The sequence below is a fragment of the Sander lucioperca genome, chromosome 3, assembly GCF_008315115.2.
Source record: "Sander lucioperca isolate FBNREF2018 chromosome 3, SLUC_FBN_1.2, whole genome shotgun sequence".
Classification (NCBI taxonomy): Eukaryota; Metazoa; Chordata; class Actinopteri; order Perciformes; family Percidae; genus Sander; species Sander lucioperca.
Window position 1 is genome coordinate 32492787 of NC_050175.1, and position 288358 is coordinate 32781144.

Sequence of the window (288358 nt, forward strand, 5' to 3'; positions counted from 1 at the left end):
GAATCTAGAAAGTGTGATCAATAATATTCCAGAAATAAGTGTTCCAGTAGTGATTATGAAAGCTAGAAAAATGTTCCTAGAGTAGGGTGACCAAACGTCTGTCACATCAGGCTGTCCCTGGAAATGTCCCTGTTTTTCACTGTGACTGGTAGACCCGAGAAATGAAATAGTCGTGCACCCTACACACGCAGGCTCAAGACACTCAGTGCAAGCGCTGCTCAGAGCTCAGAGATGTTCTAGAATGCCCATTTTACGATGCTAAAATTACTGTTTATTTACATAAAATATAACATACAAGGATCTTACTCTTTACATACATGAAATCACTCACCTTTCTGTAACTGTCCCTTTTGAAACCAAAATAGGTGACCTACGTGAATCGTGTAGATTCGATGACAAAATGTTTAAAGTGCCCATATTATGAAAAAAACACTTTCTGGGATTTGGGGTGTTCTTTTGTGTCTCTGGTGCTTCCACACACATACAAACTTTGAAAAAAAAACATCCATGCTGTTTAGAGTGAGATAAGGTTTCTGAATGTGTCCTGCCTTCAGTCTCCGGGTGAGCTGTTCAAAATTGGCACGGCTTGTGACGTCACAAGCCGAAACGAGCTGGCTAACCGCAACCATTAGCTCGTAGCGTTAGCGTTAGTGCTAACGCTAGCATGCTACCTCGTTCTCAATAGCAAAGCACTGCTACAACACACACAAGTTCACCATAATCTACAAAAGAACTACTTACATGTGCGCCCTCATTTAGAAGTCTCCCAGCTAATCCTGCCTTGTAACTGACCGAAGTTGTAGAAACAGCCTTTCTTTTACTGTCTATGGAGCTAGCTAGCTGACATGATCTACATCTGAGCTACTGCGCACGTGCGAGTGCAATCAAAGATAGTACAGAAGAAGAAGAAGAAAAGAGGTCTCACTCTGTAGCTAAAACAGAGACCAGCTGAAAAGAGGATCTGCAGCAGTGAGAGAGAGTGGTGCAGTGCAACAAAAATATGGTGTTTTTTGAAAATTAAACCATGTAAACCTATTCTGGTGTGTGATGGTTTCAATAATTTTAATATTTTCTGGTATATCTAAGTTACCCAGGAGCTCTGTTGACATAGGCTTAGCTAATGTTAGCTACAGCTTGATGAATTGAGTCATTGAACACAGCAGGAGAGAATGCAACGTTAGCCAGCTAAAGCTCCGGTGGAAAATGATTAGCTAACGCTACAGTTAACGTTAGCCTAACGTTAGCTAGATATTGTTACTAAAGTTAGCTGCTAGCTTGTATAGCTAACGGTAAATCACAAAAAAGAAACAGTGGTTAATGTTAGTGCTTCTTTCTAAAATCTCTACAACTCATTTTTCCAGGACGTGTGGACAGCCATGCAGCTCTTCAGAAGGGAGGATGTGAAGTTCGGGGAGGTGGACAGAACACTATGCAAGAACATCAACTCTGCAGCAGCCACATACAAACGCCAGCAGAAGATGAATCAGAAAGAAAAGCAGCAGCAGCAGAGCAAGTATGGCTCCCAAGCATCTGGCAGTACTCAGCAGGCCAAGAAACAGACTGCTGAAGAAGAGAAAAGGGCGAGGCTGAGACATGTGGCAAAACAGTGAAAGCGGGCCATGGAGACACTGGTGGTCCAGGCAAAGAAGAAAAAATGAGATCTGGTTCTGAGAGTATTACGAGCTGTAATGTAAATTGTTATCTTTGCCAATAAAATGTATTAAAATCTGAATTACATTACATTGTATTGGCTGTCAATCATGATGGAAGAGTAGACAAGTTAAGTTACAGCATGTCCACCATCTCTTGTAGGGCATTAAGCCATTTGTGGTGCCCTTACCACATTGTGCCTCATATGCTATAAATGTTAGACCCAGTGACAGGCTGGCATGAAATGGCTTGTATAATATTTAGTAAGGAGGCCATAATATTTTTGACTCATGGCTGAAGTTAAGTTTCTCCAGCTCTCCCCAGGTTGGCAAAAAATGCATCTCAAAATGCATCAGATTGATGCTTTAAAATATGGAATATTTGAAAATTTTCTTCCAGGGGAGCATGCCCCCGGACCCCCCTAGAGGGGTAATATCCTTCTCACCTTTTTCACCCCGACCCGTTTTCATGCTCATCTTTAACAGAAAGGTCGACCTCTTTAGAAATCCTTTCCATAATGTTGTCAGACACTGAGAATATTAATCTGAGCCAGTCAGTGTCAAAACGAGCACTTTTATGAACATAAATACAAGCTGGACAATTGACGTCCTATTAACTTACATTGTAGCTTGTTTCACCTTGGCCGACTGCAGCGATCTCGTTTAATACTGGACCAATGTCAAAGGAAAATATTTCCTCAATAGTTTTAATTTTATCCGATACTCAATGAGCTGTTGCAGAAACAAACCCAGCGTGAAGCAATAAAGCAAAAGCTGTCAGATAAATGTAGTGCAGTAAACATTACAACATTTCCCTCTGAGGTGTAGTGGAGTACAAGTATCAAGTAGCAGCAGGGGCGATTCTAGGATCAGACCTTTAGGGGGGCTCAGCCCCTAATGAGAATGTGACACGGATATAGTGCATACAAAAGTGTTAATCTGTGCCATGAAATTACCCATTTCTTCACAACCGCACTCCTGCTCTCCCTCTGACAGATAGAGACTCAGCCAAAGGGCCAAAATTATAATGTATTCTCATGTAAACTATTTCTGTCAGCACAGACTTTTTTTGTAAATTGCTTAGCCAATGTATCCCACCATAATGGTTATTATCTTGCCAGATTCCAGACAATCCCACTTACTTATATATATATCCCACTTACAAATATGAATATATATTTCTACTGGTATGCTTCCTAGTGACATTAATGCAAAAATATGAAGAAAAAACTATTCCACCTGTGTGTGCATGGTTATAATTCTGAAGTGCAAAATAGTTCAGGCTACAGCACAAATATTTCCATCCATAGATAAGAATAATCAAGTCTAACCTCTGAATTTCTTTTCAAAGTGCACCAGATTGATGCATTTAAACGTTAAAATAGACACAGTTTTCTTACAGGGGAGCATGCCCATGGACCCCCCTAGGGGGCTTGTACCCCAGTGCAGCTCTAGGTCTAGTGATGCCCCTGGGGCAGTGTCCCCGTTTTAAGTTTTACAAAGATAAAAACATTACCTTTTTTGGAGGTATTTACGCTTCTGAGCTGAAAATGTCCCCGGATTTTGTCTCAGAAATCTGGTCACCTTAATCTAAAGGAAATCATACAGCCCTGACGTCAGTCCCAGCAACAACAGAGGATTGCAATTTCCCTGAACACATGCAAGCATTAGGATCAGCATGAACATAATATAAATATGTGCTTGCTAATAAAGTGAGAGAAGTTACGTTTAAATTAATCCACAGATTCTAACCAGCAGAGTGTGTACTTAGAAGGTAGGCTATAAACCAAATATTGAATCTCAATGCTCTTTCTATAAAAGCTCAGATGGAAATATTTCCCATTAGTTTTGGAAATGTTCTTACACAGAGAAATTCTTGTCGGGTGTCCTTGAGTTTATCCAAACTTATTTTACTACAGATCTCTCTTTTTGTTTTAAGGATGTTTTCCTTGGTGTGGTAGAGCTTAAGACAGACAAGGAAGGACATTTTTTTTTTAAAATAATGAATCTTTTACTGTATTTTTTTGCTAAACATCACATCCATAAATTGAAACTGAGATAAAAAAAAAAAAAACTTTCCCAAGTTTAGAGTTGTGTATCGACTTTAGCAGGCATTCATGTGCATTTTCCAACTCGGAAACTCGCTTTCCCGATGTGTCCGAGACCACATGAACGCAGCAAGCAAAAATACACAATAAGGTGACCCATTCTGCTGCACCTTTCTATTTACAGAATTCTATTTACCTTACTTTATTTATATTTTTTAACCCTATAATTCAACTGTGCTATTATGTGTCAGATTCTTATTTTGCTTTAATTTGGTCCATATTCTTTCATTAGCCTAATACATATAATGAGTATGAGGGAGCTTGAGATTTACTCAAGATTTTCTGATGATACTGCCATTGTTGGGAGGGTATCAGAGGAGAATGATCAGGAATACCGGGAGGTCATCGGGGACTTTGTCAACTGGTGTGAGTCAAACCACCTTCACATCAACGCCAGCAAGACAAAGGAGATGGTGGTTGACTTTCGCAGGAGGGCGCCTGGTACTACACCGGTGAACATTCAGGGTGTCGACATTGAGATGGTGGAGACATACAAATACCTTGGTGTTCACCTCAACAATAAACTGGACTGGTCCAAAAACCAAGACTTTTTATGACTCTGTGGTGGCGTCGGCTATCTTTTATGCAGTAGCCTGCTGGGGAGCTGGGACCACAGAAAGGGACAGGAAAAGACTAAACAGACTGGTGAAGAGGGCTAGCTCTGTTCTAGTCTGTCCTCTGGACACTATAGAGGAGGTTGGGGAGAGGAGGATGTTAGCCAGGCTGGCATCAATCATGGGCAACACCTCTCACCCCCTACATGAGACTGTGAGCTCCCTGAGCAGCTCCTTCAGCAACAGACTGCTGCACCCTCAGTGCAAGAAGGAGCGCTACCGCAGGTCCATCATTCCAGCAGCAGTCAGACTCTTTATTGCAATATCATACTGTAGCACTGCTAGCTGTTTCTGCAATATGAGCCATCTCTGGACAATATTCTGCACTATGCGTATTTATTTATTTATCACTCTTTGTTACCTCCAACTGTGCAATATGTCATATCTATTCACCAGCACCTTACTCATCTGTATATCTGTGTATATATACTGTATGTTTATATAAGGGTGTGTATTGTGTATATGTTCATATACTTTATGTATATATTTTTTTCTCCTATGTCTACTTAAAGGGGTGATAGAATGCAAAACCGATTTTACCTTGTCATAGTTGAATAACGACAGTTCGGTGGGTAGGACATACAAAGAAGCTCAAAATCCCATTGATACCCCTATCCTCTGCAAATCTCACATTTTGAAACTGCCGCTGAAAACGGGCGAATCTCAACAAAGCTGGAAGCTGATGTAAGCATCCCAACTCCTAGTCTTTGTCACATCCCAACATTTGCATAGGCTACACCACTGACCTGAGGTCAGCTTAGTCTTCTGAATCTAGCTAGGTCATGCAGATCTCCAGAGGTCCGCTATTTCATTACTAAATTCACTTCTGAGACTTTTTTATGCGAGAAATCAACTATGTAGAGGTCAAATATGGGCCGTTTTACGAAAATTGATGGCTAATTGCTGCAGTAGCAGCTAACGAAATCCCTAGCTAATGTTCACAAAAATACATTAAATTGAAATCGGACACCATTGTTAGCTTTATAAGACCTTGGGGTAGATGTTATATAAGTGGCGTGATGAAATTCAAACTGTAAATATACTTTAATTATGCCGAAAGTGAAGCTAACTAGCCGCGATGGCGCCCGACAGCTGGCAGCCAGCCAGCTCCACGGAGCCCCGAGCCCCAGTAGTCCAGTAGCCAAGAAACGGTGACTTTCACTGGGTATGGAGGTTGCCGTTTTCTCGTCAGACTGTGTAGAGCTCCTAAAGTCCGACACGTCTTACCAAATTTGCAATTAGCCATAAATTTTCGTAAAACGGCCCATATTTGAGCTTTATATAGTTGATTTCTCACATAAAAAAGTCTCAGAAGTGAATTTAATAACGAAATAGCCCGACAAACAACGTATAACTTTGCAGTGTTTCTAGGGGTTCGCTCAAACCAATCAGCACGCAGCTCATCTAAATATTCATGAGCATACCATATTTGGAAGAATATCTCTTGTTCCGAATAGAGCCATATTCACAGGGTAGTTAAGGGCCTAATAAAATAGCATTCGGGCAATTTTCAGCCCAACCAATGTTACATACCCTATTAGGAGACCTTAAGGAACAGTGTGAATTACCCTATATAATCATTCTATCACCCCTTTAATATGTATTTGTGTTATTCTGATGAATGTACATTGTTTTTCCTTTTTCTTTTGAGCTGCTGTAACACAGGAATTTCCCCAGTGTGGGATTAATAAAGTCTATCTGATCTTATCTTATTTCCATTGCCAATGTCTGCTTCTTGGGATTGTGCACATTAAGTTACAATACAGCATGGCTTTTATTGCCTCCACCCCATCCATTATGTTGAGTATGGAACTGATTATGAAACATCAGTATCACGCATTTTAAATGAATTTACCACAAGTTTTCCAAAATAGCTAGCAACCACAGAGCGTCACAGCACTGAGCGACGTGTTGCATTCACTGACATATGTAAAAAGAAAAATCAAAAGAAAAGAGCCTTTGTTAGGGAATGCATACTTTATTAAAATTGGAAAGTGTCAGACGATTTTTGGTGGTGAATCGAATTATTGCTGTTTTCTAGCAGTATTTATCTAAAAACTAAATAACACTGTAACTGGCAAGTAGGCTACAAGGTATTTAAACTGCCTATGGCTACAAAATAAAGTCGTAGGATAGATCTCGTTTTTACCGTGTTCTCTGAATGCAGCACCTATGTTAGCTAGTGGGCGTCATAGTGGGCGTGGCTAATTTGGCTCATCAACTTCCGGGAAAACAGCGTGAGTAGAGAATGTCCACATGTCTTTAAAATATGTGCTTATTCTCACAATACTGTTGTATTTTACTCGACACAGCAGCGTAGCGCGTTACTGTGGTATTGTGTGTATACTCTAGAAGCCAGGTTAGGTCTTATTATTTTTTCTGGGAGAAGTTTGGTTTAGGTTAGCCACAGTGTTAGCAGATATCACCTGTCACAATTCACAGAGAAACCCCAGTGTCAGTACCTAATGTCCATTCTAGTTTCACCCTTTGTGTTAATTGTACTCACGTTAACAAAGTACACGTTTTAAAACTGTTGAAACCCTTCGGTACAACCACACCGCGCTGCCAAAGGTAGCCAACTTTATAGCCAGTAAGCCTGCACTGTAACATAGCTTCATGCAACGTAACGTTACTGTAACGTAGACTGTGTTGCTGTCCTATCACCGTAATTTAACCCTGCTATATTAGTAAGAAATTAGCATCTTACGCTACCATCCTGTACGTTTCGTGTTGCCATTTGTTTTAGGTGTTCGCCATGGGACACACCAGCCTGGATAAGATCATTGCACTGCAGAGAAACCCTGCCAACATTAGAAACCTTTGCATTCTGGCACATGTTGACCATGGTGAGTTCACTGTCTGTATCAGCAACAGCGAGCCCTGACATTTGCTCAGTTATTTACTGTACATGGTGGGGGTCGACAACCAATTATCGGCCTGCCCGATTATTGTGGCCGATATTTGGCAATTTGGTGTTGCTATAACCGATAATGTTAATTAACTATAAAGTGCGCTACAGCTCTATAAGCAGTCTCCAACTCCTGTTAAAACTTCAAGAAGCTATTTTTGTTTTTATTTATTCTTTATTTTCTTAATGTGTAAAGTAAAGTTTCATTTTTATAAAATAATTGCTTAAAGCATTTAAACAAACTTATGTGTTGGAGTTTGTACCATTCCAAAATGTTAATTTTGATTCAAAAATGGATTCATTTTTACTGTAAATGCATACTGTATCGGTTCCAAATATTGGTTTTCGTTTTCATAAACTACTAATAATTGGTATCGGTATTGGCCCGGAAAAAACAGTATCGGTCGATCCATAGTACATGGCAAAGCCATATTCCTTTTAATATGTACTCGACTTGGTATTTACTTGCTTGACGGGCTCAGTACTTCTCTGTAGTAAATTTGGAATAGAAAGTAACACATATTTTCATAAATGTCCACTTTAATAACTTCAATTGTCAGTTGCCAAATCATACAGTAGCAACCACTGAGTGCTAACTAACGGTTTAAAATATATGGAGGTATAAGTAGCTATTGTGCAATATACACTTTATGACAAAAACAGCATTTTTACTTATTGTTATAGAAATACATTTAAAATTTCGAGAGATTTGGTCTATGAATACAATTATCACAGCATCATTATCTCCAAAAACTATTCGAAATCCGATTCCATCAATTTTTAATTAAAGCAACACTAGAGAACATTTCCCACTTTGGTCCCCCTACAGGTTGGAAGCGGAATTGTCCATTACATTACATTATGCAAGTTTGCCAGATCAGGTAGCGTGAGCTGAAGTTCTAATGAGACAACCTGTAGGGGGACCGAAGCGGGAAAAGTTCTCTAGTGTTGCTTTAATTATAAATTATATTTTCAGTTTGTTGATTTTTAGTATATAAAATGTCAAAGTATTACAAAACAGTAATACAGTCAATTCTAAGATATTCAACTTAAAATGATATATAAAAAAATAGAAAAGCAGTGCATCTTCAGATTCTAAGATCAATCAAAGGTTATTCTTGTCGAAAAATTAAATGTTCTTTGCATCTTTGCAGGCAAAACTACTCTGGCTGACTGCTTGGTGGCAAGTAATGGTATCATATCAACTCGGCTGGCTGGGAAGGTAAGTGGCTTTATTCGCTACAGAGATCTTCTTTTTGCTGTTTGGTTGTTCTGTCATTATTTGTGCTTATTTGTGGTGTGTTAATGTACCAGCTGAGGTATCTGGACAGCCGGGAGGATGAACAGATCAGAGGAATCACCATGAAGTCTAGTGCCATCTCCCTGCATTACAGAAATGGTAAGCAAGGTTTTGCCATCAGCCTCTGTTGTAACTTCAGTGGAATACATGGACATGATGGCAAGTCATCTTCATTTTGTCCAGTTATTTACAGGACCAAGAGAATTATGCCATAAAGAAGACAAAAACAGTGCATTAAATTGTTTGATGGTGAATTTAGCATATACTTTTTATCGGAATCAGAAAAGTGTTTATTGCCACAGTAAGCTACTGTGGGGGTCCGGGGTAGGGGTGCAGCGGATCACAAAACTCACGGTTCGAATCGGATCTTGGTTTTGAGTCACAGAATGGATCAATTTTCGGATCAGCACAAAAATTGGTGGAATTTAAAGTGCCCATATTATGAAAAAAATCACTTTTTCTGGAATTTGGGGTGTTATGTTGTGTCTCTGGTGCTTCCACACACATACAAACTTTGAAAAGAATCCATCCATGCTGTTTAGAGTGAGATACAGTTTCTGAATGTGTCCTGCCTTCAGTCTCTGGGTGAGCTGGTCAAAATCTGCACGGCTTGTGATGTCACAAGCCGAAACGAGCAGGCTAACCGCAACCATTAGCTCGTAGCGTTAGCATTAGCATGCTAACGCTAATGCTAACGCTAGCATGCTACCTCGTTCTCAATAGCAAAGCACTGCTACAACACACACAAGTTCACCATAATCTACAAAAGAACTACTTACATGCGCCCTCATTTAGAAGTCTCCCAGCTAATCCTGCCTTGTAACTGACCGAAGTTGTAGAAACAGCCTTTCTTTTACTGTCTATGGAGCTAGCTAGCTGACATGATCTACATCTGAGCTACTGGGCATGTGCAAGTGCTATCAAAGATAGTACAGAAGAAGAAGAAGAAAAGAGGTCTCACTCTGTAGCTAAAACAGAGACCAGCTGAAAAGAGGAGCTGCAGCAGTGAGAGAGAGCGGTGCAGTACAACAAAAATATGGTGTTTTTTGAAAATTAAACCATGTAAACCTATTCTGGTACAACCTTAAAATACAATTATGAACCTGAAAATGAGCATAATATGGCTGCTTTAAATGATTTATTAAAATGTAATAATATCTTTTCACAATAATAATTCATTTCACTATTAAATTGCTGTTATACGACAAAAACAGATGAGAAAGGGGTATTTTACAATACCTTTGAATGCACCACAAGGTTTGCCAGTTTTAAGTAAACGCACCATTTAGTTCCGTCTGTGTTGTTTTGTCGACAACAGCAGTGACCAAGTGCTAATTTGTGTCTTTAGCAGCAGACTGTTGTACGTCCTGGTGTTGGAATCCTCTACAGTGAAATACAGTCACACTTCTACACCGTTTAGCTGTCAGCATTTTAACCGTGTTTAATCCAGCTACTAGCTAACGGTAGGCTAACGTTACCTGCTGCCAAGTGTAGAGTTAGTGTTAACTAGCGTCACGTGCAACGATGCTTCTGTTGCCTGTAACGTCGATTTGGAGCATCGGAGAGCAACGCAGGCATTTAAGTGGCACTGATATGAGGCAGTGAAATCAACGTTGCTATTCCGTCCGGTAGATACCAGTCGTTTAGGCACTGGTGCTGTATTAGCATCGGGGTTCGGTACCCAACCCTGGCTCTAAGTCCGCTATTACCTACCAACTGCTGCTGAAACGATGGAGCTCTCTAGCCGGCGTCTGTACTTGGCTCAAAGCCCCCTATTCTCGCGTTACTCAACTACCAACTGCCACTGATGCGACCGAGCTGTAGCCGTCTCTATCAACTGCTTTTAAAGCGTAACTGTCGCCAAAATGCAACCTAGGGTCTTTTTGTGAATGTACCCGAGTCAAACTTTCGTTTAAAAGCATATTTAGGACGGAAACGTCACTTTTAAGATTCACCGTATCTTCATTTTTCGGTCAAATGGCCTTTTGAATGGGACTCCTAGGGGCACTTTTATGATAGCCTCAAAATAGCTATTTTTAAAACACTAAGAAGGCTCGACACAACATGAAACTTTGCTCGAAGTATGACCAGGGTCTCTGCACATGAACTTGAGCATTGAGAACATTGTTTGTGTACACAGAGTTTACTAAAAAAGGTTTTGAGCAACTCACGTTAGCAGTTGTTGTTTACGCTATCAGCCATTTTCCCAGTCAAAAATAGGCGATCTCAGAATGCGAATGAACGGACTCCATAGGAGGAAATGTCATTCTTATATGAGGCTCCTTTTTCAACTACAAGGTCAGTATTGTTTTTCACTAACGACAAAACAACAAATTATCCATGCATTTATATGGAACTAAGCTTTAGGAGCTTTTCATCTTTATCTCCTCCCTCGACTATTTTTGACTGGCTTGATAGACGGCGACCGGAAGAACAACAGCTACAGTGTGTTGCTCAAAACCTTTCCTTTTAGTGAACTCTGTGTACACAAACAAGATTCTTAATGCTCGAGTTCATGTGTAGAGACCTTGGTCATACTTCAAGCAAAGTTTCATGTTGTGTCGAGCCTTCTTAGTGTTTTAAAAATAGCTATTTTGAGACTAGCATAAAAGTGCCCCTAGGACTCCCATTCAAAAGACCATTTGACCGAAAAACGAGAATACGGTAAAACTTAAAAGTGACGCTTCCGTCCTAAAAGTTTGACTCGGGTACATTCACAAAAAAAACCTAGGTTGCATTTTGGCAAGAGTTACGCTTTAACATGTTCCATTCAGGTGAACAGAAAATTGCGTTGCCTGTATCTTTTCACGGCAACCCTCCATAGAGATTTATCAGTTACTTTAAGTAACAGCGACAATAAAAATGTATTTCACACTATTATTATGGTTAAACTTTGCAATTAAACCGTGGCTCACATACATGACTTATATTACTTTAAAACTATTGTCTCTCATGAATTAGCATAGGTCGCTACTGATTATTGTTGGAAGACAGGGCTCAACGTTAAGATTTTTTTTTTATCAGTTATCAAATAATGACAAAGACTCAAGTGAAGTACATGTTCCTTTGAATAATGATCCACTTTTACCTACCTTGGACTCAAACTTGCAGCAAACTTCACAAAAACATTGTAGACAACTAGGGCTGAGAAGATATGCTTTTGTCCCGATTCAATTCTTTAACGATACATGGGTGCTGATTGGATTTGTATTGTGATTCTAGAAGTATTGCGATTCGATAGTATTGAGTGTTGCGATTTTCTTTTCCTTCTTTAACAAAAACAAAAGTTGAATAACACACTTCCAGAGACAATACATCATGAGCCATTTCTAAAACTAATTGTTTTCTAAAAAAAAAAAAATATGCATATCACATGTCAGTTAGTCAGTCTGACATTTATTTAATTTGTGAAGAACATAACAAGGATTTTCTGCTTTTGGTCAGAAAATGGATATGATGTAGTTACTGTCCGTGGTACTGTAAAAACAAACTATTTTGGTGAATTATTGTTAAAAAAATAATAAATAACAAATATTAATTCTAGTCATAAATCTTCGTGTACACGCAGGGTTTCTGCTATATGCATGTAGCAGTGGTGCACTGCCGCTCCTTCAGCTGCTAATGAAATGTCATAGTCGTAATTATACACGGCTCTGCAGAGCCGTCTGCTCTACCAATCTCAGGCGAACAGTCAGCCGCTCTCTCTCCCCTCTGAGGCTGAACAACTGGAACATGAAAACCGCACTGACGCAGGTCCTGTGAAATATGACGGCAACAGTTTATCGGAAAATAGCGTTGGGTACACTGAATTTGATAAATTTACTGTTTATCAGACCCCAGATGAGACAAGAAGCTAACGTTAGCAAATGCTGCGGTCCCTCTGCCTCTGAAGGCCCGCTGCAGGAGACGTTGTATTCCCCCGACACGCTGTATTAATGTTACTGTTTAAAACGCTTTCCAGGTTAGTTGGGATGCATACCGCTCAAAACCAACATTAAAAACGTAGTAATCTTCCCTCAGCGTTTAGTTTTGTTGCTAAACTGTGTGTAAAATGAGTGGTGACGTTAAATCATCTGTTTCAGGTAACGGCACCCAGGGTACCGTCTATTTGCTGGATTGTTCCGAGGTAACCGTCGGTAGCTAACGTTAGCAGATAAGCCCGTTGACGGCAACGGTTTTGTTCATATTTATGCACAATGACAAATAAAGCAAACTTGCTAAAAAAGGAACTACACGCTGTTTTCAGGTCACGTTACTATTGACGTTCAAACAGCGAGCGCTTGTTTAGCCTGTCTGGACATGTGGCAGATTAGAAAAGAAACAGACTATCTGGTGACAAAGCAGAAATGTTTCTGTTTGCAAAGAAAAACTTGCCATTGATGTCCTAGTGATTGCAATATGCCTGTGTATGTGTTTTGAGAAATATCTTTATACTGCAAGGCTATATTTATTTTATTAGGGCCCGAGCGCCAACAGCGGCGAAGGCCCTTTTGAAACTGAAGGAATTATTAGGGCCCGAGCGCCGACAGCGGCGAAGGCCCTATTGAAGCTGAAGGAATTATTAGGGCCCGAGCGCCGACAGCGGCGAAAGCCCTTTTGAAACTGAAGGAATTATTAGGGCCCGAGCGCCGACAGCGGCGAAGGCCCTATTGAAACTAGAGGAATTATTAGGGCCCGAGCGCCGACAGCGGCGAAGGCCCTTTTGAAACTGAAGGAATTATTAGGGCCCTAGCGCCGACAGCGGCGAAGGCCCTTTTGAAACTGAAGGAATTATTAGGGCCCGAGCGCCGACAGCGGCGAAGGCCCTATTGAAACTGAAGGAATTATTAGGGCCGGAGCGCCGACAGCGGCGAAGGCCCTATTGAAACTGAAGGAATTATTAGGGCCCGAGCGCCGACAGCGGCGAAGGCCCTATTGAAACTGAAGGAATTATTAGGGCCCGTGAAGGAATTATTAGGGCCCGAGCGCCGACAGCGGCAAAGGCCCTTTTGAAACTGAAGGAATTATTATTAGGGACCGAGCGCCGACAGCGGCGAAGGCCCTTTTGAAACTGAAGGAATTATTATTATTAGGGCCCGAGCGCCGACAGCGGCGAAGGCCCTATTGAAACTGAAGGAATTATTAGGGCCCGAGCGCCGACAGTGGCGAAGGCCCTATTGAAACTGAAGGAATTATTATTAGGGCCCGAGCGCCGACAGCGGCGAAGGCCCTATTGAAACTGAAGGAATTATTAGGGCCCGAGCGCCGACAGCGGCGAAGGCCCTATTGAAACGGAAGGAATTATTATTTTCTGCAAGTAAATTGGCTTTTTGAGGGGCTTAACATATTCAAAAACTCACCAAATTTGGCGGTCGCATCAAGTCTGGTGAAAATTTACGTATTTTAAGGGGTTCGGGAATAGGGGCGCAAAAATGGCTCGCTAGCGCCCCCTACAAAGTTAAAGAAATTAAGCCCCTGCAGTGCGTTTAACATAGACTCACGGAACTTGGTACACATATGTAACATATCAAGATGTACAGAAAACGTCATTGGAGCCATACCCTAAACCCAACAGGAAGTCCGCCATTTTGATTTCAAAGTCCGGAATTAGTGCGATTTTGGCCATTTCCACATGTCGTACTTTAACGAACTCCTCCTAGAGATTTCATCCGATCAACTTCAAATTTGGTCTGTGCCATCTTAAGACATTAAAGATGAAAAGTTGTTAAAAGAAAAACTTTTCGTCATAGGGCGTGGCCGTGGCGGGGCGGCCATTTTGTGCGTTTCGCCACCAAAACAGGAAGTTGCTGTAACTTGAGTGTACATTGTCCGATTCGCTCGAAACTTTCCAGGATTCATAAGAGTCCAACCCTGAGGACAAATAAAGGCCGATATTTACTTAAAGGCATAGCGCCCCCTAGTGGCAACAGGAATTAGGCCTAAAAGTGAAGGTGCTATACTTTAACGAACTCCTCCTAGAGATTTCACCCGATGTACTTCAAACTTGGTCTCTATCATCCCAACACCTTAAAGATGAAAAGTTATTAAAAGAAAAACTTTTCGTCTGACGGTGTGGGCGTGGCGTGGCGTGGCGGCCATTTTGAGTGTTTAGCGATGAACAAATAAGTTGTTGTAACTTGAGTGTACGTTGTCGTAATAGCCCGAAATTTCTCACGATTGATAAGGGTCCAGGCCTGAGGACACCTACAGGCCAAATTTGACTTTTGGTCATAGCGCCCCCCGCTGGCAACAGGAAATGCGCCTTATATGACAAACTTCATCCGATTTACATGAAACATACATGATTTGTAATGATGATTACATAATGAGCCAGCCCCTATAATATAACCACGCCCACTTACTCAGGCCACGCCCCCTTTCATAACATTTGAACCGTTTAAGGTAGAGTCTTGTGTGAGGTGTCATTGAACTCAGCAGAGAGTTGCTTCTTCATTGGTGATGGTTTGGCCCGCTCCCTATGCTTAAGCCACGCCCCCTTTCATGAATGCTGATCCATCTAAGGTAGGGTCTTGTGTGAGGTGTCATTGAACTCAGCAGAGAGTTGCTTCTTCATTGGTGATGGTTTGGCCCGCCCCCTATGTGTAAGCCACGCCCCCTTTCATAGCTAATGAACTGTATGGCGTAGAGTCTTGTGTGAGGTGTCATTGAACTCAGCAGAGAGTTGCTTCTTCATTGGTGATGGTTTGGCCCGCCCCCTATGCTTAAGCCACGCCCCCTTTCATGAATGCTGATCCATCTAAGGTAGAGTCTTGTGTGAGGTGTCATTGAACTCAGCAGAGAGTTCCTTCTTCATTGGTGATCGTTTGGCCCGCCCCCTATGCTTAAGCCACGCCCCCTTTCATAACATTTGAACCGTTTAAGGTAGGGTCTTGTGTGAGGTGTCATTGAACTCAGCAGAGAGTTGCTTCTTCATTGGTGATGTTTGGCCCGCCCCCTATGCTTAAGCCACACCCCCTTTCATAACATTTGAACGATTTAAGGTTGACCATTGTGTGAGGTATCAGTGAACTCAGCAGAGAGTTGCTTCTTCATTGGTGATGGTTGGGCCCGCCCCCTGTGGTTAAGCCACGCCCCCTTTCATAACATTTGAACGATTTAAGGTTGACCATTGTGTGAGGTATCAATGAACTCAGCAGACAGTTACTTCTTCATTGGTGATGGTTTGGCCCGCCCCCTATGTTCAAGCCACGCCCCCTACTCTTTTAAGGTAGAGTCTTGTGTGAGGTGTCATTGAACTCAGCAGAGAGTTGCTTCTTCATTGGTGATGGTTTGGCCCGCCCCCTATGCTTAAGCCACGCCCCCTATCATGAATGCTGATCCATCTAAGGTAGAGTCTTGTGTGAGGTGTCATTGAACTCAGCAGAGCGTTGCTTCTTCATTGATGATGGTTTGGCCCCCCCTATGCTTAAGCCACGCCCCCTTTCGTAACATTTGAACCGTTTAAGGTAGACCCTTGTGTGAGGTATCGTTGAACTCAGCAGAGAGTTGTTTCTTCATTGGTGATGGTTTGGCCCGCCCCCTATGCTTAAGCCACGCCCCCTTTCATGAATGCTGATCCATCTAAGGTAGAGTCTTGTGTGAGGTGTCATTGAACTCAGCAGAGAGTTCCTTCTTCATTGGTGATGGTTTGGCCCGCCCCCTATGCTTAAGCCACGCCCCCTTTCATAACATTTGAACTGTTTAAGATAGTCTTGTGTGAGGTATCATTGAACTCAGCAGAGTTGCTTCTTCATTAGTGATGGTTTGGCCCGCCCCCAATGCTTAAGCCACGCCCCCTTTCATAACATTTGAACGATTTAAGGTTGACCATTGTGTGAGGTATCAATGAAATCAGCAGACTTACTTCTTCATTGGTGATGGTTTGGCCCGCCCCCTATGCTTAAGCCACGCCCCTTTCATAACATTTGAACGATTTAAGGTTGAAAATTGTGTGAGGTATCAATGAACTCAGCAGAGAGTTCCTTCTTCATTGGTGATGGTTTGGCCCGCCCCCTATGTTTAAGTCACGCCCCCTTTCATAAATGCTGACCCATCTAAGGTAGAGTCTTGTGTGAGGTATCATTGAACGCAGCAGGGAGTTCCCTTTTCATTGGTGACGATTTGCGGTGTCTGTCTGTGCCGCGCAAATGCACGGTCGCAGAGAGCGGCGATCGCCGGTAACCCCGATGCGCGCAGAGGCGCGAGGGCCCGTCCATCGCTGCTTGCAGCTTTAATTTTTATTTGTTATTTATATATTATTTTATTACCATTACCTGTTTTCCCTGTTTTCATACAGAAGTTTAGTTTGCTAAATATATCACATTTTTTTAGTTGGATATTGGATGTGAAAAGAAGGAAATGGTTCTTCCATAACAGATGTGTGTGAATTTCCCACACCAGGAGCAATTTATATATTTCTGTTTTATAGCGATCGATTATCTGTTCAAAAATGTTCTATGTTCTGTGCAAAATGTAAAATATTCTATTAAAGAAAAGATATAAAATAAATATTTGTGGGTGCTGTAAAGTGATTAGATAAAATTAAATCGGAATCGTCTAAAATCGGTATCGGCAGGTCAAACTCAATGAAAAATCGGAAATCAGAATCGGCCTAGAAAATTGTAATCGGTGCATCTCTAGTTAGGTTGATCATTTTTTTCTGTTTGTGGTGCTTTTTTTTTCTCAGCATTTCACAGTCATTCGGCTTAGGTGCTGACAAAAACGGCTCGGGTGCTGCACCTAAGACTTATGTGTGTAATGACGGGGAAAACCCTGCTTTACATTAAAAGCTGATAAATACTCTGCTGATTAAACATGGGGATTTTGAGGAGAAGACTCTGAATAGTGTCTGTGTGTCTTTTATCCCCTCAGGAGATCAGGACTACCTACTAAATCTGATCGACTCTCCTGGTCACATCGACTTCTCCTCAGAGGTTTCCACTGCTGTCCGCCTGTGTGACGGGGCCATTATAGTTGTTGATGCTGTGGAGGGAGTGTGTCCTCAGGTAAACATCACCGTTGACTTAATGTCTCATGCTGTATGTTAGTTTTTAAAGAAAACACATATTTACTACAGATCCACATTCTTTCCTGTGAACACACCAAGTCTGTCCTTAGTCAGACTTATTTTTGTGTCCTTTCTCCAGTATATTGGATTGGATTTGATATTTAAAATGAAACACTAACTGTGAGGTTAGGGTGCTGACTGTTAATCAGCTCCTCTGCCTTCTCCTGGTGCTCCTTATGGCATGAGGAAAACAACCAATCAGAGCCGAGGAGCCGAGAAAGTTGGGCCAGTGGATGGTGCATGGCTTTGGCTCGACTTGGTCACAGACTCTCTCATTTTACAGCTTAACACTGACTACGTTTACATGCACATAATATTCTGTTTTTTTGCCCTTATTCCGAAAAAGACGATATTCTGACTAAGCTGTTTACATGGCTAATGAAAGTGAATATTCCACTAATATTTACTTACATGCAGCGGTTTAAAATAGGAAGTTTTCCTCGGTGGTGGACTTGTTGGACCATGCGAACACAGCGTCCCTCTTTCATTCCTTCAACCAGCTTCTTGAAAAGGTAGCTGTGCTTCTGCTTCATTTCTTTTGGTCATGTATCTCTACTGCAGCCGGAGTCACTTGAACTGTTGGCTGGTTGGTTTGTGAACATTGACCATAGCTACGCACAGAGCTGACCATAAGCCGTAAACAGGCCGTTAACCCCGGTTAAGACGCAGATTCTAAATGTGCTGTATACATGTCCAAAGAATGCTTCTAAATCCCGAATGATACCGGCATATCACATTTTAATCGGAAAATCCTAAATTTGAAAAAAGGCGTTATTCGGACTATGCTGTTTACATGACCTGAATCATATTCGGAATTAGGGATGCAGCGTTTAACCAATTTCACTATTAAAGGTGCACTATGAGTTCCTGCATGGTTTCAGCGTGGTACCACGTTCCAGCCAATCACCGACAAGATGGTTGGGGGAGGGGGTGGGGGTTAGTGCGTCTTTTTCACTGAAATTAAGGCTGCTGCTCTAAAAGCACCCCCTCCCCCAACCATCTTGTCGGTGATTGGCTGGAACGTGGTTTGTTGTATTTTGGTGCACAGCCTGTGCCCCTAGTGTTTGTTTGACGTTTACGACCCCTGTATTGTCTCCCGAGACTGGGCTTTTTCACAGTGTATTCAGGGGGCAGGCAGCTAGCGGATCAAGGAGATAAGTCTACAATTTGAGACAAAAATGAAATCGTGCTGAAACCATGCAGGAACTCATAGTGCACCTTTAACCGCGCTTTAAAAGCGCGGTTAATTAATCGTAAAGGCTCCGCTACACCGAGTGTTAACTGACTGCACGTTATGTGTAGCAGTGTGTGCAGTTCTTATTAAACCTCCTTGACAACATAAACATTTGTGTTTGCGCACACACACACACACACACAGCATATCATGCGCCGGTCCGGTCACCGCGAGTATTGACTGTCAGAGTGATGTACGGCTCCCCTTGGTGGGATAACTTACTGCTGCAATTTTTCATCATTACATAAAGTTACCAAACACCAGGAAAACACAGAGCAGAGCCAGCCCCTGACCTCACGACAGCTGCTGCTGCAACGGGGAATTTAACCCAAGTTGGTAAGCTTGCTAGCGATTTTGTTTACTAATGTTGTTGTTAAGTGTTTGTTAGCTTGTTAACATTACTAGTTAGCTAACGTTGGCCTGTTTAATGTTAACGTTAACGTTACAGTTAACAGCTAACGAGTCAGGAGCCGACGTTTGCATTTACAGCGAGTGGACTTAAGATAACGTTACGTTAAGAGGCAAAACTCTGCAACAGCTCAAACATGTCACTGACACGTTATTATGGAACCCACGCAACTTCTAGGCAACCTTCAATAGCATTAACACGCTACTATTGGCCAGGCGTCCATGGTTACGCAAGGTAACGTAACCTGATTTGTTCAGGTCCTATCCCCTGACCAATTGGCTATCCTAACCTTAACCACTCAAGGTCAATGCCTAACCCCAACCAATCGAGCTGCTTTGTAGGGCGGGACTTGCCTGGAAGTTACGTGGGATCCATAATAACGCGTCACTGACATTACCACTTAACGTTACCACTTAGCGTTACCACTTAGCGTTACTTACTCCTCTTCATCCCCTATGGGACATAAGGCTGTAAAGAGATCTCTACATCGCATTTATTCCTTGGCAACATGCCTGTGACTAGGCCTGTCACAATAACAAATTTTGCTGGACGATAAATTGTCCCAGAAATTATTGCGATAAACGATAATATTGTTTGTAAATGTTTGTACCAAAATAGTTCTGTTTTTCAGTCTTCATTTTGGCGAAGGTGCAGCTTCTGCTCCTCTGCAGGTCGGAGCTTCGTGGGGGCGGGCCCACACACACACACACACACACACACACACACACACACACACACACACACACACACACACACACACTGGCGCAACTCTGACACACTTTCCGCACTCCGTGTCCGCGGACAGCTGTAGGCTTGTATCGTTAATGTTCTGTACATTGTCGGACACATGCAGCCACTTTCCTGAAACCGCTTGCGAGACTGACAAGTCCACAGCGGCGTGTATGTCCGAGCCTGTCTCCACCGCCTCCACCTGCAGGTTGTCAACTGTGGTTTGGAATGAAAGGGAGAAAACGGGCCGCCGAGTAACACGGCAGATATTGCTCATATTCTTTTATTTATTTATTTTTTTTTGACGGAGCCTTAACTGCAAAGTGCTTTTGTTTTTTTTTAAGTTTTCTGTCTCTTTCACTCCGCCTGGAGTCCCGCCCACACACAAAGACCATGCGACTGACAAGAGGGTTCACTCCTTGTTACGCTAAGGAACCGAGAGTGGTCCTCCAGTCTTTTTGGTAGCGAGAGAGAGAAACAAGGAAAACAAACAAACAAGCATGCAAATGGAAATTATCGCAGATGGAAAAATTATCGAGCTCATTTTTTTTATCGTGCGATTAATTGATTTATTGACTATTGTGACAGGCCTAGTAGGCACTTGTAATGACATTTCAATGTTTAGAGGCTAAAAACAAGTTTAAAACGTGCCCTGTTTAAGCCTGTTGGGTGCAAAATCTAGCAGGAGGATAACACGGTGTAGGCAGCACCGATTGTTTTCGTTTTTCTCGCTACTGACAGCACTCCAAATTTACAAACAACAGAGCTTTGGGTTGAAATCGACCGGAATTCTCCTTTAACTGCAAAGTGCTGCGGGAAACCCTGCTCCAACTCTCAACCCAACTAGCGTTCTCTGTCTCTCTCTCTCTCTCCGCCAGGAGTCCTGTCTCCCTAGATAAAGACCATGCGACTGACAAGAGGGTTCACTCCTCGTTACGCTAAGGAACCGAGAGTGGTCATCCAGTCTGTTTGGCAGAGAGAGATAGAGAGAGACAAGGAAAACAAACAAGCATGAAAATGGAAATTATTGCGGCCGTAAAAATTATCGAGCTCATATTTTTTATCGTGCGATTAACTGATTTATTGACTATCGCGACAGGCCTACCTGTGACAGGTGCATCTTGTCTAGCAGCTTCTCCAAATTTTAGAAACACCAGCTAGCAGGGCCGTTTCTAGCTTTTTGAGGGCCCAAAGGACAGCACTGTTGTTGCCAACTTGGCCTTTGGTTTGTGATGTGACTGATTCACCTCTAGTCTCTAATCTTTTCAGATGAATTTAAAGTGGTGATAGAATGCAAAACCGATTTTACCTTGTCATAGTTGAATAACGACAGTTCGGTGGGTAAATAGGACATACAAAGAAGCTCAAAATCCCATTGATACCCCTATCCTCTGCAAATCTCACACTTTGAAACTGCCGCTGAAAACGGGCGAATCTCAACAAAGCTGGAAGCTGACGTAAGCATCCCAACTCCTAGTCTTTGTCACGCCCCAACATTTGCATAGGCTACACCACTGACCTGAGGTCAGCTTAGTCTTCTGAATCTAGCTAGGTCATGCAGATCTCCAGAGGTCCGCTATTTAATTACTAAATTCACTTCTGAGACTTTTTTATGCGAGAAATCAACTATGTAGAGGTCAAATATGGGCCGTTTTACGAAAATTGATGGCTAATTGCAAATTTTGTCCGACTGTGTGTCGCAGTTCAGCAGGAGCTCAGCAGGCTACATGACAGCGGCCAGTGCTGCCTCACCGCCCGGCGTGTCCCACTTCATAGACTCGCTGTGAGCTAGCTGGATCTCCGTCACGAAGGGAAGCCAGCGGCGCTCCATAACTGCGCAAAGTCAGTTCTGGGTTACTGGACTACAAAATGCCGAGGCCCTGATGGAGCTCCATCAGGGCCTGCAGCTAGCCGCGATCTTTACCCATAGGATTGAAGGGACAGTAGCAGCTAACGAAATCTCTAATGTTCACAAAAATGCATTAAATTGAAATCGGACACCATAATTAGCTTTATAAGCCCTTGGGGTAGATGTTATATAAGTGGCGTGACGAAATTCAAACTGTAAATATACTTGAATTATGCCGAAAGTGAAGCTAACTAGCCGCGATCTGTACACATAGGATTGAAGGGACAGTAGCAGCTAACAAAATCCCCAATGTTCACAAAAATGCATTAAATTGAAATCGGGCACCATAGTTAGCTTTATAAGACCTTGGGGTATATGTTATATAAGTGGCGTGATGAAATTCAAACTGTAAATAGACTTTAATTATGCCGAAAGTGAAGCTAACTAGCTAGCTGCGATCTGTACACATAGGATTGAAGGGACAGTAGCAGCTAACGAAATCCCTAGCTAATGTTCACAAAAATGCATTAAATTGAAATCGGACACCATTGTTAGCTTTATAAGACCTTATGGTATATGTTATGTAAGTGGCGTGACGAAATTCAAACTAAATATATGTTATGCCGGCAGCTGGCAGCCAGCCAGCTCTGCAGAGCCCCGAGCCCCAGTAGTCCAGTAGCCGAGAAATGGTGACTTTCACTGGGTGTGGAGGTTGCCATTTTCTCATCAGACTGTGCTCCTAAAGTCCGACGCGTCTTACCAAATTTGCAATTAGCCATCAATTTTCATAAAACGGCCCATATTTGAGCTTTATATAGTTGATTTCTCGCATAAAAAAGTCTCAGAAGTGAATTTAATAACGAAATAGCCCGACAAACAACGTATAACTTTGCAGTGTCTGAAATATGAGACCTGCTGTCTTGTCTCCAATGTGTTTCTATGGGGTTCGCTCAAACCAATCAGCACGTAGCTCATCTAAATATTCATGAGCATACCATATTTGGAAGAAAATCTCTTGTTCCAAATAGAGCCATATTCACAGGGTAGTTAAGGGCCTAATAAAATAGCATTCGGGCAATTTTCAGCCCAACCAATGTTACATACCCTATTAGGAGACCTTAATGAACAGTGTGAAATACCCTATATAATCATTCTATAACCCCTTTAAATGAAAAGGTTGATCATGTAATCAGTTTTAAAACATTGAAAACTGTTATTGTGTTATTTCTGTTTCAAAAGGCTGCAATAGTGGCCGGGTTGGCTCAGTGGGTAGAGCAGGCACACATATAATTAGAGGTTTATGCCTCGACGCAGTGGTCCAGGGTTCGAATCCGACCTGTGGTGATTTTCTGCATGTCTTCCCCCTCTCTCTCCCCTTTCTCACCGAATAAATGCGGAAACCCCCCCAAAAAAAATCTTACAAAAGGCTGCAATAAATAATAAATTAAAATCTAGAGTGTTCATGTAATTTCATACATTAGCAGTGAAATTAATTATTGCATAATAATCATGATAATCTATGATTGTTGCATCCGTATTCGGAATATTGTCATATTCTGAATAATAGTAGATTATTAGTGTGCATGTAAACGTACTCAATGAAACGTCTAGCCTGTCTCTGTCCAACAATAACAAAATCCACCTACCAGCTCCTCTAAAGCTCACTAATTAGAATGTTATATCTCTTTATTTTCCCCGAAAAAAGTGTTAAAAGGACAAGTTGCCTGTGCGTTTACCTTTAGACCAGCGGTCTCAAACTCAAATTGGCTTGGGGCCACTGCTGGTATTGTCATCTCAAAGGAGAGCCACTTCTACACGAGTGCCACAAAGCAGTATTTCTGGAGAAAATAAATAAATGATTGTGTTGTGTAAATTACTACTACTCTTACACATCGAAATTACATTTTTCTCCATCGGCCTTGCAAAACTGGGTCACAGTGATTTATTTTTCTCTTTGCACATTGTGTGCAGACCCAGGCTGTGCTGCGCCAGGCGTGGCTGGAGAACATCAGGCCTGTCCTGGTCATCAACAAGATAGACCGACTCATCCTGGAGCTGAAGCTCACCTCTCAGGAAGCTTACAGCCACCTGCAGAAGATCCTGGAACAGGTGAGAGCTCTCATCTGGCATAGGCCACACTCAGGATATCTTCACTAGATATTTTATATAGAACACTCTCAGCCGCAGTGTTACAGCGCTACAAAGAAACCTTCCGTGAAATTGTACTTGTTTGTGTTCAGCTGTCTTGAATCATTTAAGCCATTGTGTATTTTCTAGGGTTTGACCAATACTGGTTTATCAAGAGCGATACCCATTATTAGAGGTCGGCCGGCCGGCCGATTAATCGGCCAATTTTTGGCATTTTTTTACATAATCGGCATCGGCCAATATCCCAGTATATCAAGCCGATTAATAGGCAGGCGCATCTGCGGGCAGCTTAGTGTTAAAAACATGAATAGGCAACATTTTTTACAGCGCACCCAGACCAGCTGCCTCCAGCCCCTCCCCTCGTGAAGTCTTGCGCCGTGTGTCTCGCACAGTCACTTCAGGCTCAGATGCTACCGTTAGTAGTAGCATGTTGCTGGTGTTCTTGCCTTGGGATTAACTGTACTAATAAAACCGTACACAACACCGCGGCCACACCGCTGTGGAAGGTCCCCGAATGTCATTTATCAGAGTCTGGTTGTTACCCCTGTCCGTGGCAGTCTCATCCACTCCTATAACGGAGCTAACTGGAGCTAACCGCTAACGGAGCTAACCGCTAACGGAGCTAATCGTTGCTAACAGAGCCTTCAGTTCTCCGTGCCTGTATCCATTAACTGCATCTATGGACTCGAGCACGAATAAAACCCTTAATTTTTATTAAATTGGCTGGGCGAGTTTTAAATTACAACCAAGAGTTGTTTGAATGACAGAAATCTGCTCAGATAAGATCCTAATGAGTGCAACAGGACATGTAACAGTAGGATTCCCAAAACACAGATATAACACTTCAACAAATGAACAATGATCTAACAAACAAGGTGAACAAGAATTGACTTCAGATAGCCCTAGTCTTATGTGATTCAACAGGAGTTAGGAGGAAATAGTGTTGAGATTAATAATATGTCACTTTCTGTGAAGCTTGCAGATTTGTATTCTCAAAAGTTTAATAAATCTGCTAAGTGCACTAAACTTTATTTTTTCATTGAAAAGTTTATTTGACAAAGTTTATTTTCTTCTTACCTGTTTCGTTTATTTAATATATTTTTCATACATTATTTATACAATATACAGTATGTTTTTACATTATACATTTTTAATTGAAGTATACAAGTGTAGATTGGTGAAGTGTTCAATAAATGTTTTTGTTGAGAAATTCTGTGTATATTAGTGTTACATTTTATCTTTCAAATAGAGGTTTAAAAACAAGCACATATCGGCCAAATATCAGCCAAAATAAATCGGCAGCATTTATCAGCCATCGGCTGACCCTGATTTCTAAAGATCGGCATCGGCATCAGCCAGAGATCACCCATATTGGTCAACCTCTACCCATTATTAGTAATTAATGAAACCGATAACCGATATTTGGAACCAATATGCATTTACTGTCGTTGGGAATTCATACCAACACTGTAAAAATGAAAATCTTTAAATCAATATTAAGATTTTGGAATGTTACAAACTCCAACACAAAACTTTGTTTAAATGCTTCAAGCAATTATTTGATAAATGAGAAACATGATACCCAGTAAAAGATAGTCAGATAGTGTTGTGGGCGGGACATGAAGTCAGACTAGGTGGTGAGTGAAACCGAAGCAGAGGGACAGACACAGAACTGTAGCCGAGCCAAAATAGACCACTTTTTAATTCATTAACTTTATCGATTGTCAGGGAAAACAGCGCTGATACAGATCATCTGCAAACGAAGAAGATAGATAGAAGATATCACTAGTATTTTCTATTAAAGAGCCCCTATTATACTCCTTTTCGGCGTCATGTTTGTACTCTTGGGGTTTACTAGAATAGGTTTACATGCTTTGATGTTCAAAAAAACATATTTTGTTTCTCATACTGCTCCTCGCGGCAGCTCCTCTGTCTGTCTTTCTGAGCTCTTGGCCAAACAGGACTGTGGGCGAGGTGTTTCAAGCAGTTGAGAAAAAGTGCCGTCTGTGGAAGAGAAAGCTCCATTTGGAGTGACATGTGTTTTTGTTGTACTTTATACATCTATTACATACACTAAAAACTGTATAACACACTAAAAGAAGGGAAAAATCCCAGAAAGCATAATAAGGGCTCTTTAACTCGTGGAAAACATGAATAAAAAGTTGGAAGTGTTTTGTAGAGCACTGTAAGTAGGTTGCTGTGCGTGTTCTTCCTCGTAGGTAAACGCGGTGACAGGCACTTTGTTTACATCCAAAGTGATGGAGGAGCGGGCGGAGAAAGAGAAGAAGGAGGAGGAGGTGGAGGAGGAGGAGAAAGAAAGCAAGATCCTGAGTGGAGATCAGGTTTATGACTGGAGTGCCGGACTAGAGGAGGCCGACGACTCCCAACTCTACTTCTCCCCCGACCAGGGGAATGTGGTGTTTGCCAGCGCCATCGATGGTTGGGGCTTTAGGTGAGACTGTGGGCTCCGTCTTCAGCTGCATCCATGACTTTGGGGTGTGCACGGTGTGGAGGGTCTAAACACGCATGTGTTGGACTCAAGGCCCGCGTGCCGAACCCGGCCCCTCGCAGATTTTGGGTTCGCAATAAAGAGTTTTCATATTCAGGCTGTGGAACAGGTTGCTGTGTGGTAGCCTGCTTTTAAAAAATGTAATCATTGTTTTGCTTGATTTGCTAAATTCTATCATGGCTACGGAACTTTCTGGCTGACTTTTGTAGGGATTTAGTTCAACAAAAATGCGACAAAAGTCGAAAAAAGCAACAAAAATGTCTAAGATAAGGGCGCCCGGATAGCTCAGTTGGTAGAGCAGGCACCCATATATAGAGGTTTGCTCCTCGACGCAGCGGCCCGGGTTGGTCTCTGACCTGCGGCCCTTTTCTGCATGTCATTCCCCCCCTCTCTCTCCTCTTTCATGTCTTCAGCTGTCCTGTCAAAAATAAAGGCCTATAAATGCCCAAAAAATTATAAAAAAAAAAGAAAAAAAAAATGTCTCAGAAAAAAGCAACAAAAATGTCGAAAAAAAATTTACAAAAATTAAGAAAATACGATGAATGTAAAAAAAAAAAGCAACATGCAGTAATACAATCAAGATACTTTTCTATGAAAAAAAAAAAAAAAGTCTGTCCCTTAGTGAAATTGAGTTTGATACCTCTGCTCTATAGCTTCAGTTAAACTAGCACGGATCTCCGTAGATGGCGTGCGCGTGCTACGAGCATGCACAGAGACATTTATGCTCAACACTTTGTTTTTTACAGTATTCTCTGAAACACCAGAGGGCGTACAAACAAAATAATCTGTGAATAGGCAAGAAGTAGTAGAGAAGAAGAGACCGGAAGTAAAGGAAAGCCGGCTGATGGCAACAGTAGTAAACGCATCCATGTTGAACACCCACGTACCGCCAAACATCACATTTATCTACTCTAATCATTAACCTGACTGTCCTTTTATCTACAAATGGACACTAGTGTCTGCCTGTAACACTGTTAAGAACACTCTTTACCATACATGAAGCCGTTTTTTTTTTTTTTTAGCCTTGACAAAACGATCTCTCATGTTTTTCCACACTCCAGCAAAATGCCTCGTCTTTTGCCAGTGTGGTGTCTCTCTCTGACCACATATTTAAGGCTGATTGACTCTCTGTGGTCTGTACATGGAGAATCACACAGATGTCTGTAGAGGCGAGCCTGCTCGGCCAGTCTTCCCAGCTGACCGTGTTGAACTGAAAGCGCAGTGCGTGCCAAGTTACAAAAATTCAGAGGTGCACGACCACGCGCCGCGACAACTAGAGGAGCCATCGCCCGGGAAAAGACAGGCCGCAGTGACCTCATTGTACGGCACCTCGCTCCGGGAACACCGCTGCGACCATAAACCTAGCTTAAGTTAAAGCACTGGTCCTCAGATGTAGAGATTGGCTTTAAAACCGCAGAAGGTAGTTTCACTGGAGGCTGCTGATGGCACAATGTATGACTATTTTAGTATTCAGTATTCGGCAACTAGTTTGTGTTTATTTAGAATATTTCAGATGTCTTTGTAACGTATCATAAACTAGAAAGATAATGTGGCTCATGGGTTAGACCTATTCTGACACTGGAATAACCCAGTAACTTAATCAATACCCCAAAATCCATCTCATTGTTTATTCATTTAATATCTTTAAAAATATGGAATGCCATTTTATTCAATATCAAATAAATACATGAATAAATAAATATACCTATGAAATACATCATGTTTATTTATGTATTTATTTATTTAATATCAGATAAAATGACATTCCATTTTGATACACCTGAAAACATTTCTACACTTCCACTAGATGGTGCTGTCCACTTAGATTTAATATACAGCATTTTACACTAATTGAGTCTCAACATGATTCCAGAAGCATCAGAGACCAGAGCAAAACCAAGCTGTTTGTTACCTAAAAAGACCTCATATTTTTCTCCAGTTGAGGAATTTCAAAGTATAATACTTTCTCCTTACATTTCATTACATCACTTCACACCATGTGTTCCACTCCACAGTTGCATAAAGTCTCCATGCTGTACTGGCAGTTTGGTGTAAGACAGTCAGTGATGAGGACACAAAGGCTGGCTGAGGGTAGCTGTGTCCCTGTGATCACTAAATAAACCGATCAGGTCTCAGAGGAGATGGCCGAGTCTTATCTGCCTCTGGACCCGAGAAACTCATTCACAGTCTGTGGCAAAATAATAGGAGGATAAGATCCAGACAACATGTTCACCCTGATCCTGTTCAAATCTCTCATCAAAGCCCCACTTTATTCAAAGCTGCTAATGAGCCCGATTAAAATTACAGCATAGCTTGTAATAAAGAACAATGCCTTTCTGTTGTCTGTGATAACCTGCATAAAAAATGTCAACGGAGGACTAAGAGTTTGCTTTTTTGTATTTCCTAGCATCCAGCAGTTTGCCCACATCTACAGCCAGAAAATGGGTATCAAGGCAGAGGTGCTGCTCAAAACCCTGTGGGGAGATTTCTACCTCAATGCTAAAGCAAAGAAGATCATGAAAGGAGCTCAGGTAATGTAACCATGAGTCATTGTAGGGCTTTTGTTAAACATGCATCTTATCTTTCCCCCATGTTCCTTTCTCCTATTTGACACATTCTGTAACTGCCAAAGAAAGACTGAAAAAAGAAATCCGAGGTTTACCGAATCCTACAACTGTTACTGCTTGGCTGGTGAATTGAGACTTATGCTGTTACTTCTTTTTTTAAAGATTATTTTTTGGGCTTTTCCGCCTTTTAATTGATAGGAAAGCTAGGTGAGAAAGGGGAGAGAGAGAGACATGCAGGAAATCGTCACAGGTCGGACTCGAACCCTGGACCTCTGCATCGAGGCATAAGCCTCTGAGTATATGTGCGCCTGCTCTACCCACTGAACCAACCCGGCCACATATGCTGTTACTTCATTGCAAGGGGAGCGCAACCTCACATTCAATCTTTGTTCAGGGCTTACTGTTTGTTTTTCTTTATAAAACAATAATTTGTGAATATATGCATTTATTTTGTTCATTAAAAATGGGTACAGATTAACAATCAAACATCAGTAATACTTACCCTTGGGTGACAGCTGGATTGATAATAACTATAAAAAAATAACAGCTGTTTTTTGTTCTTTTTAATTACTCTGGCTGGCATATAGTCAGCAGCTCATTTGTGTTATGTTCCTCGTTTTCTCTTCGCTTTGCAACTTTAGGGGCCCTATCTTGCACTTGGCGCAGCGCAAAGCCCGACGCAAGTGTCTTTGCTAGTTTAAGACCGATGCAACACTGATTTAGGGCTGAACGATTTGGGGAAAAAAATCCAAGTGCGATTTTTCTGCCAGATATTACGATTCGATTTGTGGTTGTTGTTTTTTTGAGCTGCATATTGCACCTTCTACGCTCATGTTAAATAAAGTGATAAAATATAAATGAAAAATCCACTGAAACTAGGACATTTCTGTAAACAATCTGTGATATGTAATATTATTCGAGCATTTATCTTATGAAAAAACAGTAAATATAATGACGAAAAGAGGAATAAAAAATGCTAAATCAAATGTTACACCAAACATTCAAATAAATAATTCACATTCGATTAATCGCAATTTTGATTTGAAAACGACTAATCCTTCAGCCCTACACTGATTTCAACTAGCTTTGCCCAAGTCCCCCTATTTTAGTCCAGTGGTGTCATATCACTGCATACATGATGGTTTTTACATAACCCTTGTATGGCTGACAGTTGTAGGTGTTCACATCATCAGTACCAGTGCTGTGCTCTTTTTACTAGTGGTGCCAATCTCTAGGCACCTCACGATTGGATTAAGATTCTGAGGGCTACGATGCGATGATAAACCAGCAGGTGTATGACACTGGCTGGCTGATTGCTGATCTAACCCTCTGATCTGTATTTCTACTTCTGTCTCTGTGCTCCCACTCAGTACAGGGCCTCTGCCTCTAATGTTCAGTCCTAACTGCGTGTCATTTACAACTGAACTGAATGTAGAGTGTAGTTCTGTGAGATGCTAATGGAACCTCCTTTGGCTCCCTGTAGTCCTGCCTGCACACTAAAACACTGCCACCCACTCAGTAGAGCTAACATGGGGCACCAGAGCAGAGCTGAACCCGCTCTGTACTCGTTTTGAACAGACCATCCGGAGCTTATCTTGATGTGCTAAATGTGAGACATGAATCAAACCCAACCCTAATGTTATGTTTTAGTGTTTTCTTTGTTTCAACAAGCAGTTTGTTCTATTTAAGCAGAATACTCAAAGCAGCAGAACTGAGAACACTTTAATATCTTTGTTTATCGCAAGTAATATGCTTATCGTGATATTCAACAACGTTATCGTATGTTTACCTCATATCGTGCGGCCCGCAGGGGAAACCGATAATGGCAATAAAATAATATATTAATAACAATTAAAAATAAAATAAATATAGCCTTGCAGTATAAATATATTTCTCAAAACACACACACACAGGCCTGTTTGAACATCAACAGTAACGTTACCTGAAAACAGCGTGTAGTTCCTTTTTTAGCAAGTTTGCTTTATTTGTCATTGTGCATAAATATGAACAATATACCATTGCTGTCAACGGGCTTATCTGCTAACGTTAGCTACCGACGGTTACCTTGGAACAATCCAGCAAATAGACGGTACCCTAGGGTGCGTTATCTGACACGATTTAACGTCACCGCTCATTTTACACACAGTTTAGCAACAAAACTGAGGGAAGATTACTACGTTTTTAATGTTGGTTTTGAGCGGTATGCATCCCCACTAACCTGGAAAGCGTTTTAGTTACGTTAATACAGCGTGTCAGGGCAATACAAAGTCTCCTGCAGCGGGGAGTCAGAGGGACCGCAGCGTTCGCTAACGTTAGCTTCTTGTCTCATCTGGGGTCTGATAAACAGTAAATTCATCAAAGTCAGTGTACCCAACGCTATTTTCCGATAAACTGTAGCTGTCATATTTCACGGGCTCCGCGTGAGTGAGGGAAGAGAAAGCGGCTGACCGTTCGCCTGAGATTGGTAGAGCAGACTGCTCTGCAGAGCCGTGTATAATTAGCGGTGTGCCGCTGCTACATGCATATAGCGGAAACCGAGCGTGTGCATGTGTGATGCTGATGTTGCGCGATGTTAATCATGCGGCGCCCAAGTGCATTTGACATAGGTGGCATAGCATAAAATCGGCATATGTCAGACTTCTCACCACAAACGAACCGCTCCAGAGTTCGATTGAAAGCATACCGAGATCACCTCTTCAAGCTGGTCTTGGTACGCTTGTTTGGTCCGCTTTTGGTGCGCACACAAGTGTGAATGCCGCGTTCTCACCTGCCCTGACAAACCGCACCAGCGGGACAAACGAACTCTAGTGCGATTCAACCGAACTAAACGAGGCAGGTGTGAAAGCCCCCTAAAATGTGATGATTTTTCTGCATTGAGTACTTTTACTTTTAATACTTGAAGTACATTTTCCTGAGGATACTTACAGTACATACTTTTACTTAAGGAACATTTTCAATGCAGCATTTTTACTTGTATGAGTATTTTTACAGTATTAGTTAGGGATCGACTGATACTGGTTTTTCAAGGCCAATACCGATACCCATTATTAGTAGTAAATGAAACCGACAACCGATATTTGGAACCGATATGCATTTACAGTAAAAATTTTAATCTTTAGGTCAAAATTAAGAGTTTGGAATGTTACAAACTCCAACACAAAACTTAGTTTAAATGCTTTAAGCAATTATTTAATAAATGAGAAACTTTCAACATAATACCCAGTAAAAGATAGTCAGATAGTGTTGTGGGCGGGACTTTAAGTCAGACTCAGTGGTGAGCGAAACCGAAGCAGAGGGACAGACACAGAGCTGTAGCCGAGCCAAAGTAGCCCACTTTTTAATTCATTAACTTTATCGGTTGTCAGGAAAATAAAATGCTGATACAGATTATCTGCAAACTGCCAAAAAAACTGAAATCCCTAATGCAAGATATGAGGAAAATATCTAATTGTGATTATTTTGACTGATAAATCGATTGTGTTATGATTCACGGTATTGGAGGGAATGATCATTTTTGTATGATTATTCTCATTGAAAATGTAAAGAAATTTAAAATGAATATAGTGTGATTTTTGCGAGGATCTTTTCCAAATAAAGATGTTTTTTAGTCTGTAGGATAGGATTTGTAGGCTGGGACGTCTCTGCAGCACCACAATTCTTCATTCACAATGGTTTGACGCATATTTTGCCTTTAACATATATTGCACCCCCCGCGATTTCGATATTGCACTAGTCCATATTGCCATTTCAATAAAATTGCGATTAATTGTGCAGCCCTAGTGTGTGCATGGGTTGGTGCAGAGAAACAAAAATGTCTTCTATCTCCCTCTTCAGCTCTTATGCTTTTAGTATTTGGTTCCCTGGCATTTGTTCTTACAAAACTGTTCTATAGTCTGGAGAATAATGGCGCGTCCATCATTTTTGGAAGCTTGTATCGCTGGTGATTTAAGCTTGCATTGATTCTGGTGTGATGTCTTTGTCTCCCATGTTTGCTGCAGGTCAAAGGAAAGAAGCAGCTGTTTGTGCAACTTGTGCTGGATAACATTTGGAGTTTATATGATGCCGTTGTCACTAGGAGGTGGGTGACATACTACCCTGAAACACTTTGTTACATTTTAAAAATCACAATCACTATTGCTTTCTTCTCTTTTTTTCCATGAACTGAACACATCTAAGAAAAGAAAAGAAAAAAACACAGCAGGGTTCTCACTATACATACATCATACTAAAGAAGAGAAAGTAAGACAGAGACATACAAAAATAATGATAAAACAATACAAAACACACACACACACACACACACACACACACACACACACACACACACACACACACACACACACACACACACACACACACACACACACACACACCACCAGATGGACATAATTGTATCCAAATTGCTTGAACATGCTATAGTCAGTTCCCATCTTGTTAATTGGGTAAGACCAAGTTCAGTCCCGCGGGGTCCACTGCGTCCAGAACTGGTCGCCATATCTTGATGAATCCCTCGACATTGTCATAAGTGTGTAAGTCAGTTTCTTCCCCAAAGAAAACGTTTATAATACTTCCCTATACCAGTCGTCCAGTGCAGGGCTGTTTTTAGAGATCCAGAAATTGAGGCTATATTTACATTGCTACGTTTTGGTTTAAAACGAATATCTTTGCTACGTTTACACCTCTCATTCCCCCTGCTCTGGCGTTTTCCGAGCCCCTAAACCGGAGATATTTGGGAACACTTCTGACCCGTTTTGGTTTGGAATCTGCGGGGTTGTGTTGCAGTCTCAACCATGGATGTATTAAGAGAACTGGATAGAGCGTTCGGCGAGAAGCCCCGTACATTCCAAAGATAGTGCTCAAAAGCGCATAAAGCAAACATGGAGCTCGGATCTTCCACGTTGACTGGCCCATGACGTCACGATGGACATGCGTACTAGCAACAGTTTGTGTTGTCTTAGCAACATGCTCGTTCATGAGCTTCTCTCTCGTGTCTCTTACAAGTGGCAAGCTCATGAACTCATCGTTTCATTGTATAAAATATTCACTAACGTTAAACATTGTGTTTTCGTTGTTCCCGATCGTTTACATGCTTGGCTAAATAAACGATGGATGTATTGTAACCAAGGAGATGTAATTATTAGGGCAGTCAACTCAGTCATACTCAACAGCAGCTAACGTTAGCCTACCGCTAGCTAGTAGCTGGATTAAAAACGGTTAAAATGTTGACAGCTAACGCTAAACGGTGTAAAGTTTGTCTGTATTTCACTGTAGAGGATTCAACACCGGGGTGTAACAATCTGCAGCTGCCGACGTCGGAGAAACACAGATGGTGCTTTCATGAAACTAGTAATTTACAGCCTCGTGGTGCATTCAAAGTTATTGTTAAATGTCCTTTTCCCATCTGGTGGTTGTTTTTGTCATTCAACAGCAATTTACTAGTGAAATAAGTTATTGTTATAGTTATTACATTATTATTGAAACAAGTTCTTTAATGTCGCCAACTGTTGTTTAGTACCTTTCTTTTTTTTCTTTTTTTTTTAACTTTATTAAAAAGTATCGGTTCAGGCACCGTTAATTATGTATGCGATTAATTAATTACAGAGTATGTAATTAATTTGATTACATTTTTTAATCGATTGACAGCCCTAGTAATTATGTCGTGCTACTAGCTAGCTAGCTACTAGCTAGTGCTAACTACTACGGTTAGCCTGCAGTTTCGTGAACAGAGCTTCTCTTAATAACATCCATGGCTTCATCTCTCATCCACGTTACAGGCTTTACAACATACATACCATGGATGTATTAATAGAACACATGGTGAATTACAACCATTAGCGTTAGCATTATCCATTATCACAGCTACAGGACCTCGGGAGAACAGTCATATGAGCATGCACAGTGCAGTCTGCTAGTGTCCATTATGCGCGTTCATCATGCCTAGTTTAATAACTCTTGATTCAGCTACTAGTAAATGTTAAAAATGTTAAAAACGTGACATTTTAAACAAGGACCTTTTAAGTGTTTGGGCTGGTAAGTTGATGTACCCCAAAAAAAAAATGATCTGCTGAAATATAGTAGTTTCTTTCTTTCAACTCTATGTGAAAAGTCTTTCTGGGCCATGGGGTGCAGTTCCACCCTTATCTGCTAAGCCCATGTTGGCTTTAAGACACGGCGCTCTTCCTGGGGGCTTGGTCTCAATGGCCGCAAACGGAGACCTTTGGCAACATCGACACTGTTTCTCCGTCTGATTGGCTCTTATCGGTCATGATTATCGTTCTTTGAGACTAAAGCTATTAACGTTCGCATGGCAACTACCAGCAACGGGCGGAGTGTACACGCTGCCTCCTGTTTATGCCCAATATATGAGAATGTTGATGAGATATGCGGTTTGGGCGTGTTCTGGCCTTCTGGAGCTAAAAACCCTTGTGTGCACAGAGATCGCTTTTGGCTCAAAACTCTGCTTAAAAACCAAAATGTAGGGGTGTAAATGTAGCCTGACAATAGTCTCCCTTACTATGTGCAAGAGTGTTTCAGTCAATTTAGCACTGTAGGCATTCTTTGCACTACCCACTTTAGCTGAAATGTGCTGAAGGGGTGACTGTTCCAAAATCATAACCAACCAAGGTAACCACTTCATCCTTCACATATCTCTAAAACCTTTTGTATCTTTACACATTTCAAAAACAGATGTATATTTGCCCATTTCTGTATCACATTTAGGAGAGCCCCTCAATACTATTGCTTTGTTAATTGAATTAATTCTACAGTGGTGCTCATAAGTTTATGAACCCATACTAAAGTTGACTAAAAAGAGGAATAAAAAAATCATCTTTTGGAAATTGATCTTAATGCCTTAATTAAAAACAATAGGACAAATCCAACCTTTAAGGACACCAATTTTCTTTGTGAATGAATAATGTATTGCAAATAAATAAATGTTCTTCCTTAAAATACAGGGGCATAAGTAAGTACACCCCTATGTTAAATTCCCATAAAGGCAGGCAGATTTTTATTTTTAAAGGCCAGTTATTTCATGGATTCAGGATGCATAGTATCCAGGATACTATGCATCCTGATAAAGTTCCCTTCCTAGAGATTGGCATGGTTTTATTTCAGTTAGCCTAATAGCTGGTTTGATTTGCATTGAGAGATGATTTTATGGAAAGTACCCCATGCCAATCTCTAGGTATGGTGAAGGGTATGCGATGATATGGGGCTATTTTAATTCCAAAGGCCAAGGGAACTTTATCAGGATGCATAGTATCCTGGATCCATGAAATAACTGGCCTTTAAAAATAAAAATATGCCTGCATCTATGGGAATTTAACATAGGGGTTAAATAACTTACTTATGCCCCCTGTATTTTAAGGAAGAACATTTATTTATTTACGATACATTATACATTCACAAATAAGCCATTTTTTATTCCTCTTTTTAGTCAACTTTAGCATGGGTTCATAAACTTATGAGCACCACTGTATGTTGTAATGGGATGTTTGAACATGAAGATATACTGTAGTATATATCCTCTTATCTTGTAGCAGAGTGTGTTGCTATCCATGCCTCGCCGTCCGTCTGTAAAGTCTATCTATCCTGTTTCTGTGACTGTAGAGACAAGGAGAAAGTGGAGAAGGTGATAGCATCACTCGGGGTGAAGGTGTTGGCCAGGGACTCTCGTCACTCGGACCCCAAAGTTCTTCTTTCTGCCATCTGCAGCCAGTGGTTACCTCTGGCCCAGGCTGTCCTCTGTATCCTTTGCCTTTTGGCCTCTATCTCTTATCAGCTAAACTTCTTTCCCTTCCTATGTTTGTTTGACTGCCTCAGGTGAGCATTTTTGGGGGGATGTTGTGCATTTGTTATCGAGTTTTTTTTAACACAGTCTGTAGCGATGGTGTGTGAGAAACTTCCTAGTCCCATAGACATGACGGCAGAGAGGGTGGAGAAACTGATGAGTGTCGGGCCGCGGCGGTTCGACTCACTGCCCGAACAGACGCAAGAGCTGAAGAGAGGTAGACACACACACACACACACACTCACACACTCACACACACACACACACACACACAAAGGTTGTTTTTAGGTTGTTTTAGGTTCAAATGTGCAGACTGAGAAAACTCGAGCAAACTACGTCGTCTCTGCAGTTTTGTTAAAGTCACAGTGAGTCATGGCAACGCCGTAAAGCGGTTGTAAGTGTGGTTACAGTTTTCAAAACTTCCCGCAGACACCGTTCGCTCCGATATGATATTAATGGCGAGGCGAAAGCGGTCCCGGTGCTGTTGTCGTTACACTTCCTATGAGACAAGCAGGCACAACTGTGGTTTCTATGCCCTGGTGACTGACTGACAGGCTGAGGTTGCAAGGCAAAGTAACTTTATTTCTATAGCACATTTCAGCAACAAGGCAATTTAAAACACTACATAAAACATTAAAGAGCAGTTAAAAATGGTCAACAAAATAAAACAGGCTAAAATAGAATAAGTTACAAATACAAGAATAAAAGTTACAGTTCTGTTTAAGAAATTAATAATTATTGGATTTAATAGGTTGTAGGGACAGGTTTTAAATTTTGTTTTGTGTATTTAGTTTTGAGTGTAAAATATTCTAAATAAATAACAATGTTCTAAGCAATTAGGATAAATAGGTTTGGAATTTTTTTGTTATTACAGAGGGAAAGTACCGAAAAAAGGTACTGTTGTAACTGGAACTGAATTTCAGGTACCGGTATCAATAAAAATGTGAACGGTACCCAACCCTAGTGTCTGAGCCTTTAGGGACAAGCTAAAAAGTGTGTCACTGCTCATGTTTCCTATTGTTGATGCAGGATATATAACTCTCTTTGTAAAGTTCTGACTCAGTGTTTGAAATAAAAGTTTAGCAAATATTTGATTTGTTGTAGTCACAAATCCTAATTGCGGCTGAATCAAATTAGCTTTGAATCACAGTGTATCCTATAGTTACAAATGTATCTCTATTGTTTTAGTTTTTGTAGAGATGAGGGACTGTGTATCTAATTACAGATTGAATCGCAGAGATGCACACCCCTATTGCTAATGTTTGAACCGTATAGATTGAGAGGTAAAAAAGGTGCAATGGAATTTAGTTGACATATCTGACCTGGCACTTGATCCAAATGCTGTTTAATAAGGACATAAACTGGGACAAATTTAAACTACATTTTACAAAAATAATACCCTGTACCTGAAATGACTAAACATTATTTGCTCAACTTAATTTCCTCGTTAGTTGGACTAAATGACCAAATAATGTTCGCTAATTTAGTAAAATCAGATACTCACTCTAAACTGAATGAACACTACTGTGAAACAAACATATTTCGCCAAGTGAATATACAAATAAAACAAACTCTTACATACATATACACAGGTACGTTTAATAAATCACTTGGCTGTCTGAAAAGTTTACGTTTGAAAATTCAGTTCCAGCTTGTGATGGTGCAGTGATTTCATGTTGACATGATTCATTGTTTTTGGCAAACGGCTGGGACTTCACCTTGGTTTTAACAAAGACTTTGGCGCTCATCTACCTCCTGTGTAGTAATTTCAGATGTGTTTGACTCTTTTTCCTCCCCTCGGTTGCTCTCCAGCATTCCTCCAGTGTTCCAGTGGGGAAAACGATCCGCTCATCATCTTTGTGTCCAAGATGTTTGCTGTTGACACCAAGACCTTGCCTCAGAACAGGCAGAGGTAACTGTGTGTGTGTGTGTGTGTGTGTGTGTGTGTGTGTGTGTGTGTACGTACGGACAGGGTAGTCAGTAGATGGTGCTGCAGTGTTGCCTCATATGTCTGCTCTTTATTGGATGTAAAGGAGGGAATAGAGTTGGCCCAAACTGGGCCTGAAGTCACACAGAACGTCTTAGGAACAAGCTTGTAAATACCACTTACTACAGCAGCACTACTGATTCTTAGTGCTAACATTCTTTTTGCCGTTTAGTGTCAAATCACTGCTCTGACCGTAGTACACAAAGAACATTATTTAAAGTTACCAACACCCATTCTTTTTTATATACACAGGTAGTAACTTAAAGTGCTTATATTATGCTCATTTTCAGGTTCATAATTGTATTTAGAGGTTATATCAGAATAGGTTTACATTTAATTTTCAAAAAACACCATATTTTTGTTGTATTGCACATTGCTGCAGCTCCTCTTTTCACCCTGTGTGTCGAGCTCTCTGTTTTAGCTACAGAGTGAGACATCACACTTCTCTTCCCTCTTTGTTGGGAGTCGCACATGCACAGTACCTAGGTAAGGACTACTACCCAGTCAGAAGAAGAGTATGTGGGCATGCCACGCTAGCAGCTAGGCAAGCATTATAACGTGTTACAAAGTGACGCACGTTTGTCACGGAAGTAAAGGCTGGACTACAATAGAGCTGTTTGTGAACAGTGTTTTCTTTTGGAGAATCCCAGGCCACTGCGGTAAGGACTCAGCCTCTGTACATGGGGCGCACGCTCTACCAGGTGAGCTAGTAGGGCACCCCGAAAGTCACTACTATATATTTATTTTTTTGTCTGTATGGTGGATTCGGTGTGTGCAACGCTAAGTGACGCAGCCGGTGTGCGGGGCTTCTATTTGGTTTTTGTGCTTGTCTTTGCACCTTTGCATGCTGACCCACAAACTTCTGAAATTCCGTTTGCGCACAGTAATGGTGCGTACCCCCCAAAATTGTAAACATCACAGACTGCGGCCGCATCAACTGCATGTGTCTGCTCTTTGATGAACAGTTCTAATCAGCCGCTGGTCAGACTGAACAATGTTGTCATGTTGACATCCAGTTCTGTGGTAATCATTCTAAATGTGAGGTCCATTTACTCCGCTATTCCTGGAGTTTTTCTGTATCCAACAGCCTTCATCAGCAAATGGAACCGGCACAGATATGTGTTTCCAAAGACAAGAATTATTCTCAACTAATTGATTAATTGATTATCAGTTAATCACCGTTAATAATTTAACAGATTAAAATATAATGCTGAAGCCAATATATCGTTATCAGATTTTATGAACTCTCCAACATTGATCTCTGTATTGGCCTGAAAAATCCAGGTTGGATGTGGCTCTACCTTCCCTTGTGCTTGCAGTAGAATTGTCCACGGCGCAATTCTTAAGGACGACAGCACAGCAGCATGTTGAGGAGAGTGCACACATGGCCACAGTAGGTGGAAATAGTTCCTATAAAAACTGCTCACTGTGGTCTGTGGATTATTCAGAGCAATAGGGACACAGTTTCTTTTTTTATTTTTTTCTTGGTCAACGCTGTAAGCATAAACAAAACATAAAAAAATCCATTTACCACCATTGCACTGTGGAGGCAGAAATCTCAGAGACAAAAATGGGCAAATAAAACCAATCAGCATAGCTGGGTATCATGATTACTTACTTACTTACTCCTCTTCGTCCCCTATGGGGCATAAGGCTTCAATGAGCACTCTCCATTGCATTCGGTCCCTGGCAGCATGTTGGGCCTCTCCCCATGACAGGTTCATCTGTTCCAGCTCTTGTGTCACAGTTCTGTGCCAGGTGATTTTGGGCCTCTCAGGTTTTCTTTTGCCAGGTGGTTTCCATCTTAAAGCGTAACTTAAGTCCAGCCTTCTTAGTGTTTTAAAAATAGTGATTTTGATGCTATCATAGTAGTGCCCCTAGCACTCCCATTCAAAAGACCATTTGACCGAAAGCGAGAATACGGTAAATCTTAAAAGTAGTGTTTCCGTCCTAATTATGCTTTTAAATGAAAGTTTGACTCTGGTATATTGACAAAAAGACCCTAGGTTGCATTTTGGCGAGAGTTACGCTTTAAGGCGACTTATGTCTTGTACAGTTCATTGTTGGAGATCTTATTAGGCCAAAATATCTGGCGTATTCGTCGGAGGCATCCATTATGGAACACTTCCATTCTCCTCATGTCTGTTTTGACAACTCACCAGCTCTGTGAACCGTACAGCAGAACAGACTTTACATTGCAGTTATATAGGAGCATCTTCGTTTTAAGGCTGTATTGTTTTGATCTCCAGATGGGACGGAGTTGGGAGAAGGCACCCTGAGCCTTTCCCAGCCTTGCTTTAATATCTTTAGATGCCCCGCTGTCCTTACTGATGAGACTGCCCAGATGAAATCTTCCACAAACTCAAGTGGTTCCTCATTAACAAGGATGGGTGCTGTGAAGATGGAGTTGACACACATCACTTATGTTTTGGAGGTGTTGATACTGAGCCCAACTTGTCTGGCAAAGTTGGATATCACGATGGAGAGATGATTTCTTTGGGTGAACAACAATGACAAATGTACATTTGATACAAAGTTCACTGACCCACAGATCTTATTTATAACTTATTTATTTCCTTAATCTTCAATGTATATTAACAATAAACCTGAAGAAATAAAATGTGTCAATCATGGAAGGGATTGCTAAGATCACCGTAGGAAACTTCTGTGCAAGGTGGCAATAATCAGGTCTAGGCTCAGTGGTTAGCACTGCTGCCTCACAGCAAGTAGACACTGCAGAGTTGGATCCCCGGTCTGTGTGGAGTTTGCATGTTCTCCCCGTGTTTTGTGTGGGTTTCCTCCGGGTGCCCCGGTTTCCTCCCGCCATAAAGACATACGTGCTAGGTAACTAGGACTACAGTTAAAAATTAGCCATCTGGCTAACACTGGCACATTTACAGAAATGTTGATTAATGTGCATTGTCCTCATAAATAAATCAGTCTTAAAATCTTGAGTTGTGACATGCCTAGGCATGACCTGTCTCTCATAGTATTCAATCTGTATTTTTTACCTGCCATCTGTTCTCAGTATTGGGATCTCTATCACCCGTGCACCTTTCCCTTTAGTTTCTTCTTTACTCTAGGAGGTTTTTTGGTTCTTTCTCCCTGAGGGGATCCAGCTGTTAGCCCTCTCTGATCTGTCCGTCCTTCTTGGAGGTGACCTAAGGGTAGACCACTTAAAAGGCCGGGATGACATGTTAAAGCAAACAGTTGCCTGTTGCCATTCCTCATTGAAAGCAGATGCTTACAGGAGACTGGGATTGATTTGGGGGAGCCATTAAAGTGTTGCTCCCAGTATTGGTGTAATGGTCTGTCCAGTGGAGGACGTGTGTGAGCTGTTAATGGGCCGGAGAGAGCTCATTGTCTTCGCTCTGCCTCATTGTGCACTATAGAGTGATTTGCATTAGCTAAATTGTGCCGGAGCTGTAAACTGCTCCACTGCAGCGTAGTGAACTCCTATGACAACCATTACAGCGGTCCTCTACTAATAATTGTCCCAACATTACCAGTTTGACACAAGGAACTCTGCAATATGCCTTAAAGCTATAGTGCATAGTTTCTGTCTCCCCCATGAGGAATTCTAACCCCCACCCCTCTTCCACGCAGTTGCTATTAGCCAAGGACGACACGGAGGATTAAAAAAACATGATGGACTCTTCAGAAGAGGTAATTATCTTCACTCGCCAGGCGACACAATCTTCTGAACATAGTCATACTGAGAAATACTGAGAGAGTTGTGTGGAACTGATAGTCTTAATTAGCTTTGTAGCAACTCATTTGGCAATGGCTTTAATGTAACTGACGTTCATTCAAATTAAAAAGTTACGCAATAAAGCTTTATGTTTATTACAACTAGTCATTTGCTGAGATCTGGAAACTAACTAACTTTTTGCATTTCTGCTCTTGTGTTTGTGAAGGTTTGGTTTCAGAAGATTGTGAACATAAAATAGGGTTAATATATAGTACTTTAAGGACATGGAGGCCTTATCTGACCTGAAAATGCTGATTTGTGAGTTTAGACATTGCAGTGGTGTTTTATCTGGGGGTCAGACTCTCCCGGAGAGGATGCATTTTTTTTATGAAACAAAACAAACCCTTAAACATTTGTGCTGAAACCCAGAAATACATGGTGAGCCTACAGCATATCTGATGCAGAGTAGAAAGATCCACCTTAAGCCCTCTGGCTGGCAGCGTCTCTGCTCCCCCCACCCCCGCTCCCTCCTGTCACAGGACTGGATCCTTATGGCAGACTCTGCCAATGCACTCGCAGGGAAACAGAGCGGCACGCAGAGGAGAAGAGATATAGGCAGGCTGTCAGAGACGGGCTAGAGGATGGGGAGGAAGAGGTACAGATATGTGAGAGAGAGAGAGAGAGAGAGAGTGAGATAGCGAGAGGCAAAAAGGCATTGTATAAAAAGGAAGTAAGGGTCATCTCAGACTGTAAGCTAGAAAGGAAAAAACCTGCCCAAAATCTGGGCTAATGAGCCTACACGAGCTTCCATTCTTTTTTGCCCACTACCTGCATCTCACACACACACACACACACACACACACACACACACACACACACACACACACACACACACACACACACATTTAGGTCTCTAAAATGTCAGAAAATTGTGAAAAATATGGATCAGTGTTTCTCAAAGACATTCAGTTTACTGTCACAGTGGAGTGAAGAAACTAGACAATGTTCACATTTAACAAGCTGGAATCAGAGATTTTTTACTCAAACTGATTAATCGATTAATAAAATAGTTGGCCATCATTTAAAAGTTGAAAAATAATTGATTAATCATTTCAACTCTAGACCAGTCAGCTGTTGGATCGAATCAAACTGGTCGAAGTCTTGGTTCAAATAAAATGGCTGATGACAAAAATGACTGCCATGCAATATTTAGCATATGGAGAGGATCATGTTATTACCTGAGAAAACATTTAGAAGTGCTTATAGATGGTTAAATCAAATCTAACTCAAATGGTGTAATGAACAAAAACACCTTATAGAGATAAGTGATTTTTTTCAAATATTTAAAGCTTTACTGTCTATGCACATAGAGCTAGTTTCATATTATCATGAATTATGAGCATAATGTGACGATGTTCATCACACACTTCTAGAGCTGCAGGACAGCTGCAGTTTTAATGGGAACTCCTTTAAGAAGAGTCTTCTCCTTTATAGTCTGTATCCACGACGTTCCATTTCCGGAAAATTCCGGCCGGATGTCCGTCACCTTCCACTTTCTTTGTGTTGGCATTCTAAACTCCGGTGGATTTATGAGGACTATGGTTAACTGCTCCTCAGATCTCTGCAGGTTAAATCCTACTCTGGCATTGCCAGACCTTCCTCCACAGCGCTGCGGAGGAGGGTCTGGCTAGTCCACACAGCATTCTGGGATGAGAGAAAAACGTGCTCTGGTTTATTGGCATTTCTTTAAACCAATCACAATCGTCATGGGCGGTGCTAAGTGCTGGACGGAGCCACGGTGCCTCTGCAAAATAGCCTCGGGAAGGACCTTGTTTTGTTGGAACGTGTACCTTCAAAAGTTGTTTTAGTCGTGCAACAGAAAACTCAGATTGGACAGATAGTCTAGCTAGCTGTCTGGACGATCACAGAATGCTGTGTGGACTAGCCAGACGCTGTGAAGAAAGGTCTGGCAATGCCAGACTAAGGCTGAATCTCTTTTCTCCTTCCCCTTACCCCTACCCCTTCGTCTCACCCCTAGCCCTTGTCCCTCGAAACCGAGTGGTAAGGGGTAGGGGTGAAAACATACCCCTATGAAATGAGACGCCACTTGGTTACATCATCATACATACTTAGGTCTGTTTGCAATAAATATTTGCATACACACTGCATGGTGTGTTGTATATCTGTTTCAGCTTTGAATGTCATTGATGTTCAGAATGTAATTGATGTTCAGAAACACTTTCTTTGTTAACAAATTATTGCCCATTAAAGTAAACACTATTACAACTATTAGAACCATAACTTACATGTCACACACATAAAAGGCACTCAAATGTATAAAACTAAAAAAAGACACACACAAGACCACAAACAAACAAAAAACTACAGCTATTCTGAAATTCCAGACCACAGTCTGATGCCTGTTGGCCAGTAACCTTTCCCTCCATACCCCATTTCTTTCTTCATTCTTCTTTCTGTATCATAACCAACAACAATGTACAGGTGCTTGAACAGGAATGAATTACACATGATTACAATAATACAGTACCAATACAATAATGAATGGCTACAACATGAACGCAGAAACTTCTGCTCGTTTTCAGCCCGAAAGTGGATCAGCTGCCGGGTTTCCTCAGGCGTCCCTGTGTGTGATACAGGACGGTAAATGTAAAGCACGTATCGATGTCTCCAAAGCAAGTAGTGTTATGCACTGATATCAAACGAAATTTGCTGCTAATGGAGTTTTGTTAACACTGTAGACATGCATGGAGTCCATTCAAGGCAGAGAAATGCGGGACTGTTGTGCAAATAAGCAGTGTAACGTTAGTGTTAGCATAGCAAGCTAGCGATTTTTAAAAATGTTTCAATTACAAATATGGTTGCAAATATATACGTACAGGACTGTGTAGCGCACAAAACACGACTTTCGTAATTTTTAAATCAATTCTTTAAGCCGAAAATACTTACATTTATGGGTCTCTCTGGTCGACCTGGCAGCCTTTGTTCCTTGTTGCGCAATGTGTCTGGATACCCCTTGCTTTCAAGTAAGCTTGCGTCCTTGCTTGGTTTTAAGGGGCATCTACCCCTTCCCCTTAGCCCTACCCCTCAATCAAAATGAGTATTGGGACAGCCCTTACTCTGTCCCAGTGTGAACGCGCAAAACTAAGGGGAAGGGGTAAGGGGTAAGACAGAGAAATGAGACGCAGCCTAACTCCTCCATGACAGCTAATAAGCTGGCTCAGAGCTTCATCTCAGTCACTGCTCAGTTACATTTTTATCCGCTCGAGCCAGAATGGAAATCATCTTCAATCAAAATCCTTCAATGGTAAAAAGCCATGAAGTGTGTTTAGCAGACAGCGTTAATATCAATATATCGGTTCATTTTCCAGCACACTTTTTTTCTTCCCTTTTCACAATGTTAAAAGGTCTGTCTGTCATTGCGATCGTCCAGCTTCAGTGTTTGGTAGCCATTACTTCATAACCACAGCAGGCGAGGCCAGAAACCAAGTCCTGTCTGGCGTTCTCATTATTACCAATGAGCGACTGGTTTCACCACTTGAGGGAAAAAGCAGCAACATATTTTTCATTTCATGTTTATTTGAATAGGGACAAATGCTAAGACATAGACATTTGTGCAACAAAAGCTCCAATGTACAGCATCACAGCATTTATAATTATTGTTAATTCCCAATGCCCGTCACTAGAACGGTTTTTAAACAGTCATAAAAAACAGACATGAAACGTTGCCACATTAAAATACATAAAGCACTTAGCTTAAATCAGAGGGAAAGCATGGAGCCCTATGTGTACCACACAGAAATGCATTTAATACAGATGTTCGGCTCAAATGAATACATTGATAAACTTCACTTTAACATTGTCTGCTTTTGGTTTGTTTGCCTTTCTGGTTTGGGAGGACATCATGTGAGTGAAGATAGCTTTATTGAGTGAGCTGACTGGTGCAGTTTGAAGCTGTGAGGTTAGGCCGTCATCCAGCGCCATTTGCTCTTTGGTGGTTTCCTGTCGGAATCCTGAACTCAATCTGTGGCCCCCATTTATATAAAATTTATGCAAAAGAGAGGTGCAATCAGTCTCAATGATTCGGCAGGGCTGCTGCTGTTGTCAGGGGCAAATTATGGGCTGTTTTAAGTGGTTTGTCATCATGGAGCTGAACTCTGTGTTGCATGCCGTCACTCAGGACTATTGTGAGCAGCTGTGTTGCTATAGTCACGGTGGTCTTACACACACACACACACACACACACACACACACACACACACACACACACACACACACACACAGACGTACCCTTACACTCCGACCACACTGCACATGCACACACAGACCACACTGCATACACAGAAACACAGAGGTCAAAACTAATGCTGGGATAATTGTGTTCTGTTTTTACAGCTCGCTCCTGAGCTACCTATCTGGGAAATTGAAAGTTTGCCACTTCAAGAATGTTTATTGAACAGAGTCCATGTTTTAGAAGTGGTTTATGGTCAGGGGCAGCAGAATGTTTCAGGTGTTGACAGAAGTCCCACACTCCCGTTGTCCAGAAGAGATGTTCCAATACAATTTTTTCCTTTCCCGATACAGATATACATATCTCTAAAACCTTTTGTATCTTTACACATTTCAAAAACAGATGTATATTTGCCCATTTCTGTATCACATTTAGGAGAGCCCCTCAATACTATTGCTTTGTTAATTGAATTAATTCTACAGTGGTGCTCATAAGTTTATGAACCCATACTAAAGTTGACTAAAAAGAGGAATAAAAAAATCATCTTTTGGAAATTGATCTTAATGCCTTAATTAAAAACAATAGGACAAATCCAACCTTTAAGGACACCAATTTTCTTTGTGAATGAATAATGTATCGTAAATAAATAAATGTTGTTCCTTAAAATACATGGGGCATAAGTAAGTACACCCCTATGTTAAATTCCCATAGAGGCAGGCAGATTTTTATTTTTAAAGGCCAGTTATTTCATGGATCCAGGATACTATGCATCCTGATAAAGTTCCCTTGGCCTTTGGAATTAAAATAGCCCCACATCATCACATACCCTTCACCATACCTAGAGATTGGCATGGGGTACTTTCCATAAGATCATCTCTCAATGCAAATCAAACCAGCTATTAGGCTTACTTATGCCCCCTGTATTTTAAGGAACAACATTTATTTATTTACGATACATTATTCATTCACAAACAAAATTGGTGTCCATTCCTATGAAGCCTCTTCCTTATATTTCTACTCTCATGTCATCCAAGTGAATGGAGTGATTGTTAGAAAATGTATATATCCCTGTGTGTCTTATTAAACCTTTAGAACATTGTGAACTGAACCCTGCTTTGCGTCACTTTGTTCTCTAAGATCTCATAACTGCTTTCGGAATCAACTCACAGAGGTCCAGCCAGTAGATGATAGGATATGAACCACAAAACATGAGCGGATTGTTTCACAACATATACTGTATATATTATATTTTTTTAACAGCTGTACTAACACTCTATGGATGTAATATAATTGCTATCATTGTTTGTTTGGCCTGGCTCAGGTTACAGAGAATGAATGCCAAAGAACTTTTTTTTATTATCTACTTTGACAGTCTGTCATAACGGAATAAGAACATTAAAAAACTACTTTAGGAGTAGATTTTTGTTCGTGGTGTCGCATCGGTGCCAGCATACCAGCATATTTGGCAGTATCGGAGGCTTTTCCAATACCTGTATTGTATCGGAACAACTTTATTGTCCAGTACAGTGACGCTTTGACAATGCATGTCAAACGTGTTTATATATGGCCCTATATCAGTTCGGTCATACAGTGGAATTTAGAATTCTACTTGGTATACTTTTTAAAACACAAACTTTGTGACGGGTAATTGATATCACAGGTTATTTAATGAACGGCTAGTCTTCTGATTGGCAGAGAGACATTAAAAGAGAAGAAAATTCATTTGTTGAGTAGCCTTTATCACAAAGTGAGTGGAGCGTAGTCAGGCTGTGAGTCATCTGCCTTAAATAAGCCAAAACCTGGTCATCACAAACCTGGTGCGTGTGTGTGCCTTTGCGTGTGCGTGCCTTTGCGTATGTGTGCGTGTATGTATACATGTGTGTGCGTGTGTGTGTGTGTGTGTGTGTGTGTGTGTGTGTGTGTGTGTGTGTGTGTGTGTGTGTGTGTGTGTGTGTGTGTGTGTGTCTGTGCTTTCGTGTGTTTATGTGCCCCCGTGTGTGTGTGTGTGTGTGTGTGTGTGTGTGTGTGTGTGTGTGTGTGTGTGTGTGTTCAGGCCGTTGACCCAGGAGGAGATAGCCCAGCGCAGGGAGCTGGCTCGGCAGAGACATGCTGACAGGATGGCAGCTGATCAGACAGCAGCAGAGAGCCGCTCACAGGAAGGCCAACCTGCAGGATGTGACTCAGGTACGCTCCACTCTCTACTCGCTGATTCATTGCTAGCTCTCACTTTTCATCCATCTTTTTACTTCTCTAAATGCACCACACTTTGACAGAAGACTAGTACAAATATTTCTGATTGAGTTTGCGCAGACAGTTTGCGCTTATTTTTTCATCATTATATTTGACAGAGAGCGGGTGGATTGAATGCTCAAAAGGGTCAAATATTAGCAGCATTTAATCCATGGGTTTTTTACTGAAAAATGGCATTTTAATACATTGTGAATAAATTATCACATCAATTACCTGGAGGTAAAGAACGAATGTTTGTCGTTGTTTGGACACAGCTAACATTGTTAAATGTTTCAGAGAAGGGCTGGCAATATGGAGAAAATCAAATATCACAATATATTTTTACCTAATACATCGATATCAATATTGTGGCGATATTGTAGGGGTTGACTATTGGTGCTTTCACAAAATATTTACACAATGTTTTTCATGTTTTTCATGGAAGTTTTTCATGGAAGCATGTTATCGTTATCACTTAATCACAATGAGATTCTTTTTTTAAATAATCACCAATAATGTGATATAATGATAATAAAGTGGGTAAAGGGAAATAACAGAACAGCTAGAACAGTCTGGTAAGTTCATAAAATGACATCACTTTACTTGTAATGCAGCCTTTAAAACCAGTAAAAGACAACACTTGTGTCATATCACGATATCCAAAATCTGAGACGATATCTAGCCCCATATATCGATGTTGATATAATATCCATATATTGCCCAGCCCTATTTCAGACTTTAATAAAGACCATAAAAAGAAAACTAGATACAGCATCCAGTGTCAGAGTATGTGTAAGGAAGACGGTTCCCTGTGATTGAGTCTCACAGGAACACTTTCTGTGTGTGTGTGTGTGTGTGTGTGTGTGTGTGTGTGTGTGTGTGTGTGTGTGTGTGTGTGTGTGTGTGTGGGGGGGGGGGTGGGTGGGTTGGTTGTGGGTGGTGTTTCTCCCTGTCAGCTAAGATGGAGGGTCTGACACTGAAGGACTCCCAGCCGGAGGAGGAGGATCAGCAGACCTTCGTCGCGTTTGCGCGGGTCTACAGCGGTGTGGCCAAGAAAGGACGGAGAGTATTTGTGCTGGGACCAAAGTATGACCCCGCCCAGGGCCTGAGCATGGTAAACCCCCACAGCTATCAGCACCTGTTCCCCACTTCATTTTCTCTCTGCGTGATGTTCAAAGCTGTTGTAAATGTGCTACCTTTAGACATTGAAATATTAAGTTGACATTAGTTGACACCTGTGGTGGAATGTAACCAAGTACAAATGTTGAGGTACTTTACTTGAGTCTTTTCTTTTCATGCTACTTTCTACTTCTACTACTTCTTCTACTATTTCTTCTACTACGAAGTACATTTAATCAAATACTGTACTTAAGTACAAATGTTGAGGTACTTGTACTTTACTTGAGTTGTTTCTTTTCATGCCACTTTCTACTTCTACTCCTCTACATTTCAGAGAGAAATATTGTACTTTTTACTCCACTACATTCATCTGACAGCGTTAGTTACTAGTTGCTTTACACATTAAGATTTCTCCACATAAAACCCATGTAGTTTATAAAATCTGATGTTTTATTATAAATGAAACTGGCCAACAATAAAAAGGCCTATAAGTCCAGCTGAAATGTTTAGACCATTAAACACACAACTGTTTGGATCCTTTCTAAAATGGGAGGATTTTACTGCATTGAGTACTTTTACTTTTAATACTTTAAGTACATTTTCCTGATGATACTTACATACTTTTAATAAAGTAACATTTTCAATTAGGTGTCGACCGATACTGTTTTTTTCAAGGCCGATACCGATTTATTATTATTACCGATTTGGAACCAATATGCATTTACAGTGAAAATGAAAATCTTTAAATCAAAATTAAGATTTTGGAATGTTACAAACTCCAACACAAAACTTTGTTTAAATGCTTTAAGCAATTGTTTAATAAATGAGAAACTTTCAACATAATACCCAGTAACAGATAGTCAGATAGTGTTGTGGGCGGGACATTAAGTCAGCCTCAGTGGTGAGTGAAACCGAAGCAGAGGGACACACACAGAGCTGTAACCAAGCCAAAGTAGAACACTTTTTTTTTTTGATAATTTTTTTGGGCATTTTTAGGCCTTTATTGACAGAACAGCTGAAGAAATGAAAGGGGAGAGAGAGGGGGGAATGACATGCAGCAAAGGGCTGCAGGCCGGAGTCGAACCCAGGCCCGCTGCGTCAAGGAGTAAACCTCCATATATGGGCGCCCGCTCTAGCAACTGAGCTATCCGGGCGCCCAGTAGAACACTTTTTAATTTATTAACTTTATCGGTTATCAGGGAAAATAAAACGCCGATACAGATAATCTGCAAACTGCAAAGAACATTTCCACGGTTTGGTATTAATACTTTTACTGAAGTAAAGGACATGAATACTTCTTCCACCAGTGGTTGACACATTACCATACGTGAGCCTCCTTGCTCCTCATGCTGATTCCCTCTCTGGTCTCCGCCAGATGCCAGAGGGTTCCAGTGCTTGGGACCGTGTGCCTGCCGTGCCCCATCTGTCCATCTGTTCCATGGACAGCCTCTACCTGCTGATGGGCCGGGAGCTGGAGGAGCTGGATGAGGTGCCTGTAGGGAATGTCCTGGGTAAATATGTCCATCTCTTCTTTCTGCTTGTTGCATGCCAGTGGCTGTTCCTTGCTTTATTGGACAGAGTTTGTGATCTCACCCGGTTAGAGACACACTCACAACCAGGGGTTGATGCATAGACTGTATAAGTGAAGCCAAAACGTCTGGATCGCCCCCTGGTGGCTTGCTGCAGTATAGATCATAAACCCCGCCCCCTCCATGTTAGCTGATGGGACATGAAGAAAAAGCTGGTTTCTGCCATTTTTAGGTAGTTTTGATCACCCTGATGTTTATTCAAGTGTTCATTTTTCAGATAAGATGGGATTTTATTTAGCGCTGAACGATTTATCCTTTTCAAATCGAAATCACAATTTGAAAGAATGCGATTAGCTAATCGTGAAGACCGCGATTAATCAAATGTGAATATTTTGTTTAATGTTTGGTGTAAGATTTGATTTAACATTTTTTGTTTCCTCTTTTTATTTCCACTTTTTATTATTTTTTAGTGGATTTTTCATTTATTTTTCCTACTTTATTTACCATTTAGAAGGTGCAATATGTAGCAAAAAAACATCTGCCAGGTAAATCGCAATTAGATTTTGGCTTCACTTTTGTACAGCGGGAGGAGGTGGCGATGCGTCGTCCATCTTTATATACAGGCTATGGTGACAACTCTTACCTTCCACAAATGAATACATAAAGAACAGTTAAGTTGGGAATAACTACTCAGCCTGTGGAACCATTTGTATACTATCTTCTGTTTTAACGTCTTACAAAATAACCATGCTGACTTGTTGTTGAATGGACTTGTCTGCTATTGCTGTGTATACTTTGTCCATTTGTAGTACCACCACCATCAGACGTGTTTCTGTTCTCCATACCGCACTTTTAAACCTAAAAAGTGGCCTAAATGTTGGCTGGAACCCAGATCCTTCTTCGATTAAGCACACTCTCTGAGAACTCATGTCTCTTCTCCCCCACACCCTATTCCCTTGATTCAGTTGAACACGTGTTCAGACTAAATGATTATACAGTACATATGACATTACCTTTATTAATTTGGCGCTTTTATCCAAAGCGACTTCCAATAAGCACATTCAACAATGTGGGTACAACCCCAAAAGAAAGTGCAAGAGTTGTGCTAGTACATCAGCTTCATCAGATATGCTGATCCACTTCTAGATTATTCCGAGACAGTAGAGAACTTCTGCTGTCTGAAAATCACACACACACCATTTCAATGTTCGATCTTGATATGATTTAGCGGTCCCTGTAGACGGCTCTGTCTGCTGGCTTTGTAGTTCACCAACGGACTTGTAAGTTGACGTACCTCAAAAACATTTATTCGCTGATATATAGACGTGTCTTTCGCCATGTAAAGTCTGTGGGGAAAAAAACGTTGCATTTCCACTTCTGTCGCAATGCTCATGTTTGCATCAAAGCCTAGCGCTGTTCCTGGGGGCTTGCTGTTCTAGGCGCGGAATTGTGACGATGGGGGGCGACCTCTAGCTCACCCAGTGAGAGTGTGCGCCCCATGTAGGCTGAGTCCTTTGCGGCGGGCTGGGTTCCAGTCTGACCTGCGGCCCAAATCAGAACTGAAAAAGATCAGATGCCATATGAGTTGGGCTGTTTACACTGTCATGATAAATACAGGTATGAGTAAAACACGGATTTGGGTCACTTTTACCTGCAGATTGAACGTAGCCAGCTTCTAATCTAGAGGAGGTGCGATGGCTTACCGTCTAAACACATCCAGGTGTACTATAGCATTTTTGTATGCTTGTATAGCATATACAGTAGAAATAATGTGGCATGTGGTGATTGTTACTTTGTGCAGTATTGATGTGACCTCTCATTAATGTTCCTGGACACTTTGAGCAGAGTGCTGCAAACCCTGAATAAAAGTAGGCCCTGTGTGATATCATCCATTGGGACTGTGATGCATTATGAAGGAGCCGTGCATTAGGCTATTGATGTGCAGTCATCAGTCGGCAGGGTGTGGGGCAGAATGCACAGTAAGAACAAGCTGTCAATAATACAGTCCGCCCTTGAGTGAGCATCGCATATCCCTCTGCTCCTCATTTAGTTTGGACTGTCGGCGCACAAATGGGCCGTAAATGGATGTTGGGAGTGGCCTTCACAGTCCAGAGCCTGGAGCCCAGAGTTTTCTGGCTGGTTGCACAGAGATGGATCTAACATGGTCAGACTTTGTGACTCTTTTAAGTACCCTTTTAAGTACACAAATTTGCTATGCAATGCTATGGGCATAATAATCCTGTATTTGATTATGGTTGGAGCTTAGACTGTATACATAATGGACAAAGCTTCCGGGTCTAAAAAGTGAAGCCAATAGTTAGTGCCTTAAAGCTGCATTCTATCTAACCTCCAGCAGGGGACGACTCCACTGGCTCCAAAAAGAAGTCTGTTTCTATAGAAGTCTATGAGAAAATGAGCCTACTTCTCACTTGATTTATTACCTCATTAAACATTTTTATAATGAGTTCATAGTCTCAATCACTAGTTTCAAGTCTTCTTCAATACAGCATGATGTTCATTTAGTAAATGATGGTCCCATTTATTTTAAAGTAGACGATAAAGCAGGGGATGCTTTAGGACCTGTCAATCAGGTCAGAAGCTTAGCAATGCTAACCATGCTAACACTGTGGACATTAAAATAGACCTCAACTTGTTTTTGGGTGTTGTCCGGGTTTTCATCTTAACCTTTGACCCTCCCACTGTGTGTTTTCACTTCATTGTTAATTGGAACATTTAGGTCGCCTAAAATGTCTTGTTCTGCCAAACAAGCTAGCCAGCTACTGCTAGCGTTAGCTAGTAACTTAAGGGAAAATCTACTATTTTTTGTTCTGCCGTACATGCAGATGAACAGCGCCAGTACCCCGAGGTCTGTGTTTACCCGTTGCTAAATTTCCACTGTATGACTCGCTTCAGAAGGTTGAAAATTGGCAACTTTCCCTCTTAATGTTAGCTTAGCGCCATTGCAACCATAACGACACTAGCTATGCCGCATCATTCTCCCCAGCTCCACCCTCGTCACATCACTGATGCTACGTCCACTATTTTTACAGTCTATGGGTTGGTGATGGGAAGTACCAATGTGTCAATCCTTACCTCTTGAGCGTTTGAGCTACCAAAGTGGAAAAACATGGACCCCGTCAGTAAAATGTTTGTTTTGCTGTTCACAAGCACCAGAAGCTTTGGATGTTACACACACATGCACAAACAGGACCTTAAACATGCACTAATGGAGAAATGTCAGAGTGAGGGGGCTGCCCATGAACAGGCAGGCAGTTGGGGGTTTGATGCCTTGCTCAAGGGCCCCTCAGCAGTGCCCGGGAGGTGAACTGGCACCTCTCTAGCTACCAGTCCATTTTGGTCCGTATGGGGACTTGAACCGGCGATCCTTCAGTTCCCAAGCCAAGTCCCTACGGACTGAGCTACTGCCACCCCCCTGCCACTGTGTGTGTGTGTGTGTGTGTGTGTGTGTGTGTGTGTGTGTGTGTGTGTGTGTGTGTGTGTGTGTGTGTGTGTGTGTGTGTGTGTGTGTGTGTGTGTGTGTGTGTGTGTGTGTGTGTGTGTGTGTGTGTGTGTGTGTGTGTGTGTGTGTGTGTGTGTGTGTGTGTGTGTGTGTGTGTGTGTGTGTGTGTATATATATATATATATATATATCTTGGGAGTGAGACCCCCTCTGCTGTGGCTGTTTTTAATGAATAACAGAAAAGATGCAAGGGCACACACACAGACAAAGGAAAGCCTACTGTTTGTGTGCTATTATGTTGCCTTCCCTCCCCTGTTTCCTGCCAGCTGAAGGAGGAAACAGCCTAGGGAAATGAAGGTCTCCCATCATGCTCTCTGTCTGTCAGAGAGGGTATTACCACCAGGTGAGGGCACCTGACCAAAAAAAGTAACTTGTGCCTTATACTGTAAGTACTGTTATGTGTTACAGAATGGATCTCAATATAGAATTTGCTGAAAGCACTGTATACTACAGCTGCCACTACATCTTACTGATATATATATATATATATATATATATATATATATATATATATATATATATATATACTTACAGCACCTTTAAGTGTTAGTTCGAGACATCATGTAAGAACTAAGGTTCATCACTCCACGGGTCTCATGTGGAACACTTCCAAATTCAACTGATGTCATTGCAGATGGGACTTTCATGACTCGCACATGCTTTTTAGTTTTAGTTTTAGTTTTAGTTCAGCCATACTAGCCGTGGGAATGGGTAGGGTTGTCAGTCAGTTGTTAGTTGTGTGTGTTTTGGACCAATTAGCACATTTTAAACTCAGGTGGTGAAAATTGTAAATGGTAGATAGTAGGGGTGGGAATCGATTCACACCTCACGATTCGATTCCGATTCAGAGGCCAACGATTCAATTCTAAACCGATTATCGATGCATCTCGATGCAACAGTTTTTTTATGTAAATTTCCATGCGTGATTTTTAAAAATATACATATAAATCTGAGTTTGCTACTCAGAGTTTGCTTCCCAGACAAAGCAGCTAGACAAAGCTTAGATTTTGACATATACAGTATTTGTCACACACAAGTTTTAATGAAATGTTTTGTCTACTGAGGTTTTTATTTTGTAGTCTTTCCATGCTTAAGCCTTAAACATGCTCTTTTTTTTGATTTGTACTTGTCTGGAGACAGTAACTTTTAAATAAAAATCAACACATTTAAAAAAAAAATTAATAAAAAAAATCGATTATTAACTTATCAGAATCGAGCATCGAATCGTTCTAGAGAGAATCGCGATGCATCTAAGAATCAATTTTTTTCCCACCCCTAGTAGATAGCTGCTAATAAAAAGTCCCACTCTTTCCTTAAAGGTGCTCTAAGCGATGTTGGGTGACATCACTTCTTGTTGAAGTTCGATGTATTGTCAAACAAAACGGAGGCTAGGCTCATTATCGTTGTCTAGGACAGCTATCCTCTAGCTAACTTCCCTCTTCACGCTTCTCTCTCCTCCACTCCCCACACCCCCCTTCATGTGCACTAACCCCCCAACCCCCACCCCCAAATCCTTCTTGTCGGCTGGAACACTGTTTGTTATGTTTCGTTGTGCGGGTTGGCAGGTTGGCAGGTTTGTTTTTGTTGCCGTTTGTGGAGCCTGGGCTGTCTACAGAGACTGTGTTTTTTACAGTGTGTTCAGGAGACAGGCAGCTAGATGTTTGCTGTATGTGACAAAAAATGTTGTAGCCTAAAAAACGCGTGACATCGCTTAGAGCACCTTTAAAGATAGCCGTGCATCCCAGAGTTTGGTTTTGCAGCAGGTGTGTGGGTTTAAAACTTAATATGCATTCCACAGGTGAATCGATCACAATTATCTAATATAGACAGGATTTTACTTGGAAAAGAATCTGACTCATGCTGTCTTTGGGAGTAGAGTTTCAGTGAGCCGTGTTTCTTTAAGGTTTTTATTCCCTGTTTTTTCTGGGTCTGCAGGCATGAACCTTGTGAAATTTAAAAACTTAATAGATAATCAGAAAACGTAGGTAGTCCTCGTGAAAAATAAACTTTTATTGACCCTCAGGAACTTGGAGTAGAGTTTAAAATTAATATTCAAACTTCATACGCATGTAGAAATAATACCAAAGCATATCAAAGTTATCATATTAGTATTAGTCACCACTCTTATTTTCCATAGCTAGTATCAGTTATTGCCATAGTGACCCTGCTCTCTTAACACGCCAAGGATCTCTCTCTCTGTCTCGTTCTGTCTCTGTGTGTGTGTGTGTGTGTGTGTGTGTGTGTGTGTGTGTGTCTCTCTCTCTCTCTCTCTTTCTCTCTCTCTCTCTCTCTCTCTCTCTCTCTCTCTGTGTAAAAGCTTAACTACATTACGTCATTGTCTTCATGCTGAGATGCCTCCAGCTCACATAGTCATGTTGATTTCTCATAAAGGATCCCAGCGTGTTGTTCTCTGATTCATCCTGTCTTAGATGATCACTGGGAGTCTCCTAAGTGCATCCTAGTGCATAGGGATGTAGCAGAATCACTGTAGAGGTTGTTCTTTTTCCTGTTGGAAACTCCTTGGTTTACTCCTTGATGCAGCGGCTGCAGGTTCAATTCCGACCTGTGGCCCTTTGCTATATGTCATTCCCCCTCTCTCCCCCCTTTCATGTCTTCAGCTGTCCTGTATAAATAAAGGCCTAAAATGCCCCCAAAAAATAAATAAATAGATAATGCATATTAGTTTTAGTAGCATTTTAGTTACTTGATTATTGGTAGTTGTAGTATAATTCTAATCAACAGAAACCAAAGACATTTCAGTCAAATGTTTGTCTTATATTTGTCATGCATGCATCAGCAAGTCCTCCAAACCATACGACGATATCGGTTGTTTATTCCTCCCCTCTGCTATGACCCACAGGAGCGTTTTCCATCCTTGTATCTAAACCAGAGGAGGTTAACGTTGTGAAATTGTTGCAGTTTGGTTAGGTTTAGACACAAAGTACTTAGTTAAGTTTAGAAAAAGATCATGGTTTGTGTTAAAATCAGACGTTACTTACCGGTTATGCACGAGACGCTGAATATGACGTAGCTCTCATTCGTAAATGTATAGAAAACTCAGTTTACTGTTATTTTCCTGGGTGAAAGTCCTGTGTTTGTTTGACCCATCCTCCACCCCAACCTTCCTCCTCGCACGAAACTTGGCGCTCTTATACTTCCTCACCTTACTTCGTGCTTTGCTCCCGTCATAACTGCCACGGCCACTAGAAGGCGCTGCCACTAGAAACCTAAATATGGGTCCTAATTGCTTCCTGAAGAAACAACCTATGTGAGCGTTTTTCTGATCAGGACAGTCCCGCGTGCATAGTTCTAACTCAAGTCATAGTTTTTGTTATCAGAGGTTATTTTTTATTTAGTTTAGTCTCATTTTCATGAATATTTTTCATTTTTAACTTTTTTCAAAGTTTTACTGTACAATTAATTGTCTCAGAAATAATTGCGATTATCAATGTAATTGTCTCCTTCAGTCAAATTTAAAAATATTTATTTATGTATTGCTTTTGCAAACAAATAAAAGTTTTGAATGAATCCCAGAATACGTTTTGTAATATCTCCCTGTCATGTGACCCAGATAATGTAATAACACAAGTACACAGCCTATGAAGTAAACCACGCCACTTACTATCATAAAACATTGTATATTTTTCTGAAATTAACATAAAACTGACAATTACCATCAACAGTCGTACCCAGGGTTTTCCCTGTCATTATAAGGTTTAGGTGCAGCACCCGAACCAAATGAATGTAACTAAAAGACTTCTCAGATCTAATGATTGCAGTTGGACTCTTGAAGCCTTTTGAGAGTTATTTATGTATTTTCTGCATTAGCTTTTTCAATGATTCAGACACAGATATGGTAATAACTGTCCAAAATGATGTGAAAAAAAGACTCAAAACTACCACAAATAGACACAAACTGACTAAAAAGAGACACCAAATGATCACAGAGACCCAAAACAACCCCAAAGAAAAGACAACACCCCCCCGCCCGACCTTAGCTATTGTTAGCAATTAATTGGGTTAAACAAAGAAATGTTAATTGTTATTAGACAATTATGTAATGATTGTTACAGGCCTAGTGTGAGCCAGCCAGACCTGATCCCCTTACATCAGTTTCAGTCCTCACTGAAGCTCTGGTGGCTGAATGGGAGCAAAGCCCTGCAGCTGGTTCAACATCTGGCGGAGAGACTGAAACCAGAGGAGCGGAGGCTTAAAAAAAAAAAAAAAAAAGATAGGCCATGGTTTTGGTTTTGACATGTTTATCTCAACCCCATACGGGTGTGATGTTCAAGTTTCAAATACTTTTGGCCATTTGCATGTGTAGAATACATTCATAGTAAAATGCACTTCAGAGGGCAGCAGAGCCGTGAGAACCTCCTCTAACATGTAAGAGCTTGTAAACCAGATGTGTGTTGAAGTGAACTGTTTTTTCTCTCGTCTTATCTTTCAATTTCTCTACCTTGTTTGTGTCTTTGCTGATACAAAAAGAAATCCTCGATAAATTGGCTGTTGAACAATTTGGTGTAATATTTCCCCTTAAAAGGCAGAGTGGCATGCATGAAGCCGTGGAAAGTCTGTGACTACCTTCACAAAAGTTGTTTAATTCTCTGCCGTGTTTTTGATTAGTAGCATACACACAGCCAGCCAGCATTGGGATTTATCTGTGATTGCAGCTGAAGGAGTGTACACAGCCGGCTCCATGCTGTTTGATGCTGAGCTCAGTAAGGCCAGCGGTTTGTCACAGGGGTTAAAGACGTGGGCAACATCAAATTCTCATCATCAGGGCCTAATGTGAAGCAGCTGTCTGAAGAGACTCAGCCACAGCCCGAGTCATCCAAGTCAGTCCTCTGGGAAGGGGAAAAAAGGAGTCTGGGTAAAATGAATGATGCTGATTCAACACTGGGCGACTTTGTGAAAACATTTGTTTTGCATTAGGCCTGTCTCTGCGTGCCAGCGGTGACTAGCGACCCAGATCTTTAGCAGAACACACCAACTGAATGATTTTACTGATGTTAACCACAGGGATGCTGGCAGAGGCCAGCTGGGTTCATCTCAGATCAGGAATAATGACACTGTTCTTATAGAGCTCCACTTTAGACAGTAGAACGTCGGCTTTTCAACCTTCTGTCTGGATAGTGTAGCAATTAAAGTTAGTGTTTATTCTTGGAGTTTTTTTAGCCTGGTTGCATTAAATTAAAGTAAAAATCCAACATGTTGGAGTTGTTTTGCTGTTTCACTTCTGGTCAGATGATTTATATCAATCTCATCTCTGTGCTGTCATACATTTTTTTACTTTCCAAGTAATGCTAGAAACCATTGGACCAGTGATTTCTCTGACAAACACACAATCAGACTAGAAGATCAGAATGAATTTCATCTTTGTTCATCTACAGTAGAGCAAAGATACAAAATTAAGTTGTTGTTTTTTTAGATTATGTTTTAAGCCTTTATTTGATAGGACAGGAGGTCAGACATGAAAGGGGAGAGAGGGGGGAGGCATGCAGCAAAGGTCAGATTTGAACCAGCAGCCGCGAGGACTGAGGACACTCTACCAGGTGAGCTACCCAGGCACGATCCAATATATAGAGGTTTACTCCTCGACACAGCGGGCCCGGGTTCGACTCCGACCTGCGGCCTTTTGCTGCATGTCATTCCCCCTCTCTCTCCCCTTTCATTTCTTCAGCTGTCCTGTCAATAAAGGCCTAAAAATGCCCAAAAAATTATCTTTAAAAAAAAGACGTGTTTAGCCTTGCTTAGCATAAAGACTGGTAGCAGTGGGGAAACTGCTACGCTCTGGCAAAAATGGAAAAACATTTAAATTTCAACAAATTATATTATTTGTTGTGTATAAAAAAACACAACGGAAAAAGCAAAAGACTCCAGGTCCACTTACTGGACAGTTTTCCACCGTGTCACAGGGTCTTCATCAACAGGTGGAGTTTACTCAGTTGTCGTGAAGCTGTAGATGTTCAAGCTTTCTATCTCTCTGGGCACTTTTAGCACCTTTCCATGTTGGCTTAGAAGATGAGCTTGACGGAACATTTTTGAATGGAATCAAGGATGAACTGTCAAGGGGCCAAAATCTCCAGAATGAGCAAGTTAGTTCACAAAAGTGCTCGTTTTGCCACTGACAGGCTCAGATTAATATTATATTAATATTAAGTGTCTGACAACATTATGGAAAGGATTTCTAAGGAAGTTGACCTTTCTGTTAAAGAGTAAGGTCCATTTTTTTTTTTCTTTTTTTTTTTTGGGATACATTTTTTTTATTATTTTTTAGCACCATTTATCATACAGACATATAAAACAAATTCCACTACACATTCCAGGTAATGTCAAGTGGTGCATAGAACAGATGAACACAAATTGAACAAGAACAAAAACCCTCTCCCACCCCCCACCCTCTTGCGGGTCTCGAGGAAAAACAAACTGAAATCACACCTTGCCTAGTTGCTCTCCTCTAGTTCTTGTGGCGTTGAGGTCATTAGGTCTGATATTTGTGCTGCTGCACTTTCCCATAGGCTGATAGTTGATGATTTGGCTTTATTAATCCTTACTGTAGAGAGCTCAAGCATAACTACAGTTGTGTTCAGAATAATAGCAGTGTGTTTAAAAAAAGTGAATAATGCTCAAAATCCTTAGAATAGCTTTTAATTCCATAATATCAATGCATTGAGAACACTGCACATTCAATTCCAAATCAAAACATGACCAAAATTTATCACGTTTGTGTTATACCTTTACAGAAAGTGAAGAAAAAGGAATATTAGGCTGTTCAAAAAAATAGCAGTATTTGCATTTTTCTTTACAAACTCAAACATTTACTGTATAAACTGAAAAATGTCTCAAGGGTTTGCTTTACTTTTAATCACTGCACTAATATTTAGTTGCATAACCATTATTAATGACAACTGCTTCACATCTGTGTTGCATGGAGTCGACCAACTTCTGGCACCTGTGAACAGGTATTCCAGCCCAGGACGATTGAACTACATTCCACAATTCCTCTGCATTACTGGGATTTGCCTCAGAAACAGCATTTTTGATGTCACCCCACAAGTTTTCTATGGGATTGAGGTCTGGGGATTGGGCTGGCCACTCCATAACATCAATCTTGTTCATCTGGAACCAAGACTTTGCTCGCTTACTGGTGTCTTGTTGAAAGACCCATTTCAAAGGCATTTCCTCTTCAGCATAAGGCAACATGACCTCTTCAAGTATTTTGATGTATTGAAACTGATCCATGATCCCTGGTATGCGATAAATAGGCCCAACAGCACAGTATGAGAAACATCCCCATAACATGATTTTTGCACCACCATGCTTTACTGTCTTCACAGTGTACTGTGGCTTGAATTCAGTGCATGGGGGTCGTCAGACAAACTGTCTGCGGCCCCTTGACCCAAAAAGAACAATTTTGCTCTCATCAGTCCACAGAATGTTGCCCCATTTCTCCTTTGGCCAGTCAATGTATCCTTTGGCAAATTTCAACCTATTCAGTACATGTCTTTTTTTCAGCAATGGGACTTTGCAGGGGCTTCTAACTGATAGCTTTGCTTCACATAGCCTTCTTCTGATCGTAACAGTACTCACAGGTAACTTTAAGTCTTCTTTGATTTTCCTGGAGCTGATCATTGGTTGAGCCTTTGCCATTTTGACTATTCTTCGATCCATTCGAATGGTAGTTGACCGTTTTTTCCCACATCGTTCAGGCTTTGGATGCCATTTCAAGGCATTTGAAATCATTTTGGCTGAGCAGCCTATATTTTTTTGCACTTCTTTATATGTTGTCCCCTTTCCAATCAACTTTTTAATCAAAGTCCGCTGTTCCTCAGAGCAATGTCTGGAACGACCCATTTTGCTGAGTATTTCAGGGTGAAATGCGCTATAACCAGCATGCACAACAATTGCTTCCTTCCTACCTTAAATATGGGCCATAATTGACAACTGTTTCTTCACAGAATCTCACTAATTGAACACAACACTGCTATTATTTTTATTTTTTATTTTATTTTGAACATGCCCCTTTCAATTACAGATTCAACTAGAACTGCAAGCAGTTATGACGGGGCCCAAGCCACCCACGCCAGTCGCCCCCGACGCCCGGGGGAACGCGCGAAAGCGGAACCCGAAGCCGGGCGGCGGGGAGGCAAACGTCGCGAAATATCGAGAGTGGCGAGCCGCGACGCCTGCGGTACGTCGCCGTTGGAAACGTAGCTGTCAACGGTTCACCTCCATGCTTATACGGACTACCTTTAAGTATTCTCTACATTAAACAAACTTCTTAGCCCCCCTGACAGCAGGGTACAGCAGAGAGAAATGAGAGAGTGACCGAGAGGGTGGAGGGGGGAGGCAGGTGTGGTGGTTGAAGGAGCAGGGGAGGTGGTCAAGTTGTTGCAAATGGCGTCATAGGCGCCGATTTATGTTTTCCTCCGTGGGTGCTTCGTGGGAAATTAAGCATCAATGCCACCGACGTAACCAATCACGCTATCACAGACGCTCCACTTAGCACCAACTGCAATGTTTAATTGCACGGTATCGCCGCCTATGAATGGTGTAGATTTTGGATTGAAAAAGTGAGCGAAAAGAGTTGAATTTGTCCACTGTGAAGGTTGTAGAAACTTTGTCAGGTGGGTTAAGAAGTTTGTTTTATTGTAAAAAACCAAAGGAGCAAGCAAAAGTAAAAACCAAAACCTAACGGTAAGAGGCAAACGTCAGTAAATATTGAGAACCGTGAGCTGCAAGGTCTTTGGTACATTTCCATTGCAAATATCCCATTAAAATTGAGTAAAAGGGCCAAAACATGTATACGTTGATTATAGCGCCCCCTAATGGCCGATCTTCGCCAAATTTGGTACTGAGCCTCAGAGCCGCATGCCGAACGAGCATCATAAGTTTCGTGGTGATTGCTTTTACCGTGGCAGAGATATTGCATATGCAAATTTCCCATTTAAATGCATTGAGTTATTGGCCATAACAACTAAACGTTGCTTATAGCGCCCCCTAAAGGCCGATCTTCGCCAAATTTGGTACAGAGCATCGTAGTGGCATGTTGAATAAGGATCCCAAGATCCTTGCTGATAACATTTAATTTGGCCGAGATATGATATGATACGTGTGTGGTAGCTAGCTATGAAAAATTGTTTGGTCGTCAAATGCGCATATTTTAACGTAGCAAAATTCCTTGAGTAACTTTTGGTCAGGTCCATCTGGAGATGCTCCCTACCAGGTTTCGAGCTGATCTGTCGCACGGCCTAGGACGAGTTCGAAAAAGTTGGTATTGCGCGATATTGCGAAAATGATTTTAAGCAAAAATGGGCGTGGCCTATATCATGTGATTCAGCGTGATTCACGTGGATGTAAGGATTTCTAATGTGCGATGTGTAATGTGGGAGTTAAAGGCAAAAAAACATTATAGCGCCACCTAGTGGTCCACATGTGTAATTTTTGGTAGGTGTGGTCCATGACCCATTGTCTATCTACCCTGTAAATTTAAAGTTGTTCACATTAGTGTAAGTGGTGAATCTAGACTTGGGTCCCATAGGCCACGCCCACTTTGACCTCTCAGTACCCCACTCTAGACATGGCCTCAGGAGTGTCCCTAGATGGTACCCATCAAATTTTGTAAAAATCGGATGAGCCGTTCATGAGATATAAACTTTTTGTACTTGTAGCGCCCCCTAGTGACCAATCTTCGTAAAACGCGTGGGGCATCTCCAGAGGGTCATGGCAAACAAGAATCTAAAGTTTGGCGTTGATAGCCTTTATTTTGGCTGAGATATGGCAAAGTTGGTGTTTTCATAGTTAGCTACACAAATTTGTTCGTGCGTAATATGCGCAATTTTTATCCTATAAAAAATCTTTTCATTAACTTTTTGTCAGGTCGGTCTGGAGATGCTACGGTCCAAGTTTCGTGCAGATCGGTCGCACGGTCTAGTAGGAGTTCGAAAAAGTAGTTTTTTGATAAATCGCGATGTTTCACGCACAAAAGTCTAGGCGGAAATGGGCGTGGCCTATATCACGTGATTCAGTTGGATCCAGGGAATACGTGGATATATGGTTTTTAAATGTGAGGTGTACGGTGTGGGAGTTATAGGGCCAAACGCGTTTTTTCTGCTATAGCGCCACCTAGTGGTGCAAGTGGGTAAATTTTTGCGCCTGAGGTCCTTGCAGAGTTTGGGACCAGTCCTGAAAACGGCAACCCCCCACCATGTACGGTTTAGGCTGTAGTCGGGGTTTTAGGCGGAGAAGAATAATAATAAAAACCTTTAGAAAAACAATAGGGTTCTACAGCCCTGCTGTATGAACGGCATAGCTTTGCTATTGCCCGTTCTTACAGACTCGGGCTTGGACCCCTAATAATAAAAAAATAAAAATCTTTAGAAAAACAATAGGGTTCTACAGCCCTGCTGTATGAACAGCATAGCTTTGCTATTGCCCGTTCTTACAGACTCGGGCTTGGACCCCTAATGATGATGATGAATAATCAGTAGAAAAACAATAGGGTTCTACAGCCCTGCTGTATGAACGGCATAGCTTTGCTATTGCCCGTTCTTACAGACTCGGGCTTGGACCCCTAATTACACAGAATGAGCAGCATGCATGTCATGACTGTTGGGTCTGTTGATTTTCTATAGGGCTGTCAAAATTGCTCAAAAATGACGTTCGAATATTCCCTCTAAAAAAAACACATAATATTCGAACTATTTGAACATCTGGTTGCGCATGCGCATTTTGTCAATGACGCGCATTTTGTCAATGACGTGCATTTTGTCAATGACGCGCATTACGTCAATAACAGGACAAATTAATACAAAGAGACATAACTACTTGTATAGGTAGTCTATTTAAGTTTAAACAAATTTGACAACGTATTACCTACACAAAAACAAGTAAATCAAATGATGGCCAAGACCGCAGACCTCATGCTCGCTCACTCGAGCACTTTCTCTCTCTCGCCCTCACGCTCTCTGCGCAATGTGTGGCTGTGCGCATAACGGTTTAAAATGAACAACAATAAACACATTTTGAGTGCTGATCAAGAGTTTTGTGCAAGCAATTTAAGGTCGCGACCATTGTCCCAAATATAGCAGGCTTCATTCAGTGATTGAAACAAATATTATTAACATTAATTGAAGTTTCACAGTAGCCTATATAGAACCGACATTGAACGCTCCGAGCGAGCTGTGCTGTGGTAAACATGGAGCTTTTCCTTGACATGAAACGGTAAATAATCAAACCAGTGGAAGCAGTGCATTTAACATTTATTCATGCATATCTCTTGCATACAACTTTATCTCGCGGCTCAACTATTTACCTCCTACCGAGCAAAATCCAAAGTACTTCCAGACGTGGCTTTTTAGATTTTGGGGGGTTAAAATTGCTTTCTCTGATGCGGTTGAGTTGGGCTCTGCACTTTCTGCCATCTTCCATGCAAGACAAGTCAACTTTCGGCAGTGACGCTGTGCCAGACAGTGCGACTCCTGTGACCTGTCCCTGAACCCTCAGGCGCGCTAGCGCACCCACTCGCAAAGCAGACAGCCAGACAGCCTCTGCTACCGCGAGCGTTTTTTTCCACATTTTTTTTTTTTTAATTCGAATATTAATTTTCACCTTCGAAATTCATTTTTTAAAAACTATTCGAATATATATTCGAATTTAGAATATTCGTTGACAGCCCTAGTTTTCTATGACTCTACAACACTTACTAATAAATTATTTGCCATGTAGAAATATCACTTCTACCAAAAATTTTTATTTATGAGGTTAGTGATGTTGGACTGCTATTATTTTGAACACAACTGTATGTCTAGGAAATAAATAGTTACAAACCACTGTTTTATACAAAGCGAGTGGGGGGGGGGGGGGGGGAGAGAGAGAGCCAGCGTTGAGCTATCATTTTCTTGGTTTCAGTTGAACCAGCTAGCCAAATCTTCCTCTGTCTCTCAAGCAGGTGTAGAGTCATCATTAAGTAACAAAACAATTGGGTCAGTAGGGATTAGATATCCTATCACATCAGATAGTATTGATGTTGTTTTATGCCAGAACTCATGCACCTGTTTACACTCCCAGACCATATGTAGGAAAGTTCCAGTTTGTTCCGGTTGACAGAATGTACAATAGGGAGTGAGAATGGCTTTCGAGATGTATTTCTTCTGAGGAGTCCAATATGTCCTATGGCATATGTTGAAGTGGATATACTGGTGATTTGGGTTCTTGGAACAGTGGAAAATGTCCCCAACTGTCTCCCAATTAATTGTGTTCCCCTCAGGGCACACCTCTTGTTCCCATTTCTTTACTATTGGGAGTTCTCCTATGGATATTTGCATCAGTTTAGCATAGGTCTTGGACGCTAATCCTCTCACAGGAAAATCAACAAACCATTTAATGACTGGGTGCGCGTAAGATCCTTTTTTTAAACATAAAAACATCCGCAAAATTGCGTTTGCTATAGCCACCAGACTCAATGTAAATAAACAGTAATATTAGCATCGTAAAATACACTTCACTCAAAGTCGACAGAAACAAAATAAAACCATGGAAAGTTATAGGTCGTCTTTTCACTTTTGCAACCATCACATCTCTAGTTTTGGTTGAAATAAACACAGTTTACCGATTTACATGTGAAAATATGTTGGCTCTATACACGATAAAAGTATTGCTTTTTAGGGGTCCAAGCCCGAGTCTGCAAGATCCGGCGGTAGCAAGAGCTACGCCGTTCACACAGCAGGGCTGTGGAACCCTATTGTTTTTCTACTGATTTTTCTTCTTCTTCTTCTTCTCCGCCTATAACTCCGACTGCAGCCTAAACCGTACATGGTGGGGGGTTGCCGTTTTCAGGACTGGTCCCAAACTCCGCAAAGACCTCAGGCACAAAAAACGACCCACTTCCACCACTAGGTGGCGCTATAGCAGAAAAAACGTGTTTGGCCCTATAACTCCCACACCGTACACCATACATTGAAAAGCCATACATCCACGCGTTCCCTGGATCCAACTGAATCACGGGATATAGGCCACGCCCATTTCTGCCTAGACTTTTATGCGTGATTATGCGCGATTTATCAAAAACCTACTTTTTCGATCTCCTCCTAGACCGTGCGACTGATCTGCACGAAACTTGGACCGTAGCATCTGCAGACCGACCTGACAATAAGTTCATAAAAAGATTTTTTATAGGATAAAAATTGCGCATATTACGCACGAACAAATTTGTGTAGCTAACTATTAAAACACCAACTTTGCCATATCTCAGCCAAAATAAATGCTATCAACGCCAAACTTTAGATTCTTGTTTGGCATGACCCTCTGGAGGTCCCCCATGCATTTTATGAAAATTGGTTACTAGGGGGCGCTACAAGTACAAAATGTTTATTTCTCATGAACTGCTCATCCGATTTTTACAGAATTTGTTGGGTACCATCTAGGGCCACTCCTGAGGCCAACCCTTGATTGGGGTACTGAAGGGTCAAAGAGGGCGTGGCCTATGGGACCCACGTCTAAATTTACTACTTACACTAACGTGAACAACTTTAAATTTACAGGGTAGATAGACAATGGGTCATGGACACTTGAGTGGTCCATGACCCATTGTCTATGCTATGTTCTATGTTCTGCTATGTTCTATGTTCCTTGAATCAAGCTGAATCACATGATATAGGCCACGCCTATTTTTGCTTAAAATCTTTTTCGCAAAACCAACTTTTTCGAACTCGTCCTAGGCCGTGCGACGGATCAGCTCGAAAACTGGTAGGTAGCATCTCCAGATGGACCTGACCAAAAGTTACTCAAGGAATTTTGCTACGTTAAAGTATGCACATTTGACAGCAATGTTTATTTGTTTTGGCCAATAACTCAATGCATTTTAATGGGACATTTGCAATTGCAATATCTCTGCCACAGTAAATGCAATCAACACAAATCTTGTGTTGCTAGTTCGGCATGCCGCTCGGAGGCTCTCTACCAAATTTGGCGAAGATCGGCCATTAGGGGGCTCTATAATCAACGTAGACGAGTTTTGGCCCTTTTCCTCAATGTTAATGGGATATTTGCAATGGAAATGTACCACAGACCTTGCAGCTCACACTTCTCAATATTTAGTGATGTTTGCCTCCTGCCGTTAGGTTTTGTTTTTTGCTTTTGTGTGCTCCCCTGGTTTTTTACAATAAACAAACTTCTTAACCCACTTGACAAAGTTTCTACAACCTTCAGTGGACAAATGCAACTCTTTTCTCTCACTTTGTCAATCCAAAATCAACACCATTCATAGGCGCCGATACCGTGCAATTAAACATTGCAGTTGGTGCTAAGTGGAGCGTCTGTCATAGTGTGATTGGTTATGTCAGTGACATTGATTGCGGTCAGGGGGGTTAAGAAGTTTGTTTATTGTAGAGCATTCTTAAAGGTGGTCTGTATATGCGTGGAGGTGAACTGTTGACCTCTACGTTTGCAACGGCGATGTACCGCAGACCTCGAGGCTCGTGCCTACGAATAATATACAAATACAAAAAGTTTATATCTCATGAACGGCTCATCCGATTTTTACAAAATTTGATGGGTACCATCTAGGGACACTCCTGAGGCCATCTCTAGAGTGGGGTACTGAGGGGTCAAAGTGGGCATGGCCTATGGGAACCAAGTCTAGATTCACCACTTACACTAATGTGAACAACTTTAAATTTACAGGGTAGATAGACAATGGGTCATGGACCACACCTACCAAACATTACACATGTGGACCACTAGGTGGCGCTATAATGTTTTTTTGCCTTCAACTCCCACATTACACATCGCACATTAGAAATCCTTACATCCACGAGTTCCTTGAATCAAGCTGAATGATATAGGCCACGCCCATTTCTGCTTAAAATCTTTTTCGCAATGTGCAAAACCAACTTTTTCGAACTCGTCCTAGGCCGTGCGACGGATCAGCACGAAACCTGGTACATAGCATCTCCAGATGGACGTGACCAAAAGTTACTCAAGGAATTTTGCTACGTTAAAGTGTGCGCATTTGACGACCAAACAAATTTTCCTAGCTAGCTACCACACACGTATCATATCATATCTCGGCCAAATTAAATGTTATCAGCAAAGTACTTGAGATCATTGTTCAACATCCCACTACGATGCTCTGTACCAAATTTGGCGAAAATCGGCCTTTAGGGGGCGCTATAAGCAACGTTTATTTGTTTTGGCCAATAACTGCAATCAACACGCAACTTGTGATGCTCGTCATGCCCGGCATGCCCGGCATGAGGCTCTGAGGCTCTGTACCAAATTTGGCGAAGATCGGCCATTAGGGGGCGCTATAATCAATGTAGACGAGTTTTGGTCCTTTTACTCAATGTTAATGGGATATTTGCAATGGAAATGTACCACAGACCTTGTAGCTCACACTTCTCAATATTTACTGATGTTTGCCTGCTACCGTTAAGTTTTGGTTTTTACTTTTGCGTGCTCCTTTGGTTTTTTACAATAAACAAACTTCTTAACTCACCTGACAAAGTTTCTACAACCTTCACAGTGGACAAATTCAACTCTTTTCTCTCACTTTTTCAATCCAAAGTCAACACCATTCATAGGCGCCGATACCGTGGGTGCTCCGGAGCTCGAGCATCCACGGAAAATACTGACCACCCACGTGTGCCAGACTGCCAGTAGGCTACATTCATTTAAAATTAAACATTGCAGTTGGTGCTAAGTAGAGCGTCTGTCATAGTGTGATTGGTTATGTTGGTGGCATTAATTCTTAATTTCCCACGAAGCTGATCGCGGTTACGTGTCAGTTCAACTTTTCATCTCTAATCCCATCTGTGTTTGTGAGAAGTGGCGCTGTCCTGAGTTGAAAGCCTACTTTACGGCATAATTATCGAGTTAATTGGTGTTTGTGTTCGCGTCGGCCGCTGTCCATTTCCTAAGGTTCTGAAATGCAAACAATTTTTGACTACTTTTTTTATTTTTTAAAGGGCGTGCGCCTGTGAGCACCCACGGAGGAAAACATGAATTGGCGCCTATGACGCCATTTGCAACAACTTGACCACCTCCCCTGCTCCTTCAACCACCACACCTGCATCCCCCCTCCACCCTCTCGGTCACCCTCTCATTTCTCTCTGCTGTACCCTGCGGTCAGGGGGGTTAAGAAGTTTGTTTATTGTAGAGAATTCTTAAAGGTAGTCCGTATAAGCATGAAGGTGAACTGTTGACCGCTACGTTTCCAACGGCGACGTAACGCAGACGTCGCTGCTCGCGCCTCTCGATATTTCGCAGCGTTTGCCTCCCCGCCGCCCAGCTTCGGGTTCCACTTTCGCACGCTCCCCTGGGCGTCGGGGGCGACTGGCGTGGGTGGCTTGGGCCCCGTCATAACTGCTTGCAGTTCTAGTTTAAATTGAGTCTGGTGGGTTTAGCACTAGCGACTTCAGAGCTGTTTCTGGTTAAACAGAAAGGTCTCAAAGAGGTTTTAAAGGTCTATCTCTGAAGGGATCCTTTCCATAATGTTGTCAGACACTTAGAATAATAATCTGAGCCTGTCAGTGGCAAAACGAGCACTTTTGTGAAGGTAAATACAAGTTGGACAATTGCCCTATTAACTTACATTGTAGCCTGTTTCGCCGCTGCCAACTGCAGTGATCTTGCTTTATACTGGACCAATGTCAAAGATTGTTGTTCCCATCAGTCACTTAGACACAAAAACATAGGAAAATAGGGTCCAGGTTGAAAAAAATGGTAGTTACCCTTTAAGACTAACTTTGTCAATGGAAACTTAACAACCAGTAATCTAAAGCTTCCAATAAGCTAAACTTAAAACCCTGTACGTTCTAGGTTCTGCCTCTACTTGTGTTCCACTGTGTTTTAGAAATCAGAATGTTTCGGATTTAAGTCACCATATGGCGACAGAGGGTCGTAATTGTTTTGGTAGGTGAGTGTTATTCATGAATATTAAAAGGTTATCCTGTCAGTGCTCATCTTAGCACATGTCCTGCATCTTTAATCCGAGCTGTTGCATGTCCTGGCCTGGTTGTGCTTTCAGGAGCAGTTGATGACGCTGTTGGAAGATATACTGTTTTCACCTTTTTAAAAACTTGGGACGGCTGAAAGCTTTCCCCAGCTAAATGAAGCGTTCTCATCCTCAGCCCCTTATTTTCCATTAGTGGTTTAACCAACATTCTGGGCCCCGAGTCTCAGGTGTCCACACACATGCTAGAAGTCGCTTTAATTCTGCCTTAAAATGCTTTAAACTGGAATTGTTAGTAGCTTTTTCCACATCAATTTTATTTAAAAAGTCAAGCCTTTTCTCTGTCCTAAAGACCTCAGACTGTCTCCCTGTAACTCTGTTTAAGTCATTCAGTCTTCCTTGTCGCTCCTTCAAGTCTTGAGACAATATTTACATTTACATTGCTCATGTGTAATGGAGCCGTGCTTAAAGACCTATTTTATTACAACTGCTTTTTAGTATTCATATTTACTGACATACTTCTTCATTTTTGTTACACTTACTTATCTTTGTTTTTCTATTTATAAATCTATACTTAGGCCTCAATAATAGAGCACTGCACTCTAAAAATAATGCTATCAACGACACTCAAATGTAGGCATATGGTTATGTCATTTGGTTGACATAACTTAATTGACCACTTGATTCAACAGTGCCGTTTTTTCACAGTTAATTGTATCCTCGTAGCCCCGTTGGTCCAACAATCAGTTGTAAGAATAATTAGGATAGCTAGGATATTTCCTTTAATCAAAAAAATGTGGGTGACGCAATTATAACAAACAGCTTCACAAATGTTAGGGGATTTGTGTTCCGAGAGATTCAAGGCATGTTAAGACTGTGAGACAACAATCGTGTAATGCCGACATTACACAAAACGACATTTCAAGCGATTCCAGTGTCGGACTAATTTCCCATATCGGTGGTCATAAAACTCAGTCCCAGTCAGTCTTTTTCCTGTCTGGACGTTCCTACAAAATCATACGTGTTTGATATTATCGTAAGTTTTAAGTCTTGGGAGTGAAGTTAAATCATGTGAATATTGTCAACAACCAATGGGTGCGCTCCTTCCAGCACCAAACAGGAAGCAGCAGACAGCTAGAGCCAGTGTTGTTTATGGCAGCTAAAGAGTCAAAGGTTCAGATTTTCAGCCCTTCTGAAGAGAGTCATCCAACGGGAGATTACCTTTGGATAAACGCAGACCTCCAGGTATAGTCATCTGCATGTACGGCAGAACAGACAATCAGCAAACTTTCCCTTAAGTTACCAGCTAACGCTAGCGGTAGGTTGGTTACATTTTTCAAAACGGATCTAGTTGTAGTCTTGCAATGTGTGACCCTGCAAGATCTCCAGTCTTTACATATTATGACAGTCTTTAACGTTAGATGTGAGATGATTGCCTTTAGATGTGAGATTTTGTCAGTTTAGTCTTTTCAAAGTCTGTTCTAAGTTTTCTAGTGTCTGGTAGGTATTAGTTAAGTCTGTTTTGTCTTTGGAAGGGCATAATGCATCTGCTGTCTCATATTGTCTCGTCTTAGTTGAGTAAAATGCTGCTGTGGATCAATATATTTGTCAAAAATGCGGAATGAATTGACTTTGATGTGAACAGAGATTTAACTGAGCCTACTTGTGTGCGTTAGCAGCAGCAAGAGTTTTCTGATGCCCCTGACTCATCCGTCTCTTCCTCCGTCGTCCTTGACACAGTTTCCAGTCCCGGCCGAGCCCCGCTGGGATCCCACAGCTACCAAACATTCTCCACCTCATCAGTCCTCCACTCTCCCCTCGGAAATGGATTGACCAACTCCTCTCCTCTCCTTTTTTCTCCTCCACTGCACTTTTCCTCCCTGTCTCTCTTTCTCTCCTCTCTCTGTCTAGGTCACTCTCATCCTGGCTGCTCTAGATTTTTCTTCTCTGCCTTTTCTCCCTGAAACACTTTTTGAAGCTCATATGTAACTACACGTCAAATTTCCTGCTACTCATTTCCTGGTTCTCCTTCTCCATAAACAACATGAAATCAAGGAGAGGGTTAACTTTTCCTGTTACAGATTTCCCACTGTGGTCAGAAAGCACAGAGGAGACACTATGACTCTAGAGCTGCTACTCGCTCTGAAGCTAAACGCCGTCACTCTCTCACTCGCTCTACCACACATTCCTAGGGCTGGGTACCACCGACCGAATTTCCTCTATAGTATCGCATATCGAAAAATGCCTCGTCATTCAATACCCAATTTTAATACCGGTCAGTGAGCCAATAAGCATGCAGCATGCTTCTACTATAAGTTGACCAGATTTCTGAGACAAAGTCTGGGGACATTTTCAGCTCAGAAGCATAAATACCTTCAAAACAGGTAATGTTTTTATCTTTGTAAAACTTAAAACGGGGACAGGGGGGTCACTAGACCTAGAGCTGCACTGGGGCACAAGCCCCCCTAGGGGGATCCATGGGCATGCTCCCCTGTAAGAAAATTTTGTCTATTTTAACGTTTAAATGCATCAATCTGGTGCACTTTGAAAAGAAATTCAGAGGTTAGACTTGATTATTCTTATCTGTGGATGGAAATATTTGTGCTGTAGCCTGAACTATTTTGCACTTCAGAATTATAACCATGCACACACAGGTGGAATAGATTATTCTTCATATTTTTGCATTAATGTCACTAGGAAGCATACCAGTAGAAATATATACTCATATTTGTAAGTGCGATATATATAAGTAAGTGGGATTGTCTGAAATTCAGAGGTTAGACTTGATTATTCTTATCTGTGGATGGAAATATTTGTGCTGTAGCCTGAACTATTTTGCACTTCAGAATTATAACCATGCACACACAGGTGGAATAGTTTTTTCTTCATATTTTTGCATTAATGTCACTAGGAAGCATACCAGTAGAAATATATATTCATATTTGTAAGTGGGATATATATAAGTAAGTGGGATTGTCTGGAATCTGGCAATATAATAACCATTATGTTGGGATACACTGGCTAAGCAATTAACAAAAATGTCTGTGCTGACAAATAGTTTACATGAGAATACATTATAATTTTGGCCCTTTGGCTGAGTCTCGATCTGTCAGAGGAAGAGCAGGAGTACGGTTGTGAAGAAGTTGGTAATTTCATGGTGCAGATTAACACTTTTGCATGCACTATATCTGTGTCATATTCTCATTAGGGGCTGAGCCCCCCTAAAGGTCTGATCCTAGAATCGCCCCTTCACAAGTACTCCACTACACCTCAGAGGGAAATGTTGTAATGTTTACTGCACTACATTTATCTGACAACTTTTGCTTTATTGCTTCACGCTGGGCTTGTTTCTGCAACAGCTCATTGAGTATCGGATAAAATTAAAGTTATTGAGGAAATATTTTCCTTTGACATTGGTCCAGTATTAAACGAGATCGCAACGGATCGCAGTCGGCAACGGCGAAACAAGCTACAATGTAAGTTAATAGGACGTCAATTGTCCAGCTTGTATTTACGTTCATAAAAGTGCTCGTTTTGCCACTGACAGGCTCAGATTAATATTCTAAGTGTCTGACAACATTATGGAAAGGATTTCTAAAAGGGTCGATCTTTCTGTTAAAGAGTAAGATCCTTTTTTAAAACATAAAAAGTCCGCGAAATTGCGTTCGCTAAACCCACCAGACTCCATGTAAATAAACAGTAATTTTAGCATCGTAAAATGGGCATTCTAGAACATCTCTGAGCTCTGAGGCTTGCTCTGGCTGTCTTGAGCCTGTGCGTGTAGGGTGAACGACTATTTTATTCCAATTTCGGGTCTGTCAGTCACAGTGAAAACCGGGGACATTTCCGGGGACGTCTGGTCACCCTATTCTACTAAGATCTAATAATGCCTGTGATTGGCTGTCTAACATTACACGTCTGGTTTCCATGTCATACATCAGGCCCATTCAAATGGCAGCCTGCTGGCCAAAAGCTTCCCAGAAGCAACCCCAGACTGTCCCAATGATCCCTAGCCAGTAAAACAGACGAAAAAAAACAAAAACAAAAACGGGTTTAACGAACCTACAGATGTTCCTACAGAAACTCCTACAGTAATAGGTTGTGAGTGCAACAATCCGAGTGCAACATAGCCTAGCAACATTCAATCCAGAATGCAGCACGTTGTTTTGAAAATGTAGTGGTAACGGCAGAAGAAGTAGTCCTCTGAGACAACCATGTCTTTCCCAAACCTGAAGCGCAAAATTGACAATGAAGACCGTCGGTTTAACCCTGCCTGGACAGACAAATGCTTATTTATTTTATCGCCAAATCCAAATGGCAAACCGACAATATGTTTAATTTGTCTGTCACAAAGTTGTCCTCAGTGAACCATACGCTGATCAGTAGAGAAGCAGGTTGTAGCTAGGTCAGCTCTGAGCAGTGTAAAGTTAGAAAGTCACTGGCCTAAATAGACACCCAGCAGACTTTGTGTGTGTGTGTGTGTGTGTGTGTGTGTGAGAGAGAGAGAGGGAGAGAGAGAGAGAGAGAGAGAGAGAGAGAGAGAGAGAGAGAGAGAGAGAGAGAGAGAGCATGGCTGTCTCCCAGGGTTTGGCCACTAACCTCCATTGTTTCACATGTGTGCAGCAGTAGGGCTGGGTACCGAATTCAATATCAATCGATATTGATATATAAATCAATATGCCTCGAAACTATCAAATATCGAAAAATGCCTCGTCATTCAATACCAAATTTCAATACCTAATGCGTAAATCTCATCAGCGTCAGTGAGCAGATAAGCATGCAGCGTGTTTCTACCAAGATCTGATAGTGTTTGTGATTGATCTACGTTACACAGAGAGATGGGGCTCATGTAGTAGGAGCTGAAAAATAAACAAAAGTATTTGTGCCGTAATGCAGAGATCTTCAACAGGGTTCCGTGACCCCTAGTGGGGTCCTCAGAGTTTAGTGCAGGGGGCCCGCCAAATTATGTAAAAAAATATATTTTTTTGAAAGTTTATTTTTTCAAAAATTAAAATACATCTAAAAATATACATTAATATGAATTCAACATATTAATAGCAACAACAAAAAAATTGGCCTATTTGTGGGGAAAAAAAACATTTAATTTACACATTGAAGATAAGCTTACTATAGGTAAGGTAGCCACTATGGTAGCTATACAGTTAAGCTTAAGGATTCACTGTGCCCTCCACATGTATGTTTAACATTAAAACATAATGTATAAATAATATATTAATATCCATTCATTTTTTATGGCCCAGTTTGTAATATATTGTATACAATATATTTAGTAGGGGGTCCCTACTCTGTCTTTTTTTCAGCTAAGGGGTCCTTGGCCTCAAAAAACGTTGAAGACCCCTGCCGTAATGTTTAAAGCTATAGTGCGTAGTTTCTGCCGTCCCCATGTGGAATTCTAAGTAATGACAACAAATCTGTCGACGCGTCCACATGATACAAGCCTTACGTGACCATGGATGGCTGCTTAACTCGTCTAGCTCTAACTCTCCAGACAAAGAGATAGCCGAGGAACAAAGGCTGAGAGTGGCTGTAACAGACAGATTCAGTTCCACTGAGCAGGGACCAGTGTTTTACAGACTTGTCTGGAGCACAGCTTTGCACTTTAGAAAAGATACTCAGGAACACTTTTTTTGCTTTCATTTTATATTTTGCCTTTATATTGCACATTTAAAATTTCTTTAGTTTCCTATACTGTTTGGTTTTGCCTCACTTTTGCAAGACAAAGAGTTTATTTATTGTATATATATATTTTGTACGTATCTATTTTTTACTTATTGCACCGTGGGTCAGAGAGAAACGTATTTTTTAAATCCTCTGTATGTCTGGCACATATTTTGAGAGAATTGTTTTGACTTGACTTGATTGGTGATGGAATCTCACCTAACATGAGAACTGTAGTGGATCACTCATGGAACTGCCTGCACTAGTTTCACAGTCTGGACAATCAGTGCATTTACATGCAGTTTTAAAAAACGATAATATTCAGGTTAACGCAATACCCCGATTTCTCAAACGCCATGTTGTACCTTAACCTGGTTAAAATCGGAGTTCTAATAACCCGGTTAACAGACCTAGAGAACTCTTTAAGTAACCGGGGTATCCCTGCATTTTATACATATTAACTGGAGTAAGGTCTGGTTTAGCATCTGTGCATGCTTCAACTGCCCCTCCCCACTCGCCTGGAGTGGTTTTTGAAGCGGAAATAATCTGCAGCGCTGTGAGTCGTAGTCTGTTGCATAACTGCCCAGCGAAATAATACCAGCAGCAGACAAGAAGCGATGCTGCTCCGGCGGAGGTGTGGGTGTGTTTATTTGTGCTTTACAACGTAACTGCTGTGACACAATCAGAAAATAACGTTTCATTTCTCGGATTCACTACTTTGTTCACGCTCTCTCTCTTCATTCACTCTCTAGCTCGCTCGACCAACTCTTTCTCTCTCTCTTTCTTTCTCTCTCTTTCTCTCTCTCTCTCTCTCTCTCTCTCTCTCTCTCTCTCTCTGGCTCATTGCCAACATGAACGCTGTGTTTGCAAACACCAGCCGACAAAAGTTAGCCTACATATTATACCTTTATTAAAGTTCTCCAGTGCCAAAAAACAACTACTGCTCTTTGTATGGACGGTGGCAGTATAGTACTGTATTTTCATGCTGTCTTAGCATCGGATATCTTAAAACCTCTGCACATAAAACATCGCTAGATATGACTAGAGACAAGTGAGAAAATATATCTTTTGTGATTTGAGTGAACAGATCCTGTAAAATTTGATTTCAGCACCATTAAAAAATATAAGGTTTGACTTTATGAAGCCAGCAGCTACCCTGGCATTTCAGCCTCGTTTTTAAGAATACATTTTTTGAGTCATACATGTATCTTGCCAGGACTGAAATAGAAAATATGTAGTCTGGCTGTAAAATGAGAGAAGGCTGAGATCTCTGTGGAGTGGCTTTTTTTGTTGTTGTTCTTAGCCTTAAAATAGCCCCGGCCCTCATTCCTCTATATAGCAAAGAAATCAGCGAGGGTCTGATAGTTGTGCTGAAGTGGAAAATCCATGCATTTCACTAGCACTGAGATTAATGACGCTGGCTCCATGTACTGTATCGCTCATAAGGAAAACAGAAAGGTTCTCCAGCAGCTGCATCAGCTCTCCATCTCCTTGTGTAGACCCACACATGTTAAAGCAGTTAGCGTGTTGACTCGGAGATGTAGGAAAAGCTTTTGTCTGGACTGCAGCAAAGCCAGCGAGTGAGTGAGTAAGTGAGTAGCTGTGTTGAAACCGTTCCCTCATTCACTCACTCACTATTCCCTATATCAGGGGGTCTCAAACGCATCACTCAAAGGTCTGCATCGGATTTTTATTCCAAGTCAAAGGTCTGGAACAATTGACAATAACAAAAAAACAATCGGTCAGTTTTTTTAGCTCCATGCGGTAAAAGTACAGCAGTATTCTTAGCTTCATGTAGTAAAAGGGAAGTTTCTGTCACTTCGACATTTTTTTCTGCCGTTTGCTGCCTTTTTTCAACGTTTTTTGAATCTGCTATTTGCGGCGCTTTTTGCATCGTCTTTGTTGCCTTATGATGTTTTTGTCCCCTTTTTTTAATGGTTTTGTCGCTTTATTCAACGTTTTTGTTCCCTCCTTTAATGTTTTTGTCCCCTTTTTCGACGTTTTTGTGGGTTTTTTTTCGTGAATAGTCAAAATTACTAACAATGTATTAGTCAATAGAAAATTTATTTCAGAATAGAAAATGTTACACTTCATAAGGTACTGTATTCATAACACAAGGAATGGGCTGAGTCCGGATTGACTTGCCGTTTGAGAGTGAACGAAACCAGATTTCGGACACTACACTGAAAACAGTTGAGTCAGTAGATGCACCGTTTATTTGTGTGACGAAGTCATCATGTAAACAAACCCAAACAAAAATTACTTCTAATACGCTCCTGAAACAAAGCGAGCACTCAAGAGGATAGTAAAAGGTTGTTCAGTTGTTGTGTGTGCTTCTACTTCTTCTTCTCTTCTGGGAAAACCCAGCCGCATTGCATTGTGGTATACTGCAGTAAAATGTAGGGTACATTATGCACGCTCAAATTATATATATATAGTGAATGAAAATAAACCACTGAGAATTCGAACACCACTACAAAATGGCGAACACACTATATAGTGCACTATTTCTGTGATAGGGAATACTTTCGAACACAGCTAGTGAGTGAGGGAGTGACACCATTGGTCGGTCCAGTGTTGAAGTTTCCTCACTGGCCGGTTTTGAAATGAATAGGTGCGGGCCGCCACAGCAAAAACAAATCACAGCAACACATAGGGCTGGGCAATATGGCAAAAAATATGATCCCTATCGATATTTATCACAATATATAATTTGATAATGCTGCCAGTTTGAAGAGTATCCTGATAATAACTGAAGCCTGAAGAAACCAGAGGGTTCATTAGTTAAACTTTTGAATATAGTTTATTAACTTAAAAAATAGAATTACATAATGTAACATTTAACTGTGCAAACATGGCTTGGTTTAGAATATATTTTGTGATAAAAGAATATAATCTGAATCTGCAACAATACTAAAGCTATAAAATAAATACTGAAGTAAAATGTACAATAGGGCTGCTTGACTCTGAATTGTGGTGGAGTAGAAGTATACATAAAGTAGGAGAAAATGAACCTTCGAATCCAGCAACAGGAAATGACACTCACAGACCTTTGGTGAATTCTTAAAAAAAACAAAACACCACTAAACGTTGGGTTAAAATGCATTGTAACTTGCGTTACTGAGATTGTAACGGGTATAATATTACCGACATTTTATTAGTAATGCCTCATATTACTGCGTTACAGCAAAAAGGAATACATTACTTTTGTAACACGTTACTCCCAACACAGTTCACACACCTCCCCATCAAGCTGTCTACATCTTACACAGACCAACCTGTATGTTCTTGCAACCCTAAAAACCATAGCCAGAACCAGTACTACTGTACATACAGTATATAGGCATTGTAGCCTCAAGTCCACCAAGTTGAAGATCTAAATCTTTGGCCCTTTCACTAACTGACCTTTCTCTATGGAGTGGTCTTAGAAGAAGAGTGTAGCAGAAGCAGTCAACCTATGTCAGGGTGTTCCCTACCATTACGAGGCTTAAAGCTTTTTCATATTAATGAACGTCCGTTACATTCAAGCCATTGCCAAATGAGTTGATACAAAGCTAATTAAGACTTTCAGCTCCACACAACTCTCTCTGTATTTCTCAGTATGGCTATGTTTAGAAAACGGTGTCATCCGGCAAATTTTGCGCAAGAAGTAAATTACCTCTTCTGAAGAGTCCATGTTTTTTTAATCCTCCATGTCCTCCTTGGTTACTAGCAACTGTGTGGAGGAGGGGTGGGGGGTGCGCGATCATGGAAGGCTTGTAGCATGTGGATGCGCCGACAGTTTTGTTGTCATTACTTAGAATTCCTCATGGGGGAGACAGAAACTACGCACTATAGCTTTAAACAGGATTTATGGTTCTGCGAAGGCTCCACACAGTTTTCTGTACATCAGTCTCTTTAAAAGAATTGCAGGGCTGGTGTGTGTGTGTGTGTGTGTGTGTGTGTGTGGGGAGTATGTGGTAGAGCAAGTGAGAGAGTGACGGTAATTATCTTTGGAGCGAGTACTGACTCTAGAGTCAAAGTGAGAGAAGTGTCTCTCCTGTTCTTTCTGACCACAGTGGGAAATCTCAGCAGGAAAAGTTAACCCTCTCCTTGATGTCATGTTGTTTATGGAGGAGGAGAACCAGGAAATGAGTCGGGGGAAATGCAACGCTACCAAGCCACGGCCAATCTGACCATTCACAGCTTTTGCGGTCTGCGTCGCCGCGGCGTGTAGTTCAATTTTTTGAGAGGTGAACGTCAGGCTATGCCGTAGGGTTCGGTGTAGGAGTCGGCGTAGGGTCCGTATCTCTATGTACGTAACCACGGCGTCGATTTAACGCAGGAGCATAAATTGGCCTTTAGGCACAGCACCCAAGCTGCTATGGGCAGCACCCAAGCCGAATGAATGTAAAACCACTGTGAGCATCAAAACTAACTAAATAACTTGATTAAATGACTCAATCTAATGATTGTAGTTGGTCCCCAGTGGACTTCTTAAGCAAGTTTTGTCTTTAATTATCTTATCTACCATTTCAAACGTTTAAGACACAGATATAGTAATATTAATGGTCACAAATGACGTGAAAGTGCATTTTTATATTGAAAAACTTAACATTTTCTTGAGCAAGGACACCTAAACCCCCATCAAATATGTGCACCTATGTCTTCCACATACCTAGGGGAAAAAACTGCATGTTTAGCCTAAACAGTGTTGGCTAGTAACTACTGTAGTTTAAAGGCTCATCCCAGCGTGTTTCAGCATGCTAGTCTGTGCAGCACCGTGGCTTTTCAGCGCCGGATTGTAAATACTGTTGTAAAGTGAAATTGGATCCAGTGGAATTATCCAGTGGAATTAAGCAACCACAGCTGTGTAATGATTAAAAGGATGTATTTTAAACACATTAGCATTGCACACACATTGTCAGACTGTCCCTGGCTTTAATACACACTGAAACACAGGCTGGCCCTGTGCCATCCACCATTGTGATTGCACCATCAGACCCAGGTCTAGATTGCAGCTGACCCTCAGCTCATGTGTCCAGAGCCAACTCCTACTGCCTATGTAAACAGATCCAGGCCAAGGATTAAGATGTGAAATGTGATTTTTATGGCCAGTGTTAAGTGTAAGAGTTTGACACACATTAAAAGCGTAGGCCCAGGATCAAAAAGCATGAAGGATGAAAACGGCAGAAGTACGGTAATGAATTTCCATTGTGCTGATAAGCAGATATGCTCTTACTTAATTGATGTCAAGAACAAATTAAAATACAGACCTTCAATGTTTTATACAGTGGTGGAATGTTACTAAGGACATTTACTCCAGTACTGTACTTAAGTCCAAATGTTGAGGTACTTGTACTTTACTTGAGTCTTTCCTTTTCATGCCACTTTCTACTTCTACATTTCAGAGATAAATATTGTACTTTTTACTCCACTACATTCATCTGACAGCTTTAGTTATTAGTTACTTTACACATTACGATTTTTGCACATAAAACACATGTAGTTTATAAAATCTGATGTTTTATTGTAAATTAAACTACCCAACAATATAACGGTCTACAAGTCCAGCTGAACTGATTAGACCATTAAACACACAACTCTTTGGATCCTTTACAGTTTCTAAAATGGGAGGATTTTACTTTTTTTAATACTGTAAGTGCATTTTCCTGATGATACTTGCAGACTTTTTCTTAAGTAACATTTTCAATGCAGGACTTTTACTTGTAAGAGTATTTTTACACTGTGGTATTAGTACTTTTACTTAAGTAAAGGATCTGAATACTCCTTCCACCACTGGTTTAATATTGCCAAATGTCTAACTAGAAGTATTATGTCCTACTTATTCTGGTCAGCAGAATGCATTTCTTGGCTACAACGGTTGAAGCTTGACACAACAGATACAACAGCACATTTAGGAGTTTAAAAACTCCTTCAATACATCGGCCAATATTTATTTTTTAACACTGATAGTATGTGTCCATATACACGTTATTTTCACGGATGGGATCGCCCCACTTCTCAGCATTGCACGCTAGTCGGCTTGCCAGCTGTTTCTCTTCACTGACCAATGACAAGCAAATAAAACCGTCTAAAACGAGTGCGCACACACACACACACACACACACACACACAACCCACGCAACCCTCAGATATTTTTTTTTTTATAATGCACCAGCTTAGTGTTTACATTAAGACTTCACCCCCAAAAGTTTGTTAAAAATACTTTTTACTTAACAGAACTAACAGTATACTAACATAATTAACGTCATAATAAAATCAATTTGGAGATTTTATGAATTGATATTTCAGATCACCCAAACAAAGATCGATTTTAATAGGAGAATAATTTTTTTTTAACCCAGCCCTACTCGTGATTGGCCAAACTTAAGGCAAGACTGAATTAAATGGCAACAGCATGCGGGCACGCACGCACGCACGCACGCACGCACTCACTCACTCACTCACTCACTCACGCACGCACGCACGCACGCACGCACGCACGCACGCACGCACACACACACACACACACACACACACACACACACACACACACACACACACACACACACAGCCTCAGAGCATGACCCCGAGGTCATGCTCTGAGGAGGAGAGGTTGTGGCTTCTGTGCAACAATGGCTGACAAAAACAGCTAGTTTACAGGTGACCCGTGTGTCAGAGTGCAAGGTAAATTATAATTGTCTCTATGTGTTCATGCATCATACCCCCCAGCTTGTAAACAGCTAAAGTGACTGTGGTGTGAATGTATGGGCTGTTTTGTTCTTCGCCCATACATGCATCATGCTCTGCTGACGTATGTCAGGCTACCAGCCTCCTTACCATCTCACTCAGCTGGCCTCGGCTGAGTCATGAGAAAGGTGTTGAGACGGACAGAGTCACAGGGGAGCTTGTCAGAGTGCAAGCACGTCGCTCACACAACACTTTTACCAAACTACAATCTACATACAGACACAGAGAGAGATACGGCTGAGGTGTGTGGTTGTAGTATTGGCAAATCAAGACTGAATTTTGTTTAGAAGTTTTTGTTTTTGTTGCTTTACCGTCAGAATATTACTAATAGTCTATATCGGAGACGTTTAATTTCTGGGATTGTTCAGGTGCCGCCGGAGGTTCCGCCGGATGTCATTCATTTCGGCCGGATGTTCGTTACCTTCCGCTTTCTTTGTGTTGGCGTTCTAAACTCCGGTGGATTTATGAGGACTATGGTTAACTGCTCCTCAGATCTCTGCTAGGGTAAATCCAGACAGCTAGCTAAACTATCTGTCCAATCTGAGTTTTCTGTTGCACGTCTGAAACAACTTTTGAACGTACACATGCTCCACCAAAACAAGTTCCTTCCCGAGGCTATTTTGCAGAGGCACCGTGGCTCCATCCGGCGCTAGGTCCCACCCAAGATGATTGTGATTGGTTTAAAGAAATGCCAATAAACCAGAGCAGGTTTTTCTCCCATCCCGGAGTGCTGTGTGGACTAGCCAGACCCTCCTCCACAGCGCTGTGGAGGAAGGTCATGGCAATGCAAGATTATATTACTATAGACCCAATCACAATGTTTGTTTACAATAACTTCCAGGGTTGAAGCCTCCTGCGTCCCGTACATAAAATGTAATGGCTCTGAGCAAAGGGGGGCGAGGAACAACTGCATATACTCTCATCTCCTCCATCTGAAATGCATGTTTGATGCTTTCATATGTCAACACTTTGACTAACGTTAGCTTGGAGAGCTTATTTACCTGTTGGGCCACAGACTGAAGAAAATGACACCACCCAAACTAGCAGTCAGTCTGACTGGCGGTGAGATGTTGCTGTTCCTAACACTAGATGTGGTTCATCATGGACGCAAAAAGCATGCGTAAAGTAACAAAAAACATAGCAAGTTTACCCACAGATATATACGTATATATTTGTATAGAACTCAGCATTGACATAGCATCACCTTTAAGTTCATATGGTGAACTTGTTCCACATCCAGCAGTTACAGAGCAACATTATTATTCCTTTGGAGTCGTGTTTTGTTTCCCCTGATGAATGTAAGTCACTCCCCTTTAGCTCTGGTTTGGTCTTTAACAACTCCTGAGGGAAATATCTGTATCTGTTTTAAATTTGACTCCACAGTACACATGGTTGTTTCCATTTGGCAATCAAAAACTACCAAATAGCATGACACAGTAGCTTATAATATGTGAAATTATTATTTTTCAAAATGCAGTATACACAGTCCTACAATTCAATAACAATTATCACGTAATTGTCTAATTGTCAATTATTTTACATAATCATGGTTTCTTTGTTTAACCACAATTAATTGCTAACATTAGCTAAGGTCCTAATATATAGAAGGCGTATGACTAATTGTTGATTTTGTTTAGATATTCCAAAATTGTAATTATCAAAGTGTATATTGGTAGGACTATATATTTTTATTATTATTTCAATTGTTAGTTGTTGGCACGTTCATAGCAACAAAAATGACCATGGGGGGACAGTTAGAAAACATGTTTTATGATAATAAAGAGGCGTTGTTTACTTCATAGCCTGGGTATTTGTGTTATTACATTATCTGGGTCACATGACACTGATATAACCAAAAGATTTATCCTGGGATCATTCAAAACTTTAATTTGTTTGAAAAAGTAATACAGTAATACAGTAATAAATATTTTTATTAGAAACGATGTAATACACAGCACAGTCTTTAAGTTGTAATTATGACTTTTTTTTTTAAAACTGTGTTTCGTCCATATTGTAAGTGTTCTCTTTTTTTTATTGGAGAAAAATACGTGTTAACCATAAATGGCATGTATCGTGATGAATGGACTTGTCACACGATGTATTGAAATGTATTGTGATATTGTTTTCGGCCATATCTCCGAGTAGTAGTAATATAATATAATAATTTGTGTTAGTTGGCCAGTAGTGCAGCTCCCCCACTGCTCCTAATGCATTCACAGTATGCTCACACACACACACACACACACACACACACACACACACACACACACACACACACACACACTTGGCTCTCTGAAGCTTAAGTGGGACTTTCCAGTGCGAGGGGAAATTCCATAGGATGTTAAAAGAGAGCAGATTTCCGAGGCTCTGGCCTTGTCCTTAATAAAACACGATCCACACAGAACATTGAACAATTTCCAGCCCCACGTTGTATTTTATTGCTTTTCAATCTGCTGTTTTTCCATCGCTACACTGCTTCTCCAAATAGTTTTTTCTTCATAAGGTGACAAAAAGTCGAGCCTAATTCATGCCATATGTCTGGCTCTGCGATGCTTCCTGAGAATGACAGTCACACTTCCTCTATTTATTATGCACATGCATGAGACACCAAGTCCCCTTTTCCTCATCTGTCCTCGTCCCAGCCTGAATCTCTGCCAGTCATTAATGACGGCTCAAACAGATAGAGTAGAAACAGCGTCGACGGATCATCTCTGGAACAGTACTTCCCATCATACATACAGCTGGGCTTGGGTACTATGGAGAGCATAACCCTTCACTCTCCTCCCCAAAATGTTTTCATAATTGATCTGAGTTGCTAATAGTATGATTTATAGCTAGTGAGTATGGCTGAACAATGAATCGTTTTCAAATTGAAATCCAGTTTTGAAAGAATGCAATTAGCTAATCGTGGAGACCATGATTAATCAAACGTGAAATATTTAGTTGAATGTTTGGTGTAACATTTGGTTTAACAGTTTTTATTCCTCTTTTTATTATTATATTTACTGTTTGTTTTTTTTTATAAGATAAATGCTGGCATGATGTTACATATCACAGTTAACAGAAATGTCCTATTTTCAGTGGATTTTTAATTTATTTTTTATAACTTTATTTAACATGATGGTAGAAGGTGCAATATGTAGATGCTGCTGTTGAACTGAGGCAGATCAGTAATTTCAGTTTACAGGAAACTACTGATATTTTTAGTACTATAGTTTTTATTATTACTTTAGCTTTTATAATAAATGTTCTGTGTTTGACTGTTTAATGTCCCATGCTTATTAAAAGAAAAACACTTATTGCTGGTGATTCATATCTATGTTCTTATCCTTGCATAAGAATATAGAGCAGTTTTGATGGTGTCTCATGTTATAATGCTCCATGACATGTTTTATCTGTTACACAGTGAATATTGAACATTAGCTAAACTTTAAAAAATAATAATTGCAAATCGAATCGTAATCGCAATATCTGGCAGAAAAATTGCAATTAGATTTTTTCCTCAAATTGTTCAGCCCTACTAGTGAGTACTTTTAACCCTTTGAACTCTGCGATAGAAATGGTCCATGAGCGCCTACTGTACATTGGTATTTCTGCTTATTGTGATGTCATATCTTCAAATGCTTCATATCCCTAAAGTCAGCACAACCTAAGCTAAAAGGTTATGTAAGTCAATGAACCATAATAATTAATGAAAGTATTAAAATTGTGTCATAAAGAAAGAAGTACAAAAATTGGACATGTGTTTTCATCAAGTTTTACTCAATAAACACATTGATCCAAAAGATTTCAAAATGTAGAAACAGAAAAAGTATTTCTTAACACTCCAAAAGTTATTGGAACTCTGTACATTTTTTTTAGTTTTTGAGATATGCTCATTTGTATGAGCAGTGTGTAAAGGCGTTTTGAGAGTTTCATCTGCAATAGAAATGGTCTACCTGCAGTTTTGCACCGGGCGTCACGTAACGTGATGACGTCATCACGAGCGCACAAAAAATTGACGGTAGGGACAAAAGCCTTAGCTTTCTGCTGCAAAACAAAATAATGATTTAACTGTTTCATCTTAGATCGATTAATCAGGTTTGTGTACGATCTCCCGCAGCCGGCGGAATTTCCGGCGGCATTGCAGCAATCCCGGAAATGAAACGTCATCAGTATAGATCAGTAATTTATCATGATAGCTAAAAAACTAACTTGTCAATGCAGTTTGATTTTTAAGATAACACAGACACCAAATCCTGCTGTTTGTGGGCTCTGCGTAGGAAGGGTCTAACAGGAGGATCAGGTCCGATTGAACAGGTGATGCTCTGCTCTCCATTTGAGTTTGAGCTCAGGGAATTCAGACTGCCAAATAGCAGCTTCGATTTTTCACCAGCGTGAGAATATCTATTGCTGGCCCAAATGTAGTTACACAATTCCTTTTGCTGCTCAAGTCATGTTACACTCACAATTCTGTTCTCCCTCATGCACAAATCTAATTCTGCTCTTACAAATCTCTGCCTATGTGCTCTCAAATTGTTTGTTGTCCATATACACTTCCAGTAAGGCACGGCGAAAAAACTACCCGAGACCAGAGATCAAGACCAGTTTCTCGTATGTCCCTGTTTTTCTCATTTTCCCTCACTTCATACCTCCTTTCCATTTTTCATTACCTTGCCACTCCCTCATTCCTTTTTGTTTGTCGAGAGCCAGTTTTATTGGAGGTTGAAGGAGGGCGGGGTGGAGGGATATCATCTTTATATAACCAGAGTCACAGCCGACTGTAGTTGTAGTTAGAGGAAATGTCTTCAGGCTTGAGTCATCCTGAGCTCTGCAGTCGGACATAACCAGGCCTGTTCCCCTGTGTGTGTGTGTGTGTGTGTGTGTGTGTGTGTGTGTGTGTGTGTGTCCAGGTGGTAAGAGGCAGGAAGGATGCTGTTTTATGTTAAAAGAATGAAATGTTCTCTGCTGCATTATTTCAGTCGCGATGCCGGAAACACAGTGCCGAGTCATGTTACAGTATATGGTGCCAAATTGTAACTGTCACTGCACAATCTATCAACAGGACCACACAGCGTATTAAGCATATAATACAGTAGAGCTGGACAATAAACCAAATGTATTGAATTACCAGTGAATATGTAGGCACTAAGGATTGCTGCTCTTACTCTACTGTATATACTGTAACAGATTCCTTATACTAGTGACATTTAGCCTGGAACATCCAGTGTCCACTTATCTTATTCACCAAGATGTTCCCATGTTTAAGAACGTTTTTTGGCGAATGTTTCGTGAATCAGATTTGGGACTTTCTTAATTTTTTTGCCTCATTCTGTTTTTCAGAACACATGTAAAGGGTAATTTCGGGTTTTTTCAACCTGGACCCTATTTTCTTATGTTTTTGTGTTAGTGACTGATAGGAACAACAATCTTTGAAATTGGTCCAGTATTAAGCGTGAACACTAACCGGCAGCCACAGACCGGGCCGCAATGTAACCCTATGGGGAAAATGTGCATCGTCAATTTGGTCCACTAGAAGTGCTGTTTTGCTATTGACAGGCTTCAGATTATTAAGTGGCTGACAACCTTATGGAAAGGATCCCCACAGAAATAGGCCTTTTAAAACCTCTTTAAGACCTTTCTGTTTAACCAGAAACAGCTCTGAGGTCGCTAGCGCTAAACCCACCAGACTCCATTTAAAAAACAATACTTTTAGCATGTATAAGCCAACATATTTTCACATGTATATGTTTATTTTAACCAAAACTAGAGTTGTGATGGTTGGAAAAGTGGAAAGATGACCTAAAACGGCTTTTCATAGTTTTGTTTTGTTTCTGTTGAATTTTGAATGAAGTGCATTTTACGATGCTAAAATGACACGGATGTTTTTATGTTTAAAAAAAGGAACTTAGTCTTTAACAGAAAGGTCGACCTCCTTAGAAATCCTTTATATAATGTTGTCAGACACTTAGAATATTAATCTGAGCCTGTCAGTGGCAAAACGAGCACTTTTGTTAAGGTAAATACAAGCTGGACAATTGTCCTATTAACTTACATTGTAGCTTGTTTCGCCACTGCCGACTGCAGCGATCTCGCTTAAAACTGGACCAATGTCAAAGATTGTTGTTCCCATCAGTCACTTAGATACAAAAACATAGGAAAATAGGGTCTAGGTTGAAAAAAAAATGGTAGTTACCATTTAAGAGAAAAAAGAGAAAACATTTGTGAATGATTGAATTGTATGGTCCCGGTGTGTTTTGTGACTTGAGATTTAGCCTTCAGACAGCAATGCTGATTTTCATACAGTTGCGATACCAGTTCGTAATTGTTAAAAATATAAGTGCAGGACTTCTGCCTCTCGCCATGCTTCTCTCCAAGTCAGCCAGATCAAAGTGCGTGTTGGAGTGAGTGAGAGTGTGTGTGTGTGTGTGTGTGTGTGTGTGTGTGTGTGTGTGTGTGTGTGTGTGTGTGTGTGTGTGTGTGTGTGTGTGTGTGTGTGTGTGTGTGTGTGTGTGTGTGTGTGTGTGTATGTATGTATGTATACTGCTTTTTTTCAGTTTTATTGTTCTTTGTTAGCTGGGAAGGCCTATAGGGATTGAGTCACCTTAGGGTAATTTCCGTGTCAAGTTACACGGGAGGCAGCCAACAGTGTCCTGCATCTGCTCCAGCTGTCAGCCAGCTCTCAGCCGCGTGGGTCTGTGTGTTCACGTTCCGCACACAGAGCCACAAACCAAGGCTGTGCACCGCACCTACGCAAGATAAGATACAGAAAAAGACAAGATAAAGTGTGTTGTAGGGATAGATCGATTATCTGACCTGTTTTTTTTTGGTTTGCAGATTTTCTGTATCAGTGTTTTATTTGCCTGATAACCGATAAAGTTAATGAATTAAAAAGTGGGTTACTTTGGCTCGGCTACAGCTCTGTGTCTGTCCCTCTGCTTTGGTTTCACTCACCACTGAGTCTGACTTTATGTCACGCCCACAACAATATCTGACTATTTTTTTCTGGGTATTATGTTGAAAGTTTCTCATTTATTAAATAATTGCTTAAAGCATTTAAACAAAGTTTTGTGTTGGGGTTTGTAAAATTCCAAAATATTAATTTTGACTTGACAAAATGACCCCAATGCGTCATCAGATATTAAGGAAACATGCTAAAAAATGCTGAAATACTATCTTTTCTGACAACAATGCTAATGCCAGTATTTTCTCCTTTTGAAATTTCCGTTCCATGACGGAATTTCTGTTTGTGTTTTGGCCTGTGTGTTGGTATCAACTGCCCAGTTTGACTGCCAGGCCGGGTTGCCAGATATACCTGTAAAAACGTAAACCCAGCACGCTACAGCTGTAACGTTAGTACAGCCATGAAAGCAGCAAACAAATGAACGGGATCAATGGAGATAGATTCTACCTGACCTAAAAAAAACGGAATGTTTCTAACAGTTGCGTGACCAAAGACATAACAAACCCCGGGTAAATATTGGAGATGTATTTGAAAGATGGAGACAGCTTAGAGCCTGAAAGGACGCAGAGTTGGCTAATTTTCATCCTGAACAGGTAAGCATTAGCTTCAGGCTAATTTAATCACACGAGTACACGAGTTGGTTACTCGCAAAAACAATTGAGACATAGCCAGTAAAGTGATCCCGACTGGTCCTGGCTAACTCCGCTATGCTAACCCTGCTAACTGCTAGCTAACGTTACCGGAGGACCAGGCAAGCGGGCCACAGCTGTTGACAACATGTTGCCTGTTCAGTGGCCGGAGCCGACAACAGTGAGTTATTTTAAAGGGGAACTATGCAGTTTTTTTTGCTTAATTTACCTTAACTGAACAGCTTTGGAGTCATTGGAATGGTTGTATGACTTTTTTCGAGTTGAATAGTGGTCGTCTCGCTTCCCCCTAGCGCCTGTGAGCGGAAAAGCCACCCTTGCAACTTTCGTCCGGGGAGCCGCCGGCCTCAGCGTCAGGAAGTATCGCGTGATATCAGGTCTTGCGATGTAATGAATTGCTTCATGGCACTGCACACATATGCCCATTCAGGAACCGGCTAACAAGGTAGCAAAAAAGAAGCAGAAAGCTAGGAAAGTATTGTCCGGGGAACAAAGAAAGAGGAAACGGCAGACTGACCGAGCGAGGAGTCAGACACAAGTAAACATAGGAGCTGCCTAATATCTAGTCTGAAGCTGTAGGGGGCGCTCTATAACCTGCGAGCAAAAAGTGAGAAAACAGCGAAGAAATGGCCAAAACTGCATAGCGCCCCTTTAAACCAAGAGAGGGTGGCTGAAAATCGTGAAGAGAGGACCATGAGTTTGCAGTATGTTTAGCGATTATTGCTGTAATTCTAACCCGAGGAAGTTTGTTCAGTCAAGTGGAGAGGACGGCAAGGTTGTTGTGTTGTAGCAGTTCCTACCGTAATTCTAAGCCTTGGAAGTGTGTCTGTCTGTGGGATGGAGAGGACGGCGAGGTTGTTGTGTTTTTAGCGGTTCCTACCATAATTCTAAGCGGAAAAAGTGTGCTTGTCAGTTGGGTACAGAGCTCCGCGTGAGCACAGCTTTTATGACTGTCAATATAGCCAGCATCTAACGTTAGCTACTCCGTTATGCTGTGAAGAAATGTCTGGCTATGTTAGACAAGCGTCTAACAATTGTGGATGCTGCGTTCATAGCCTGGCAACCTCCGTGAACTTCGAGTCTGGGGAGGAGGGGGCGGGGGAGGCGACTCTCTCCAGTATTTTGAATTTGTACTGCAGTAACTATTATTTAAACACTAGCTGTCAGTATTACATATTGCACCTTTAACTACTAATATGAATAAATAATTGAATTATTGTGTCATGCACACAAAAAGTATGCCCAGCCCAAACGGGCTTACAAGACACCATTACTTATAGCAAGTGACCAGATACAAAAATATCAACATAAATGAAACAAATAAACCCTCTTGTCTTTTTTGCAATGCTTTAGAAACAAAAGTCAATTAAATTTTTCAATTCAATGTAATTTATAGTATCAAATCATAACAACAGTTATCTCAAGACACTTTACAGATGGATTAGGTCTATACCACACTATAATTTGCAAAGACCCAACAAGTCGCCAATATATATATGTTAAATCTAAACAACCACTCCGTTTGGTCATCATCAGTACACCAGAACATTTCAAAAATCGGTATCGGCCTTGAAAACTCAGTATCGGTCAATTCCTAATGTGTTTAGTATCTGTGAAACAAAGATGGTGTAAGAAATCTTACGATGATTTTAACCCAGTGGATTTGGAGGTTGGGTGTTGAATAATGACCACCCCCTTATGTGTTGATTAACTCTATTTGTTTTGATCACATCAGAAAGAATTTAAGTCAAAGAGCAAAGGAAGGGAGTGATTAGTAGAACTGAGAGAAAGGTAAGCTGAGTAAAAACAAGGGAGAGAGGGAGAACGAGTTGTGGAATTATAAGTGAAAAGAAAGTCAGAATTATCTTGAGTTAAAGAGTGTAATGTGATTTTGTTGTACCATTATAGAAATATCTTAACACGTCTTTTTGCTATTACTTATTAGGGGTCCAAGCCCGAGTCTGCAAGAACCGGCGGTAGCAAGAGCTACGCCGTTCGCACAGCAGGGCTGTGGAACCCTATTGTTTTTCTACTGATTTTTTTTTTTTTCCATTATTATTCTTCTCCGCCTAAAACTCCTGACTACAGCCTAAACCGTACATGGTGGGGGGGTTGCCGTTTTCAGGACTGACCCACTTCCACCACTAGGTGGTGCTATAGCAGGAAAAACGCGTTTGGCCCTATAACTCCCACACCGTACACCAGACATTTAAAAGCCATATATCCACGTGTTCCCTGGATCCAACTGAATCACGTGATATAGGCCACGGCCATTTCCGCCTAGACTTTTATGCGTGAAAAATCGAGATTTATCAAAAACCTACCGTAGCATCTCCAGACCGACCTGACAAAAAGTTAATAAAAAGAATTTTTATAGGATAAAAATTGCGTATATTACGCACAAAAAAATTTGTGTAGCTAACTATTAAAACACCAACTTTGCCATATCTCAGTTTGACATGACCATCTGGAGGTCCCCCACGCGTTTTTACGAAAATTGGTCACTAGGGGCGCTACAAGTACAAAAAGTTTATATCTCATGAACGGCTCATCCGATTTTTACAAAATTTGATGGGTACCATCTAGGGACACTCCTGAGACCATCTCTAGAGTGGGGTACTGAGGGGTCAAAGTGGGCGTGGCCTATGGGACCCAAGTCTAGATTCACCACTTACACTAATGTGAACAACTACCAATAATTACACATGTGGACCACTAGGTGGCGCTATGTTTTTTTGCCTTTAACTCCCACATTACACATCGCACATTAGAAAGCCATACATCCTTGTGTTCCATGAATCAAGCTGAATCACATGATATAGGCCACGCCCATTTCCGCTCAAAAGGTTTTTTGCAATATCGCGCAATGTGCAAAACCTACTTTTTCGAACTCGTTCTAGGCCGTGCGACGGATCAGCACGAAACCTGGTACGTAGCATCTTCAGATGGACCTGTCCAAAAGTTACTCAAGGAATTTTGCTACGTTAAAGTATGCGCATTTGACGACCAAACTAATTTTCCTAGCTAGCTGCCACACACATATTCATATCATATCTCGGCCAAATTAAATGTTATCAGCGATTAACTTGGGAGCATTGTTCAACATCACACTACGATGCTCTGTACCAAATTTGGTGAAGATCGGCCCCTAGGGGGCGCTATAAGCAACGTTTATTTGTTTTGGCCAATAACTCAATGCATTTAAATGGGAAATTTGCAATTACAGTGTCTCTGCCACAGTAAATGCAATCGAATCTGGCTCTGTACCAAATTTGGCGAAGATCGGCCATTAGGGGGCGCTATAATGGACGTAGACGTGTTTTGGCTCTTTTACTCAATATCAATGACATATTTGCATTGGGAATGTACCACAGACCTTGCAGATCACACTTCTCAATATTTACTGATGTTTGCCTCCTACGTTACGTTTTGGTTTTCGCTTTTGCGTGCTCCTCTGGTTTTTTACAATAAACAAACTTCTTAACCCACTTGACAAAGTTTCTACAACACCATTCATAGGTGCCGATGAAAATACTGAGCACCGACGTGTGCCAGACTGCCAGTAGGCTACATTCATTTACAATTAAACATTGCAGTTGGTGCTAAGTGGAGAGCATGTCATAGTGTCAGTTGAACTTTTCATCTCCAATCCTATCCGTATATCATTGTTAAAGGTAGTCTGTCTATGCATGGAGTTGAACCTTTGACCGCTACGCTTGCAACGACGACTTTCGCAGACGTACCAATATATTGAAGCACACATGCGCATGAAAGAAAGGCAGATCACACCAGCAGAGGCTCTGTAGGTTTTGTCTGTCGTGTATAGTGTGAGCCTCTTCTTTTATTGTCAGTGTGCGATGTCCCGATTTCTATGAAATGGAACTGTTTTTCTTTCTTTCGGTGTCTGTGTACAAGGGTTATAATGTTGAGTTTAACGCAGATATTGCTCCAGGGGTTTATACTCCATTCTTGCATCTTTTCTTTTGGACACCAGATATAAGAAAAAAAAGAATTAATTTAAGGCACAATTTGACATTGTTTATCTTTAGTTTGTTGTTTCTTCATTTGATGATTTTGTATTTTTTGTTCTTTCTTTCACTTACAGATTTTAAAAGTTTGTCTGCATAAACATATGAATAGTTCCATTAATCAAAATGGAGTCTGCATTTTTTTTTTTTAGATTAACATTTTTTTTACACAACACACAAGACATACAATTTAATTTACAACATGAGCATGAACATTTATGCTTTCCGTTCCATACGTTTGGTCCTCTCCTGTGCTCTCTTTCCTTTATATAAAGCCTGTCTCATTTATTCAGTGCTGCCGTGCCCTGACTGGTCCACAGAACAGAGCGGTAGCAGCACTTCAGCTCTAACAATGAATCGTAGAGCACAAAGAGGAGTGCACCGCCAGCCTCCCACACTCATTATGTCATTTGATGTGCAGAATGGCATGGACTTCTTTATTACTTGTGTCTGAATGAGCGGTGTTTACTGTCTGACCTGGTGTACACCACCAACAGCTCCGATGATTACTTCATTACCTGCGAGTTAAAGAGCCCGAGGCCCTTCAGAATCAGTAGAAAAGTCTGTTCTCTAAAAGTGCTATAAATATACAGCAGAATAAACCTGAGAGAGCTGCACACATAGTGTAATAAGTATAGGACATGGCTCTGATACCCTCCCACACTGCAGAACATTAACCTCAACATATCACTGTGAAATAAGTTGGAATGGATTTGGCATCGTTTTGATTTTAACAATTATGATTCCAATTATGAGTCTTCCATTTATACTGGTTCTTATTAATTCTGGATTCCGATTCTTTGAGGGGTGGAGTTGAGGGGTCACATGCTTATTTCACAGATATGAGGACATTTTTATTTAGATTCAATGGTGTACAGTTTTTTCCAGGCTTTTTCAGGCTTTTTAAAATAAAGCCACACTAGAGCACTGCTTACTGTGCTCCATGGCTGCAACACAACAAGCGCCTGGAAGTAAGGTGGCCACCATGGAAACCAAGACTTGCGCGTGTTAAATATGGAACCGATGATTGGATTCAAAACCACATTTTCAAAACGATTCCAGTAAAAAAAAAAGATTCCTTTGGAATCATAGTTTTTGAAACGATTCCAAGTTGGAACTGGTTCTCGATGCCCAATCCTGGTATTGAGGTTGTAAAAATGTATTCACTCTGTTCATACCAGTGTACAACTTTCTGTTAAACAGATGATTTGAATATTGGACTTTCATTGTGCAGCCCTATTTAACCCAGAGTCATTAGAGACTACATTACATTACATTACATGTCATTTAGCTGATGCTTTTATCCAAAGTGACTTACAATTAAGTGCGTTCAACCTTGAAGGTGCAAACTTCAGACAACAAGTAGTAAGTGCAAGTACATTAGCTTTAAATAAGTAAAACTATATATATATATATATATATATATATATATATATATATATATATATATTTTTTATTTTTTTTTTATTTTTATTTTTATTTTTTTTTTCTTTATCTGAGGTGTATGTATTCGGCGGAAGATGCGTAGGTTTTCGGCCATCCTGATGTCAATAGGGAGCTCATTCCACCATTTAGGAGCCAGGACAGCAAACAGTCGGGATTTCGTTGAGTGATTAGTTCTCCCTCACTGTGAGGGGGCAGCAAGCAGGTTGGCTGATGCAGAGCGGAGTGGGCGCGTTGGGGTATAGGGTTTGACCATGTCCTAGATGTATGCTGGGGCTGATCCGTTCGTGGCCCTGTATGCAAGTACTAGTGTCTTGAAGCGGATGCGGGCAGCAACTGGTAACCCGTGAAGAGAGCGGAGGAGCGGTGTAGTGTGAGAGAACTAGGGCTGCACAATTAATCCAATTTTAATCATGATCACGATTTTGGCTTCCCACGATCAAATTCACGTGATCGAGCAATATTTAAAATGCTTCATTCCGTTCATAGAACGCTCTGTATCAATCTTTTTTCCAAAGCTCCATAAACCACTCTCTGATCACGTGCCTCCGTGAGCCAATCAGAGTTGTTCCCTGCACCGCACAGCTTAATTTCATAGACTGTAGCTTAATTTAGATGTAGACAGTCACAGAGGACAGAGTAACGTGAGGAAAATTCCACAACAGATAGCAGTCGGTCATAAGTCGTCACAAGGTTTACCAGTTTACCAGTAAACGCAACATTTTGTCCCGTCTGTGTTGTTTTTCAGACAACAGCAGTGACCGGTGCTAGTTTGAGTCTTTTAGCTCATAGCTTTAGTGGCAGACTGTTGGAATCCTCTACAGTGAAATACAGTCACACTACACCGTTTAGCTGTCAGCATTTTAGCCGTGTTTAATCCAGTTACTACTGTAGCTAATGGTAGGCTAACGTTACCTGCTGTGTAACATCTTATTAGTGTTTGCTAGTGTGACATGCATGTCTTGTTTCTTCAAACTTCAATCATCCAATCCACCAAACACCAAACGAGTCAATGGCAGAATAAGCTGTTTGGCATTGGCAGAGAAGATTTGGTAAATTTTTCATGGTTGCAACCCACATACTCTGCACTGCTGCTCATCCCACAAATGCATGTTCCTTACAAATGGGGCACCATTTGAAAGGGAACTAAACAGGCTTTCTAACGGTATAAAATGTATTGCCAAAAAGCATTATTACCACAGAGAAATAATCTACCAAACACAAATTTCCTTACTTTTTGTGCTAAGTTTAGATATGAACGTGGATAACTTTAGCGATAGTGAGATACTTGCTTACAGTTGAATTTCTAGTGATAAATTGGCAAAAACATTTTATTTCTCTGCTTCACTGCTTTGTTATAACGCCGCTCCCTCTCTTCAGTTACTCTCTAGCTTGCTCCACCACATACCGTGCTCGCGGGCGTCCAAAACTCCATGCCATTTCCACCAACTGACAGTTTGTAACATTGAACTAAAATGTGTTATGGATCATTTTATTTCTATAGTTATGAACATACATACATATAAGTCTTTTAAGTCTCTGCATACTAATGAGTCAAGTGACTCAGCAGTTGAAACCTGAGAGTTGGTGCTTGCCTCTAAAGTCAAGTCAGAAGAGTCTAAGCCAAGTCTTTAGACATAACTTTTGTGACTCACTAAAAGTCTGAGTCAAGTCAACATAACTAAGTAGTTGTTTTTTTTTTTGTCTTAGCTAATTTGCAAATGTCAATAAATTTGTCTTTTGTGTGTTTGTTTTGTCAAGCTGAAGGAAAGTTTGTTGTTTTTAATGTTAGTGAATGAATGAATGTTACTCCTGTACACAGATTACCAGATCACTGACACATCTTGTAACGCATCCAATTATGCTCTTAACTGGCATGTGTTTCCTGTATGAGAGGGACACGATTGAAACAGCAGTGAATCTCCTTCCATTACTCTTCTTGTACGGCTCTTGGAAAAGAAAAGCCGAAACGCACTGAGATCTGTAAATAAACGAGTCCAGGGCTTTGCCTACAACGTTCAGATTTAGCTTGCACCAGTGTGGTGCTGGGTGTTTTTTATAGACTGGAGAGGAATCTGTGAACAGAAGCCTTAGTCCCTCTCTCATGCCTTTCCAACTAAATCTCAGGATGTTCTGGTAAGCTCTGTCTGTATCTGTTATATATTTGATTTTGTTTCATTTCTTTGAATGCCCTTAGCCACATGACACTGGGCTATGGAAGAATTAAATTAAATCCCTCTTCCATACCATGGATATAGTGCAACTCGGGAATTAGTTTAAAGCTTTTTCTGATCCTTGTTTCAATGCTTTTTTTCTTGCTAATCCAAGTGCTGGTTAATAATTTACCCTATGATGGTGGCATCAAAACATACTTGCACTCTTCCATTGGTTTAGCTCTTTTCTCTTCATGTATCACTGGAAAACCCTAACCCCACTGTCACTAGAAAAAATGTTTTATGATAATAAAGAGCCGTGGTTTACTTTATAGGCTGTGTGTTTGTGTTATTACATTATCTGGGTCACATGACAATGATATATAACCAAAAGATGTATTCTGGGATTCATTCAAAACTTTAAGTTGTAAAAAAGTAATACATACATAAATCTTTTCAATTTGACTGAAAGAGACAATTATATTGTTAATCACAATTATTTCTGAGACAATTCATTTTACAGCAAAATTTGGAATTGTTACAGCTCTAATCATGGCCAGCTCAGCTCGCCGTCTGTCTTGCTGCCTTTTATTTCACGAATCTCTCGCCAACGACTAAAAATCTGTGATATAACCAAAAGATGTATCCTGAGATTCATTCAAAACAACTTTAATTTGTTTAAAAAAAGTTATAAATAAATTATTATATATATATAATATAATATTTGACTGAAAGAGACAATGATATTGTTAGTCACCATATTTCTGAGACACTTAATTAAACGGTAAAAGTGTGGAATTGTTGTGTTGATGTTCTGTTCCCGTTCCGTCCTGTCAGGTATCAGAGGTCTGGAGGAGTGCGTGTTGAAGTCGGCCACACTGTCCACCTCCCCCGCCTGCCCGCCTTTCATCCCACTCAACTTTGAGGCCACGCCCATTTTAAGGGTCGCCATAGAACCCAAACACCCAAGTAGGCACACGCACACCTAAAAATTTACATTTACAGATAGCAAACACCACACTAATAATGGTATGTATTTGAGGAGGTAAGTACCTTTCACAGTGTGTCCATATAGGATAAATGTTGTGGTCTCCTGTGATAAGGCAATGTTTTAGCACGCTTAAGTCTGTTTTACTTTACCAAATATACAGTAAATAACTTTATGTATCCCGAGGGAAATTGTTGTGCAGCAGTTGCAGTACAAAGTAGGAAAGAGTACAAATGTAAAATATCAATAGGGTGTTAATACAAAAAAAGTCCACCTTTAAGTCTGTGACAGCAGCTCAGTGAGTGTGGACGTTGGTTGAATCCAATGATGATGGTCTGATGATGATGACTTTTTAAACTTATTTTAGCATAAAATTACGCAAACTAAATCTCACCCTGAAGTACGGGCCAGGCACTTACAAAGAGTGGCTCACAGGGCCAGAACTCCAGTAGTGATACAATGTAAAGCAGGGGTCTCCAACGTTTTTTAAGCCAAGGACCCCTTTACTGAAAGAGAGACGGAACAGGGACCCCCCTACTACATTGCAAAAATTTTATTAATCTGTATAAAATTAAGTTGCAGATTAACCTGGGCCTACAATAACATATACATGCTTTTTTTAACATAGAATACTATTAAAATATGAATTGTTGGCATGATTTTATAAATAATGTTTTATTATTAAACATACATGTAGCACAGTGAATCCTTAGGATTAACTGTATCTGTGGATGGCTACCTTAGTGACCATATAGGCCTGTAAGGTTTTTTTCATAAATAGGCTGATTTATATTTGCTAATAATATGTTGGGTTCATGTTAAGACATTTTAATTTTCCTGGAAACTTTCAAAAACTTCACAATAATTTGGTGCCCCCCCAGCAGATATTAATCAAACAGGAGGAAATAGTGAATTTGTTGGGGACTATTTTCAGCTGCAGATTAATCCACATTTAGTGCTTCAGTGAGTATTTTGGGGCAGCAGGGCAGTGATGATCTAACCATTCATGTTTGGATACATATTAGAATTAAAACTCAAACCTACCTTCACTAGATTTATTTATACTATTTATTTTTATCATCACTGTATTAATGAACTTGGAAGAAGATTGTTGTTCCCATCAGTCACTTACACAGAAAAACATAGGAAAATAGGGTTCAGGCTGAAAAAAAACTGTAGTTAAAGTCCCACATCAGCGGCCTCTACAGATCTGTGGTGCAGTGTGTTCACGTCACAAGGCTCTGCACCTTCCAGATAACAATATGAGAGAAGAGTCCATTAGTTTGAGTTAATATTGTCATCTTTTACTGTGATTGGCTCAGCTGTTTCAGAACTATGAGATGTGACTGGCTGAGAGTGTATTTCTTAGTCCCCACACCATTTGATCCATCTTCCACTTCACTCCAGCCATGTTGGACTCTATGCTGCAGCACATACATAAACCAAAAGAGCAGCTGATGGTCATTGTGCTTGCACATAAAAATAGGACCTTTCTAGGACTTAGTCACGTTGGATGTATTTTTCTGTCACTCTTCTATGAAGCCAAAATAATAATAAAAACAATTTCCTGACTTTAAAACATCCACAGAGCCACCATCCACTGTCCATTCACTGCTACCATTTTCCTCACACTGTACGTAGATGTTATGACCAATAAACCTCTAATACAGACAAATCAATAAATGGGTTCCCTCCTCATGTGTTTTGTGTGCTAGGCGAGATGCCCAAGCTGGTGCGTGGGATGCGTCTGTTGAACCAGGCGGATCCCTGTGCTGAGGTCCTGATCCAGGAAACAGGAGAACACGTTCTGGTCACGGCTGGCGAGGTTCATCTCCAACGCTGCCTGGACGACCTCAGAAAGCGGTCAGTATGTGTGTGTGAACAACCCATTCTCCCTCCCAACTCGTCAAATACTGACACTTGGTCAGTGTCTCTCAGCGTCAGATACCGATGCAAAAATCCCGCTTTAGCGTCTGTATCGGATGCACCGAGCAGAGCAGCAGCTCAACCACGGCGCTGTAAGATGGCGTAGTACTACGAGAGACAACGGTAGCGAGTAGTATGAAAGACCAAAAATGGGCAAGAACCAATGGCCAAAAACCATGCCCATCTAAATGTGACGCCAAAGGGCTAGACACGAGTCCCGAGAGCGTCAAAAAGTGAAGCCAAGAGTCCCGATCCAGAGCGTCTAAATATGACACTAAAGGAGACTTTTTGCGTCAATAACAAAGCCAAAGGCACCTGACCAAGCGTCGCTTTTTGACGCACTGGGAGTGAGAATGTGTTGGTGTGAACATCTCCAAACGGCTCTGTGTCTCTGCTGTTACCATTGCGCCATAGTCATTAGAAAAGAAAAGTTCAGTCTAGTCCCTTTTCACAGAAAGTCTAATAAATCTATAAATACAGCTGTTCTGTGAAGGCCTCAGAGGTTTGTTAGAGTGAACATTAGTGAACAAACAGCATCATGAAGCCCAAGGAACATACCAGACAGGTCAGGGATAAAGTTGTGGAAAAGTTTAAAGTAGGGTTAGGTTATAAAAAAAATATCCCAAGTTTTGAACATCTCACGGAGCACTGTTCAGTCCATCATTTAAAAATGGAAAGAGTATGGCACAACTGCAAACCTACCAAGATATGGCCGTCCACCTAAACTGACAGGCCGGGCAAGGAGAGCATTGATCAGAGAAGCAGCCCATGGTAACTCTGGAGGAGCTGCAGAGATCCACAGCTCAGGTGGGAGAATCTGTCCACAGGACAACTATTAGTCGTGTACTCCACAAATCGGGCCTTTATGGAAGAGTGGCAAGAAGAAAGCCATTGTTGAAACAAAGCCATAAGAAGTCCCAATTGCAGTTTGCCACAAGCCATGTGGGGGACACAGCAAACATGTGGAGGAAGGTACTCTGGTCAGATGAGACCAAAATTGTTTTAGGCCAAAAAAGTTTTTGGCCTAAATGCAAAATGCTATGTGTGGCAGAAAACTAACACTGCACATCACCCTGAACACACCATCCCCACCTTGAAACATGGTGGTGGCAGCATCATGCTGTGGGGATGCTTTTCTTCAGCAGTGGCAGGGAAGCTGGTCAGAGGTGATGGGAAGATGGATGGAGCCAAATACAGGGCAATCTTAGAAGAAAACCTGTTAGTCTGCAAAAGACATGAGACTGGGGCGGAGGTTTACCTTCCAGCAGGACAACGACCCTAAACGTACAGCCAGAGCTACAATAGGATGGTTTAGATCAAAGCATATTCATGTGTTAGAATGGCCCAGTCAAAGTCCAGACATACCTGTAAATCCAATGGAGAATCTCTGGCAAAACTTGAAAATTGCTGTTCACAGATGCTTTCCATCCAATCTGACTGAGCTTGAGCTATTTTGCAAAGAAGAATGGGCAAAAATGTCAGTCTCTAGATGTGCAAAGCTGGTAGAGACATACCCCAAAAGACTTGCAGCGAAAGGTGGTTCTACAAAGTATTGACTCAGGGGGGCTGAATACTTTTGCACGCTACACTTTTCAGTTTTTTATTTGTAAAAACATTTGAAAACCATAATATCATTTTCCTTCAACTTCACAATTATGTGCCACTTTGTGTTGGTCTATCACATAAAATCCCAATGAAATACATTTACGTTTGTGGTTGTAATGTGACAAAATGTGGAAAAGTTCAAGTGGTATGAATACTTGCAAGCCTCTGTACATTGACTAAGTCAAGTCCTTTTTAAGTCATCGGTCTCAAGTCAAAGTCAAGTCTCAAGTCTTGAATACCAAGTCAAAGTCAAGTTGAGTCATTTATCAATGTTAAGTCAAGCAAGTAAGTCCTGAAATTGCCGACTTGAGTCAGACTCGAGTCAAGTCGTGCGACTCAAGTCCCCCATCTCTGGTTTTGTGTGCAAAAATCTTAACTAAAGCTGTCAGATGAATGTAGTGGAGTAGAAGTAGGGAAAGGTAAAGGTACTTTATTGTCACATACACATACATGTAGTGAAATTCATTCTCTGCATTTAACCCATCCCTCAAGGGAGCAGTGGGCAGCTATTTACAGTGCCTGGGGACCAACTCCAGATCTGAGCCAGTGCCTTGATCAAGGGCTCTGACTGGAGAACCTAGTACATGTTTTTTGATGGTGGGGAAACCAGAGCACCTGGAGGAAACCCACGCAAACATGGGGAGAACATACAAACTCCACACAGAAAGGCCCGGAATGACCTGGATTCCAACCCAGAACCTTCTTGCTCTGAGGCCACAGTGCTAACCATTGGGCCACCATGCTGCCTTGTAGAAAGAAAGTAGAAAAAAGAAAGTGAGTAAAATACTTAAAATGTGTACTTAGGTACACCACTTGAGTAAATGTACTTAGTTACATTCCACCACTGGGTTTTTAATGATATTTAATAGGGGGGGGACAATTCACAGATGGGGTAGCTCCTTTCCCCCCGCGGTTTCCGCCTTTGTACTTAGTGCATCAGTACTTAGAACTGTGCTTGTTATGCACTGTCTGCCTTCCTTCTATTACATTTTCATTCTCCATACTCTGTGGGTCTTTTTCTGTCTCAGTCTGATTGATTGTCTCTCTGTGATTGTCTCTATCCTGGGCTCCTCCTGTGTAGTCACTGTGTACATGTAGTGCAGGTTGAATACAGTGTGTGTTCATATACTGAGTGACGCAGATCTGAGAGAGAACCTGATCTGTTTCCAATTCCAGCCGCATCATTATCTGGCTATCATTCCATATTGACTGCTGCCTCTCTGTCTGGACGCTGCAGGCCTTCTTTCTTAGAACAGCAGCGGCTTAGTGACAGACTGGCAGGTTTTATTAGAGAATTTTCACAATGGAAAGTGTGTCCCAGTGTGACTGCAGAGTAGAGCTATAACAACTCCAAATGTTGCTGTACAATTAATTGTCCCAGAAATAAATGTGATTATTAGGGCCTGAGCGTCGACAGCGGCGAAGGCCCTATTGGAAATGAAGGAATTATTATTATTACGGCAAATGAATTGGCTTTTTGAGGGCCTTAACATATTCAAAAACTCACCAAATTTGGCGGTCGCATCAAGTCTGGTGAAAATGTACGTATTTTAAGGATTTCGGGAATAGGAGCGCAAAAATGGCTCCTGCAGTGCGTTTAACGTAGACTCACGAAACTTGGTACACATATTTAACATGTCAAGATGTACAAAAAACGTCATTGGAGCCATACCAAAACCCATCTTAAGAAGATGAAAAGTTGTTAAAAGAAAAACTTTTCGTCATAGGGCGTGGCCATGGCGGGGCGGCCATTTTGTGCGTTTCGTCCTCAACTGTCCAACTTGCTCGAAACTTTTCAGGATTCATAAGAGTCCAACTCTGAGGACAAATAAAGGCCGATATTTACTTAAAGTCATAGCGCCCCCTAGTGGCAACAGGAAGTAGGCCTAAAAGTCAAGGTGCTATACTTTAACAAACTCCTCCTAGAGATTTCATCTGATGGACTTCAAACTTGGTCTGTATCTTCTCAACACCTTAAAGATGAAAAGTTATTAAAAGAAAAACTTTTCGTCAGATGGTGTGGGCGTGGCGTGGCGGCCATTTTGAGTGTTTAGCGATGAACAAAGAAATTGTTGTAACTTGAGTGTATGTTGTCGTATCTGCCCGAAATTTCTCACGATGACAAGGGTCCAGGCCTGAGGACATATACAGGTCAATATTGACTTTTGGTCATAGCGCCCCCCGCTGGCAACAGGAAATCTGCCTTATATGACAAAAATCATCCGATTTAAATGAAACTTAGAATGTGTGGTCTACATGTGATACTGAGCCGGCCCCTATGATAATCAGGCCACGCCCCCTTTCTTAACATTTGAACCGTTTAAGGTAGATCCTTGTGTGAGGTATCATGAAACTCAGCAGAGAGTTCCTTCTTCATTGGTGATGGTTTGGCCCGCCCCCTATGCTTAAGCCACGCCCCCTTTCATAAATGCTGACCCGTTTAAGGTAGAGTCTTATGTGAGGTATCAATGAACTCAGCAGAGACTTCCTTTTTAATTGGTGATGGTTTGACCCGCCCCCTATAATTTAGCCACGCCCCTTCTCACAGCTAATGAACTGCATGATGTAGAGTCTTGTGTGAGGTATCGTTGAACTCAGCAGAGACTTCCTTTTTCAGTGGTCATCATTTGACCCGCCCCCTATGCTTTAGCCACGCCCCCTTTCATAACTGGTGACCCATTTAAGGTTGAGTCTTGTGTGAGGTGTCATTAAACTCAGCAGAGAGTTCCTTCTTCATTGGTGATGGTTTGGCCCGCCCCCTATGCTTAAGCCACGCCCCCTTTCATAACATTTGAACTGTTTAAGGTAGAGTCTTGTGTGAAGTGTCATTGAACTCAGCAGAGACCTTCTTCTTCATTGGTGATGGTTTGGCCCGCCCCTTATGCTTAAGCCATGCCCCTTTCATAACATTTGAATCGTTTAAGGTAGAGTCTTGTGTGGGTGTCATTGAACTCAGCAGAGAGTTCCTTTTTAATTGGTGATGGTATGACCCACCCCCCACAATTTAGCCACGCCCCTTTTCACAACTACTGAACTGTATGACGTAGAGGTGTGAGGTATCGTTGAACTCGGCAGGGAGTTCCCTTTACATTGGTGACGGTTTGCGGAGTCTGAGTGCCGCGCAAATGCACGGTCGCAAGGAGCGGCGTCCGCCAGTAACCCCGACACGCACAGAGGCGTGCGTGAGAGCCCGTCCCCAGAGGGCCCATCCATCGCTGCTTGCAGCTTTAATCAATATAATTGTCTCTTTTCAGTCAAATAAAAAAAATAAATCTCTATATAATGTCCTGGCATTCATTGCCAGTTTTAGTAGTGATAACATCTTCCCAAACCTGAGACCTGACATTATCCTTTAGCCTGAATGATTGGATTGAATGTGCCTATTGACCAGAAGCACAAAATGTCCACGTCTAAATGCAACGAAGAGACAGTGGCGATTGATTCAACACAAACAGAGACACAGAAAGACACATTGAACCGAAAGCGAATGATCAAAATGGAGCAGGTTTTTCTCGAGGATCTCTCTCTCTCTGTTTTGGCTCCAGTCATTGGCCTGTTTCCCAGATCCTGCCTCACCCTGCTCCATCACACCGACGTCATCACTACAGTGATTCAATTCAGTTTTACTTATAGTGTCATATCATAACAGAAGTTATCTCAGGACACTTTACAGATAGAGTAGGTCTATACCACACTCTATAATTTACAAAGGCCAAAATATTTCCCCCCAAGAGCAAGCATTTAGTGCGACAGTGGCGAGGAAAAAACTTCTTTTGAAAAGGCAGAAACCTCGGATGTGATGAGTGATGCCCTGTTTTCACCAGACCTAGTGCCTGGCATTTAGGCTACAGAGTGGATTGTTTTTTTTTATTAATCACCTCAGAGACTCTTTTTCCCCCCCTGCTCTCAACTGCTTTCAGAGCTGTTTTGAATTGGGGGTGGCCTCTAATAAGACTTTAACAGGAGGAACTTCCATCTGGCCACTCTACTAGACAGGCCCTACTCCTGTCCCTGCAGGAACCCTCATGCTGCTAGAGCACTCACTGATGATGACACTAGGGCTGCACGATATTAGGACAATATTCAATATGGGATAACGTTGCTGAATATCGCAATAACAATATTATTTGCGATAAATAAATGTTAATGATGATGTTAAAGTGTACTCAGTTCTGCCTTTCTGTTGCTTTCAATATTTTGCTGAAATACAAATAATTCAAACAAGTGAAAGGATCAAATTTCAAACATTCTTTCATTGAACAAATTGAACACTGAATTGAATATAAAAGGCACCACTAAAAAAAGAATGACAGTTACATTTTAAAGTGCAGTTTCTACTGATATTTTCTTATAATTAACACATAAAATCTCTGAGTGTCAATCGCGATATGTCACAGCCTTTCGCGATATGGTTATTGCGCAAATTGATACCGCGATGACGATAAAAAAATATTGTGCAGCCCTAGATGGTCCTTGCGTCATGTGGCTTTATAAGGAATGATATCAGATCTGGTCTGAGCCCTGGGTTTTTACAACATGGTGGGTAGGGCTTCGTGAGATATTGTTTCAGCATCGACATCCTACGATGTGACACATCACAGGATCTGTCTGTCGCAACTATGGGTGTGAATTTTCACTGGTCTCACGATTGGATTACTATGATCCTGTCTACAATTCTAATCGGTTCGATATCCCGATGCATCACGATGCGTCACCTCCTCAATATTATTATATATTGCTACACATGGTTTTCATCAACAAATTCAAGCAGTCAGATATATATGAACATCCCTTTTTATTGTATCTGCTCCTAAAAAAAACACTTCCTGAATGTAATGGAAAACAAAAAAAGCAGGGACCGGAAAATCAACAAGTTACATCATTAGGCAATAATCGATTATGGTCTGTCACTGCATTGATGCAGAATCGTCCAGGTCCGCATCGTGATGCGTTGATGCAGTGATTCATTTCAACACCCCTAGTCCCAACTAACGTTACAGTTTGGAGCCGTGGAGCTGGAAACGCTAGAGGACAACAGAAGTCTGTGTCTGATATAACATCATTCACACTGATTTAAGTGTTTTTGGATACACAGAGTGTGTTGCTAGTCAGTGACATGCAGGATCTGCATGCACAGCGAATAGGGCTGCACAATTAATCGCAATTTTATAGAAATCACAATATGGACTAGTGCAATATCCAAATTGCAGCAGGGGCGCAATATTTGTTAAAGGCAAAATATGTGTCATACCATTCTGAGTGAAGTACTGTGGTGCTGCAGAGACTTCACAGCCTACAAATATCCTACAAACTAAAAAATAAAAATATTTGTTTTGTATGGATCCATTTTGTACAGATCAAAATCACACTATAATTATTTACATTTCTTTTTTTATTTTAATATTTTGCCATGAAAATGAGAGATATACAATATATATTTTCCTCATATCGTGCAGTCCTAACAGCGAACCACCAATCACAATCCATGTTGATCAATTAATCCAACAACCAAAGGCCCAGCTAGTCACCAACCACAACCTGAAAAAGAGCGAACAGGAGGGGAGCAACATCAGGGAGCACCCCTTATATTAGGGCAGGGGTCTTATATTAAACTGGGCCTACAATAATGTGTAGGGCGGCCTAAAGCCTTTATACCTTTTAATGCATAGAATACTAAGCTATTCAAATAATAATTGTTTGCATGATTTAATAAATCATGTTTTAATGTTAAACATACATGTAGCACACAGTGAATCCTTAGGATGAACTGTATCTGTGGATGGCTACCTTAGTGACTACCTTACCTATAGGCCAGTAAGCCTATCATTCATGTTTTTTCACAAATAGGCTGTTTTTAAGATAAGTCACTGGGTGAAATAGGGTGATTCAAAGCAGAGACCTCAAAGAGCAGTCCTGGTGCTTTTGTGGCAAGAGGTGTGCACCCAGAGTGCACCTGCATATGGAATGGTAGAACCAATTACCATACATCAAAGAGAGGTGCATTAGCAACTGGTGGTGTTTATATCCTCATATTTCATCCCCTTTAAAAGCACCCTCTACCCACCATCACACAATGGCAATTTGGTAAGGGAGTAGTCTCGCATTGTCAGACCTTCCTTCACAGTGCTGCGGAGGAGGGTCTGGCTAGTCCACACAGCATTCTGGGATGGGAGACAAACAGGCTCTGGCTTATTGACATTTCTTTAAACCAATCACAATTGTCTTGGGAGGCATTAAACGCCGAATGGAGCAACGGTGCCTCTGCAAAATTACCTCAGGAAGGAACTTGTTTTGGTGGAACGTGTTCAAAAGTTGTTTTAGTCGTGCAAGAGTTAACCTCTCGTGAACACAGATTATGAGCGATCCTTTCGTCCCATAGTCTATATATATATAAGTATATATTGAACCAATTTCTCACAGGCCACATATCTTCAGAACATTTCAGACACTAAAATGGCTTTTTTCAGACAGACACATCAGGTGAAAATTAAATTAGTTTGAGACCTGTTTTTGTCTCAGGACCAAACTCTCACAAGATCTTATTTATTAATTAATTAATTTACAGAGAAGCTAACGTTCGTGAACGCCCTAACAAAACTAATCTCTGTGATGCTAAATATGTCTTTTAGCTCTGTAAATATCTAACGTTAGCAAAAGAACATATTAATAAATTATACAAATATAACTTTTCATCCATCCACATGACGTTCACTACACTTTCAAACGAGGCCACGCCCCTTTAGGAGACAGGAAGTGTGGACCGTTTCATACCATTGCCACTGCTTGAAATGGGCTATCTTTATCTGAGTTTTCTGTTGCTAAAACTACTTTTGAACGTACACATGTTCCACCAAAACAAGTTCCTACCCGAGGCTATTTTGCAGAGGCACCGTGGCTCCGCACGGCGCTTAGCATCGCTCAATCACAAATTGCCGATTGTGATTGGTTTAAAGAAATGCCAATAAACCAGAGCACGTTTTTCTCCCATCCCGGAATGCTGTGTGGGCTAACCAGACCCTCCTCCGAAGTGCTGTGGAGGAAGGTCTGGCAAAGTGAGACTAGTCCAGACTTGACTTGGACTTCTCAATTCGATCCAAACCAAAATTACAGATGTGAAACGCTTGGTCCAACCAAAAGTGGTGGTCTCGGTCTGCATCAAACTGAACCATGGTTTGGTTTGTTTCTGTTCGAAAAACATTTTTTTGGATGGTTCAGACTATTGGACCAATTACAGAACATTCTGGCCGGCTATCGTGTGTCATGTTTCACTGTTTTAACCTGTATGAGTACTGTTTTTAATGCACTGCAATTAAAAGAAATTGAATTTTTATTATTACTACGTTACTCCATTTACTTCAGTTCAGCAGTTTTGTAACCTAGCACATTTCCATATGCTACAGAATTAGTCCAAAGAACATTTGGTTGACTTATTCCTATTTGAGTAAATATTAATAAGTCCTCCTCATTATATGACAGAAAACATTGCATTGAAAGTGCCCACCAGTCGTCAGGCCGACGACATTTGTCTGTACTGACTAGTTTTAAAACAGACTGTCCGGTATGGATGAATATTATTTTTAGGGCACAGTAAAAAGTTAATTTATTATCAATCTTATAACTGAGGCAAAGATGACTTCAACCTGAGTTATGTTATTATGTTTGCAGGGTCATAAGCGAATGCACGTACCTGTGTTGATGGAAAAATATAAAGAGGCAGACAAGCGTAAGTGCAGTGGTGGAATGAAACTAAGTACATTTACTCCAGTACTGTACTTAAGTACAAATGTTGAGGTACTTGTACTTTACTTGAGTCTTTTCTTTGAACTGCTTAGGAAAAAATATTTTTTGCTTTTAAAAATCAGAATGCATTGATTTGCTAAATTCTATGATGGCTAAGGAACATTTTTCAGGCTTTATGTGGACCAAACTCTATGTGAGAAGGGTATATGAGGCATGCAATACTACAGTCAAAAATATTTTACTTTTTTGATGAAATAAAAGCATGTCAATAAACTACACATGTCTGGCCCTTGATGTGATGCTCATTTTCCAGTGTGGCCCTTAGTGAAATAGAGTTTAACAGCCTTGGTTTAGATGGATTGGGTTTGAACACAATCAATTGGTCGTAAGCCAAGCCGCAAAGGTAAATAAACAAGAAAACATAAAAAATGCAGGTAAAAAAACACGATGTATAATGTAGTGCAATATTGCAGTAAATACAAGCTTACTTAATATAATTAATGAGGCTACTAGTCGATTAATTTTTTTGTTGACTCATCTCTATTTTGCAGAGTTGGAGGCTTTTATGGAGGAGCAAAGACATGAAAGAAATATACGCATATAATAAAGTCTAATACAACTGCTCACACTACAGCCTGAACCTTAGTGTTGACTCAACCCCTCACTGACATAGAGTGTCATAAGGAAAAAATCACAGTTATTTTCTGGTCACTCAATACTAGTCTATATCCACGACGTTCCACTATGGTTAACTGCTCCTCAGATCTCTGCAGGGTAAATCCAGACAGCTAGCTAGACTATCTGTCCAATCTGAGTTTTCTGTTGCACGACTAAAACAACTTTTGAACGTACACATGTTCCACCAAAACAAGGTCCTTCCCAAGGCTATTTTGCAGCGGCACCGTGGACCTGTCCGGCGCTTAGCCCCGCCCAAGACAATTGTGATTGGTTTAAAGAAATGCCAATAAACCAGAGCAGCGCTGTGGAGTGAGGTCTGGCAATACAAGGCTACTCAATATATAAGTGACAAATGAAAACAGGATACACATAAATAAATAAAAATTATTATTGGAGGATCAGTGTTGCTAGTTAAGTGACTTGGTTCTTTTTGCTGTCTGATTTGGGAGTAAGCCTCTGTCCGTCATGTCAGTGGATGAGGATTCCACTCTGCACTATATTTGTGGGATTCCAGCTGAGGAAAGGAGGTCATGTGTAATGCTGCTGCTATGTTTAGAGCCAGGACAGACAGCTCGGGACAGAGATGGCAAAGGAGGACAAGGGCTGGCCTGCTGACTGGCTACTAAGCTCCCAGGGTGGCTTCCTGATTGGATAGGTGGACGACTTGCATTGGCTCGTTGTTTGCTTTGTTGGCCGGTGATGTGACATGATGGCCTGTTAAATGTTTTCTTAGCTGGTTGACTGTCTCATAAACTAGCTGACTGGCTAGCTTGGTTGGCTGGCTGTTCAGATGACTGGTGGTGGCTGTTCAGATGACTGGTGGGCCCGTTGGTCTGGCCCATGGCAGCCTGAGCCCTCTGTGACATGGCTGGCGAGCAGCCTGACCTGCAGTGTGTCATGTCATGTTTAGAATGAGGTCAACGCTGCTCAGCCACTCGAGTCAGCACGAGACTGTGACATCACAGCAGATTAAATTAACAGATTATCTCTTTCTCGCCCTCTCTCTCTCTCTCGCGCTCTGTGGTCAGAGCTGGGCCAGCTGCCAAATATGACAAAGGCTGACATGGTAAACAGTGTTCAGTAGTGCACTTGATTGATGATTCCGTCCAGGGCTGGGTTACAATAATAGATTCTCCAATTAAAATCACTCTTTGTTTGAGTGATCTGATAACGATTTAATATCTGCCTTTTCACCATGGATGTATAACCCACCACAAACTTTTGGGGTTCAGTCCATCCAGAAATATAAAATTTTTGGATCTCAAGAGTCGACACAAACTCAGTCACAGTTGTGCCTTTTTCCCCCCAAAAAAACGGTCTGCTTTACCTCTCTTCCTAAGCTCCGCTGTCATTGTGTTTATGTTAAAATGAAGACTGCTGTTTATTTGTTCTTGCTGACATCAGAATGAGGTTCAGTAGTTTCTATCATTCCCCAGTTTTGGAAGCTGAAAACTACTTATATAGAACTGACACAACTCAGAACAATATTTCAGCTGGAGTCATAGCCCGCAGCTATTTCAAAAAAAGGCTCCACATTATTAGATGGAGTAATCGGCTGACATTTCGTAGTCAGAACAACAATATTTGAATTGTCTCATTTCAGGCTTTAATATATTAGCCATCAATATATTCTGCATCCCTAAGGGCGTTTTCACACCGACAGCCTTTAGTTCGGTTGAATCGAACTAGAGTTTGTTTGCCCCGCTGGTGCGGTTCGTTTGGGCAGGTGAGAACACGGCAATCAAACTCTGGTGCGCATCAAAAGCGGACCAAACAAGCGTACCGAGACCTGCTTGAAGAGGTGGTCTCAGTACGCTTTCATTCGAACTCTGGAGCGGTTCGTTTGTGATGAGAACGCACCAACTATATGTACTCCTCAAGTCTGAGCTAATGTCTCCTGTTTAGCAATCTGTGATGCAAAAGGGCAGCAAACTGTAGCAGCTTGCAGTGTTTCTATCACAGAAATAGACTGCAGTCAAACCAGCTGCCGATAAAATTGAAGACAGACGCCGGCAGAGCAGAGCGAAGTCTCGGTGACCAGAGCAGACGTAGTCACGTCTCTTCCGAAACAATGTCTGATAATTTTAATGAAATGAGCTGGTTTGACCACTAGACCAGAACACAGGACCTTCTTCCTGTATTTACTTTCTTGCTCCCGCCCCCAGACATATCCGACCAATAAGAGGGCTGGACGTTCTTGCCTGATTTGTAATGACGTATTTTGGTACCATTGGATTTTTCCAGGTGTGAAACCAAACCAAACCGACGAGGGCAAATCGCTCCAAGTTTACTAACTCACCAACTGATTTGGACCAAAGCAAACGAACTATAGGTGTGAAAATGCCCTAAGTCTTTATAAAAAACAATGCAGACCAATGTACTTTTAAAAACACTGTACCTTTTTCCATACTTATCCTGTAGATTGGCTATTGTCATCCTCAGTATCAGAATTAAAGGTGCACTATGAGTTCCTGCATGACGACACTTCTGTTGACGTTCCAAGTAAATGCAAAACAAAACAGAGCAAGCTCACCCCTCCCCCCATGTTTCCATAACTGTCATGACTAACTGACAAACTGTCACTAACCCGCACCCCCAACCATCTTGTCGGTGATTGGCTGGAAAGTGTTTTGTTGTATTTTGGTGCACAGCCTGTGCCCTAGTGTTTGTTTGACGTTTACGACCCGTGTTGTCTTCCGAGACTGGGCTTTTTCACAGTGTATTCAGGGGGCAGGCAGCTAGCGGATCAAGGAGAGATGCCTACGATTTGAGACAAAAATGAAATCGCGCTGAAACCATGCAGGAACTCATAGTGCACCTTTAAGGAGCACAGTGTTAAATAAAGCCGCGTTAACTGAATCTTTTCTTGAACACGCTGTGAATACAACATTGACATAATCACCTGATGCTAAAGTTGATATTTATCAATCAATCTTTATTGATACAGCACTTTTCATACATGGAAATGTAGCATAAAGTGCTTCATACAATGTCCACACACACACACACACACACACACACACACACACACACACACACATACACAGATATACACATGTAACCCACCTATCCCCAGTTTAGTCAGGGGAGGGCCCTGAGTTTGTTAAATCAGTAACGTAATTTACAATAAAGAATACCTGAAATTAGTTCAGTATTGATAGTAAGATTCTTTTTGTTTAACCAGAAACAGTTTCGAAATCACCGTCGCCAAACTCACCAGACTCCATTAAATAAACAGTACTGGTAGCATGTATAGAGCCAGCATATTTCCACATGTAAATGGGATAATTAAGGGTTTGTTTCAACCAAACCAGGGTGGTGAATGTTGGAACAGTGGAAAGATGAACCAAGATGGCTTTTAATAGTTTTATTTTGTTTCTGTCAACTTTAAAATGAAGTTTACGATAATGATCATTTAAATGGAGTCTGGTGGGTTTGGCGATAACGACTTTGGGGCTGTTTCATGTTAAACAAAAAGGATCTTACTCTTTAAAAAAACAGGTCTCCGTAGGGAATCTTTCCATAATGTTGTCAGACACTTAGAATAACAATCTGAGCCTGTCAGTGGCAAAAACAGAACTTTTAGTGGATGAAATTAAAGGTGCACAAATTGCCCAATAGTGTTACATTGCAGCTTGTTTCGCTGCTGCCAACTGTACAGCGGTCTTGCTTAAAGTGCTCATATTATGCTTTTTGGATTTTTCCCGTTCCTTTATGGTGTTATATATCTTTTTTGTGCATGTAATAGGTTTACAAAGTTAAAAAGCCCAAAGTCCACCCCAAAGGCACTTACCATCTCCAACAGAAAACACTGTTCACAAACTGCTCCAAACAGCTCTGTTGTAGTCCAGCCTTTACTTCTGTGACAAACAAAAATGCTCACCTAGCTGCTAGCGTGGCACGCCCTCATACTCTGCTTCTGACTGGCTGGTAGTCCTTACCTACTGTAGGTACTGCACATGTGCGACTCCCAACAATGATGGAATAGAAGTGAGATGCCTCACTCGGTAGCTAAAACAGAGAGCTCAAAACACAGGGTGAAAAGAGGAGCTGCAGCAATGTGTAGTACAACAAAAATATGGTGTTTTTTGAAACTTAAACCATGTAAACCTATTCTTTTTTTGGGGGGTGGGGGGGGCTTTTCCCTTTATTCAGTAGTGACAGTGGATAGACAGGGAAGGGGGGAGAGAGAGGGGATGACACACAGCAAAGGACTGCAGGTCGGATTCGAACCCGGGCCGCTGCAAAACACTCAGCCAACATGGGGCGCACACTCTACTGGGTGAGCTAGAGGCCGCCCCCCATGTAAACCTATTCTGACATAACCTCTAAATACAATTATGAACCTGAAAATGAGCATAATATGAACACTTTAAGACTGGACCAACTTCAGAGATTGGTGTTCCCATCAGTCACTTAGACACAAAAACGTGGGAAAATAGGGTCCAGGTTGAAAAAAACAAAACAAAGTTACCCTTTAAGGACAAAAAGCAATTTATTTGACAGGTGTTGAAGGGGTTGGCTTGTTTAATGTGTGATGGTTGTATTGATTGGATTATTTCAACATGAATATGTCTCATGAATATGGGGGGCAAGATAGCACTGCCCTGATGGCATTAAAGAGAATCTACAAGAAAGAACATGGCCAGAATTACCCATGATTCTCTTAGCTTTCTGGACTACCAGTTTCTTCCAGAGGGAGCTCAGGTCTGGTAACTGAAGTCCAGTGATCTTAGAGCAGATCTTTACAATGTTAGTGAGGATATTCTTGCTTTTCACAGGCAACCATGGAACCTAAAAGTGTGACTTAGTGTGGATCATGAGTGAGAGAATGTATCAGCAGCAGAGACAGGGAGGGATTGGATTACCTGTTTTCTGTTGCCGCTTGCTAGATAAGACAAGCAAGTATGTGCATGTGTCTCAGCCCTGTGCCTGCACGACCTAACACAGAGATAGACACAGTCATGTTTTTAGGAATGACGCAGTGACCCCTGGCCAAGAAGCACCTGTGTTGTCGCTCAGTAAAGCCTATAATACAGACAGACAGCCTAATCAGTGCGGATGTTCCATGTCGTCTTCAAAGCCAACATGCTTTTTTTGTATTGGCACTAATAACTTAAATCACACTGACTGCAAACAGTGTAGCTGTTTTGTTTGGATTTTCTTTTTGGACAAGTTCATATCAATGAGATTTTAAAAAGCTGTTAGGGGAACACATTCTGTTATTAATATGCTGATTGCACCACTGATCTTTCAACTGCAGTATCTGGGGTTCTTCGGAAAACATTTTTCAAGGACATAAAATGCCGGTAAAATTCTTGATTTATAGAACAGCGCTTTCACCTGCATGTTAAGTAACCATGCAGGTTAAAATAAAAGGCCTGAATGGCCTGAAAAAGTCTCCTAATAGAGCACACTATTGAAAGTAGACACATTTGTCTATGGCTGCAACTAGGTGTTAAAATGACCCAGAATGATCCGGAACGACATACAAGTACCTTCGATTAACAGGTAAATTAGTCTAATTGGCAGTTTTATACATCAGTGTTTCCCGTTCATTTAGAATAACACCAAATATCCATTCCAGTGTTTCCTCTATTCACTCTCAGCAGCGCACCACCGTGAGTCCATGCACAAGGCAACTGTCTGCTGTGATTTTACATGTCTGTAATAAAAGCAGGACAGTCGTGTACTATCTGTTAAAGTCAGTTGCCAGTAGCCTACTGGTTACAAACAGGCTCGGTAGTGAACGACACGGTAACACGCTGCAGATTCAGTGTTTTTGGCTAAACTAATCAGAGAATATTCAGGTAAAACACATCGGTAATGCATTTTCCCCTCATTGTTCTCCGTGAAGTTAGCTTGAAGTGAATGTAGCCCCGGTGTGTTTTATGTGGACTAACTGTGTCACACTCCATTTAAAAAATGGCCTTTTAAATGCTTGTCAGCAGCAGGTCCTATGGCCCTGTGTGCTCTGTTTAATTTAGCATACAGTTATCACACCAGGCATAATTTAGTTTTTAATGAAAACTCAACTCCTGGCTGTTTTGGAAGAAGGAAATAATGAGAGTAACAGGTGAACTAACTTTAAAGTAGTAAGAAAGTTTAAAGTGTTACATTTGAGAATGGAATTTGGACCAAAGATCCGGGGAGATCTTGGGGTCCCCCCACCTGACTACAACTAACAATTATTTTCATAATGGATTAATCTAGCCATTATTTTCTTGATTAATCATTTGGTCTATAACTAAATTTGAAATTAGAAAACCTAGAAAAATGTACTGCCTAAACCCCACAATATTGAATTAACTTTAATGTAAGACCAAGTAAACCAGCAAACTGTCACATTTGAGTACCTGGAGTAAGACCATTTTTGGCATTTCTACTTGAGAAATGAAGCAATCTTTTTGTTTTGGATCGGCTAATCATTTCAGCTCGACATCTGTCCATGTTTAAAAAACACTTAGCTATCAACTGATGTTATTCCATGTGTCTGTGAAGGGATTGAGATTCAGTGGCAGAGGTCTGAAGCCCTCTGCTTCAATGTGTTATTGTTCATATTAATATTTACAGCGTCTCTCATGGATTATATCCAACCTCGCTCTGTGCTGTCTATAAGTCGTGCCTCCTCCAGGATAGATTTAAAAGCAGAGACACAGCAAGGACATGAATCAGAGGAGGCAAAATATATTCAGTTTGGCTGAATACGGCTTTCAGCACATACATGTCTTTTTTTTAATTTGGGTTAAGAGGCAACTTCTCTCATAAATTTGAAATCCGTTCCCTGTGTGAAGACGGTTTTGTGTTGGCCCCCTCTTTTCTGTTAGCAGGATATCTCAGAAACAGTTGACAAGATTATGTGAATGTTTTAGTACACAGACAAGTCTTTGGGCAAGGACCAGTTGGTTTCATTTTGGAGTTGGTATGGACAATTACAGTTTATTATTTTACTCTGTGACAGTAATTGAGATATAAACTTGATTTCAAAAGACGTGTGCCAGAAATGTCCTCATTCAGATTTCTTTGACATTGTTGTGTAGTTTATCCATTACCTCATCTTATTTTCAAAGCCAGCAGTAGCTTTCACTGCAGTGTCAGCTGTGGTCTGCAGACGAGTACTTGAAAGGGGAATAAGATAATTTTTTTATTGATGATAGATCAAGTTTATGTCATACGTTTCTTGTTTCATCGTAAACAGGAGAAAAAGGTCTATCTCTGTAGGGATCCTTTCTATAATGTAGCCAAGACACTTAATACTTAATAATCACTTAATAATCTGAGTCTGTCAGTGGCAAAAACAGCACTTTTAGTGGACGGAATTAAAGGTGCACATTTACCCAATAGCCCAATATTGACTGCAACCGTCTTGCTTAATACTGGACCAATTTCAAAGATTGTTGTTCAATCAGTCACTTACAAAAAAAACACATGGGGAAATTACTTAGAAGAGGAATAGGAGCATTTTGTTATTGGTGATGGATCAAGTTCATGTCAGACGTTTCTTGTAGTTTTCTTGCTGACTCTTCCTGCTTGCTTGATGGCTTTCCGTAGTTAGTACTTTAATTTAGTGTGATAGTGGTAGTATGATAGTGGTGGGTTTGTATGTCCTGTTTTTAGCCATGCCAGCGGCATGGTTTTAGGGATGGTATTGTCAGTCGATCCACCACTTTGGTCCAAACTGAAACATCTCCACAACTACTGGATTGATCCCCACTGAATTGTGTACAGACATTGGTGGTCCCAAGGAACACATTCTGCTGACTTTGATGATTCCCTGACTTTTCATCTAGCACCACTTTGAGGTTACGTTTGTTGTTTTGTGTGAAATATTGGGTGGATTGCCGTGAAATTTGATTCAGATGTGAGATGTCAGATTATGTTACCCTCTGGATGAACTGATTAATAACATTTACTTTCATCTTCAGGTCAAAATTTCTGTTAAAACTAATGACATTCCCATCAGCCTCAGCTATAGTTTTTGTTTAGCGCTAGTTAGCAAATGTTACCTTATGGCTGCAGCAAATGATGAATGCATATTTATTTTCTGGTTCAAAGGATTAATTGCTTTTTATCTGACCAGCACTCCAAAAACCAGAAGATATTAATGTCACTGTCATATATGACAGAGAAAAGCATCAAATCCTCACATGGGGGAGGCAAAATAAAATAGCTTCTTTTTTGTATTCCTTATCAATTGATTGTTCCAGCTCTGCATTAGCCGCTTAACATCACCATATTAGCTCTTACTCTGAGTCTTGTTTCCATTTAAAAATGTATTTAACTTTCAGTTCTCAGGTTATATATTTAGTCATATATCAAACTGGCATGAAGCTGATGGCGGTCTATGGAGACCAAATTATCTCATTAGTATCATTAACAGGATTTTTACTTTTTAAAGGTTTGCTAAAATAGAGATTAGCGCGTCCAAGCCCATCATTCCATTCAGAGAAACAGTGGTACGTCCCCCAAAAGTGGACATGGTGAACGAAGACCTTGGGAAGCAGCACAAAGTAGCCATCATTCACCAGGTCAGTCTACCGCACATTTACTGAACTGCAGTCCACATACAATAAATAACCAGTTCATAAAAAGCTTCGCTAAAACTTTATTTGACAGGGTGTGACATGTGCCGTTATAACTATGACATGACAGCCAATGTAAAAACCAACTACTTCATGACAGTTCAATGTGATGTCAACACATAAAGCCAAATAGTTTCATAAAGTCTGATCATTAATCCTGCTATGATGCATATTTATGACAGGTTATGTTGTCTAGGTTAATGCCAAGTTGTCATAACAAAGACATTGACAGGCTATATTTACCTGCTTAATGTCAAGTTGTCATAACACAAACATCTCAAACAATGCCAACTTTGCATTATAAGTGTCGTAATTTACCAAATGACACTTAATGACAACAGTCATGAACATTCAGAAAGACTCCTTAATGTTCATGTTAGGTGTCATATCATAGTTATGATGGTGTCATGTCAGTCTTATGCACACCCCTTCAAATAAAGCTATCTATGTTTTCTGTTTTACAGTTGTGTGTTGAAATGACATGTTTTACATTACCAGAGCAGAATAATTAGGAGAATTGGGCAGTTAGATGGAGCGGTGGAGCAAGTATCACAGATAAACCCAACCCTGAACATTTACCCTGAGTAATCATCTCTCAGTACAAATGATTGGTTTTCCAATATATGTGTGTGTGTGTGTGTGTGTGTGTGTGTGTGTGTGTGTGTGTGTGTGTGTGTGTGTGTGAGAATGCGTTGCTAGGTGAAAGAAGAGGCCTCTCAGGGTCGACCGTCTGACACCCTCCATGTGGACCACAGTGGACTGGTCACCCTCACAACTCCCAACAGACTGGCCACTGTCAGCGTCCGGGCCATCCCCCTCCCACAGGGTAAGACCTGGACACACCAAGCAGGCTGAAGCTGTCAGTATACACTAAAGAAACTTGCTTATATGTTGTGTTAGTGCTGGGCAATATATCGATATTATATTAATATCGTGAAATGAGACTATTCAATTCAATTTTATTTATTGTGTTAAATCATAACAGGAGTTATCTCAGGACACTTTAAAGATAAAGTAGGTCTAGACCACACTATAATTTACAAAGACCCAACAATTCCCCCAAAGAGATAGCATTTGGTGCGACAGTGGCGAGGAAAAACTTCCTTTTTACAGGTAGAAACCTCTAACAGAACTACGCTCTTGGTGGGTGGCCATCTGCCACCACCAGTTGGGAAACAGAGACACAGGTATAGAGAAATATGATTCATAATAATTATAGCAGTTGGTATCATGAATTTGAGATATGAATTAAGATAATATAACTTTGACTATAAATAGTAGTTGCAGTGCAAGGCGTAGCAGGGCGTCAAGTAGGACCACAGCAGCAGCTGCAACCACAATCCAGGTGCCACCCCAATCCAAGGAAATCTCCCCAGAGCTAAGTTAGTAAAAAGAATTACTGGGACATGAATGCCCTCAGATGGAAAGAGAGAGGAGCACAGTGTGTCAAAGGAAGTGCCCCCGGCAGTCTAAAACTACAACAGCATAATTATGAGCTAGTCCAAGGCAAACCTGAGCCAGCTTGGTAGATGAATCTGACAACTATGAAGAGAAGCAGAGAGAAGAAGGGGGTGCTGTCTGCGGACACACACCCTCCCATATCAATATCCTATTTATTTCTACATAGGCGGTTTTGGAAAGTTCTATATAGTTAAATCTTATGAAATTGTTATCAGCACCTCTGTGATGATTTTCAAGTTTTTTTTACTGCTGCATTTTTAAATAATTAGGTCCCAAAGTCATACCCCATATGCATACGTAGGTATATAGGAACGCAGGAAAACTGGCGGGCTGTGTCAGGGAAAGCAGGTTAAGGAGCACTGAAATAAAACCGCTCACGTACACACAATACTAGATGTGATTTGTAAAAACAGATTTTCTCTAATGAATGAAACTATAAACAAAGTGTCGTAATTTCGCTGTTCCATGAAACAATGTAAAAAAAAAATTTCAGAGGTGACCTGTCTGTTGGAGAGCAGCACGGAGCTGATTCGGACTCTGGAGCAGGTGAACATGTCCCTGAGGGAGGGGAAGAGTCTGGACATCAGCCCCAGGACCCTGGAGGCCATCGCTGGACTCAAGGCCCAGCTGGAGAGCCTGCTGCAGGGGAGGAAGTGGAGAAACGCTGTGGAGCATATCTGGGCCTTTGGCCCTCGCAGGTCTGACACGGACATTATTCAAATTTATATCCTTTATACATTTAAAGCAGAGTCACAGGACATGGGGATCAGGGGAGGCAAAAAGTATTCAGTTTGGGCTCACATGGAACATATATTCTAATGATGATAAGACCAGGAAGAAGAGAGCAGACCTTGTCCTAAAGGAATTCTGGTCTTTATTTACCTCGACTAAAGAACCAGGAACCAGGCCTGTATTTGAGACAGGCCGTTAATCCTAATTTTCTCTCTTTATTAATGTATTTAATTCTATTTTACTTAGAAGTCTCCCTGTTTTCTATTCTACTGCTGTTAAGTGCGGTTGATGCTGTTTGCCTATAATGCAAACTTAATATTATATATAATATAATATAATATAATCTTCCAGTGATGGGAGACAAAGTCCTCGTTCTGTGCCAAAAAACACACCAACATTTAGCTGAAGCTTATATGAGGCTTAAGACTAGAGTTAGCCAGGTTTAGTAGCTATCTTCCAAATTTTCCTCTTTGAGTTACTAACCTCCCTCGCAGCTCAGCATAGAAACACACAAAATAGAAAGATGGAATTTCATACTTCATTTAAAAGATGAACTTTGATAAATAAACTCATGACATATTTCCCCAGAAGTTATAACTTTTTTTTTAGGATCAATTATTTATTGTCTTCATATTTTAAACACACAGAACAGACAAACACAATTGAACAAGAACAACAACCCTCTCCCACCCTCTGCGGTCTCGAGGAAAGAAAAACAAACAAATAAACAAAAAACAGAAATCACACCTTGCCTAGTCGCTTTCCTTTAATTCTTGTGACTGATACTTGTGCTGCTGCGTTTTTCCATAGGTCTGTAGTCAATGACTTGGCTTTGTTAATCTTTGCTGTAGAGAGCTCAAGCATAACTATGTCCAGAAAATACGCCAACCACTGTTGTATACAAAGCGAGTGGGGGGGGAGCCAGCGCTGAGCTATCATTTTCTTGGTAGCGGTTGATCCAGCTAGCCAAATTTTCTTCTGTCTCTCAAGCAAGGGGGTAAGCTTCTCCTCAGACCGCGTAGCTCCTATGGCGCCATTTTGATGCTACCAAGCCATCACCTCCCGTTAGCATTCCATTGACTGCCATTCATTTTGGTGCCACTTTGACAGCGAATAACTTTACATCTGAAAAAGCTTAAAGCCTCTATTTGTCCATTGTTTATTTCTAAAGAAACACGACAATGTATAAAAGGCTCCATTACCTTGTACCTCACGTTATGGCTCCGTAGCAGGCATTTTTGTAAAAATAGGCTAACGATTGTGTCATAACTACGTGACTTACTGTCGCACAGTAGAGAAGTTACCGTACAGTACAGGAGAAGCGTGCAGACAGTTTCATCTCACATTAGCTGTTTAAGTGTAATTACTAATGTTAATTAGCATTTTAGTTAGCAATAATTAGCCTGTGCCTATGTTATCTCCTTACATATACAGTGAGGAAAATAAGTATTTGAACACCCTGCTATTTTGCAAGTTCTCCCACTTAGAAATCATGGAGGGGTCTGAAATTATCATCGTAGGTGCATGTCCACTGTGAGAGACATAATCTAAAAAAAAAAAATCCAGAAATCACAATGTATGATTTTTTAACTATTTATTTGTATGATACAGCTGCAAATAAGTATTTGAACACCTGTCTATCAGCTAGAATTCTGACCCTCAAAGACCTGTTAGTCTGCCTTTAAAATGTCCACCTCCACTCCATTTATTATCCTAAATTAGATGCACCTGTTTGAGGTCATTAGCTGCATAAAGACACCTGTCCACCCCATACAATCAGTAAGAATCCAACTACTAACATGGCCAAGACCAAAGAGCTGTCCAAAGACACTAGAGACAAAATTGTACACCTCCACAAGGCTGGAAAGGGCTACGAGGAAATTGCCAAGCAGCTTGGTGAAAAAAGGTCCACTGTTGGAGCAATCATTAGAAAATGGAAGAAGCTAAACATGACTGTCAATCTCCCTCGGACTGGGGCTCCATGCAAGATCTCACCTCGTGGGGTCTCAATGATCCTAAGAAAGGTGAGAAATCAGCCCAGAACTACACGGGAGGAGCTGGTCAATGACCTGAAAAGAGCTGGGACCACCGTTTCCAAGGTTACTGTTGGTAATACACTAAGACGTCATGGTTTGAAATCATGCATGGCACGGAAGGTTCCCCTGCTTAAACCAGCACATGTCAAGGCCCGTCTTAAGTTTACCAATGAGCATTTGGATGATCCAGAGGAGTCATGGGAGAAAGTCATGTGGTCAGATGAGACCAAAATAGAACTTTTTGGTCATAATTCCACTAACCGTGTTTGGAGGAAGAAGAATGATGAGTACCATCCCAAGAACACCATCCCTACTGTGAAGCATGGGGGTGGTAGCATCATGCTTTGGGGGTGTTTTTCTGCACATGGGACAGGGCGACTGCACTGTATTAAGGAGAGGATGACCGGGGCCATGTATTGCGAGATTTTGGGGAACAACCTCCTTCCCTCAGTTAGAGCATTGAAGATGGGTCGAGGCTGGGTCTTCCAACATGACAATGACCCGAAGCACACAGCCAGGATAACCAACGAGTGGCTCTGTAAGAAGCATATCAAGGTTCTGGCGTGGCCTAGCCAGTCTCCAGACCTAAACCCAATAGAGAATCTTTGGAGGGAGCTCAAACTCCGTGTTTCTCAGCGACAGCCCAGAAACCTGACTGATCTAGAGAAGATCTGTGTGGAGGAGTGGGCCAAAATCCCTCCTGCAGTGTGTGCAAACCTGGTGAAAAACTACAGGAAATGTTTGACCTCTGTAATTGCGAACAAAGGCTACTGTACCAAATATTAACATTGATTTTCTCAGGTGTTCAAATACTTATTTGCAGCTGTATCATACAAATAAATAGTTAAAAAATCATACATTGTGATTTCTTGATTTTTTTTTTAGATTATGTCTCTTACAGTGGACATGCACCTACGATGACAATTTCAGACCCCTCCATGATTTCTAAGTGGGAGAACTTGCAAAATAGCAGGGTGTTCAAATACTTATTTTCCTCACTGGTCTCTGTCTCTGCAAGATTCGGAATGATTGAGATTTCTCTTGGCTAGCTACCAGAAGACTTACAACTTTCAGACAGGTTGCTCACGGCACATTTACGTCTCTCTCTCTCTCTCTCTCTCTCTCTCTCTCTCTCTCTCTCTCAGTAACACTCAGCCATCACCGGAAAAGTGCTTCTAATATCCTTCACTGGTCTCCGTCCAGAGCAACGGGATCTGTTGGTCCATTATATATATATGTCAATGCTCTCAAGTAGGTGTAATTTAGAGTCATCATTAAGTAACAAAACAATCGGGTCAGTAGGAATTCGACATCCTATCACGTCAGATGTTATTGATGTTGTTTTATTCCAAAACTCATGCACACACTCCCAGACCATGTGCAGGAAAGTTCCACTTTGTTCAGGTTGGCAGAACGTGCAATAGGGAGTAGGAATGGCTTTAGAAACGTATCTCTTCTGAGGAGTCCAAAATGTCCTATGGCATATGTTGAAGTGGATCTGCTGGTGATTTGGGTTCTGGAACAGTGGGAAATGTTGTCCCAAACTGTCTCCCAATTAATTACGTTCCCCTCCGAGCTCAACTCTCGCTCCCATTTCTTTAGTATTGGGAGTTCTCCTACGGATACTTGCATCAGTTTAGCATAAACCCCGGACACTAATCCTCTCACCGGAGAATCAATAAGCCATTTAATGATTGGGTGCATCTCAAGACTGTTCCCCTAATTTATCGGTGGGGGTAAGGGGATCATTGTACTTAAGAAGTTCACACGAGGAACTATGTTCATTTTAACAACAGCAATCCTGGACCGTTGTGATGCTGGCAGCGCAGACCAAATGGCCAGATCCCTTTGAATACTACTTAATATAGTTTCGTAGTTGTCCTGGACAATTCGCTGTAGGGATGCGTGTATGGTGATGCCCAAATATGTAATTTTGCTTTGGGTTGGTATTGTAACACAAATGGCTGAAGCCACATGCCTGTTATTCAATAAAAGAAGATTAGATTTATTCCAGTTAATTTTATAGCTGGAGATTGAGCCAAATTCGTTGAAGATCTTAAGAATTTTTGGGATAGAGTCCTCAAGATCAGAAATGTACAACAAAATATCGTCCTCAAATAATGATATTGAGCTGCTATTGGATTTGAACTCAGCTCTCCTTCTTAGCAAATCATTTAGCCCTGCTCAATTTGTGACTAGAAGAGTATGTGTAGATTTAGAAAAACAAGTCTTAAGAGATTGCGATTTACAGCGTTCTTCCAACTCCGCAATCTTTGCCTCTCTTTTCCTCTTCAAGTTGACTGCGAAGGAGGATGTGAAATCCCTAATAAACCTTTTAGTTGCTTGCCATCATCAACTCGCATCAAAAGCTGTGTTCTGGAGAAGGGAATTATTAAATTGCCATCTCCTAGATCTTTCTCCTAACATATCACAACAGAATGTGGTTATCAGCGCATTGTGGTCAGACAGAATTGCTGGTTCTATTGCTATCGTGTGGAACATTGGTGGTATTCCACAACTGCTTTGAACATGTCTGAATTATGTTTCTGGGCTTTGGTGTGATTGACCCCTCATCTATCCTGATTTAAATCTAGTACTGCATTCATGTCTCCCCCTATAATTAGTGAATATTCATTGAGAGAGAGCAATTCATTGGTTAGGCGTGGGAAAAAGCTTTCATCATATGTAGACGGTGCACATACCAAAACAAAGGTTATTTTCCTACTCCTTATCGTGGTACATATATAAGCTATTCTGCCTGATAAGTCTTTACTGCTTTTGTCTACGGTGAGGGCGCATTTTTCGTGACAGCAACACAATGGAGCCCTTGGTTTTGGTGTCATCACTAAATGAGGCAGCAACCTTAAAGTATTTATTTTGTAGACGATTTACATCTCTTTTACGTAAATGTGACTCTTGTATGAGCGCCACATCTATGTTCTATGTCTTAAGTCACAGGTCAATTGAAACAGGTCTAGTGAATTCTTATGTTAAACATGAACAATATTATAAACACCTTCGAACAATTTCTGGACTAAGCTATGTGAAAAACAGACCAATCTAGTTGGAGCAATAAGCAGATTATGAGCTGAACAGACCGTATCCCTCATGTTCTTTCAGTCTAGCTTAAATGTCAACAAACATAGACTGCAAACTGACCAGCCAGCATTTATCATGCACCTTCAGTCTGGTTAAGTGTCCCTTTAAAGCTTGGCTTCAAAACTTACATACAGTATCCTTAGGATTACCAGCCAGTATTTATCATGTATTTTCAGTCTGGTTAAGTGTCCCTTTAAAGCTTAGTTACGAAACTTACATCCTCAGGATTCATCATGTTCCCTATTTTTCAGTCCGATTAAGTGTCCTCAAAAATATAGATTATAGACTGAGTAGCCAGCATTCATCATTTCTTACAGTCTGATTAGATGTCCCTTCAACGGTTGGTTTCAAAACTTACACACAGCGTCCTCCAGTCAAACTCAGTACAGTAGCCCAAATACCGTCCACAGGTGCTGAGTCCTCCAGTCGCGGCCCGGGCTTCGAACACAAAGTCTCACCGCTGTCCTCCGGTTCCTCGCAGTGCAGGGCGATCCGTGGATGTAGCGCGTCCTCCTCCTCTTCTAATTCCGGCCAGAAAACACCCGGGTCCACAGCTGCAGCGAAGGTGAACTCTCTCCCTCCGTGGGTCACTCCCAGGGCAGCGCGGCAGATGAACGAGTCTGAGTCGCGTTCAGCGTGCAGCTCGTGCTGCATCCCCTCAGGCGTCCAAAGCCACTGGGTCTTGAATGTGACACAGTCAGATTGGTCCGGCTCACATACCATTATTTCCTGCATCTCAGGTTCTGCCCCGATGTGTTGCTGCGAAGCATTCATTTCGGCTAGCACTCCCTTCACTGTGCTATATATCACTGATTTAAGCGCACATAGCTGCTTCTCCAAGACCCGGTCGATTAATTCCTCAATGTTAGAGAACGTGTCCATATCAGCTGCTCCGTTAGCCACCACTCCATTAGCCACCAACATGCTAGCGAATTTCTCTGAACGAGTAGACAGCCCAGGCGACAACGAGACCCGCTTTTTCGTGCCTGCAGGCGTTTCACAGAGTCACCGTGACAACAGACCAAATGTTTTGGCGTTGAAGAAAAAGTAATAGACCTGGTTATTTAATGAAAACTGGAGGCAAGTGTCGGAGCTCAGTCTATTGCAACCATTGCGGGTGCCAGCACGTGCTTCTCCAGAAGTTATAACTTTGAAATCAAAAGTAAACCTTCAACACTAATGTGAATGTTCTGCTGCTGAGTTTAAGAGTTTCACTTTGAAACAGTTTCTAATTATTTCCAGTTGCTTTGTTATTTTTTTCACGAGCTGTTAAGAAACTCTCAATAAATTCTACCAGATGCTCAAAGGGCATAATTCCTCCCTTTGCTGGCCAGCTTCTGTTCGTGCCAGACATCCTCCAGCTTTTATTTAAGAATTAACCGTAATCGAACAACTTGCTGAAGAAATTAAAAGCATGATTATTTAGTTCTGCTCTTGAATAAATTAATGAGAATTAGCTTAGTACTATTGTAATGGTTCATATGAAAGGTGTTGCTCAAAATAATGAACATAAAGACAATTATGACCAACTCTGTAGTTCCCCTCAGCTCTAAGGAGAGTTTTAGCATGGCCCACAACTTTACTGTTTTAGTTCAGTCCCACGGCTCTCATCAACTAGTTTCCAGCAACAGGCAGCTGTTTCAGTAAAAAAGGTCAGATAAAGCCACAGTACACTACCTGCCCAGCAGCAAACAACAGACGGACACAGTTAGAGACTAGCTGGTGAACATAACGGAGTATTTAGCAGCTAAAGAGACATATATTTCACTCGGGGTGGTGGAGACCAAAACACAGCTAAAAGAGAGTGAATATTGGACTTACATTCATCAGGTGGACACAAACATGAATCTGCTGGAGGGTTAAATAAGAAACTGTTTTGCTACAGCAACTTTATATGGTGACCGTATGTCATTTGTGTGTTTACAGTTGGGTTATTATAGTGAACTAAAACTGCCATGAATTGTCAGAATTTAATTTAAATTTAAAACATTTGATTTCAACAATTAGTTTTAATCAGGCTTTGCCACAAAGGTAAAATGTGCATTCCATGCAAACAACATCACAGTCTCCTAGAGCTCAACCACTGTGCATAGTGGCATGACTACAGTGACCTTTTCTTTGGTCTTGCTTAATGCACAGTGGATGTGTTAACCACACATCTCCCAGCAATGCGCTCAACAGGCAGAAATGATGCTGGGTATGACGTGTCTGTTCCCTGCAAGCTCCAAATTTCTATTGGCTTTCCAAAAAAATGTCTGTCGATTGAGTAAGTTACATTCAAATAAGTTACCCATTTGCATGTCATGGCAAAACAGTCAATTTGAGTGACACAAGGGTACATCTGATGATACATTGTCAACATTGCATGTCTGTCAGGCTCATCCAAGATTGTCTGGTGGAATCATAGACTGTATATATGAGTGGACAGAGCATCCGGTTCAGCAAAATGCGGCAAATGCGGAAGTGCCTTAAACCTGCATTCTATCTGAACTCCAGCAGGGGGCGACATGTGCGGTTGCAAAAAGGAGGTCCGTTTCTATAGAAGTCTATGGCGAAATGACCCACTTCTCACTTGATTTATTACCTCAGTAAACATTTCAATTAAGAGTTTATATTCTCAATCGCTAGTTTTAAGTCTTGTGCAACACAGAATGATGTTCATTTTTTGAATTATGGTCTCGTTGATTTTAAATTATTCGGATTTTAAAATATTCGGCGATAAAGCAGGGGGTGTTTTAGGGCGTGGCTATGATGTGATTGACAGTTTGCGGCCTGTCAATCATGACAGAGGTTTAGCAAAGCTTATCCATGGCACGTAAACTTTATTTTGGGGGTTGACCAGCTTTCGTCTTCGTGACTGTGACAGTTGGTCGCCTAATAATGTCTTGTTCAACGTTCGGTTGTACGACAAGATACTCAAAGGAGTCGGCAGTTCAGTTTTTCCGGTAAGTAACGTTACATTTTGTTTTAATACTGTTTTTCGTTAGCCAACATTAGCATCCCAATTAATATCAGTTAGCTAGCTAGATTGCACCTTGCTAACCAAGCTAGCGGGCTAACTAATAACGTTATGCAGACCAGACCGTATAAACGGATTAAAATATATATATTTAACGTTACAGTCGTATACAGTAGGTATGCACAACGGTCTCGCCGGTGATCTGTTTTTAACCATATGTGATGTTATTGCTAATCAATGCGCATATAATGGTAATGTTAGCTTAAAGTCAAAGCCTGATATAGCTAACGTTATAGTGCAAATTCATATAAACCCTATTCGTACGGGATTAGAATCATTTTGGGACCGTGTGTGATTTAGAAAGTACCCCCTCACATCTGAGTTTCGTGTGGGGCATTCGCACGGGACAAGCGGAGACTGCTTACTTGAATATACTGAAATATATGTACCCCGCCCGAGAGTTGGGCAACGTTACCCGGAGGCGCCCGAAGGACAGGCACAGACACCCACACAGCATCACCGTCACCCTCACCTCGGACAAAGCCGCGCTGGAGTGCGTCGACGGACGGGGCAGTAGGCCAGAATATCCGTTTTTGCGATAAAATGTTGCACATGAAAAAATTATGGCTGTCAATCGATTAAAAAAGTTAATCTAATTAATTACAGACTCTGTGATTAATTAATCGAAATTAATCGCATACATAATTAACGGTGCCTGAACCGATACTTTTTAAGAAAGTAAAAAAAGAAAAGAAAACAAAGGGTACTAAACAACAGTTGGTGACATTAAAGAACGGCTTGTTTATTGCTAAGGCCATATGGTCAAAATTAAATGATTTAATAATAATGTATAACAATAACAAGAAACTTATTTCACTAGTAAATTGCTGTTGAACGACAAAAACAACCACCAAGGACATTTACAATAACTTCAAATGCACTACGAAGCTGTAGTTTACCAGTTTCATTGAACGCACCATCTGTGTTGTTTTTCCGACGGCAGCTCGGCAGCTGCAGATTGTTACATCCCGCTGTTGAGTCACAGTCCTCTACAGTAAAACACAGTCAAACTTTACACCGTTAGCTGTCAGCATTGTAACCGTGTTTAATCCAGCTACTAGCTAGCGGTAGGCTAACGTTAGCTGCTGTCGAGTATAGTGTTAACTAGCGTCACATGCAGCGGTGTTTGTGTTGCCTGTATCGTCTTCAGAGCACCAGAGAGAAGAGCGCAGACATATCAGTGGCACCAGATTTCGGTAGCCAGGGTTGGCAGGAAGAAGATTTTTACAAGTAAATGTTCCAGTTAATGATCCAGGCAGCACATTCTCGTCACCCTCCTTCATTTTACAGTCGAATGGTGGCTAGAACGGTTCCGGGTCAAACGTCAATGTGGAATGGATTAATCTGCGTTATTTTTTTAACGCGTTATTTTTTCTCAGATTAATTAATCGAAATTAACGCATTATTTTGACAGCCCTAGAAAAAATATATATTATTGTAAAGTTACACAAGTGTTCTATCTTGAAAAGTCTTCAGTTCTGCAGCCAAATGTATTGTATAAAGCACCAGGTTCAATATTATTTTCTCAAAATTCTAAATACATTATTTCAGACTGTTAAATGTACCTAACAAGCATGCTGTTGCAGGAGTTATTAACCACTGTTGTTGATGCTGTTACACTGATGTCTTTCTTCCACTTACTGTAGTTGTGTCTGCTAATCTATTTGAAGACCTTCTGTCAGCACAATAATCTGTTTAATCTGTCATAAAATGAGTCACATACATGTTCCAATCTATATTTACAAATTCTGTTTATTACTAAAATGTACATATTACTAAACAAGTGTTGCGTACAATACACATTGTCTAAGATAAATTTGACATGTAGGAGTAGGTTTACTTAATACTGCATGTCCTTAACTGAAGCATACCTTTATGTACAAGCTCATATATTAATATAATTCATTGTGATCTACCATGCCTTAATTACATGTTTGTCTTTACAAAGGTATCCACACTGAAAACTGAATGACCAGAGCCTACAGAAGGAAGACTTAGTGTATAGCGCAGCATATTTGGTGCCAATCATCTTGTTGTGGAACAGATTGCATTGACCACATCCGAAGTTCTCAAATGTGTTCTGATTATGATGATGCCTGAAAATCATTTTTGGTTCAGCTTCTTCTGCTGAAAGGACAGACCAACTTTTAGCACTTTAGCAGTCATTGGTATTTAGAGGTTCAAAATGTGAGTCCTGTAATAGATGTGTCCTCTTGTGTTACTGTTAGGCCTGCTGCTCCTAGGTAGCTTCTCTGTCTCTCCTCCCTCCCTCTCTCTGTCTGTCTCTTATTGCAGGACTGGCGTCTAGAGTGTGGGAGTCTGGGTTCCAGCTGCCTCTCATCTACCACAATCAACCAACAATTTGTGATAATACTTTTGTTATAATGAATTTGCAGTAACCTTACACAGATTAAACAGCACCTAGTGCATTTTCAATTACCTACTAAACACTTGACTATGTATGTCAAAATTGAGTATATGCCTATAAATTAATCTAAAAGGATTTTGGTGAAGTGTTTGTTCATGGTGATTACAATTGACAAGTACATAAAGACACACAAGAAAAGCACAAACTACATTTCCCTGATCCTTCTTTGTCAACATTCAAGTATGGTGACATTTGAGAAATCATATTTTTGTTGATTAAAGCCAAAATAGACACTTTTAATCAATTACAAATTCTATCAAATTACCAATGTCTTCTTGTATGACTACAATATTGTGTATGTTCCTATAGTTGCTTCAGAAAAACAACAAATGTAGCTTTAGAAAGACCTTTATTTCACATTGAAATGGGCATTAATTTCTAAAACTACATAAACCACAAACAACACTGGCAATATTTTTAAGATTATGTTAGGGGTTAAATTGATGAGTTAAATAATGTAGTTCACCTTTTACAATCCAGTGTAAATTCCCCACACAAACACTGCTGTGGGTCAAGGTAAAGGCAAACTTAACTGTCACAAGACATGTCTGCATACTAAAAAGAGGTAGTTGAATCACTGGTGCCACATTGTTAATTTCAGTAGAAATGGTTGACATTACAAACCACAATATAAAAATATAGCTTAACATATACAGCTTAAAGCACTTGTGCAGCACTCTGTTCAGTCAAGTCCAAATGCCTGGGTAAAGAAATAAAAGCTGCCTTTACAATTACAGTGAGCATAGTGTGACAGTCTTTTGGTTGTCTGTAATGCACAGTGGAAAAAGAAAAAAAAACCTGCAAGCCTAGTCGATCTTCCCCGGATTGTTAACAGCCCTCCACCTGCATCTCTGGGTGATGCCAGAGAAGATGGACTTACTTCTGAGGTATCGGGTGGGTGCACATGCCATCGTGTCTCTCCACACTCCTATTTCTGAAAGAAAGAGTCATCAATTTCCATTTGAGCCCCTCATAGTTAAATATATATGCACACTAGCATGTAACTGTACTTCATTAATTATCGGGGGAGAATACAGATGAATCAACAACAGTCTATTGTTCTTTAGTGTAACTTTGATTTAGTTAAATGAGCTTATTTCTGCTAACGTCAGCTCTTAAAATCATGAAAAGGCTAAATGCGCCAACCATAGACTGATGGCGCAAACAGTAGCAAGACATTATTGGTGCATTATGGTTATTACAGTTAACCAAACGTTCTAAGAAACTTGGTTATACTTTTGCTAATACTTAGATTAGATAATGATAAGCATTGACAATCACCGTTTTGCATTTCGCTGACACTACATTTAAATTAGGATAACGTAAACTTCGATTTGCAGAAAATTAACGTTAGCATGTTTTACCAGTGGATAGCTAACGTTACAGACAATTTACATGGTAACTTCAGATACATTTACTTTACAATGTGACTCCTCTTATATGTAATATAACTATGGGACAAAGATATATTTAAAACCTAGCGAAGCTATATCTTACCTCGAATTATGTATGCTAGCTTTCAGCAGCAGTTGCATCCAGATTGCCAGTGAACGTGTAAGGTAACGAAGAGTGTAAGCAGCGTTGCCAACTCCAAAAAAAAAAAAAACAGTCAGATACCGCCCAACTGTCTATGGCTCCTCCCTCTCATCTAAAAACGTCACATCCGCAACCAGGATGGCTGCGCCCAGAGCCATAGAGTCTTTCTCTATCACTCTGGCTACGCCCATAAACGCAAACTCGACGACGGATTGCTGATCTCCACAAACCAATGGGTGACGTCACACATGCTCTGTCCACTAATATATACAGTCTATGGGTGGAATGGAGACAGAGGCACCACTGTACAGTTTTCTAAGAGAAGTCTTTCTGCTGACACCAAAACACTGTTTTCACATAAAGCATATATCAGCTGTGTCATTGACAAAGTCCCAACCATTTGTCTTCCTAAAATACTGGCAAATTCAGCACCATATTCACATGTCCATGGCATATGAAGCTATTGGCTCTGCTGAAATTGCCTCATAATCTGGACTTCAATTGTCCTATTGTTGTTATTAAACTTTCCCAGTATTAAAACGCTCAAATGAAAAACACCAAAAAGAATAAACTAGGGCTGCCACCTCTTAGTCGATTAGTCGATTAAGATTTCTTTAGTTGATGAGTCATTTTTTATGGTTTTTCATGCTTAATTACTCATTTCCAAGAAACTTATGAGCACATTTCTGGTAAGCACAAGATTTAAAGTGGTACTTTTGCAGGATTAATTGTGGAGAAACTCACATGGTTCATTAACTACATTTATATTGTGCTTTTCTAGTCTTAACCACCTCTCAAAGAGCACAGCTCTATCGATTACATCAACTAATCGATTAATCAACAAAATCATATACGTGTTAGTCGACTAAGAATTTCTTTAGTCGAGGACAGCCCTAGAATAAACTGGTCCGTAAACTAAGACGTGTCGTTTTACTATTGACCCCCTATTTATTTTTGGTCTCCCGCCTCAAACGGCTCACTGTAATTCACCTCCACACCAGTCTGTGTGCTGTGCGCTCCCTGCTGGTTAATCTGCTATCTTTCTTCCCCCTCCCCCCGCCTTCACTGCTTTGATTTGAAAAATTGTTCTCCCCACTGTATATGTTATTATTTTTTAATTATTATTATTATTATTATTATTATTATTATTATAATGACCCAGGGTGACCAATAGCCTAACCCGTAACAGACCTGCCAACCAATCACGAGTGATTTTTCTTGTTTAAAAGTAGTGGTTTCATCTAATACATTCTCTGGCCAGGCGCGGTGTCGCTGCTATTCATATGCTAATTAGAGCCATTCACACCTCCGCGGGAGCTCTCCACATACGTCATGGTTCGTTTCCATCAATATGTGGCACAGACGAACACGACGTTCACAGGCTGTAAATTGATACTAACTGACGAAAATTAGGGGGATTTCTGGGTGTTTACGGGGACAAAAATCCCACTTTTCATGCAGTGTGTACTGCATGGGGTTTCTATGAACACAAATGAATGATTTGTATTACCTTACATTACTGTGATTGACCATGTTGCTGTTTATTTCAGATATGGTCCCAACATCCTGCTGAACCTTGTGGAAGGCTACCAGCGGCCCTCGCTGTGGCAGTGTCTGGGCAGGGGAGACCAATCTGGCGAGGCCGGAGCTCAGGCCGCAGGTATGCGAGACTTGGACAACAGCATCGTCAGCGGCTTCCAGCTGGCAACTCTGTCAGGGCCCATGTGTGAGGAGCCCCTGATGGGTGTGTGCTTCTCTGTGGAGAGGTGGGACATCCAGTCTGCAGCCCTGCCACAGCATCAGGACTCCTTGAAGGAGGACTCCATATCCCATGGGGCTTTAACAGACAGCAGAGTGGAAGGAAGCAGTGAGACATGGACAGCAGGGCTGTGCCAGGCCAGGCGCAGGCCGCAGGCAGCCTCTGCAGACTGCTACGGGCCGGTCTCCGGTCAGCTGATCGCCGCCATGAAGGAGGCCTGCCGCCACGCCTTCCAGGCTCAGCCCCAGAGGCTCATGGCTGCCATATATACCTGCGAGATAATGGCCACTGCTGAGGTGCTGGGTAAGACTGCACTGTCAACTAATTTCTGCCACACAGTAATTATAATTACAGATAATTACTATATTAAATAGTAATTATGAATTATATTGTATCTTCCCTGGTATTTATTCATTTAAATAGTTAGGGTTTTATTTGTCCAGGTTTTGAGATATCTGTCTCTGAAATGTATGCCTCCACACCAAAATATGTTCGTTAACACAGAACCATCTGGAAAGCTGTCATTGGAAAAGGGCAGGCACTTATGTATATATATATATGTATATGTGGAAGGTACATACCAGGTTTCGTGCTGATCCGTCGCACGGCCTAGGACAAGTTCGAAAAAGTTGGTTTAGCGCATTGCGCGATATTGCGGAAAAACTTTTGAGCGGAAATGGACGTGGCCTATATCATGTGATTCAGCTTGATTCAAGGAACACGTGGATATATGGTTTTCTAATGTGCGATGTGTAATGTGGGAGTTAAAGGCAAAAAAACATTATAGCGCCACCTAGTGGTCCACATGTGTAATTTTTGGTAGGTGTGGTCCATGACCCATTGTCTATCTACCCTGTAAATTTAAAGTTGTTCACTTTAGTGGAAGTAGTAAATTTAGACGTGGGTCCCATAGGCCACGCCCACTTTGACCCCTCAGTACCCCACTCTAGGGTTGGTCTCAGGAGTGTCCCTAGATGGTACCCATCAAATTTTGTAAAAATCAGATTAGCGGTTCATGAGATATAAACTTTTTGTATTTGTAGCGCCCCCTAGTGGCCAATTTTTGTACAACGGGTGGGTGACCTTCAGAGGGTCATGGTAAACAAGAATCTAAAGTTTGGCATTTATTCTGGCTGAGATATGGCAAAGTTGGTGTTTTCATAGTTAGCTACACAAATTTGTTTGTGCGTAATATGCACAGTTTTTATCCTATCAAAATTATTTGTATTAACTTTTTGTCCGGCCCATCTGGAGATGCTACCTGCCAAATTTCGTGCCGATCGGTCACACGGTCTAGGAGGAGTTCGAAAAAGTAGGTTTTTGATAAATCGCGATTTTTCACGCATAAAAGTTTAGGCGGAAATGGGCGTGGCCTATATCACGTGATTCAGTTCGATCCAGGGAACGCGTGAATGTATGGTTTTTGAATGTGCGGTGTACGGTGTGGGAGTTATAGGGCCAAACGCGTTTTTTCTGCTATAGCGCCACCTAGTGGTGGAATTGGGTCTATTTTTGCGCCTGAGGTCCTTGCGGAGTTCTGGACCATTCCTGAAAATGCTAACTCCCCACCATGTACGGTTTAGGCTGTAGTCAGAGTTTTAGGCGGAGAAGAATAATGACTATGATGATGATGATTAATCAGTAGAAAAACAATAGGGTTCTACAGCCCTGCTGTGCGAACGGCATAGCTTTGCTATTGCCCGTTCTTGCAGACTCGGGCTTGGACCCCTAAATACACAATAGTTATGCCGGCAGTTGGCAGCCCCGAGCCCCGGTAGTCCAGTAACCCAGAAATGGTGTCTTTGTCCTGGGTATAGAGCCCAGCAGGCTGCTGCTTTCTCGTCAGACTGTGTGGAGCTCCTGAACACGTCTTACCAAATTTGCAATTAGCCATCAATTTTCGTAAAACGGCCCATATTTGAGCTTTAACTATATAGTTGATTTCTCGCATAAAAAAGTCTCTTTCTATTTTATAACAAAATAGCAGACAAACAATGTATAACGTTGCAGTGTCTGAAATATGAGACCTGCTGTCTCGTCTCCAATGTATGTGTATGTGGTTCGCTCAACCAATCACCGCGCAGCTCATCTAAATATTCATGAGCATACCATATTTGGAAGAAAAGCTCTCGTTCCAAATAGGGCCAAAACACAGGGATGCATAAAGGGCCCATAAAATAGCAACCAGGCCATTTTCAGCCCAATCAACCTATTAGAAGACCTTAAGGAACAGTGTGAAATACCCTGTATAATCATTCTATCACCCCTTTAATTAAGAAAATTAGGAAAAATCCAACCTTTAAGGACAAATGTAAAGCTTGCATTTTTTGCCAGTAGGGATTCCTGTTCGGAGAATTTGTAATTTCCCTAAAGGTCCGAACCAGTGGAGAAGCTTGCTACCTCAGCTAACCATGTCGCTCCAGTGACCCTTGTCGTGCACGTTGTAGCAGTCACAGTCTCCTAAAGAGATGCTGTTGTATGGACCCTCTTTCCTTTGCAGAGGAAGAACTCATCTGTAGCTCTTTGACAGGCAGCTTGAATTGAACTGAGGACATTTGCCGTTATATGCAATGCATTTTAACCACAAGTAGGGTTGGGAATCGTTTTCATTTGAACAATTCTGATTCCAATTCTGATTCTTCCTTTCGATTACAGTTCTTATCTATTCTTAATTCAGATTCTTTGATGGATGGAAAATGTTATTTTGGTTCAATGGTGATTTACAGTTTTACCGTACTTTTTCAACGTAAAATAAAGCCACCGCTTCCAGTGCTTCTTGGCTGCAACATAACAAGCGCCTGGAAGTATGGATGCTGTTACAGAAACCAAGACTGAATATGGAACTAATGACTGGATTTGAAAACAAATTTACCAAACGATTCCAATAAAAAAAACAATTCCTTTGGAATCGTAATTTTTTAACCAGTTCGCAATGCCCAATCCTAACCACTAGGCACCCCAAGAGGCAGAGGTAGGACCTTCAAACATACCTGATGAAAGAATCCCACCAAAAACTCAAAAAAGCACACACATCCCTCAATTTTAAGAACAAGATGTCCTGTAAATGTCAGCATTAGAACAGAACAGGCGAGCCTGCAGAGCTCAGTATTGACTGTCACTCCACAACTCTAAATTCCTGTCCTCTGCTTAGTCATTAAGATGAAAATGAGGCTTGAAATCCCATTTAACGTGTTGGTAAACAATATCTCCAGGCTTGTTAGTAGCCACAGCAGGTCGTTACACAAAGAATTGCTTTGTCAGCCGAATCAGAGCAGGCCGATTAAGTGAGGCGTTAACTGAAACATATTCAAAAATATCCTGACTTTAAGCTCCACCTGGCCGATACCTCTGCTGATGCTGATTCTTACTTCTGTCCAATAAGATTAGCTTCTTTAATGAGCTTTGTACCATTGGTTTGGGTTTATTGGAAAATCCTAATTTTTAAATGGTCCATTCAACTATGATCCTTTAGATTTAAATCCCTCATGTCAGTAACTGATAAGCAACTCATTCTTTCTGATGTGTTACAGGAGGCTTTTGGGAACAAGTTTTAATTTTGGGGGAAAATCCTCAGATTTGAGTCTATAATCAGTATTATACCAGGGTCTGGGTGAAATTGGCTGCAGGGTGTCCATTAAAAAGTTATATAGGACACCTACTAACGAGTTGTGGTGAAACTGGTGAACTACAGTCCTTCAGAGCCTCGTCCTCTAAACACCACAGGATGGCGCTAACACACAAGCTAAAAGAAGTAAGTTACACTGCCGCTCTGAACTGACTTTGTTTCACAGCGATCATCTCTCATCCCATTCACTTTTCAGGTCGCTACTTCAGGCTGCGGCCGACAGTACACATGGAGGATCATTTGTTCGTGGAAATCTTTTTATTGTTTTGGGGACCATGGGATGGCTGGATAGCTAGCTTGACTTGTTGTTAAACACACTGTCAGATTATATTTACTGATTGTCACCCGTAACAATGTTATTGACTTGATCTTGCTAACTTTAGCTTTCTGGCTCGTAGCTGTCTGAGCAGAGCAGACTAGAAATATCTCCCGTTGCTAAGCGTGGAAAGTCATATCTAAGGTCTGTCCTATTCCTTGGAGCAGTGAACAACGTTTGCATTGCATAAGAACCTTATACGGTGGGAATGATTAGTCAAACCTAGTCTTGCATTGCCAGACCCTACCTCCACAGCGCTACGGAGGAGGGTCTGGCTAGTCCACACAGCATTCCGGGATGGGAGAAAAACATGCTCTGGTTTATTGGCATTTTTCTAAACCAATCACAATCTTATAAGTACCAGACGCAGACCTAGTGTTGCTGCAAAATAGCCTCGGGAAGGAACTCGTTTTGGTGGAACGTGTACATTCGAAAGTTATTTTAGTCGTGCAACAGAAAACTCAGATTGGACAGATAGTCTAGCTAGCTGTCTGGATTTACCCTGCAGAGATCTGAGGAGCAGTTAACCATAGTCCTCATAAATCCCTCAGGTGTTATCAAGGAAACAGAGTTATTGTTTTAAATGCAAAATGCATTAAAATAAAAATGAATGGTTCATAGGCCTGTCACGATAACAAATTTTGTTTTGTTTTGTTACGATAAATTGTCCCAGAAATTATTGCGATAAACGATAATTTTGTCGTTCTGAGACCATTTTCATCTAATATAATGATAATGGCATAATAATGCAGGTACACCTTTTCAAAGATCAATAAACTTTTATTTCTAAAGAATATTTAACACTGGAACTGGAAGACATTTTAAATATCCACAATAAATGAACAAAACAACCAAAAACAATAAATAAAATGGACTCTCAGTCTCTGTTAACAAAAAATGCACTGGAATAAAAACCAAACACAATCAAAAACAATAAATAAAATGGAAATTAAAAACCACACACAACCAAAACAATAAATAAAATGGATGTAAACAAAATTTCGCTTAAAAAAATATTAAACATTAAGGTTAATATTTTGAAGGTTAAGTGGTTCACCACGGTCATTCGGTTTGAAAGTGCTCCCACACTGCAGCTGTCGCATTTGGCTTTGAAACAAATTCCATCTTTTTTTTTTTTTTAATTCCTCCAACTCTTAACTAGCTCCCCACACAGAGACCATGCGGCTGACAAGTGACTGACATGAGGGTTCACTCCTCGTTATGCCAAGGAACCGAGAGGGGTCATCCAGTCTCTGTGGGAGAGAGAGAGAGACGAGGAAAACAAACAAGCATGCAAATGGAAATTATCGCGGCCGGAAAAATTATCGAGCTCATTTTTATTTATCATGCGATTAATTGATTTATTGCATATCGCGACAGGCCTAATGATTCATTAATTCCTAATGATGGACGCCTTGTTGGGCATAAACCCTTACTTAATGCATCTCTAGTTACATTCCCGAGAGACTACTGAGTGCATTAATTTTATTATTATTAATTAGACATTTTTCCAACTCAGTCAGTGTCCAGGTTGATAGAATCTACTTCTAAAAAGATGAAACTTGTTTCTGAAGTTTTCTGGCTATATTCTAAACTGCTAGTACCAGCTCTGCTCGGTTCGACTCGGCTGCGGTGCCCCGTCCTCCTTTTTCCATTACAGATTTAGTACCGCCTCATGCGTAAGGCAAGCGTGGCTGGTCGTCATAGTGACGCCGCAGGAAACTGCCGCGACTTAACGCGACACACACACAGAACGTTGAATGTGTGTTGTTTTTGATTCTCGGCATGTGGCTGTTGCCAGAAGACAAATTTAGTTTGAAAAGAAGCTGGGGGCAGCAAAAAAAACACTGCTGGCTAAACTATTTAAAAATGTTCAGGACACCCCTGTCTGTCCCTAGCAATGATGACGCAGTGATTAGTGATGATTCTCTCTGACCAATCAGTTGTCTGCAGGTTTTGGTATCGCCTCAGCTCGCTTTGAACCTCGACGGAGGTGATACTAAAAAAAGTACCTGTTGGCAGGTACCAGGTACTTTTTTTCATAATGGAAAACCAAAAAAGGCGAGTAGAGTCGAGCTGAGTGGAGCAGGTACCATGTAGTGGAAAAACGCCATAAGCTACATGAGGGGATCTGTGTGTATGTGTTTTGCTGTGTACATCAGGTGTGTCCTGACCCTGCGTCTCTTCCTATACCAGGCCGAGTATATGGCGTACTGGGGAAGCGAGAGGGTCGTGTCCTCCATGAAGAGATGAAGGAAGGGACGGACATGTTCATCATCAAGGCCGTTCTGCCTGTGGCCGAGAGCTTTGGATTTGCAGACGAGATCCGCAAGAGGACCAGCGGATTGGCCAGTCCACAGCTGGTCTTCAGCCACTGGGAGGTGAATATTATCTATGGTGACACTTTATTAGAAGGGGAGTGCATAAGACTAACATGACACTGTCATAACCATGACTTGACGCTGTCATAACCAAGACCTAACACTGTCATAACATGACGCTGTCATAACACGACATGACACTGTCATAACCAAGACATGACACACATCAGGAAGTCTTTGTGAATGTTCATGACTGTTGTTATTAAGTGTCATTTGGTAAATGATGACACTTTTAATGCAAAGTTGGCAATCTTTGAGATGTTTGTGTTATGACAACTTGACATTAACAAAGACAACATAACCTGTCATGAATATTATTATTATAAAATTGATTTATTCAGGGAGGGCCATTGAGAGCAAGCTCTCTTTTCCAATGACTCCCTGATTACAGCACAAATAAAAAGAAATAAAAACAATCTCAAAAATTACTGTACAAATAAATAATATGTGATGGCAGGCCTAATTATCAAACTTTAAGAAACTATTTAGCTTTCTGTGTTACCATTACATTAAACTGTCATTAAGTGGCTGGTCTTTACATTGGCTGTCATGAGACCATTATAATTTTAACCATAAACTAGATAAATAGAATATAAAAACAGATAAAATAGATTTGATTTATACCATGGCCTGGGTGAATACTCAATTCTGATTGGCTGCAGGGTGTCCATAAAAAAAGTTTTATAGGACACCTACTAAAGGAGTTCCAGTGAAACTGACTAAATTAATGCGCTACATTAAAACAAAAAGGAAATGTGAATCTGTCATTTCCAACACTGTATTGTGCTTCAGTGCCTCGTCCTCTGAACACCACAGGATGGCGCTAACACACAAGCTGCAAGAAGTAAGTTACACTACCGCTCTAAACTGACTTTGTTTCACAGCGAATAACGTTATCTCACATCCCGTTCACTGTTCAGGTCGCGACTTCAGGCTGCGGCCAACAGTAACGTTACACATCGCGGATACAATTTTTCGTAAAAGTCTTAATATTGTTTTGGGGACAATGACATGGCTGATATCTAGCTTGTCTTGATGTTAAACATCCTGACAAATAATTTGTACTGATTGCCAACTATACACAATGTTATTGACTTTGGGTCTTGCTAGCATAGCGTTAGCTTTCTGGCTCGTAGCTGAGCTGAAGGGTTCTACGAGCTGAGCGGACTATAAATATCTCCGGTTGCTAATGGTGGCAAGTCGTATATAAGGTCCGTTCTATTCTGTGGAGCAGTGAACAACATTTGCATTGCATAAGAATCTTATGGGATGGGAATGATTGTTCCAGGTATTAGTCAAACCCCAAAAAAATGTTGATTGTAAAACGTATTAAAGTATGAATTAATGTTTGATTTGATTTAAAATTTGGCAAGTGACCATGGTATAAGCGGGTTAATGCCCTTCGAGGTGTCCATTGTCAGGTATTAATGGACGATGGCAAGGCGTGAAATGCCAACGCGCATATGATATGATATATGATATATAATGTTACCCAGTTGGGCTGTTGAGACAGTGGCACAACGCTCCTATCTAATCTATTTTCTGGTCTATTTTCTATTTTAGACTATTTTGGTTACCATAGAAACTACAAACCATGGCATTGAACATCTATCAGTGTAAATTACTGCTTTCTGGCTGTCACGTCAGCTTGTTTATGTACATTACGTACACCCTAATAAATAACTTGTAGTTGTTGTTAGTTACTGTGAGTCCCAGAATCACATTAATATATCGTATGGTTCACATAAACTTCACTTTCACGTAACAAAATCAGAGCTTGACCCGCCAACCCACCAAATGCGGGTAGATTTCGGCAATGGCGGGTAACACAGTCACTCTCACTAGCCTCTTTGGCTAGCCTCTCATTCCTTTTCTATTGTAACACTGGTGGCTGGACACTGACACTGTGCCGCCGCCCGACACAGGAACACAGCTATGTGCAGCGGCAGCCCACGGCCGGAGTACGGTGGCCCGTACGGCACATTCGGCGATTCCTTAAAATATCCCCCGGAGCTCCATTCAGCACCCTCACGCAACATGGCAAGCCGAGGAAACGGTTGTGTCTGTAAAGGTCATAGACTGTATAAGGTATAGGTTTGTTGAAGAAGTACAGACAGGTCTGTGCTTCCCATCACCGAGGGCGCGTGCCGGCTGCTAAGTGACACGCAAGCGCGCTCCAAATCACTTTCAATTACTTTGAAATAATCTTCTACACCCCTGCACCACCTAGCCTATGCAATAAGTAGCTACTCTTTTTGTCTGTGTCTTATTCGGTTGCATGTTTTCATACAAAAAGGAGCGTTGCACACATTATCAGAGCTGAATATTTGATGACTGCAGTAATATATTTTATGTAGTCTTGATTTCTGTGTTTTCAGTGCTCAATTACATTTAAAAGGGTTGTTAATCTGGTTCTTCAAGTTAATTGTAGCAAACCATAGTCACCTTGCATCACACATGCCCCTCCCCCAGCCAGCACATTGTTTTGCAGCCATTGTCTTTGCCTCATTAAAAGTTGTCTGTCTGATTTGTGTGCCGATGCGTCCTCACAAAGACTTGCTCCTGAGCCCCCCACTATCCCCTGACCCACTCAGCTTCAGGACTCGCCTGCTGCTTAGTGCAGATGTCAACAGTCTTCCTGACAGCAATTTGATATGGCCAGGATATTGGATTAACATATGAATGAGCGCAGAGGCAAAGAGAGCAGATTTTGAGCGTTGTATTGTGTAACTGGAGGGTTAGTGGCTCCTGTGGGGACGTTTACATTAGATTTCCATCAGAAAGGAGCTTTTGTTCAGCTGCAGACTGGAGAATAAGTCTTGTATTGATCAGCCAAAGCATCTGTCTGACAGTATAACTACTGTATGTGTTTGTGTGTGTGAAGAGATGCTTGTGTGTGCGAAGTATTGTTGAATTTTGTAGGCCTGTTAATACACAGAGCCTGAGCCATATACCAGCATGGCTCATATTTTGCCCAGATATTAGCTTATCACAGCTTATATCTGTATGTATATTCCATCTGATAGGTAACTGAACTTGTGTTTGTAACAATGTGTAAATTATGTGTTCATGTAAGAAATCTCGAATAATATCGATATCAATCTCAAAAACTCAGTATTAGTCAGGCTCTTCAAATAAGCATTTTATATGATCATAGTGCTGCAGGTTTGTTTTTAAAATCATCTTATTCCTAATGTATAATTGTACTGTATTTAGATGTTTATATATATATGTATATATATATATAAGAATATAGAATATATAATAGAATAGAATGCCTTTTATTGTTACTATACACATGTACAATTAGATTAAAAGCAACTCCTTTTCCAGTGCCAACATATACGTAGAAAAAAACAACATGGAATAAAATAAGTAGTGCAGAAAAGGGGGGGTAAGGTGCACAGTTGAGACACTAATATATATATACATATGAAAAAATAAGTATGGTTTTATATACAGTGTGATATGCAGTGTGGGTTATTGCACATTATTTGAATATATATATATATATATATATATATATATATATATATATATATATATATATATATATATATATATTCATTTCCTAAACGGCATGCCATAATATACAGTATATATATAATCATACGTTTATCTTATAGTGAAGAACCCAAATAGTCGACTATTCGACATTTCAATCTAAGGAGCCTGATTCAACTGCTAATCTCACAGTTGAAATATCGCATTGTCTGAAAATGCGGTTATGAAACAAAGGATCATTCCCTTCTGCCTTTATGGGGGTGCTGAATGTCTGATTTTACATAGAATTGCTTGGTATTTCCCAATAAATCATGATATATAGCCTATTTTAGTATAAATATCAGCCAGCTTATTAATAATGCTGTTAAAAATGATTAGTAAAGGTACTCATGTGGACAAAAATCAGAAGTGAGTACCGGCCCATTTCTGGCAGTGGTGCCAAAGAAGTACTAACCTGACAAGCCAGATGGTTTGTTAACACAGAACCATCTAAGAAGCCAACATCGGAAACTGTTTGAAAAAGGGCAGGCACTTTGAAAAAATACCTGGCAGGTGATTGGATGAACTATCACGTCTGCCATTGTTGTTTTCAGTCACAGCCGGCTCACACACCTAAACTGCGCCTGGAGCTGCCAGTAGCTCTTTACCGGACGCTGATTGTATCAGTCCGCTGCTGTTCAAACACAAACACATTACTTGAAGCCTGAGAAGATGCATTTTCGTGTGATATGTGATCCCACGATTCTCGCGTGATCTTCTGATATCGTGAGAATCCAGCTGCCATGCAAGGTAAACAAAATACTACCCTTAAACCTAAAAATACATCTTCTGTTAGAACAAAAAAACAGGCAGGTCTTGTTTTTCTGGACAGGTCAAAACAGCAGACTGCTTCCAGGTCAGGCATGTTGAATTCATATTCATTTATATTGTTAAGACCAGTATCGTAACTCACAGTCCACTTATGCCAACCTTACACCAAATTACTTTTCAAGCGGTTCCACTGTCGCATACTGTTTCCAATTACGGAATGACATCCTGAGAGTCTTGCTAGAGTTGGGGCAGTACCGTCGTCTCCATCGTTTGGTGTAAGGTGGTCATAAAACTCAGTCCCAGTCAGTCTTTTTCTCATCTGGACGTTCCGATAATAATAATAATAATAATAATATAATGTCCTACATTTTAAGTCTTGGCAGTGAAGTTATCTCATGTGAACATTGCCAACAACCAATGAGGTTGTCCTCCGTCCAGTACCAAACTGGCAGCAAACGGCTAAAGACAGTGTTGTTCATGGTTGCTATGGCATCGCGCTAAGCTAAACGCTAAAGAGGCAAAGTTGCAGATTTTCAACCCTTCTGAAGGCCGTCATCCAACAGAAGTTTTACCGGCGGATAAATGCAGAGCTCCGGGTACTGGAGACGTTCATCTGCATATACGGCAGAACAGAAATCGACTTTCCCTCAAATTACCAGCTAGCAGTAGCTAGCTAGCTTGGTTAAATTTTTCAAAACAAATCTAGTTGTAGTCTTGCAATGTGTGACCCTGTAAGATCTCCAGTCTTTACATATTATGACAGTCTTTAACATTAGAGTGAGATGGTTCTCTTTAGATCTGAGATGGTGTCAGACTTTAGTCTTTTCAAAGTCTGTTCAGAGTCTTCTACTGTCTGGTAGTCATTAATAGTAAGATTTTCAGCCACACCTCACAGCCATCATCAGCAAATTGAGGAGGATTAAAAAAACATGGACTCTTCAGAAGAGGTAATTATCTTCACTCGAGTTTCTGCGCGGGATAGTCACCTGACGACACAATCTTCTGAACATAGTCATACTGAGAAATACAGAGAGTTGTGTGGAGCTGATAGTCTTAATTAGCTTTGTAGCAACTCATTAGGGGTGTGGGGCGGCCTCTAGCTCAGCCAGTAAGAGCGTTTGCCCCATGTTGGCTGAGTCCTGCAGCGGCGCAGTGTTCGAATCCGACCTGCTGCCCTTTGCTGCGTGTCATCCCCCATCTCTCTCCCCCTTTCATGTCTATCCACTTTTAAAAAAAAAATAAAAGGGAAAAGCCCCAAAAATAGTTGTGCAAGATATATCGACTGAATATCGTTATCGCAATATCACGTTGCGCAATATTATATCGAGGGGTGCAAGATATATCGACTCAATATCGTTATCGCAATATATCGAAAGTGTTGCAATAAGTATGCAATATTTTGTTTATTTTGTGGAGGGCTGCGTCCCTTCCGTTGGCTGTGTGGCTTAGTGTTCGATTTAGAGCCCGCTTGAAACGCTATAATGATCATGTTTCATTGGACAGTTGCCGTGCTACTTGCACATGTTAGTACACGTCAGCGCACAGGTCCACTATGTGACAAACCCTATGTTGCGTACCACGTGTGTACATATTTCGACAGAGTGACAGTGTAAGTGAAGAAATTGATAGAGACAACAAAACTGAACGAATCAGAGAAGCGAAAGAAAAGTTGTGTCCTGTTCTCTTTATTTATTTATTTTATATTGTACAACCAGTAAAACATGTCCTGTTTTGTAGACATGGTCGTTATTTATTTATTTCATGTTGTACCAGTCCAATAGTACAGTAGTCTGTTGAAATAAACCTTGTGTTGTAAGAAAACTTGTTTTAATTTGTTATGAATCTATTTTGATGCGTTTTCCCGTAACTTTTGTAATTTTACATGTTTAAAAATATCGAAATTAATATTGATATCGCAATATTCATAATCGATATCGCAATATCACATTTTGTCAATATTGTGCAACCCTACAACTCATTTGGCAATGGCATGAATGTAACGGACGTTAATTAATATCAAAACGTTACGCACTAAAGCTTTAACTGCATGTCATTCCCCATTGCTCTTTCCCCTCATTTTCTGTCATCTCTTTACTGAGTCTCTCTAATTAAGGCTTAAAATGGCAAAAAAATATATAAAAAAAAACAGATTATTGGTACCTCAATTGATTCAGAACCCCAACCCTAATAACTACAGTGTTGTACTGCATCCACAGCCTATAGAGGTTTGTTGGCCAAAATGATGTCAATAAGATAAACTGCAAAAATATCATTTTTTTCTTTAACCGAGCTGACTCTTCGTCAAGCTCCAACTGAGATTGCACCAGAAGTTCCAGAGCTAAAGACAACACTTCACAGTGACTGACAGTTTAAGATAACTCTCCATTATCAGAGACGCGGTAACTGCCACAGCACATTTCTGTGCTCCAGGCCTCTTTTTGGAACTGGTTGCTGCATATATTTCTTACTCCTTCATACTAACTCAGCAGCAGAACTCCTTTAAGGTTGCCAGCCATACACTAACATGAATCCAGCCAGAGCCAGTCAGTTAAGCACAGCTGCAGGATTCCCCATCCCTCCTCACCCCTCACTGGATCCCTGTGTGCGTGTGCGCATGCGTGTGTTGTCTACTGTAATCCGCCTGTTGTTGGAGCTCGCACTCTGCCATCTGTCCCAGTGTAACCAGAGCCAGGTGCAGGTCCCTGCTGCCTGTGCTGCTACTGTAATTGTTCTGTCTGTGTGTGTGTTTGCACGTGGTGGGTGCGTGCGTAACGTTATGGCTGACATTACGTGTGTTAGCTTAACTTACAGACATATAGTTAGCCTTAAACTGCCATCTGCCTATTTGACTTGGTAACAAAATGCTTGCTGCAAACTTTAACGTCAGACATTTTGTTAGCTTAGTGTCAGGATCCCGCAGTCCTCTATCCTCCCTGATGATTCCTCACATCTGTTTACAAAAAGCTCAGTTTTTCGGGTCGGCAGCTTATAAAAACTTATGTTTGCTAGCAGACGGAATTGACGAGGTGGAACCCTTCACGCAATAGAAGTCAATGAAGAGTGGAGAGTTGTTTTCCCCCCCAGTGGGAGTGGCTTTCAGAGTGTGACCTGATGCGCTGTCTCAGTATGTGGAATGTTGTCTCATACTATCAATGACCATCCCATTTCCATGCCTGTGCTCCTCTCTGTGCCCCAGGTGATCAGCAGCGACCCATGCTGGGTTCCCACCACAGAAGAAGAATACCTGCACTTCGGGGAGAAAGCCGACTCTGCAAACCAGGCCCTGAAATACATGAACGCTGTCCGCCGCCGCAAAGGCCTCTACGTGGAGGAGAAGATAGTCGAGCACGCAGAGAAGCAGAGAACACTCGGCAAGAACAAGTAGAGAAGAAAACCTGACAGAAAAAAGCTCCAGCAAGGAGACTGCAGACACTTCCTGTTCACCACGGACCGGGCTCTTCCATCACATGACAAAGGGACAGACAGCCAGTCCGAATGTAGAAGTCTCTCTCATTTCATACCTCCATCACAGTCCTGCTGTTCATTCAACAGTCAGGGATGACTTCTTGTGTGACAGAATACATTTTTGCGAAAACACATATTTGGGAGTCTTGATTGATTTGGGTGAATGATAAATATTAAAGAATAAATTCTGTATCCCAAAGTTATCTTTTTTAGAAATCTGATTGTTTTCCTTAGTTTTTAAGGCTAATATAAGATTGCATGGGCAGTAAATACTGACTCACCAATCATGTCAAAATGTATTAAAATGTCACTTCATTATGTAATAACACCGCAATATGTAATAATCTGCCGCATTTTGTTATAAAAAACCTGAACCCAATATGTAACAAATGTCTCCGCATTTTGTAATAAAGTATTACATAATGCCAAGGGTTGCACTTTTTTACGAAAATGTAATAATATGGTGCATTATGTAACAACCAACCAAAATGTATTTTTTTTCTCTACTGGCTTTGAGAGGCATATGAAGAAAAACATCAAAAAGTAATAAATATAGCCTATTTCACATCAAATATTTGAATTGCTTGTCTTATCTTTACTTACATGCATTATGTATTATTTATTACAAAATGCGGCAGATTATTACATAATGAAGTACAAGTATTACATTTTGACATTTCATTACATAATGTGGTGGTACAGGCCCCATTGGATGGTAAATGATCAAGTTCAATAAACAATTGTGTTGGAATTGGTTGTGGACATTTTATATTCAACGATCTTAAGAACATGTTAAATACATTTCATTGACAAAAACATCAAATCAATGCCGTAATTGGACCAAAAAAGGAACCAGTGCCCTAATTCAGCAGTATTTATGTTAACCATTGTATTTTAGGATGCCTATTGTCAGCTGGCCGGGGACTACAGCTGGAAATCAGCTGTAGAGGCTAAAGCTGCTCCTTTTACTGTACAGTGAATTAAGGGGGACTGTCTACGACGTGTTCAACTAATATACTAAACTAAACTAAATTATTTTGAACAAGGCCTTTTCCCAAATATAGCATTTCCTGATTAAGACGTGGGATATTCCGGTATTATTTGGTATTATTTGGGTTTTAGAGGCATTCTTTATATATATATATATATATATATATATATATATATACACACACACACTACCGGTCAAAAGTTTGGGGTCACTTAGAAATGTCCATTCCATTCCAGACAGAATACCAGCTGAGATCAGTTGCATTGTTTTTTTAATCAGGGCAGCAGGTTTCAGATTACATTATGTGCTTACATAATTGCATAAGGGTTCTCGACTGTTGTAGACAGAAGTGGCTGAAGAAACGCTTGAAATTCCATGCTTTTAGGTCTAAATGTCATACCCAAATTAAAAGTGGTATAGCTCCCATATACTTTGACACTCAGGGGTGTGCCTGATATCATTGGAAAGGAAACAATCCTATGTTTTTGTTACAAGTGTCAGGGTGATTCTAGGCCTTACTGACACAGAGTTACAGAGGCTAGAATGGAGGTTTTTTATTTCCGTTCAAGTCATACATCTGTAAAATGATTAGAATACACTGCTGTAAACACATCTGACAGGTGATAGACAACACAGGGCATTAGCCACATGTCTCAACTTACTGCAGAAAAGAAGCCAAAAGGCTCAAAAATGGATTTTATATGATTTTTTTTCTACAGATATGTCGTTTTTTTATTTCCATTTGAAAAGTGCAAAGAAAAAAGCCAAAAAAACTAAAAAATACAACACTTCTCAAATACACAAACACACCCACATCAATCACCTTTCCAATGATATCAGACACACCCCTGAGTGTCAAAGTATATGGGAGCTGTACCACTTTTAATTTGGGTATGGGTAGTTTGGACGTTTAGACCAAAAAGCATGGATTTCAAGCGTTCAGCCACTTCTGTCTACAACAGTCGAGAACCCTTTTGCAATTATGTAAGCACATAATGTAATCTGAAAACTGCTGCCCTGATTAAAAAAACAATACAACTGATCTCAGCTGGTATTCTGTCTGGAATGGAGTGGAATGGAAATTTATAAGTGACCCCAAACTTTTGACCAGTAGTGTATATATATATATAGTATAAAAATATACTATACATATATATATGTATACAGCGCATTCGGAATATGGTTTTCACCGCAGTTTAAGCCCAGTTTACAGCCTCTTGCCTGTTTACGGCTTATGGTCAGTTCTATGCGTTGCTATGTTTGCTGTACACAAACCAACCAGCCAACAGTTTGCAGGGCTGCAGCCCGCGTTATAATGGAACCCACGCAACTTCGAGGCAAGGCCCGCCCTTCAATAGCATTCACACACTACCATTGGCCAGGCGTCCATTCTAGGTAACGTAACCCGATTTGTTCAGGTCCTATCCCCTGACCATTCGGCTATCCTAACCTTAACCACTCAAGGTCAATGCCTAACCCCAACCAATCAGGCTGCTTTGTAGTGCGGGACTTGCCTAGAAGTTACATGGGATCTATAATAACGCCTGCAGACCCGATAAGAAAGACAAACACAGCTACTTTTAAACATTATCAAAGACTTGGATATCAACAGGTTTTTGGATATGCACAACCATCGCAACGTCAACCTTTTCAAGAAACTGGTTAAAGGAATAAAAGAGGGACGCTGTGTTTGCACGCTCCAACAAGTCATCCACCACTGGTAAACTTTCAACAAAATCCTATTTTGCACGGCTACATGTATAAGGGAATATTAGTGGAATATTCACCTTCATTAGCCATGTAAACAGCTTAGTCGGAATATTGTCTTAGTCGGAATAAGGGCAAAAACTGGAATATTATGTGCGTGTAAACATAGTCAGTGTGAGCATCAAAACTAACCTAATGAAAAAACTAACCTTTTCTCAGAACTAATGGTTGTAGTTGGTCTCTGGTGGACTTTTTCTATTCAAGGTTTTTGATTGTTTTATTTATTTATTATCTGCTCTAGCTTTTCCAATGTTTCAGACACAGGTATGGTAGTAATAATGGTCCAAAATGATGTCAAATTGCATTTTTTTTTAAATTGAATAACGTAACATTTTCTCAAGGGAGGACCCCTAAACCCCCAGACGAATAAGTGCATCTGCAAACCGAGGGAAAACACTGCATAGAGGATGTCTTTTTTTATTTTGTCCATGAATTGCGTAGTCAAATGAACAGAAAAATCCAATGATGACATAGAAAATGAGAACTTCATGTGCGTTTTTAAACCATGTTAATACCCAAATAAGTCTATTTTGGGACTGATACTGTAGCAACAGAATACAGTATGTGCTGATCAGCCAGGGAAGGTCAATGGTTTTCATCGTGTGCCACTGTGTGCGTCTTCACTGCTTAGTATCTGCACTAATGCAATCAAACACCACATCACGGTCTAATGTGTTCACGTGTCACGCTCTCAAAAAGCCTGCAAATAGCCTTATCCCGCTGTCAGGGCCGTGCTGCCGGTGCTGCCTGCTAATGGTTGGCGAGCTCCTCCTATGAGACCTTGACTAATGCAACCAAAAGCACCGGCTGTAAGTGAGTCTCGCACCGCCGACTCACTTACAGCTATGCATAATTGAAGAGCTCGTTTCTTAGGAATTTCATTTCGCAGACATTTTTTTATTTGGAAAATACAAATATGGTGAAAATTGGGGATCAGGGATGGGAGGCCACAGCGGTGAGCTCTCTGCTAACAGCCTGGGGCTGTTTACACATTACAGCAATGAAATAAAGTCAACCTGACTTATGCATATCGAAATGTTTCAGGTGTTTTTTATCCTGAAGTGGTTTGCATGTACAAACAGAAATAATGACTCATGGTTCTCAGAGCTACACTGACCTCAGCACATCCTCCTCCAGCTCTCCTCACACCTCACACTTTCCATGAATCTATTTTTTTTTTATTTCACACTTCACTCTCATCCTCCGACTCACCTCTCCTTTATTTCGCTCTGTCCCTCCCCGTGCACATACTTGTTAGTGTTAGACTGATTTATCGCCTTGTCAGTATTGGCTTTTTTGTGAAGCAATCTCATATCCAAAAGTCACTCTGCTAACACGCTGGAGGTGATCTAGCATGTAACTAGAGCTGTCATATTAATACTCAAATTAAGGGGAGTTGCAGCCATCTTTGATTCAAGCCTGTTAATTAATCCTAAACTAAATTATAACTCGTTTGAACGCCGTGTTCTTAATCTTCTACAGCCAACATGGAAAACATTACAGCCAATTATATTTGTTGTTGTTTACCGAGCTCCAGGTCTATATGCTGAATTTTTATCTGAATTCTTTGAGTTTTTATCATGTGTAGTCCTTAAGTCAGACAAAGTACTTATTGTAGGCGATTTTAATATCCATGTGGACATTGACAACGATAGCCTTAGTATTGCTTTTAACTCACTACTAGATTCAGTTGGTTTCAGTCAGTGTGTGCATAAGGCCACTCACTGTTTTAACCACACTCTTGACCTTGTGCTGGCATCGAAATTGAAGATTTAATAGTATTTCTGCAGAATCCTTTATTATCAGACCATTCTATAACTTTCGAATTCTTACTACCCAACTATACGAAATTAGATAAAAGCTTCTACATAGATGCCTATCTGACAGTGCTATAGCTAAATTTAAGGAAGATATTCCAACAGCATTTAATTCAATGTTGTGCCTTAATATAACAGAGGACTCTTATGTTAACTTTAGTCCCTCCCAAATTGATAATTTTGTAGAAGGTGTTACGGCCTTGCTACGGACGACTTTAGACTCGGTTGCTCCTCTCAAAAAAAAGATGATGAAGCAAAGGAACTCCTAAACTCGCAAATTAAACAAACCTCGCGAAAACTTGAAAGTAAATGACCTTCCACCACCAATCTGGAAGAATCTTGTTTAGATTGGCAAGACAGTCTGAAAACATATAGGAAGGCCCTCAGAAATGCCAGATTAGCCTATTATTCATCACTAATAGAAGAAAATAAGAACAACCCAAGGTTTCTTTTCAGCACTGTAGCCAGGCTGACAGAGAGTCACAACTCTATTGAGCCATCTATTCCTATAGCTCTGAGTAGTGACGACTTCATGAGCTTCAAGTGATATTTCTACGACTTTAATGATAAAGTTATAACAGAGATAAAATTCATCACCTCTTGCCCTCAACTTCTAATGGTTCACCTTTAAACGCAGGACCGCTAGAAAGAACGACAAGAACTGACATATACTTAGACTGCTTTTATCCTTCAACAATTAATGTTAAAGGTCTCTTCAGCTAAGCCATCTACCTGTCTCTTAGACCCCATCCCAACTTGGCTACTTAAAGAAGTGTTACCCATGGTTAACACTTCATTAATAGATATGATCAATATGTCTTTATTAACAGGTTATTACCGCAGTCATTTAAACTAGCTGTGATAAAACCTTCTGAAAAAAAACTTAGTCAACTATAGACCTATATTTAATCTTCCCTTTCTCTCCAAGATCCTCGAGAAGGTAGTCGCTAATCAGTTATGTGACTTTCTACATAGCAATAGTTTATTTGAGGATTTTCAGTCAGGATTTAGAATGCATCATAGCACAGAGGTGAAAATTACTAACGACCTTCTAACTGCTTCAGACAAAGTACTTGTCTCCGTACTTGTCTTACTAGATCTTAGTGCTGCATTTGATACTGTTGACCATACCATCCTGTTACAGAGACTTGAACATTTAGTTGGCATTAAAGGAATTGCACTAAGCTGGTTTAAGTCCTATTTATCTGATCAATCTCAATTTGTTAATGTTAACGATGAATCCTCCAGGCACGCTAAAGTTAGCCATGGCGTTCCACAAGGCTCAGGACCTCAGTGCTTGGACCAATTCTATTCACCTTATATATGCTTCCTCTAGGCAATATTATTAGGAAACACTCAATTAACTTTCATGTTATGCAGATGACACCCAATTATACCAATCTATATATATATATATCAATCAAGTCAGACAAAACCAGTCAGTTAGCTAAACTTCAAGCATGCATTAAAGATATAAAATCCTGGATGACCTACAATTTTCTGATGTTAAACTCAGACAAAACCGAGGTTATTGTGCTGGGCCCTAAACACCTCCGAGCCTCATTATCTAAAGATATAGCTACTCTGGATGGCATTGCCCTGGCGGTCCGTGTACTTGGTGGCCAACGGATTTTCGCTTTGAAAGGAAAAAAACAAAAACGAAAAACGGCCAGTTTCCCAATTACCATTAGTAAATAGGAAAACAAAAAACGGAAAACAACCCATTATTCGTTTTTGTTTTGATATTAAAAACGGAAAACGAAAAACAATCTCGTTATCCGATTGTCTTTGATGTATTTGTAGATGGAACTCGGAAATTAAAATACATGTGTATAAATCTTATTCCTTTGTTAGTACCCGATCCGTACCGCCTGTAAAATCCGTTCTGTGCACTGCCTGATCAGTTCTACGCTTGCGCGAACACCGGCAAACTTCACAGCTCTATGCACGCATTGGCGTAAGGATGTTTGGACATTCCCGGTTACCGGAAGAAAACATTAGACAGTGACAGTAGACCGTTATGATGGCAGAGATGAAGTTTACAAGGTGTTTGCTGGAGTTGCCTAAAGTATCTGTTAATGATATACGGAGCGTCGTCTGGCCATCCAGTACAACACCATGTAGCAAATTAAATAAAGGCTTCAAATTTTACGTTTCATCATTTCTTTGCAACTTTGAAGGTAATTTGCTAACGCTAGCTAGCCTGAGCTAGAAGCCTTGCTTTGGTGTTTTAAGTCATGACTCCGTCCTGCTTCAGGTTAACCATGCTTTTAATAAAGTTTAAGCATGTGTATACCTCTCACTTCATGTGTTTGTACTTTTATGAAAGTATCGGGTAAAACAGGGCTACAAATGAGATCTCTGTGAGAGACCAGCTAACTCCTAGCAAACTATTATGTAGCTCAATGCTGGACATTTCACCCCTAATTCCGGTCACTTTACTGTATTTGTATTTGTTTAGTATTTGGTTTAGAAGCCTTTATTGGTGATTTTTACGGTACAAAGTCCTGCTACATACGTACATAGCTAGCTATATGCTCCGCTATGTCGCGTTAGCATGCAGCTACAATAGTTAGCTATGAGTATGCTAACGTTAGATTGTAGTGGAACGAAGCAGTACTTTCTAACGTCAAAAATCACAGATCGCATGTAGCTACTATAGTGGTATACAGCAGTGGTGGCTGGGAGAGCTGTCATCCCATCTTCAAAAGGACACTTATGTACGTTTACACTTTGCATTAATAATAGACAGTCTATGGTTATTAGTCAAGACGAAGTATTAAAGGTAAAAACATTAACGTAAACAACACAACAACGATGTCGCTACACGGTTTTGGATCAGTGACAAGTTTCGAATGTTTGTAGCTATGACTATTGTATAATAAAGATTTAATAAAAAAATATTTAATAAAAAAGTTGTAATGTTTGGTCGTAAAGTGTTGACTCATGGTACAAACATAGACTGTAAATCGCACATGGACATTGTTAGTTTTCTACTACGTAATTATGCGCATGCACAGAACGGATCTTACAGGCGGTACTGGCCAATAAATGCTATTGAAGGGCGGGTCTTGGCGTGGCGGGAGTAACTTCCGGGTCACGAAAAAATACCAATGCAAAATTAAGGAATACGACTTATACACACGTATTTTAATTTCCGAATTCCATCTACAAATACATCAAAGACAATCGGATAATGAGATTGTTTTTCGTTTTCCGTTTTTTAATATCAAAACAAAAAACGAATAATGGGTTGTTTTCCGTTTTTTGTTTTCCTATTTACTAATGGTAATTGGGAAACTGGCCGTTTTTCGTTTTTGTTTTTTTCCTTTCAAAACGAAAATCCATTGGCCACCAAGTACACGGACCCCTGGCCTCCAGCACTACTGTCAGAAATCTAGGAGTTATTTTTGATCAGGATAGATCCTTTAACACCCACTTGTCCCAAGTGTCTCAACTCTTGTTATGGTTTGATACTATAAATCTAATTGAATTGAATTGAATTGAATAGATGAATGTAGTGGAGTAAAAAGTACAATTTTTCTCTCTGAAATGTAGCGGAGTAGAAGTAGAAAGTGACATGAAAAGAAAAGACTCAAGTAAAGTACAAGTACCTCAATATTTGGACTTAAATACAGTACTGGAGTAAATGTACTTAGTTACATTCCACCACTGTGCGTCACCCATCGCACCCAGGGGAAACTACAACTACAACACACACACACACACACACACACAGAATATAGAAGACATAACACAACTGTTTCAGCAGGCTGTGTGGTACTCCTCATGCCTAGTGAACTAAAATAATTTTCTATGTGTTCCCTTCTCTCCTCTCAGTCAAACAGGTTTGTGGGTTTCCTCTAATCCCTCTGTCCTCTCCTCTCCTCCCTTGTCATCACACACTCCAACCCCCAATTTCAGTCTAGAAAGTAAAGAAAGAAAAGATCAAGATCAGTATCAGTGTGTGGATGAATGTGTGCAGAGAGGTAATATGAGAGCACAAAAGACACACACACACACACACACACACACACACACAAAAGGAGTGTGTTGCTGATTGAAGAAGGCATTGTGCGTCACAGCTCAGTCTAGGTGTCTTGGGGCGGGTGGAGGAACTAAGGGACCAGTCAGGACACACAGAGTAAGATTCCTGTCAGTGTGTGTGTGTGTGTGTGTGTGTGTGTGTGTGTGTGTGTGTGTGTGTGTGTGTGAAAAAGGCAACAACAGGAAGGGATGTAGCCTGAGCTGTGATCTGACTGAGTGGTTCTTAATGTTTCTCCCTATCATATACAAAAACACACACACACACACACACACACTGCAGTCAAGTCTGCTGAGATGTGTGTCTGATAAAGACACTACTTAAGTTGTGTACAGTTGTGTTCAAAATAATAGCAGTCCAACATCACTAACCTCATAAATCACATTTTTTGGTAGAAGTGATATTTCTACATGGCAAATAATTTACTAGTAAGTGTTGTAGCGTCATAGAAAACCAACAGACCCAACAGTCATGACATGCATGCTGCTCATTCTGTGTAATTGAATCTGTAATTGAAAGGGGCATGTTCAAAATAATAGCAGTGTTGTGTTCAATTAGTGAGGTGATAGATTCTGTGAAGAAACAGGTGTCAATTATGGCCCATATTTAAGGAAGGAAGGAAGCAAATGTTGTGCATGCTGGTTATAGTGCATTTCACACTGAAATACTCAGCAAAATGGGTCGTTCCAGACATTGCTCTGAGAAACAGCGGACTTTGATTAAAAAGTTGATTGGAGAGGGGAAAACATATAAAGAAGTGCAGAAAAATATAGGCTGCTCAGCCAAAATGATTTCAAATGCCTTGAAATGGCATCCAAAGCCTGAACAACGTGGGAAAAAACGGTCAACTACCATTCGAATGGATCGAAGAATAGCCAAAATGGCAAAGGCTCAACCAATGATCAGCTCCAGGAAAATCAAAGAAGACTTAAAGTTACCTGTGAGTACTGTTATGATCAGAAGAAGGCTATGTGAAGCAAAGCTATCAGCTAGAAGGCCCCCTGGACATCAAAATACTTGAAGAGGTCATGTTGCCTTATGCTGAAGAGGAAATGCCTTTGAAATGGGTCTTTCAACAAGACAATGACCCAAAACACACCAGTAAGCGAGCAAAGTCTTGGTTCCAGATGAACAAGATTGATGTTATGGAGTGGCCAGCCCAATCCCCAGACCTCAATCCCATAGAAAACTTGTGGGGTGACATCTAAAATGCTGTTTCTGAGGCAAAACCCAGTAATGCAGAGGAATTGTGGAATGTAGTTCAATCGTCCTGGGCTGGACTACCTGTTCATAGCCTTAAACAGTATTTTAAGCACTTTTACCTTTTGGGTTTGTTAGTACTCTACAAAGTAGAGCGTGGTGCATTTTCTGCATGGGCTACTTTTACTTTTAATACTTCAGGTACATTTTCCTGATGATACTTTTATTCAAGTAACATTTTCAATGCAGGACTTTGACTTGGAGACTGGAATTAGTACTTTTACTTAATATAAGTAAGGGACCTGAATACTTCTTCCACCACACTGTGCTCTGAATCAAAATACTGCTATGCACAGAGAGAAAATCATTTTCGCATTCCCCTGTAGGAGACAGACGGTTCTTGGGAGTTCTTTGTTTTTGCAGCATGAGCATGGACAGTAAAAAAAAAAAAAAACTCTTCCTGTCTTTACCCCGGCAGGTTGTAAAGAGTACAGAGATGTGTGAGATGTGTGGGAAACACAGCGGAGCAGGCATTGTGTTGAGTGTGCAGTAGCAAGCTTCACAGAGGTGAGGTAAGGGGAGGCCCGGCTGGAGGCTGCCGCTCTCAGATTAATTGCCTTTGTTTCCTGCGAGCCGAGCTGGGCCACCTCTGCCATTACCTCATTCATCTCCCTCCCTCCTGCACAAACCACACCGACTTATTGAGCTAAGGAGGCCAGGCACTGTGTTTGCATTTGTGAATATTTGAGACTTAAAAGACATTTTAGGGGTCAGTTAAATTACACAGTAACTAATTACAAGAAACATATTTGCTCACTTGCTCACTGACCTCTAGGTGTATAGGAACTGGGATTTCAAGTTCTGCTTAGGTAGATAGCAAGACTGTCCTGATCCGAAAAACGCCCACTAATACCTACCAGACACTAGAAGAACTTAAGGGAAAGTTTGCAGATTTTCTGTTCTGCCATATATGCAGATGAATGTCTCCAGTACCTGGAGGTCTGCGTTTATCCGCAGGTAAAACTCCTGTTGGATGACTCGCTTCAGAAGGGTTGAAAATCGGCAACTTTACTTTTTTAGTGTTTAGCGTAGTGCGGCGCCATGGCGACCATAAACAACACTGGCTCTAGCCGTAAGTACTCAAGTACTGTACAAATTTGAGGTACTTGTACTTTACTTGTCTTTTTTTTATATGCCACTTTCTACTTATACTCCGCTACATTTTAGAGAAAAATATTGTACTTTTTACTCCACTACATTCATCTGACAGCTTTAGTTACTAGTTACTTTACACATTAAGATTTCTACAGACAAAACACATATAGGTCTAGTTTAAACAATACAATGTTTTATAATAAATTAAACTACCCAACAATATTTTGGCCTACAAGTCCACCTGAAATATTTAGCCTATTAAACACTTAGTTGATTGACAGAACTGTTTGGTTTGTTTAAAAAATGTGAGGATTTTTCGATATTCAGTACTTTCACTTTTAATACTTCAAGTACATTTTCCTGATGATACTTGCATAGTTTTACTTAAGTAACATTTTCAATGAAGGACAGTATGGTATTAGTACTTTTACTGAAGTAAAAGATCTGAATACTTCTTCCACCAGTGGTAATGATGTTGTGATTTTGCCTCAGTAAAACATGGTGTTCTGCACTGATGCAGATGCTGTACCCTACCTGTTGGTTTATAAAGCTAAAAGTGATTGCTTGCTGTTGAACTGTGAATCCAGGGAATTCTGCTGCTTTGCTCTTTATAGTTACATTTCCATTTTTATTGTTTTGGTGCTGTGGTGGCAGAGGATAATATCTGGTATTCTTTCCACATACACCTCTGTTGATGTTAGTTTTGGTTGTACTGCGAGTGTTTCTTGATCATAATTAAAGGGCTGCTTCTAAGCACTGGGCCTTATGCTTGTTTGTATTTGTGTTTTGTTTGTAATGTTCAATTTCTCATTTTACCTATGTGGTGTGGTGGTAATTGTAATTGTCTGCTGTGTGTGTGTGTGTGTGTGTGTGTGTGTGTGTGTGTGTGTGTGTGTGTGTCAGTTCACCTTATTTGCGTGTGGACCATGTATGGCACTAAATAAATGTTTCCAGTAAAGTACAATGATTAAGGGGGGGCTCACACAAAGAGCAGCCTAGGGGCCAGGACAGTGATGTGGTTAGTGAATGCTTTGTCACGCTGCATTGTCTGCTAGGGAAATCTTTGGATGGCTCTCTATTCACGTGCCAGCTGACTCTGCCTTCATTCATTCTCTTTATTTGTTGGGTCTGTAAAGGAGTGGAGTGTGGTGAGAGGCCAATTATCTGGCCGGTGTGCCAGCTTGTGCCAGGCCAATAGGCCAGTGTTAAGAGAGAGTGTATGTGTGTGTGTGTGTGTGTGTGTGTGTGTGTGTGTGTGTGTGTGTGTGTGGTTCTATGCTTGTGAGAACTGGTCTGGTTTCCATGTTTTAGGCGCCTACGTTTGACAAAGACTAATATGAGCGTGGGTTTAGGACAGCAATACCCACATCCTAAATGGCAACTGTTAGGAATTAATTTTTTTTGTTTTTTTTTATTCTTTTTAAAACATTCTATTGTGTTGTTCAATCTACTCCTGCTGCATTGAAAAATCCTGATTCTATAATTGTGTAAAAAAAAAAAAAAAAAATTCATTTCATTTCAAAAGTAAAAAAACAAACAACTTTACTTGAATCTCACACTGCACTGGAGACTTCAAGTGTCCACATCACAGTTGTGTATTACACCATGATTCCAAACTAGTTGTGATGTCACAAAATTATCGTATACATACACGCGTGTTAAACAGAGATAGAAGACAAGCACAGAAAAACTTTCCTTTTTCAGCAGATGAATATGAAAACATTCTGACTCTACATTATTCTACACAGTGAAGCTAAATCATCCAAGTGAAGGAACAAGAAGAAAAACACATTTTTGAGTGCAAGGGGACATTAAAGTTAGGGGACCTTCGTTGTCATAGTGTACAGTAATAACCCCATGGTTAAGCTTCGGGAACCACCATGCTCACTGTTAAGAGAGATGTACAATACGTAAGCAAAAAGGGATTCAATGAGAGTTGCAAATTAACTTCATTTAACCATTGGGCACTTTCTAAACAAGCAACAATGTAAGTTAATAGGGCAGTTGTGCAGCTTGTGTTTACGTTCATGTGCTTGTTTTGCCACTGACAGGCTCAGATTAATATTCTAAGTGTCTGACAACATTATAGAAAGGATTTATAATGAGTTCAACCTTTCTGTTAGAGAAGATCCTTTTTTTAAACATAAAAACATCTGTGAAATTGTGTTCGCTAAAGCCACCAGACTCCATGTAAATAAACAGTACTTTTAGCATCGTGAAATACACTTTATTCAAAGTCGACAGAAAATAAATAAAACAATGAAAAGCCATTTTGGGTCGTCTTTTCCTCTTTTACGAGGAATGAACCTCAACATACATCTACCAACTGAGCTACCCGGCAGCCCAAAAGTATTCCTTTTTTAAAATGGAGTTAGTGCTAAACCCACCTCAGAGCTGTTTCTGGTTAAACAGAAAGGTCTTAAAGAGGTTTTAAAAATGCCTATCTCCTATATCCTTTCCATAATGTTGTCAGACACTTAGAATAATAATCTGAGATTGTTGTTCCCATCAGTCACTTACACACAAAAATATAGGAAAATAGGGTCCAGGTTAAAAAAAATGGTAGTTACCCTTTAATTATTTAATATTTCTGTTTTTAGTGGCCTTTAATGAACACCATTTCCAACAAGCCCAAGACCTTTGTGGGTTACCAGCTTGACAGTAGAGTACAGTCGAGTAGCTGCAGATATAGACTACTGTATGCAACTTTACTGTAGCCAAAGTGATCACAGTTTTAACAGTGGTCACACATGGACATTACAGCATGGGAACACACTGAACTAAAATATGTCGCCATAGGTATTTACACATTTTGACATGTCAGAATATGAAAAGCACAGGTGTAAATAATCAAAGAAATGATGGCTGAATTCATAGCTGCTTAAGTTTCAGGGTCCTGGTATTGTGCATGCTGGCTCGTTGTCACACTGTCATGGTTTACATTTGGACAGTGGAACCACATTAAACAAAAAACATGTCTCCTGGTTACATGTAGCTACAGGGTGTTTTCTTGTTTTGCGTCTGTGATAAAACCATTTAAATATTTTGCAAGTCTGAGACATGCTTAAATGTAGTGTAACAGTAGCGCACGTAAAAAAATAAATTTCTTCAGCAAATTGACTAGTCTGGATCAACGACAGTTCATTTCCAGGATAATGTTCCACCGGATGTCCCCTACCTTCTGCTCTCTCTATCTATCTAACGCTGTACGCTTCGGGGAAACAACAAGAAACTACAAGCAAGCTACACGCTGAAAATGACAAGTTTTTAAGAAAACTTGGATGGTGCAACAAGGCAGGCCTGCTTTAGTTCTTTCGGGGAATGATTGTAAAGATTTTACAAAGAATATGTTTATGGCATTTCCCTCTAACTGGGACGTTTTGGGATCGATTGGTTGGATTGCTGTGTAGGAAGTACACACGGAGATACACTGGTAAGAGACAATGAGGTTTAACCATGTATCCAGCTAATTTAAATAATTTATTATTATTAAGTTACTATAGTATAGTACTATAGTATGAACAGTGAACTTCATTTAATATTGTATGTGCCGTTTTCTTTAGCAGGGTGCAAATGTTCCACCAAAACAAGTTCTTTCCTGAGACTATTTTGCAGAGCCACCGTTGCTGCGTCCGGAGCTTAGCGCCGCCCAACACGATTGGGATTGGTTTAAAGAAATCAGCAAACAACTTTTTTCTCCTGTCTCAGAATGTATGTGTGCTGTACACCAGACCTTACTCCACAGCGCTGTGGAGGTCTGGCAAAGCGAGACTAGTCACACAGCAATATCTATCAAACGTTTGCTACTGGTCATACTTGGCCAATTAAGCAGCGAAACAAAGTTTTTAAAACATTTCATTTCTTTATAGCAGTGCAAAAACACTCTTCAGAAACAATTTGGTTGTGACAGCTTTTGCTGACTTAGATTCCAGGTAGCATTAATATCCAGAAACATTTCTGAAACCTGCAGATTCCCTTACGAACAAATCCACAAGGTTCAAAAGGTAATGTGTAGGTGTGTGCGAGAGACTTTCTGTATTTTGCAGTACATTCTCAGTGGAGCACACACACACACACACACACACACACACACACACACACACACACATTCTCAAATACTCTGTCAGGACTGAACTGGCACTGACTGTGCCAAACTCTGCTAGGCCAACTCGCCCACGCTCTCTGAAGACCCCAGCCTGCCGGCGGGCTGCTGTCTTTCCAAACAGCCTTAACTGAACATGGATCAGTTTCCACTGAAGCCGCCCTCCTGACACTATGTTTCTGCACTGTGAAACACTGCTGCTCCCTCATCATCTTGATATAGAGGAGAAAGTGTTTCACATGGGTTCTGTTCCCACACAAAACAATAAGGAAAATGAAAAACAACCTCAGCTAGTGAGTAACATTTTCCATTGTGTGGTAGCTGACACAATGAGAGCCAGATGAGCTGCAGCGCAAGTCCAGTGCTCCGAGGTAATGGACTGTAAAATGAGTTGTCCTATCATTTGCAGAGAATAGAGCTCTGACCACTGCTAAAAGATACACTTACTGAACTGTGTGTGTGTGTGTGTGTGTGTGTGTGTGTGTCCATGCATGCAGTTGTGTGAAAGTTTTCCCTCCTTTTTCACTGTATACACAAACTGCTGAAGACACAGAATCCGCAGGACTTTCATACAGTAGAAATGTTCTCTTGAGTCAAGTAGACTCAGTCCTTACATTAAAAGGAACTGCCTTCCCCTCCCCTTTGCTCTGTTTTTATCAAACATTACAGTTGTTTTGGCTGCAGCACCTTGTCTCATTTAAGGTGTCTGCTGTAGGTGGGTTCCTACCTCATGGCTGTTATGTAGCTGCTACTGAAAACCATCTAATCACCATTAGTCACAATAACAGCTATACCCCAACCAACATGCCGCCCGGTATCAATATTTGAAAAGTCAAAAAAAAGTCTAATTACTACTGATGTCCAAATGAAGTTTCATGAACCATTAGTTGCATTTGTTGAGCCCACTAGATGCTGCTCTTGGTTTAAAGAAAAAAAGGCTCAAGGAATGATAATTCAGTGTACTTTCAACCCTTTGTTGAACAGAGAGTGCCATCTAGTGGGCTCAGAAAATAAAGAAAATGGTTCATGAAGCTTAATTTGGACATCACTACTGATTACTAGTACAGTAGTACAGTATGTACTGAGTGGGACATTTTAAAATGTAAAAATAAACTTGGTCAGTGCTCCCTTGGTGACAAACTATGTAACGGCAACAACATTTCTAAATCACCACAAACATATCTTTGGCATTATTGTGCAGCAAATACTTAACTTGCTACTACTTATAAGCTAGTCTGGATCAATGGAAGTACATTTCCAGGACAATTGCCTGACTGTCACGTCTGGGGATTAGCAGGCTTGGACCCAAAAGTGCAGAGTGGAGGCGTGGAGGCAGGGAACAGGTTTAATAAAACAAAAAGGCTTAAAGGTGTCCTGGGGCAGGCAGGTAAATCAGGAAAGAAAATAAATAGAAGATCCCAAAAAAATCCAAAGCACACTTGGGAAACTAAAAACACTTGGAAGCAACGACACACGGAGAGAAGCAGGGAATGATGCAGGGAAAGACAATGAGTACTTCTACATGCACACCAATATTCCACTATTATTCCGAATATGACAATATTCTGAATTTGATTCAGGTCATGTAAACAGCATATTCTGGCTGGATATTCCGAATAAGGCCTTTTTCAGAATATATTTTTTAATTAAGATGTGGGATATGCCAGTTTGCCGGTATTATTTGGGTTTTAGGCCTCTAAAAAGACCCAAAAAGACCTGTATACAGCACATTCGGAATATGCATCTCAATCAGGGTTTTTACCACAGTTTATGCCCAGTTTACGGCCTCTTGCCTGTTTTTGGCGTATGGTCAGCTCTGTGCGTTGCTATGGTTGCTGTACACAAACCAATCAACCAACAGTTTGCAGGGCTGCAGACCCGAGAAGGAGAAACACAGCTACTTTTAAACATTATCAAAAACGTGGATATCAACAGGTTTTTGGATATGCACAAACATCGCTATGCCGACCTTTTCAAGAAGCTGGTTGAAGGAATAAAAGAGGGACGCTGTGTTTGCACGGTCCAACAAGTCCTCCACCACTGGTAAACTAAAAATCGTATTTTGCACGGCTACATGTAAATGGGAATATTCACTTTCATTAGCCATGTAAACAACTTAGTCGGAATATGGTCTTTTTCGGAATAAGTGCAAAAACCTAAATATTATGTGCATGTAAACGTAGTCAGTGATCTGACAACAGACAAAGGATGCACAAGGAAATGGCATCTTTAATACCGCGGCTCCACTGCCCAATCACTACTGTGCTAGTCTATATCCACAACGTCCCACTTCCGGGATTGCTCAGGTGCTGCTGGAAATTCCGCCGAATGTCCCTCATTTTCGGCCGGATGTCCGTTACCTTCCTCTGTCTTTGTGTTGGCGTTCTAAACTCCGGTGGATTTATGAGGACCATGGTTAACTGCTCCTCAGATCTCTGCAGGGTAAATCCAGACAGCTAGTTAGACAATCTGAGTTTTCTGTTGCACGACTAAAACAACTTTTGAAAACTCCTCCAGTGGCCCCTGAAATAAATAACGGACAGTCCCTAAGCCTATTTAACCAAAATGTCAAACTTTTCTTTAAACGTAAATTTGATTCATGTCTGTCTGCCATGCGTTTAAACACAGAAGTTAAGACAAAAGAGAAAATTTGCCACTAAATAAAGCATGATGCCTTCACATAGTGTAAGTTTGCTGCCCCTCAGATTTTTATTTCTAGTTCCAGCAGCATTTGGAGTAAAGTGTCAGTTCGAGCATCCGGAGTGTGTGTGTGTTGTTGTGTGGAGAGTCCCTGCAGCGAGGATCTGTGCACTGACTCCTGTCAAAACACTACTCTCTGTGTAGATCTCTGCAAACACTTTACAACTATTCAGAGGTGAGGGCTGGTTAATGTTTTCTATTAGCAACAGTATCCTGAGGCAGAGTCTCTGATTTTGGTGAAGATTTGGCCTCAATAACCACAAAACAAACCCCCCGGGAAACACTAATCTTCTAAAACGCACAGTAGAGCAATGAAAACATGGAATTCTTTACCACTGTTTTGCTTTCTTTTTTTCTTTTCTCCTTTATTCAGAACAGCTGAAGAAGGACAGGAAACAGGGGAGATAGAGGGGGGATGACATGCAGCAAAGGGTCTTGGGTTGGATTCGAGCTATAGGCCGCCCCTTTACCAGTGTTTTTGACTAAAATAACACAGAGATCAATGTTTAAAAAGTAAATAAAAAACACCTTGGAACATATTTGCAGAATGCTATGCATTATTTTTTTTTTCTGGGTACTAAGTTAAGAATTAATCCATTCAAATCTGATTCACAAGGTTCAATTCAATTCAATCCGATTCAATTCGATTTCCGATTCAATGTTGATTTGGGATATTTCAGTGGTTGACGACGCCCGGAGGTGGAAGGGGAGGAGGAGGGTTGCACGTTTGCCTGAGAAGACAGTTGATAGCAAGGAGAGAGACATTTAAAGCAGGATGTCATGCTGTGATTGGATCATGAATTTCGTGGCCAATTCTGACTGGTTTACTGAAGACAGAACAGCTGAATAGATTTAGGGAGAGATAATAATTAGAAGTCTTCCTGAAAGAATTTAATTTCAATCAGGAGAGACTTCGTTGCAGATATGCAAATATTTATTGTAGATAAGCAAGAGTCTTTGGGGATTAGACTCCATCATTAAAAATATTTAAAGGAGTAGATAAACAGAACATATTCCCCCAAAAACATGACGATAATTAGTGATTTGAAATATGAAAGAAAAATATATACTTACTTTGAAAGGCAACACGGATCTGTAAAGATATACAGAATAGTGATTAAACCCCCAAATTCACATTCCGGTTGGTGCGGCGATGCGTGCCGCGAACATAAGGCAATTAGTCAGCATCTCTGCTGGTGAGGCAACACACCCAGTAAACGTGAGGCAAACAAATACAACCTATACAAATTATACCCAACGCAGCGCCGGTAGTAACATCGCAGCACCCGCAATAATGCCTTCGGCACAGCGCCGGTATTACTTTCATCTGGGCAGCGCCCTGTATTATTGCCGTCTGCGCAGCGGCCGGTATTAAGTTCGTCGGTGCAGCGGCCGGTATTAATAACTTCGGCGCAGCGGCCGGTATTAATTGTAATTACATTGGCACAACGGCCGGTAGTGCCTAATTTCCTCCTGCGCAGGCCATTATATTGTCATCGGCATGGCGGCCGGCATAACTTCCCAGGTACAGCGCCCTGTATAATTTCATCTGCGCAGGGCCAGTATTAATTCGTGGGCGCAGCGCAGTATTAAGGTAAACGGCCCGCAGCGGGCAGTACATTGTCAACGGCAAGCGCCCGGCATAAACTTACAGAGGTGCAGCGCCCTGTATTAATATATCTTCGGCGCAGCGGCCGGTAACAGCAAACTGCCCAGTGATCTAGCAGCTTTGAATATATTACAGAACGATAAAATGCAGACTGAGCAGGAAACTCCACACCACCACCAGTTATATGCATGTTTAACGAATTCACGGCTTCAGGGATCTTTGGTTAGCGAGGACATTGTTAACATCGGGACGAATGTAGGATGAATAGGCAGCGACCAGCGACCCAGTTTTTGCAGTGAAGTACGAGAAATACCTTGACTTGCCGCGGTAGTAGCAGCCCCTTTCCTGAAGGAATGGCCCGAATAATGCTGAGGTGAAATGTTAAGACTTGATGAGAACTATTTTCAGATGATGGCTAAACCAACTTTTTGACAAGGGAAATCCCCCGGGAGCGAGAAACAAAGGAGCGAGGGAGCACGTATGAGGCCTTAGCATAAGGTATTTCATCATGGGCAAAAAAAGTGTGTCTGTGCGGGCAACGATAACAGAACAAGCGCCCCCGCGCTTAGAATGCTTTTAACTTGTTGCTTTTAAACAGTAATGCTGGGAATGAAAAGCCAGATCGGAGAAGGTGATATCTCTAACGGGGTTAAAAGATTTTGAGGGGGTAGTGAATTCGCCACATCTGAGAAAAGCATAGAAAGCTAACAAAAACACAGACTCCAGTAGGGTATCTACGTAAGATGAAGATGACAGTCAGCACCAATCTGTGCAAAATGCCGAGTGTAATCGGCTACCTTAGGTCCGGGAAAGAAAGATGGCTTTTAGAGATGCCTTTCAAAAGCAATTTGATAGCCTGATTTGAAAAGAGGCTTGGAAAAGATGGATTGTAACACTTTAAGTTAAACTGTATACCAGCAATCAACCCACGTACTCGTACTGCAGTTTAAAATGGCGAGTATATGTACAATAACAAATAAATGCACAAACACTGCTTATGAGAATGGGTTTTAGAGGTACACCAATAGATACACAAAATAAAGCGAATGTATGCCAGGCAAAATCATAAGTTTTTTAGAGTGGAAACCTTGTCTCATATACAACCTAGCAGAATCTAGATAAGACTGAAGGGGATAAAGATTTAGTGCAGCGCTAGCTCGTGAAGAGAGGGAAGTGTTACAGGTATGGGGCTGGCTGCCGGGCAGAGACTCCGGAAAGTCTGAAATTGAAAACGAGACAGAGCGTCAGCCACATCATTGAAATGACCGGGTACGTGACGGGCAGTGAAGATGAAGTTTTGCATGACAGCAGACCATGTGATGCGTCTCATGAAAGGCATGATCTTTTCACACGAAGAGTGTCCTCTATTAATAATGCTGACAACTGCCTGATTATCATACAACACTGTGATGCGTTTACGCTTCCAATGCTTGTCCCAAACGTGACAAGCTACAGCAATGGGATAAATCTCGTGCAGGGCTGACGAGTCGAGCTGGGAAAAATTGGGAGGCCAGTGGCCTGCGAACCACTGGCCTTGGAAAAAAAAACCAAAACCCGCGGAAGGGGGAGCTAATGGGGATCCTATAATAAACTAAAGTACTGAAATCACCAGCCTCTCCATGAACACCAATAGGGCATGTAATCGCCGCAGCGGAAGAGGGTCCTCCCCAATATTTGTAGTTGACCAGACACATCATCAGATCCCTCTTGAAAGACTAATATTTTGCTCCCCTCAATTTTTTTTATGTTAAACCAACTCTGATCTATTGTCACGTCATAATTGTCCTATTGGCCGCCAGGCTGAGGTGGTTGTGGCTTACCTGCGTCACGGCGCTTACAAAGCGGAAGTGAAGCAGACTAAGTGACTGACTGACTGGGAGGAAAGTCAGTGAGATGATTCTGATTTGTTGTGACGTTTTCCCACCAAGTTGTGTTAATGTTTGACCCTAGACAAGATGATCACTTGCATTTCTACACATGTAAAACAGCCTGCTTGAATCACACCATCACCAGTGTGTACAACTGCTGCTAAAGTGTTAATAATGAAAAATACAGAATACTACTATACTACTTTACAAAACAAGCTGTGTGCACATCTAGATACTATATGTATAAGTAGTTCATTATTTAGAATCATTTTAATTGGTCATTTTTTTATTATTCTACCCAGTCTCAGTATTCACCCATGACCTAATCTAATATAAATGGACAAACAGGTTGAGCACATGCTTATTATTCTGTTTCAGGGTTTGTGTGTGTAAGTGGTGTCAGCCTGCAGACCCATCCCTCTCCCGTTTCACTGCCTGTCCCCTACAAATTACATTCTGAAACCATCCGTTACACTTGATTTAGCATTTCCAAGAGCTACAGGTGGCGTGGCGCACGCCGCACACTCATTTCAAAACACCTGCGAGCTCCTGTAATCACCTTGTTTGGCGTACACCGAGCTCAGAAAGGTGGTTGTGTGACTGAGCTGCCTTTGAGACAACACCTACAGCCTTATAGAGTTGAATAAATGGGTCTGCTGGTCACCCTGTTAATTGCTTGATTTGAAAAAAATGTCAGGCGGGGCAGACGGGACTCAGGATGCAGGACTCAGACACACAATTACAGTCAAACAAAATGGATTTATTGTACACACTGGTACAAACAAACAGGCAACAGTCTCCAAAAACACTGGCAGGAAGTAGACAAAAAGTAATCTGGCGAAAGTATCTAAAAACCACCTTTCCCTTTTCTTTTTTGGCTTTCCATCATTAGACTCACACACTGTCTGTTAATGTTACCAATAGACTTCCAAACGTGACGAGGAAAAAAAGAGGTGTTCAATGGCTTTATGTCATAGGCCGACCAGGGCTATGCCATTTGGGGAGGGGCCGCTCACTGATCCCCATATATTTCTGAAAATCCTAGACATGGTTGTGACCTGCGCTTTGTGCTTTCTCATTAACCTGTGTTTGTATTGAAATAAGAGGCTGCTGCGGCCTGCCGTACAGGTTGAGCAGAGGCTGCACATTTTGACCAGCAGGCAGCAGCCGCATACCAGGCCGCCGGATGGTGTTGCTAAGAACTTGCAATGTATATTTATTATCAGACCGGCCCTCGCGGCCTTGAAACACTACCGGCCCACCGGGAAAAGTCCAGACTCTCCCGATTGCCACTGGATGACAGAAAAACATGCTCTAGTTTATTGGCATTTCTTTAAACCAATCACAATCGGTCCTGTGCAGTGCTAAGTGTAGCCATGAACCTCTGCAAAATAGCCTCGGGAAGGAACTTGTTTTGTGTACGTTCAAAGGTTGTTTTAGTCGTGCAACAGAAAACTCATATTGGACAGATAGTCTATTTAGCTGTCTGGATTTACCCTGCAGAGATCTGAGGAGCAGTTAACCATAGTCCTCATAAATCCACTGGAGTTTAGAACGCCAACACAAAGAAAGAGGAAGCTAACCGACATTCGCCCGAAATGAGGGACATCCGGCGGAATTTGAAGTGAAACGTTGTGGATATAGACTATGGGTTTAAAGTACACAACAGGACGTCACACAAATGGGGCCGTTTCATTGACACTCACCCCACTGCACAACCCTGCGGCACATCGCCGGATCGCTGTTTTCACTGTCTGAATGCATCCTTACTGTACAAAGCCTGATCCCTTCGGCTGCCTGCTTGTTGGGATTTTGATAGGCTCTATATGTGTCTCCTCAAATGGCTTAATCTCTCCGAAGCTCTCTATCTGCCCACACAGCTACATTTGTGCGGGTGTTGGCCTTCTTTGTAGAGTGAAAAAATGTGTTATTGAAATGACCATTGCATAAGTATTATCTTTTTTAGCATGCAAAGTGGAAGCAGTATTTGCATTTTAAAGAGCTAGAAATTATCCAGAGAACCCTTGAGCTTCCGATTCATTTGTTCTGAAATCATATTGCTCTCAACTGCTTAACAAACTGTCATTTGAATAATGCATTTGATATCTTATCCCATTTTATTTGCATATGCTCACTGTCTGTCAATGAGAAATTATGTACGTGTGTACGTTGAATGGAAGCACAATTCTTTTTCTTCTCTTCAGTGAGGTTACAATAAGGAACAATTAGGAAAACCATCTGTGGAAGGTCGTGCTCATGAGATCATGGGATGGATTTATGTTGGAAAATGTGCCCCGAGGTTTTAGTTAAAAAAATGTTTTGGTTCATTTTTTTTGTACGTTTTCTTTTTTTGTGTGTCTATTTCCATTTATATAATATGTATGTATTTATTTCAAATATTTGCGTGCGCTCGCACACATACAGTACGTGCTGAGCTTTAGCCTACTAGATTTGTGCTCTTTGGTGGTGAATATCAGTCTCTCATCCCCATGACTCAACCTCCAGCGGCGCTGCTGCTAAGAGCAGACAGTGGAAATACTTGGTGCCTCACAAAGTGCCTCGAGGCTCCGATCCCAAGTCAGCCTGTGCACTCTCAAACCCCCAAACCTAAAAGCAGGGAAGGTGAATAAGCTGAGATGACGTCAGATCAGCATCCTGAGGCACTGTGAGCTCAGTCTGGCTTTAGCCTGATCATCCTGATATGGAAAAAGTTACAGGTCCGACCAGGTAAGATTGCCATTGTGACTTTTACGTAAAAGTGACCAGGGTGCTTATTCAGACATGAGCCTGGCAGGTTAAAGGGTAACTTCGTTTTTTTTCAACCTGGACCCTATTTTCCTATGTTTTAATATATAATAAACCCTTAATTCACCTATTTACATGTGCCGGATCTATACACGCTAAATGTATTGTTTATTTAAATGGAGTCTGGTTGGTTTGGCAATGGCGATTTCTGAGCTGTTTCTGGTTAAACAAAAAGGATCTTACTCTTTAACAAAAAGGTCTATCTCTGTAGGATCTTTTCCATAATGTTGTCAGACACTTATACAATAATAATCTGAGCCTTTCAGTGGCAAAAACAGCACTTTTAGTGGATCAATATTGACAATGTACATTTGCCTTATATTGCAGTTGTTTTAGTCGTGCAACAGAAAACTCAGATTGGACAGATAGTCTAGCTAGCTGTCTGGATTTACCCTGCGGAGATCTGAGGAGCAGTTAACCATAGTCCTCATAAATCCACCAGAGTTTAGAACGCCAACATAAAGGAAGAAGAAGGTGATGGACATCTGACCGAAATGAGGGACATCCGGCGGAACCTCCGGAGCAATCCCGGAAATGAAACGTTGTCGATATAGACTACCCTCTCGTAAACTGAAACAACAGGACCACTTAGTCAATCACACAGGGTATAAGGGTATGTAACCCAAAGAGCAGCTGCTGCCACCCGCCATCATTCATCATCATTTATCTGCATTTATCCAAAGGATAGAAAATTGCACAGATCATTTTACCTTTTTTCACCTCGGACAATGCACCATTCACCTCGGACAATGAAAATGACTAAAAATCACTAAATAACAAGTCATTTTTGGTTAATGATCTTATCACCACCCATAACTTGGATTTCACTCTACTAACTGAAACCTGGCTGGACAAAATGGTACAGTTTCACGCATCAAGGCAGCACCTCCAAATTTAAAAATTGTCCACACTACTAGACCTGATAAGAAAGGCAGTGGAATAGCTACCATGCCTCATTTTCTCCCCATTGACCTCAAAAAATTAAATGACATTATTGGGCAGCTCAGGTCCTCCACCTGCTGCTTGGACCCTCTCCCCATCACATTTTTTAAAACTGTTTTTAACTGCCTAGCACATGAGGTATTAGAAATTATAAACTAATTTCTCAAGTCAGGCGTATTTCCTGCAGTGCTTAAAACAGCTGTCATTAAACCACTCCTGAAGAAGAGCAATCTTGATGCAACAGTCATCTGTAACTATAGGCCCAACCTGCCATTTCTCAGCAAGATTATAGAAAAAACTGTTTCCTTTCAGCTCATCAACTATCTAACATCAAACAACCTTCTGGATCAATCAGGTTTTCGGACCCACCATAGCACAGAAACAACACTTATTAAAATTGTAAATGATGTGCACATAAACACTGATTCTAATAAATTATCTGTCCTTGTGCTTCTGGATCTCAGCGCCGCCTTTGACACCGTTGACCATCAGATTTTATTACACAGATTAGAAACATGGGTCGGCCTGTCTGGTCCAGTCTTAAACTGGTTTAGAACGTACCTGCTGGATAGGCAATTCTTTGTGTCCATTGGGGATTTTGTCTCGGACGAAATGGCCATTATGTGTGGAGTTCCCCAAGATTCTTGGACCATTATTGTTTAATCTCTACATGCTCCCACTTGCACATGTTATAAAGAAACACAACATAAATTACCATAACTATGCAGATGATTCACAGATGTACATATCCTTATCTCCTGATGACATGCATCCCATACTCTCCCTAATTAATTGTATTTCTGATATCAATATGTGGATGTCAGAGAACTTCTTACAACTAAACAAGGATAAAACAGAAATACTTATCTTTGGTGCTTAGCAGAGACAGAGACAGAAAATTGCAGCTCATCTCAGTTCTCTGTCTCTGGAGAGCAAAAGCGAAGCCAGAAATCTGGGTGTAATATTAGACAGTGATTTAAATTTTAAGCATCATAAGTCAGCTTTCTACCATCTTAAATATATTTCTACATTAAGGGGCTTTCTGTCAAAGAAAGACTCTGAAAAATTGATTCACGCATTTATAACAAGTAGATTGGATTACTGTAATGGTCTGTTCACTGGCGTCCCGAAATTCAGCTACAATTAATTCAAAATGCGGCTGCACACGTTCTGACTGGAACAAAGAAATTTGAACATATTACACCTGTCCTTAGACTTTTACACTGGCTCCCAGTAAAGGCTAGAATTGATTTTAAGATTCTGCACCTAGTTTATAAAGCTCTCAATGGCCTTGAACCACAGTATATTAGAGACATGCTCGTTAAATATGAACCAGCAAGAACCCTCAGCAGTCTTTTAACCATCCCTCGCTGTAACTCAAGAGCAGGGGAGGCTGCTTTTTGTGTCTATGCCCCAATGATATGGAACACCTTGCCAGTGGAACTGAGAGAGGCCTCCACAACATTTTTAAAAAAAGGCTAAAAACTTTGCTTTTTACAAAAGTCTATGAATAACTGAGTTTGTCGCTGTTCAATGTTGATCTTTGGTTTGTGTGTGTGTGTGTGTGCGCGTGTGTGTGCGCGTGCATGCGTGTTCGATACATGTTTTTTATATATTTTATTCTGTATAACCAAACAAAGTATTATGTGCTATAGAAGTAAAGTGTGATTGATTGATTGATTCTTGCCATTATGCTCGCCATTACCTGATCGGATGGAGATGAAGTCGTTATTCCTGTTATAAGGGCTTGTGTGGGCTAGTGTTAAGAGGATTGGAATATACTACTTCACATTGATTGTTTTTCAGGCACTTATGAACTGAAAAAAAATTCCACAGCTTCTTTTTTTCTGCAGTTTTCAGCTCTTTGTATGCCAATCCTCTTAAACAGGTGGAGCAGGGGCGGAGCCAGATGTAAACATTCGGGGCTCAGCCCAAACCTAGGGGGGATCCAGAGGTAGCTATACACACTATTTTTCAAGCCATTTAATAATATAATGCCTAGAAATCTGTACATCATTCGGAAAAAATAAATCATAGTTGCCGAGAAAAAAACAATCATCCTGTAGAGCCGACATCGTATTTTGTATCTAATTGTTCTCCAATCATTCATCATTCTCTTCAGCATTCTGAAACCAGACACCTAAAAGATTCGGGGCTTTTGAGAAAACATTCAGGGCTGGAGCTCCAGAAGCGACTCCATCACTACGCCCCTGAAGTGGAGTAATATAAACTTTAACGGACTTCCATTTCTTTATATATACACTCAGGATTCCAGACAGTGGGGAGACAGGGAGAGGAACAAGAGTATCAGCCATCCACTGCTAGGTGATCAGATGGTGACCTGACCCACATGTAGAGAACAGAGCCAGCATTGAGCAGCAGCGAGCCCTGCTGCTGTAGTGCCTTCCTGGGAGAGCTGAGAGGCCAGGAGACTCACACTGCCCTGGATCTCTGCCAAACAGCCAATCAATGCAGCCTGGAGTCAATGGAAACAAGACTCACAGCTCACCCATCTGTCTCTCTGCCGAGCAATGATATGCAACACCAAGCTGGAAATTATTCACTATTGTTTCCTCATTTCACCTTTCCTTTTCAGACACTCCCCAGTTCCCATTGAACACAAATCTGCTCTTTTTAACCCCCGTGCAGGCTTGCTAGTGAAGTGAAGTAGAAGTCTAGTCTCGCCAGACCATCCACACGCTGCGGAGCGGAGGAGGGTCTGGCTAGTGCACATAGCATTCCGGGATGGAGAAAAACGTGCTCTGGTTTATTGCCATTTCTTTAAACCAATCACAATCCCGGAAGTGGAACGTCAAGGATATAGACTAGTAGAATTCAAACCAAGGTACTTGAACTCCTTCACTTGGGGTAAAGACTCATTCCCTACCTGGAGAAGGCACTCCATCGGTTTCCTGCTGAGAACCATGGCCTCAGATTTAGAGGTGCTGATCCTCATCCCAGCCGCTTCACACTCGGCTGCGAACCGATCCAGTGAGTGCTGAAGGTCACAGGCCGACGATGCCATCAGGACCACATCATCCGCAAAAAGCAGCGATGAGATCCCCAGCTCACCAAACTGCAACCCCTCTCCACCCCGACTACGCCTCGATATCCTGTCCATAAATACTACAAACAGGATTGGTGACAAAGCGCAGCCCTGGCGGAGGCCAACTCTCACCTGAAACGAGTCCGACTTACTGCCGAGAACCCGGACACAGCTCTCGCTTTGGTCGTACAGAGATTGGATGGCCCTGAGAAGGGACCCCCTCACCCCATACTCCCGCAGCACCTCCCACAGTATCTCCCGGGGGACCCGGTCATACGCCTTCTCCAGATCCACAAAGCACATGTAGACCGGTTGGGCATACTCCCAGGCTCCCTCCAGGATCCTTGCGAGAGTAAAGATCTGGTCCGTTGTTCCACGACCAGGACGGAATCCGCATTGTTCCTCTTCAACCTGAGGTTCGACTATTGACCGAACCCTCCTTTCCAGCACCTTGGAGTAGACTTTACCGGGGAGGCTGAGAAGTGTGATACCCCTGTAATTGGCACACACCCTCTGGTCCCCCTTTTTGAAAAGGGGAACCACCACCCCGGTCTGCCACTCCTTAGGCACCGTCCCCGACTTCCACGCAATGTTGAAGAGGCGTGTCAACCAAGACAACCCCTCCACACCCAGAGCTTTAAGCATTTCTGGACGGATCTCATCAATCCCTGGGGCTTTGCCACTGTGGAGTTGTTTAACTACCTCAGCAACTTCCACCAGGGAAATTGACGACAATCCCCCATCATCCTCCAGCTCTGCCTCTACCATAGAGGGCGTATTAGTCGGATTTAGGAGTTCCTCAAAGTGCTCCTTCCACCGCCCTATTACCTCCTCAGTTGAGGTCAACAGCGTCCCATCCTTACTGTACACAGCTTGGATGGTTCCCCGCTTCCCCCTCCTGAGGTGGCGAACGGTTTTCCAGAAGCACCTTGGTGCCGACCGAAAGTCCTTCTCCATGTCTTCTCCGAACTTTTCCCACACCCGCTGCTTTGCCTCTTTCACGGCAGAGGCTGCAGCCCTTCGGGCCCTTCGGTACCTTGCAACTGCCTCCGGAGTCCTCTGGGATAACATATCCCGGAAAGACTCCTTCTTCAGTCGGACGGCTTCCCTGACCACCGGTGTCCACCACGGTGTTCGTGGGTTACCGCCCCTTGAGGCACCTAAGACCCTAAGACCACAGCTCCCCGCCGCAGCTTCAGCAATGGAAACTTTGAACATTGTCCACTCGGGTTCAATGCCCCCAGCCTCCACAGGGATGCACAAAAAGCTCCGCCGGAGGTGTGAGTTGAAAGTCTGTCGGACAGGGGCCTCCTCCAGACGTTCCCAATTTACCCGCACTACCCGTTTGGGCTTACCAGGTCTGTCCAGAGTCTTCCCACACCCTCTGACCCAACTCACCACCAGATGGTGATCAGTTGACAGCTCTGCCCCTCTCTTCACCCGAGTGTCCAAAACATACGGCCTCAGATCAGATGAAACGATTATAAAATCGATCATTGACCTTTGGCCTAGGGTGCTCTGGTACCAAGTACACTTATGAGCATCCCTATGTTCGAACATGGTGTTCGTTATAGACAATCCATGACTAGCACAGAAGTCCAACAACAAACAACCACTCTGGTTTAGATCAGGGAGGCCGTTCCTCCCAATCACGCCTCTCCATGTGTCTCCATCATTTCCCACGTGCGCGTTGAAGTCCCCCAGCAGAACTATGGAGTCCCCCACTGGAGCCCCATACAGGACTCCATTCAAGGTCTCCAAGAAGGCCGAATACTCTGAGCTCTTGTTTGGTGCGTACGCACAAACAACAGTCAGAGTTTTCCCCCCCACAACCCGCAGGGGTAAACTCCAACGTAGCGGCGCTCAGCCGGGGGCTTGTGAGTATCCCCACACCCGCCCGGCGCCTCACACCCTGGGCAACTCCGGAGAAGAAAAGAGTCCAACCCCTATCCAGGAGTATGGTTCCAGAACCGAGACTGTGCGTAGAGGTAAGCCCCACCAGATCCAACTGGTAGCGCTCCACCTCCCGCACAAGTTCCGGCTCCTTCCCCCACAGAGAGGTGACGTTTCACGTCCCCAGAGCCAGCGTCTGCTGCCCGGGTCTGGTCCGTCGAGGCCCCTGACCTTCACTGCCACCCATGTGGCAGCGCACCCGACCCCAGCGGTTCCTCCCACAGGTGGTGGGCCCATGGGTTGGAGAGAGAGGTGCCACGTAGCTTTTTCGGGCTGTGCCCGGCCGGGCTCCGTGGCAAACCCGGCCACCAGGCGCTCGCTGACGGGCCCTCCATCTGGGCCTGTCTCCAGACGGGGGCCCCGGGCTTCCTCCGGGTAGGGTCACTCTATCTCTACCTCGTTTTTTCATAGGGTTTTTGAACCATTCTTTGTCTGGCCCCTCCCCTGAGACCACTTTGCCTTGGGAGACCCTACCAGGAGCACAAAGCTCCAGACAACACAGCCCTCAGGTTCATAGGGACACACAAACCTCTCCACCACGATAAGGTGATGGTTCCAGGAGAGGCCAACCATCATGACCGAAAGAACGAGATCCAGGGTACAAGCGGCCGAAATGGGTTTCCTCAGGAGGGTGGCTGGCGTCTCCCTTAGAGATAGGGTGAGAAGCTCAGTCATCCGTGAGGAGCTCGGAGTAGAGCCGCTGCTCCTTCGCGTCGAAAGGAGCCAGTTGAGGTGGTTCGGGCATCTGGTAAGGATGCCCCCTGGGCGCCTCCCTAGGGAGGTGTTCCAGGCACGTCCAGCTGGGAGGAGGCCTCGGGGAAGACCCAGGACTAGGTGGAGGGATTATATCTCCAACCTGGCCTGGGAACGCCTCGGGATCCCCCAGTCGGAGCTGGTTAATGTGGCTCGGGAAAGGGAAGTTTGGGGTCCCCTGCTGGAGCTGCTACCCCCGCGACCCGTTACCGGATAAGCGGAAGAAGATGGATGGAGAATTCAAACCAATGAAATACTAACCAAGACGCCATACAGTATGAGTTTGTGTCATTTCACTCTTTGACTGGAAGTACTTGTCTGGCTTTAGTTGGATATGAATGTTCAGTTAATAAAGATCTCCTAGCCACAACATGCTCATGTTAACAGTGCACTGATTTAGTAGTTTGGAATACAATAAATCAATTCACTATCTACTTTTATATCTTTGGAGGAAATGCTACAGTTTTTTTTTAGATCAATTTTGTATTGTGTTTTTTTATATTTAGAACATACAGAACATACTGATACAATTGATTCCAGAACAAAAGCCCTCTCCCACCCTCTGCGGTCTCGAGGAAAACAAAAACAAACAAATAAACAAAAAACAAAAACAGAAATCACACCTTGCCTAGTCACTCTGCCTCTAATTCTTGTGATGCTGAGGTCATTAGGACTGATACTTGTGCTGCTGCGTTTTTCCATAGGTCTATAGTCGATGATTTGGCTTTGTTAATCCTTGCTGTAGAGAGCTCAAGCATAACTATGTCTAGAAAATATGCCAACCACTGTTGTATACAAAGCAAGCAGGGGAGGGGGGGGGGGGGGGTGGGGAGCCAGCGCTGAGCTATAATTTTCTTGGTTGCGGTTGAGCCAGCTAGCCAAACTTTCCTCTGTCTCCAAGCAGGTGTAATTTATAGTTGTCATTAAGTAACAAAACAGTGGGAAGTCGAAATCAGTGGGAAGTCGACATCCTATCACATCAGATATTATTGATGTTGTTTTATTCCAGAACTCATGCACCTGTTCACACTCCCAAACCATAGGCAGGAAAGTTCCAGTTTGTTCAGGCTGACAGAACGTGCAATAGGGAGTTGGAATGACTTTAGAGACGTATCTCTTCTGAGGAGTCTAATATGTCCTATGACATATGTTGAAGTGGATCTGCTGGTGATTTGGGTTCTTGGAACAATGGAAAATGTTGTCCCAAACTGTCTCCCAATTAATTGCATTCCCCTCAGGGCTCAGCTCTCGCTCCCATTTCCTTGTTATATCTCCTATAGATACTTGCAACAGTTTAGCATAGATCTTGGATGCTAATCCTCTCACAGTAAAATCAACAAACCATTTAATAACTGGGTGAGCCTCAAGACTGTTTCCCCATGGTACTCCATAACATTTTAGGGCTGAGCTTAAGCGCAGATACAAAAAGAAGGATGTCCTGGGGACCTCAAAACTAGCTCTTAGGTCTTCAAAACTCAACATACCTTTCTCATTGAATAACTGGTTTACAGTATAAATGCCTCTGTCACTCCACTGCTTACAAGCAAAGGGTTTATTACCAGACATTAAGTGTGTATTGTGCCAAATTGGGGTGTTCAAATGCCACTTGTTGATGTAGCATAGTTGCTCCTCCACCTGTTTAAAGTTAGTCAGTGTGTTGGTGATAATAGCATACACTTTTTTGGACACACATCTGCAAAGGCAAGGTCTTGCAGTCTTAGACTTCCAGTGAGGTTTTGCTCTATTTCTCTCCATGGGACTGTAGATGTGGGGTCCATCCACACTCTGAGGGCCCGTAGCTGAAAGGCTCTGTGATACACTTTAAGGTTGGGGAGGGCCAAGCCTCCCGTGTTTGAGGTATGTTGCAGGGTAGAGTATTTTAGCCTAGGTTGTTTATTATTCCAAATATATTGCCGAATTAAGGTATCAAGTTTCTTCCAGAAATTTATTGGTGGGGGTAAGGCAAGGCAAGGCAAGGCAATGGCAATTATGGTGACTTATCTTATTGTTTTCCATAATCTGAGCCAGTGGAAGCATGTAGATGTTGAACAGAAGAGGTCCCAGAACCAAGCCTTGGGGAACTCCACATGTCATTTTTGTATACTCAGATACATTATTGCCTATAGACACAAAGTAGTCTCTATTATTTAGATAGGATTCAAACCAGTTTAGAACTGAGCCAGAAAGGCCAACCCAGTTTTTCAATCGGTCTAGTAATATGTCATGGTCGACCGTGTCAAATACAGCACTAAGGTCAAGTAACACCAAGACTGAAGTTTTGCCACTATCTGTATTTGAGTGGATGTTATTAAAGACTTTAACAAGAGCTGTCTCAGTGCTGTGGTGTGGTCGAAAACCTGACTGAAAAGCATCTAAACTGTTGTTTACTGACAAGAAAAGGGTGAACTGTTGAGATATGAGGTGCCTGATGGTCGACATTTACAGAGTTCGTGTATTTTTAGTCTATTGATACGTGTTCATGGGCACGTTTTTCTCGTTTTTTAAGTGGTGGCCAGCACGAAAATGTGAAGTAATGTATTTCAATGGGAAGCATATTTCATGGCCACAGCACGAAAATGGTAGGGAGGTTGGTCGGGGTAGTGGATGGGTCAAACAACACAGGACTTTCACCCGGGTAGCGGGGTTCGCGTCCCGCATGTGGCGTTTTGTTTCCCGTAGTCTTCCTAATCACAACCGTCCCGTTATTGTCGCGCGTCCCCAGCAGCCGTCTTCCGGCGTGTGAGGCGCCCTTTCCCTGTAGTTTTTTTCCTAAACCCAACCTCCGCCATCCCGTTATTGTGGCGCGTCCCCAGCGGCCGTCCCCCGCGGCCGTCCCCCGCGGCCGTCTCCCGGGGTGTGAGGCGGCCTTTCCCCGTAGGGTTTTTCCTAAACCCAACCTCCGCCATCCCGTTATTGTCGCGCGTCTCCCGGCCGTCTCCCGCCTGCGGCCGCCTCCCAGCATATGGGGCATCCTTTTTGGCCGTCTCCCGGTAAAAAACGAGAAAAAAGTGCCCGTGAACACGTAAAAATAACGTGACATTTACACGTAAAAAATGAGAAAAACGTGCCCGTGAACACGTATCAATAGATTAAAAATAACGTGAAATTTACACGAACTGTCGTGAAACTGGGTTGAAAGTACGCACCATGTCAATAAATTTGGCCCCCAAACCAAGCCTCTCCATTACTTGCCACAAGTAGTTCCACTCTAGGCGGTCGAAAGCCTTTTCCACGTCCACTGATAAAACTGCTGCCGTTGTTGTCGAAGGTTTTTGGCTTCTTCTATTACATAAAATAGTCTGCGTATATTGTCTGCAGCATGACGCTTGGGTATAAAACCTGATTGGTCGGGGTAGACTAGCTTCTCGATAAAGCACTCTAAGCGGAGAGCCAGGACTTTGGAATAAAACTTAATATTAGTCCCGATGAGGCTGATGGGCCTGTAATTTGAGCAATCCGTAGGATCTTTACCCTTCTTTGGCATAACGGAAATCAGCACGGTGTTGGTTTGTTGGTGGAAAGTACCCATCTCTATGGCTGAAGTTAAAGCTTGTAAAATGGTAGGTCCTAATATGTCAAAATACTGTAGAAGAAGTTCTGATGGAATTCCATCCAACCCTGGTGTTTTCCCTTGAATTTTTGTTGAATGGTGCTCTCAATTATTGAATGTTTATTTGTGTTTTCATTAATGATGAGAAAACTTTATTTGTGATTTAATTTGTGATAAATACTGACGAGCCACCTGTCTGTGGGCGTTAATAAAAGTCCTCCTGCACGCAGCTGATTGCAGTTGCAGTGTGAGTGCCATGAGAAGCAAGAACGTCTCTCGTCTTTTCTTTTTCCTCCACGTTCGGTGCTATGAAAATAGGGTTCACAACGAGTAGCCGCTCTTGCAAACTACAATTTTTTGATCGACTGTTGCCCTCCTTACCTCCATATACAGCTTTGATTTAGTGTTTCATAAATGCTTTTCTCTGCAGCACGTGCTGCTCTGCCAACAGGTTATGGGCCCAGAGAAACCCAGAGACAGTTTTAGAGCGTGTTCCCACCGGTGTACCGGTGATAATTAGCATGCTGTTAGCACCATGAGCGGACAGGCTGCAGATACGAGCCGCCACGGTAGCCTCCTATTTGATGGAGATGAAAAGAGTTATGAGTTATGGGAAGCGAAATTCTTGGGTCACCTTCGTTTGCAAGGGTGGACACTATTTTAACAGAGCCCACCACTGATCACTCACACACTGATCACAAGACCCACTCATCTTCTAGCAGCTGAGCTGCTAGAAGATGTGAGAAAGAATGCCGAGGCCTATGCTGAACTCATTCAGTTTCTGGACGATAAAAGTTTGTCGCTGGTGATGCGTGAGGCCGCCGATGACGGGCGGGCAGCCCTAAAGATTTTAAGAGACTACTATCAAGGTAAAGGAAAGCCACGCATCATAAGCCTCTATACTGAACTGACTTCACTTGTGAAGTCAGACAGTGAAAGTGTGACGGAGTACGTGATCCGGGCAGAGACCGCGATCACAGCGCTAAGAAATGCCGGTGAAATATTAAGTGACGGACTATTGGTAGCGATGATTTTGAAAGGTTTGCCAGAGTCCTTCAAACCATTCGCGATCCACGCGACACAGGACCCTTTTTTAGAAAAAAGGGTTAGGGTTAGGCCTATTTGCATATGCGCGTCAAACAGTCCGTAGGCCTACATAGGCCTATTTGCCATGGAATTTGGCAGTAATGGTGGAAAAAGTAACAGACCGGACATAGTAACATAGTAACAGAACATAGTAACAGAACATAGTAACAGAACATAGGACCCTTTTTTTGAAAAAGGGTCCTATGTTCCCCAGTCTCATACAAAGAGGGGAACATAGGACCCAGGGAACATATGACCCGGGGAACATAGACACGCTCCCGTGTAAACTATGGTGCAGTCACTGCAAGAGCACCACTCACCGGGACACAACCTGCAGACGGAAACAGCGCTGGAATCGAGACGACGCACGTAAAGTCTCCAGGGAGACAGATGACCAGGAAATGGAGTATGCCTTCAGAGTGAGTGAGGAGGCAGCAGGAGTCGACATGAGGTGCCTGATGGTCGACTGCAGGGCAACCTCGCACATTGTCACAGACTTTGCAAAGTTTAAGAGGTTTGATGACAGGTTCCTGACCAAGACACACTGCGTGGAGCTGGCGAACGGCAAGCAGTGCGTGGGCGTGGCAGAGCGCCGAGGTGATGCAGAAGTCTGTCTGATAGACAGCAAAGGAAGACACCTGAACGCAACGCTGAGACTGGCGCTGTATATCCCATCCTTCTCACAAGACATTTTATCTGTGACAGCAGCTACTGCCAGCGGAGCGACCGTGATCTTCAAGAAAGGGAAGGACGTTCTGATCCACAAAGACGGTACCAAATTCCATATTCACGTACATGATAGACTATTTGCACACAGTAAATAATGATGATGACGATGAATGTGATGATCAATGCAAGGGTTGTCATGATATGCAGACATGGCATGAGATACAGGGGCACTGTAATTACAATGACATTCAGAGGTTACCAGATGTTGTGGACGGTATGAAAATTAAAAGTTCAAACAAACCTCTACATTGTGAAGTGTGCACTCAGGGGAAGTTTTACCAGACATGAAATAAAGACCCTGATGTAAAGGCTGAAACCCCTCTGAGCTGGTACACACAGACTTGGCAGGACCAATTCACCCAGAGTCTAGAGATGGGTACAGATATGCACTTTCATTTACTGATGATTTTTTCGGTACAGTGTTTGTGTATTTCTTAAAGAACAAAAGTGGCACAGTCCTAGCTACAGAGAAGTTTCTAGCTGATACAGCCGATACGGCAAGGTGAAATGCATCAGATCTGATAATGGTACTGAATTCACAAGGGTACCAGACTTTGCTCATTAAAAATGGGATCAGACATCAAACATCAGCACCTTACTCTCCTCACCAAAATGGGACTGCTGAGCGCAACTGGCGCACACTTTTTGACATGGCAAGGTGCATGCTAATGCTGAAAGTGGTTTGCCAAAACAACTTTGGACTTATGCAGTCCAGACTGCTGCTGTGGTTAGAAATAGGTGTTTTAATAAACGCACAGGGCAGACACCAGTCCAAATGATGACAGGAAGACGGCCCAACTTGTCGAGAATGCAAGGTTTGGATCAGAGTGTTTTGTTTACAAACAAGCGAAAACTTGATCCGAGGTGTGAAAAATGTGTTTTTATCGGGTACGACAAAAACAGTCCTGCATACATTGTCTACTTTCCTGTCAGTAAGAAAGTGCAGAAGCACAGACTGGTAAAGTTTGTAGCCAAGTCAGACGACAGACACAGACTGATTTGGATCTCTTGGATCTGTATCTCATGCCACGACAGACACAGACTAATTTTACACCTAAGGATGATGACTTCATACCAGAAGTCCAGATCACCGTGTTGCAGTAGAACATGAACTTGAAGGGAGCCACCACCAACCACAGACGGTTGGGGTCAAGTGTGAGCCTGGGTCTAGCCGATACCCTTCTAGAGAGAGGAGAAGGCCAGACAGATACACAGATTGCAACGTGTCTAAATGTATGTCTGAGGAGGAGGCTGATCAAGTCCAGAGTAACAGATTACTGTTACCGAGTGATGTGTAACATACCTGTTTCATTTACAGAAGCTGTAACCTCAGATAAATCAAGAGAGTGGGTCAAAGCAATGGATGATGAAATGCATTCACTTAGAGAGAACAACATATTTACCCTGACCACCTTGCCTGAGGGTAAGAAAGCAGTGGGGGGTAGATGGGTGTATGCTATTAAAACCAATGTTGATGGATCTGAGAAGTACAAGGCTCGATATGTTGCAAAGGGGTACAGTCAAACAATAGGTGTGGATTAGAGGAGACATTTTCTCCTACCGCTAACATGACTAGTGTCAGAGTTTTAATGCAGAAAGCAGCACAGGAAAATTAGATTTTACACCAAATGGATGTGAAGACTGCCTATTTAATCAAACATCCCATTGACTGTGAGATTTACATGGAACAGCCGGAAGGGTACAGTTAAAATCTCACACAGACAGAGAGTTGGTGTGCAAGCTAGAGAGGTCATTATATGAGCTAAAACAATTGGGCAGAAATTGGAACAAGTTGTTACATGAGTACCTGACACAAAACAAGTTCTACAAAACCAGGCCAACCACTGTATTTACACAAGGCAAAGAGAACATGAGAAGGTGATCATGGTAATTTGGGTCGATGACTTAATAATTGCAGCAAGTGATGAAAATGCTATGAATGTTACGAAGGACATGCTTACTGCAAGGTTTAAATTGAAGGACTTGGGCAAACTAAGATTTTTTCTTGGCATTGATTTTAACCAGCGCGACGACTGTGGATTTTCCCAACATACTTTGCTTGTACATTGGTACAAGCAAAGTATGTTGGGAAAATCCTGGAAAGGTTCAACATGCAAGATTGTAAACCTTGTGACCAAAAACTGAACTACACAGATGATGCTGCATTGATGAGTGATGTTTCAAGATACAGAGAGGCCACTGATTTATTTGACTGTCAGTACAAGACCGGATTTGAGTTTTATTGTAAGCAAAGTGTCACAGTATTTTACTGAACCTACTGAACACCACTTTGATACAGTTAAACATGTGTTGAGGTATCTAAGAGGCACAAGGGATAAGGAGTAGTGTTACAGGAAATGTGATGAGAACCTGGGCATACAAGCTTACAGTGATGCGAATTGGGCTGGTGATGTTAATGATAGAAGAAGTACAACTGGGTATTGTGTAAGCCTGACGAAGGGCAGACCTTTAGTGTCATGGAAGACCAAAAAGCAGCCCACTGTAGCACTGTCTACTTGTGAGGCAGAGTACCATGCCATACCATGGATGGTTATCCAAGAGTGTCTGTAACTCACACAACTTTTAGATGGCATTGATAAACATCTGTATGCACTACCTAAGCTGTATGAGGACAACCAAGGCACAATTGTTTTAGCTAAGAATCCTGTCATTAGACAGAGGTGTAAACGTGTATATAAACCACTTTGTAGATATACCACTTTATACGGTCCATTGTGAATGAAGGTATTATGAATTGTTATTTGTGTTTTCATTAATGATGGGTAAACTTTATTTGTGATTTAATTTGTGATGAACACTGCCCACCTGTCTGTGGGCGTGGTTAATAAAAGTCTCCTGCACGCAGCTGATTGCAGTTGCAGTGTGAGTGCCATGAGAAGCAGCAGAACGTCTCTCGTCTTTTCTTTTTCCTCCACGTTCGGTGCTATGAAAATAGGGTTCACAACGAGTAGCCGCTGTAACGTGCTGCTCTGCCAACATGTTACGTTCTGCTGATTTAAGTTCCTCTAAGGTTATCGGTTGACCCAGTTCTTCTGCCTCTTCTGGACCCAGAAGAGGCAGAAGAACTGGGTCAACCGATAACCTTAGAGGCAGAAAAAGAAAAAGAAGAGGCAGAAAAGTTTAGTTCTTTTAGGAACTTCTGGCACAACTTTGAGTAAAAGGATTGAAAAGTGGCGCTGATATCCTTAGGATTTGTTGAGATACCTCGGTCTGTGCAGATGCTGTTGATAGTAGGTCTGGATTCGCTTTGTTTTAATTTCAGAGCAAGCAATTTGCTTGGTTTAAAGCCGTTAAAATAGTAATTTTGCCTCACTCTGTGCTTTATGAACTCAGCTCTCCTTAGAAGATCATTCAGCTCTGTTCGACTTGTGACTAGAAGAGTTTGTGTAGATTTAGAAAAACAAGTCTTAAGAGATTGCTCTAACGATTTACAGCGTTCTTCCAACTCTGCTATCCTTGCCTCTCTTTTCCTCTTCAAATTGACCACGAAGGAGGATGTAAAATCTCTAATAAATCCTTTAGTTGCTTGCCATGTATATGCAGGGTCAGAAACTGACAGAAAAAAAAGTCGGTATTAATTGATATAAATTCAGCCAGTTTGGTTCTAAATTCTGTATCAAAAGCTGTGTTCTGGAGAAGGGAATTATTAAATTGCCATCTCCTAGATCTTTCTCCTAACATATCACAACGGAATTTGGTTATCAGCGCATTGTGATCAGACAGAATTGCTGGTTCTATTGCTATCGTGTGAAACATTGTCTTAAGCTCACTGGAGCACAACACATAATCAATGCAGGAGTGGGTGAGGTGGCGTGTGGAAAAGAAGGTGTAATCCTTGCAAGTAGGATTGTGCATCCTCCATATATCTGTAAGATAGTGGGATTCCACAACTGCTTTAAACATGTCCGATATGCGTTTTTGGGCTTTCGTGTGATTGATCCCTGATCTATCCTGATTTAAAGTACTGCATTCATGTCACCCCCTATGATTAATGAATATTCGTTGAGAGAGAGCAATTCATTGGTTAGGCGTTGGAAAAAACTTTCATCATATGTAGCCGGTGCATATACCGAAACAAAGGCTATTTTCCTACTCCTTATTGTGGTACATATATAAGATATCCTGCCTGATATGTCTTTACTGCTTTTGTCTACGGTGAGTGCACATTTCCGCGACAGCAACACGATGGAGCCCTTGGTTTTGGTGTCGTCACTAGATGAGGCAGCAACCTTAAAGTATTTATTTTGTAGACGATTTATATCTCTTTTACGTAAATGTGACTCCTGTATAAGCACCACGTCTATGTTTTTCCTTCTTAAATAGTCCAGGAATTTAGCTAGTTTGATCAGCCCGTTTAGCCCCCTGATGTTAACTGAAAGGATTGAAAGCTCAGCCATCTTCAAAATTTACACGCATACGTGTCTCGAGTACCATACCGGATTTTTCTGACAAATCTCTAGCAAAGGGTGAACTGTTAGCTCTGAGCAAGGTGTGACAAAAACATAAAAAGTAAAATAATTCCCCTAACCCTCTGAGACCGCAGACCCCCTCCCCTATTTGTAAGATGCTCGACCACATCAAACGCAGTTTGCGCAAAACTCCAGCTCAAAACTAAACCTCCTAGTCTAAGTCACAGGTTAATTGAAACAGGTCTAGTGAATTCTTATGTTAAACATGAACAATATTATAAACACCTTCGAACTATTTCTGGACTAAGCTATGTGAAAAACAGACCAATCTAGTTGGAGCAATAAGCAGACTATGAGCTGAACAGACGGTATCCCTCATGTTCTTTCAGTCTAGCTTAAATGTCAACAAACAGACTGTAAACTGACCAGCCAGCATTTATCATGTATTTTCAGTCTAGTTAAGTGTCCCTTTAAAGCTCGGATCCGAAACTTACATACAGTATCTTTAGGATTACCAGCCAGTATTTATCATGTATTTTCAGTCTGGTTAAGTGTCCCTTTAAAGCTTAGTTACGAAACTTACATAGCACATCCTCAGGATTCATCATGTTCCCTTTTTTTTCAGCCCGATTAAGTGTCCTCAAAAGTATAGATAGTAACTTACACACAGCGTCCTCCAGTCAAACTCGGTACAGTGGCCCAAATACTGTTAGTCCACACACCTAATCCTCCAGTAGTCCAGTCCTCCAGTCGCGGCCCCAGCATTGAACGCAAAGTCCCACCGCCGCCCTCCGGTTCCTCGTGGCACGGGGTAATCCATGCATATAGCGCGTCCTCCTCCTCTTCTAATTCCAGCCAGAAAACACTCGGCTCCACGGCTGCAGCGAAGGCGAACTCTCTCCCTCCGTGGGTCGCTCCCAGGGCAGCGCGGCAGATGAACACGTCCGAGTTGCGTTCAGCGTGCAGCTTGTGTTGTGTCCCTTCAGGCATCCGAAGCCGCTGGATCGTAAATGTGACGCAGTCAGATTGGTCCGGTTCACATACCATGATTTCCTGCATTTAAGCACACTTAGCTGCTTCTCCAAGACCCAGTCGATTAATTCCTCCATATTAGAGAACATGTTCACGTCAGTTGCTCCGTTAGCCACCACTCCATTAGCCGCCGACATGCTAGCAAATTTCTCTGAACGAGTAAATAGTTTAGGCGACAACGAGACCCGCTCATTCGTGCCTGCAGGCGTTTCACCGAGTCACCGTGATAACAGACCAAACGATTTGGCGTCGAAGAAAAAGTAATAGACCTGGTTATTTAGTGAAATACGGAGGTGGGTGCCGGAGCTCAATTTCTTGCAACCACAGCGGGTGGTCACGTGCTTCTTCCCCACATGAACATGTTTCAGACTGCAACTCACACTGCTGCTGAAGGCTGGTTCATGGTTCTGTCCGTTTCTTTTGGATTGTCCATTGGATAGCTGTTTCAAGTCCACTCACACAGAGATTCCGCAATAGCTGTGTATGCACGGCACGGCAGCTGGATTCTCTTGATATCACAAGATCACACGAGAATCCATCTTGTCAGGCTTCAGCTGCATCCCCCCACCCCTTTTTAGGGCCCTATTAGAACTGAAGGAATTATTATTAGGGCCCGAGCGCCGACAGTGGCAAAGGCCCTATTGAAACTGAAGGAATTATTATTACAGCAAATGAATTACCTTTTTGAGGGGCTTACCTTACTCAAAAACTCACCAAAATTGGCAGGCGTATCAAGTCTGGTGAAAATTTACGTATTTTAAGGATTTCGGGAATAGGCCCACAAAAATGGCTCGCTAGCACCCCCTACAAAACTTAAAAAATTGAGCCCCTGCAGTACGTTTAACATAGACTAACGAAACTTGGTACACATATGTACCATGTCACGACGTACAAGAAACGTCATTGGAGCCATACCCTAAACCCAACAGGAAGTCCGCCATTTTGAATTGAATGTTCGAAATGTTGGCCATTTCCACATGTCGTACTTTAACGAACTCCTCCTAGAGATTTCATCCGATCAACTTCAAATTTGGTCTGTGCCATCTTAAGACATTAAAGATGAAAAGAAAAACTTTTCGTCATAGGGCATGGCCGTGGCGGGGCGGTCATTTTGTGTATTTCGCCATCGAAACAGGAAGTGGGTGTAAATTGAGTGTACATTGCCCAATTGGTTCGAAACTTTTCATGATTCATAAGACTCTAACTCTGAGCACATTTACCGGACAAAATTGACTCAAAGTCATAGCGCCCCCTAGTGGCAACAGGAAGTACGCCTAAAAGTCAAGGTGCTCTACTTTAACAAACTCCTCCTAGAGATTTCATCCAATGGACTTCAAATTTGGTCTGTACCACCTTAAAGATGAAAAGGTATTAAAAGAAAAACTGGCGGCCATTTTGAGTGTTTAGCGATGAACAAAGAAGTTGTTGTAACTTGAGTGTACGTTGTCGTATCTGCCCGAAATTTCTCACGATTGACAATGATCCAGGCCTGAGGACATCTACAGGCCAAAATTAACTTTTGGTCATAGCACCCCCCACTTGCAACAGGAAATGCGCCTTATATGACAAACATCATCCAATTTACATAAAACTTATAATGTGTGGTCTACATGTGATACTGAGCTGCCCCGTATACTTTAACCACGCCCACTTAATCAGGCCACGCCCCCTTTCATAACATTTGAACCGTTTAAGTAGAGTCTTGTGTCAGGTGTCATTGAACTCAGCAGAGAGTTCCTTCTTCATTGCTGATGGTTTGGCCCGCCCCCTATGCGTAAGCCACGCCCCCTTTCATAACATTTTAACCGTTTAAGGTAGACCCTTGTGTGAGGTATCATTGAACTCAGCAGATAGTTCCTTATTCATTGGTGATGGTTTGGCCCGCTCCCTATGCTTTGGCCACGCCATCTTTCATACATGGTGACCCGTTTATGGTAGAGTCTTATGTGAGGTATCAATGAACTCAGCAGAGACTTCCTTTTTCATTGATAAAGGTTTGCCCCGACCCCTATGCTTTAGCCACGCCCCCTTTAACAGCTAATAAACTGTATGACGTAGCGTCTTGTGTGAGGTATCATTGAACTCAGCAGGGAGTTCCCTTTTCATTGGTGACGATTTGCAGTGTCTGAGCAAATACACAGTTGCAAGGAGCGGCGTTGTTTAAATTTGTTTATCTTTCTTATTTTATCTCTTGGATGTTGTATGTCCTTACTGGTGTGTGTTTGTCTGTGTGCATGGACCTGTGTTGTCTGTCCCCATCTGTTTTGGACCTGAACTGGGTGGGTTTGTGGGTTGGTAGGGGAACTGACATACTGTTTTGACAATGTTTCGTTCGCCATGGCCTCTGTTGTATGTCATTTGGTGTGAAAATTTAAAATAGAGTTGAAAAAAAAAAAGAGTACATTTAATTTCAGTAAAATAAGGTTCTTACCAGTTTCCAGCTCTGGTCACCTGTCAATAAATGTAAATGGACTGTTTTTATATAGCGCTTTTCTAGTCTTAGACTACTCAAATCGCTTTTCAATAGTACAGGAACCAATCACCATTCACACACTGAGGCCGAGGCTGCCATACAAGGTGTCACCTGCTCATCAGATAAACACTCACACACATTTACACACCGAAGGCGCAGCATTAGGAGCCATTCACGGTTCAGTGTCTTGCATCACTGTATTAAACCACCAACCTTACGATTGGCAGACAACCGCACTACCACTGAGCCACAGCCGCCTCGACGCTCTCAGTCAGGGATTGTGATTGATTAGTCCACATCTTCAAAAGGCAGTGAGAGGTATAGGACTACATTTCGATTTGGAATTGACCCAGAATACACATTTCAGAGTAATCCAACTAGCACTGGTGGACCCAGTGACACACACACACACACACACACACACACACACACACACACACACACACACACACCCAAAGCAGTTCAAAGTAGCTACCAGGCGCAGACACTGGGACAAAGACTGGATTCATGCTGCCAAACCTGCTACAGTCAGCTTCCCATTAAAAGGAAGAGAAAAAACACTCTCAGCACCAGCAAAACATGGCAGTAAATTAGGTGCTTGTCTGAGTTCAGGGGCTGGCTGCTGCTGAGTTCAGGGTGGAGACCTCTTCATGCTCTGCACCCGAGGGTCCCCACAGTTAGTTCAGGTGGAAGGCCCCTCTGCACATAGGCTAGTCAGGCAGAACTCCAACAGAGGGGGGGGGGGTTCGGATGGTTCCAAAGACCCCCCCCTCCAGTCACTGCCAAAGGTCCATAATTTAAGTGTGTGTGTTTTTTTTTTGTGAACTAGTCTTTTTGTGGTAATAAACAAGTGTCTTGTGTGTGTGTCTGTGTGTATGTGTGTTTGTGTGTGTGTCTGTGTGTGACAAGCTAATCTAGCACAAATTAGTGCATTAAAAGTCACCAAAATTAAGTATTTGAACCTTATAAGTAAATACAAAATGAGGGAACAAAAAGGTCCACTTTTTGAAGAAAAGAACCCCCCCCCCCAGTATACTGGCCCAAGCAGGAAGATTTAGAGCTGACAGGGAGCTTTCCTGGTTAAAACAATGTTGTAAATTATTTGGTAGCATGTTTCTCATGAAGCATCACAGTTAGAGATTTTTCAATCTTTGAAAGTTACTTGTTGCTGACACAAAAAGCCTGTGTCCATAAGGTTTAAATTGAACCATTTTCATTCCAATAAATGTAACTGTTTCCAGCTGTATTTTGTATCTGTCAGTCCCTCTGAAAGACTGTTCACATCATCGTGAGAAAGTGTGCAAGACTAGCTTCTTAAAAGCAAGTTCCAAAAGCTTCACTAGTTGTGGAACTCCATGTAAGTAGGCTGTTGGTGCAAAAACATTGTATGTCCACAACCGTTGCTTTTCATTTATTTCATTTATATAATATAATATTATAGTTATTTCAAACATTCTGGATATTATTATTTATATATATAACTATTCAATGACATTCATTCTAATTAAACCCATTCCCACTTTTTTTTAACTATTCCTACTATTTCACCTACTTCTAAGAAATTCAAGGCAGCAATCCAGTGTAGCATCAGCCTCTTTTTGATGCTGATAATATAATTTTTCATTTCTTATACTGCACTACAACTTTTGTGTGTATTGTGTGAATTGTGTATATTGATTATGTGTATTGTGTGGGTGGGAAAGAAGATAAATAACCGCTTTTAACTGCTCTTTAATGTTTTACGTAAAGCACTTTGAATTGCCCTGTTGCTGAAATGTGCTATACAAATAAAGCTGCCTTGCCTTGCCTTATCATTATGATTATACTATGTACTGCATATTTTTTTACTACCTCACCTACAATGCAGCCATGCAGCACATAGGTTAAAACGTGATCAAAAGTCATCTTTTCAATGTGATTTAAGGCACAGCAGCTGACTGCATGTTATCTCTATTGCGCTAATGGAGGCTCGGTGCATTAGCGCGGCCTCTGAGCTCTGCTGGATCTCGCCCACTGGTGCCATTCTCCACTCCATTAGGATCTGATTTCCGCCATGGAAACATCACTCAAAGCCCATTTCTCCGTCTTCGCGTCTGTAATGTTTCATCGCTGCCAGCCAGCGTGCCCTTAGCGATCATCCATTCACCCCTCCACCCCTACATCCATCCCTTCATCTCTGCATACAGCTGGGCAGGCAGCCCCACCCAGAGCCAGCCAGAAACCATGATCTAATGTTTATATAGGAACGCCTGCAGCACTGTGGCTGCGGAGGGGAGGGTTAGGATCAGGACGGGACCCATGCCAGGAATTTATTGAAATTTTCTGGTATACAATCCTCTGTTCCAGACTCAAACACTGTGTACAACAACACAAAAATAATACAAACAAATTTGAAAACACACTCATTTCATGAATCACATTAATTTCATGATTAAAAACGACTTACATTTCATGGATAACTTACATAAACTTGGAAAAAAGGAACAAATCCCGCACTCTGCTCTTGCTATAGCATCACCTTTTTTTATAAAAAAAAGCAATGTTTCCATCCCTCCGGAACTTCACCAAGAGTATCTCAAACAACAAACACAACCGGGCTTAAATACATTTTGCCCCTCCCATTCTGTGTTCCCAGGTGACAATCACTTATCAATGGGGGTATGTCTCAATCAACACACGTGTCACTTGTGCAGCATTTATACGCATGATGCTCACTTTTTCTGGCTAAACTCCTCTATCACGGCCCCTGAAAGGACCGTCATCTGGCATTGCCTGTAGCCGGCTCACAGTCACCTATTGGCGGCTTAACAACTGCTGCTGCTAGCCGGCATCCCCAAGCTCTCTAAGGTCTAAATACAACCAGAAACTGCCGCTCTGATTTTATCGTTCTATGGCACTATGTGTTTATGTTACAGCGTTTTACTTAGTTTAAAATACTTATATTTTAGGTATATAATATATGGTCTATTGGTCAACGACACAATGTAGTTTGTAAACAGTAGGAGTAGGACAATAGTCTAATGGTGCAAAGTGCAAAGGCTGATGGAATAAATATGAGATGATTTTTCCTTGTGTTGCTGTATTACTCTACTTGCCTCTGCAAAATGTTCATGTGAGCATGTGTTTTATGACAGACTTGAAAAAAAACTAACTATCCTTGAACGAGTTGACGAGAACTGTGTGAATGCAGCGTCAGTCCTTTTCCAGCAGATTTCCAGCAATTGTGCACAGATACACAGAACAGATGCACTTCACAAGAAACCCATATGGCTCACCGACTTTCACTCTCATGAGCTGTGTCCAAAATCATTTCCTCTGACACATCCACTACTCCCCATACAATAGACAACTACAATAGGTAACTCTATAGGGAGCAGGAAATTGAAATTTCAGATACTTGCCAATGAACCTCACAGACATATGTAGAGTTACACATTTTCACATTGTGTAAAAAGTAGTTTGTTCCATTAACATTGTTCCATTGTTTGTTTCCACTGTTGGAATTTCTTAGGAAACTGTACAGTAAATTTATTTTACACTACATTAATCTTATTATGCATTGTATAATTTTAGTTTTTTTTGTAGTTCAAGTTTTTGTTTTTCAAACATGGTACAGAAACTCTCCATTGACAAGTGAAGTTAACACTTCCTTGAAGGCGGGTACTCTGTTGAAGTTTAAAACTATTGGATCTGCCCAGAGCCACTCTGGATCTGCCATAACCAATCGCTAACGTTTGGTCGTGACGTCGGCTTAGCATCTCTAGCCTTAGCCAACTCTTTCACCACTAACGGAGTGAGCTAGAAAATCAAACCTTTCCCGAACCCCGTGGGGAGGAGGGCCACAACATCATGGCCACCAACAAAACTCAGCAAAGATTGTTCTTGCTCAGGCTTTAACTTCTGGATATTCAGCAGCGTTGCCACAACAGACCGAATGGCTTCGCTCGCATCTTTCTCTGCCCCTATTACAGAACTACAATTCAAACTAGCGCACAACCTCAACGTCATCATTCTCAGCCACTCCCTCTGTTTGCTGATTGGACCGGGACAGATTGGCCGGAGAAAACCCGTGAACATACCGCAAACCCAGACAACATACTGAAGGAAAATGAAAATTGAGGGGAAGTACGTAGGATAATAATAATAATAATAAGCTTTATTTGTATAGCACCTTTCATACACAGAATGCAGCTCAAAGTGCTTTACATTTGGAATATTTAACACAATAATAGAGAAAAAAATAAATAATAATAATAATAATAATCCGAAAAAAAAAGTAGTCAACAAGATAAAATTAGTTAACTAAAAGCTTTCATATACAGGTATGTTTTCCACAAAAAGGGTCACGGTGTATCCAACAAGGCCGATATGAGCATCACATTCACCAGCCAGCTCCAAACAGGTGAACGAGGCCTCTCCACTTCGCCGTTTAAACAAAGTGGAATAAACGTATAAAAGTACAAATCTACACAAAACCCGCAATCAATTAAACTGACATCACATTTATATACATGGCATTTAGGAAACCTCTATTGCAACGTTGGCACGGCAAGATGTCCAGACTAGTGCAGCAGTAAGTCTCGTTTTTTGTGTCGTGCTGCTCCCGAACGAGGGCCGAGACTAAGAGCTACATGAAAAAATATGCACCAAACAAGCCACTTTGAAATGTTTCTGTTTTCATGAAAACAAAAGTTGGGTGACCACCCCTCCCCAGACTAAAAAATGTTGGGTGACCCTCCCCTCAACAAAGAATAAAAAGACATGACCCTCCCCTATTTTCCTCCGGTGGTCCATTCCATAAATACTGAACGGTCCCTAAAGGGCCAGCCATCTTTTTAGGGCCCGAGCTCCGACAGCGGCGAAGGCCCTATTGAAACTGAAGGAATTCTTTTCTGCAAATGAATTGCCTTTTTGAGGGGCTTAACATACTCAAAAACTCACCAAAATTGGCGGTTGCATCAAGCCTGGTGAAAATGTACATATTTTAAGGGTTTTGGGAATAGGTGCACAAAAACGGCTCGCTAGCGCCCCCTAAAAAACAGCCCCTGCAGTACGTTTGCTGTAGACTCACGAAATCTGGTATATGTTACATGTCAAGACGTACAAAAAAGCTCATTGGAGTAATACCCTAAACCCAACAGTAAATCCACTTTCCAATCCATTTTTAATTGAAAGTTGTTTTTGGCCATTTCTACATGTCATACTTTAACGAACTCCTCCTAGAGATTTCATCATTGACTTTTTATGCCTTTTGAACCGTTTAAGGTACAGTCTTGTGTGAAGTATCATTAAGCTCAGCAGAGAGGTCCTTTGTGATTGGTCATGGTTTTGCCACGCCCCCTTTCATAACTTATGACCCGTTTGACGTAGACTATTGTGTGAGGTATCATTGAACTCACTGACGGTTGGTGACCGTTTGCGATGTCAGACGGTCGTGCAAATGCAATGGAGCAGTGTCCGCCAGTAACCCCGACGCATAAGGAGATGCGAGGGCCTGTCCAACGCTGCTTGCAGCTTCAATCTTTTTTTTGTGATCAACTTTTTATTAGCACCTTCAGACATACAAAACAAATTCCACAATGTGTGACAGGTAATATCAGATGGTGCACAGAACAGAGAAACACAAATTGAACAAGAACAAAAACCCTCTCCCATCCCCCACCCTCTGCGGTCTCGAGGAAAACAAAACAAACAAACAAACAGAAACCACACCTTGCCTAATCACTCTCCTCTAATTCTTGTGGGGTTGAGGTCATTAAGTCTATATATTTCTGCTGCTGCGCTTTCCCATAGGCTGATAGTTCATGATTTGGCTTTGTTAATCCTTGCTGTTGAGAGCTCAAGCATAACTATGTCCAGAAAATACGCCAATCATTGTTTTATACAAATTGAGTGGGGGGGAGCCTGTGTTGAGCTATAATTTTCTTCGTTGCTTTAGTCAGTCTCTCCAGCATTTTGCAGCCTTTTTTTGAGATTTTGCGGCCCAAAATGCCTGATTTTGCGGGTGCTTTTGTAAAAAATTGCGATAAAAGTTGTGATGTCTTTTGTATGTTTGTTGCAATGAAGTTGTGGGAGACAGTGAAAGTTGCAAAAAAAAGTTGTGATTTTTTTTTTTTGTATAGTTCTTTAAAAATAAAAAGGAAACTTGTTTCGGGGAGAATAAAACTACTCTGGGCCGAGTTTTCCTAGTAACCTTACCAAAAAGGCTCAGGATGCTGCAAATGTTGGTATAATATGAAAATGGCTGGTGGATTTAAGACAAAAAATAATAATTTGTTGAATGAATCAAATTTGAACATATGTGTCAGTGGCTTGTTGATCTTTACATTGTTAGTTAATTTCCTATTCTGGCCTGGGACACACACTCATACGGTTTGATAAAGTACTTATTGGACTTTAACTTATCATTGCACTTACAATAACGAGAGTAGCTGTCCTCAATTTAGGTCATCTCCAGTTTTTCCTGCATCCACCGTGTGTGTTTGTGTGTGTGCGCGTCAGTAGCGGGGGGAACTGAGCAGCAGCCCCACCCCCACCCGCTACAGACAGCCGACAGGATTGAAACAGCAGCCGCTGACTTTAGAGTGAAAAAACGTTACAGCGTACATTGATGTTAAAATGTATACAGGTTGGCAGGGCGGTCTGAAATGAAAAAAGTTGCGGGAAACTCCGGTTATTGGTCAAATTTGCGGAAAAGTTGCGGTGATTGGTCAAAATTGCGAGTCGCACCAAAGTCACAGTGATTGGTTGAATTGGCGCGATTGCGACATTGCAAGGAGTGACTGTTTAGTTGCTTGCCAAATGAATGCCTGGTCCGAAACTGAGTCAGTATTGATTGCTATAAACTCAGCCAGTTTGGCTCTAAACTCTGCATCAAAAGATGTGTTCTGGAGAAGGGAGTAAATTAAATTGCCACCTTCTAGATCTTTCTCCTAACATATCACAATGGAATGTGGTTATCAGCGCATTGTGATCAGACAGAATTTCTGGTTCTATTGCTATCGTGTGGAACATTGCCTTAAGCTCACTAGAACACAAAATATAATCAATGCGGTAGTGGGTGAGGTGACGTGCGGAAAAAAAGGTGTAATCCTTGCTAGTAGGATTGTGCATCCTCCATACATCTGTGAGATGGTGGGATTCCACAACTGCTCTAAATATGTCTGATGTGTGTTTTTGGGCCTTTGTGTGGTTTCCCCCTGATCTAACCTGATTTAAATCTAGCACTGCATTCATGTCTCCCCTTATAATTAGTGAATATTCATTGAGAGAGAACAATTCATTGGTTAGACGCGAGAAAAGGCTTACGTCATATGTAGACGGTGTATATACCGAAACAAAGGCTATTTTCCTACTTCTTATTGTGGTACATATATAAGATATCCTGCCTGATCTTTACTACTTTTATCTATGGTGATTTCCGCGACAGAAACACAATGGAGCCCTTGGTTTTGGTGTCGTCACTAGATGAAGCAGCAATCTTGTAGTACTTATTTTGTAGGCGATTTACATCTCTTTTACGTAAATGTGACTCTTGTATAAGTGCTATATCTATATTCTTTCTTTTTAGGTAGTCCAGGAATTTAGCTTGTTTGATCGGCCCGTTTAGCCCCCTGATGTTAACTGAAAGGATTGAGGGTTCAGCCATCTTCAAAATATACACGCATACATGTCTCGTTAAAATACCAGAATTCGCTGATAAATTTGTAGCAAAGGGTGAACTGTTAGATCTGAGCAAGGTGTGGTAAAAACATAAAAAATAAAATAAATCCCCTAACCCTCTGTAACCCCATAAGTAAGACCCCATCCCCTATCTGTAAGATACGTGGCCACATCAAACGCAGCGCGCGTAAACTCCAGTCCACAATTACCCCTCCTGTTTAAAGTCACAGGTATGTTGAAACAGGTCTGATGAACTTCTTATGCTAAACATGAACGGTGTTACAAAAACCCTAGAACTAGGTCTCAACCAGCTATCCAATTCTGAGATAAGCTATGTGAAAAATACACCAATCTAGTTGGAGTAACAAACTCTGAACAGTCAGCAGCCATCATGTTCTTTCAGTCTGGCTAAATGTTAACAAACAGACTATAAACTGAACAGCCAGCATTTATCATGTATTTTCAGTTTGGTTAAATGTTCCTTTAAAGCTTGGCTCCAAAACTTGCATACAGTGTCCTCAGCATTTATCATGTTTTGTTCAGTCTGGTTAAATGTTACCAAAACATAGACTATAAACTGAATAGCCAGCATTCATCATGTTCTTACAGTCTGGTTAAATGTTCCTTTAAAGCTTGGCTCCACAACTTACATACAGTGTCCTCAAGTCAAACTTAGTACCGTAGCCCAGATTCCACAGCCGCTGGGTCCGTCAGCGTCGGCCCCGCCGCCGGCTCCAGCACCAGACACGAAGTCCCCCCGCCATCCTCTGGCTCCGTCGTCGGCAACAGGCCTCGGTGCGGAGCGGCCCGTGTGGATGCCATGTCACCCTCCACACCCAACTCCCGACAGAAAACACCTGCATCCGTGGCTGTAGTGAAGATAAACTCTCTCCCTCCGTGGGTCATTCTCAGGGTGGCCCGGTTAGATAAGCGAGTCTGAGATGCCTTTAGCATGTAGCTCGTGTTGTGCCCCTTCAAGCTCCCGATGCTGCTGGATCGTGAATGTGCCGCAGTCAGGTAGCATCAGATCACGTACCATAATTTCGTGCAAGGCACTAATTTCCGCTAGCGCTCTCCTCACTGCGCTGTAGATCACTGATTCAAGCACACTCCGTTGCTTTTCCAAGGCCTGAGCGATCAAGTCCTCCATGTTCGGGACTGCGCTAGCATCGTTGCTATGTTAGCCACCGCTCTGTTAGCCGCTGCCATGTTAGCAGATTTCTCTGTCGGAGTAGATAGTTTAGACGACAACAAGACCTGCTTTTTCGCGCTTGCAGGCATTTCACTGAGTCACTTGATAACAGATAAAACGATTTGGCGTCGAAGAAAAAGGAACAGACCTGGTCTTTCAATGAAATGCGGAGGAAATGCAAGGGGGTAAGCTTCTCCTCGGACCGCGTAGCTCCTATGGCGCCATTTTGATGCTACCAAGCCACCACCTCCCGTTAGCATTCCATTGACTGCCATTCATTTTGGCGCCACTTTGACAGCGGATAACTTTACATCTGAAGCGTTTAAAGACTCTATTTGTCCATTGTTTATTTCTAAAGAAACACGACAATGTATAAAAGGCTCCATTACCTTGTACCTCACGTTATGGCTCCATAGCAGACGTTTTTGTAAAAATAGGCTAACGATTGTGTCATAACCAAGCGACTTACTCGCACAGTAGAGAAATTACCATACAGTACAGGAGAATCGTGCAGGCAGTTTCGTCTCACATTAGCTGTTTAAGTGTAATTACTAATGTTAACTAGCATTTTAGTTAGCAATAATTAGCCCATGCCTATGTTATCTCCTTACATATACCTACGCTCTCCATCTCTGCAAGATTCGGAATGATTGAGATTTCTCTTGGCACAGCACATTTACGTCGTCTCTCTCAGTTGGAGGCTGCGCAGTAACGCTCAGCCATCACCGGAAAAGTGCTTCTAATATCCTTCACTGGTCTCCGTCCAGAGCAACGGGATCTGTTGGTCCATTATATATATGTCAATGGTAAGGAGCTCTAATCTTCTGCAGCCAATGCGGTTGCTGGTCACGTGACCTGCCCCCAGCCATCTTTTTGAAGTGTGGATGTTTTTTTTTCCTCCCTTTTTCTCTCCTATCCATTCATAAGTGTAGGCCAGTACATTCTGCTGAGCCAGGAGGAGACGTGAGGGAGTGCTTTTTCTCCTCCTCAGCCCGTCACTGTTTATACACCGGCCCTGTGTGTTTATTTGGCAGAGGAATTGGCGAAGGAAGAGGGAAGGGGTCTCCCGCTGGGCTGCCTAGTGATGGGCAAGCAGTCTGGAGGAGGGGGGGTTCAGGGGTCTGGTGGAAGGGAACTAGACTCTGGAAAAGTGGAAATGAGTGCTTCTTTCTGGGACATTTTGCTGCTGCTTGAGGGAAAACCTCGTATACGTACATCACATTTAACTTTCCAGGAACTAAGAAAAGCAGCTGTGTTCTTCTCTTCATGATTCTCACATGTCCTCACACTTCAAGGTGAAAATAGCTTGTTTGTTAGCGTCCGTTGTTCAAGAACGATCCATATGACCAGGGTAAGATTTTCCAAAGGGGATGCGTGGGATTTCCCCCTTTCTGGTCTACATATCCCTTCCTCTGCTGAATTATTTTTATCCACGGTGGGGACAAAATGTATCCCCCCCCTCAAAGTGATCATACTTCACCAATAAACCATATATTATATACCTAAAATAGAAGTATTTTAAACTAAGTAAAGTGCCGTAACGTGAACACATAGTGCCATAGAACGATAAAATCAGAGCAACAGTTGCTGGTTGTATTTAGCTGCTACAGAGCTCCGGGACGCCGGCTACCAGCAGCAGTCGTTTAGCCGCCAAAAGGTGACTGTGAGCCGGAGGCACCGCCAGATGACGGTTCTTTCAGGGGCCATGGTGGTGGAGTTAAAGAAGAATTCCGGTTGATTTCAACACGTAGCTCTGCTGTTGGTAAATTTGGAGTGCTGTCAGTAGCGAGAAAAACGAAAACAATCGGTGCTGCCTACACAGTGTTATCCTCCTGCTAGAGTTAGCAGCCAACAGGCTTAAACAGGGCAAGTTTTAAACTTGTTTTTAGCCTCTAAACATGTTTGAAATGTCATTACAAGTTAGTTAGTGTGCAGTTATTCCTACCGAGGGAACACAGCGAATTTGACTGCAGTAGCTGTGACAGAAATGCATAAAAGTTGTGTTAATCCATACCTCTGTTTATTTCCTGGTTTCTGGTGAAGTCCACACTAGTCGATTGCTGGACTCATACAATCCAATATTCCAAAACGTATTTTTCCCCCAAAAAAACGATTTGCCGTGGTTATTTCCATAGTAATGACTGTAGCAACAAACAACCTGACACCACACCACAGCTCAGCCTGCAGAGTGGCCGGCTGGAGTTCAAAAGTTCAACAGCTATCGCGCATGCGCAGTAAGGTTTTCTCGCTACTGACAGCACTCCAAATTTACAAACAACAGAGCTACGGGTTGAAATCGACCAGAATTCTCCTTTAAGCCAGAAAAAGTGAGCGTCATACGGCGATGACAGCTAAGTTTAGGCACCAAAATGGCTTGCTAAGTTTGGGGGAAAAGATCGTGGTTGGATTAAAACACTCGCGAGGAACAAACAAGCGTTTCCTGGGTGAAAGTATTGTGTTTTCGCCCCGAAGGGAACTCTGCTCTCCGGCTTGAAAGTGCTGTGTTTTATGTTGACACCACGTTGTGCTATTTCATGTTGAGATTATTTTCCATTGGATATTGAAGTGCATAAATAAGTGTTTTGGCATGGCTGGCCGAGTAGCATGGTATTGAAGGAAGGAAGGAAGATTTCATTCTTGCATGTTTTGTATTGTTGTGCATGATCCAAAAAATCGACACTCTGGATATGACCATTATAAAAATGATTTGTATAAGCATTAACTGACCTGCTACCTCTATGGTTATGGTAAGTTTAGGAAACTAAAACCACCTAGTCATGCTTAGGGCAAGATTGCAAATGATTGATTTTTTTGATTGATGATTGAAAATCATGTTATGGACAGATTGTGATGGGGGGAAATCATGAATGGTAATTTTAATGATATACTTGGTTAAGGTTCGGAAATGATTGCAATCATGGCTGAAATGTGAAAGATTGCAATCATAGCAGAAACAGGAAAGATGGCAATAATGGTAAGAAATGGTTAGAATGTTGTGGTTTCCCATGTCAAATTCACACTTTTTTGGATGGCCAAACCATCAAACCCCACCTACTCACTATGAGGTTCTGTGTTGTGTTGTAACATCATGCTGCTTCCTCCCTCACTTCTGAGAAACTTTATTCACATGACACCTTGAGCTGGTCAGCAATTGCGATACGATACAACTTTATTGTCAGCCAAGGCTGAAATTCTTTGTGCATCCCTGGGTAGCTTGTATAAAAAAAGAGGACATACACATACATGAGATTAATAACACCAACAAACATACATGAAAAATTACCACAAATGACATATACACATACTTCCAAGTAGGAAAAACAAAGAAGACATGTATAACAACAGAAAATGACATGAACATACACACAGACAATGTCTTGCAGACGTATATCCCTGAAATAAGAATTGCACTGGATTTAATGTAGCTGGTTTAACAATAGGATAGATTGATGTATGAAAGAGAATTGATTGAATATCAGGCTACATCCACACTACTACACTGTTGTAGTACTCAAGATCGGTCTGGGTCTCAAGACCACTTTCTAAACATCTCGGTCTTTTTCTTTTTTTTTTAAGATTATTTTTTTGGGGCTTTTCCCTTTATTATGAAGTGACAGTGGATAGACATGAAAGGGGGAGAGCGATGGGGGATGACACGCAGCAAAGGGCAGCAGGTCGGATTTGAACCCATGCCGCTGCAGGACTCAGCCAACATGGGGCGAACGCTCTTACTGGGTGAGCTAGAGGCCACCTGAATCAACTGCATTTTAACTCGATCTTGTCTCGGTCTCGGATAAAGAGCACTCAAGATTTTATTTGAAGACCGGTCAAGACCACAACCGCAGGGATTTCACTAAATTGCCTGTGCATTTTCTGCTTTATGTGTTAACATCATTACTGTGATCGGATGTAAAACTTCTTGCTTCAAATGCAACCAATAACTTGACTAATTTCTAATTCGGAATTTGCTACTGTTCATCCCTTCTCCCTGGCCCTTTAACATGCACTACCAAGAAAGTGAATGCAGGAGACAGGAGAAGAAGTTGTGGCTGTCTGGCACTGGTCTGGTCTTGGTCTTGTCTCGGTCTCGATACACTCTGGTCTTGGTCTTGACTTGGTCTCACCCTGCCTTGGTCTTGGATTTTACTCGGCCCCAACCCCTCAAAGTCTTTGTCTTGATGGTCTCGATACACTCTGGTCTTGGTGTTGACTTGGTCTCGATTTAGATGGTCTTGACTACAACACTGCTATTACATTTTCATTTAAACGGCCTTTTGAAACAAAAACAATCTCCGTCCTCACAAGTGCTTGAGCTCTAGTAGCAGAACCAATCTCCGTCCATATTTACATGTCTGACCACATGACTAGGGGTGTCCCCAACTAATGGCGTTTTTCCATTACATGGTACCTGCTCGACTCGCCTCGACTCTACTCGCCTTTTTTGGTTTTCCATCAGTGTTGGGAGTAACGTGTTACAAAAGTAACGCAATTACAGTAATGTATTCCTTTTTGCTGTAACGCAGTAATATAACGCATAACTAATTAAATTTCGGTAATATTATACTCGTTACAATCTCAGTAACGCGAACGCATTTTAACGCAACATTTAGTGGTGCATTGGTTTTTTTAAGAATTCACCAACACCGCGACACATTTCTTCACAGGAAAAAAAAAAGCCGTATTATTTTCCTGTCGTTGTATTCGATGGTTGAGATGACTGCAGAGACAAATACATTTGCGAGATGGATATTATTTTCAGGAGTTATTACACTGCGTTGAAGTGAGCTGTCCTGTTTCTGTTCCCGTGGTCAGAACCAGAGACGGTACGGACAGCATGTATGTCCCAACAGGTGACGGTACGTCAGTGGTTGACAGATATAAACATGTCGGGAATTGCTACACGTAAATATCATTGCATTTTTATCAGCCGTGGAGAGTAACTATGCCTGTAGTGGAATGGCTTTGAATGACGACCAAAAACGCTTGTCTTTTACTGTGACCATTTACTGTTCAATATGTTGCAGTTTTACAAACAAGAAAGTGAACAACTTGAGCCTGACGGACATGTTGCATCTCAGTAAGCTAGCAAGAGTAGGCTACACAACAGACAACTTCTGTGTAGCCTACTTCAAAATAAAAGCACTTCCTGTGACGGTTCGCAGTAAAACTAAATTACTGTTAAATAAGGTTGTGTAGGCTACCTTTTCACAAATCAGCTGTAAATCAAGTACTGTAAATAATGTTAATAGTGAGTTTTAATCACACTATAATTGAACATTTCCTTTAGAGTGTTTTAACCTAAACAACATGAATTTCTTATTGAAGTGCTATAAACAAACATTTTACAACAATGCCGTACTTTTAATTGAGTATTTTCATTTTCTCCTACTTGCCTATTATACGTTTTACTTATCTATTTTGTATAGCTTTAGTTACTTTGCATATTTATATTAATTATACAAAATATGAATAATCTATGATGTATTAAAGTGGATAAAGAGGAGACTTTATTGATCCGGTGGTGAAATTCACAAGCTAGCTGCCAAATCAAACTTCCCCTGTTATTTTGGTGAAAGTAACTCAAAAGTAATGCAAAAGTAGTGTAACGCATTACAATTCAGAGACAGTAATAATGTAATATAACTAATTACTCTCAAATGACAGTAACTAGTAATCTATAATGTATTACATTTTGGAAGTAACTTGCCCAATTCCATTACGAAAAAAAGTACCTGGTACCTGCTAACAGGTACTTTTTTTAGTACCTCCTCAGTCGAGGTTCCAAGCGAGCTGAGGCGAGCCGAAAAGGTGACGTGAAAGCGACAGACGGGGGTGTCCTGAACAAACCCGCTATTTTTAAACAGTTTAGCCAGCTGTTTTCTTTTTGCTGTCTCCAGCTTAATTTGAAACAAAATGTGTCTTCTGGCAACACACACCTTCGACGTTCTGTGTGTGTGTCGCGTTAGGTCACAGTAGTTTACTGCGGCGCCGCTTGTTTACAGTTCTGCGGAGGCTCCGGCAGAGCTTTCGCCATAGCCTAACTACACACACACATGGCCGGCTCCACGCACACACCAGTGCACAAGTATAAACATCAGGCCACTTTTACATAGGCTACAGCGAAAGCTCTGCGTGGAGCCGCCACAGAACTGAAACTGAAACTCAAGTGGCCTGATGATGTGCTCTGGTGTGTGCATTGATACGGCATAACGACCAGCCACGCTGAGGCGGTACTAAAATCTGCAATGGAAAACGGACGCACAGTGTGTCGAGGCGAGTAGAGTCGAGGCAAGTCGAGCAGGTACCATGTAATGGAAAAACGCCATAAGACTTCTCATAGTCTAATTGGAATTGTCAAGTCTTGCCTATTGTCGACTGATCGTTGAATCATGTGGGTGGGGGCGACCGTCTGGTCACGGATCATGGAAAGTGAAACTTAAATCTGTCACGTGGTGGTTGGATTTATTTACCCACTTTAAAAAGATTTATTTAAAACTTCAAAGATTTGGGACGAGACAAAACCGACCATAGCGAGCACGGTATGTGGTCGAGTGTCCTAGAGAGTGACTGAGCGTCGTTAATACATAGCAGTGAATCAAATGCAGCTGTAGCAAGTATCTCACACTCATATTTAGACCCAACAAATGATATCCAGGTACAAAAAAAGCCTGAGAGTTGGATGTTTGAACGGAAGTACAAAGAGTCGTGAGATGATACACCCTCTCTCGTCTCGTCTCAATGGTGTTAGCTGGCAGGTTTCAGAACGCTGCAGACTGGCGTGTTGCAAGTAGCTGCAAGTTTACACTCGTCTCATCCAGAATCTTTGGTCTGAACTGGGCTTTACGGCAATGTGAAGATTCAACTGTGAGACTTGCAGTCGAATCAGGCTCCTTCGATTGAAGCATTCAACTATTCAGGGTCACCCCTGCACATGACCATTCATGTGCAGGGGTATATGAGGTGGAACTCTTACTGAAGGGTGTGTAAGCCTACCTAACCAATAATCATTTCCAAAGGTTCCCGTCCAGACAACTAACCAACCCTGGAGTTTTCAAACCAAAACAGGGTCAGCAGTGTTTCCAAATGTCTCCGCTTAGGGGCTCGGAAACGCCATAAACGTTGCAAAAGATATTTGTTTTGTAAAACCAAGACAGAGTGGATTTAGCCTCAGAAGAGAAGGAGAGGGAGGCAAAGACAAAGAGCTGGGTTGTGGCTGGATGTCGAGGGGAAGGAGGAGGAGGAGGAGGAGGAGGAGGAGATGGTGGGATGAAGGAGGAGGAGGAGGGTGAACGGTGTGCTGTTGTGCATGGTGGGCCGCCAGCTCCAGTTGTCCTGCCGCTGTGCTGCTTGGCTCAGCCAGCGTCTGGCAGGCAGCCAATCACAGCGCAGGGAAGCAGTGCCACTTCAGTTCAGTGTGTCAGAGCGAAGAAGGGAGGGAGGGAGGGGATACAGAGATGGGATGAAGACGAGAGGAGCGAGCAAATAGAAAGAAAGGAGGGACGCATGGAAGAAGCAGAAGGGGGAGAGAGGGATAAGAGGAAAAGATGGAAATGGGAGGAGGCAGAAAGAGAATAGGGAGGGAGAGGCAGCCCGTGCTGCATCTATACCTGCATATACCAGCACATAGCCTGCACCATTTCTAAATAGGGCAGCATAATATGTGGAAAACATGTGATATGCGATAACGTTGTTGATGTAAGGATATTACGTGCGATAAATAAACAGATATTAAAGTGTTCTCAGTTCTGCTGCTTTCAGTATTCTGCTAAAATACAACAAAGTGCTTGTTGAATTTAACAAATGAAATGAAAACAAAATTGAATTTCATGAATATGGACACAAAGTTTGTATGTTCGATGTCATCGGATTTTCTATCGGTAAACGGCTTATAAGATAAACGCTGATGGAAATGTTATTTGCTGAATAAATAATAAATTGCAATTACGTTTTTCATTTTATGGTTGCAACCCGCCATAAAACTAGGAACAAGGAGACGAGAGACCATTGTCTTTTGTCGTTTCCAACCCACAGGCCGCCTCTGTTGTCGTCTGGCATTTCTGTGCATCTGCATCATCATAGCAGTGTTGATAGAGTCGTCGTCGTCTTATTATAGCTTGATATGTTGCTATCAGCTGGCACATAAGCACTATTACAACATGTGCAGTATTAATCATTTGTAGGTAGACGGCACAATCCATATGGGCTAGCAAAACTTTATTCGCAAATGTTAGCTTGAATGTTGTGCGATTCAGTGCGAAAATAAATGGATTTCAGACATTTATTTACTATTTTAATCATATATAACATATATAAAAGACTTTGGTAAACTTATTTCAAGCACCAAAACAACTCGTACAACACATCATAAGTTAAGGTTTGTTTTCAAAAGAGATTTGAGGGATTTCCAAAAGCCAACATCAACGTTGGAACATTTTGATTTGAAACACATGGTGATCAGATATATGCAAATACCCTAAAAAGGTAAATTTAACAAGATATGTGAGAATGCCCCTAAGGGTTAGAGGGTTAGGCTGAATCTCATTTCTCTGTCTTCCCCCTTCCCCTTTGTTTTGCACGTTAACGTGAGAGTAAGGTCTATCCCAATTCTCGTTTTGATTTTGGCTATGGGGAGGGGTAGATACCCCTTAAAACAAAACAAAGTCGCGAGCTTACTTAAACCGAGGGGTACCCAGAATACACTGTGCAACCGGCAACAATGGCGGCCAGATCAACCAGAGAGTCCCATAAATGTAAGTATTTTCGGCTTAAATAATTGATTAAAAAATTACAACAGTCTTGTTTTGTGCTCTACACAGTCCTGTACATATATATTTGCAACCATGTTCTTAATTGAAACATTTTTAAAAAATTGCTAGTTTGCTAACGTTTCATTGCACTAAACTCCATTAGCAGCGAATTTCGTTTGATATTAGTGCATAACACTACTTGCTTTGGAGACATTGATACATGCTTTACATATTACCATCCTGTATTACACAGGGATGCCGGAGGAAACCCGGCAGCTGATCCACTTTCGGGCTGAAAACGAGCAGAAGTTTCTTAAATCAAAATATGCTGCAAAGCAACTATGGGAGTGAGTCATGCGTTCATGTTGTAGCCATTCATTATTGTATTGGTACTGTATTATTGTAATCATTTGTAATTCATTCCTGTTCATGCACCTGTATATTGTTGTTCGTTATGATACAGGACACTAATGAAAGAAATGGGGTTGGAGGGAAAAGTTACTGGCCAACAGGCATCAGACACAGTCTGATGTCTGGAATTTCAGAATAGCTGTAGCTTTTTTGTTTGTTTGTGATCTTGTGTGTCTTTTTTTGAGTTTTATACATTTGAGTACCTTTTTTATCTGTGTGTGACATGTAAGTTATGGTTCTAACAGTTGATAATGGTTATGTAATATAATATATTTTTATATATGTTTTTGCCTGTTATGTTTACTTTATTGAGCAATAAAGACAGATTTTTGTTAACAAAGAGTGTTTTTTTGAACATCAACGACATTCAAAACAGTGATAACTGAAACATATACAACACACCATGTAGTGTGTATAAAAATATTTATTGCAAACAGACCTAAGTAGAACACAGATAAGAACATCTGCATCTGCACCACCACCACCAAAGTGAACATAAAAGAACTATAACATATATACATGCATATGACACTGTTGTCAAAACCCACGCAATCGACATACACACACTTGCAGATGGCATCTTGGAAGTTTGTGATCAATTGTTGCCTCTGGTGACGTAGCAGCCAGCTAGCGACGATGTATGGTGACGTAACCGTAACCAAGTGGTGTCTCATTTCTTAGGGATATGTTTTCACCCCTAGCCTACCACTCTGTTTTGAGGGACAAGGGCTAGTGGTAAAACAAAGGTGTAGGGGAAGGGGAGAAATGGGATTCAGCCTTAAAGTGTAGTTTTCAGCTGATATTTTCATATCTCATTTCAAACCTCTGAGTGTCTTTCCCGCTGTGTTTATTGTGCCAGTTGATGTCGCGATAACGATAAAAAAACGGTATATATTGTGCAAACACTTCAAAGCAGGCTGCCCCGTTGCATGTATGTGGAATAAAAACCATTCACTTTCTCCCGCACTAACATCAAGAAGTAGATTAAAAACAACACACACACAAAAAGAGAATACATGCATACTGATGAGCTCATATCCAACTTCAGTTACCTTTCCCTCTCCAGCTGTCAACAAGAAGAGGAAATCATCCTTCCTTTATCATCTGTTATTTGCCAGAATGCCATGCAGAACACGCGCCAATTATGTTCTTGACTTGAAAACGATTTCATCCTACTGAAGACATCCTCAGTGACAGCTCCCGTCGTCCAAGCCTCAACTCTTTCAAGGGTTTTTGTTTGTTTTGGTTTCTGCGGTGTGTGGATTAGTGGCAGGAAGATTAATACTACTTACACACCGAATGATTCCCCTGATTAGAACAAAGAGGCACTTCAGTGGTTGCATACACAAAAAAACTGTAAGGAAAGAAGCTTTGCTGTGTAGAAATGCACCACAACCCAAACCAGTGTCCCATTTTCCTTTGTCTAACCTTGAGTCTGGATCGGGTTAAAGTCTGTGGTTTACACACACACACACACACACACACACACACACACACACACACACACACACACCAGTTTTGTCCTGCTAACCTGCCATAAATAAACCAATAGCTCACCTTTTGCACTACCACAAAAGAAAAATGCCTGCAACAAACCATTATGTGTGTGTGTGTGTGTGTGTGTGTGTGTGTGTGTGTGTGTGTGTGTGTGTGTGTGTGTGTGTGTGTGTGTGTGTGTGTGCTACGTGCCAGCCGGTCCCTAAACCACCCAAGCACACTACATCCTTCCATCTCCATCTGATATATTGGAGGTTCCTGCCTTTTTATTCCACTCCACAGCTTCAGGAGATGCATTTTGTAACACAATGAAACCTACCTTAGCTGGGTGTCATTGCCGTGTTTTCAGGGTGCGATTTGTGGAAAAAGCAACATGCAAGAATTTAATCCCTCTTTCATTACCATGGATACAGTGCCACTAGGCCAGCCATGCCAAAACACTTATTTATGAACTTCAATATTCAATGGAAAATAATCTCAAAATGAAATACCACAACGTGGTGTCAACATAAAACACAGCGCTTTCAAGCCGGAGAGCAGAGTTCAACAAAATACTTTCACCCAGGAAACGCTTGTTCGTTCCTCGGGAGTGTTTTAATCCAAACCACGGTCTTTTTCCTAAACTCAAAGGACAATTCCGGCGCAAAATGAACCTAGGGGTTATTAACAGATGTGTACCCACTCTGTCGCTCTCTGGGACATGTTTTCATGCTAATCGAATGTGTTTGTAGCTTGAAAAACGCTAGCACGGACCGCTGATTAGCTTACAACGCTAGTATTCGGGGCACAGGGAAAGTAAAAACAAATCATCATCAAATAAATCGCTATTTATACCACTAAAAAGGCTCAAAATATCACCACACTTCAACGGTAGCATAATGAGGGTCCCTAAATGTTAACTGAAGCATTGAGAACTTTGTAAGTGTACAGACAGTTTATTGAAAAGATATATTATAAAGACACTCGCGTTCATGTTTACATGCCACCGACGTCTTGAAAACCAGTCATGACTTACAGCTGGCGATGCAAACTAAAATCAAAAGCAATTTGCTCAATATATCTGAAATAATCGCACTCTGCATAACTTGTCTAGTGTACTTACTCAGTGGATAACTGTCCATCTGGTCCCTCCAGTCTGGGTTGCCGTCTCCAATTTATTTTCGGGACATGGAAAAAAGTTTCAAGTACAGCCCTGTTTATCAGAGAGGGGAAATCTTCAGACTGCACAAAACACTGCGTCGCTTGGGTGTCGCGACGTAACAGGTCCCACTCCGTGCAACACAGACATTCCTGTTCGGTGGCCATAGCTTCACAATGTCCGCAGGTACACCACCAGTTTCCCGAAGTACGAGGCTGTGTTGCGGCATTGACTACAGGTAGCTCTCTCTCTCTCTCGTAGCCCTTTCACGGAGCTCTCGCAGCTCTTCGTTCAATAAACTGTCTGTACACTTACAATGTTCTCAATGCTTCTGTTAACATTTAGGGACCCTCATTATGCTACCGTTGAAGTTTGGTGATATTTTGAGCCTTTTTAGTGGTATAAATAGCGATTCGTTTTTACTTTCCCTGTGCCCCGAATACTAGCGTTGTAAGCTAATCAGCAGTCCGCGCTAGCGTCAAACACATTCGATCAGCATGAAAACATGTCCCAGAGAGCGACAGAGTGGGTACACGTCTGTTAATAACCCCTAGGTTCGTTTTGTGCCAGAATTGTCCTTTAACTAGTCGTTTTGGTGCCTAAATTTAACTGTCATCTCCGCATGACACTCACTTTTTCTGGCTTAACTCCACTACCATGGCCCCTGAAAGTACCATCATCTGGCGGTGCCTCAGGCTCACAGTCACCTATTGGCGGTTAAACGACTGCCGCTGGTAGCCGGCGGCCCAGAGCTCTGTAGCAGCTAAATACAACCAGCAACTGCTGCTCTGATTTTATCGTTGTATCAATGTGTTCATGTTACAGCAATTTACTTAGTTTAAAATACTTCTATTTTAGGTATAAAATATATGGTCTATTGGTGAAGTAGCATTGATCACTTTTTGTCCCCACTGGGGATAAAAATTATTCAGCAGAGGCAGGGATATGTTGACCAGAAAGGGGGAAATCCCACTCATCCCCCCAGGCAAATCACACCCTGCGTTTTTTAATTTCCTGTAGTAGGATTGTACTTGAGGCTTTTCTACTCTGACAAAAATAGCAGGGAAATTATTTTATTTCAGCTTCATGATACCCTCTAAACTGGTTGCACAATATATTGTTTTTTTTATCGTTATAGCGATATCAACTGGCGCATTAAACACATCGCGAAAGGCTGCGACATATCCCGAATGACACATTTTTTGTGTTAGTTTAGAGAAAATATCAAAATATCAAAATAATAAAAGTGCACTTTGAAATGTGTATATGTATTTTTTTTAAGTGATGCTTTTTATATTCAGTTCATCTGGTAAGATTTGTAACCTTGTTAATATTCTTTGATTACTTGTATCAGCACTAGTATTGAAAAGTTTCAAATGATAGCAGCCTATAGGAACCCTGATGCATCCAGGGTCGCTCAACATTGTAAACCGGGGCGGCCTCTAGCTCACCCAGTAAGAGTGCTCGCCCCCCATGAGTCCTGCACAATTTGAATTGTAAAACCATTTTTACGGTACCATGGCAGTAACAATATTTGAACATGTTGGAATATACAGTATATCTCAACGAGTTAGTAGAAATGACAACAATTCTGTTGGTGCATCCACATGACACAAGCCTTCGGTGATCCCGCACCACCCCCACCCCTCCTCCACACAGTTATTAGTAGCCAAGGAGGACACGGAGGATTAAAAATACATGATGAACTCTTCAGAAGAGGTCATTATCTTCACTCGAGTTTCTGCGCGAAAGACTACACCAATTTCTAAACACAGCCAGACAAATACAGAGAGAGTTTTGTGGAACTGATAGTCTTAATTAACTTTGCATTAGTCTCGCTTTGCCAGACCTTCCTCCACCGCAGCGCTGCACAGGAGGGTCTGGCTAGTCCACACAACATTCCGGGATGGGAGAAAAACGTGCTCTGGTTTATTGGCATTTCTTTCAACCAATCACAATCGTCTTGGTCAGCGCTAAGTGCCATACGGAGCAACGCGCCGCTGCAAAATAGCCTCGGGAAGGAACTTGTTTTGGTGGAACATGTGTACGTTCAAAAGTTGTTTTAGTCGTGCAACATAAAACTCAGATAGACAGATAGTCTAGCTAGCTGTCTGGATTTACCCTGCAGAGAGCTGAGAAAAGGTTAACCATAGTCCTCATAAATTTACTGGAGTTTAAAATGCCAACACAAAGGAAGCCCAAGGCAACGGATATCCGGCCTAAATGAGTGAAACCCATCGGAATTTCCGTCTGCAACGGAGCAATCCCGGAAGCGTAACGTCGAGGATATAGACTAGCTTTGCATCAACTCATTTGGCAATGGCTTTAATGTAACAAACGTTCATTAATGTAAAAAATAACGCACTAAAGCTTTAACAGCGGTGTGGGGGGGAACTTCTTTCTAACTACGGATGCAAGGGTAAAGTATTATGTAAGTTAACGTTAGCTCTACATGCTTGTGCGCATTTGATGTTGAGTTTTTATAAGCTGCTAGTTTGGGTCTCTCTGCACAAACACAGCTTACACTGCATAATAAAGCTGTTGCCTTTCTTGCACCTGAAGCCAAAGTGGTCGCTCAAATATGGCCAGGGGTTCACTTTATTTCCTTTGAGTTCAACTTCAGCAGAATTTAACAGGATTTCGCTTATAGCTTGTGATTTTAGCATTAGTGAATACAAACTGCCGCTGCACATCCTGACCATCATCCACTGCAGTGGCCTAGTTTCCGGGGCGCAATTTTTTCCTTGCTTTTTTTTTTTTTAACTCAGTAATGGATGTGCGAGGTGTAGCGTTTGAAAAGACGTGTGACGTGAGACGAGAGACGTGTATGATGGGCTTATGGTGTTGTCATTTATACATATGTCTATACATCCAGACCATTCAACAAAATAATAACAAAATAGTCTATTTTGTTATTATTTTGTTGAATGGTCTGGAATATTGTGGTTACTGTGTCATCTTTTCTTGATTTTTGTCTGGGTGGGTGGTGATGATGAAGGGGGGCAGGAGGGGGGGTGTTCATGTTGCAAGTTGTATGTTTTGTATGTTGTTCAAAAAAATGTTATCACAAAAAAATGTAGCAAGGTACAATGCTTCAAATAAAACATACTTAAGTAAAAGTACATCTTTTAAAAACTACTTTAAAAAGTAGAAGTACGGAAGAAAACTACTCAATTACAGTAATGCAAGTAATTGTCAATTTGTTACGTTCCACCTCTGCCTATGGGAGTATGCATGTGTGTGTATGTATATGAGGTCAGGGTGTGACGGAGGAGTGTGCAGACAGGCTACTCTATATCTTGTGACCTGCAGTTCACCATGACCCAGTGTTTGTGTCTGTGTCAGCCCTGCAGCTACAGCACAGTGACTGGCAGATCGATCACTAAGCCCTGTCTGTCTCCGTCGCTCTCTCGGTAAGAGCAGAATAAGCTTTTCTTCCTCTCATTAAAAGGCATACGGGTAATCGCCTCTAAGCAGCTGGCTAACGCCTAATACCAAACAACAAGTATCAGCCATGGCGCTGCGATCAGCGTCTGTCTGAGCTTAAGAAAGAGCAGTGGACACACTGTGGGCCTGTGCAACGCCCCGATAACACCAGGCTCTTAATTTAATTCAGTAGCACTTTATTTTATCAGGCCCTCAAAGCTTAGGGAACATTTTACACCAGCTCTGTGGACACAAACAAACGGTAGAGAGATGGAAATGTACAGTAGATAAACTCAGCTGCAAGCAAGTCTTGCTTTGGGTTTATTTCTCTACAAGGAACAGAAGCAAGGATTCAGTGCAACGGTCAGGTGCAGCCAACTTAAATACAGAGATTTTATTCAAACAAACTGACAGTAGCTTAGCTTAGCTAGATATCACAGCTACATAATCATCTGATTCGACATGTGTTGGATATCAGATTTGGTACTGAGATAGAATTATGTTTTTGAGAGATTTAGTCACATAAGATAACTAAACAATCTTTGTAAGAAAAAAGATGAATACACATTTTCAATTTCACATTATGTTCTACTATATTTGTGTGTGTGCTAATGCTGAGTAATTCCAGATGTTAAATATAATATTGTAATAGTTGTGAAGGCAAGTCAATTCCCACTTTGTAGCCCAGAGCAGTCTCAATTTATAAGCCAAACATGGACAAGAGCTGAAAGTACTTAAAGCTGGGATAAGCAGTTTATTTTTTTGTGTTGTTGGGCAAAACTTCCATAATAATCTTTCAGCATATTGTAATTCAAGCGGTCTGAGAAAAAATCCTGGTTTGGATGGCAGCAGCCTGCTACGAGGACCAGAGGCCGATGCTGTAGCACTGCCTACTGGTGTGAGAGGAAACGTAAATGCAGTAGACCAGCCGGTAGTTTAGCATTCTGGTAAGCGTAGCTCAGCGCTGCGGCTAATTCAAGTTCATGTTTCTGTATACAGAAATATATATATATACGAATCACAGTATGTCATCTGAAAAAGCTTTACAAGAAAATGGAACAGTCATTCTCATAGAATTGCCATTATATAACAGCATGCTATTTGGATGAAATTAACGATTAGTGCTGTAAATGTTACTGTATGAAGCTGCAGGAGAAGGTCTCACTCTACATCAAATTCTGGCGTTTAAAAAAAAAAAGTTATTATACCTCCTGCAGCTTTAATGATTTAATCTGCTGATGAAGAATATGTGATACGATGGAAAGCTCCAGAACAACCATGGACCTTGAAGTGAGATATTTTTGTCAACTAATTTTGTGATTAAATTTACCTCCGACATATTAGCATGTGGAGTTGTAAGGTAACTTTTTATATGGAAAAAATGATACTGTATATCACTGGGTAATTATCTTTTGAATCAGTGGTTGGGACCCCACAAGGGGTCGCAAGTTATTTCTAGCAGTGTGAAGAGGGCTTGGAACCTTCATCTTAGGAAATAAGATTTGGAATGATCAGGCAATATGTTTCTATAGGCCATTTTTCCCCAAGAATTTCCAGACATCTCTTTGGGAATGACGATAAAATACATGAGTACAATATGAGTCAAAATCGTATCAAATGTGTGTCAAAAGTGTTCGTCTATCTGAAGTCCAAGATTTTTTTTTTAAAGTACAGGAAACATTTAGCCTAAATAGAATTGATTAGATTGAGGACTGCTAGGAATTGGGAGAGGGTGGTAGTGGGGAGGGGGAGGGGGGGGGGGGGGGCTGAGGTGTCAGATATTAACAAGAGGGTCCCATCCCATCACCTCCTCCAGTCCCGGAGCGGCTCCTCATTAGCATTGGCATTGTGCTCCAGGAGTGAGGTGTCAAAGCAAAGTGCTTCTGGTCTCAACGGTTTTGAATCGGCTTGAAATCCCCTTTGTGTTGGCCAACCGCCCGAGCCCCCTACCCACCCCCCACCATCCTCCCGCCTCTCTCGGTCTATGGCTATCCACAAAAGCCACCCTGCAATGTCCTTAAAGTTTAGGCTTCATAATGCCACACATTAGTGAGAAAAAAAGCCGAAATCATATGCTAACGGCCTGTAGCTATTGTCATCAGCACTGCACTGCTGGATCTGAGGTGTATTAAAGGCCTTTTTCTTTTTTTTAAATGATTAACACTCACTTAGAAAAAAAATAAGAAAAGATGACCTAACAACTATACATTCAAGACAATATAATAAAATAGTTACCAAATAGACCCTAAACTGCATACCAAATAAACATACTGTATGTTTATGTAATAATACATAAACATACAGCACACAGCTATTTAAAGACTTTTTTCAAACATTTTTACATGAAGGCCAGAAGGCTTTCCATATTCCAATAGGCCTCCCTTACCAAGATAAAATAAAAATGATTATCACTGTATAATAAATGTTAAAAACCACCTTAGGAATCAGGGATCAGAAGACTTTAGTGAAAGCAACTGCTCACACACAAGAGTATTTGAGTTCATGGTAATTAAAACAATAACCATATCATCGCTATTTGAAAAGCCTGTATCTCCAAAACATCAACTTTTCATGAGCTTTGTGTCAATGCATTTTTCACAGAATTCAATGGATTTTAATATGGTTTATTTATAGCTTGTAGTTTGTCTGAAACACTCAAAATCTAAATTTGGTGCCATAGCTGCAAGTCCCAATGTGAATAAATATACATTTCATTTTCAAAAATGATCCTAACTCAAGATTCACTTACTTACTTTTCCAGAGCTTGCTGAAGAAGACCCTCAAGTTTTCCAATTCCAAAATCTTCTTCAGCAGATGGAGCTTGCTCAATTATCATGGAGATACAATAAATATCTCCATTTTATAAAAACAGTAAACGTTTTCAAAATAAATAAATAGTGATTGTCGCAAATGAATTAAATCTGTTAGTTGATTCTTTACGTTTATGCTTTTAGTCCTGGTATTCTTAAAAATGTTGTCCACTTACATTTTCTCATGAGCTAATTTACTCTTTCATAGCCTTTATGTTCTGTTTAACATACTCATATGTATTGTAGTATGAGACATTATGCTGAAGAGTTTTTATTTACATTTATTTTTTTTTTCAAATTAATGATTAATGAAAAAAACTACTTAACAAGAGTTGTGTGTACTGACTTAGCCAGTGCAGTGTCATTAATCTAGTTTCCTCTCTAAAGGTTAAAAAAAGTTATCTAATTTTAAACTAACGTGATGTACAGTATGTGTTTTGAGCGGTTAACTAGCCTGAGGCCCAGGTCACAAGGGCCCCAAACACAACATTAGGGTTAATGTGAAATGTTTTTCCCCAATCTGTACACTTTGCTGACAGGTTAAATGTCCCTTATATTCAGCTCCAACTGTTGGTTGTTTATTGTTGTCTGTAACTGCAAATCAGCAAACGTTCTTTGGCAAAAAAAAGGGTGGTCACGGTTGTGTGATATTAATAAGAGAGGAGGTCTTAAACTCTTAATCATGAGATGTTTGTGAAAGTTCTCTACTCCAGAGTGAAAAACAGATTTACAGATATAGTCCATAAATATGTCTATTGATTTATCGAGTTTATATTAGTGTTTATGTCCATTGTTGTGACTTCTAACCGTATGTGACAGTAGGCTACGTAGGCCTACTGTATATTTCATTGCATTAAACATCTTATAGAACTGCCTGATTTTAGAGCAAACAGACAAGGAGTGAGAGACAAAGAGAGAGACAGAGAACAAAGAAGCGGGCGTGTCTTTAGACTTAACCTCGCCCACTCATCGCCCGTGTAGCCAATCAGCTCTCGGATATGCAAATGACCTCGCGGCACCGCATCGTCCCTGCCCAGGCGGTGACGTCACCCGCACATCTCTCTGTCTGGTTCTGCAAGGACTCAGACAGAAGCAACAGAGGACTTGAGGGAAGCCAGCTGGGGAGGGACCCTTTGTCAGGAAGGAATATTATTACTATCTTCACTGCCGGCTCTGGAATAAATACGTTTTTTCGTCCCTGTTTTTTTTCGTGCAACAGCACAGCCCGGGTCGGCTAGGACCAGGACTTCCAGTTTTTTTTATCGGGAAAACAAAGGGTGTGGATGTTTTTTTGTAGCTCCTTGCACTGTTTTTCTTTCCTCCCGCAGCCACACTGATTTCCACTGACCAGTTGTCTTTGAGAACCGGGTCCGGTTCCTCTCCCCTCCTCCTCCCCTCTCCTGTCTTCCTCCCCCGTTCACTCCTTCTTTACCCTCCTTCCGTTTTCCTTTTATCCGATCCCGCAACGCTGCAAAGTCGCAAAGATGCCCAGCTCGCTCTTCGCCGACAGCAGCGTCCAGGGAGATGCACTGGACGACCAGAGAGCCCTGCAGATCGCCCTGGACCAGCTCTCTTTGCTCGGCTTGGACAACGACGAGAACTCCCTGTACGACAACCAGGAGCCCCGGAAAAAGAGCGTCAACATGACCGAATGCGTACCGGTTCCCAGCTCCGAGCATGTGGCTGAGATTGTGGGCAGACAGGGTGTGTGTTTATCTGTTTCTAGTCAGTTAAGCTTTATATTTGTCATGTTTCGCAGCTGAGTAGTAACGTGAGCTACACGGCCATGCACCCAAACACAGGTATGAGCACGTCCCGAGCTATTCTATCCTGTGTGGGAGGACAAGAATGCCAATACACGCCGGAATACTGCATACGTCTTATCTTAACACAGCATTGCTTCTGTGCACAAGCACTTGACCTGCCTTTCAATATCTATTATCTAAATGTGAAACTATACTCGTGAATTCGGCATCTCTATAATCCAACAGGCAGTAAACAGTTCAATAAAACGCGAACTTTTATTAGTGTCTCGCCAGTTAGTTACACATTGTTCCTCCACAGTTGTGGGCGACAGCGAGTAGCATAAACCAATTCAAAAAGTTGACATTTAAGTAAAATAAAAGCCTTTTTAGATGTTTCTGTATATGCCGAATTGAGTGCGCCGAAAAAACTCTGATAAAATACAAAGTCATATTTTCTGATGTGTATGCTTTTGTAGGTATGTAAAGGTACACATTTAAAATGTAAAAAAATTGAATGGAGTTTAGTTTTGGGAAAAGAGAACGGTACGTAGACTAGCTAAGTAAACTCCCTGCATCTAAATTACATTACAGACACTTCCAAAACGTCTAGGTAGGCTAAAGTGCAGCAATGGCCGCTGGTTATTTTAATCATTAACGTGATTTGGTAAATTCGGACATGTAACGTTAAGTCACCAAACTCTGAGCTCACAGGGAACACTGGCTCTTAATAACTCCAGATGTGTCTGTCTTTGTTCATACATGGCTTGCAAATCGTTCCCCGGCTTCATTTAACGTTCAAGATAATGAGCTGTAACGTTACAGGATCAAATTAGGACAACAGTCACGATGTTACCTTGCCACAGGCAGCAGACGCCCATACACACAAACCCAGCTAACACACAGTTGGGCGGTACTTGATTACATATATGCGGAATCTTTTCCCCTCCCTGCAACACTGCTGCTGTTCTTGTTGTTCCCAGAAAAACAAAGGAACCACATACCCCCACCCTCCACTTTAAAACGACTACAGTCGGACATATGGGTATATAGGGTATATAGAGCTGGGCCATATGGAGAAAATAAAATATCACGGTATTTTTTTGACCAAACACATGATATTGATATTGTAGGATTGACTATTGGTGCTTTCACAAAATATTAAAACACAATGTTTTCGTAAATAATCACCAATAATGTGGATACAATGACTTGAGTGGGTAAAGGCAAATAATAAAACCAGTCTGGTTAGTTTAGAAAATGACTTCACTCAGCCTTTAAAACCAGGAAAAGACAACTTATACTATACGATATTATATTGATTTTTTGGACACTGATAAGATATTTACTGATCTTAAAGTCTTTTGCGATTTTGATTCTATTCAGGGGCCTGCTATCGATATGAGACAATGTCATATGCCTATTTAACACAGTTCCATTTATATCAACTCAAAAATGTGATTAGTCAGTTTTATAATCAAGCTCTTCCAGGCATTTAAATAAAAAAACAAGCTATTCTTTTAAGTGGGAATCTAAAATCAAGGGGTACCTCACAGACTATATGTATCGATATTTTCACTTTGCATCATTAATATTGGTTCGTGGATCTTTGAATCGATACATCGCAATGTATCGTTACACCCCCAGTGGGACTTTTTGTCAAGTAGATCTATTTACACCAGATAACCTCCTTTTGTCAGGTTATATCAGGTTACAAAATGGAAATTAAGTTGTGGATTAACTGTGACCTCTGGGATTATTTTAAGGCAGGGAGCCTCCATAAAAGAGACCCTATCCTCATTTAACCTACATTCATTTGATACTAACTCATTATGAATTTATGTCAATGGTTTAAATTGGCTGTGAAGACTGAGTTTAGGTGGGCTTACTCTCCCCTTCATTCCTGGTTACATCACCCTGTCCCACTCAGCGGGCTTTGCTCTGCTAATTATGTCATTCTTCTAAGGCTGTTTCCTCAGTTTGATCATAAAGAGATGTGTGTATGTAGGGTAGGGTGTTGGAATGCAACTTTCTGCACCAGTGCCAGGCTGTGAAGTGATTAAGTAGCTCTCCCCTCTTTCCATAATGCTATTAGTATAAAATAAGGATCAAGAGTCTAACAGCAGCTGTTGTAGATGGCCGACTATATTGTAGTAAATGAGCAGGGATCATCCCAGACCCAAGTGAGCTTTCTTTGAGAGTTATTTTTGTCCCGCTGTATGTTTGTGGTGGTGCAGCATGTGGTTTGAATTTGTTCTTCTCCAAAAAGAGGGGTGGTTTCACCCGATTTCTGAGGCCCGCTGGCCTTTTGAAAGAAACCATAATAAACATCCAGCAGCTGTTTGGACTAGTCCATAAATCATGACATATTTTTGAGCCGTTGTTATTTTGGAACCTGGCCTCACCTTTCGTCCCTTTTTTGTCTCCCTGCTTCAGGTTGCAAGATCAAAGCGTTGCGAGCGAAGACAAACACCTACATCAAGACGCCGGTTCGAGGCGAGGAGCCAGTGTTTGTGGTGACGGGCCGGAGGGAGGACGTGGCCATGGCCAGGAGGGAGATCATCTCTGCCGCTGAGCACTTCTCCATGATCCGGGCCTCCAGGAACAAAAACACCAGCCTGAATGGGAGCGGCACCCCGGTCCCTGGACCCCCGAACCTGCCCGGACAGACCACCATCCAGGTGAGGGTGCCGTACCGTGTAGTGGGGCTGGTTGTAGGCCCCAAGGGCGCCACCATCAAGCGCATCCAGCAGCAGACCCATACCTACATCGTGACGCCCAGCCGAGACAAGGAGCCGGTGTTCGAGGTGACGGGGATGCCGGAGAACGTAGACCGGGCGCGCGAAGAGATCGAGGCCCATATCGCCATGAGGACGGGGGGCCTCATCGAGCTTCAGGACGAGAACGACTTTCATGCCAACGGGACGGACGTGGGTTTAGATCTGCACGGCCACGCCATCCTGTGGTCCAAGCCCGGCGCCGGGATGACCCCCAGCTCGGCGCGCAAGCCCTTCTCCAACTACCGCAACGACTCGTCCTCGTCCCTGGGCAGCGCCTCCACAGACTCCTACTTTGGCAACAACGGCTCGCGCATGGCCGACTACAGCCCCCCCAGCCCGGCGCTCAGCTACACCGCCGCCAACAACAACAACAACAACGGCAACAACAATAACAACAACATCATCAGCGGCAATGGCTTTGTGTACGGGAGTGAGACCATCTCGCCCGACTGCACTGATCTGACATTTGACTCCTCGCCGGGGTTCGACCCCACACCGCCGCCGCCGGGCCTCCTGTGGTCCCAGTACGACAGTCGTATGACCCCCTCCTCCACCGGAGGCAGCTCCCCCACCCCCAGCTCCACTTCAGCCATATTCCCCACCAACGCCAACGGGATAGTGGCGAGTCAGAGGCGGGGTAACGGTTGCACCCCGCAGCCCAGGCTGTCGCCCCCGCTCCACAGCCACAGTGCCGGTCACGGCGAGCACCCGTTGGCCCGGAGGGTGCGTAGCGACCCGGGCGGAGGCCTGCTCACTTTCCCCGGCTACTCTTCCCTGCCGGGGCCCCACCTCCCCGGGGTTCCGTGCGACTCCTCGGCCTCGTCGTCGTCGTCCTCCTCCTCCACCTCCTCCGGCACCAGCCGCAAGGGCAGCCGTGACTGCTCGGTGTGCTTCGAGAGTGAGGTCATCGCTGCGCTTGTCCCCTGTGGGCACAACCTCTTCTGCATGGAGTGTGCCAACCGCATCTGCGAGAGGAGCGAACCCAAATGCCCTGTCTGCCACGCCGGCGTCACTCAGGCTATACGTATATTTTCATAAGAAGTGTGACTCTTTTGACTACGTCTCGTCACCGGCGAGAACAAACAAAGACTCCTCGTACTGCTTTAATGGGATCAGCCAATCATCTGTTTTTGGGAAAAGTGTACATAAGTATATATGCATATGTATGTCAGAGGCTGCAGTATCCAGATGAAGGGACAGAGACACCCCCGTTTTTGTAGTTGTTAATAATATACTGTAGCGTGGGGAAATATTTTCAACATCTTAAGTGCATGTTTTAAATATTACAGCATAGTAATCAGTAGTTCTAGTACATTGTACCCTATATTTATGAAGTGGAGAGACACAGTGGGGTCAGGACGGAGGTACTTGAGTCAAACCGTAGATTGTTAGCCGGCGGAGCCCTCCCAGTTTTGCCGATTGAATGTAGTGAGGAGGGGGTGGGGGGCATGGCTGGGGAACACGGAGGGCTCCAGCCCCGACAGGACGACTGACTTCCAGAGATACTGCAGCGTGAGGTCAGACACCGCGCAACGGGGTACATATCCTACATGTATAGAATCAATTTCCACACGTTGGACCGTTTTAAATGACAATACAGATCAAAGTATTTTATTCTTTTTTTGACTTGAAAGATTATATTTCTTATCGCCAAGATGTTTACAGATATTTTAATTTAAGTTCAGTGAACTTTTTGTAGCTGGGTTGAAATCTTGTTTATTTTTTAAGTATGGCCTTATGGCATTGATCACTGTATTATTTTAATATCACACGACTGTGGGATGGGAAATCCGAGTCCACAAAATTGTGTATTGCATTTGACAGTATTCTGTTAGGATGGAGTTTTTTTTTCTTCTTTTTTTATAGGTTCAGCAAAAAACAAAACAAAGTCTTTTTAAAATCTGCTTCACCCAGCATATTTTTTATTCAGTAATATAAAGCATATTTTATTCTATATTATTATGAAACATTGAAATGTACAAAACTTAGTAAGTTGAACACAAAGAAACCGTTTATGCTTTCTAAAAATTTGTATGAATTAGATTCCAGTGGGGATTACAGGCTTCTGTTGCACCACTATAGTTTTAGTATTTCTATTTTAATACATTTGTTTACCACTTGTTTATGTATATGTAGGTGAAGTTACTTGAGCGTAAATGTACTTTATTGAGCAAAGTTTAAGAACAAAGTATATTTTATTTTATGATAAAGGGCCTTTAACCTCATGGTCAAATACTAATATTATATTTGCTGAGACAAGATTTGAAAAATGTATCAAGAGTTTTATTTTTCTGACATTTGAAGTTATACATGATAAAAAGTAAGACTTAAGTAATGGTGCTACTTCATGTTTTTTTTAAGTATTTCTATATAAGTCCAATAAAAACTGGTACATTGACTAGGCGTCTGCTTCTCGTGTTCTTCCTGACCCGTTTATTGTTTATTAATTATTCTTATGATTATTCCCAACCCGTTAGCTGTGTTGGAAACCGTTCCCTATCACAGAAACAGTTCCCTATGTAGTAGTGTTTGCCATTTTGTAGTGCTGTTTGAATAATCTGCGCTTAATTTTATTCACTGTATAGTCCACTATAAAATACCCACAATGCACAGCAAATTTGAGTGTACATACAGTGTGCCATTCATTTTACTCCCGTATCCCACAATGCAACGCGGTCGTGTTTTCCTGGAGGAGAAGAAGAAGCAGAAGCACCACCGGTCAAAAGTTTGGGGTCACTTAGAATTTTTTAGAAGATTTCCATTCCACTCCATTACAGACAGAATACCAGCTGAGATCAGTTGCATTGTTTTTTTAATCAGGGCAGCAATTTTCAGATTACATTATGTGCTTTCATAATTGCAAAAGGGTTCTTGACTGTTATAGACAGAAGTGGCTGATCTTAAATGCAATATCTACATTGGCCATTATCAGCAACCATTCATCCAATGTTCCAAAAGCACATTCTGTTTACTAATCTGATATCATTTTAAAAGGCTAACTGAGAAAACATTGGAGAACCCTTTTGGAATTATGTAAGCACATAAATGTAATCTGAAAACTGCTGCCCTGGTTAAAAAAACAATGCAACTGATCTCAGCTGGTATTCTGTCTATAATGGAGTGGAATGGAAATTTTTAAGTGACCCCAAACTTTTGACCGGTAGTGTATATATATATATAAAACCTTTTACCATCCTCGAGTGCTCGCTTTGTTTCCGGGACGTATTAGAAGTATTTTTGTTTCGGTTTGTTTACATGATGCTGGGCGCACCCACCTCCGTCGCACAAACAACCGTCGCATCTACTGATGCAACGATGTTTTCAGTGATAGTGTCCAAAATCGGGTTTGGTTTGGTTTGGTCCCTATATCAGTGATTCCCAACCAGGGGTATGTGTACCCCAGGTGGTACTTCTGCTGTTGCCAGGGGGTACGTGGAAAGATTGCAGAGCTCTACTGCTGTAATTTGAACATAGCAAGCAAGCACAGAAGTGTAAACAGATAGCTAAAAGTAATGGCTAAATAGTTCAAATGATTAGTTATAAGTAATGTACTGGATACATGTTTGAAATAGCTAAAAGAAACATTAGTGGATAAATGGTTGAAATATTCAGCTTCGCTCTACGTAGTAGTAGCCTAGTAGGCTAGTAGTAGTATTGCTTACCAAACCAACCTTATTATTTACAGTTACATTTTATGAGAACTTGTTTTATATAATGAATAGTGTTATACATTTGGAACACACATTGGGAATCGATGAAGGGGTACGTGAGTTCATCTGACAGGGCTGTACCTCGGACCAAAAAGGTTGGGAAGCACTGCCCTATATAATTTACTACTTAATAAACACTCACTATTCCCTACATAATAGTGAGTGAGTGAATGAGTGAATGGTTTCCAACACAGCTGTTGTGTTTCGTTCTGCTGGGACTGAGATCACACAGAGTGAAACATTTTAATTTTTCACATGTAAATAAACAGGCAAAAGTGCAAAAAAATTGTATAGACGACAATATACAGAAAAGTACGCTATACATACTTGGGAAAGTATCACAAATACAAACGTGTAAAAACAACACACACACCGAGGGTGTCTGAGAGTTTACTTAATAAGCTAAATTAAGGGAATGGAGTTTTTCAAGGATCACACAGAGTCATTAAAGTCTAATAGTTTTCTGAACATTTGACCCCTCTATGCTTCCTAATGGCAGCTTGGAGGTGGCAGGATTATCACACTGGTCTAATTATTGAGTGTAGGCTAGTCAGACTTGGCCTGCCTTATCACTAATTAGAAGTACGAAGACCATAAGCTGAGACTTCTGGGTAGTGATGGGTCTGGGTTTTGGGGGCAGATGGCCGCCCACTAGGAGTTCAGGGTCTGTCTGAGGTTTCTGCCTGTTAACCCTTGTGTTGACTTCGGGTCAAATTTGACCGTTTTTAAAGGTTTTTCACTGTAAAACTTTTCACCGTAAATTTACAGTAATATACTGTCAGCAGCGTCACCAGTGAACTACTGTTTATTTACAGTAAGCATACTGTTTTTAAAGTTTAAGGTATTTTACTGTAAATAGACATACAATTTCTTACTGTATTATTTGAATTTACAGTAAAATACTGGCTGCAGTGTAATTCCCGCCTTTTCCTTTAGTTTCCCAAGATGGATTGGTATTAACAGTAAATACCTGTAAACTATGGAGGACTGAAAGTGCCACAATTAAATAAATAAATACACCATTAAATAATTACTTAAATGTGTCATTAATTAATTAAAATTAGAATTAAATACATAAATGTGTTATTAAATGTGTCATTAATTAAATAAATACACCATTAAATAATTACTTAAATGTGTCATTAATTAAAATTAGAATTAAATAAATAAATGTGTTATTAAATGTGTCATTAATTAATTCAAATACTGATTCATTTTATGTAAAATACATTTATAATTATTTCACTATTTACATTTACATTTCATGGTCCTGCGTTGCAGTGCTTCATGAATTACTTAAAACTGTCAAACTGACCCGTCAAAAGTTGGTAGGCGGAACCTAACGCCTGATTGGTTACCCTGTGCATCAAGCCAAGACAAATCAATTCCAGATAATGGATTGATGCAGAGCTACTGAACACATTCTAATACACTGGGTGGCGCTATTCACCTCTACGTTGGTTTAGATACTCTGTTAAACAGAACTTTCATTGCAACGGCTAAAAATCAAGAAGACTCGGTCCTGCTAGCCCCAATGTTGAGACGCCGTGTGAGGTGCAGGACAAAATGTCTAAAAGTTGCCCGGAGCTGCTGAGAGAAGCAAATTTGATTGAGGAAGCTCTGAGCAGAACTCCGGCGGCTCCGGCAGCTCCGGCGGCTCAGTCACAGTAGATACCTGCCGCTCAATCACGTACACCTGTCCAAGGTAAGCTAAGTAATTTCATGTTAGCCAGGTGTGCTAATAATTAATGATTCGGGACACGTGTGGGTTAAATTAGATCGACTCGAAAATGTATTTGTATGCGGTAGGCTCATGACGCTTTGTGCGTGACACGTTCATTGTTAATGGGGGGAGCATAAAACTAGTTCGCTAATCGGCTAAATAGTGTTAGCTGGCTTGAGCATCCCAAGATAGAAGTAGAGGCTGTTTTAGCTGACTGGTGACCATTGAGCTGTGACGTTTTTCTGTGTTGCAGCCATAGTCTGTTAATATTAATAATATACAGTCTATGGTTGCAGCGGAGGTAGCAAGGCTCTTTGCGCCATATAACATTGGAGCCAGAAGGAATATGACGAGACGACCAGCACAAGTCCAAGTTAGCCGAAGAAGCTACACACACACACTTTCTGTTGTTTGGATGACCACAAGGCAGATAAAATTCCAAGTGTACTGTTTAAAGCCGAACTTCTTACTTCAGGACTTGGAGAGCAAAAAGTAACATTTTCAGGTCAGTGCGAAACTAGGCATTTACCAAAACCAAAAAAAGTTTGTACTGTCTGTGGCTTGTTGAAATTATTTGCAGTTCTATTTTTTATAGTGACTCAAACTTAATTGATTTTCATAGTGTGAATAATAGTTAGCACAGGCTTATTTGCTTAGTTTTAGGTGAGGTGAGTTATGATTTTGTTTTGTTTTTTCTCCAAGGAATGACCACGATCCCATGGTTATAACAAATAAACTGATGGAAGTGTTTCCGAAGCTCCAACAAGGGGGAGGCTTTGAATTTCTAAAACTTGTAGAATCTACTCGCAGTCGAAATCTTGCATTGCTTCAGTGTCCCAGCACTGGATACACCCTTGCCTATTTGAAAGATCCATCGACGATGAATGGACAGGCTACAATCTACATACGTCCACTTCAACAGGATCTACCCTTAGATTGTGTACATAAATTTACAGAGACCTAGTTTAATACATAATCAAAACAAAGATTACTGGTGACTTTTAATCATTAATTAAAAGCCATTTGTTGTTGTTAGGAGAGCTCACGTCCTGCCTCTGGTCCAGTCATCCACTGCATCACTTGTCAGAAGGAAGTTCCCTTTCAGAGATGAAGCTGCACAGATTGAGCTGCAGTGGGTATGTACTTCCTAAAGCAATGCAAGGGTAGCATATTCATTTTCTTTGGGAATATGTCTCTCTTAGAGTGTTGTGCACACAAATAAGAGAGTATGACCATAATTTCAATTGTGTTAACTTCAAGGACACCCATGCAGGAATCAGAAAGAGAACAAGAGGGAGGCCAAAGTGAAGAAAATGATAGTGAGACAGCCCTAGTCAGTGACAGTGTTCCAGTGAGGCCTGAAACATCAGCTGAGGGTGCAGTAGTACCAGCAGTGATTGTCAACGAGGAGTTGGATCGCAAAGAAACAGACAGTGGTTTGTGTCATCACAATAGTGTTGCTATAAGATTGTGTGTAACTGAAAAGTCAATAGAAGGATAACACCTGTAAGATATAATTAGATAAGATAATACAGTTACAGACAATTAATAACATGCACCTGGGTTTTTCTATTTTTCTAATATTTAGTTTTTGTTCAGAATGCTGTTATTATGTCAACTCAGCGTTGTGACAGATTCTGAAGATGTTGGGTCTCACGTTTTGTCAGTGAAATGAACAGAATTTTACTCCTGTTCTGTAGAGTGAGAGGATATCTGTATCTGCAGGTAACATGCCAACTCACAACATGTCTCTCTGGAATAGATAACTTTATTGTTGTTGTTTGTTTAGAATGGAAGCTTATTAAAGAACCCACTCAAGCTGCCAAAGTTTTCAAAGAGAATCTGCTAAGGGAACATGCAACTGGGAAACCACTTAGAATGAAGATGGATGTAAGGGACTCTGAAGAGGACAGGGAACGGAAACTTCTCTTATTCTATAAACAGCAGCAAGAATGGGCATGTCCACTTCATTGTACTCTGGTTAGTAAGTAATATAAAGTTTATAATATAAATACATCAGTACAGTTTATACCACTCAAGTAGCTTATATGGAATTGTTAAATGGGAGAATGGAATGCAAAAAATTATATAATTGATGAAAATATATATATATATATATATATATATATATATATATATATATATATATATATATAAATATATATGTGTGTGTGTGTGTGTGTGTGTGTGTGAATATTGTGCACAATATACTCTTGTTATCTGGAAGAATCAATATTAAGGATGCTATTCTAGAATTACAGCCAATAGAATTTTAACTATTTTTTTCCCTTGCTTGTTAAATGTTACCTAATCCAGTTACCTGTATTAGTCCGCTACTGTTTTTCCACTGTGTTATTATCAGTATTTTATTTCAGGTGATGTTGCTATCGGAGAGGGAGTGATACGGTACTTTATGACAACAATCATATCCAAACTCCAGTTTGGATTCAGTCTAGATCTTGGTAAGTCTCTTACTATTTTGAAGGTTAATATGATGTAATTTTTTAAATGTATTTAAGAGGTTAATTGTTGTGACTTTATCCCCTGCTCTCTTGGTACTTTACAGGAGGAATGGGCTGAACACTGCTATTTGAAGGTGAACCTGACCATCTTGTTCCAGCAGCATCAGAGGCACTTATTGAAAGCAACCTCTTCCGGGTTGCAGGAAGGATGTTGGCCCACACCTTTCTGCATGTCACAGGATTAAGTCCTGCTGTAATTCATGTACTGTTCAATGGGGACCCTGAAATGGCAACTGTTGTTACAGAAGACTGCCCTGATCTGCACATCAGGAGCATCATAAAATTGGTATGTAACATAAAAGAAACTTTGCCTTGTAAAAAATATTGCTTGGGCAGATATAATAACTTGTATGGTCTTAATTCTAGCTTGAACATGAAGAACACCAGAACAGAAGGACACAGTTTCAGATCTTTCCATGTCTTGGGATCTTCCGGCAGTCACCGAAACAAATCGGAGATGGCTACGTAACAAACTTCTACTCCATGCAGTGAGCTCCTGCTGGTTAAGTGACAGAATTCATTGCTGTACTTGTTGAAATTATAGAATGTGTTGTGAACCCTGGCTTGTTATGTTAACACGAAAGTTTAAGTTGAAGTACTAGAGTTTTAATGGATTTTATAAAGAACTTTATTGTGCTTTTATGAACATTTTCCCTACTGTGCCAACTTCAACGAACTTTAACACGAAAGTTTAAGTTTAAGTACTAGAGTTTTAATGGATTTTATAAAGCACTTTATTGTGCTTTTATGAACATTTTCCCTACTGTGCCAACTTTTGTCAAATTTGGGTTAAGGATTTGGGCTGTAATATGGGTTGGTCTGTCTCTTGTCGTTGGGAGGACCATGCGCCAAATTAAACAGTTGAGAAAGGGACTGAAAGATGTGATGATATGGCCCCTGCTGACATATAGGCCAGATGTTGTCCCACTTCTTTTCCCCAAAATGGCTGAAATGCAGTTCACACCCCAGGTAAGTCAGTAATTTAGTTATATTTGTGACTTAACTTGATGAATTTACGTGTGTTTTCAATGACTGAGCTGGTTATTTTTCCATTTTCCAAGAATGTGATCTGCATATTCCTTCACCAAAATAAGTTCTCCCTTTAAAATAATTACAATTTTTGTTTTCTTTAAGATGGTCCTAGAAAAAAATCACATGGCCAGTTGAGGACAGTGATGATGAAGACTTTGACTTAGACTCCACCTGCCGCATCACTGGCTTTCTAAGGATGTTCATTGAAACAGGTATAAACACCTTATTTGCTCTCTTTACAAATGCTTCTATATCTCATGGATAGATATGATCAATTAAAGTTGAACTAAATGTCTTGAATCCATTTTATGACTTTTAGCTTTATCAGGTACCCTGGCCCAGCTGCTGACATTCTGGGTTGGCTAGGAGATGCTTCCTCCTGAACTGAGAGTGGAGATTTCTGGGGGGACCCTTCCTACGTCCTCCACATGCTTTGAAACACTAAAGCTGCCAGCTCATTTCAAAATCTACATGGATTTTGAGAAAGCACCTGTCACTGCCATAAAAAGTACTGGATTTGGGCTTGTTTAAGTTTTTTCAGACAGATGTCAATGCATACACTGTTCAGATGAATTGACGCAAGTTCAGTGTCTTTGAAAACATTAACACACTGTGCAGTAGTTGACCATTTTTTTATTCTACATATTTTTTCCATTTACTGAAATCAAACAGTTCTGCACCTTCAGTGCTAACAGTACAGCATTCATGTTAGTCATTATGTGGACCATAATGAGACAGGAAGCTTCAAAGTAAAACAGTTTTTTTTCTTTTTTTTAAGGAAAGCAAACTTTTTCAGTTTTTCCTTGCTTGTTCTAACACAACAAATAAAAACATGGGTTGGACATCAGTCTGCTAAGATTCTTGATAACACTTCCACAGTCTCTACATATAGTCTAAGTGCATCAGTAACAGAAACTCCTGGAGCTGGCAAAATTGCAACCTCTTCATCTGAGAGCTCACGAGCCAGCTGAACCTCGGGGACTGACACAGTGCCTCCATGAAGGCTGTGAGGTCCGTTCCAGTCGATCCCATACTCTTCAGGAACCTGAATGGATGACAAGCATAATCAATCTTGTACTTAAAACTAGTTTGACATGTCATTACACAAGATTGTTATTTTTGGTCACCAAGTCGGTGAGAAATTAAATGTTAGTTATTAAATTCAGTTTTGTAAAATAATACAGCTGTGCATAGTATGCACTGTAGAAACTACAGCTCACAGGTTGATCTTTGAAAGCTCAGGAGACTTTAAAGAGACAATAATCTATAATAAATGTTTCATTTAAAGTACCACATTTAGCACAATATTTTCTCCCATAATTCCTTTGGGGCAACAATTTAAAAAAGTGTTTAAAGTTGATCGTTCTTTAACCTCAGTAGTATCCTCCTCAGGGCCTTGCTCTCTGTAACTTCTCCAGAGTTCCTGTGGTGACTGATTCCTTTCAGTTCTAAGACCATGAAAGTTCCAAGCATCTCGGAAAGAGTCGAGGCTTTGCTGAATCAGTGGAAGGAAGATCCGGTGCAGAGCGAAAAGATGGACTTCATTGTCTGGATTCAGTTCCCTGATCTTCCAATGAAGTGAAGATCTGATAGAAGAGGTCCAGGGCATGTTCATAAACATCTCTCCACATCCTCTATATTCTGTGTTTAGGATAAAATTTACAAATTGTTAATTTATGTGACATATGCTTTAGCATATTACATTCAACTGGTACGTTAGTTGTGTGAGCCTAGTTGCCAAACATTTATTTACCGCTGATTGTGGACACTTCTGCCTGTGATGTGTGAATTCCTGTCGGTACCTCTGCTTCTGATCATGAATTCTGCTACATCTGCATTCTCCCCCCCCTTTATCAGACCGTACCCTTGATGGCAGCCCATACTGCTCAACAGCGGCGATAAAGCTCTGTAAGACCGTATGAGCTCTATTATTGTCAGCCACAGTCAGGTAGACCACTAAACGACTGAATCCATCCACCCCCACCATGGACAACAAATCTCCACCTGTTGTGAACACATGAAAAAATACAACTTTATTGTAAAACAATTGTAATGAAACATCTAAAAAGATGCATTGTTTATCTGCTAATATCACTGACCTGATGAGCTTATGGTGGCCATCTACACTCACCTTGAAGATTATTAGGAACACCTGTTCAATTTTTCGTTAATGCAATTATCTAATCAACCAATCATTTGGAAGCTGCGTTAATGCATTTAGGGGTGTTGTCCAGGTTTAGACAGGCTCCTGAACTCCAAACTGAATGTCAGAATGGGAAAGAAAGGTGATCTAAGCAACTTTGAGCGTGGCATGGTTGTTGGTGCCAGACGGGCTGGTTTGAGTATTTTCCAATCTGCTCAGTTACTGGGATTTTCATGCACAACCATTTCTAGGGTTTACAAAGAATGGTCTGAAAAAGGAAAAACTTCCAGTATGCGGCAGTCCTGGGGGGCGAAAACACCTTGTTGATGCTAGAGGTCAGAGGAGAATGGGCCGACTAATTCCAGCTGATAGAAGATCAACTTTGACTCAAATAACCACTCGTTACAACCGAGGTATGCAGCAAAGCATTTGTGAAGCCACAACACGCACAACCTTGAGGTGGATGGGCTACACCAGCAGAAGACCCCACCGGGTACCACTCATCTCCACTAAAAATAGGAAAATGAGGCTACAATTTGCACAAGCTCACCAAAATTGGACCTTTCAAGACTGTAAAAATGTTGCCTGGTCTGATGAGTCTCGATTTCTGTTGAGACATTCAGATGGTAGAGTTAGAATTTGGCGTAAACAGAATGAGAACATGGATCCGTCATGCCTTGTTACCACTGTGCTGGTGGGGGTGTAATGGTGTGGGGATTGTTTTCTTGGTACACTTTCTTGGTACAAATTGGGCATCGTTTAAATGCCACAGCCTACCTGAGCATTGTTTCTGACCATGTCCATCCCTTTATGACCACCATGTACCCATCCTCTGATGGCTACTTCCAGCAGGATAATGCACCATGTCACAAAGCTCAAATCATTTCAAATTGGTTTCTTGAACATGACGATGAGTTCACCATACTAAAATGGCCCCCACAGTCACCAGATATCAACCCAATAGAACATCTTTGGGATGTGGTGGAACGGGAGCTTCGTGCCCTGGATGTGCATCCCACAAGTCTCCATCAACTGCAAGATACTATCCTATCAATATGGGCCAACATTTCTAGAGAATGCTTCCAGCACCTTGTTGAATCAATGCCACGAAGAATTAAGGCAGTTCTGAAGGTGAAAGGGGGTCAAACACGCTATTAGTAGGGTGTTCCTAATAATCTTCAAGGTGAGTGTATATGCCACAAAGAGTTTAGGCCAGGAACAGAATACTGCCGTCGCCTTAATACACGCAGCCTCAGACGTCTCATGTAGACTCCCTCTGCATCGACGCTGCGTAAAGACTCTTGCAGTCTTGAGACTGAGGGGAGGAAATTAAAATGAATAACCACACACTCACTGGCTACTTATTTTGAGGATATAGTGTTGTCATAATAAAAATACATAATGTGTGTAAAACAGTCAAATATTACAGAACCACCACAGCCTCAAACATGTACTGTACTGTCAGATATTGTCCCTATTAATATATATATATATATATATATATATATATATACATATATATAGATCCCACATGCTCAAACAGACATGACCTGAGATTTTTCGCCTCCTATGATTATATCCTTTTCTATGATTATATTATACCCTTTACAGCAGGGGTGGGGGCACATCCGGACAGCTGAGAATATTACTGTCAGAAATTGTTCCACCTCTATTAAACAGGAGGCTAAAAATCACAGGACGTGTCTATCCTGATGATACAAGTCAGCGGTCCTGAAATGTGTGTTTCTCTTCTATTATACACATTCTACATCTCAGAGGCGACGTCTTTCCATAAGCGGGCTTCCTTCACCTTTCAAAGGGGCAGAGTCCGAATTAAAAATGCATTTAAATAATGCCCATATTATTATACTCACTTGAAACACGCACACCTCTTGCATTCAGATGACCACGCATTAGCTTGTAGCTGGTGTTTGGATGACTTCTGTGAATTTCACTTACAATACGGTCTAACTCCTTATCATTCACAGCTGAATAGAGATCTGTCTTTCTGCACAAACAAGAAAAACACAACATCAAGTAATGTTACCTTAAACGTAATATTCTTTCAGAGTGTATGAGAGCGGCAATTCATAAACAGAAAACTCATGAATTTAGTGTAAATACCTTAAACCGTATTGTTGCATGCGTCTCCTGATGGTCCTCTTTGACACTCCGAACATCGCTGCAATTTGACCAGCGGGAACTCCACAAAGAACTTGATGCTCCAGAACTGCACTCGGTATGTCAAACGGCAAACACCCCGGTCCCTGTGTGTGTTGGGCCTGATGCGCCCTGGTACCAGAGAAGTGGTGGACAACTTCTTCTAGATTTGCAATCACTCTGTGGTCGATATCTTCGTCGGAAAGTGCAGGTCCTGCTTCTACATCCTCTGCTAAGTTTAAAATGTCTCTCACCAACTCCCTGGAAAGTTCACGGAGATCCTCCATCGTCTCTATCCAGATACTTCAGACCAAAGCAATGGATCAGACTAGATTCGCGTTAGTCCCACCCACTGAGTTTGATGGGTCAGTTTGACAGTTTTAAGTAATTCATGAAGCACTGCAACGCAGGACCATGGAATGTAAATGTAAATAGTGAAATAATTATATATGTATATATGTATTTTACATAAAATGAATCGGTATTTGAATTAATTAATGACACATTTAATAACTAGGGCTGTCAGCATTAACGTGTTAATCGCGATGCGATTAAGGGCCGAGCATAATGCGTTAATTTTTTTTAATCGTATTAATCACATGCCGCCATTTATTAATTTATTTTCACTTCACTCGGCTTTGCGTCGTGCCTAACAGGCTACTATTTTGTCGTACTTCCTCGTAACACATCCTGCTGCTGCAGGAATAGCAACGCGGATTTGGGTGCCTCATTCTGGTGCCACTGATATGCCTGCACTTCTCTCTGATGCTCTGAAACAGACGTTACAGGCAACAGAAACATTGCTGAACGTGACGCTAGTTAACACTATACTCGACAGCAGCTAACGTTAGCCTACCGCTAGCTAGTAGCTGGATTAAACACGGTTACAATGCTGACAGCTAACGCTAAACGGTGTAAAGTTTGTCTGTATTTCACTGTAGAAGATTCTGACACCGGGATATAACAATCTGCAGCTGCTGTTGTCGGAAAAACACAGATGGTGCGTTCAATGAAACTGGTAATTTACACTCTCGTGGTGCATTCAAAGTTGTTGTTAAATGCCCTTTTCCCATCTGGTGGTTGTTTTTGTCATTCAACAGCTATTTACTAGTGAAATAAGTTATTGTTATAGTGATTACATTATTATTAAACATTTAATTTTGACGATATGGCCTTAGCAATAAACAAGTCATTATTTAATGTTGCCAACTGTTTAGTACCCTTCTTATTTGTAACTTTCTAAAAAAGTATCAGTTCGGGCACCGTTAAGGCACCGGTACCGTTTTAAAAGTACCGCTTTAGCACCGGTATCCAAACCAAACAATACCCAACCCTAATAATAATACTAATAACACATTTATGTATTTAATTCTAATTTTAATTAATTAATGACACATTTAAGTAATTATTTAATGGTGTATTTATTTATTTAATTGTGGCACTTTCAGTCATCCATAATCCAATTCAATTCAATTTTATTTATAGTATCAAATTAAAACAAGCGTTATCTCGAGACACTTTACAGATAGAGTAGGTCTAGACCACACTCTATAATTTATAAAGCCCCAACAATTCAAGTAGTTCCCCCAAGAGCAAGCATTCAGTGCGACAGTGGCGAGGAAAAACTCCCTTTTAGGAAGAAACCTCAGTAATGAGAAAAACTTCTTTTAGGAAGAAACCTCAGCCAGACCCAGGCTCTTGGTAGGCGGTGTCTGACGATGCCGGTTGGGGATGTGCTGAACAGTGGAAATAATAGTCACAATGAAGATAATGGAACAGTGACTAAGAAATAGTGGTCATAGCAATTCATGTCATAGCAGGGTACTGCAGGGCGTTGCAGTATGTAGCGTGGCACAGCAGGGCACCGTGGAGCGTAGCAGGGTGAACTGAAGCAGGACCACGGCGACATCTGAAACCAAGGTCTAGGTGCCATCCAGAAGGGACTTATTTGAGCATCCTGATAGTAAGGAATTACAGTAGTCCAGCCTAGAAGTAACAAATGCATGGACTAGTTTTTCCGCATCGTTTTGCGACAGGATATTCCTAATTTTGGCAATGTTACGAAGATGAAAAAAGGCTGTTCTTGAGGTTTTTTTAGATGGGCGTTGAAGGATAAATCCTGATCAAAAATAACTCCTAGATTTCTAACAGTAGTGTTGGAGGCCAGGGCAAAACCATCCAGAATAGCTATATCTTTAGATAATGAAGTTCGGAGGTGTTTGGAGCCCAACACAATCACTTCAGTTTTGTTTGAGTTTAACATCAGAAAATTGTACGTCATCCAAGTTGTTATATCTTTAATGCACACTTGAAGTTTAGCTAACTGACTGGTTTCATCTGGCTTGATTGACAAGTATAATTGGGTGTCATCTGCATAGCAGTGAAAGTTAATTGAATGTTTACTAATAATATTGCCTAGAGGAAGCATATATAAGGAGAATAGAATTGGTCCAAGCACTGAGCCTTGAGGAACGCCATGGCTAACTTTAGCGTACTTGGAGGATTTATCATTGATATTAACAAATTGAGATCGATCAGAGAAATAGGACTTAAACCAGCTTAGTGCGATTCCTTTAATGCCAACTAAATGTTCCAGTCTCTGTAACATGATGGTATGGTCAATAGTGTCGAAAGCAGCACTAAGATCTAATAAGACAAGTATGGAGACAAGTCCTTTGTCAGCAGCAATTAGAAGGTCATTAGTAATTTTCACCAGTGCCGTCTCTGTGCTATGATGTTTTCTAAATCCTGACTGAAAGTCCTCGAATAAACTATTCCTATGTAAAAAGTCACATAACTGATTAGCGACTACTTTCTCAAGGATCTTCGAGAGAAAGGGAAGGTTAGATATAGGTCTATAGTTGGCTAAGACCTCAGGATCGAGAGTGGGTTTTTTCAGAAGAGGTTTTATCACAGATACTTTAAATGACTGCGGTACGTAACCTGTTAATAAAGACATATTGATCATATCTAGTAATGAATTAATGAAGTGTTAACCACGGGTAACGCTTCTTTAAGTAGCCTCGTTGGGATGGGGTCTAAGAGACAGGTAGATGGCTTTGCTGAAGAGACCTTTAGCATTAATTGTTGAAGGTCTATAGGAAAAAAGCAGTCTAAGTATATGTCAGGTCCTGTCGTTCTTTCTAGTACTCCTGCTTTCAAAGGTGAACCATTAGGAGTTGAGGGCAAAAGGTGATGAATTCCATCCCTAATTGTTATAATTTTATCATTAAAGAAACTCATGAAGTCGTCACTACTAAGAGCTAGGGGAATAGATGGCTCAATAGAGCTGTGACTCTCTGTCAGCGTGGCTACAGTGCTGAAAAGAAACCTTGGGTTGTTCTTATTTTCTTCTATTAGTGTTGAGTAATAGTCTGATCTGGCATTTCTGAGGGCCTTCCTATAGGGTTTCAAACTGTCTTGCCAATCTAAACGAGATTCTTCCAGTTTGGAGGAACGCCATTTACTTTCAAGTTTTCGCGAGATTTGTTTTAATTTGCGAGTTTGGGAGTTATACCAAGGTGTTAGTTTCCTTTGCTTCATCATCTTCTTTTTGAGGGGAGCAACAGAGTCTAAAGTCGTCCTTAGGCAGGCCGTAACACTGTCTACAAATTTATCAATTTGGGGGGACTAAAATTAACACAAAGGTCCTCTGTTATATTAAAGCGCGACATTGAGTTAAATGCTGTTGGAATATCTTCCTTAAATTTAGCTATCACACTGTCAGATAGGCATCTAGTGTAAAAGCTTTTATCTAATTTTGTATAGTCGGGTAGTAAGAATTCGAAAGTTAATAAAAAATGATCTGATAATACAGGATTCTGCGGATATATTATTAAATCCTCAATATCAATGCCATATGCCAGCACAAGGTTGAGGGTGTGGTTAAAACAGTACGTGGCCTTATGCACATTCTGACTAAAACCAATTGAATCTAATAATGAGTTGAAAGCAGTACTAAGGCCAACGTCCACATGGATATTAAAATCACCTACAATAAGTACTTTGTCTGATTTAAGGACTACACATGATAAAAACTCTGAGAATTCAGATAAAAATTCAGAATACGGACCTTGAGCTCAGTAAATAACAACGAATATAATTGGCTGTAATGATTTCCATGTTGGATGTTGAAGATTGAGAACAAGGCTTTGAAACGAGTTATAATTTAGTTTAGGTTTAGGATTAATTAACAGGCTTGAGTCAAATATGGCTGCAACTCCCCCTCCTCGGCCTGAGTCTCTAGGAATTTGAGTATTATTATGACTGGGAGGAGTGGCTTCATTTAGACTAACATATTCTTCATGGCCCAGCCAGGTTTCGGTAAGACAGAATAGATCAATTTGATTATCTGATATCAAATCGTTTACCAATATTGCTTTAGAAGACAGAGATCTAATATTTAATAGTCCACATCTAATTTTCCTATTCTGTTCTATCATTGCAGTGGTTGTTTTAATTCCAATTAGGTTGTTAAGTATAGCACCTCTTTTGTTTACATTTAACCGATCTGAGTCTGGGAACAGAGACCGTGGTTATTAGACTATGAGGAGTGCAGAGGAGTGCATTGCACTGCACCTCTGATTACTAATATCAAACTTGGGTTGTCATGGTTAAAGATCGATAGACTCGGTCAGATTTTTTGATATGAGAGCGGCTCCGTCCCAAATGGGATGAATGCCGTCTCTCTCAATCAGACCAGGCTTTCCCCAGAACGCCCTCCAGTTGTTCACATAGCCCACATCATTAGCTGGGCACCATTCTGACAACCAGCGGTTGAAGGATGACATGCGGCTGTACATTTCATTACTGATCAGGTTTGGCAGGGGTCCAGAGAAAACTACTGAGTCCGACATTGTCTTTGCATATGCACAAAGTGACTTAACATTAATTTTAGTGATCTCTGATTTATGTAATCGGGTATCATTACCACCTACGTTGAGTATGATCTTACTGTATTTACGGTTATTTTTAGCCAGCAGCTTTAGATGGGATTCTACATCGCCTGCTCTGGCCCCAGGGACGCATACGACCGTAGCCGCTGGAGCCACTAACCTCACATATCACAGTATAGAGCTCCCAATAACCAAAATTGGCTTCTCATTGGGTGTATCACTGAGTGGGGAGAACCTGTTAGAAAGGCGAGGATGCTCCGGTTGAGAGTGACCGCAGCCATGTACACTCCCTGGTTTATAACTACCGCTACGCTTCCCTCAGACAGTCACCCACTTGCCAGACTGCTCGGGGTCTGCCGGGGGGACTACTAACAGAAGCTACAGCATGTTGGCCTGCACCAGCTACGGAGGAGCGCTGGCTAGCTGAGGAAGCATACGATTTTGATTCCACGGTGGGGAGTCGTGCCTCTAACTCACTAAGCCTCGCTTCCAGAGCAGCAAATAAACTACACTTAATACATATATCCTTATCATTATCACTAAAGGAGGCAGAGAAATAACTAAACATTTGACACAGAGCAAGAGAGGGTAGGAGAGGAATCAGCCATTTCTAATGGCTAAGCTAAAGTAGCTAAAGTAGCTAGCAGCGATCCAACTATTGTGAGATTAGCGAGGCAGTCGCTGCAAGAGAGCTATAAGTGCTTGAGTAAACTGGTGTAGTTTAAAGGCAATCCAGGCAAATAGCCACTAAATTAAACAAATGCTTATGCTCATGCCCCGTTGATGTGGTCTCTAAGCGTAGCAAGTGTAGGCCTAGTTTAAGCGATCCAGGCAATTAGCCACTAAGTTAGCCACTAAATTAAACGCTGTTTAAATTAAACAAATGCTTATGCTTATGCCCCGTTAATGCGGGCTCTAAGAAAGGCAAGTTTTGTTTAATTGCAATCCAGGCAAATAGTTGCTAATTTTAAACAATAAAGCAGAGTTGTGTAAATGTTTTGCTGGAGCAGCAAACTAGCGTCTGTACACGGGAACACCGGAAATGAGAAAATACGCTTACCGTAAACGTCCGTCAGGGGAGCAATCCTTAGTGATCCATAGTGATCTGTAACATTTGCAGATAGTGCTGTCATATTATTTTCTCCCAGAATGCATTGCAATTTACAGTATGATCCTGTATATTAAAACAGTAAGATACTGTGAGATTTTAGCTGTAAATTTACATCAAAGGTTTACAGTGCATAAATATGCTACTTAACATCCTCCGATCTTAACTATTAGTAAAGATAATTCATCGTTTCTGCTTTTTTAACTCCACAATTAGGTATAATGTCAATTAAATTAGGTTGATTGACCATCCATCTTCTTCCGCTTATCCGGTAACGGGTCGCGGGGGTAGCAGCTCCAGCAGGGGACCCCAAACTTCCCTTTCCCGAGCCACATTAACCAGCTCCGACTGGGGGATCCCGAGGCGTTCCCAGGCCAGGTTGGAGATATAATCCCTCCACCTAGTCCTGGGTCTTCCCCGAGGCCTCCTCCCAGCTGGACGTGCCTGGAAAACCTCCCTAGGGAGGCGCCCAGGGGGCATCCTTACCAGCTGCCCGAACCACCTCAACTGGCTCCTTTCGACGATGATTGATGATTGATTGACCATGATTTTTTTTTTTTTTTAAAAGCGCTGAAAACGTGACAACAAGCGTCAAAAGCATCGGGGAAAAAAAGGGTTCATTTTCAGTTTTGACCTCGAAGGACAATAAGTTCATGGTCGACAGGAAGACAGCACGAGGGTAAAAGGAAGCGTTTCCGCAACCTGCTGTTGCACCAAATGCTTGCTCTTGCGGGGAATTGTTGGATCTCTGTAAATTATAGAGCAGAGATCTTCAACAGGGGGTCAGGGATTCCTAGGGGGTCCTCAGAGTCAATGCAGGGGGGCCTCCAAATTATTGTTTTTGGAAAGTTTCCAAGAAAATTAAAATGTCTTAACATGAATCCAACATACATATAAATCAGCCTATTTATGAAAAAAAACAATGATTATAGGTTTACTGGCCTATATAGTCACTAAGGTATCCATCCACAGATATGTAATCCTAAGGATCCACTGTGCTACATATGTTTAACATTTAAAGATGATTTCTAAAATCATGGCAACAGTTATTATTTTAATAGCTTAATATTGCATGCACTAAAAGGTATGTATATAGGCTTTAGGCCGCCCTACATGTTATTGTAGGCCCAGTTTAATATGAAACATTTCAGAACTGTTTTTAAGTACATATTAACAATGGAAAGCAATTCTTACCTGTGTATCTTGATTGGGAATCAAATGAATGCAAAGAAAATTACTTTATGAACTTGATTTTAAGATTTGTATTTGTTTATTATGTATTTAATTTAGTCACACATTTGAATCTAGAGTCAATATTAGGGCTGGGTATTGTTATTGTGTGCCTTAACGGTGCCTGAACTGATACTTTTTAAGAACGTTACAAATAAGAAGGGTACTAAACAGTTGGCGACATTAAAGAATGGCTTGTTTATTGCTAAGGCTATATCGTCAAAATGAAATGTTTAATAATAATGTAATCATTATAACAATAACTTATTTCACTTTGTGTATTTTTAGACATTTATGAAAAAGTTTCATTTCAAAAGAAATTTATTTTGGCAAGGCTGTATTGTCAAACAGGCAAAGGCCCCAGGTTATTTGAATGGCAATGGCCCTTTAGATTATGTTTTAATGCTTGTCCCTGATTTGCTGAAGTCCATTTGACACTGCTGGTATATTGCAGCTAATAGAACACCAATTTGATATTGGTATTCATCACAGATAATAATTCATCAATAAAATTAATTTCACTTTGATTTAGCCAAAAACGTAAGTGATTTCCAAGTATCCTCCATTGTGGGACAGTTTCAGACCAAAATGCAGCTCTTTAGTATAATAGAACCAATAGAACACTCTGCTGCATCAAGTTTAAAGTGTAAGAGAAGAAGACTACCTTAGGCCTGATTAATATACCCAGGATATATTTATGTTATGTGGCTTTAATAACCATAACATAGTTACACTAAATGGTCACACAATGGTGGTTGTCAACTTGGTAAATCAACCCAGGGTTTCCCAATCTAGCCTTCACATAAAAGCGGCGGGGTTTGCAGTATATGACCAATCACCACAAGTCTACTGGCAGCAGAGCGAAGAGCAAACTATATGAGACAAATACGGAGAAGTTAAACACATAATCCAGGCGAAAAGCAACACAGTTTATACACACTCTATATCTGTATCAGTGTCTCAATGTTTTTAACACACAAAACATACAATTTGCAACATGAACATATCCCCCCCCCTGTCATCACCACCCACTCAGACAAATATTAAGAAAAGATGACAGTAACTACAATATTCAAGACCATTTAACAAAATAGTAACAAATAAAACCATAAAACAAATAAACATATGTTTAAATGACAACACCATAAGCCCATCATACACTGTAAACCCGAATAAGTTACCAGAACTCAAAAAATGTGAGGCAATCAGTTGCCACAATTTTTTTAAGTTGATTAACTTAAAAGTCAAAATTTTCCAGAACTTAAAAGGTTGGATGAATTGCTACATGTACCTTTTGATAACAGTTAAATTAAAAGTGCTCATTTAACTCAACTCAAATATTTGCAGTTAATATGACTTACAGTTTTCTGTTAAGGCAGCTCAATTATTTTCAGTTATTATGACTTAAAGTTTTGAGTTTACAAACCACAGGAATAAGTTCACAGAACTTTAAAAAAATAAGTACACAACCACACCAGTTTATGTTAACCAAACTCAATGTTTATTAGTTTGTGTTGTCATTGTTTTAAGTACACATTAGTCAAATATGTTGAGTTTGTTTACTTAAAAACATGTGACTCAAAACTTAAAAATTTTGTGGCAACTGATTGCCTCACTTACATTAAGTTTACCTAACTTAATATATCTAAAAGTCATGAAAGTCCGCTTTTGAACAGTTAAATTTAAAATTAAATACAAAAATAAATAAACATTTATAAATTAAAATAAATAGAATAAAAAAATAATTTTAAAATATACTTAAATAAATTGTATATAAATAAATAAATACATTTGAGATATTTTTAAGAAGAAAAACTTCTAGCCTTCCAAATGTGTTCCTGGTCACTTAAGGAACACACCGACTTATTGGGACTTTAGCTTATTCCCCATATCCCCCAGAGTTAGATAAGTCCATACATACCCTTCTCATCTCCGTGCGTGTCTGACGCACCCACTGCTAGCTGCTGAGAAACAGCCATCTTCTAACCGTATACATACTGACAACTATTCTCAGAAAGGGTGAAGCACTGATACTTCTGCTACTTGGGCAGAGTGATTTGCACCTGAGAAGCCCCGTGGTGAGGAGCAGAGAGTTCGCCTGGAGTTCTGCAAGCAAATCACTCCACCCAAGTAGCAGTGCTTTGCCTTCTGAGAATATAGTTCCCAGTTTGTATACGGTTAGAAGATGGCTGTGTCTCATGTGACCTTGTTATTCGTACACGCTGTGACTATACAAATCACAACATGTAAATAGGAAAATGTTGGCATTATTTTGTCACTTATTAGGAGCATAGATGGAGCCGGTTACCTCCAGGATCTGTGCTAAGCTAGGCGTGGGTGCATCAGACAGAGTTGAGGAGAACACTTAAAAAAAACAGTCCAATTTGAAGAATCTAGCACACATTTATAAAGCAAAAATATCGGCCAAATGAGTAAGAATCACAATTTTCATTTTAAAAGAGAGAGCTGATCCATATTACCTCAGACTCTATTTTGAGACCAGGCCAGAGGTCCATGAGCTCGTTCACTGGTGGGCAGGATATCACTATGGTCTGTCGGCATAGGGGGAATGTGGTCTCCATCATCTTTCTTCAACAATATTTGCAAGCAAATACAAAGTAAAATATGATCTGTTCAGTGCCAAAGGTTAAATATCAATTAGGAAGATGATATTCGTGAACAGAAGACATTCATGAACTGTTGACTTGAATACGGCAAAAAGCATTATTTTGATCAAACAGGCAAGTAGAATAAACAAATGATATGTGTATGTGGGAGTGTGTATGATTTAGGGTTACCACACTAAAACATTGTCTGAAAAAAAAAACAATTTAAGTTACTGGTATTTAGAGGTGTGTGTGTGTGTGTGTGTGTGTGTGTGTGTGTGTGTGTGAGAGAGAGATTCATTGGATTACCTGGTATCTTTATCACATCTCCAGTTATCTTCCTTAACTTTTTGAAACTGGAACAGAGAGATGCAAAGGCATAAACTGATCTGAAACTGAACAAGTAAAAGCATTCAAAGAGTGTCGAATTATAAATACTTATAAATGTTCCCTGTTAATGATCTTTTCATTTGATCCCTAAAGTGTGAAGTTACTAAAGCCATCAAGCAAAATTAACATTACTGTAAAGAAAAGCAGCAGCACTTGAACCTTACTGCATGCTTAATCAACAATAATGCCATTTCTACAAACCAAAGCTTTACTGTTAAGGGTTTTTACTTTATTCATCTTTGTCATGAAAAGCAGCTTGCCTCCAGCAGGGTCGTTTGTTTTAAAACCGACGCAACACAAGTGGGCGAGCACGGGCAGTTGACTCGTGTTCTGTTAACAGCAATCTCCGTGTCTCAGACAGTCTGCTCACACAGAATTTAAAACGAGCATCCCTAGAAGCTACAGGGAGCGCGGACTTGCAGTGTAGGAACTCAGTTTGACTCATTATGCTCGTTTATGCTCTTTTAATATGATATTGGACCTTAGCGGTGCACTATTGAAAGTTTCCATCAACAAAAAACTAACTATCGCATATGAGGTGTCTGTTAGTGCTCATTTTCTAACACCACCTTTAAGCGGGGAATGAGCGTGTGATTACTAGATTCATCCGTCGTAAAATTCTTCAGTGAGTCTGGTAGTGGTAGGTCGCTAGCTGTGCTGCTGGAGTGTGTAACGTTAGTGGTCGCGCTAATTAGCTAGCTAGCTAGCTAGCTCTTTAGCAGCTAACCTATATCTGACAAGTTGCCAAGACTTCCGTGATAAGCCAGTGAAGGGCGGGGGCTTGGAGAAGTTCTACACTCTCTGAGACAAACGCATGTAAAAATGTATAATGTATAAAAGAAGTAAAAGTGAATGAATATTAACATTCAAAACTTACAGTAAGTCCAGTGAGGCTGATTGCTGCTGCTTAGGTAGTAACTTCTGCAAGCCTACTGTCTGTTGCTTCCCGCCTTGCTGCGTTGTTCAAACTTTTCTTCTTCTGTTTTTTTCCAAAGAGCGGTAAGGAAGGTAGTATGCATATTAGCACCACCTTCTGCTTCGCAGGTTGAATCAGAGATTAACTCGGCATAAAAAATGATCCCTGCAGCTGCTCAACACTTAAATAAAAATAAAAAATATATAAGCAACATTAAATTGATGACAATAAAAATGCAAAAAATAAATACATTTTGTCCTCCACTAATGTCTAATGCATTTCAGACCATTTGCCTCAATCAAATTGTTACTGTTTTAAAAATACAAAAAATAAATAAAATAAATACATGTTGTCTTCCACTAATGTCTAATGCATTTCAGACCATTTGCTGATTGCAATTTATTTATTATGATCAATTTTACTTATTTGGTGAAGCACTTTGAGATTTTATTGTATTTTAACATGTGCTATATAAATTAAGTTTTTTTTTTAAATCACCCCTATTTGAAACAATAGAAATAACAGGACTTTATCATTCTTAGTATGTAATTACTTAATTCTATTAAGTTGCACTTAAGTTATGTTTTTAAGTTATGCTTACTTATACACAAAATAGTTCCATTTAATCAAAAATTATTAGTTAACAATACTCAAAAATGAAGAACATGTTACACCAACTTGACAAAATTAAGTTAGTATAACTTTTTCTAAAATTTTGAGTATACCCCACTTAATCTATTTAATTACTTTGAACATTCGGGTTTACAGTGTACACGTCTCTCCTCAGCACAAAGCTTCTTAGGAGCCCTCCAGATAGTTCAGATACGTTCCCCATTTTCTAGTATCCAGTATCCAATCTGGCAAACCGTTTATATGACATATTTTCAAACGTTGCCACCCATCTCACAAGCCCACTCCTGGATTGACGGCACCCCTTCATTCTTCTGGCTATCATTAAACTAGTCTGGACCCAACTTCTAATATATAAATATTATATCCATATCCATTTATGGGGCTAGATATCATCTTAGATTTTGGATATCGCAATATGACACAAGTCCTTTCCTGGTTTTAAAGGCTGCATTACAGAAAAGTGATTTTTTAAGTTTCTAAGTCTTACCAGACTGTTAGCTGTTCTATTATTTGCCTTTAACCACTTAGTTATTTTATATCCACATTACTGATGACTATTTATCACAAATCTCATTGTGTAAATATTTTGTGAAAGCTCCATTAGTCAACCCTACAATATCGCCGCAATATCAATATCGAGGTATTTGGTCAAAAATATAATGAAATTTGATTTTCTCCATATGGCCCAGCTCTACTACACACCCTAATTTAATTTTAACTGCTATCTGCTGGATGTGTCAAAACCTAACAGTGTGTGTGTGTGTGTGTGTGTGTGTGAGTGAAAAGGAGCCGTCATAACAGAGCAGTTCCTCCTCTCTGCTTGTTCCTCCCCTCCCCCAGCTCCTTCCCTGTGTGCTGAAGTGCAGCCTCATGTCATGCGGTCCTGTTGGAAACACTGACGTTCAAACACATGCTTTGCTGCAAGATAGTAAATGTGGAGAGAGAGAGAGAGAGAGAGAGAGAGAGAGAGAGAGAGAGAGAGAGCAGGCTCTAATGATAAGTTTAAAATGGAAACATCCAGCGCAGGCCCAAAGAAGCTGGCCCCATAAACCATATTATTAGGAAGCAATCTTACCACTGCAGAAAAGAGCTGACAAGTGTTTTTATCCAAATGCACAACACATGGAGTTCGCATACTGCTTCCCAGGGAAGAGATTCACTAAAAGAAGGCCTGTGCTTCCTTGGGCCAATGGAAGAAATAATGATATACAGTATAGGCCTGACTCACATTACTGTCAATATGTAGCTGTTTGTGTACATCTGCCATGTGACATCAGTAGATTCATTTAAAAGGTACAATAGTAACATTTCTGCATTAAAATGTCTAAAAATGACAATACCTATGTTATATATATTTTTTGAGTTGTGTAGTTACACTATCCCAAATGTTTTCACCAAATGTCAAACCCAGAGAAATCTGTTATTTTATTTTCAGACACGGGACATTTCCTTTAGTTGCCTGTCAGTGGCGTCATATAACCTTTCGCCCTCTAGTTACTCGTAACTTCCGTCAAAACACGGCACCCAGGTGATACGTTCGAGCATAATTGTAAATCATACAATGTCAGAGAAAAAAATATTCCTAACCGTAATAGTGCTTTTTCTGCCACAAGGCATAATTTTGTGATTAATTACATGCCACTTTGCAACACAGTAATACAGCAGAGATCGTATTTATTGATACATATAAATATCGATCCAGCTTAACGTTACTACAATGTGTTGGTTGACAAGTAGCTAATGTTAATGCTAATGCTTGGTGGATAACATTATAGGGTTACAACATCGTTCAACATGCTCATAAAGTTATTAGTAGCATGATTGTTTTCACCATGGATAAAAGCAGCGCTGGGCTAACCCACGAATGAGTTCACCAGTAATGTTAACGTTAGCTGTATAGATAGGCGACTAATCTAATGCTAATTTAGCCAGCTAGCACACCCCGGTCTGTCTGCCTCACTCCCCCGGCGCAAAAAGACTTCATTCGGGATGAGTGCTGACAACACAGCTGGGACATGTAGCAATAGCCAGTTACTGTTAGCCCATAGCCAGCCAACAACCAGCCACCATTACAGCAATCCATACAGTACTATACTCTGGTGCCAGGTGCTTACGACACTAACGGCAGTTTAATGAAGCGTTGGGAAACAGACCATATCAGACCCAGACCCAGAGCCGAGTCACAGCAGCGGCCATCCATAATGTTAGCTACGTCTCCGTTAGCGCTACCGGTGTTCATGCCGAAAATCTCCTCCCTGCTGAATTTCTCCCCCCTTTGCGTTTAGCTGTCTTTACAGTTAGCTAAATTAATCCGACAAAAGGTGGGTTAAGCACCAAAATGAATAGTTAAGATTAAAGAAAAGTGAAGGGGGAGATAGTTCCAGGCAGCTTGGAGATGTTCTGCTGCTGCACAACGGCCATCGACTGTCCTCGCCATCCCGGCCGGAGATTCCCCCGGCAATCCCAACCCACACCCATCTCTCAGCCTCGTTGAGTAGCTGCTAGCGTTACAACAAACCCCGTCCGCCCGGTGTTGAAACCATCCAAAAGGTGATATTGACATGTGAAATATATTGTGATAGTCACTGTGGTTTTAGCTGCTGGCTAATGTTAGCTTGCTAGCTCACTAGCTAACTGGTCAGCTACTAATACAGATCGAATCAAGAAAAACGTAATTATGTTGGGGAAAATGCAGCTATTTTATTAGAATGACATGAATAAATGTTACTAAACGTAACGTGAATAAACTTGAATGGGTAAACTCGTCCGTGAACAGATGCATTCTAACCAGCGAAGGTATTTAACAAAAAAAACTACAACTCCCATAATTCCATGCAACTTCCCAACGTCATCAAAAGACTGCTGTAATGAGAATTAGGCCGACCTTACACCAAACAACTTTTCAAGCGATTCCCTGTTGCAGACTTATTTACTATATCGTAATCAAATCATGAGTCTTGCTAGAGTTGGGGCGCTCCCGTCGTCGCAATCGTTTGGTGTAAGGTGGTCATAAAACTCAGTCCCAGTCAGTCTTTTTCCTGTCTGGACGTTCAGACACAATTATACGTGTTTGATATTATCCTAAGTCTTAAGTCTTGGTAGTGAAGTTAAATCATGTGAACATTGTCAACCACCAATGGGTGCGCTCCCTCCAGCACCAAACAGGAAGCAGCAAACGGCTAGAGCTAAACACTAAAGAGGGAAAGTTGCCGATTTTCAACCCTTCTGAACGAGTCATCCAACAGGAGTTTTACAGGTGGATAAACGCAGACCTCCGGGTACTGGAGACATTCATCTGCATGTACGGCAGAACAGAAAATCAGCAAACCTTACCTTAAGTTACCAGCTAACACTAGCGGTAGCTAGCTATCTTGGTTACATTTTTCAAAACAAATCTAGTTGTAGTCCTGTAATGTGTGACCCTGCAAGATCCCCAGTCTTTACATATTATGACAGTCTTTAATGTTAGATGTGAGATGGTTGTCTTTAGATGTGAGATGATGTCAGACTTAAGTCTTTTCAAAATTTGTTCACAGTCTTCTAGTGTCTGGTAGGCATTACCTGCATCAAATCTACAAAGTATACGACCACGTAGGAAACATATGGAAAGTTACCTGACTGTTACATGAAATGCTCAAATGTATCCATTATAATAGCTTTCATAATGACCATTCAGCTACAGTCTTAGTAGTCTGGATCAACGTTCAGTACATTTCCAGGATAACGCATCTGTTGCTGTTTTCAAACTCTGTACTCTTCAGGAAACAATCACAAACTTTGAGCTACACGCTGAAAATGGCAACTTTTTGGATCATATTTGGATCAAATTTGGATCATGCAACAAGGCAGGCCTGCTTGGTTCTTTTGGGGAATGATTGTAAAGATTTACAAAGAATATGTTTACTGCATTTACTCTCTAACTGGGACGTTTTGGGACCGATTAGTGCAAGGGCGTAACTTTGGATTCAACATTGGGGGGGTTGAGATCTCCAACTATCTAGGGAGGTTCAGGGACATTTCTACTTTTATTTAAAAAGAGCGACAAAAACATCGAAAAAATTGTTGAAAAAAAACTGAAAAAAAGAGAAAACCGTCAAAAGGCAACAAATGTCGGACAAAGCGCCTAAGACTCAAAAAAAAAAAAAAAAATGAAAAAAGGCGTCAAAAACTTTGAAAGAGTTGTCCAAAAGAAACTTGGAAAAGGTGGAAAAGAACTCTGAAAAAAGCAACAAAAACGTTGAAAAAATGGCAAAATAACGAAAAAGAACAAAAACTTCAGAAAAAGCCCAGTTTTGATACATGCCCCCTGTAAATTATGCCTATGGATTGGTGGGATTGCTGTGGACGAAGTATCCAGCTAATTTAAATAGCTTACGTTATTTGTGTAAACAGTTAACTTCATTTTATATTGTATGTGGCGTTTTCTTTTGCGGGGTGCAAATGTTCCACCAAAAAGCGGCGCCCAAGACGATTGTGATTGGTTTAAAGAAGCTTTAAAGCTTTAGTGCGTAACTTTTTGATATTAATGAATGTCCGTTACATTCAAGCCATTGCCAAATGAGTTGCTACAAAGCTAATTAAGACTATCCGCTCCACACAACTCTCTGTGTTTCTCAGTATGGCTATGTTCAGAAGATTGTGTTGTCAGGCGACTTTCCCGCGCAGAAACTTGAGTGAAGATAATTACCTCTTCTGAAGAGTTAATCATGTTTTTTTTAATCCTCCGTGTCCCCCGTGGCTACTAGCAACTGTGTGGAGGAGGGGTGGGGGGTGGGGTGTGATCACGGAAGGCTTGTGTCAATTGGATGCGCAGACAGTTTTGTTGTCATTACTTAGAAATCCTCATGGGGGCCAACAGAAACTATGCACTACAGCTTTAACTTGCTGAGTTAACCGTTACTCATTTTAGTATTCTTAGTTATACAGTTATTGTAACTTAATCGGAATGGATTTTACACATTTATGTATTTTATTTATTTATTCGAGCATGTAAAATTCAACATAAAAATCACAACAGCAGTTGTTGAAAATATATCCAACAAAATAGAAAAAAAGAGAAATATAACAATTAGTTTCATTAGCGAATTTCCTTAATTTACACGCACAAGGAGTAGGAGAGTGATTTAATCCTACCCTTTTTAATTAAATCCTTATTAACAAAAACTTAATGCAGTTATAGAGCTTGGCATACTTGTCACGTATCACACCCATAGTTGCATGATTACAGTTAAATACAGTACATAATTTAAATAGCTACATACATAGAATCTTAATTGTCTTGAAGCCAGAGCAATAAATAAGCATATGTGCATATATACACATACATACATAAATATATACATATACACACATGCCGGTATTTAGTGAGGATCATATCTTTATCATTTTTTAAAACTGGATAATGTTTGGACATCACTTTAGTTTATAATATGCAGACTGTTCAACAATTCCACTCCACAAATTGAGATACAACATTTGTTTATAGTTGTACGGACACCCAAAGTTTTTACATTTAATTTCCCCCTAAAATTATATTTACAATAAATCAAACACATTATATTGTAAACTATATGCGTATCTATAGCGGTACTCTGTGAAATAATATTACCACCCTGCCAGTTTAATAAAGGTCGCCGTTGCAAATGAGAACCTGTTCTCAATGGCCTACCTGGTTAAATAAAGGTTAAATAAAAAAAAAAAGTAAACATGATCATTTTGTTTGTATTCATAAGGCTTTGACTGTGCCATTATGTAGCGGCGTTCCACACAGATGTGTGTGATCTGTACAGCTGCCTATGCTGTTAGAAAAAGTCCGTAGAAATACGCGCTAATATTCTGTGTTTGAGAAGGAATTTTCTGTAATGATTTTTCACAGGTGTTTTGTTGTATTTAGATTTTTTTGGGATAAACAGAAATGTCCATTAAAGGTACAGAGCATATACTGTAAATCTACCGAATTTTTGTCGTTTTTGGATTAACAGAAATGTCCGTAAACTTAACGGAAAAAGTACCGGTAATTTTCTTCCAGGACATTATCCGTTTTTCTACGGATTATTTTCTTACCGTGTATGGACATCACAGTTCACTAGACCGACATAACAAAAATATTCATATTTTAAGTTTAAACAAAATGGGCCCTATCTTGCATCAGCGTGGCGCAAAGCCCGGCGCAACTGTCTTTGCTATTTTAAGACCGTTCAGCGCCCATGTCGTTTAAATAGCAAATGCACCTGCGCCCATCTTTGCGCTCATGGGTGCTGGTCTTACAGGGAGGTGTGTTCAGGTGCATTCTTGGCGTATTGCAATCTTGAGGCAGCGGGAACTGATCGTGCCATTGACCAACAAAAACCTGGTCTCAAGTCAATGCATGTTACGCCCAAAACACACCTATGAATTAATGAAGACACTAAGTACAACCTTTTTTAACCATGCACCTGGGGCACGGACCCTTTTTTCCGCCGTCAAACTAGCAAAAGTGGATTTGGACGCACCCTAAACGCACCTGCACCAGGCGCTTCACGCCGTGCGCTTAGATCATTAAATAGGGCCCCTTGAATGCATGTCAGACACATCTTTCAGAGTCAGTGAGGAGTGACACATTTATAAAGATGGAAGTGCATGTAGCCCCTCAAGAAATCACCAGTTGTTGAACATACATAATCCTGTCTGATTTCTCTTATTCGGCTGCTGTTTCCCCCATTCTCCAGCTGGTCCAGTTTGTAGTATATAATACTTGAAATTACAATATATGTCGTATCTGTCTCTCTTTCAGTTAAGGGGTCCTTGGCTTAAAAAACGTTGAAGACCCCTGCCCTAAGGGTTTAGTATCTCCTCTATGCATGAGTAGAAAGAGAATGGCAGGCTTGATCTTTGAGCCATCAGCTGGATAGACTTCAACAGGGCGAGATGACAACTCGTCTCTTTTAAAAAGCTCAGTCTGGCTGAGCATGTGGCTGCAGACGAACATGTCTGCTGTGCCAGTCTGTGTTAACAGCATAGGAACAACAGAGCCTGTCTGGCACCTTGCACGCGTTGACCTACATCTCATGTAGCTAATGGACCTCCATTTGGACAACCATGCACACATGCACGCAACAGGGGAGGGTATAAAGTCATGCCATTGCAGAGTGAATGTCAATATTTTATTCATGCTGCGGTCCCTGCTTGTCACCACTCTGCAGTCTAGCCAGTACTTGACGTGATTCACCCATTTAAGCACACTCTTTCCTAATGAGCAGCTGTCACACATCCAGCGTAGAGTATATCCAACACATTCTCACTCCCATCGCATCAAATACGGACGTTTGGTCATGTGACTTTGGCGTTTTGTTATTGACGCTAAAAGTCTCCTTTAGCATCATATCTAAACATGCTAGGTCAGGACACTTGGCGTCACTTATGACTCTCTGGGTCAGGACGTACGTTTAACTGACATGCGGCACAAGAACGTGGCAGTTAGGTTTAGGAAAATATCATGGGTGGTGTTACAAAATGTTGAAGACCCCTTTAGTATTTCCTATATCGCAAGGGCGTAACTTTGGGTTTAACATTGGGGGGGTTGAGAGCTCCACTTTTGAGCTAAATCAAAAGTGTTAGTTAAAGTTTTTTGACCCATCCACCACCCCAACCTGCCTTCTTACGCGGATTTTCAGCTTTTCATACTACTCGCTAACGTTGTCTCTCTTAATACTACATCATCCTACAGCGCCGTGGTCGAGCTGCTGCTCTGCCCGGTGCGTTCCATACAGGGATTTTTGCGTCGGTACAGGTGAGAACAGGTTGGTATATCACAACAAAGATGAAGGCACTTAGCAGGGCTGTAGTCCGAGGCGTTTTTCTTTTTCTCTGACTTGTCTTGGACTTGGTATTTGGACTCTGACTTCTCTCGGACTCGGCCATGGGACTCGCCAAATATTCTAGTTGGTTTCGACCGAGTCCAGCAATATATGCTTTTTTTCAAAAGTAACTTCCTCGTTTAAAACAAAACCATTCATGAAGCGCACTTCAGGAAACAGGTATAAGTTTAATTCAAAATCCATCTACAAATGGTATTGGCATTGGGCGCCTGGTATATGACTGGCTGCATCATATATCTCAAACATCAGGCATCAATTCATCATTTTTTCTGACTCGGTCTTAACTTGGACTTGAACCTTTTGGACTTGGCCTCGACTCGGCCTCTGCTAGTCCTGGTCTTGGACTTGTCTTTAACTCGACAATGGTCCCAGTGGCCCTTAGTGCATCAGGATTTTGTGGTGAGATGATACGATTTTAACTCCTAACCTTATAGTAATTGTAATGTGTGTAATGTCTTCATAAATAAGCTTACCCAACCGATATTCCCAGATCTCTGTGAGTGTGATGTTACTATTACAGATTGGAATGATATGTTAAAAAACCAGATGTCAGATGATGCTAGGCCGCTGTGTGCATCATAGGGTTCCCCCTTAGATATGTGTTTCCTGCTACTTGCGATCTAATTGGAGACAAACAGCCAATCAGAATTGACCTTTAATTCTCCGATTGGTTGGTTTTGTGGCACACTTAACGTAACGCTGTGAAAATTTGAGGGAGTGTGTCAAGAGCGCGCACAGAGTGAAGACGTTGAGAGCGAGGGACACATGACCGGAGCGCAGCAGTGTCTACCGGAGCGCAGAGAAAGAGTGTTTGAGAGGGCACATGAGTAAACTGCGTGAGAGGGGTTATTATTGCACGTTAATATGGATAATAGCAAACATGCAAATACATTTATTGAGCACAGAATAGGTTTTTGTTTGCTCAAACGTAATTATTTTTTGCGAGTGTTAATTTCTGCTCAAAATGTAATGTAATGTGCTTGCAAAATATAGTTCTCTGTGCTCAAAACATACAGTTAGCTCAAGAATGAGGCACATATATAACGCCATAACATTGCACAACATTTCACAAAATACAACTCGTATTTACAAAATTTCATCTGATTAATTAATCACAACTCACTACAAAGAATTAATGTTAGATATTGAAGTTTCTGTGAAGGCAATGTTCTTTAAATAATCTTTTAAAACTATGCAGAGTGTTTTGTTGTTTGATAATTATTTGGGAGTAAGTTCCATTCACACATTGCTCTGCATGTGACTGAATGTCGAATTGATTTGGTTTTAACTTCAGGTCAAATAAACCAATCTCCCGCTGCATGCCCGGTTGGGTAATGATGTGTGTCTGTACTAAAGGATGTTTTTTTTTGTACAAAGTAAAAAGGTGTTTTAGCTGTTCTGACCTTCTCCTCCAGCGTGTCCCTGCCTGTAGGAAGCATAGCAGCCTGTGGGTTTTCCCCTCCACTGCTGAGGGAGGGTTGAGAAGAGGGGGAGGAGGGGAAGGAGAAAGGGAACTGGGTTTGTTGTTCAAAGCCTAAGCTCGGCATATGTATTATAATTAAGCAGGGTTTTGAGGCACATCTCTTCCTCTCTCTCTCCCTCTGTTTCTTTCTCACTCTGTCTCTCTTCTCTCTCTCTATACATGTTTGTATGAGTGTGTGTGTGTGTGTGTGTGTGTGTGTGTGTGTGTGTGTGTGCACCTTTATGTGCATAATGGATTTTTATCCTTCGCAGAGCACAGCGGTCACAGTTTGTCTGACTCCACATGGTCTTTATTATGCCAGACGGAGAGTGTATCAGCGGAGACATACCAGGCCAACGTCTGCCCTCTGTCTCTGTATCTACCACACACACACACACACACACACACACACACACACACACACACACACACACACACACACACACAGCTGCGACCTCTGCCTCCCTGCCACTTTCACCTCTCACCTCCCTGTGTATCCTACGCGTCATGCAGTCTAAAGCTAACGGTGGACACTGTTCCTTGTGGTTTTTCCTGTGAATAGAGCTCTCAACAACAGTGAGCGCCCACTTTTTAAACGGCTCTGGTTCTGGATTTTCTCCATTCAATATCTCCATGAAATGCTTATATAAAGCGCATATATATAAGAGTATAAAGCCTGGAACCAAGCCAACCAGCTTGATTCGTCGCAAAAGAACATTTTGAAAACGGAAAATAAGACAGAGCTACAAGACTGTGTACAAAAACAATCATAGACTCGCTATAGCCGTTCGTGGAATCACGGGTGCGGTAAACATTTCCATGGTAACAGCGACGTCACTGTTACGCTTAGGATTGGTGGTAGTGTAGTACTTCTCCATGACATCGTAAATAAAACTTGTTTTCCTAAAACAATTCAATGATTTCATACAAACTTGTGGCTTAGGGGCATAAAGCATCATTTCACAGTGTCGTAGTTCCTGTTAAGTCTACCTTGAATGGTTTAGACATTATGGCTAATAATTTAAAATCCTGAAAATGAATGGGATTTTTACTTCCGGAACCACAATGTTGAGCTCTATAAAGGCATAAACCTACACTCACACATGCATACACCAACTCTGATTATACTCTCTATATGTGGGAAGAAAGGTGCACTCCTCTGAGAGCCACCAAATGGAAGCAAGCCATTACAGGCTGTGTACTTTTTCTATTTATTACTTCTATATTTACCCCTCCTTATATACACTTAAATGCCACAGTGATTTGCACTTCCCTCCAAATGTTGCTTGTGTTGTGGCTGAGTAAAGGAAGATTGTTGCCCACGCTCGCAAGATGTGAGCTGGACTCCATCCTGGTAGAAGGGATTTATGCAAATGTGCGAACGGCAACCGGTTCATTTCTCTTCCGTCTGGCGAGTCAACACTGACTCACAACATGGCAGCAAGCGGAATATAAAAAGATCCAGTCTCTGCTGCTGCGTTCACACCTTTGATGGATGGAATTAGATTAGGTGAAATTAGACCGATGGAGTGGAACAGTCTTTTGGGGCGCAGCCATTTCTATTCTTCTACCCTGGCTTTGAGTCTTCAGTTTTGAACACATATTTAGAATGCCTGAAGAGGAGCTTCATGGTGTACTCATGTAAGGGGCAGGCTGCATCATGGGTAGCTAGAATAAAGACTAAGTGGGCATTCACAGTCAGACAGTGCGGAAAATGGGGGTAGTGTGTTTAGGCTGCAGCGGGGGGTGACAGGGGTTGCCGCAGGGGGGACACGCAAACAAAAGCAGTGGGCCGACAGCGAAAAGTTGAGACTGCAACTTTTGGAGAAACGCAACCCCACGTTACGTTGCAGTGGCCATCATGTAAGCGTAGATCAGACTTATCAGAGTGTTTTGAGGCGGTGTGAGAGTCCCATACAGGAAACAGGAAACATCACTGCCTCTATCGCTGCCACAAGTAAGTTTTAAAACACGAAATAAACACAAACTGTCTAGGAGTTTGTTTAAAAGCGTAATGTTTGCCAAACACCAAACCACAGTCGATCTGTCTCGCTCGGCTCTTTCTCCGTGAAGCTGCGGTGCAGTGCAGTCGGAAATGTCAAGATCTATAAACGATCTGACGGAAAACAGTAGTTATGAAATATAAAGTCTACTTGTGCTACATTAGGGGGTTAAAGAACACAACAGGACTTGCAAATGGGCTGTTTCACTGACAATACCACCGTCGAACAACCCTGCGGAAAATCTCTGGATCATTGTGTCCCTGTCCAACCCGTTCTCACTCCAAACTCGTAAAATACAGACGTTTGGACAGTGGTTGTCAGCGTCTGAAGTGACGAAAAAGGCGACCTTCAGCATGTTTGTAGAACGTACCGGGGAGAGCAGGCAGCTACACAGGGTTTAGCGAGTAGTATGTAAGGCCAAAATTCCAAGTAGGGAAGTTGGGTGGGGTGGCGGATGGGTCAAACACAGGACTTTCACCCAGGAGACGGGGGTTCGTGTCCCGCTTGTCACATTTCCTAAAGTCGCTTTCTTCTTTAACCGTCCCGTTATTCCCGCGTGTCACGGAAGCGTAAGCCCACCCACGACCTTTTCCTAAACCCAACTGTCCCGTTCTTTCCGCGTGTCACGGAAACGTAAGCCCACCCACGACCTTTTCCTTAACATAACTGCGTCAAAAGGGACGCCAATAGTGGCGACCAAGCGCGTTTAGTTAAAGCGCGTTATATGACGCTAAAGGAGACTTTTAGTGTCAATAACAACAACAAAGGCACCTGACCAAGCGTCTGTATTTTACGAGATGGGAGTGAGAATCTGTTGCCCTGTCTGACTCCCTAAAAGCAGGGGGAACAGCTAGCCTGACTCTCAAATCAGGTGAAGCTCATGAATTACACATTGTAGTTAAACAGTCATAGTTTCAAAACAAACAATAACTATTCCCCTGTTCACGGATTGGTTAAATAAATGATATACATCACAGCTTTAGAAGTGGGCATCTTAGTTAATTCTTGACCTTGCTAATTGGACAAATTAATCTTTAACTTTAGGTCCACGTATTTACTAGATTTTTTCCAGAGCTTTCTGGAGCTTCAACCACATCTAATGGTCATGGGAGATGTGGTTGAAAGCTTAAGTTAACTAAAGCTGGTGACACACCAGGCCAACCGCAAAGAATGAGTGGCGATGAAGGCCGACTGTGGCAGCCCCTCACGTCACCTGAATCTTGTATCTCGTATACAACAAGCTCGGGCTCATAGGGTTAAGTTCAGTTCATCTGCAAATTCACTGTTGAATGCATCATTGAATTGAGTACCGCTAGTAATTGAAGTTTATGGTTATTTTTTGTCAACCTAGTGTTCCAAAGATCAGGAATAAACTTTCATACTTAAATATTTAGTTCTTGTGTAAAAAACTGATAATGTCTCTCCTTCATTTGTCCTTCTTGCCTTCACTTCTTTTCTGCAGCTCAGTCTGTTAATTTGTATTTCCTCTCAAACAGATATCTCGTTGCCCTCACAGGGCAGATAGAGGAAGACATATTTTTAGATGCTTCATTTCATTGTCATTTCCAAAACATCCTTTGCATGCCAAAGCGATGTGCCTGCAGGCAGCCTCTGTTAGTTCTTTCAAGACGGAGATGTTTGGTCACCACATGGTTCATAAATTCGCAGTGGAACATAAGTTGCAGCTTGTTCAGTGGCAGATGCTTGCACAGTCCTTTCAGCACTTTAATATGTACGGTGTAAACCCAAATGCTACGTCTCCAGCCTGTCATTATACTGAAGCCATACTCCCTGGTTAGGTAGCAGAAAGGTTTTGTCGCCATGTTAGTCCTTCTAAAAAAAAAACTAAATGATTTACAGGAAGATTAAACATGATCTCTGGTAATGTGACGTGAAAAAAAACAACGCCACCTAGGTTAAAGCTTTAGTGCGTAACTTTTTGTTAACGTCCGTTATATTCAAGCCATTGCCAAATGAGTTTATCAAAGCTAATTAAGACTATGAGCGCCACAAAACTCTCTGTATTTCTCAGTATGGCTATGTTCAGAAGATCGTGTCGTCCGGCGACTTTCACACGCAGAAACTCGAGTGAAGATAATTACCTCTTCTGAAGAGTCCATCATGTTTTTTTAATCCTCCGTGTCCTCCTTGGCTACTAGCAACTGCGTGGAGGAGGGGTGGGGGTGGTGCCCGATCACAAAAGGCTTGCATCATGTGGATGCTCCGACAGTTTTGTTGTCATTACTTAGAATTCCTCATGGGGGAGACAGAAACTACGCACTATAGCTTTAAATAGAGTTCAGGTTCTTTAAAATTGGGGGAAGAGCCGCGTGGGTCACCAAGACAATAAACCAAGAGCAGTTGAAAGAGTTTATTTACACTAAGAAGGCACCATAAAATGAGCCTGCATACAAGTTAGATTTAAAAAGCAGGATGCTAAATAAAAAAGTCCAGCATAATCAGGAGGGATAGAAGGGATTCTAAAAAGTCCAATTAAAAAGGAGGGGGAAGTACAGTCCAACCACTGACTCGCCCACAGGTTGCGGTCCTCGTTGGTCGCTCCGCTTCCCAGTGTGGCAAGGCAGGTGGCGCTAGGGAAGGAGTCGCCACCCGGGTCTAACTAACCGACAACGCCACCTGGGGGCTTCCACCCCAAAAAATGTTTATTTCTACTTCAACAAGCTCCCCAGTTATACAAAAGGCTACACAGGTTCACCAACTGAAGTAAGACAGAGACGTGGTTACAAAAGAAATATTCGTTTATTAATGGATAATTTATGACTGGAAGTGCCTGTAAAGAGGATGGTTAGAAATGAGGATGTTTGACTCAAATTGCAATAGAAAATGTAGAAAAGGTTTTATTACAATATATATTTAGCAATCACGTTAATTCTTTTAAAACAGATTTAGATCCCAGTTATGGATTAAATTATCAAAGGAAAAGGGGGGAAAAGTGGGCAGAGGCCAGCTGTGGAGAGACAGTCTACTAAGGGTGTGTTCCAGGGGTGCACCAACTTACCCAACGCATGTCCCTTCACAGATTGTCACTACAACCACACTAACGTGCCTAGCCTCCACCACAAGCTGGCTACTAGCTCCACTGGAAAGCAAAATAACAATTTAACAAAATCAAGAAAACAATAAACCAGTTGATAACCTAAAATACAAGCAAACCAAACGGAGAGTGTCCTGGGGTACTAACAAAGATGTACTAAAATGATTAAAATCCAAAAACAACTAAACTAAGGCAAAACAGCAGCTGACAACCTACAATTCAGACAGAAGATTACATTAATGACAAGTTTAAAAGCAGTGTGTGATAACATTTAGCTCAGGTAGTGATCGTACCAGACTTTCTGCTTTAAGTTACTCATACCTTCACTCAAATGTACTCAGTAGGCTAAGGGAGCGTTCATCACACCACTCCAGGCAGGGGAGCTTGGAATCCCTTCCAGGCCCAACAGTCAGGCAGGTAGTAGTGATGGGACGTTTGACACCGAGGCACCGAAGCTTGTATCACTCCCGCAAAGCACACTGGTTCGAAGCAGTGTTGGAGCTTGTATCGAATTGAAATAAGCACGTGACTGATGACGTCCGAAGCTTCGAACGTCACTGAAACTCCGGAAGGGTTGGCTGGATTCATGGATTCATGTCGCTGCGTGCTTACCAACGGCCCGTTAGAATTCACTGGAACATCACGGGGTTTATGAGTGTGGTTTGCAATTTATTTGATTAGCCTTTTAATGGAAATTAGCCTACTTACATACACCTGTACATAATTCTACGTAGCGGTAGAAGATGGAATTGTTGCTGCAGTTTATTGAATCCATATTTAGCCTAATTAAACATACTTACATTCAAATCCTGATCACAGTAATTTATATTATTATATTATGTTATATTCAAACATAGGCTTTATATTTTTAATTCAGTCATGTCCTGTTCATGTCATTTAATTAAAGTTCAGTCATGTCCTGTTGATGTCATTTAATTCAAGTTCAGTCATGTCATGCCATATGCATGTGTCCATTCTGTCTCTCCTATGTTCATGTTGTAGCTTGGTTTGGCTTTGTCGAGGTCATAGCCGCTGTCATTTCTGCTATCTGACCACCAGAGGTCACTGTGTTGTTTTTGATGCTTTGATGTTTCGGATCATTTTGCGATACAATCAGGAAAAAGCTTCAGAGGCTTCATTCGCCCATCACTAGCAGGTAGCAGACTGCTGCGAAATATATAACTAAGTATTTAAAAACAACTTGAAAGCATAAAACAGACTTAATACAATTACATACCTAAAGGTCACAGAGATGGTCCCATGTGGCAACCAACAGCCAGAGACAAAGCCAAGAAGCAGCCATGATGATACAGGTGCTTTATATAAGCTCAGCTAATGAGGGGGTTTGGCCTGGGTGGAGCTAATTTGATCTAGTTGAGGTGCGTTCAAGAACCAACAGGGTGCAAAGCTTACTGCACACACCACTACACCAGCATTGGACATTTGATGGAGTCACCACTAGCTGTTATCAACTTCTCTTCAATGACCACTGACAAGCAAAGAAAACAGGCTCCACCTTCCTGCAACCGCGATGGCTGCAGCTGATTGGACAAACGCTTCACTCATGGGCTGTCTGCTCCCTGATTTCAAAACAGACCAACATAGTGACTCGTTTGCAAACTTAAGCTTATTTTACGAAAATAGTACGAAATGTAGTCTATATCCACGACGTTCCACTTCCGCGATTGTTCCGGTGCCGCAGCAAATTCCGCCGGATGTAACTCTTTTCGGCCGGATGTCCATCACCTTACGCTTTCTTTGTGTTGGCATTCTAAACTCCGGTGGATTTGTAAGGACTATGGTGAACTGCTCCTCAGATCTCTGCAGGGTAAATCCACACAGCTAGCTAGACTATCTGTCCAATCTGAGTTTTCTGTTGCACGACTAAAACAACTTTTGAACGTACACGTTCCACCAAAACAAGTTTCTTTCCGGGGCTATTTTGCAGAGACACCATTGCTCCGTCCAGAGCTTAGCACCGCCCAAGACGATTATGATTGGTTTGAAGAAATGCCAATAAACCAGAGCACGTTTTTCTCCCATCTAGGAATGTTATGTGGACTAGCGAGACCCTCCTCCGCAGCGCTGTGGAGGAAGGTCTGGCAATGCGAGACTAGCCGAAATGTGTTACTGAAAACATTTTATTTGAGAAATAAGCTGCAGTTGCAGAATCTGTCTTCATTTTAGATCGACATGTGAGTTTTAGAGGGGATGCAAGTCCTGCTAGTATGTCCCTTGATTCGAATAAAGTAGCCTGAATTCAACTTTATGCAAATGAGGAGCGGGCAACTTCACACCTCGTCTCTCGAAAATCGCCACGACGCTACCAGAATGCATTGCCCGGCTGCTTACATACACAATGAATGGGAGGAGTGGACATGCCGCTGCCTGTGGACACGTACCTTGACAGTAAATGCTCATTTTCTGCCTTATGAACACAAGAACAGTAAGAACTACATTTTTGTGGGTTTGAGTCCCCGGGGACCTCAGTGCTGCCATGCTAGGTGCTGGTCTGACTATCGGGAACAATTTGGGGTTCAGTGGACAGTTGGACATGTGTGCAGGAGGAGCTGAGGATTGAACTGCCAACCCTGTGATGAGTGGACAAACTGCTCTACTTCCTAAGCCACAGTCACCCCTAATATCGTAAAATAGTTGTGTAAATTAAAATGAAAAAAGATAGTTCAGACCCTGCTTACTTTCTCACCTGTGCACAGTTGGCAAATCACAGCATGAAGTGGGTGTGAATGTTGTACTTTTAGTTCAAACCAGTTCATATAAGACATGAATTAAATCCTGACAGGATATTTTGCTTGTACAAAAATAAATATGAGCATAAAAAAACATAATGATACGGAGAGAGAGAGAAAGAGAGAGAGAGAGAGAAAGAGCTCGATCGTGTTTTTTGCCCCCAACTGCTCCTTCCAGGCAGCGCTGCGATCGCTGCCTCCAAGGCACCTAACCGTAACCCTAACCCTAACCATAACCATAACCATAACCAGTGCCTAATCCTAGTGCCTTCCAGGCAGCGCTGTCTGGAAGGAGCCATTGGGGGCAAAAAACACCGATAAACAGAAAGAGAGATAGATTATTTTCCTTTTCCTGAATCCACTGCAGGAGATTTTTCTAATGTTTCTGCAAGCATGGCTGAGGACACTTTGCATTACCAATGTTTGGCCGCTGGCAGAAATTCAGAGGAAGCTAACACAACAGCGCACAGGGTTCAAATACAGCAGGCATTTCCCAGACAAAGCCCTCTCTCTACCGCCACGCAAAGACAGCAAAGGGCCTACAGTGGCACAGATTAGTCAGTAAATTGGCTCGGGTTGCTGAACGAGAGATCTTATGAGGAGGATGCAGCCCCTCTTTCATTCCCCAGAACAGGCAACCTGCAGGCAGTGGGGGAGCTGTCAGAGAGATTCAACACAGATCTCACTGGGTAAAATGTTATCACTCAGCCACATGGTTTCACAGGCTAGAAAGAATGGAGGTGTGCATATCGCATCATGACACCTACGCAGCGTGAAGCCACCATGTGCTCATATTCTTCTTGGTGGCATGAAATGCTCTGAATGATTTTTTTCCTCCTTTACCAAAGTGTTTCCTGCTAAATTCCATTGCGCCCTTTTTGAAATCATGCGCCACCTGCTGCACACAGTCAGTGTGTTTACATGCACAGCAGCCGGTTAAGTGAATGTTACGGCCCTCACCTTATTCTGTATTGTACCTTTTCATAGATTTGTATGGGCCTGAATAATGTAAGAGTGAGAGCTCTCTTTTCCTTTAAGATCTTTGTTCCAACTGACGCACCTGTTGCAGATTGGCTGATTGGGAGGCTGGCTATATAACTTCCTATTTCCAGTGACCACACGGAGGCTTGATGTTTGCAGCAGCTTAGTCCAGCTGCCAAGGTGCTCTTGAGCAAGGCACCAGACCCCCCAACCGCTCAGGGCGCCTGTCCAGCAGTCGCAGACCACTCACTCTGACATCTCTCCATTTGTGCATGTAAAAGAACCTGAGTATGTGTGTGTGTATTTCAGGTCTGTGTGTAGTAGGGCTGTTGGAACGAATACCGAAATTCGAATATAATTCGAATAGTAAAAAAATCAATACTATTCGAATGCTGAAATTACTATTCGAATGTGACTTTTTTTTTTTTTTAGAAATATACGTTATATATAATAAACGTTAGCTAATCATCCTCTTCTCGCCTTGGCCTACCCGCATGTGTGATTCATGTCATGTCGTATGAACAATAACTTAGCCGGAGTGAGAAACACAAGGCATTGTGAGGTCTAAGCTAACGTTACGTACCAAGTAACGTTAGTACAACATTACGGAGCTAACATTACGGAGCTAACGTTACGTACCGAGTAACGTTAGTACACGGGGGAGTGACAGGCTGCGGCTAAAAATCATAAGAAGGACGGGAAATAGTTTTAACATGACTTTAAAATCGACATCCACCGAGCCAAAATGCTTATGTTATCAATAGTTAGCTCGTTCTGGTTTCCTAACTGCGTCGCGAGGTATAGTAACGTTAGCTTAGCTGGGAGCTTCATGGAGAAAGCTAAAGTTGATGTTAACTGCCCTACAGCTGTCAGTTAGCTTCCACGTCATATATTACCTTCTTACAGCTGTATTCTCAGTAACGTGACAATCTGCTGGAAACAGGTTGCTTGTAAATCACTAAAATAGTAGTGACAGCACCGTTTGGCTTGGTTATTAATGCAGTTAGCATCGTTTGTTGCTTACCTAGTTTATGACAAATCGTTTCGGCTGTGCTTCCTAACATGATATCATTGTGCTAACCGAGCACCGTTAGCCTTTAAAACAGAGCCGCTTCACTACACTTGTTAGATAACGTTTCATTACAGAGTTCTCTGTTGATTTGTGTTTGTCGCTGTGTGCTCGTGGTGGAAAATGAATGTAAACAAAGTTGCGTGCAGGTTGCCTCAAGGCCAGGCTAATGTTAGAAGTCCCTCTAGGGGACATAATGTGTAACAACAACCACATGCTTATAGTGGCAGTATATGGTATTATTTAACAGGCTGCAATTGAGCATTAAATATTCGAATATTATTCGAATATTAAAAAAACTATCAAATGGAATTCGAATAGTATTATAGAGGAAGATTGACAGCTCTAGTGTGTAGTGTGTAATAACAGAGTGTGAATTGGAATTTCCCCGCTGGGAATTAATAAAAAGTGAATGAAAATTATATCCACGACGTTCCACTTCCGGGATTACTCCGGTGTGGCCGGAAATTCCGCCAGATGGCACTTGGCCGGATGTCCCGTTACCTGCCGCTTTTCTTCGTGTTGTAATTCTAAACGCTGGTGGATTTATGAGGACTATGGTTAACTGCTCCTCAGATCTCTGCAGGGTAAATCCAGACAGCTAGCTAGACTATCTGTCCAATCTGAGTTTTCTGTTGCACGACTAAAACTACTTTTCTATTACTTTTACTGTTCCACCAAAACAAGTTCCTTCCCAAGGCTATTTTGCAGAGGCACCGTGGCTCAGTCCGGAGCTTAGCACCGCCCAAGACGATTGTGATTGGTTCATAGAAATGCCAATAAACCAGAGCACTTGTTTCTCCCATCCCGGAATGCTGTGTGGACTAGCCAGACCTTCCTCCGCAGCTCCGTGGAGGAAGGTCTGGCAATGTGAGACTAGCAGCTTGTTCCTCCTCGTCCTACAAACGTTTGTTAACCTGTGCTTTGTGATTACTGTGTTGAGTTACATTCTGTAGTGAATTTGGTGGTTAGTGTTTTATAGCTGTGGCTAGAGTGCTAAGTGTTTTTTTGTTTTGACTTCTGTGTTAGCCTGTTAGCTTTGCGGCTGCTTAAATTATTTGCTAACTTTACTCTACCTTCTGTATATATTTAGAAACTGTATTTTGTTTTGTTTAGTACGAAGCAGTAGGGGTGAATCGCCGTTTTTGTTTGATCATGTTTTCACCTGTTTTTCTTTAGTTTAGGGAGTTAGGTTCAGAAATTGTATTTTTTGTTTGGTTTCTTTTGGATTAGGTTTAAAGAGAACTCCGGTCGGTTGTTTTCTGTTCATTATTTTGGCCTACATTCACCCTGAAGGTAAGCTTCCAGTAGATAATTATTAAGATAACATTTTTGTTTGGTTGTGTTGGTGAAATAACATTGTTTCATGTCAAAGTAATAAATTACTTTTGTTTTTATTTAAATTTAAGTTTCCTTTTTTTATGTTGCACTCCGACACTCCTAGACCGGGGCATAACAGTGAATAACTGGGTTATGCCAGTTCTCCCTGTATACAGGAGCAGGGAAGAATGACAAAAGTAACTCGACCTCCGGTACAGTAGGTGGTGCTCTGCAACATACAACTGGTCAGAATAAACCGAGAACAAGCCAACGAGCCCTCTAGCGAGCAAGCTAGCTAACTAATCGACCGGCAGGCCAATAAATGAGTAAAATTGAACAACTTGATGTTTCATTCACACACTCTAGTCACAGCATAGGAAAGCACAGTGCTCTCGCCAGATGACTGACATCTCGGCTAATTTTCTGTAACCAGTGTCGTGAAGGCATGTATGGTGGAATTAACATTAACGTTAGCCAGCAGCAGACTGCTCATTCCCTCCACTTCTTGGCCAAGGCACAGCGTTGACAGCCCTGGAGATGGACAATATGTCTAGCCATCTTCCGCTGTTTGCCACTGCCTTGGACTTGCCGGCCGCTCCTCATTTGCATACAGGAAAGCGGGCTGGAAAATCGCGTTCACATGTGTTGCGTTTGTCACTTTCATCCCGCTTTTATACATGTATGCTGGGTGCGATTTGTGAAAAAACCAGAGGGGGGGATGTTTTTTGACCATGCACAACAAAACAAAACATGCAATAATGAAATCCCCCTTCTAATACCATGGATATAGTGCCACTCGGCCAGCTATATGCCAAAACACTTATTTATGAACTTCAAAATGGAATAGCACAATGTGGTGTCAACGTAAAACACAGTGCTTTCAAGCCGGAGAGCAGAGTTCACTTCGCAGCGAAAACAAAATACTTTCACCCAGGAAACGCTTGTTTGTTCCTCGGGAGTGTTTTAATCCAAACCACAAACTTTTTCCTATATTTAACCATTCGTTTTGGTGCCGAAATCTAACTGTCATCACCGCATGACGCTCACTTTTTCGGGCTAAATTCCACTACCATGGCCCCTGAAAGAACCGTCATCTGGCAGTGCCTGTAGCTGGCTCACAGTCACCTATTGGCGGCTAAACAACTGCCGCTGGTAGCCGGCGTCCTGGAGCTCTGTAGCGACTAAATACAACCAGCAGCTGCCGCTCAGATTTTATTGTTCTTTGGCACTATGTGATAACGATACAGTGTTTTACTTAGTTTAAAATACTTATATTTAAGGTAGATAATGGTCTATTGGTGAAGTAACATTGATCACTTTGAGGGCGGGGGATACATTTTGATAAAAATATTGCCAGTGTCTCAGCCGATACTGGCTAGCGCGTTGTCTTGTCGTGACATCTCTTTCTCACTGATAAGCTCCAGCTTGATTCAGCGACATTATCTCAAGATTACACACACACATTGTATGTGTGTAGGATGTCTGTCTGTTGTTTCAGAGAGTACTTTATGAAAGACCAGAATGAGTCATTAGCGTGTGGCTGTGTCAAGGAGAGGAAACGTAATAACAGTGGTGGCTCGCAGAACAAGACAAAGCAATCCTAATGAAAGATAAGAGGGTCTCCCTGATGCATTTTTCATATGCACTCCTTTTGTCTCCTCTTGCCCTGGGATTTTTAAGCAGGGAGCGCAATTAAGTAGGCGTCGTAAGTCTTTGGATCAGTAATTATCGTTGTGTGTTTCTTCAGAGTGTGTGTGCTCTGAGATGTTTTGTTTCTGTGCTCAGGGCTGCAGGGTTTCTCTCTCTCGACGTCAGCAGGTACAGTATTGTGTTGAAGAGGGAGGCCCTGTGCATCATATGTGGAGCTGGACTGCTCGAGCCGTTTAAAAGCCCAACATTTCTGAGGGATTATTTCAGAGACCTACTTTAACCACCCACTCACACTTTTTGCTGCCATCATTTTGTGACGTTGAAAAAGCAAATCCTAAAATGGTTTTTTTATCAAGCCATTTGATAACAGAATGCTTAGAAATCTGTACATCATTTGGGAAAAACATGATAGTTGCCGAGGAAAACAATCATTCTGTAGAGCCGACATCCTATTTTATATGTAGTTGTTCTCCGACTGTCTTCATCATTCTGAAACCAGAATACAACAAAATTTAAGGATGTTTTTTACATAACGTTGGTAGGGTAGGAATTTGGTGTAAACAGAATTACTACTCCTGAAACCTATTTTTAGTAGGGTTCACAGAATGAATGGCTATATTTCCCCAGTTATAAAACTTTTGCTCCTTTGATTTGAGAGACTGAGGGGAAATGACAAAAAGTAATTTAAACCCTAACCCTAAAAGATTCGGGACTTTTGAGAAAACCTTTGGGGCTGGGGCCCCAGAAGCCACCCCCTCACTCCGCCCCTGTGACAAACCAACAGCGAATCACCCACTCTGCAGCTCCTCTTAGCTTACACAGCTTTCAAGTGTCTTTCAGCTCATTAATACTATATATATATATATATATATATATATTGTTAGAAAGCCCACATTGTTAATGTATTGTTAAATTGTTTATTTAGCTAAGTTCCATTCAGTAATAGCCAGTTCTCTGTAAGTTTCTATATGTCCCACGCTCTTGAACGTACCATAGCCATTCCGATGCTATTGAATGCACCACACGTGTGGAAAACGCCGTGCTGTTATGCTAGTTCTCCGGTGGATATATTGTAATCTCCTTTGCCTTTTCACCTTCACCTCTACCTCCCTGGTTTATTGCTGTGTGTAAATGACATAAGGTGAGATTTACGACACTATACTGTCTGACTGGATGCTGACATTGTGTACTGTTTAGATTTGCATAAGTTAATGCTATCTCTGTTGTTGTTATTGGCATTGTTAAAGCTAATAAGTTAAGTTACACTGTCTGTATACATCGTGTGAGGTGATTTATACCACAGCCAAATAAATCAACCAAAACAGGACTTCTGTATCCGTGTTCTTTAGCGGGAACACCAACCCCATACCTCGCCGCTCTAAACCAGTTAAATTCCTGGAGACAACCCAAGCTCTCTCCTTTTTATGGTCCTTCGAGCCGGATTAGAGTAACAACCAAGGTATGGATCCTACAGATGCCCAGGCTGAGCCTGCACCCCAACGTGCTTCGCAGAGAGAGTGTCACCCCCCAGCTTACCTGAGTGACTATGTGGTGGCAACTCTCCCTCCAGAGGGACAAACCCACACCACCACCCAGAGCTCACCTAGCCGGAAATCATGCTCATCTCAGAGGAGCTCCAACCCCAGGTCCACACGGTCATCTCGCTCATCCATGAGCAGACTCACCTCTATTACCTTATCAGAGCTAGAAACAGCCCAGCTCGAGGAGCGAGTGAAAGAAATGGAGCTCGAGGAGTTACAGCAGCACATAGAGGAGGATCAACAAATTGAACATGAGTGTCAGCGACTTCAATCTCAAGCCCGAGAAGCCCAACAGCTACAAGAGGAAGCCATTAGAACACAAGAGTCGCTAACTAGACAGCTGGAGAGGCGAAGACAGTTAAAGAAGAGAGTGAATGAGCTGGAGATAGCTAAGATGGTTACTTCTCTACTTAGAGAGAAACCACAGGACCCTGGTGGTGCCAGATGCTCACCATGTCCATCAGATTGTAGCAATGCAAGTAACCCTTTGCCCCCGCCTCCAGTGCTCCACACAACTACGCCTCCAGTGACCGTGGCCCCACCTCCTGCTGCCTTGGCCCCGCCTCCAGTGCTCCACACAACTCGGCCTCCAGTGACCGTGGCCCCACCTCCTGCTGCCTTGGCCCTGCCTCCAGTGCCCCACGCAGCTCCGCATTCCGCAACTCTGGCTTCGTCTCCTGTGCAGTATCCATCTCTCCCTCCACTGCTACAGTCCGCTCTTCCTCCTGCATCCTTGCCTTCTAGTTTAGCGCCTGTAAACTACAACCTGGCATCTACTCCACAGTATCACCCATCCAACTCAGCCTTCACCTACCCTGTCCAGGCAGCGTCATGCTCTGCTTCAGCCTTGCCTCAAACCAGTCCACAACAGCCACAAGCAGCTGCTGTGTTCCCATTCACCGCCACATCCTACGGCATTCCCAAACCTATGATTCCCTTCTTTGAGAGCGGCAAAGAAAGTGACTTTGCCTTATTGAAGATGGCGCTCGACAACCTGCTGAACAGCCATCTGCACCTGAACGAGCATTACAAATACCAAGTGCTCCTTGGACACCTGAAGCTACAGAGTGCGCTCCAACTAGCCAAAGCCTTCATGCATGATCCAAGACCATATACATCAGCTATGCAGGCTCTACAGGACAAGTACGGTCAACCTCGTCAGCTCGTCCAAAGTGAATTGGGTGCCATCCTAAACACTCCAGCCCTCAAGTTCGGTGACCCTGAAGCCTTTGATGCATTCGCCTTATCCATCCAGTCACTGGTAGGCATGCTTAAGACCCTGGAGGGCCAGAACGGCTACGAACTACGATGTGGATCCCATGTCGACCGACTACTGAGTAAGATGCCGCCAAGCTATCGTGATGGGTTTGTGGAATACTGCCTGAACCAAGGTATTCTTCGGACAGGTACCGACCAAACTTACACACTACCTGATCTGAGCTCCTGGCTACAGATGAAATCCCAAGCTAAGCGCATAGCAGGTCGAGCAGCTTCACTTTATAACTATGAAGCACCCAGGCCGCCGAAGAAGGACCAATGTCCCTTCAACAAATCGAAGGAGAAGTCAACATCATTCCTCCTCACTGCCAGTGGTGACCAAGGCTCCAAAGGACAGTCTGCTCAACCGAAGTCCTCATCCAAACCCAAACCATACTGTCCCCACTGCGACAATAAAGAACACTTCCTGAACGCTTGCACAGAGTTCAAGAAACTGAACACAAACCAGATATTGAGGTGGATAACGGATGGACAGCGGTGCTGGAAGTGTGGACGATCTCACAAGCCTGAGGTTTGCACCCTCAAGCGGCCATGCAATACCTGTAAAGAGCAACATCTAACAGTACTGCACGATGCAGTCCAGCAAACCCAGAAGAGTGTCCTCATGGTGACTGCTCCGACTGCAAAGGTGTACCTGGATAGACCAAACAGATCGCCCAAGGTGATGTTGAAAGTTGTGAAAGTCTTACTTCATAATCAAGACAGAGTACTGGAGACCTATGCAGTACTAGACGACGGCTCGGAGCGAAGCATCATCTTGCCACACGCTGTGCAACGCCTGAACCTCACTGTACAGCCTGAAACACTTACCCTTCGAACTGTTCACCAAGATGTAGTGCAGCTTCACGGTGCCTCAGTTGCTTTCTACGTGTCTTCCCTGACTAAACCTGAAAGGAAGTATCACATACGTCAGGCATTCACTGCCGACAACCTGGGACTATCAGAACATTCTTATCCAGTGAGAACCCTCCAACGGAGATATAAGCACCTCCGAAACGTACCTTTGCCTGCTGTAGACCACGCTCAACCTCTGCTGCTAATTGGATCTGACATGCCTCATCTCTTGACACCTATAGAGCCGGTGGAGTTGGGCCCCTCAGGGGGGCCCATTGCAGTCCACACCAAGCTCGGCTGGTCACTTCAAGGTCCCACCAGTATCGACCAAGTTCCTGCATCCAAGCAGCAGTGCCTGTTCACAGCGACAGTCTCACCTACCTCTGAGCTCTTTAAGAACGTTGAACGTCTTTGGCAAATTGATACACTACCTTATTTGAGCGAGAAGCAGGTGACCCGATCGAAACAAGATCAGCAAGCCTTAAACCTGCTCCAGAAATCCACTGTCAGGGTCAATGTTGACGGGGTCCAAAGATATGCTACACCGCTGCTTCGCCGAGCCAACTCCACCACTCTTCAAGCTCCTATGGAAGCAGTGTTGCCAAGTCTTCGTAGCACTGAGAGGAGACTTGCTAAAGACCCACAGCGCGCCGAGGTCTATTGTCAGGAGATCCAGAAACTAGAGAAGATGGGCTATGTAGCAGAGGTTCCACCCGAGGTAGTAACATTAACCTCAGAATCGTGGTTTATACCTCACCATATAGTGCGGCACAACAACAAAGACAGAATTGTCTTTAACTGCTCTTTTCAGTACGAAGGAAAGTCTCTCAATGACCTTCTCCTCCCTGGACCTGCTCTAGGCCCATCCCTGCTAGGAGTCCTCATTCGGTTTCGGCAGTACCCAGTTGCAGTGAGTGGTGATATCAAAGGTATGTTCCACCAGATACGTCTTCTGCCAGCCGACCAACCAGTTCTGCACTTCATCTGGCGGGATATGAAGAGGGCCGAAGAGCCAAAAGTCTATGAATGGCAAGTCCTGCCATTCGGCACTACGTGCAGCCCTTGCTGTGCTATCTATGCCCTGCAGCGGCACGTCCAAGACACAAGTGAGTCCAACAGCTGTCTTATTGATTGCGTCGAGCAGTCGTTCTACGTGGATAACTGTCTCCACAGCACCCACTCAAAGGAGGAAGCAAAGGATCTTGTTGATGGTCTGTGCCAGCTACTCCACACTGGGGGCTTCGAGATACGCCAGTGGGCTAGCAACGTCCCGGCTGTCATTGAACACCTTCCATCCGACATCCGATCTGAGAGCAGTGAGTTATGGCTGTCCCAATCCAGCACGGACCTTCAGGAGCCAACTCTTGGGCTACGATGGGATTGCCTCCGTGACAGCTTGAAGTACAAACATAGACCAGTGGAGAGAATTGAACCAACGTTGAGGAACGTCTACAAGGTACTTGCCTGCCAATATGACCCGCTAGGTTATATCGTACCATTTACCACCAGAGCCAAGATTCTGGTTCAGGATCTTTGGAGGGAACAAATCGGCTGGGATGACCCGATCCAGCCACAGAGCCTCCGTGACAGATGGCTTGCCTGGGAACGGGAGATTCCAGACCTCATCCAGATGGAAATCCCCAGATGTTATGCACCAGCTTCTACAGACTCGCCGACATCCAGCAGAGATCTGCACATCTTCTGCGACGCTTCGGAGAGGGCTTACGGGTCTGTTGCCTACTTACGGACAGAAGACGCTCAGAAGGAAGTCCATGTCTCCTTCGTCTTGGCCAGGTCCCGTGTGGCGCCAAAGAAGCAGCTGTCCATGCCACGGCTAGAACTGAGTGCTGCACTTACCGGTGCTCAACTAGCCAGTGTCCTCCACACCGAGCTCACCTTACCCATCAGGAAGATCACACTCTGGTCCGACTCCACTACGGTTCTACACTGGATCAGGTCAGAATCTTGTCACTACAAGGTCTTCGTGGGTACACGTGTGGCAGAGATCCAGAGTCTTACAGAGGTGAATAACTGGAGGTACGTGGATAGTGCAAACAACCCTGCTGATGACATCACGAGGGGCAAGACCCTGAAAGAGTTGTGCCAACCACATCGTTGGCATCAAGGCCCTGATTTCCTAAGACACGCAGAGGATCAATGGCCGACTAACCCATCATCCCATCCAGCAACAGATGATAGCGAGTTGAAGAAATCCTCCTTCTGCGGACATGTGACTGTCGACACCTGCCCCGAACTCCCTGATGTCAGCCAGTTCTCCACATGGAAGGACCTCATGCGGACAACGGCACAGTCCCTTCACGGGGCGGCCAATCCGAACTCTGCCTCACTCAGTGAAGCAGCTGACTACATCAAAGCTGAGAATCTGCTCCTAAAACAGGCGCAGTTGGAGTCATTCCCAGAAGAGGTAAAAGCTCTCATCTCTGACCGACCCCTACCAACCTCCAGCCGTTTGGGCTCCTTATCTCCTGAGTATGACAAGGATACAGGACTCCTCAGAGTCGGGGGGAGGTTACGGAGAATGGAGCAGCTCGAACTGGACACCATTCACCCGATCTTGTTAGACCAAAGGCATCCGCTGACCAACCTTATCATCCAGGATTTTGATGAGACCCTTCTGCATCCTGGACCGGAAAGAGTGCTGAGTGAGCTGCGTCGTAGGTTTTGGATCCTGCGGGGGAGGGAAGCAGTCAAGAGGTATCAGAGTCGTTGTATGCAATGCCAGACATGGCGCGCCAATCCTTCTGTCCCTAAAATGGCGGATTTGCCACCTGCTCGCCTACGCCTCTATAAGCCACCCTTCTATTCGACTGGAGTTGATTGTTTCGGCCCCTTCACAGTGAAGATCGGACGTCGAACAGAGAAGCGTTGGGGCATTATCTTCAAGTGCATGACAACTCGCTGTGTACACCTAGACCTCCTGGAGAGCCTCGACGTTGATGCCTTTCTGATGTCTCTGCGACGATTCATAGCCAGAAGAGGCAAACCCTTTGAGCTCCTGTCTGATAATGGAACAAATTTTGTCGGTGGAGCCCGAGAGCTACGTGAGGCCTTTGAGGCCATGGCTCCTCACCTGAAGGAACAGTTGGCCAAACAGCAGATTGCGTTCTGTTTTAATCCCCCCAGCGCTCCCCACTTTGGTGGAACGTGGGAGAGAGAAGTGAGGTCCGTGAAGACTGCTCTCAAGGTCATACTTGAGGAGCAGTCAGTGCCTGAAACAGTGATCCGCACAGTTCTCGTGGAGGTGGAGGGCATCCTGAATGCGAAGCCCCTTGGCTACGTCTCTTCAGACATAGCTGACCCGGATCCCATCACACCTAGTATCCTACTGATGGGACGCTATGATGCATCACTTCCTCAGGTCGTTTATGACTCTAGTAACACCCTTTGGAATCGTCGATGGCGGCACAGCCAAGTCCTCGTTGATCATTTCTGGTCCAGATTCATCAGTCACTACCTGCCCAGCCTACAGGAGAGACGAAAGTGGCAGAAAGATGGGAAACGCCTCGAACCAAACCAAGTGGTGCTCATTGTGGATCCTCAACTTCCACGAGCTTTATGGCCTATTGGGAAGGTAACAGCTACTTATCCTGGAGCTGATGGATGCGTCCGGACTGCTGCCATAAAGGTCAAGGAACGGACATACATTCGACCAGTAGCTCGTCTGGTCCAGCTCCCAAAGTTTGAAGACACTGCTGAAGATCCACCTACCTGAGTGGTCTTTCTACCTTGGATTCGACTGTCTGTGCAGACAGTCGGGGGCGGCTGTGTTAGAAAGCCCACATTGTTAATGTATTGTTAAATTGTTTATTTAGCTAAGTTCCATTCAGTAATAGCCAGTTCTCTGTAAGTTTCTATATGTCCCACGCTCTTGAACGTACCATAGCCATTCCGATGCTATTGAATGCACCACACGTGTGGAAAACGCCGTGCTGTTATGCTAGTTCTCCGGTGGATATATTGTAATCTCCTTTGCCTTTTCACCTTCACCTCTACCTCCCTGGTTTATTGCTGTGTGTAAATGACATAAGGTGAGATTTACGACACTATACTGTCTGACTGGATGCTGACATTGTGTACTGTTTAGATTTGCATAAGTTAATGCTATCTCTGTTGTTGTTATTGGCATTGTTAAAGCTAATAAGTTAAGTTACACTGTCTGTATACATCGTGTGAGGTGATTTATACCACAGCCAAATAAATCAACCAAAACAGGACTTCTGTATCCGTGTTCTTTAGCGGGAACACCAACCCCATACCTCGCCGCTCTAAACCAGTTAAATTCCTGGAGACAACCCAAGCTCTCTCCTTTTTATATATATATATATATATATATATATATATATATATATATATACACTAATCAACCGTGTTTCCAGCAGCAACAGGCAGCTGTTTTCAATGACAAAGCTCTGATACCCCCGCTGTACACTACCTGCTCAGCACCAAACAGTGGGCCGACACAGTTACAGACTAGCTGGTGAAGAGAGTGGAACATATAACGGGTTAAAGCTGCAGTAGGCAGTTTATTTTTGGCATCATTGGGCAAAAAATGCATAATAATCTCTTAGCATATTGTAATTCTGTTAATTAGTGGTCTGAGAAAAAAAACTAGACTTCTGCATCTCCTCCTTGGCTCTGTTTTCAGGCGTTAGTAAATCTAGCCGGGAGACTTTGGCCAATCACAGGTAATTTCAGAGAGAGAGAGAGAGAGAGAGAGAGAGAGAGTTCCTATTGGCTGTTCTGCCAATGCTGATCATTGGGCAAAAAATGCATAATGATGAAGGTTCGGTGAAGGTTCTGTTTACCGTAGGCAATGGTTCAGGGCTGCAGCTAATTCAAGGCTAAACTGTTAGATAAGAGACTTTATTGTGATCAGTCTATATACAATACATATAGGAACATTGTGGAAGCGGACCACCTACTGGTGTGAGAGGAAACGTAAACGTAATAAATGAGCCGGTAGTTTAGCATTCTGCTAACCCTAGCTCAACGCTGCGGCTAATTCAAGTTCATGTTTCTGTAGCTAACTAAAGCGTTGAATCACAGAATGTCATCTCAAAGGGCTTTACAAAGAAAACGGGACGTCTTTCTCATAGAATTGCCGTTATATAACGGCATCAGGATGAAAAGGACTGTAAATGAGCTGCATTTATATAGCACTTTTCTAGTTTTAACAACTACTCAAAGAGCTTTTACATAGTACAGGATCAATCACCATTCACACACACATTCATACACTGCTCATTAGATAAACATTCACACGATGAAACATTCACACGACGATGGTGCAGCATCTGGAGCAATTTGGGGTTTGATGTCTTGCCCACGGACACTTTGGCATGGGACTGCAGGGCCAAGGATCGAACCACCGAATTTCCGAATGGTAGACGACCGCTTTACCACCTGAAACTTGAAGATTGTCGAAATGCCGAAATGAATGATTAGTACTCGGAAATGTAACTGTAGCATGCTGTGCGTGCCAGTGCTTGTCTGATGGGAGGGGCTGGACAGAGAGGGGAGAAGGAAACCCTGGTATTAAAATCCAATCTGATGATCCGGTCACAAGTGGACAAATGTAAGTACAGGTGGGAATGCATTGGGACCACACGCTCATGTTCCAGTTTCCGCTCAATGTTCCTTTTTTTTTTTTTTTTTTTTTTTTACAATTACTAGTTTAGTCATAAAGCAAGGTGAAGTTAGTTGTCAGGTGTGTGTGTGTGTGTGTGTGTGTGTGTGTGTGTGTGTGTGTGTGTGTGTGTGTGTGTGTGTGTGTGAGTATTTTTGTGGCATTTGTTTTTGTTGTGCTTTTGTCTCTGAATTTAAAAAAAGTAGAACTTTCCTGTTGCCAACAACCTGAATCTTACAAATTCCCCCTAAATCTGAGTCTCATGTACTCATGTGACTGTTGGCCTTTGTGTACTTATACAATAGCTAATCTGAAGCAGACAATCAGGACAATGTGTTCACCGGCTGAGTCCTGACACAGGAGCTCGGAAGACGCTTCTGAGCCTTTGAAGCTGCAGCTAAGGCTCGTTTTTCATCCAGGCGATCATTAATAATTCTGACACACATACATGTACACAGAGTGGGATATGTACTGTACATAGAATACACACAGATATACTGTATACATAATACACAAACATATAGTATTACTCCTGTTTGGTTAGAAATGCCTGACTTAAAGAGTTAATCTTCATAGCTCCTCAACTACTGTGCTTTATGCTTTTGTGTGTGTGTGTGTGTGTGTGGGTGGGTGGGTTCTCCCCCGCTAACAGCTCTATGGACAGGATTACAGTAAATTTAGCTGTAGGAGAAGGAATGCTGCTGTATGAAGTCATGAATGGAAAATAATCCCTCTGATGGAAGCTTGGCCTGTAATGATTTAAAGAGGGAAAGTTGTGCTGATTAGTGGCTGCTTGCCAGCACATCTCAGTGTGTGTGTGTGTGTGTGTGTGTGTGTGTGTGTGTGTGTGTGTGTGTGTATCTCTGGCTGTCGACAGGTCCAAGTGGCCTTTGACATCAAAGCCCAGAGCCGCAGATGCTTTGCCATCACCCTTTGCCTGCTCTTCCCACCAACCTCCCACACACACACACACACACACTCATCCATGCATTTCCATACAGCACAATGTAGTCCATTCTGGGTCCTATACCTGCTGGAAGCTGGTGATTGATTGATTGAAAGCAGCAAACAAGGAGTTAATGCATGGCTGCCTTGTGTGTGGACCCCCTGTGCTTCCATTCAAGCATCCTGTCAGTGATTGGCAGATGATTATCTAAGCCGCTGCATGCATGTGAAAGGCAAGCTGTGTTTAGGCCTGCCGTCTTGATTGGCTTTGGCTTGTTGGTGCAGTAATTGTTGCCCCCACAGGGGTTGGTCGATCAGCCTAACATGTTTTTCATGCAGCCTGTTTTCTGTTCTCAGCTGCTTTATCTCTAATGATTCCATATAAAGCTTTGTATCTGAGGAGTTCTGTCATAAAAGGACAAAAGTTGATGCCACAACAGGTTCTGATGAAAACCATCTATTATGAAAGGGATCTGAAAAACTCTATTTATTTGAAGACCATTTTTAGGTGTGTGGAACACAAACCACCAGCATTTTGTAAGTTCAAATGTAGTATTAGTGGGAGTTATGCTTTAAAGGGTAGTTTCATTTTTTTCAGCCTGGACCCTATTGTCCAATGTATTGGTGTCTAAGTGACTAATGTAAACAAAAATCTTTGCAATTGGTCCAGTATAAAGCGAGAACATTGTAACTGTCCAGGCTGCAATGTTACCCTATAGGACAAATGTGCACCATCAATTAAAACTAGATTTCAACACAGAGCCATCCTATAAGTCAGACCCTCAAGATGGACTGAGACCTGTTTGAGACCTTCCCATATTCAGTCAGCTGCCATCTTGATGATGTTTCTATAGGCTCACACAAAACCAGAAGAAAACAAACATCCAAGGGTGAAGGAAGGTGATTTACATGAATACGCCAACGAAAATGTCTAATTTGAGAGGCTGAGATTCAGAATCGTCAGACAGATTCAAGGAACGGCAAGAGACTTGGTTGTTTATGACCAAATTATGAAACAGCTCCGTGACGCAGTGTAATTGCGCCATGTCCTGCCTCACGACCAAGGCAAGACCAAGACTTTGAGGGGTTGAGACCGAGTCAAGACCAAGACCAAGGCAGGGCGAGACCAAGTCAAGACCAAGACTTTGAGGGGTTGAGACCAAGACAGGGCGAGACCAGGTGAGTCCCTCAATGCATGACATGATAAAATGTGGAAAATGCTAACTGTAGGCACTCCTTAAATTGATCTGAAAGATCCACAGTCCCATAAAAAAACTACCCACAGAAAACAAATTAAGATTCTTCTTCGTTCACCTCTTTTATTGTCATAAGTGTATCATGAGAAATGCCTTGACAAAATAATCAAAAGGAAGTTGTGGTCCTGACCGGTCTTGAAATTAAATCCCAAGTCGTCTTTATCTGAGACCGAGACAAGACGCGTTTCAATTCAATTCAGTTCAATTTAATTTATAGTATTAAATCATAACAAGAGTTATCTCAAGACACTTTACAGATAGAGTAGGTCTAGACCACACTCTATAATTTACAAAGACCCAACAATTCCAACAATTCCCCCAAGAGCAAGCACTTAGTGCAACAATGGTGAGGAAAACCTTCCTTTTAGGCAGAAACCTCGGACAGACCCTGGGTCTTGGTGGACGGGCAGATATACAGAAATATATACATTTGATTCTGAGATGAGATCAACACCTTCAAAAAGTGGTCTTGACCAAGACCGATCTTGAGTACAACAACACTGCCCAGAGACACCCCCAAGTATTTCCAGTAGGTGAGAACTCGTCTAACACGGATAATCTCCTGTTGTGTGCTACATGTGTGAAAGGGAAACTACGGACTATGTCTGGACCTGATTCGTCCGGCATACGTGAAAACGGCTTATTGTGGACAGATCAGTTTTGTTCCTGTCCATAGTGGCAGCACCACAGGAGAGCAGATCACTCACACAGACTGCCTCAGTAATGACTCTTTAAGACGTGTTTTGCATATGAATGTTTATCTGCATGGCTTGATGGCCGACTATCAGCAGCAATGGGAAAGCTTATCCCCTCTTCAATAACCCTACCATACCCCGTAGTTATCCAAGCATCCAGGAGTAGCCAATAATATGTTCCTCTCATTAGCACTCTCATCTCAGTTACCAGATTGACTATATATAATTATAAACTAGGGCTGCAACTAACGGTTATTTTTATAGTCCATTAATCTGTCGATTATTTTCTGGATTTATGGATTAGTTGAAAATGTAGAAAATGGTGAATGTGGATCAGTGTTTCCCAGAGCCCAAGGGGACGTCCTCAAATGTCTTGTTTTGTGAAGAAACTAGAAAATATTCACATTTAAGAACCTGCAATCAGAGAATTTGTTATTTTTCATAAAAAATGACTCAAACCAATTAATTGATTATCAAAATAGTTGACGATTAATTTAATAGTAATCAATTAATCGATTCATCTTTGCAGCTCTATTAAAGACATTTGCTGCCTATTTTACAGTCTGACAGCAGCCAAGTTACAGTTAAAATGAATAAGACGTCACGGCAGCATTTATTGACCATGAATCTGATTTAAGCAGTGTCAGACCGTGTTGACCCGCAATCTTTCAAGACAATCTTGTTGAGTTTATTGTGTGGTTGAATATGTAATGAGTATCAGCTTTACGGTTTGTAAACACACAGGGTTTAAAGTTGCCCCCCCCCCAACGGCCAGACAGACAGAGAGAGAGAGAGAGAGAGAGAGAGAGAGAGAGAGAGAGAGAGAGAGAGAGCGGTGGTCAAGCGAGCTAGAGAGAAAATGGAGAGACGGAGCGCAGAACAAAGCAGTGAATCAGAGGAATAGAAGGCTTTTCTCATATTAGCCGCTTTCCGACCAAGTAGTTACAGGAACGTAGTTATAGGAAAAGTCCACTTATAAGCAGTTCTACTAACTACTCTCCCCCAAAACCTTTTTTCCATTTGCATTCGCACTGGCCAAGTGGCCACAGGGACTATAGGAGGGGTAAGGGAGTGACGCAAGCACGGCAACGGTCTTTATAGCGTTAAAATCAGAAAACAAATACACCAAAAAAAGTATGTAAATACTAAATCTAATGTATATAGCATATTTGTCATAATTTAAACAAGTCTCCCGAGAGAAACGGGTATCTCTCTCTCCCCCGCCTCTGCCTGCTGCACTGTGGACGTGTGTGTGTGTGTGTGTGTGTGTGTGTGTGACGGCCGGCCAGCGAGGTGGAGTTTAACTCCGAAAAGACAGTTAACCACAGGTTCCCGTTAATCTTATGATGGACATGTGTTGTGATATTTAAACAAACGAACCGTCAACGGCGAAATAAAAGCCTCTTATTCTACTTCGTTTAAGAATGCTTGATTCTGATTGGCTGGGAGGAGGGCATTAACAGGCAGGTTTCCCGTTGACTGAGCACAGCGTCATCAAATAGTAGATCAATACGCCGCTTGTATTTTTTTTCTATCACAGAAATTTCAAACATGAGGTCCATTGTAGAAATAAACCTTGTTTAAAAAAGTTTCTAAAATGTGTCGGAAATCTATCGGAGGGTCAATCAATACATAGTTTCGCAAGCGAGATACAATGTAGCAACTACGTTATTAAACCAACGTTAGTGATCAGATGCAGCCTTGTGTGGTTGCTATAGAACCTAATTAACGTTAGCTACAGTTGAGCTAACGTTATTCGCCGTAGTTCTAAACATTACAGTGTTTTAAAAATGGACGAATTCATTGTCAATTTTAATATATTTGGAGTAGGGAAGACATCTGAGGACTGGTTAAAGAGCGACGAGGACGACGGAATGACAAAAGAAAAAGACAAGGCCCAGGGTAGCCGTTTCCGAGATCTGACAGATGAGGAGCTGCGTACAATTGAAGACGGGGCCCTTGAATCAAACACAAAAAAGGCAACTGCCTTTGCTATCAAGGTTTTCACCGAGTGGAAGAGCCACCAGAAGGATAG

The 288358-nt window shown here is 41.6% G+C and overlaps 4 protein-coding genes and 2 long non-coding RNA genes across 11 annotated transcripts; 4 read left to right on the top strand and 2 right to left on the bottom strand.

Annotated features, from left to right (window-relative positions):
- The first annotated feature begins 6538 nt into the window (after positions 1 to 6538).
- efl1 (elongation factor like GTPase 1) lies at positions 6539 to 171736 on the top strand. Of its 6 annotated transcripts, XR_004896949.1 has the most exons (25): positions 6539 to 6608; positions 7118 to 7217; positions 8434 to 8501; positions 8594 to 8678; positions 17430 to 17563; positions 23818 to 23955; positions 26214 to 26446; positions 28911 to 29034; positions 33069 to 33148; positions 36682 to 36818; positions 36957 to 37079; positions 38675 to 38774; positions 48843 to 48973; positions 49975 to 50132; positions 51513 to 51648; positions 100603 to 100734; positions 102469 to 102616; positions 121101 to 121230; positions 121984 to 122110; positions 123239 to 123443; positions 137146 to 137657; positions 143492 to 143676; positions 151187 to 151564; positions 151596 to 151743; positions 171724 to 171736. XR_004896949.1 is itself a non-coding variant. In XM_031300981.1 (23 exons), the coding sequence occupies exons 2-23, from the start codon at positions 7127 to 7129 to the stop codon at positions 151373 to 151375; spliced, it is 3366 nt and encodes a 1121-aa protein (XP_031156841.1). In that variant the 5' UTR covers positions 6539 to 6608; positions 7118 to 7126; the 3' UTR covers positions 151376 to 152206. The 6 variants fall into 6 exon arrangements, 1 of the variants encoding a protein (XP_031156841.1); XR_004105162.1 differs by having other exon boundaries at positions 151187 to 151743; XR_004105163.1 differs by lacking the exons at positions 151596 to 151743; positions 171724 to 171736 and adding an exon at positions 151942 to 152206 and having other exon boundaries at positions 151187 to 151441.
- Positions 171737 to 183448: 11712 nt separating this feature from the next.
- LOC116050780 lies at positions 183449 to 192682 on the bottom strand. Its single transcript, XR_004105173.2, has 3 exons — positions 192494 to 192682; positions 188469 to 188478; positions 183449 to 183459 (listed from the first exon to the last, which is right to left on the bottom strand). It is a non-coding gene; the product is annotated as an uncharacterized LOC116050780 (long non-coding RNA).
- A 30778-nt stretch (positions 192683 to 223460) lies between these two features.
- mex3b (mex-3 RNA binding family member B) lies at positions 223461 to 229316 on the top strand. The gene is made up of 2 exons (XM_031300986.2): positions 223461 to 224095; positions 226570 to 229316. The coding sequence occupies exons 1-2, from the start codon at positions 223876 to 223878 to the stop codon at positions 227949 to 227951; spliced, it is 1602 nt and encodes a 533-aa protein (XP_031156846.1). The 5' UTR covers positions 223461 to 223875; the 3' UTR covers positions 227952 to 229316.
- A 5954-nt stretch (positions 229317 to 235270) lies between these two features.
- LOC116050773 lies at positions 235271 to 236439 on the top strand. The gene is made up of 4 exons (XR_004105166.2): positions 235271 to 235356; positions 235708 to 235837; positions 236003 to 236112; positions 236220 to 236439. It is a non-coding gene; the product is annotated as an uncharacterized LOC116050773 (long non-coding RNA).
- A 79-nt stretch (positions 236440 to 236518) lies between these two features.
- LOC116050774 lies at positions 236519 to 240502 on the bottom strand. The gene is made up of 7 exons (XM_035999877.1): positions 240168 to 240502; positions 239918 to 240051; positions 239236 to 239358; positions 238000 to 238024; positions 237654 to 237904; positions 237273 to 237541; positions 236519 to 236945 (listed from the first exon to the last, which is right to left on the bottom strand). The coding sequence occupies exons 1-5, from the start codon at positions 240488 to 240490 to the stop codon at positions 237835 to 237837; spliced, it is 675 nt and encodes a 224-aa protein (XP_035855770.1). The 5' UTR covers positions 240491 to 240502; the 3' UTR covers positions 236519 to 236945; positions 237273 to 237541; positions 237654 to 237834.
- Positions 240503 to 278916: 38414 nt separating this feature from the next.
- LOC118494762 lies at positions 278917 to 281856 on the top strand. The gene is made up of 2 exons (XM_035999857.1): positions 278917 to 279670; positions 280050 to 281856. Exons 1-2 carry the CDS (start codon positions 279371 to 279373, stop codon positions 281511 to 281513), a joined length of 1764 nt encoding a protein of 587 aa, XP_035855750.1. The 5' UTR covers positions 278917 to 279370; the 3' UTR covers positions 281514 to 281856.
- Positions 281857 to 288358: the final 6502 nt, after the last annotated feature.

What these genes read in the sequence shown, in the direction of transcription:
- LOC118494762 (XM_035999857.1), top strand. Translation starts at nt 279,371, where the DNA reads ATGGCTTGCCTGGGAACGGGAGATTCCAGACCTCATCCAGATGGAAAT. An exon ending in GCCAGTGTCCTCCACACCGA is followed by an intron (nt 279,671 to 280,049) that starts GCTCACCTTACC and finishes CCTGATGTCAGC; the next exon opens with CAGTTCTCCACATGGAAGGA.
- mex3b (XM_031300986.2), top strand. Translation starts at nt 223,876, where the DNA reads ATGCCCAGCTCGCTCTTCGCCGACAGCAGCGTCCAGGGAGATGCACTG. An exon ending in TGAGATTGTGGGCAGACAGG is followed by an intron (nt 224,096 to 226,569) that starts GTGTGTGTTTAT and finishes TCCCTGCTTCAG; the next exon opens with GTTGCAAGATCAAAGCGTTG.
- LOC116050774 (XM_035999877.1), bottom strand. Translation starts at nt 240,490, where the DNA reads ATGGAGGATCTCCGTGAACTTTCCAGGGAGTTGGTGAGAGACATTTTA. An exon ending in AAGAGGTGTGCGTGTTTCAA is followed by an intron (nt 239,359 to 239,917) that starts GTGAGTATAATA and finishes TCCTCCCCTCAG; the next exon opens with TCTCAAGACTGCAAGAGTCT. An exon ending in CCTAAACTCTTTGTGGCATA is followed by an intron (nt 238,025 to 239,235) that starts TACACTCACCTT and finishes TCAAGGTGAGTG; the next exon opens with TAGATGGCCACCATAAGCTC.
- efl1 (XM_031300981.1), top strand. Translation starts at nt 7,127, where the DNA reads ATGGGACACACCAGCCTGGATAAGATCATTGCACTGCAGAGAAACCCT. An exon ending in CAACTCGGCTGGCTGGGAAG is followed by an intron (nt 8,502 to 8,593) that starts GTAAGTGGCTTT and finishes TTAATGTACCAG; the next exon opens with CTGAGGTATCTGGACAGCCG. An exon ending in ACCTGCAGGATGTGACTCAG is followed by an intron (nt 48,974 to 49,974) that starts GTACGCTCCACT and finishes TCTCCCTGTCAG; the next exon opens with CTAAGATGGAGGGTCTGACA.